Source organism: Zootoca vivipara, chromosome 3 (assembly GCF_965207765.1).
Source record: "Zootoca vivipara chromosome 3, rZooViv2.hap1.1, whole genome shotgun sequence".
NCBI classification, from domain to species: domain Eukaryota; kingdom Metazoa; phylum Chordata; class Lepidosauria; order Squamata; family Lacertidae; genus Zootoca; species Zootoca vivipara.
The window spans coordinates 59,112,380-59,375,963 of record NC_142586.1 but is presented as its reverse complement, the minus strand read 5'-3'; the positions used below and the strand labels follow the sequence as shown (position 1 = coordinate 59,375,963).

At 40.9% G+C, this 263,584-nt stretch overlaps 7 protein-coding genes and 1 long non-coding RNA gene across 30 annotated transcripts in view; 3 read left to right on the top strand and 5 right to left on the bottom strand.

Moving 5' to 3' along the window:
- Nucleotides 1–9,629: 9,629 nt before the first annotated feature.
- On the bottom strand, nucleotides 9,630–16,200 carry ABRACL (ABRA C-terminal like). The gene is made up of 3 exons (XM_088666225.1): nucleotides 16,115–16,200; nucleotides 12,247–12,313; nucleotides 9,630–10,031 (listed from the first exon to the last, which is right to left on the bottom strand). The coding sequence occupies exons 2-3, from the start codon at nucleotides 12,305–12,307 to the stop codon at nucleotides 9,847–9,849; spliced, it is 246 nt and encodes an 81-aa protein (XP_088522351.1). The 5' UTR covers nucleotides 12,308–12,313; nucleotides 16,115–16,200; the 3' UTR covers nucleotides 9,630–9,846.
- Nucleotides 16,201–21,613: 5,413 nt separating this feature from the next.
- On the top strand, nucleotides 21,614–62,606 carry REPS1 (RALBP1 associated Eps domain containing 1). 9 transcript variants are annotated; one of them, XM_060272723.2, is made up of 20 exons: nucleotides 21,614–22,253; nucleotides 29,970–30,093; nucleotides 32,144–32,340; nucleotides 33,649–33,790; nucleotides 38,984–39,048; nucleotides 39,594–39,756; nucleotides 40,297–40,360; nucleotides 41,301–41,455; nucleotides 42,438–42,574; nucleotides 47,566–47,646; nucleotides 49,395–49,482; nucleotides 50,689–50,790; nucleotides 51,439–51,511; nucleotides 52,798–52,916; nucleotides 53,638–53,702; nucleotides 55,047–55,229; nucleotides 55,626–55,721; nucleotides 58,961–59,109; nucleotides 60,717–60,822; nucleotides 61,338–62,606. In XM_060272723.2, the coding sequence occupies exons 1-20, from the start codon at nucleotides 22,101–22,103 to the stop codon at nucleotides 61,404–61,406; spliced, it is 2,331 nt and encodes a 776-aa protein (XP_060128706.2). In that variant the 5' UTR covers nucleotides 21,614–22,100; the 3' UTR covers nucleotides 61,407–62,606. The 9 variants fall into 9 exon arrangements, with proteins under 9 accessions (XP_060128706.2, XP_060128705.2, XP_088522350.1 ...); XM_060272722.2 differs by having other exon boundaries at nucleotides 21,735–22,253; nucleotides 38,984–39,111; nucleotides 51,442–51,511; XM_035108863.3 differs by having other exon boundaries at nucleotides 21,773–22,253; nucleotides 38,984–39,111.
- On the bottom strand, nucleotides 60,551–93,689 carry ECT2L (epithelial cell transforming 2 like). 7 transcript variants are annotated; one of them, XM_088666214.1, is made up of 22 exons: nucleotides 93,581–93,689; nucleotides 92,435–92,663; nucleotides 91,382–91,494; nucleotides 90,280–90,442; nucleotides 89,194–89,446; nucleotides 87,669–87,790; nucleotides 86,398–86,498; nucleotides 85,746–85,884; nucleotides 85,282–85,450; nucleotides 84,168–84,293; nucleotides 81,251–81,343; nucleotides 79,956–80,141; nucleotides 78,707–78,810; nucleotides 77,806–77,928; nucleotides 71,898–72,112; nucleotides 69,300–69,447; nucleotides 68,169–68,242; nucleotides 67,460–67,616; nucleotides 66,560–66,625; nucleotides 66,045–66,133; nucleotides 65,186–65,358; nucleotides 60,551–63,754 (listed from the first exon to the last, which is right to left on the bottom strand). In XM_088666214.1, exons 2-22 carry the CDS (start codon nucleotides 92,606–92,608, stop codon nucleotides 63,615–63,617), a joined length of 2,928 nt encoding a protein of 975 aa, XP_088522340.1. In that variant the 5' UTR covers nucleotides 92,609–92,663; nucleotides 93,581–93,689; the 3' UTR covers nucleotides 60,551–63,614. The 7 variants fall into 7 exon arrangements, with proteins under 7 accessions (XP_088522340.1, XP_088522341.1, XP_088522345.1 ...); XM_088666215.1 differs by having other exon boundaries at nucleotides 92,435–92,690; nucleotides 93,581–93,688; XM_088666219.1 differs by having other exon boundaries at nucleotides 90,280–90,333; nucleotides 93,581–93,620.
- LOC148686267 (uncharacterized) lies at nucleotides 65,118–70,145 on the top strand. Its single transcript, XR_015948980.1, has 3 exons — nucleotides 65,118–65,246; nucleotides 67,504–67,736; nucleotides 69,490–70,145. It is a non-coding gene; the product is annotated as an uncharacterized LOC148686267 (long non-coding RNA).
- Nucleotides 93,690–95,416: 1,727 nt separating the features above from the next.
- CCDC28A (coiled-coil domain containing 28A) lies at nucleotides 95,417–101,428 on the bottom strand. Of its 2 annotated transcripts, none has more exons than XM_035108866.3 (6): nucleotides 101,339–101,428; nucleotides 99,367–99,559; nucleotides 97,978–98,141; nucleotides 96,860–97,014; nucleotides 96,299–96,321; nucleotides 95,417–95,943 (listed from the first exon to the last, which is right to left on the bottom strand). In XM_035108866.3, exons 2-6 carry the CDS (start codon nucleotides 99,522–99,524, stop codon nucleotides 95,889–95,891), a joined length of 555 nt encoding a protein of 184 aa, XP_034964757.1. In that variant the 5' UTR covers nucleotides 99,525–99,559; nucleotides 101,339–101,428; the 3' UTR covers nucleotides 95,417–95,888. The 2 variants fall into 2 exon arrangements, with proteins under 2 accessions (XP_034964757.1, XP_034964758.1); XM_035108867.3 differs by lacking the exon at nucleotides 101,339–101,428 and adding an exon at nucleotides 100,537–100,690.
- A 9,016-nt stretch (nucleotides 101,429–110,444) lies between these two features.
- Nucleotides 110,445–246,644, top strand: NHSL1 (NHS like 1). 7 transcript variants are annotated; one of them, XM_035108870.3, is made up of 9 exons: nucleotides 110,445–110,562; nucleotides 111,257–111,618; nucleotides 205,096–205,248; nucleotides 219,869–219,996; nucleotides 226,106–226,298; nucleotides 231,625–231,756; nucleotides 237,165–240,545; nucleotides 241,013–241,142; nucleotides 244,879–246,644. In XM_035108870.3, the coding sequence occupies exons 2-9, from the start codon at nucleotides 111,291–111,293 to the stop codon at nucleotides 245,528–245,530; spliced, it is 5,097 nt and encodes a 1,698-aa protein (XP_034964761.3). In that variant the 5' UTR covers nucleotides 110,445–110,562; nucleotides 111,257–111,290; the 3' UTR covers nucleotides 245,531–246,644. The 7 variants fall into 7 exon arrangements, with proteins under 7 accessions (XP_034964761.3, XP_088522337.1, XP_034964764.3 ...); XM_035108871.3 differs by lacking the exons at nucleotides 110,445–110,562; nucleotides 111,257–111,618 and adding an exon at nucleotides 152,326–154,417; XM_088666212.1 differs by lacking the exons at nucleotides 110,445–110,562; nucleotides 111,257–111,618 and adding an exon at nucleotides 167,068–168,277.
- A 1,316-nt stretch (nucleotides 246,645–247,960) lies between these two features.
- Nucleotides 247,961–255,961, bottom strand: HEBP2 (heme binding protein 2). 2 transcript variants are annotated; one of them, XM_035108876.3, is made up of 5 exons: nucleotides 255,901–255,961; nucleotides 255,550–255,625; nucleotides 252,235–252,370; nucleotides 251,672–251,852; nucleotides 247,961–250,008 (listed from the first exon to the last, which is right to left on the bottom strand). In XM_035108876.3, exons 2-5 carry the CDS (start codon nucleotides 255,622–255,624, stop codon nucleotides 249,831–249,833), a joined length of 570 nt encoding a protein of 189 aa, XP_034964767.3. In that variant the 5' UTR covers nucleotide 255,625; nucleotides 255,901–255,961; the 3' UTR covers nucleotides 247,961–249,830. The 2 variants fall into 2 exon arrangements, with proteins under 2 accessions (XP_034964767.3, XP_034964768.3); XM_035108877.3 differs by having other exon boundaries at nucleotides 255,928–255,961.
- Nucleotides 255,962–261,240: 5,279 nt separating this feature from the next.
- SMIM28 (small integral membrane protein 28) overlaps nucleotides 261,241–263,584 on the bottom strand; it is a 9,340-nt gene continuing 6,996 nt past the window's right edge. Inside the window, exon 2 of the mRNA XM_035108879.3 lies at nucleotides 261,241–263,584. This exon is cut by the window's right edge and continues 524 nt beyond it. The gene's annotated coding sequence lies outside the window, so the exon portion shown is untranslated.

Genomic DNA, 263,584 nt, shown 5'->3' with positions numbered 1-263,584 from the left:
ATTTTGCACCTCTTGCATTTCCTTGCACATCTTTGCCTTCACTGTCTGTTATTTTTTCAATTTTTCTTGCAAATAAATGGGTCTCGTTGGTGGTGGTGGTTCATGCTGGCAAAGGCAGTGAACAAAACACAATTATCATGATGCCAATAAAATATGCAGCTCAAAATGGGTTATAGCCTGAAATGCAAGAAGAGTCTGTGTCTTCTCATTGATCTACATGCTTATAATCTGCTTTTTCAATAAAAGATTCTTTTTGCTGTTTCACCTGAGCCATACGTGGACTCAAAATCTTATAAAATTAGTAGAAGGGTTGGTTGCACAATACAGCTCAATATATTTTTCATTACACCTTAAAATTTATGCACTGTGTTTTTCAACTAGAATAATTAATTTTATGTGCAGGTATTAAACAACAACCTACTCTTGTTTACCCCTATGATTGTCTTTTTTCAATTATCTGTTTAAAACCGCTGCCCAGTTGTAATGCCAATAAAGAAGTTTTATTTCTTTAGCACTGCTACTCTGTGTTTTTTATATCCAAACAACAACACCTGTACCCTATAGATGGCAGGAAAAAAGCAGTTCTAGCTGCTGCTGAGAAATGATCTTTGAGAGCTAATCCAGGCTAATCTTTCTGAAAATGCACAACACATTTAGGGGCCTACATGTCTGTGCAGATACTCAGCTAAAGCCTTAAATCTGTTGCAGACTAGCTTGCAAAGCATTTTTGACATATTTCCATATTAGAAGGCCAGGGAAGAGATCTAGAAGATAGAGGCCCATTTTTTACTGTGTATATGCAGTGACTTGCATTATTGCGAGCATACAATAACTGAGTTTAAAATAAATCCTTGCGTCCCTGATCCTATGAATCTACTTCAGCTGTATACCCACTGTTAGGGCTTGTACAAATCTTATCTTCCTAGAGATGTGGAAGCAATAATCCTTTGAAGCAGGCTTTTCTTTCAATAAACTCCCCAGGGGCTTACATCTGAGTAGACACTCAGAGCAGGGAATGGCTAACGTGTGGTCCTCTAAATGTTAAAGAATGGGATGTGTGAAAGCAGATCCAGATCTTTTTTAAAAAAAATGTGCCATAGGGGGCAAAAGGTCTGCACTGCCAACACACACACACCACCTCTCTTCGTGAACACCAAGGGTCTAAAGTCTTTCTAGTTCTCTGAATATTTAGAATCTGTAAAATATATCAATAGCAGGTTGTTTTTTCCCAACTCCTCCCACTCACACCCCACCACCACCACCATCCAAGCAGCAGCAGCAGCAAGTTAGCCATGTCAGGGATAACGGGAAAGAACAGGGGCTTTGGGGATGAACACACACACGAACAAAATGATCCCCGACAAGTTGCAAAAATGTTTCAAAGGAGAAAGACGTGAAAGAACCCAACTGAACCTGGTCAATTCAAGGGCTGAGGAGTAAATACAGATGATTACCTTAAAAATACTTTGGTGTGTGCTCTGTAGTCTCTCCCTCATGGAAGGCAGGGGAAAGAAAGGTCATTTTTAAAGACAAGCCGCTCCAGTGCTTAATTTTTTTTATAAAAAAGATGAAAAGCAAAGTCAAGACTTACTGATTTGAAGGCTCATCTCTTTCCCGTCCACCAACCCACCTACCTCGGCAGCAAGAAAGAGGCATTCTGCACATGCTCAAAGACACTATTTTTATGTTGACATCACACATTTCAGGGCTGAATAATTAACACAGGTTTTGGAGGAGCTGGTCTTTGACAGGTGTCCCACAATCACCCACTCAGTCTATAAATTAGAAGAACGGGTCATAATTATGGTAAATTGAATGGTCATGGCTAGTTCGGTCTCTCTTATCAAAAGGCTTTTTTTTTTTCATTCCCTGGCACGGTGTCAGTAATTATTAAAGTGCAGTAAAGACACGTCCCCCCCAGCCTGCTGCCCAGGGCATATGCCCTTACAACAACAACAACAACAACAGCAACAACAACAACAACAACCCTATCCTATCATATCCAGGACTGCATGAAGGAACAATACTATTACAAAATGTAAAGTTTTCTTCTGGAAAAACATTAAATATTAAGTGTAAATAAAATAAGAAATAAAAATGTAATTATGTTTGTCCTTGCATACACCAATTTCAGATCTTAAAATGTCCTTTCTATTTATTAGACATACTCCCAATTAAAAGCTGCCTATTAAAAACACACCTTGTACAACATAGAATTATATTACATTAGTCACTACAGTTAATAATGATGAAAGGGATAAAACCTCCCCCCCCCCTGTTCAAGTTTTGGCTAATGTATTCTCAAGAAGAATTCCCATATTTATTGTAGGCGTCCCTGAAAATTCAATTTACTTCATTTCTGCTATGGAAGGAAATATAAGCCTCTGAATTCCAAGAGAGTGATTGTTTTTAACATTCCCCAATGTGGCTGTTTATTTCTGCTTTCTATAACACCAGACTGTGCACCCCTCTTGTTAACAAAACAGCAGTAGAGAAACCTACCACATTTTTTCAGATGACGATGCTGGATGAGATTTTGGAGATACATACCTCTCCCACAAATGCTTCTCACCAGTGGCCTACTAGGAGCTCGATATTTATTCTGCTCACCCAAAACTGGCACCATGGGGAAATTTAGAGCACATGTCAAGCCACAATACATAGATGGTGTGTCACATATTGTGCAGACTTGTGTAGCAAGGTGGCGGGGAAGGGTGGTGCTATAGATCTAGAATCCCGATGGTGTTATCACTGCTGCATATCAGGACAGTGTAGGAGCAGGGCAGGGCAGCAACAAGCCAATCCAGAATTTCCGCTGCTGTACCTGAACTGTCCCAACCTCACCAGCACCCTGCCACATCCCTGCACCATCTCGGTCTGGGGCAGCAATGCTGCTGCTCAGAGGACAGGTCCATGGTGTCGCCATTCCCTGCCAGCTGCTCCTGTTCAGATATCACTGAGGGAAGAACTAGATTCCATGAAGGTATCAGGGCTAGGATGTGAGTAGCAGTATGAGGCAAACTAGGAGCCATGGGTTGAGCCAGGAGTCGGGAACAACAAGTAAGTCAGAACCAACAGGCAAACCAACAGGCAGAATCAAAGAGCAAACCAGAAGTTGGGGAGACACCAAAGCTCAGGGAGACCACATGGTTCAAGCAAGGCTCAATTTGGAACAGGAAGAACTTTATACTACTTCCTGCCTGCCCCAGATGGTCCATTTGGCCAGCCTGGGTGGGCAGAATCAAACCATAACCTGCATTTCTCCAACAATCCGCCACTTGCTGTTTGGCAGTTCACCACACCAAGGAGCGCACACAACATAGCTGCCAAGTTATCCCTTTTTTACAGGGATTTTCCCTTATGCTGAATAGGCTTCCTCGCGAGAAAAGGGAAAACTTGGCAGCTATGGCACACAAATTCAGCAGCTCCTGACAGAAAGAAACAAGGAGTCCAGGTCCCTGTGTCTCTTCTCATGGTGTCATGCAAAGGCTGGGGAGCATTTACAGTGAAGAAACTGAGCCAAGCTCATTGGCTGTGGGGGCAGGGAGGTGGTTTGTGGCCAGTGCTATCTTTCTAGAAAAAGAGGTGCCTTCCTTATTCTTTTATAATGGCCATGGCGCCCACCTGAAAGATGCCGAAACTGAGTTCCGGTGAGTTCCGGCTGAAAAAAATTCCTGTTTGTGGCCCAATAATGGGCAGGCATGGAAGGGGTTTAGTGGCCATACTGCTTGCTTGCCAATGTTACCCTGGAAGAGCATCCTACTCCTGCATTAACAACAACAACAACAACAACAACAACAACAACAACAACAACAACAACAACAAACAACAAAATATACAGTAAAAAGAAATGTGGGTTGAGGTTGTATGTTTGTTTGTGTAATGGCTTGTGTGTCCCTGAAATATGACAGAAATAACTGAAGGGATTCTTGGTTTGGCAGAAGAACTGGCAATACAGTATGAGGTGAATACAATGGAAATCAACATTCCTGGAAGCTAACTGTGAAAAGGCCTGACAAAACACTTCCTAGGATTGTCAACTGTGAAACAGCACCATTCAGGAAATGTAAGCAGAGACTACAGAGCACAGGACATTAAAGCAGCAGCAGCAGCAGCATCTGGTTTATTTGTTTTATTATTTATTTATTTGTCTCAGCAAAGTATATACCATTTAACACCATAGTTTCTAAACCATGTACAATGTGGTTACAAAGGATAAAATCACTTAAAATTAAATTTCTTAAATGAGAAACGTTTATCTATAATCCCTGCTGAAATAAAGTAAAAGGCATATTTCATGAAGTCTTTGATTAAGGCAGGTAAATTTTGTTCCATTTGAGTCATCCCCAGCACTGACGGGGGGGGGGGCTTTTCTTAGCCAAAAATGAGGGAGACAGGCAGAAGAAATGCTCTTGGCTGGTTTCAAAGCAGCATTTAAGAATACATTATTCGTTAATCACTATTTTAAAACACAAAAAAACCTTTCCTGTGCTCAGAAATTTTCCAAATAGATTCTATTAACCACGTTTCCTGTGCTCGGAATTTTTCCAAACAGATCTCAGCAGACCTCCAAGAGCATTTTTCACATCTTAGCTGAGGCTTGAATCGATTGAAACAAGCACGGCTTTAGCCTCATGTGTGAAAACACCCCAAGTCTCCACTGAGCCTACTTCCTTCAGTAATTTCATTGCATTTGTGTTCTCCAGGGACTACCTGCCAACCCACAAGACTGCTAGCAGTGAAACAATAAGAGAACACAGGGATGGGGGGAACAAACACTGCGTATACCAGCTAAAACAAGATGTTTCAGACAACTAAAGGCCTCTCAAGGGACTGCAATTGATTTACCCTACATGCACACCGATAGCTCCTTGCTTTCTGGCAGTTCTTCTTATTTGCTCCCGCGGGTTTTCTGCTAGCAAGGTTCAGCTCAACAAGATTTGAAGTCAAGTTATTGTTTATTTATGGAGTAGGGAACTTGAATTTATGAAGGCTTCTTTAGAGGAGCTATGACAAACACATGACTAACACCATAGCCTTCCCCACCCCTGCAATTACACCTTCGCAATATCTATACTTTCTGCCTGCTTCTCAAGGCTGGAACATTGTCTATGTGTTCCACTTCCATTGCACATGTTTATTAAAGCCAGCAGGCAATAGCTGATTAAAAACTGCTAATCATAGGACATACATATCCTTGTTACCTTGTTCATGTCATCCTTTCCACCAAGCACCTTTCCCTTTCTCCTTCTCTTCCTATTTCTCTTTCTCAGCAAAGAGATGGAGCCTTTGAAAGTTAGTAGCAGCTCAGTTGAAACTCAGGGCACATCCACACCATACATTGAAAGCACATCCGACACATGTTTGACACCCATGACTTCCCCCAACGGCTCCTGGAAGCTGTAGTTTGTTATGGGTGCTGGGAATTGTAGCTCTGTGGGTGGAAAACTACAGTTCCCAGGATGCTTTGGGGAAAGTCATGGGCTTGAAGTGTGCACCGGATGTGCTTTAAATGTATTGTTATGAGTTTGGGGGGGGTTAGGCTGAATGCCTGGGCCCCCTTCTCATTATTGGACTAGCCAGGCTAACTTCCTGGTGAGTTGATAGCCTGAGTGAACAAAGGGGAACAAAATAAAGAGCAACAAAGGTCTGTGTGAGACAGCAAATGGCTGTGGCTCCCCTCCCTCAATTTGCAGGTACTGTAGTTGGAAGGACAACGGCAGAGTTGGGAGCAGAGAATTGGAGTGATGTGAGCTAGAAGCAAAGCAGAAAGCTGGGAAGCAAGAGAGAGATAGAGCAATGTTTGATTGATGTTTGAATCCAAGGCTGTGACTGTGGAGGAAGCAAGGCCCCCTTGGGGTGTTAATGCTGTGAACGCCTCCATTGTAGGCCCAGTTTGTATATAATATATTATATATACAGTGGCACCTCGGTTTAAGTACAAAATTGGTTCCAGAAGTCCGTACTTAAACTGAAGCGTACCTAACCTGAAGCGAACTATCCCATTGAAAGTAATGGAAAGTGGATTAATCCGTTCCAGACAGGTCCGCGGAGTAAACTGAAAGTACTCAAACCGAGGCATACTTAAACCGAGGTATGACTGTACTACGTATATATGTATAAACCATATATCCTGAAGACACCACAGTCTCTGCTGTGCCTCATTTCCAAAAGAAACACAAACCCTGAGTAAAGTATCTACCAGTAAATGCCTAGAATCCCTGGGCTCTTGTACTGCTGAGACTGAGGTGGTATTCAACAGTGTGGTGTAGATATGCTATTTGAAGTGCTTGCTAGCTCCCAGAGACCAGCCCAAGTTCCTGCCAGCCACAGGTCTAACCTTTCTTGTGTTCCAGACCTGAGATCTCACTCCCACCTGTGGGCATGTATGCACAGTACAGATCTGGGGCTGGAAGCACGACAACAAAACACTGACCCAAGGCACAGATCCTCATGGACCTTCATTATTCTTACACAGAATGGCAATAAAAGCACCAACAAACCATAGGAAACATATGTGGGCCATAGGGGTAGCCTATGATCAGATTATGGTTTTGAGGGAATTTCTTAGAACAACTAGGACAAGCCACACCAGGGATCCTCCCCCCCCCTTCCCGGCCATCCCAGTGTTGTAACCTACTAGATCTGTGGTTTTTACAGATCAGTTAATGAAAACGCATGTGACTGGTTATTTAATTGGAGGGTGACACTTTTAAAAATGTATTTTTATGTGAAGGTTTTACCAGATTCATCCTTCATTCTGGTGCTCCAGTCCCTCCCTATCTCTGACACTTCCATACGCTCTATCTCCCCTGACTCCTGAAGCAGCCCTCTTTCTTCCCTCTACCTGCCACCCTTGGTAGCTCCATTTCTCTCCCCCTCATTTTTCTAGCTGCTCCACTTTCTTTCAGCTGCTCAGGTGCCCATTGCAGCCCCCAAAAGCACATAGAGCTAAGAAGAGGAGGAGTTTGGATTTGATATCCCACTTTATCACTACCCTAAGGAGTCTCAAAGCAGCTAACAATCTCCTTTTCCCTTCCTCCCCCACAACAAACACTCTGTGAGGTGAGTGAGGCTGAGAGACTTCAGAGAAGTGTGACTAGCCCAAGGTCACCCAGCAGCTGCATGTGGAGGAGTGGGGATGCGAACCCGGTTCACCAGATTACGAGTCCACCACTCTTAACCACTACACCACACTGGCTCTAAAAGAGCAAGACACTCTTCCAACTCCCTCCTTCAGTTCTATCTGAAGGGGGGCACATAGGTTTGATGGGTGCTACTCGAAGTCCTCAACAAGTGCCACCGCATCCATGGATGCCACATTGGTGACCCCAGGCTTAAGATACAACCCAGAAAGTTTTCACGTCACCTAACATGAAGAGACAATATTCCTCAAAGGAAGGAAATTGCATTTTCAACTGCATGTGTGAATCAGCCCTGAGGCTGTTAATATGTGTGCAGAATAGGAAAGGAGGATCTATATAAAGCAAAACAAGGTTCCTGTGCTCAAGTGCCTTCCAGTACTGAAAGAAATACCTGAGTACTGCTGAGATTTGTAGACTTGAAAATATTTATTGTAGAGCAGGGGGAAAGTTGAAACTTTTATTGAATCAAATTCTGCTGATGCAAACATACAAAGTAAAGTCTCTCGAGTCAAAGCTAATTTGTTTACACAGAGAAAGGATGGCAAAAATAACTATCATGTTTGTTTGTCTGTTTTTTGTTTGTTTTTTACTATTTTAGCTGGAGCTTTCAGGACTGTTGGCAAGCTTTCACAGACAACCACTTTGCCACTGATTCAGTAGAGAAAGAAAGTGCAAAACCAACAGACTCATCAGTGCATTTCAAGTTCATAACTGAACTATGGAGAGAAGTTCACCACAGACTTAGAAGGTAAGTAGCAAAATATGGATGGTTATTGTACTGCCACTTCCTTAAAGCTATTGGATATTCCCCTTGAATGTTTATTGGTACAGAAATGTCACATTACTTCTCTGAACAAATGACACACATTTGAAGAACAGATCAGTTACCCTGAGCAGAGAAGTGGAAGATCATGGAACGTGCTTGTAGAACAGGTTTTTTGTTTGTTTGTTTGTTTTTGGCTGATTCTCCAGTACAACACTTTCTTTCTTCTTTCATGAGATGCTCCTCCCATCATTCAAAGCACATTTAAAGCACACACACTCTCCCCAAGAATCACATAGCATATCCCTCACAGATCAACAATTCCAAGCACCCTTAAGAAACTACAATCTCCACAGAGGCTTCAAGTTAAAAAGAGGGAGCCCTTTCCCCCTTATACACTCATCGGTGTTCTCCAGCAGCCTGCAGTCTATAGGGGTCCACTCAATTTCCCTGGGGGACAACAGGTGTCAGTTGCCCATTTTTCCAGAGGGGTAGCACCGTCAAGTTCTTTAGAGGAATCAGGCTCTCTAATAATCATCCTACACAGCGGTCATTCAAAATGAAAGTGTTGTGGCAGTTATCTTGTTTATCTGGCCTCTAAGACATTTTCTATCCCTTGCACAACTCCTCTGAAGTGCTACAGGGCAGAAAGAGATACATCACATAAGACTACAGTGGTACCTCGGTTTACAAACACAATTGGTTCCGAAAGTCTGTACTTAACCTGAAGCGTACTGAACCTGAAGCGAACTTTCCCATTGAAGGTAATGGAAAGTGGATTAATCCATTCCAGACGGTCCGTGAAGTACTTAAACTGAAGCGTACTTAACCTGAAGTGAACTTTCCCATTGAAAGTGATGGAAAGTGGATTAATCTGTTCTAGACGGGTCCGCGGAGTACTCAACCTGAAGCGTACTTAACCCGAGGTATGAGTGTAATTGGTTCCAGAAGTCCGTACATAACCTGAAGCATACTTAACCTGAAGCGAACTTTCCCATTGAAAGTAATGGAAAGTGGATTAATCCGTTCCAGACAGGTCCACAGAGTACTTAAACTGAAAATACTCAAACCGAGGCGTACTTAAACCGAGGTATGACTGTACTGTGTTGTGCCTCTCAAATGCCACATGGGAAGAGTCTATTAAATACAGACTTTTACAAGTTTCTTTGTGTGTGTGTGTGTCCTTCTGTTCTATTACTTTGTTTTGCCTAGAGTAATTGATGCTGGTTTGAAGGGCTGCCTTGTCCAAGCCTGGCTTCAAGATAAAGGACCATTAAAATCAAGAACAGGAAGTGCCCTGAAGTTGGCCTTCAGGGCTTAGCACCTAGATAACAGACTGAGGAGTCTTCCTTCCCCACTGTGGTGAGAGGTATTGTATTTCTACTTAAATTACAGTAATTATTTAATTATTTCTAAATCTGCAGCTTTATTTACTTGCTCATACACATCTGTGTCCTTTGGGGGGCGGCCAATATCTTAGTGGCTACCCTAGTTACAAAGATAAAAAAAATAAAAGCAGAAAGAAAGAAAGAAAGAAAGAAAGAAAGAAAGAAAGAAAGAAAGAAAGAAAGAAAGAAAGAAAGAAAAGCATGGCCACCGAGGCTTTGTGCCTTTGCATCAGACTTTTAGCTAGTAAATACAGCTAAATTATTTGTAAAATCTCCTGTTCAAACATTAATAACCATCTGGACAGTTTAAAAATGCAATACCTGAGACAAAAAAAAAGGGAGATCATTATATCATTTTATCCAACACTCATTTGCAGTAATGCATTCACAAAATGATAGAAAGGAAAGGAAAGGCTTAGGTCCCCAAAGGAGTACATTCATTTTCATTATAAAGATATATAACAAAATACACCTTCATGCAAATTTGGCCTTGGTCTGAGAATTCTGTATATTCATTTGTCTGAAAAAATAATGAACCTAGAAAGCTATGCTATTCCTGCAGTAACAAAATGTCAACATTATCATGAACACCTTGCAGAAGCAGCTCTCCAGGATAACTAACAATCTTCCTTCGTTTTGCAGCTTTAAGAGTCCCCACCAAAGCTTCAAAAAGGTTGGCACATTTGTCATCAGCAAAGAGCACGCCAAACTTCACACTCAGTGTCCCATCAGGATCTAGATAAAAAAAAAATTACATTGTAATGATAGACAACATTTTTATTTCATCGGGCATTAATTCATTGTCTTTTACATGATTTTCATACATGATTTTACACTTTCGGTCTTATTATTTCAGTTGTGCTGGTGGTTTTTGTGCTTTATATGAATTGGTTTTTCTTAAGTTTTTGGAATTGCTGTAAAGTGCCTTGTGAACAGTTTTCATTTAAAAGCAGATCTGAAAAATACTTTTATGACTTTGGGATGTTAGACTACACGCAGAGACCCTTCTAAGGATACAGCAAGTGTTAAAATCCAATCAAGGCTTCTAATTATTGGAATAGTCAGGCCAGCCTCCTGATGAGGTGATCACCTGGGTGATGGGCCATTAAGGGGAACAAAAAAAAAGGATCTGTGTGAGAGGGCAAATTGGTGCAGCCCCTCCTCCCTCAACTTGAAGGAAGTTAGAAGGACAAAAGCAGATTTGAACCCATGGTCCCTTCCAACACTTCAATTCTATGATTCTATATTGAGTACTATTAATACAACCCAAAATCATTTAGGCCTAGTTAAGCTAAAGTAACTCAGGGGTAACTGTAAAAACTCTTGTGACATCTTAAAAACTAAAAAATAAAGTTATTATGGCATAAAGCAGGCATGGCCAAACTTGGCCCTCCAGATGTTTTGGAACTACAACTCCCATCATCCCTAGCTAACAGGACCAGTGGTCAGGGATGGTGGGAATTGTAGTCCCAAAAGATATAGAGGTCAAAATTTGGGCATGCCTGGCATAAAGCTTTTGTGGACTAGAATTTACTTCATCTGGTGCATGAAGTGTTATCCTCAGTTGCAGGTATGCACATAAAGGCAAAGGGACCCCTGACCACTAGGTCCAGTCATGATCGACTCTGGGGTTGCGGCGCTCATCTCGCATTATTGGCTGAGGGAGCAGGTGTACAGCTTCCAGGTCATGTGGCCAGCATAACAAAGCAGCTTCTGGCGAACCAGAGCAGCACATGGAAACACCGTTTACCTTCCCGCTGTAGCAGTACCTATTTATCTACTTGCACTTTGACGTGCTTTCGAACTGCCAGGTTGGCAGGAGCTGGGACCGAGCAACGGGAGCTCACCCCATCGCGGGGATTCGAACCACTGACCTTCTGATCAGCAAGCCCTAGGGTCTGAAGTATGCACATAGATGGTTGTAAAAAGTGAGGGCAGGGGGAAATGATATGCACAAAAATACCAACAGTGATAATTACATGAGTCTAACCTGAGGTTATGACCACTGAATTCCCTTCCCTCAAAGGTACAACAATATTAGGAATTTATATCACTGCTGCACGAGTAGTAAACAAAATACTAATGTCAGCAGGAGTCTGCTAGTACAGGAAGGGGAAATTAGGCAGAGCCAAAGCATGATGGTAGGGGAGGAATGGGACTTAGTTCAAATCTATCCTTGCTCAGGGCTCATTCCTGTCCCTGAGCCACCTTGAATTGCATCTGTGGCGCAATTTGTGGTGTAAGAAAACACTTCCATTTGTGCCAGTGGAAAGCCTCAGACAGTTACCCCTTATGGTAAATAAAGGAGCTCTCACCTGAGAAGGCAAACCCATGCCCTTAACCAAGACTTTGGCACTTCACCCATCCCCTCTGCCCTTAGTAGAGACTCAAACCATCCACAGTTACAGACTTTACACATACACCTCTACTTTCAGTTATAGGCAAATTACCTGCTGGCTAAACAACCCACCATTACTCAACAGGTAGTTTCAGTTACATCCTGTCACTGCATGGGGGAACTCCTTGAGGTAAACTCCCCATTTAGGTAGCACAGAAGCCAATGCAGAGCAGAGCTGCCTTTGCCAGTGAAGGCCAAACACACACACTCTGCTCCTCTTGTTAGCATAGCTAGCTAAGAATTTGCTAGATCAGAACCCAGGAAAATGGCAGCTGGACAAACATGAACTGGAAATGGGAGTTCTGAAGACACTTCCTACAATAGTAAGTCACAGATGAAACGCAAAACAGAGGTGCTAAAGAGAATTCTCCAGATTGGAACAAATTTTGTAACTGTACCCTATCACATTTGAGTTGTTCTCAGAAAGTGAAGTGAAGATATCTTGACTGGTGATGTGCATCTAGTCTCCCACGGTTTGAGAGCGAGGCGGATGCCTAAACCGTTACCATCTTTCTTTCTTTCTTTCTTAACCACTAAGTTCCAGGTACTTACTTTTGGTTCCCAGTCTCCGAATCTCTTCAACTAAAAGGCCGATTTCATGTTCAATGTTCATTGTTGCCTACAAATGAATTATTCAATGAGTTACAACTTGTTCCGTTCAGTTTTCTTTCTTTTCTTTCCTTTTCCAGATTGCAGCACACTTCCACATGGTGGATTTTTGTGGACTCAGTGCCAGTGGCGGAGAGTGTCTCCAAGCCGCCAGGGTGCATGGGTATGTGTGTCCACACTGGGTGTGGGGCAGAGAAGAAACATAGCCCACCGTGCCCATCCAGCCCCTACTGCCACTGGAGCAACACCAGTGCTGAGTGGCATGGCTGTTGCGCCCTCTTCACGCCACCCTCCGTGGATCCAAGCCTTGCAAGGCTTCTTGTAGAGGGCTTTGTGGGGATGCGGCTGCCATGCTTCCCTCGATCCCAGTCTCACGCACAGCCTCAATTACAGCTGCATAATCCTGCATTGCAGGGGTTTGGACTAATTGACCCTCAGGGTCCCTTCCAGCGCTATGATTCTATGATTCACCATCTTTTTACATTCTTTTTTAAATTGGCTACCATTAACTAAGTGAAATCCATTAATATCAGTGGGTCTACTGAGCTGGATACAACCCGCAGGATTTAAATCACTACTTTCCTCAACAAAACACAAGGGAAAACCGGCACGGTCTTCTCTGATTACTGGTTCTTGATATTTTATGGTCCATGTGCATTTTGCGCTCAGGTTATTGGAATAAGCACTGTTAATTACTGACCATAATTTTGAGACCACAGGTGGTTTATTCCCTCAGCTCTGGTCTTAATTAGAGAGAAGTGTCATATTTAATTCCAGCATGGCTTATTAAAGGAGGTTTGTAGTCCATATGCTTTCAGAAAGGGCATGTGTGTGTGAACATGCATGTGTAGCACCCAAGTGTAACAAGTTGTAATACATATAACAGAGTATCTGTTATACTGTAACAGAATATCTGCCCATAGGCTGAGAAAAGGTTTAAGCGTTGCTGCTGTCACTTTAACGTGCTCCACACAGCACATTAAACAGCACTAGAGGTGTTTACCATGCGCATCAGGCAGCGCTTATCATGCCACTACATCAAACTTTGATGATAATTTGCTCTGCGTTAGAGAAATGACCCAATCTGTGTAGTAAGCCCTGAACACAAGTGTTTCATTATATAGTAACGGCAGTCACATGAAGCAATGCAAAGTGAACATGTGGAGGCCAGCCATTAATTTTATCTGTTTTGTTCCTCTGGTAGGAAAAGAGAAGTTGTTGTTTTTCCAAAAACAATGAAGTTACAGTTGATGGTGGAATTGTCTAAGCTGGTAGCGTGCCATGAGGATTATGCCACACATTACACAGCAGTAAACTAGGATTTGACACTGAGCGTACATTCAGCAAAGAACTGCAGTCGATGCTGTCTCTCTGATTCGTATACTTGTGGAATATACGTCTTTCCATACATACTTGTCTCATTAGGTGTACATTTTTAAAAGCAACATTGCACATGAAGTGGTTTCACATTTCCTCTGGAAAAATAAGTGGAAGAGTAAAACGGCCAAACACCAAAAACATAATTTTATCATAGATAGGCAGCATCCTGACAACATATGCTGTAACATTACCACCTCTTCAAAACGTGCTGCGTCACACTCCAATGATACTGACCCGCTGAAGCAAATTACTTCTTAGGGCCTTAGGCCAACCAATGGCATTTTTACTGGATAAAATTATTGTTTCTGTATACGAACCACATAGCTGGATACCACCCTAACATGTTCTGTCAGCACAAGGATTTCTGCTTACACAACATAACTTTCCCTGTCTTCTCTCCTGCCCGCATATCCCACAACCATCCTAAATCTGTACTGGACGGCCGGGGTAAATCCCAAAACAGATTTAGGGGCTGGGGGATTGAGTTTCATTGTGCCAGCAGAAATCCTTGTGCTGATGGAACAAATTAGTTGGATATCTCCCATAGAATTTCCAAAACTAAACCCTTGAACAGGAGTTGACAGACATGCAAGTTCTTCAAGAATCAGTCCACAAACTATTACTGCCCCCAGATGATGTTTCAATAGAGACATTCACCTTATAACTTTAACACTGAACACAGAACGTATTAGAAGCAGGACAGAGGCTTTAGCAGACTGTCTCTTAATTTCCTGTCTGTTCACCATAACCATGATGGCTAAGAAACTGCCATCTTTTCAGTTAAGTAAAATCCTAAACATGTCTACTCAGAAGTAAGAGCCATTGAGTTCAATGAGACTTACTGCCCAGCAAGTGAGTAAATGACTGTAGCCGCTACACACACATTTATCCCATGTCATGATCCTGCTTCCACAATTACATGAAATGTAACAACAACATGGAACAAGTATATTCCCAGCTGAAGACTGAAGGACTTGAAATAGCATAAATGTGGCGGGAAGTGGCCAATGTCTCCTTGAATATGTTTCTGTTCACACATTATCCCAAGGTGTTGAAAGGATACATTTATCTCCAAATTTTCACACAATGCTAAGGCATGAAGTTGGATCCCAATAGATCAGGAGGCTGGGGAATTGCAACTCCCATCACCCCTGACCAGGGGCCATGCTTTCTGGAAAAAGTGGAAACTGGAGCCTGGGGAACCAGAGGTTCCTCACCCCTGCAACAGCTAAATGTGAGGGCGGGAGGGGTTTTGACTTAGGATGCTGGTCCTGGGAGTGCAGGAGAGGCAGGAAATGGGTTGGTTGTGTTTAGTTCAGTGCTCTGCAAACGAGTCGCTGAGTAACTTCCTTCCTGATGTTTTGCACACCCTAATTTGGCAATGTTGCCTCTGGGTTCAGATCACGCCAAGGGAGCCTTCCTCGCTGCTGCTGCTGCTGCTGCTGCTGCTGCTGCTGCTGCTGCTTCCCTGGGCTCCCACAAACCTTCCTTTCCTAGGCTACCTCGGCAAAACAGCTCATTGCCGGTGTGCGTCCCCCACCACACAGGTCGCCCGCTGCTTTCTTCGTCATCTGCTTCTAAGAGCAGCAGCCGCAAGCCGCGCGTCAGCTCTACCGTGAGGAAACCTGTGCTGGAGACTCAATGAGGAGACGGAGGCGGGGCGGAGACGGGGAAGTGGGAACTGTTGGCGTGGAAACAACTCGCAGGCGCCGATTGGAGGAAAGCAGACGGCGGCGCACGTGCCGCCCCGGGAGCGAGCCTTGCAGCCTCGACCCCAGGCTTTTTTGCTTGGAAGCCAGCCCCACTCCGCCCACCCAAAATAAGCTTGCTTAGGAATGCCACCCTGGTGCTGCCATTATGCTGAACATGCTGGTTTTTATTTTATTTTACTAGGGAGAAGATCAGCCCCGATTCCATATGAAACCAGCGCGCCCTTCCTAGTGCTGCTGTTGCCTTATAGGGGTGAGAGCCCATCACAAACCCTTAGCACTAGCAAAGAGGGTTTCAAAATGCTGGTTTTTTAATTATTTAATTTAAGAAAAGGGGTCTTAAAATAAAAAAAAGAATACGTGACGCGCACCGGCGGCTTTTTCTTTTCAGTCCCCAATCGCGTGCAGCAGGTCACGTGGGGGACCCCGGTGCGGAAGTACTGCAGGCTGACACGCCGCCTCCTTCCTAAGCAGGGCCACGGCGGGAGATCCCCGGGCTCCCCAAAATCGCCACCGGCTTGGATCTCAGCGCCAGAAACGCAGGTTTTACTTAATGGCTGCATGCATTCGCCTGCCCCCCACAAGCCCCGTCCCCGCATCCATGAGCCCTAGCTCTGAGTCGGCTGGCCAACCACCGAGCCCCTCCATGCCTCCTCCGCCGCCGCCGCCGCCCGCCACCGGTTGCCCACCCTCGTGGTGCGCGCCCCAAGCTCCACGCTCACCTTGATCAGATTCCCCTGCGGCAGGATTCCTTCTCCTCCTCCGGTTTCTTTGAATGCTTAGAAAGGAGCCGCCTTCGGAAGTAAAGTACAGGAGGAAGTGTGGCTCTCGGAGGGAGTGTCAGAAGGAGGGAAGCTGCTGCCAAAAAAAAAAAGAGCACGAGAATAGTGTAGGTGCCGCCCACAGAAAGGAACAGAAGCTCTCTTGGGGGAGAGGGAGAGAAGGGCGCGGGGGGGGGAGGAGAGACAGGTACAGAAGCCCTGTCCTCTGTTAGTGTTGCGTGGGCAGACTCTACACCACCTGCGGGATCTGTTTTGGTCCCGCCAGAACCTGGAGATGCCCCAACCTGATTAAAAAGAATTAAAAGAATTGTATGCCCAGGAATAATGTAAAAGAGGGGATTTCAGCAGAAAAGCTTCTTCTACACAACTATTCAGCACGTAGAATACTGTCATGGTTTGCCTCTGGCCACTCTGCTTCTATAATGGGCTTTGGTACAGGATTCATTCACTTCTGCAGAGTTCTCCTGGGGAAAGGGTTTATGGAGTTTTCACAAGTGATGTGTAGACCTACTTTAGGTTAGGTGGGGAACCATTGATCCTGCAGATGTTACTGAACTACAACTGTGTTAGCCCCAGTAAGCATGGTCAGTGGCTAGGGATGATGGGAGTTGTAGTTCAGCAACATGGGGGGGGGTGTTAGCAAATGTTCTCCACACATGAGATAAGGGCTGGTTTGCACCTGTATGTTCATTATATGCTACGACAGCATCAATCAATGGTTTGCATGTACAAATGAGGACTTTCATAGATCCAAAAATCATCAACAGCCTGGTGGAGTAGCCCCCCTCCCACTTTCCCAGGGCAGGGATTCCAACTTGAATAAAATATTGGGGGGATAGGTTGGCCCCACCCTGCATAATAGATCACATGATGTGGCGCGCACACACTATTTGAATGGCAATGCCCATCAACTTTTTTGGGGGGGGACCTGGCCCCCTCAAATATTTTATGGAAGGTGAAGACCCCTCAGGCCCCAGGAGTTGGCTCCTATGCCCAGCGACTTCAGAAGTTACTGTGTGCTCTGAGAGAAGGTAGACGTGTGGAAGCCCAGACCAGGAAGCCTGTGCCACCAGCTCTTGAAGTTGACCTGATAATATTTTGTACCATTTGTTTATTCTAAAAGTTTAAATTGTAATTGTAATATTTTAAATTAGTGTTGCATGCCACCCCAATCTCTGAGCAGTGTGGGATTCCAAGGGTTTGGTTTCCTTGGAATGAGGGACAGCAGAGACTGTGGTATCTTTCTGATACATGATTTATTTACACATATATGCAACCTGAGCCTACAGTGGAAGGGCTCACAGCATTAACAACCTAGAAGGTCTTGCTTCTCCCATAGTCACAACCTAGGATTCAAGCAGAAGTCAAGCATGACTGTCACTCGCTGGATTCTGTCAGTAGCCTGCTTTTAACCCAGCTCTAGCTCACACACTTTGGTTTTTGTCTTTCTCACTATCAGTCAGGTAAGGAAGAGGTCCCTCCCATTTGCAAATTCCTTTCTTTTTAGTATAATGACCAATACTTAGGGCCTTTACCTCACCAAGAAATGTGTCTGGTTTCATCAACAATGGAATTCCCCAAACTCACAGCATCTTAGGTGCCTTAGCAGAAAGGCAACAAATAGATAAATTAACCTAGGCAGACTTTTGATATTGTCTCAGCTGCAATACTTTTCAAAAGGCTATTCCCAGGTTCAGCTATGACTTATCAGTTGCTGGACCTTCCTGTGGCAACCAGCAAGTTATTGTCATCTGGAGGAGGAAAAAAACTTAAACACATTGCAGAGTTCCCAAAAATAGACCAGAGGCAATTGTACTTCATCCAGCAGAGCTTTACTGCTATTGAAAGCAAATGAGCATAATGGTTACAAATCTAATACATTCAAGATTGGCACAGTCCATAAGAAATCCATTTGCAGCAGACTTAACCTTAACCTTAACAACTTACCCTATACAGTGGAACCTCAGTTTATGAACACCTCGGTTTATGAATTTTCGGTTTACGAACGCCGCGGACCCATCTGGAACGGATTAATTCACTTTCCATTACTTTTAATGGGAAAGTTTGCTTCAGTTTATGAACGCTTCAGTTTATGAACAGACTTCCGGAACCAATTACACCCATGCTTCGGGTTAAGTACGCTTCAGGTTGAGTACTCCGTGTACCCGTCTGGAACGGATGAATCCACTTTCCATTACTTTCAATGGGAAAGTTCGCTTCAGTTTATGAACGCTTCAGTTTAAGTACTCCGCGGACCGTCTGGAACAGATTAATCCACTTTCCATTACTTTCAATGGGAAAGTTCGCTTCAGTTTATGAACAGACTCCCGGAACCAATTGTGTTCATAAACCGAAGTACCACTGTAATAAGACTAAACCATAGCATACAGAACAGAACACCACACTAGAAAAGATAGATAGAAAAAGAAAGTGGAACCCAGGCTTCTTCTGGCCCTATTTTTATAGTCGGCATGACCTTGACAGAAACAGAGAAGAGAACCAGTTTAAACCAGCTATACTCAGCTTCGCTGAAGCTATAACCCAAACAATAACCTAAACATCATGAACTTTCTGTCACACAGAGAAGCTTCCAGAACCATCTTGAATTAAGCAGAACAGGAAAGATCTCTACACATCAGAGCAATACTTTCTGTACTAAGAAATGCAAACTGACAGTTATATCCCACTTAAATTATATATGCAGTTGAAGACTAACCATGAACTCCTATGTAAGTCAACTCAGAACTAAGCCCCATTGAGTTCAATTAGACTTACTCCCAAGTAAGAGGGTATGGCATTGCCACCTAAGCCCCACTGATCCCAGGACTACTGATCAGACATCCCTAGGACTGTATTGGAAGTGTGTTTTCTATAGCTCATTCTTCACCATATCACTTAGAAGTTCTTAGCCATTTCTCTTCTGTTTGGCCAAAACAGTACATTTAGGATCAGGGAGAAGTGGATGGAGGCCTTTGGGCTGACTCTTAACAGCTTTCAGTCTACAGAGAAACATACATGTCTGAATGAGGGATTTACACTAACATTCAAGCATGCAGGTTGGAGGAGTGATACGGTCCACAAAAGTCTCTGCCATGTGATTATTCTTGACACATAGATTGGCTCTAAAAATACCTTGTGCTTTTCTTCTGCTATTCGTGCACATGTGTTGTTGTATTTAATGCAGGCATGAATAGATATAAATCTCTTTTTCAAGTTATCTTAGGGCCACACAGGAATGTGGATTTACATTACCATTTCAACCTTTACATGCACTTTCCCCTGTTGTATTAACATGTGTGCTCTTCATGAAGTATTAGCTCTGTTTATGAGGAGTGATTGTAAAGGCTGATCTCAAGAGTAGCCCCGACTCATACAATGGGGCTTCCTTTAGCACATATGATGTCAGGAGTCCATGAGCTACTCCTAGCCTAACTAGCATTCAGCATCTTCCCCAGTCCAAAATCCACTCTCATTTTTCATCTCACCTGCTTTGCCTTGTTCTGAGCATGCCAGGTTTGTCTGCAAAGCAGCCTACTCAGTTTTGGAAAAAGCCATATGTTGTTGAAAGCCCACCCAAAAGGTGATCAAAGTGTCATCCTTCCTTCCTTTTTGATTTGACCAGTGAAGGATCTTTGGTGCCTTAAGTGTGAGTCATCATTTTTAGGTTTATATTATATATTTCCATTGCATTTGGGGAATGGAGCATAGGGATGGGGGTGACTCTATCTCAGTGTTTAGATAGCTTTCTCTGTTTACTTACTCAGACTTAGTATAAGGCAGCTTCCTATCTTCTTTTGCAGAGCTCCTTGTACTGCAGCATAGTAATAAATGGCCATGTCTAATTCTTTATTTCTACATTCTGCAGGATTAGATCAGGGCAGTAAAAGAGATGAAATGCTGTGATCCCTTTTAACAAGACTGGTAAACTGACAGCCCAAAAGGCAGATATGACCCCCAAAACACATTTTACACCTTTGCTCAGTTTCATTTGTAAGAAAAATAGGCAATGAATCTCCATATGCATTTTACTGCCAATCTGCTGCTTGAAGGTACAGTATATGTTTTAAGGAAGCATATACAGTACCCACTCCTTCTTTCCTTCCTTTCATGTCCTCATGCCAGCAAAGCGCAGGGGCTTTATAGTTATAAAGCCTTTATCATAGGTTGTGGTAAGTTGGTTTGTTCAAACTTCTGGAACAATACAATATCTGGACAATATAATGGCTGTCTGGAATATAGCAGCTGGACTCCCTTGGGAGGAAAGGCAGGATATAAATTTAATAAATAAATCTACCTTGACATGTAGCTTTTAGTAGTCTGAAGCTGCATTCCTGTACACGCTTACATAGGAGGAAGCCTCACTGAACACAACAGAACTTACTTCCAAGGAAACATGCCCAGTCCTGTATATGATTGTGCTGTCAGAAGTTTATGTTAAAAATAAATAAATAGGGAGAAACACTGTAACAGTGTCTAACTAAATGAAGCTACACAGTACATGGCTAACAGTTTTTAGTTTTCTCTCACACATCAAACATCACCGTGAAGGAAGTTTGCAGTGCATTTTTCAGAAAAACAATAGAAGTCAACAAGAAAGGTTCTCCCACAACCCAATGTAACATTTACACTTTGGCTGCAATAAATGGCTGGAGGAAAATATTTCACAAGACTCCAAGAGGGCTTCCACTTATGTACGTTATTGACAATGGGTTATATGGGCGGAGGTTTTGCTTAAAACAGGAGCATAAATCCTAAATGATAGGGTCTAGAGGATATGGGTGTAGCCAAGGGGGACTAGGGGGGCAGGTGCCCCCGTAAATCAATAAAAAATACTTAATTGACTGAGGGTCTGGCCCCCCCCAACATAAACCCTGGCTATGCCTATGGGTCTAGACCGGGAGTCAGCAAACTTTTTCAGCAGGGGGCTGGTACACTGTTCCTCAAACCTTGTGGGGGGCTGGACTATATTTTTTGGGGGGGGAAATGAACGAATTCCTATAGCCCACAAATAACCCAGAGATGCATTTTAAATAAAAGGACACATTCCTCCACATTTTAAATGTTCAAAGGATGCCCCAGTTCACAGGCTTGCAAATATGCTTGTCTCAGCGCTACACCTCCCGCGCTTCTGTGCCCATATCCCTTTGCTCCGCTCTCTTCGCGTCAAAAATCGGCTGGGCTCCAGCGCTGCTTCCGCTTATCAAACGGCGCGGCAGCCAAAAAACACCGGCCCTTATCGGTACTAGGGAAAGTGGAAAGAGGCTGCAGTTTTCCCTCCACGCCGCCAGGAGGGGAGAAACGCAGGAGCAGATTTACCAGCAAGCTGGGAGGGCACCATGCGTGACACATTGCGCGCGTCAGCCTAGTTTTGCATCCGGGTCCCGCGGGCAGCTTTTGGAGGCGTTCCCCCCCCCCCGCCGCCGCTTTTTTCCAGGACCAGAGTCAGGGCCGTAGTTGCGCGCGAGTTCTGCCAGGCCGAGAGGGCGTGGCTACGTCCAAGGAGAGACGTCCGTAAAACTTTTTTCTCGGGAGTCCCTCACGCACATACATGCGCGCGCACACACCCCTTCTCTTCTTCCTCCCTTTCGAACGCCACACCCCCTTCCTCCTGGTGTCGCGGCGCTTCCTCCGCCTTCCCCTCCCCAACTCCTTTAAGGAAGGCTCCGCGAGATCAACAAGCAACAGCTGAGGCGGTGGCGCGCGAGAGAGAAAGAGCGCACGCGCCCCCTCTCTTTCCTTCCGCCCCCCTCCCGACCTCTCCCCCTCACGGCCGTTTCCTCACGGAGTCGCCGCCGCCGCCGTCAGCGGTGGCTCCCGCGCGTGCGAGCGCGGCCCCGCGTCCGTCCGTTTGTTTCCCCTCCCGTCCGTCCCTCCGCCCCGCCCAGTCGCAGGATCGATTCCCGGGGCAGGGCCGGGCTGGCGTAAGATGGAGGGTCTGACGCTGAGCGAGACCGAGCAGCGCTACTACTGCGACCTCTTCTCGTACTGCGACACCGAGAGCACCAAGAAAGTGGCGTCCAACGGGAGGGTCCTCGAGCTCTTCCGCGCCGCGCAGCTGCCCAGCGAGGTGGTCCTGCAGGTAAACCCGCCGCCGTTGCCGCCTCCCTCCCGAGACCCCCTCGATCCCAGGGGCAGCAGCAGGTTCCGTACTCAAAGGGGTGGCGAAGGGGGTGAGTGGGTGTGGAGAACGAGGTACGTGCCCAACTCCCCACACACCACCGACACGCTCCTTCCCCCACCCTTCCCACGTTCACACGCCCACCCTGGGTCCCCTACTCGGGGGTGGCTGCGGAGGATTTCCTGCCCCGAGAGGGGTTGCGTTGAGGGTATTAGCTATGGCGGAATACGAGGGAATATATTTTTTTAAAAAAACAAGGTGCATACAGAAAAACGTGGTGTTGGTGGGGGCTTAGATAGGCTCTGGCACCCCCGGATGCAGGGGATGTTCCCCTTGGAGTATTCCTTTTTTCACTTATTACAACGTATAGCATAGTTATGTACATAACACAGTGTATCCAAGAGGACTTTGTCAATTGGATTTTTGTGTGTATATATATTTTAAAATAGCAACGGGGAAAATGAGTGGTAAAACTTGTAAAGTGCAAGGTATGTGATTGCTGCTTGGTTTGTTCTCAGGGAATTTAGATTCCTGCACTGCACCGGGTGGACTAGATGGCCCTTGTGGTGCCTTCCAGCTCTACAATTCTAGGTAGTTTGGGCACTGCACAGGAAACAACCTTGTTTGTACATCTTGGGAGGAAGTGTTGAAGTGACCCTGGCCTGAAGAATGTATGGAAATTTGCTTTTACATACATGTACTACCTGTACTAGGTCAGTTTGATATTATTACTGCCCAATTTGGACAACAATAATTTTGTTGTATCAGTTCTCTGAACTGCAGAGCCTTGATACTTTGCTGTTGTGAAATTAAGTTTAGTGCAGCAGTTCTGTTTCCTGTTTTCTAGGAGCTTCCCTGATGATCCAAAGAACTATGTGGTGCATGCTGAACTATAGTTGCTTCTTATTTTCACTTATGTGACTGATTCACTTTAATGACTTGGACCAGAGTGCTCAGTTGCAATAGCCGCTGTGGTGTCATGGTTAGAGGGTTGGACTATGACCTATGAGCCCAGGGTTCGAAATCCCACTCGACCCTGAAGCTCACAGGGTGACCTTGGGCCAGCCACTGTCTTTCAGCTACCAGACTTTTAGAAGACATCTGAAGGCAGCCCTGTTCAGGGAGGCTTTTAATGTTTAATAGATTATTGTGTTTTATTTTTTCTGTTGGAAGCCGCCCAGAGTGGCTGGGGAAACCCAGCCAGATGGGTGGGGTAGAAATAATAATAAATAATAATAATAATAATAATAATAATTTCAGCTTAACCTATCTCACACAGTTGTTAGGATAAACCAATTTGGGCTCCTTAAAAGAAAGAATGATGTAGGAAATAAATAATAAGAATCATAATATAAGTTATTGGGGTAGAACATGAGTTTGACCAAACTGTGGGAGGCAGTGCAAGACAGGAGTGCCTGGCGTGCTATGGTCCATGGGGTCACGAAGAGTCGGACACGACTAAACGACTAAACAACAACAACAACAAAAAAGTCCATGACTCACATAAGTGTCCAGACACAGAATGTGTGACTTGGTTACCATGCTAATATTAGACCCTAAATTGCAACAAGCAGGTTATTCTGAGACACTGGACCCTCTCAAATGTTTCAGTTTGTCATTACCTTGCCACACACATGTTAACATATATTTAGTAAAGTCCTTTAAAATGTATGGATTTAAAATGTGAGCATGTAGTGGCAGGGTTCTCATGAGGAATAATGAGTTCTAGCTGGGAAGTAATGGCTGTGTTACATTGTTTGCGTATTAAGTCTGCACTGTGTATTACAAAGCTGTTGGCAAAAAGCACATACAGACAAGCTATCATGTTTGTAGTGCTTCAGCTTGTAAAATATGGAGAAGGCCTTGAAGCTTGACGTAATTGGAGTTAATCTAATAGATAACTTATCTGGCAAACTATTGCCTGTTTGTCTCTGGACACAGATGCTATGTCCAAAGGGAGTCAGTCTTTAGTTACAGTTGAATGAGACCCACAACTACTATAGTCTGCAAAATCAGTACACTTGTGTATAATCTTCGTATAAAGCACTTCATGTTCATTAGGAGCATTAAGTGCTTTCCTGTCTGGCTAAAAACAATAAGCTGGAGGTTGAAATAAAAATCTTAATATTATTAAAACTAGCAGCCCCCACTTGGCATATTCATCACTGTTCATTATAAGCTTTCATTTGTCAGTGTCTTGAAATGACAATTGTCATCGGGGTCTATGGAGAGGTTTTCTAGAATAACTACTTTAGATCATGCTGCTAACATCATCTCCTGTGTTTCCTGATAATGATAAAACTGTTCACCCAGTGCTCCCAGCTGCCACACTGCTCTATGGAGCCTTAAAAGTTTATATTTCTGTGAAGCATTACTCGTAGATTAGGGAATCTTGGTCTGGAAATACATCAAAGAAACATGGATGCATGTTTTGGAGCAGCTACTTAATTGCAGTGTAGCACAGTGTTAAGGAGGGTTGAAATAAGAGTCAGAGGGCACAGTTTTCAATCTGGTCTCTTCCACCATCACTGGCCCCCATCACTAACTTCCCTATCTTATAAATGTATTCATGGGTCTGTAGAGGATGTAACTCCATGCTGTACATCTTACAACAATCCTGACCATATTTACTAGAAAGAAAATTCCACTGACATAAATAGGTCTTATTTCAAAGCATATGTACATGGGATTGCAGCCTTGGCAAAACTGGCGACTTTAATGTTTCTATGTCAGATTAAACTTTCCAGTATCTGGCCAAGTATCCCTGTATCTCTCCTTTCTCTGGTTTAAAAAAAATACAAGGAATAGCTAACATGAAATGCTAGAAACATCCTATCAGTTTAACCAGAAAGTAACTACTTTGCAATGTGTACACATTTATGAACATTCTTGTATTAGAGCTATGCATTTACAGCAAAACTGACACTGCCATCAATTTCACACAGTGTATATGCAGCTTAAAACCTGTTGTGAAAGGCCATATGTGCAGTGGCCCTTAAAAGTGTATGGAGGGTAATAACCTTGTCTCATAGGAAACAGAAGTGGAACATCATAGGATGATTTGTGTGCCCGGCAACTGGATTGCATCAGCAGTTGTACTAGTTTTAAGTCAAGACATTCTGGTTCAGCCTCTCTGCAGTCTGGTGCATGTTGTGAAGCTCATCTGAGTAGAATAGCAAATTAAACAGCTAATGTCCAACAACTGCCTTGCCAATTTTAGCAGGCCCAAGTGCTGCCTTAGTGACTCTAACTGTGAGGATCCATGTCCTAACTTAGCTGGCTGATAATTTTAGTCTCTCTGTATTTCTCTATATTTTTCTCTGAATAGCAAATGCTGTTTTACATTTTGCTGTTAAATGCATGATAATGTTCCACTGTTCCATTGTTTGTATTTTTGTTGTTGGTTAAGCCATTTTAAATGTTAAGTGATTTTAAAATGCTGTTACAGTAAATAAATAAGGAAAATGTTCAGTTATCTGTCAGGATCAAGCTCCAAAGGAGGAAGTCGGTTATCAGTAAAAATGTAAATCAAGTTACATTGTCGGATCCAGATTGAGAGACAATTGCTGCAGAGCAGCATAAGAGTAAGTAGAATAATCTAGGAAAACTTCAGCCATGATTCTGTTTCAACAGGAGTTGTAGGAAGATGGTAGGTAAGGAAGTTAAGAAAATAAGAGGAATCCTGCTGGATCAGGCCAAAGGAGAGGTGATTAAAAACCTACTTAGGTTGCTACTCTGGGCTTTGATCAGGCAGTTGAGCACATTCCGAGAGCTCAAGAGCTGGTTGTGTCTGCAATTCCTTGACATGTAACAGTGAATTGTAAATAACTAGAAAAGAAATACCAAATGCTACATGTTTTTAAATGAGTACAAATAAGTTATGAATTTCAGTAAGTTCAGTGAGCTCTTCCTTATTTTTAACTTTTGAACCAGCTTATATTTGACAGTATTTTTAGAAAACTATGTTACTTGTAGAAAGGTGGAATGCAGGTACATCTGGTGCAGCAAGTTTGTTTTGTTTTTAAAGGTGGGTCATGTTTAGCTGCTATTCATTGAACTGGAACGTTGATCCATATGTAAATGTATGTGGGTTATCTGCTATTGAAAGCAATAGTTCAAGCATTATACTACTTCACGTGACTCAATTAAGCATTTTTAAAAAGTCTAGAAAACATATTTGCATTATAGAGGATGGCTGTTAGCATGCATGCTTTACACACCTACAATAGAAAATCCAGAATGTGGAAAACCAAGTTGTCTCAAAGTTTATTCCCCTAAAGCAACTAGCATTACCATAACTAATGGACACTAGACCTGGGCGATTTTTTCAATATATCGTTCAAAATCGGTTATGAACTCCATATAATGATACTGTAATGGTTTCATAAAATGTTATCTGGCAAATATTGCGATTTTGAGAAAACCGCCTCCGGCAGCAACTCACAAGAGCAGCTGTAGCAGCCCACTATGTTTCTTTCCATTGCCTCTGCAAATGCAGGTGACTATTATGAAAGTAGCTGGGAAAGCAGCAGCCAGCCAGCAGCAGAAACTTAAAGACGGCCACTAGGTTCTGCTTGCTTAAAGCAGGCTAGTAGCCAGCTTGTCAGGCTGGTAGGTGTGATTTACAGAGATGTTGGTCTGAGATGGCCCGGGGCTTCTTACTGGGAGCTCCCTTTCTTTCCCCTTTGCCCCTTCTCTACCCCCATGAAAGAAGAAACGGGGGTTATTTTCTTCAGAACAAAAAACATTGTCCTGTTATTTAACTCTTTTTTCTTTACTCCAGTCTTCCCTTCTGCCTATGTATATGTATGCGTGTGAAGTGTCCCCCCCCTCTCCTGCCTGTCCTCCTTCCCTTGGATAAAAAGGGAGAGGTTGGTGGGATGGGGGATTTTCGGGGGCTGTTTTCTGTGTCATAATAGGGATAAATGAAGGGGAGAAGATTTAACAGTTGCTGCCTTATGCTGAAATGGGAGATTGGGTGGTTGTTGTGAGGTGAGAATGATGGGGAGGGTGGGTGCTTGTCGTTAAGCAGTGCAAGCAAATGTGTGTCTACTCAGAAGTAAGCCCTACTGAATTCAATGGGGCTTATTCCTAGGAAAGTAGAAGTAGGTTTAGTTGAACTGAGTGGGGCTTGCTTACTCATGCATAGAATTGCAGTTGGCCCTCTGAGTGGAGAAGGAGATGCAACTCGACATTAGCAAATTACATAAATTACTCTTAAATTAGTAGAAAACAGATTAAATTGTTAATCATATGCAAGTTTAATTAATATTTTTACTAAATCTACTACTTATTGCCCAGATATTGCCCAGCCCTAATTGACACCATAGAATAGATGGCACCTGTCATGCATTGCTAAGTCTGTCAAAATAATAGGGAAATGTACTGTACAGTAATACCTTTCGCAGAACAACATGCTCATTGTGTTTGTCGAAAACTATGGGAGGTATCTAGTTGGTAGTGTACTGATAGAATGTTTCCATCTGCAGAATAGAGAGGAAGGCACACACACACACACCCAAATACCCTTCCAAAATCTGCTCCAGATGATCACTCTCACAGTGCAGTTTTCACTCAGCAAATATTGGGGAAAGTTGTGACTGGTTGGTTGCTCATTCTCTGTTATTTCTCCTGTCAAATCCAATAAAACCAGATCCTAAATAGGTCCTTCCAGTGTTATTATACAAGTACACTTGCTCATAGCATCAATAAAGATTGCTATAGGTGCTAGTAGTAGAATAAAATTGTAGGTTTACAGTCATACATTGGAAATCAAACGGAATCCGTTCCGGAAGTCCGTTCAACTTCCAAAACGTTCGGAAACCAAAGTGTGTCTTCTCATTGGCTGCAGGAAGCTCCTGCAGCCAATTGGAAGCCACGCCAGACATTCGGCTTCTGAAAACCATTCAAACACCAGAACACCCATTTCCGGAATTTGATCATTTGGGAGCCAATTTGTTCGGGAGCCAAGGCATTCAGTATTTTAATTTACTGCTCTATGGTTGGTAGAAAAGGTAGTATTCAGAGGTACAGTTATGGTTGTGGAACTTCTAGGATTTTAATGCTATTGCAGTTCGAGAGAGTGTGGTTCACAGACCCATGACAGTCTCAAAAAATCCTTTATTTCGGGCCACAGCATACACTTAACTAATTTGCATGGTTCCTGTTGCACACAATAGCTTTGTGAAGTGTAAGTTTTGAAGTATAAGCTATAGTTTGTGTACATGACAGTGTAATAAAATACTGTTGTGCGTGTTGTCAAAAATACATCTTCCCATTCACACTGTGGTATGTTACGTAGGTACAACAAATAGTAATTGGGTAGCATTTTTAACGTACAGTATGTGGTTTTTTGTAAATCATTCTTCTAATATTGTGTCTGTTTTTCTGTCATATTGCATTAAATTTAACCTTTTTGTACTTTACATAGCAAGGGTTTTGTTAGTTATGTTTATATTAAACAGACAATGGGTACAGTCACATATAATGATGCCAGCAAAGTATGAGTTGCATGCTGGTGCAGACAGCTTAAGCAGTCCCTGATTTGCTCTTCCATCTCTAGGAGTGGAGGACTGCTTGAGTTGTGTGTACAGCCTAATTTAATTCACTATGATTTGTTGGCAGCATTTTGTATGGCTTATGAGCCTTTCGTTTCAATATTCCAGTGGGGCAGCTCAGCACTGAGAACACTCTGTACAGTAATACCTCGGGTTACGAACGCGATCCGTTCCGGATCGCAGTTCGTAACCCGAATAGTTCGTAACCCGAACACGCTGGGCGCCGCCATTTTGCGCATGCGCAAAGTGCGATTTTCACGCATGCGCAGATCGCGCGCGCGCTGCTTCTGCGCACGCACGCGTGACGAAAACACTTCCGGGTTTGCGCAGTTCGTAACCCGAACTGTTCGCAAACCGAGGTGGTCATAACCCGAGGTACGACTGTATAGCTAATTTGAGCTGATGCTGACTTTTTAAGAGCCTCATCAAGCTACATTTGTCCCTAGCAAACATCATCATGCTACATACAGACATACATTTAACATTGTAAATAAAAAATAACTCCTCCTCCCCCCATTAAAAAAAATAAAAGCAGAAATGATTCTTAGGAGTTGAACTTTGCACAAGTCATACTTTGATTATAATTCGGTAGAGCAGTAAGATAAATTTGTTCTGAGGAGCAGTTATGGGTTGCTCACTGAAACAAATATTCATATTGCTGCCGGGATAGTGGCAGGAAGGAAACAACAAGATTTAAGAGGAATATGTGAACAAGGACATGAAAAACTAGTGTTCAGTTTAAATTAAATATTGGCCATAGATTGCAGTTAAAGTGCAATAATACAGTACCAGGGAACTGGTATTTGTTATAGTGGGAAAGAGAGAGATCAACAAAAATTATTTGCCATTATAGCAAACATAGTGAAGGTACAGTATTGAGAATGAGACCAGTGAAATTGAAGTGAATCACTGTGCAGGAGAATGAGAACATTTTTTCCCCTACCATGTAGTTAGGGTAAAATATTGAATAATTTAATAGAAAACTACTGCATTTATGATATTATAGCATAGTACTTAGCATAGTATTTATTGGCAAGCATATATAGAGTACAGTGAACTAATATTTCTACTTCACGAAATTTATTATATTCATTTTGCTGGATGTTTCGGTTTTCTCTAGATCATGGAACTTTGTGGTGCAACAAGACTTGGATACTTCGGAAGAAGCCAGTTCTACATTGCTTTGAAACTAGTTGCAGTGGCTCAGTCTGGGTTTCCACTGCGAATGGAAAGCTTGAATTCTGGTAAGCCTTGAAATAAGTATTGAAATATAATTGACTAGGTTATTAAAATATGGCTTTTGTCTGATACCCCTCTACCAGCGTATACCACTGACATGATTCCTCTGATATTTTCTTAAACATTTCTTCCTTTAAAGGAATTTTCCTCTAATAAGAGCTTTTCATACATGACTGTTTTTAATGCTGTTGCAAGCAGCTCTACTCTGAAGCACAGAAAAATGATATTCCCAAAGTGGAAAAAACACCAATTTCCCAATTCATTGACAATTTTGGACTATATGCTTTCCTTCAAAAAATAGTTAGGTTTTAAACCTATGGTTATATTCTAGGAGGTTTAGCCTTCTGATTGAAAGTTAGAAATGAGAAGCTGAGTTGGATGTCATCAGAAATTTCAGTTACTTAGGTCTGCCTTTTATTTTCACTTGATCCAATCTGCAGACTGTGTTAACTTAGAGTCTTTCTGTCATGTATAAAGGTAAAAATGTGATAAAGAAATAAATAGAGGCAGAAATAGAGTAATGATGCCTGACAGCCTTTATACTCATTTTTTTGTATCTGTTGGGACAGAAAAAATGATCTGTGTAATACCCAGGTTAGCACTCATAACACTCTTTTATTGGTGTCGAAAATGTGGCTATTTACCAGAACAAAGAGCTTTGTGTTAGGTAGCATATACCAAGGGGCATTTGAACTTGTGTTTCCTCAACAACAGGACTTAAGTCTGAATAGCTAACTGCTTTTGAAACTTGAGAGTTTCAAAAGGCCTGCTATAAAAAAACAACACCCAGTAAGCGTAATCAAGCTCTTTTCTTTGCTTAGAATGATCTTTTTTAAAATCCTCATCATAAGGAATAGTATGCTTTTACAACTCTGTATCTGTTGTTTAGAGATGTAAGTCTCCTGCTTGTCAAACAGAGTTGGTGTTCCTCTCTTTGTTACCTCACAATTAAGTTATTATAGTATTTGATGTTGAGGTACCACATATTAGTAGAAGCAGGTGCTGAAAACTGCTGCCTTCTCTTACAGAGGTTGCCCACCTTGAACTTCTTAGTGCATTTGACCCATAGAGCTTCAAATGGTTTGGTGCTTGACATATATAAGATGAGCTGCAATTCAGATCAGTACATAACTTTTATTTACTTCCTATTTCAGTAATTTCTAACTGACAGTTGCTTTTCAGAACTTTCTCCACAACTGTTAAGATAATTTTTTAAAAGTGAAAACAAGTAGTCAGCATTGCCATGGTCCTATTGATCACATAAAACAAGTTTTTTTTGGGGGGGAGGCAGCTCTTGGCTTTCAGGTTGTATGTTCTCATTGCTTGGAGGGAGGTGAATTAGAGATATATAAAAGGTTTCTGTGGGTGTTGAAAAATATCTGTCTATGAAATATTTAACATGCTAATGTCCATCTGTAGTCACTAAGGTGGAAAATTCAAGTTGGCTTCAAAGTTTGAGCTGTTAAATTCCTGTTCTGGCGAGAATTCTTTCTTCAACTGAATTGTCACAATCTTAATTGCATTTTTGAATTATTTGAATACTCTATTGGTTTTATATGGTTAATACAGGGATGGGGAATCTTTTCGTTTTCAGGGACCAAACCTTTAGCTGGCCCCACCCCATAGGCCAACTTTGACAAATGGGTGTGACAAGCTACCTGTCAGTCGCACAACATTGTTATGTTGTCACATGATTGACAGGTGGGTTAGCCTGCCCCCCTGTCAGAACCCTTTGCCACTTACAAAACCTGCCATGCAATTAGAGCTTGAAAGGATCTGCAGGCAGGCTTGGAAAGCAATTTGCAGCAGCCTCGCTTCCAACCCTTTAAAGATCGCTCCAGCAGAATAAGCACCGGTTTCTTCATCACTGTGTAATGGAGCACCTCCTGTCACAGCCCAGTGCCTGCATAGAACAGACATTGGCTGTAGCAGGAACTGTTCCAACTTGCAACGATCTTTAGAGCAACTCTCAAGAAAATAATATTTTAATGGGGAATCAAAACATTTTGTAACTTAAGTGTCTTATAATAATCATGTGTGGTGTTGTTTTAACAGTCAAGGACCTCCCCCTGCCCAGATTTGTCATGTCAAAGAATGAGCAGGAACTGAGGCATTCATCGTTGTATTCTTCAGATCCCGATAACCCATCCTCCTATTCAGGTGCGATTCCTCCCCCACCAGGTAGAATACAAGTTAAAAAAGGCTCTGTGAGCCATGATGTCGTCCAGCAACGTCCAACGACAGATCAACAGGTAATGAAATATAAAGACTGTCTAATGTTTTTAAGTATCCTTAATGGTTTTTATATTGTGGTTCTGTAATATGTTAGAATACAAAGGGCAATGCGAATTTAGCAATGATTTATTTGTGTTCTAAATCTGTCTCTGAAAGCTTAGGGGAAGAACCTCCAAAACAGATTTAGGGTGTGTGCGGAAGGAGGCAGAAGCCCCATTGTACACATGAACCTCATTCCCCACGTGTGTACCCCTTTTAGTGATACTTTGAATTCCATCCCTTGTGCCAAACAGAATAGAATTGCTTATTCTACCATATAACTTTGCATGTAGGTCAAAAAGTAAATTTGCTGCTACAGATTGTGTTGGCAAACTAGTCTTACAATTTTGGATGCAAGCTGATTTCACAATCACACTAGTTTGAGTGTATTACTTTTTTTTCTTTATTTAAGAGAAATTACACTATATTGCTTCATATTATTGCAGTTAAGTTACAACTGAAGTTCCTTGAGAGGTCTTGGTTAGTGCTTTAAGTCTTTGTACATCTTTTTTTCTTTACATGATGTACCCATATTCTAGAAAAAGGCTAGGATAAGCCAGTCTGGCCAGTGCATTATGGACCAGTTGAAGTTTCCAATTCATCTTCAAAGGCATCCCCATGTAGGGGATAAGAAACATCATTGCAAGAAGCCTTCTTTGGATTCAGCCCTCTATCCTGTCATTTTTTCCAGACACTTGCATGCAATTCTGTCTAGGTACTCTTATTTGGAGAGCGAGATGTGATTTTGTTACAATCTTCATGATCATTTTTATAACCACTGCTATACTTTACCAATAGTGTTTAGCATTTTTGTTTGGTGGCAGTCATGGGTAGGTATTGACTAACAATTTACCATGACATCCAAAGTCTGCATGTAAGGCCTATCTTTCTAAATCTTTTATTTGTTTCCTAGTAATAGGAGCTTTAGAAATAATGAAATGGTTTAACTTTTGGTGATGAAATAACAAGCGGAAAATGAGACCAATGAATTATACAACTGGGTTCTGATAACATACCATAAGTAAAAATAAGTGGCAAAACGTAATATGGCTAAATTACAAGAACTGGGTACTCACGCTGTCCCTATTTATTTTCATTTGAATGCATGACAAGTTTTAATGTGTCCATTAAGTTTTATTATTTGCCTTGCCCTTGATCTTTTTGTTAGTATTTAAATTCCACCTGTTCTTAAGAAAAGGCTGAATTTGTTCTTAAAGAATGTGGTTTTTAGAAGATTGTTTTAGGTGCATAGTATAACATTTTTAAAACTTCCTTTGTTTTATTAGGAGTCCACATCTCCCGTTGTTTCACCGCAGCAATCTCCACCAACCTCTCCACACACATGGAGGAAGCACAGCCGCCATCCCAGCGGAGGAAATAATGAGCGACCAGGGCCTTTTTGGGCTCCCTTTAGTGAAGCACAAGCAGGTATAAATAAACGTCTTGTGTTTACGCTTCAAGTGTTGCCTGAGATTGTGGATTTATTAATATAGCCTAGTAGTGCCCCATGTATGAGGCAGGCCACTCTAGGGAGGTACAGACTTGAATCAGGGAGACAAAAGCAATCCTCTGGCTCACCTCAGTATGTCCTAATCAGTGACAAGAGCAGCTTCCTTTCCCCCTAGTAAAAAGTCAACTAGGAATGTGCACCTTTGACTTTTATTTACCTTTTTTTTGGTCTTAATTCTAAGGAATCATTGGTACAGTCCTGTTTTTTGAAAACTCTTAATTTCCATAAGATTTATCTTTGTGATAATGCATCTGGCCCTGCGATATTCTTTTGATCTGTTTTTGTTTGCTTTTGAGGGAGACACCTTAAGTGTTTCAGCTTCACACAAGACTGTTTTCTTTCTGGTCACTTGTGCACTAGAGGAGGCCCAAACATTTTATTGTGATAAGGAAATTCAGTTGCAAAGGCTTGTTAGAATATTTCAGGCTACAACAACAAGGACATAAAATAGAATGTGTATTCTGTTTTAATGATGCTTCACATTAAAGCTTTAAACTGTGAATTTCATTGAAGAAGGCAACCTATTTCAGGCTAACACTCTAAAGTTGGAATCTTAACCACATTTTTATAGCATCCAATGCTGTAGGTCACACATGGTCTGTTTGGAGGAGACAAGCCCTAAGCCCAACTTCCCATGACTTAGCAGCAGCAGGACCAGGGGAAAAGTGAAGCAGTCACAGTTTTTGCTCTGTGTATCCACCTGCTTGCTTACTCGTGCTTAACAATCATTTGACTTAATGTTACATGCTAGATGTGCTTATATGAACACTATTTGGTTTAGACAGTGACCAGAGGAGTAAGAGAGATGTTAAAATAGGGTGTAAATCAGGGTCCCCAGACTATGGCCCCCGGGCCGGATGTGGCCCAATTAGCCTCCCAATCTGGCCCGCCACGCCCCCTGCCGCCCCCTGCCGCCGCCCGCTCCTGCGGCGCGGCGGCGATCTTCAAAATCAGAAAAAAATCGCCGAAAATCCTTTGTGCGCATGTGTATGGGCCTCTCCTGACCCAGAAGAGGTCATTTCCGGTGCACTTCTGGGTCGGGGGGGGGCCCATACGCATGCGCACAAGCGATTTTCGGCGATTTTTTTCCGTGCGTGTGCTAATGCGCACGGGCGCGCATTCCCCCGCCCTCCGGCCCCCTGCGCGCGCACTCCCCTGCCCTCCAGCCTGCCGCGCGGTCGGCGCGGCGGGCACCGGCCCGAAGCCCAGTAAGTCTGGGGACCCCTGGTGTAAATGCTATATTAAAAATAGCACACTATGTAGTGTTTTCAAAAATAGCTGAACCTTGAAAAAGAAAAGTAGCTAAGTGTTCAAAGCATTAGAAAATAAAGGGTATTTCAATAGACTTTTTAATGGAACTGGAATCAATAAAAACTACTTCTTAGACTGTTTTGTGATGTTGGACAATGTCAGGGAATATAGCACCACAGCCAGGAAGCACAAACTGACTAGCATCTAATGTGGTGAGCATCTTTGAAGAGGCCCAGAAGAAAACCAAACCTCCAAATAGAACTGTTTTTGATAGGCAGATACCAAGCAAGGCCATGTACATCCTGCACTAAAAATAAATCTGCAACCTGCTTAAATTACGTATTGTTAGTAAGCAATTAGTCTTATTTTTTGCACATTTTCTCTTTGCAAAACTTTTATCCATATTTTCCTATCCTGGGTTATGGGCAAGTACTCGGAAAACTTGCATCTATCCTACAAAAAAATCTAATTCTGTCACATTGTGTGCTTCTGAGTTTTCAGCAGATGTTGCCCATACATTGTCAGGTCTAGCTTATAGGCATAAGAGCTGCATTTTTAAAAAAAAAATTAAGGAGGTTGAACTCTGTGCTTAATACTATGTTTCATTAAATTATGGCATACTCACATCCCTGATATTGCTTCTGTATTTGCCAACACTGGTATAAACATTGGAGGCTTGATTACGATTGTTTCCTGATTTCTGCTTGAGAGTCCAGCTCTCCTGTTCCAAAGTGTTTGTCTTTACTCAGTTTTCCAGTCTTTGCATGCCTCACTTTTTATTGCAATTAGACCTGAGTCTTGGGCAAGACCACCTTGAACTTTGATAACTTTATGGACAAATTTAATAATCCAGCTTTTTGTTGTTGACTGTTGTAGGATAATGAGGTGTTTTTTTCTGCTGGAAAGTGTATATAGTTTCAGTCATCGGTTGCTATCTGGTTGTACTGAGAAAACCATAAGTAGCAGACAGTTGAGAACTGCAGCTTGCTTGTGCTCCTGTTCAAATTTGCATTGAATAATTGTTGGGTTAGTTTCTTAGGGCAGGATTCAACTAATAAGTAAAAAGACTCCTTCCTCACTTATCCCCTGAAATTGGCTTGGCACGGGGGTCAGGAGAACCTCTGGAACAGCACACAGGGAGAGCAGAGGAGAGTGGGAGATTGTTCCACCTGGCAAGCCAATGCTTGCCCTGACAGAACAGTCACCTTATTGCAACATTGAATTCCCAATTGGTCACATAAAGTGATTTATCATTTGTGACATTCAAATTAGACAGTTTGGCAACATGTAATACGAATAATCTAGAAAGTTCAAAGAAAGGTATTTAAGGCAGCCAGAACAAGAATATAAAGCATTCTAATAAAGTGTTCCTTGTTGGAAATAGAACTTCTGGGGCATATTGGGGCATCAGTTGTTAACAGGGAACCAAAGGCCATTGCTTGTCTTGAGAGCTGGCAGTGAATCATGTCACCTCATCATTTGTCCATCGCTACTACTTCACCACTTGCTCCATCTGAACCGTCATTATTTCCATACTACTTAGATAGAAGCCAGAGCTTTTTCAGGTGTGTGTGTGTGTGTGTGTTGGGGAATATTGTTTATACATAAACTACCCAGGCCCTACAGATTGGCAGCCATGTCAAAGAGTTTCAGATCAGCTTTGGTGAAGAAAAGTTAGCAGCAGCAGGAAAGCTGGACAGTAGTGACCATAAGGAAGACTACTATTAGGCCATACTTGAAGTAGTAGGGGGAAAGGCTTTTAATGAGGAAGAAGTCTCCTTTGTCCAGTTAGCAGTTGTTGCTGCTTTGCTACGACTAGAGCATTGATAAACATATCCATTTTGAAAAGAATGGACAAGGTCTCATTGAAGTAATGAGATTGTTTAAAGTATTTAATAAAGCTGAAGCGCTACCTCGAAATTTTGAGGTAGCGCTTCAGCTTTATTAAATACTTCAAACAATCTCATTACTTCAATCTAGCAAGTTCATTTGCAAAAAGGTGTTATCATTAAGTAGTCCAGCCCACGTCTGTCCGTCCCGAAAAACTTCAATAGAACAGGATTTAGTTTTGTTAGATTTATTAATAGCGCTCTTGTGAGTTTAATAATAAAAACTGTTTTAATTCTTCCTGTGCTGGTTCTAAAGAGGAAAAGGAGCTCCACATCTTTCCTTCCTCTACCAAAATAGACTCGTATTTATTAAAGGGATTAATTTTCCTTTGCACTGAAAAGCGGGACCTTTCCTAGCAAAAGAATAGTAATCTGTAAGGTATTAATCTAGGAGAATTCTGCTTTTCAAAGCCTTTCCCCCATTAAAATAGTTTTAGTGCTCTGTGTAGAGTCCTGCTAAGTACAGTATATGCATGAGAATGCTAAATTTTCACTTGTGATACACAGAGATTTAAGCTCCTGATTTTTTGAAATGCTACAGTTAGTACGTATTTGTTATCCTTTTCTGGGAAGTGCACAAGAAGTGCAGTGCTCTTTTAGTGTGGTAGTAGCCTCCTGAATTAAGGAGCAGGCAACTGCAGCATAGAACAAGAGGTAGACCAGGGGTCCCCAGACTACAGCCCCCGGGCCGGATGCGGCCCAATTAGCCTCCCAATCCGGCCCGCAACAACCCCCGCCGCCCGCTGCCGCCGCCCGCTCTTACGGCGCGCGGCGTGGCGACGATCTTCAAAATCGGAAAAAATCGCCGAAAATCCTTTGTGCGCATGCGTATGGGCCTCTCCCAACCCAGAAGAGGTCATTTCCGGTGCACTTCCGGGTCGGGGGAGGCCCATACGCATGCACACAAGCGATTTTCGGCGATTTTTTTCTGTGCGTGTGCGCATGCGCACGGGTGCGCACTCCCCCGCCCTCCGGCCCGCTGTGCGCACACTCCCCTGCCCTCCGGCCCGCCGCGCGGTCGGCGCGGCAGGCACCGGCCCGAAGCCCGGTAAGTCTGGGGACCCCTGAGGTAGACCATAGTCAGGTTCCAGCTCCAATCTAGAATTGTGAAAATCCACTTTAGATGTCTTTTATTGCATAAGCAGTATATGATATTTGTTATATAAACATTTTCTTTGATACCCTGTAGATATTGGTCTGTTACAGGGTATCATAGCCACACCATGGTTTGGCCATTAGAACTATGCCTTTTGATCAGTTCAGTTGCTCATTCCTCAAATGCTTGTATCAAATTCCTTGCATCCTAGTGTGATGGCCAATTTGTTGCATTCAAATCAGGCAAACAAGTTTGTCACATGGAGTAGTTTGTTTACTGAGCGGAAAGAAAACCGTCATTTGAACTGGGTTTCCAATCCTCCTTTGGAGATAAACTTTGGTTTGTGATAGCCCTAATTTACCTAATTAAATTGCAACTTGAGTGGGTTATCATAAACCAGGGAGTGAGAAGGGTAATGGGAACATTTATGCCTGATTCATTTCTCAGTTTACCAAGCCCTCGTTTTACCTCAATGTCAGAATTAAATTATAGACCAGGGACCAAAGGGCTGCATAGGTTCCTGCAAGGACCTTGTTCTGGGCTGTGGAATTTTTTGTTTTCCAAGTAAAGGTAAAACCAACCACAGGATGGTTAAGTTCAGCCAAAAGCAACTATGGGGTATGGCGCTCATCTCACTTCAGGCTGAGGGAAGCTAGCGTTTGTCCACAGACAACTTTCTGGGTACCGCTTCTGTCCCCTGTTTCCCCAGGAACAGCACCCCACTCATATTAGTATCCCTCAGTTTTAGGAACAGTTTGCAATGTGGCACTACGTTGAATCTAGAATCTCACAGAATTTGTCCCATGGTTCCTGGTTATGACTTTTCTTGAATAGACTGTGTGGCAGTCTTGAAATTGAACTGTTTTGGTTTTCAGGCTCCTGTATTACTGGCGATCCAATGTGGTCTGGCCATTCACCACCACCGCATCAAGAAAACTGGGTCAGTTTTGCTGATAACACACCAACCAGTACTATTTTAGCCATGCATCCTGCTTCTGTCCAGGTGTGACATTTTATTGGTATTCTTTTGATTTGCTTCATTCCAATTAATGTCAGTCATTTTCATATTGTCACCAAGATTCATGCCGTGACTCTAAATGTGAGTGTGTTTAAGATCAGTCTCTGATCTATTTTTCTTTACATAAAATAACCTCTGTCACTGAAGATTCTTGATCGAGCAAACCTTTTAAGTTAACCTGCCAGCATAGGCAAAACTAACTTTCAGCTTTTCTTTGTCCTTATAATTATTTTAATCTATTCTTTGCATAGTTTTCATAACTTTGTGTTGCTTACATGAATGTTGCTACTTATATCTTAAGTATATTTTCAGAATACTTTCTTTACAATCCTACCTAACCAGCATGAACTGGAAGACTTCTAAAGCTACTTCAATAAATAACTGTCATTTCCTTTCTTAGGTCACTATGCAAAATGGTAGGCTGTTGATACATTTATATAATGCTGAAGAAAAATGTTTCCTTTCAGGACCAGACAACAGTCCGAACTGTAGCATCAGCTACTACAACAAATGAAATTCGTAGGCAATCAAGTAGTTACGATGATCCTTGGAAAATAACAGATGAACAAAGGCAATATTACATAAATCAGTTTAAAACCATTCAACCTGATCTAAACGGATATATTCCAGGTGAGTTCTTTTAAACACATAAGTTACAAGAGTACATATTTTAATTTCCTACTAGTAAAAACACTGGGTTGATTTCTAAGATTATATAAGCAGAGTTGCATTCACAAAAGTGTTCCTGGCTCTTGCTAATGGAAGGGAGAGGCAGGTTTTGTTGATTTCCCATGTGCCCTCCAAAATCTGTTCTAGTGGGTCAAAAGGTCATCTGGAACAGTGAGCCAAGCAGTGTAAGAGACTGGTGAAAATTGCAGGAAGGAATCCTCTATAGAATCCTCTTAATTTATAGAAAGGAATCTTAGGCACCAGCCTAGTGTTTTCTTGGACTTTATATACCATTTATATACCATTAAAGTTTTGTGATGAGTGCTACAATTATATTATTGCATACAGTATGATTCCAAATAATTTTTAAAACTAATGTTAGCTCTCAGACAGAAATATCTTTAGAACCTCACTATTTTCAGTGTTTCTGCAATACACTTATAATCCTTCCAAGTTATAATTTTAGAATCAAAGTTAAACGTATTTTTTTTAATATTTCAGGTTCTGCAGCTAAAGAATTTTTTACAAAATCAAAACTTCCTATTCTTGAACTTTCGCACATTTGGTAAGTGTGAAATATAGCTAGGTTGGGGAAGTTCCTTTGTTTCAAATCACAGTTCTTTGTTTGTGGAGCTGAAATGCCTAGCATTTAAATTACCGTACCTTTCATAATTTACTTTAAAACATACCCCCTGCACTGTCAATGTAACTTTTGCTGCAATCCTATACAGTACATGCATACTTGGCAGGAGGTATCACTGAACTTATTTGCTTATATCTGAGTAGATGTGTAGGCTTGAACAGTTCGAAGTTTAATCCTATTCCCATGCAAATCAAATAGTAAACCTTCATCTGACCTAATTTTGACATAAAGCTTCCCTTTTGTAATAGGGCTGTACTATAAATCGCCATAATGCTGAATACCATATTGAAATAACGTCATGATAAGTGTTTCAACAAGGCAATATACCAGTGAACAAAAGGTGAACACTTAACAGCTTCCCAGGAGGTAGCTCAGCTGAACCAATACTTTGCAGATAATTTGCATTCAAATATTTTGAATGAATCCTCATGTTTTACTTAAAAGGACATTTAAGAAGTCTAGGCTTAACCCGTCTCTCCATAAACTCACTTTTCTTGTATAGAATAGTAGCAAACATTTGATTCAGCAACATTGTATATAGTGTCTTTGATCCCATGTTGCTTGCTCTTTCCTTCTTGGAACAGAAGGCTCCCATTGGCTGAAATGGGAAGAAGTTATTTTTGTCAATTCCACCTTCCCCTCTAGTGCCTACCATCCATGCTATTACCTAAGGTACTCCAGTTTTCTGGAGCAGATATTCAGGAAGCATAGTGGACTGTAGTGGGAAGGTGAAATTGCTGGACATTGGCCTCATTTTAGAAGCAGAGTGCCAGACTGTGTGGTGTGAGCTTAAAGCTTTCTCAGTGAAAGTGAAGTTCAATAGAAACATAGTTTAGAAGTAATACTTTCCCTCGCCTTTCAGGGAGCTGTCGGATTTTGATAAAGATGGTGCATTAACACTGGATGAATTCTGTGCTGCTTTCCATCTAGTAGTTGCTAGGAAGAATGGCTATGACTTGCCTGAGAAACTGCCTGAAAGTTTAATGCCCAAACTGATTGATTTGGAGGACTCAGCAGGTATTTCCTTTCTTCTATAGAGTTTTGTTCCTTTGAAACTACTGTTAAAAGTAGGGTGTCATTAGACAACATAAATTTTACAGTGTAAATTGTACTAATTTAAGGTTGACTCAGAGTAGATTCATTGAAATTAATGGACTTAAACTAGTCATGATCATTAATTTCAGTGGGTCTGCATTGAATAAAAGTTAGCTGAGTACAACACAAAAGCCTGTTAATAAGGAAGCAATTTCTTATTCTTGGGGTGGTTCTGTGTATTGTGAGTCACGGTTTTAGAGTCACGATTGAAAATGTGGTGAGAGATGGTGAGAAAAGTTAGAATGGACTGAACTTGCACTATGATGCCTCAAGCTAGCAACTATATTTTTGTAGCAAAGGACAGACAGCTCTATTTCTTTGGAAACTATAAGTAAACAGATTTCAAGGGTGTTTGATCTTAGCAAACTCATGTACCCAAAAGCAATATATGAAATCCCTATGATTCCACAAATAAGTTAATAAAAACTATATTAATGTTCCTGTCTGAGACTTTAGTATGATTGCTGACATCCCAAGGGCTGTCCTTGAAGGTTGGGACCTTTTGGAATTGAATTTCCATGAGGGTCTATTACTAGAAGAGACTCTAGCACCTCTCCCAACCTCTGTAGGAGAAGAGAGATTGGAACGTCCTCCAGTCTTTGTAAATCCCGTTTTCAAACTTGTGATTTCTTATTTCAGTATCTCTGTCTCATTAATTTAAATTGCAAGAGTGTCCCTAGAAAAACCTTTTAAAATAGAATAGTGTTACATTCCTTGAGGCCTATAATTTTTAAATTCTCACTGCTGCAGTGTATATATTTTGTAAATGTGCATAGATAACCTTGTGTTACAAGCAAGCTTCTGTAATAAGTGAGGTTGATACACAGAACAAATTATGGTTAGTAAAGCTTTGAATTGAAACCTAATTAAGACATTAACACACGATTGTGCTTGACTTTCATAGTGGTTCCTGTTTCAGAAGCAGGGGATCAGTCTGGTGAGGTAGGTTATGCAAGTTCACCAGCAGAAGCACCTCCAAGCAAATCACCGTCAATGCCATCACTAAATCAAACATGGCCCGAGATGAATCAAAGCAGTGAGGTTAGCAAACAGTATCTTTGAAAGTTTCTTATTTTAAAATCTAATGTATGACATAATATGAACTAGATGCCACTGTGCCATAAAAACTGGCTTATCTATCTCATTTTGAGTGTTCACTGCATAAACTGAGCAGAAATATATGGCCTTGATACATAAGGGTATATTTTGAAATTGTCAACATGTGCTCAAACATTTAATTATTAATGTATACTTCCTCTTAATCGTTAAAGGTGGACTGTTTTGTCGGTGATATGTCCTCTATTCAGCATTAGGCCTATTGTTACTTCGGTGGTATGATTTCTTGATAGTAACATTGCCTGTGCAGAAGCCCAAGATTGGAACAGGTCTTTCAGGAGGATCTCAAGTTCTCCAAACTATCCTCCTGAACGTCCTGAAAACATAGGCAAGTTTTGCACTGTCAAGATCTGTTGTAAGCCAGGCCGCCTTTTAGGCTGTGAGAAGTAAAGCTACAGGGAGCCAGGCCTTCTCGGTAGTGGCACCCACCCTGTAGAATGCCCTCCCATCACATATTAAGGAGATGAGTAATTAGATTATATTAAGAAGACTTGAGTAAAATTCACTAGGTAAAAAATACATATTCTAACAGCAGAAATATCAGTTACCATTTACTATGCTATGCTGCCTCAATTAATAATCATAATTACAGGGAAATTTTGATTCAAAGAACGACCAAAAATTACTATTGATTTGCTTGGTATGGATAATTATTGCATTGTTTATTGCAAAGGGTAATAATTAACAATAACAGGCGAAATTTTTAAAGGCTTGCCATATTATTGGACGGGTAGATGTCTTAATGGCTATTAGGCATTAATAGTTGCTTTTGGAATGTATTTGAGGTAGCATGCCTCTAATTGCATGTTACTGGTGTCAAACCAGAGATGGCCATTATTTTCACACTGCAGTTGTGAGCTTTCAGAGGCTTCTGTTTTTCCATCAGACCCTAAACTACATTTTCTTGGTTGAAACATACAAGGCAATTCCTAAATTGTTGTATATGTAACTCTTCAGGCATCCAATAGTAATTGGCATGACAAGGTTCCTCTGAAGTTAGAAGCCTAGAGGTGAGGAATGAGCAAAAATACCCAGGAATATAATTTTTATTTAGCTATTTATTTCACACAATTGATATACTATTTTGTTATTTTAAAAAATCCTCTTAAGAAAATGAATTGAAAGGTGTTGCCTTGTAATCAAGAGATTAGAGGTACCGTATGTGAATGAGAAGAGAAACAAAAATGGGGTAGTGTATTTTTTTAACTGAAAGTAATATAGAATGCTTGAGAAATACTACTAAGACTAATGTGTATTGGGTTATATTTCCAAAAGTTCTAGGACAGCACTTAGCACTGTGATTCTTTTGAATTATTAATCCTCTATGCTGCCAAATCAAAGTGTAAACAATTCTGTAGGAAATTCAATATGTTTACATTTCATGGCAGACTTAAGGCCAGTTGAGTTTTTATGAACAATGTATAAATGTATCTGGTTCAAATACTTGCTAAATCTTGTTTAATCTTCTTGTTTAATCATGTTTAATCTTCTTTTGCATTGTTTTGCTTATTTGGGAAACATATCCAATTTTCAGAATACAATTTCACTTGCCTTTCTTTGAATAGTTTGGTTTGTTGGGGCTTATGTGGAGATTGTATTTAAAGATGCTGTCATCCCCACACTCACCTACCTACTTGGAAAGTTAATTTGTGCCAAATTCTTACACTGTTTTTAACAGTTAGGTCTTCTTGAGGAATCTTCACACTTCATATTGGAACTGTCTCTAGGGTTGTCGATTTGATTTATTTTATTTTATTTAAAATATATCTACTGTCCAACATGCTAATCTGTCTGGCATTTTAGGATAACAAAGATTGTCCTATTGTCTCACTTATAATTCATAATACTCAGTAACTTACGGTACTCTTCAATTAACTAGATTAAATTTTTGTGAAGTACAATGCTCTAAAACAGGCATCCCCAAACTGTGGCCCTCCAGATGTTTTGGCCTACAACTCCCATGATCCCTAGCTAACAGGACCAGTGGTCAGGGATGGTGGGAATTGTAGTCCAAAACATCGGGGGGGGGGAGTTTGGGGATGCCTGCTCTAAAATATGTAGCAAAGCAAGTTGAATCAGTGTGAGAATATTTTCAGTAACATTACAATTTAAGGTTCATTTTATAAACCATTTCATTGTCCACTTAAAAAGGTGTAGCAGTTAATGACAAGAACTTATTAATTGTCACTCTACAAGTATCTGCAGTATCAGGCAGGGTTAGGGCCTGAGAATATAATACTGTACATACTAGAAGTCAGTACAAGATCCAGAATCAGGGTCAACAAGGGATGACGATGAGTGACAGAAGTGGCCCCACAGGTAATTCAAGTAACAGAGCTCCTCCACTAGATTTCCCTTCTTAGGTAGGAAACATTCTGGTTGTTGTTTTTTAGGTTCCTGAATTGATTGCCAGGTACTGACATAAGTCACAAGCAGGATGATGATATGGCATTTAGCAGCCATCAACAGAAAGCATTAAGATTTAAATCCCTGATAACATCAGGCATTATCTTGGGTAGAATCTAAACAGCTGCTTAAGGTTCATTCCAAGGAATTCTGTTAGCCTGGTGGTAACTTCTAATCTCCATGCCATATCACAAACAGCCCACATGCAGTATGGGGAACCGCTTTTGAGGAAACATGTCTAGTTATAATGGATTACAGTCATTGTCCTATATAATAAAGTCCCTGTGTCTCTGCGTCCAGTCCCTGTGTCCGCGCAACTGTGCATGTCCCCCACGGACACAGGGATTGGACGCAGAGACTGGACGCAAACACATGCACGCTCTCTCCCCCCCCCTCAACCCTCTGCCTCCGCGCGCTCCCCGTCCCCGCGCACTCACTCGCACCCTCGAGCCGGGGGGGGGAGAGAATGTGTTTCTCTCTCCCTCAACGGCTTCCCCTCCAAACCGCCGTTCTGCGCCTGGCCTCCTGACTAACAGCGTGAGGGGAAGAGGGAAAGGGACCGCGAGGGATTGTGACGTGAGCGCGTGATGGAGCGTGTGCGTTTGCGTCCCCACCCCATCGCCGCATCCCAACCCCTCCCCTCACCCTGCGTGAGGTAAATCCTTGGCCCGGTCCGGCTCCCGCAGCCACGGCGGCCCCGGAGCTCAATGCAGCCATCTTGGTCCGCCTCCTCCTCCTCCTGACAATCCTCCCTGGCCCGTGAGAGGAGCGGCGGGGCCGCGGCCTTCCCTCACTGTGCTCAGCCGCGCGCGCTCTCCACACCCCCCACCCTTCTGAACAGTGTTGACATAATGGAAGGCACCATTGGGGATTTCCCCCTCAAGAAAAAGTAAAGAAAGGTGAAGTTATGAGAAGGGGGGGTAGTGTCCGAAGAGGAAAGGAGGCAAAATTGTGAGGGAAATTGGTGACGGTTTGGGGGGGGGGGGGAGTCCGACTCTGAGGGGAAGGGGAAGTTGCCCCATGTCGGACCTCCTGCCTGCCTCCTTCGCTCCCTCGCCCTCCCACCCTTCAAGCTCTGGCCGCCACTCCCCGCTTGACTGGAGGGAAGCGCAGCCGCAACTTTCCCCTCTCACGGCTGCTTCTTTTCCCCTTCGCTCGCGCAGGCAGCGCGTCCCAGAGAAGCCCCGCTCGCTTTTCTTTCTCGCACGCGCACACACACAAACCGCCCGCCCGCTGCCACAGCAAACCATCCAGGGGGAGCCTGGGGCCTTCGACGCACATCCCCGCCGGTGGAGGCGGAGACCTGCGCAGTCCCAGGGCTTCCCCTCCGTTCCCACCTGGCTAGCGCCCGTTTACTTAACGGGCTGAATGACACTAGTATCTAATATTCATATTCTTAGGGTATAAAAGTTTTCATAAAGTGTGTTTTTCTAAATGGAGCATAATATTTCTGTATCTGGAAATATTATTTCTTATGATGGGAAGTTTGAAGTGTTTTGGTTTGACTAATAAGTTACTCACCATTCCACTAATGTGAGATACATTAACACTGATCTTCTACGAGGTAATCTGCCTTTCAAATCCTACATCAAATCTTATTTTCTTTGATGCCTGGTTATTGCTATTGTGTCCATGTCTTTTTTTTCTTTTCTTAGCATGAAAAACCAACTTGGCAGTTGTGTATTATGCCAGAGCATGTCCTGTTTCTTGTTGAAATGATTGCCAAGGTGGACTTCCCTATTGATTTACCGAGTTTGAACGTCTAATCCTTAGCATTGTTTCAATTATAAATTAAATATTTCTACACTGGTATAAAATGTACCCAGATTAGAAACATTTTTGAGGATTGCTTCGGAGATTGCATTGGCATGTTGTTGGTAATTTTGTAAACGTGTTATCTATAGCATTTATTCCTGATTTATTTTGAGGTAAAAATTTAAAAAAAATTCCAGGAAAAGTGGAGTACATAGGGTTATATTCAAAGTAGCACTATGTGAATATTCCATCAGTGCAAGGAATTTTGTTTGTGCAATGAAACATCCCTCCACCAACTTGACCCCCCGCATTTCGCAACCTTCTGTAGAAATTTTTAGGATGGCATGGGATGGGGAAGGGGGAGGGAATTCCCACTGCACAAGTGGAAATCATTGCACTGACATGGATATGTTAGCTGAATGCTGCCCATTGTATTTACACATACAGCATAATCGAACATTATAAGAGGTTTCCATTGTCAGTAGCTTGATTTTGTTGTTAAAACGTATACACTTACTTTCACAGAAGGGAAATCTCTTGATTTGCTCTTACCCAATGCAATACTTGACAGTTAAATTCTTGGTAGCATTGAGAAGCCGGAAGGATGAAGCTCAAAATACATTTTAAAAATGTGTGTGTTGACAGTTTTTGCAAATAAAACAACTGCCATTGCAACCTCTGAACTACCTTAAATCTTCTCCAGGAAACCTTTACTCCATCTCTCATGCTGACTTGTCTCTCCTCTGTCTGTCCAGCAGTGGGAGACATTTAGTGAACGCTCCTCAAGCTCACAAACTCTGACCCAATTTGATTCTAACATTGCACCAGCTGATCCTGTAAGTCAATCACTTAGCTTGCTTGTTTGAAATTAATTTTATTAACTCTGAATTTTCATTAATTGTATCTTGCCTGTTAATGCATGATTCTACAAAGCTTGGTGGGAAATGGTGGCAGAAGTCATAAATTTTACCTGCTTTAAAATTTATTGGAGGAATCATATGTATGCAGTATGATTCAAGTTTAACTATAGAACATTTTATGAGTTCAAGAAATAAAATGCAGTCTTCATTTTTTTGAAGTATGTGTACAGAGTGTGTTGAAATTCTTATCCATTATGGCTGTGACACCTTTTAGCTGCCTTATGCTGAAAAACAGGATTGAAATTAGAAAATAAGTATGGTAACTTGCCAAAGACCAGTTTGAACAAGGACAGCCAAAGTCACATGCAGATCCAGTCCTTTTATCCCAAAGCCCACATACAAAGCCCTTTTTTATAGATACCATGTAATCGCATTTGCTAATCCTCATTTTTCTACTTCTCCTAAGTACATGTCACTGCTTTCATGAACACAACCACTGTCCACTCTGGACAACACCAAGGCAACAGGCGTTCCTTGTCTGTATAATGGCCCATATGTGAAAATTTGCCCAAGTCATTTATACATCCTTCATTCTCCCTAGTGTGGTGTTTCTCACAGTTTTTAATTTCATGTCCTCTAACAAACATACTCTGCCCTCATCTACCCCATCCCACTGAGAGCCATGTATTGGGCATGTGATGGTGCATAATCTTCATTCACTGCTTTGTGAATGACTCCCACACTGCCAGAGCAAAGCACTAGAAAGGAACATCTCTGGCTCTTCCTCAAACCAGCCAGGAGTGGGGAAGGGCTCCTGTATATTCTCTTGCTGTCTGCAGCTTCCGTAGTTGGTAAGTTAAATCTGATGAGAGGAAAATATCTGTGTGCTGTAGGGTCTCCTTCAATAGAACTGCATTCTCCCATGTGACTTGTCTCACTGTTTTAGAAACACGGTACTAAAGGCACAGACTTTTTTATTTGCGCATGCAAAAGCTGAACAGTAGGTAATATGGGGTGGGCTGTGAAGCATCTTGGCAGGTGGCATGCAGCAGGTGGATGGGATGACAGCTTTTCTAGATCCATGGTTTTTCTTGGAGGGCCAGAAGTGAAGTGCTGTTGCACTTGCATCCTGCTTGCCAGTTTTCTATGGACATCTGGCTGGCCATAGTGAGAGTAGAATGATGGACCTTTGCCTTGATCCAGCAGAATCTTAACCAGCCCTGTTACATGTACTGCTGTACAACAAAAGCAGTGTGCAGCACAGTGTGGTCTAGCTGCCATATATACTGTATATTCCTACTATTTAACCCAGGAAAATCTTCTCAAAAGTCGGGGGTCGTCTTATACACCAGGTCGTATTGGTACCTCACGGTGTAAATTGCTACAAATTAAGGCACATGATCTCCTGAACAAATTATTTAGAAACACATGTAACCTTGTGCAAGCAGAATGTTGTGTGCAAACTGCTAAAAGTGTTTGTTTAACAGGGGCAGCCACTAAGCTTTGATCCAGTGATGATCTGCCCAATGCAGATAAGCAAATGATATGCTTCCGTGTACTTTGCTAGTGAAAGAGCTGTCATGTACTGTTTTGAGTATCACAACAAAGTTGCAACAGAGTTTATTTTAGTATTCAAGGTTTTTAATGAAACTTTTGATTAAGCTATCAACTTTAGACCAATTAATTATACTAAGCTAAGTTAAATTTTTACCTCTTTGTCTTAGGATACTGCTATTGTTCATCCTGTTCCTATTAGAATGACTCCAAGCAAAATTCATTTGCAAGAAATGGAACTTAAAAGAACTGGAAATGGTAAGTTGTTAAGTGGTACCTCTACGTAGCTAAACATTAATTTTCACAAACGTAATTAGTTATTGAAAGGCTATCAAACAATGTATTCATTTTTTTAACCATTGATATTGTCACTATGGGGTTCTTGAAGCCATTAATAGTTTTATCCTATTCAGTTATTACACTGTCTCATTCACATGAAATGCTAAACCAAGAAACAAGCCATTCACTAGCCACATTTAATTGTGTGAATGAGGCTAGGGCTCATCAGCTCCCCCAGCTTCTTCTCTGGTATGGCCACGAGGAGATCAGAAGGTTCAGCTTCTGGTTTTGACTATCTGCAATTTGTTACATCTGAATTGGGAAAAACTAGTTTGTTGAAACAAACAACCTCCAATCCATGGTTTGTGAATCTGGCTTTCATAGTCAAGATTAAGCACAGTATAGGGACCCCACTGGAGGAGGAAAAGGGAGCAGGTTGTTGACAGGATCAAGTCTTGTTCATGTACATCTCAACCAGGCCACACTTTTCTAGCCTGATTTAGCTTGCACGTTTGTTGAGAAGCTAAAATTGCAAAGGGGGGTGGCATTGGGTAGAGCTCTATATAGAAGTGGCAGTACTGTATAAAAATACTGTAAGACAATGCAGACAACAACAAGTACATGGATTAATGAGGGTGCTTGAATTTTAAAAATGTATTTGTGGCTTCTTATGCCATTTTTCTATAATACAAACTTTTAAACCCCTACAAATAATAGACTTGAATGATATCATTTTATGTTGCATTTGAGCAGTTTTGATGTTCTTAAAATTATTGTCTTGTGTTTTAATATTGTGTATTACTTATGCTTTTATAAGCTACTCAAAAGCATGTTTTGATGAGTGCCCATTAAACTAGTAATTTAAAAAATGCTTTTTCTATCTCTAAAAGGAACAGAGATCCTGTTCATGTAATTTTGGCTTTTCAGTCTTCCCTTTCCTTTGCATTCCCCCAAAATCTGTTCCTGGGGATTGGTGTGTTATATGATGCACATGGAGTGGGGAGTTGATATCCACATATACGCATGCGTGGCCAGAAATGCAAGTTATGATCTTAGCTGTTTAGAATTTTAATTTTGACATATTACTATGGTGTCAGACTTTGAGCATTAGGTGAAATTTACCATTAGAAGAGAGCTGGACTAATTTATTGTTACTAATTAAATATCTATTTTATTCCTTTTTAGATCACACAAATCCCACGAGTCCTTTACTTGTAAAATCACCTGATCTTGTAGAAGAAAGTAAAATGAGTTCATCTGCAAAATTTGTAGGAGGAAATACAGTTGGCAAGTATCAATGTTTTCTTTCCTAGTAGGGTGTCAGCCTATTCCATTTCATTGCAAATAGTTATGGTAACTAACTGTAACCCAATACCAAGTTCAAGATTGGGGGAAGTAGTACATTCAGCAGCTACTCTGTCCATCTATGTGAAGTGGAAAACCCTTTAAAATGCACATTTCTTTTGTGTTTGAAAAAGGAAATATGTGAAGCACCCTTCAGAGTTGGGGATTCAGATGTCTTATTCTTTAACACACTCTGGCCACTCTGATGCCCTCTTAGACCTCTTTACACATACTTTAAGGAATTGTGTCTGGTAGCTGCTAGCTAGTTGGAATCCATGCAGACCTATATAATTTCTCAGATCTTCAGTCAAAGTGGTGGAAATAGTTAAGTACATTTTTGCAGTACAACCCCTGGGTTAGAAGGTATTGTTGATCATTCCAGAGTAAAGGGATATGATCTAATATATGTGAAGAGGCCAGATCCATTGTAGGAAGATTCTGGTGTGGAAACTTGTTTTGCTTATCAGTTTTGTGTCACTTATGACCAATATACCTTATTTATAGAAAAGCCACTTGAAAGTTTTACTCTGTAAGATTATTCTGTGGAATAATCAAAACAAGCAATGTATGATTTTCTTTTTCTTAAATCAGCAGATGGTTACAGCAGCTCAGATTCCTTTACTTCTGACCCAGAACCTATTGGAAGCACTGTAACAAGACAACGGTAATTAGATGCTTAAAAATGAAAGACATTAAAGTAGCAACTCCTATCCAAGGGTAAAGTACCCAGCTCCTATTCCACAATTTGTCCCCCCAAAAACACAGCCTGGTAATCTCTAAAAGAAATTCATAATTCTAGAAGGAGTCAGTTTCCTGATTGGTCTTTTTGTGTGTATTTGTGTTGACACAAAGAGCTGCTCCATCACTTCCTAAGTCAGGTGTGGCCAAGCTCGGCCCTCCAGATGTTTTGGGACTACAACTCCCATCATCCCTTGCTGACAGGACCAGTGATCAGGGATGATGGGAATTGTAGTCCCAAAACATCTGGAGGGCCAAGTTTGGCTATGCCTGTCCTAAGTGTTTATTTGGTGGTATAGCAGTCCGTAAATTTAACGAGCACTTAGTGTTAAAATGCTCACAGAAAAGTGCACTGAGTTCAAGAATAAAAAGGGTGCAGGGTGGTCCTTCAGTGATGGTCTCATTCAGTGGTGGTGTTCTGTTATACATAATTATCATCTACAATGCCGCTTGACACAACTGTTTTTGTCTTGTGTCTTTTCCTGGCTCCAAGAATATATTCTCAAAGTATTTAAGCACTACTGCAAGCTGTATTCCCTTACCACCATTGTTTAACTGTCTATTTGTCAGTCATAGAATGAGATTTCCTTTCCTCCATTCTGCAGCCTGAAGTGAGGATGGGCAACATAAAGCCCTCAGGTCAGATCCATAGGGTGCTATTAGAACATTGGAAATACGTGTGTGTGCTGTTTAGCAAACTTCTAGTCTCCAGCATTGTGATGCAAACCTGTAAATTGCAATGGCAGTGGAGCTGAATTTTCCAGAATGCAGAAATATCTAATGATATAAAACTATTTCCCGGTATTGCCACATGTACATATTCTTAAGCATTTATACAAGGATGACTGTGTTCTTTTTATTCTTTCGGTGAAAAAGGAGCTTGTCTCATTTTAGAGTAGAAACTTTTTCTCTGGAAACAATAGGCTATCCATTTTCAAGCTGGCTTGATAGATCCATGCAGAAAACAGGCCCTATAATTTGAACAAGGTGACTTCCCCAGTCTAGCTGATCTTAATCTACAAGTGCAGGTATCTTCATTGTATCATGGCTGACAGATCACAACTCAGTACTTTTCAGTTATCTTCAGTAGTTAAAGTTTAGATGTAAGAGCAAATTTTACTGGTAAGGAAACAGTTGCTGTGTTCTGATGACTATATGGGATTCATGAACTACAGTTTGCAATAGAATTTCTGTAGTTCCATTGTTTTTCAGATCACATTCAGGAACGTCTCCCGACAATACAGCTCCTCCACCACCACCACCAAGGCCTCACCCGTCGCACTCAAGATCATCATCTTTGGATATGAACAGAACCTTCACTATTACTCCAGGTGGGCATAGTTCAGATTCTTTTATAAGGTCAGTTTATTTTATTCATTCTTAAATCAAGTTCAGGGTCACTTGGGTAGTTCTCCTTTCTGTTTCGAACGGTACGAAATGTTCATGACATTGGGACAGTTGGGAAGTGTTTGTTTCGGTCATGTTTGCAATCTTGGGTGGAGGACCGTGTTAATATTTGTGTCGTAAAATATAATTATTAATGGGAACATGTTGCACAAGAGAGATTTACACAATACATTTCAGCAGAAAACCTACCTGAAGATTTAGATCTCTCTCCTATCAGCTCCTGTCTTGCTTTGTTTGCGGGAATCATCTGGAGCTTTGGCTAGTTCGTTAAAACGTGCCTTACTTTCTTCTTCTTTCTGCTTGAGGCACACCATCCTATACATGTTTGCTCAGAAGTGAGATCCCTTGAGTTCATTGGGGTTTACTGCTGAGTCAGCGTTCATAGGATTGCAGCCTGCATGATCAAGATTACATAGGCTAATCTGTAGGAATTTTATGAGTCAAGAAACTTGCCTGAAGGCCTAGGTTTTGGAACTTGCTGAGCCCCTTGAGCCATGTAACAATTAAAATACAACAAGAAGTTACTGCTGAAGCTTGACCCTGCTTATAGCCAAACAACTGCTTGTTTTAAAGCACTTAGTCAAAAGTTGTTAACACAGCTGAAAACATATTTAGTGTTCTCTTCTAAATATTACTGCCTTGTAGGTCAACAGCAAACTGGAGTGATTGCCTATCCCCCTGCAGTGCCTCCAAGACCTCCACCCACACAGGTTATTCTTTTATTTCTGTTGGAATTATTAATTAATTGCATCTTTTTAGTGGTGGTTCTGATTTCTGTTAATAATATTGTAATAATAACCTCTTCATTGAATAGTTCGATCTCAGAACAGGGAACAATGAAATAAATGTACAGGCAAAAGATAAGAAACAAAAACTACAGAATCCACAAAAATAAGTCCAATAAATATCCCGAACAATTCCATCATAAAACAGGGTAAGCTAAGCTGCAGTGAGGACAACTGTTAAAAATTTCAATTTAACCAAATATGTGGCTAAAGAAAATGGAACATCCAAGCATGTAAAATAACCTAATGACATTTTTGGACGAGGTGATTGACAAAATCATTCCCCAACACAATACAAAGATCCCAGAATTAGCCTTACTGAATTTGTTTATGAACAAGAACCTGGAGTTGATCACAAACCTTTCTTTAATAGGCTAGCTGCTGGAGACAGCATGTACGATCATCACTGCCTTTTGGAAATACCTTAAAGGAGCAAATTTAACATCTTGGTACAAGGCATGGCAAATACCTCTCACTGAAAAATTAACAGATAAGTTGAGAACAGTGAGAGGAATTAAAGAGATACTTTTGTGAGAGGATGGTGGAAATGTATTGCTTTCACAAACATGCCAGAAAATGAAAGATTTCTAGGGTATATGCTAATTTATGGATATCATCATAATTAGATTTTATCTGTAATACTGTTAACCCTTTATGGGAATTGTCATCTATAAAGCATAAGCAGGTGCCTCTCACTTGTTGAATTCTTAGTTTCTATTCATCTACATTCTGTCATGTTTTCGTATTTCACAGGACATTATGTTCCAGGTATTCTGGAAAAAGGATTTTAATAATTATTTTAATAAGAATTAAGCAATCAAATAACCTTCCCACCACAGCTTGCCTCTGGGGCACCCCTTCACTACCCCTTTGTGCGAGAGACAATGATGGCCTCACTCTGTGCCAACAGACTCACTCACTCTGTGGCTTCTGAGCAGCTTAACAACTTTTACCCCTATTCTCCACCCTACCCAAGCTGTCACACTGAGTGGCATGAACCCACATGCACCCACATATGTTTATGCGGAAGAAAGCAACTAGCAAAATAAACATATGTCTTTTACATGGTGACAAATTATCCAGAATGTCTCCCCTGTCATCTTATAAATATTTGCCTTAATTCAAATATCCCTTGAATGTTTAGGTCAGAAAAGAAGTCTGTTTACTTGGTTAGTATCCAAGCAAACTTTCTTATTTGAGCGAGTTTTTACATTAGTAAACTTTTTAAAAGTACCAACATAATCTGTGACATTGGTTCTCTTCCTGTAGGCTGGAGCTCATGGTCATCGTTCATCAGATGCTGAAGGTCTAATAGCACACACCAGTACCTCACCTCAGCAAATACCAGAACAGCCAAACTTTGCAGATTTTAGCCAGTTTGAGGTTTTTGCTGCATCAGGTGTAAATGAAGAAGAGGATGATGAAACTGAGAAACAACCAGAGGTTTTGCAGGTTAGCATAGACATTATATCTTCTGGGTATATTATCTGCAAGTATCTGTTAATTGCTGTCCAGTTATAGTCATGTGGTAGTGTTGAATGCTGGTGCCCAGTAGACCCTCGATAGTGTCCAGATCTTTGTCACTTGATCCTGTTTTATCTGGGAAAGGGCATAGGTGGCTCTTGAAGAAATATAGAAGCCACATACAATATGTTTCTGAGGATTCTGGCACTTCTCAGTGTGATCGGGCTGTTAAAGGCTTCACTTTTAGTAGTTATATGTGAGCTTCCAGAGTGTGCGTTTGGTCTCAGTTTAAGTGTCTGATCTCATACCCTTCCCCAAACCTGAAGATTATTTGAATCATTGCTTGCTTGTCATGATGCATTTTTGAGTTATTTCTGTCTCTAGGTAGAAAAAACACCTGATTCTGCTGGGCCTCTTAGAGTTGCCAAAGGTGATGGAAGACTTGAAGACAAAACAGTTTCCAGTACGCCTGCAAATACGGTATGTAAAATGTGCAACACAAGAACAGGTATTTTCTGTGGTGGCTTCCCGCTTGTGGCATGCTCGCCTAGCACCTTCGTTACATATTTTTAGGTACCAGGAAAAGACACCTCTTTTCCCAGATCTTTTACTAATAATATTCTTTAAATTGTTTTAAATTAAACAGTCTATGGCCTTTTAAACTGGGGGTGGGGTATTTGTTGTTGTGGCGGTGATGGTATGTATTTTTGTGGTTTTATTTTGTAAACTGCCCTGTGATCTTCAGATGAAGGGCAGTATAGAAATTTAATTAATAGTACTGTTTAATTAATGCTGTACTGTTTTTAATATTCGGTTGGAAGCCGCCCAGAGTGTCTGGGGAAACCCAGCCAGATGGGCGGGGTATAAATAATAAATTATTATTATTATTATTATTATTATTATTATTATTATTATTATTATTACTACTACTACTACTACTACTGATAATGGGTTGCACCCTCCATTTTACCTAAAAATCACAAGGTTCTTAAAGCAATTTTCATAACAGCATGTTGTAGTGGCAAATTTTAAAAACTAAAATGGACTATAATGTTCCAGTAGAGTCTTTACAGATTCTAGTTACCTGTAAGACTGGGATTGTTCCTTCTGTCATGGCTCAGTTCTTGAAAAGCAGTGGTTGCACAAAAGGCTGTTCTGTATAATATTGCAGATTGCTGCTTGCCGATGTCATTTTTATGATATATTACTGCTGCTTCTTTTGCTGTGGTGAATTTTTTTATGCCTTGGTTAGAAAGGTTGGAAATAAATGTAAAAATATAATAAGAGTTAATGCTGTAGATTAAATATACTTTCATTTGGCTGAATAAAGCAATATTCAGTTGATAACTGACTTTCATATTCATTCAGTGTTTTTGCTGCTTGATAAGATACATAACTGCCTGTAACCAAAGGTATCTCTCACAATAATGCATCACTTGCTGAATGTGTGAACTAGCTCCATTGAAACAAGTGTCTGAGGTGATGAGAAACAAATTCTTTCTGTAATGGCTCAGCCACCATTTGTTAATGGTCATCATGCGAGGAGCAGGCATGTGTGCACTTTTGATTCTCACTATTGTGCTGAGTTGCAACTCTGATTCATGCTGCAGATTCCCCATCCATGGATGAAGCACACCAAAATCAATTACAATGGACCTAAGCCTTCACAACACGATGGTTTTAGCCCTCATTCAATTTACTCTTCATTCTTCACAGCACCTTTGGGTGCAAGTCTGATTCCTGTACTTGTTTGGAAATAGAGGGGTTGAGCTAGCAGAAGAACTTTGACATTCTCATTGAAACGTAACATTGACCCATTTGTCACATGCTGGGTCAACTTAGCCACAAATGTGGGTTATTTCTTACAGAAACCACTACCCACTTTGTATTCATCCTTTTGTATTCTGGCAAAGATAAGTAAACAAAAGGGCAAAAGCAGTAAGTAGTCCTATCAGCGGAAGCCCTGCACAAGGACTTGTGTTGCCCATTGGGGTTTATCCTTTCTCCTCCCCCCCTGTGTCCCCCCAATTTTCTCTAGGAGGGTTGGAAGAACCTCAGAACAGCATGCGGAGAGAGAAGGGGGTTTCTTCTATCTGGAAAACCGATATGCTTGCATTGATGGAACAATCAGAAGAGTGAAATGTTAAATTCTTCCTAGCATATTCCTTTGAAAGTTTTTACACTTCTAATGACACACAAGCAGGACTGGTATACCTTAGATTCCCCCCCCCCAAGTTGTTGTTGTTGTTTAGCTGTTTAGTTGTGTCCAACTCTTTGTGACGCTATGGACCAGAGCACGCCAGGCACTCCTGTCTTCCACTGCCTCCCGCAGTATGGTCAAACTCATGTTGGTAGCTTCGAGAACACTGTCCAACCATCTCGTCCTCTGTCGTCCCCTTCTCCTAGTGCCCTCCATCTTTCCTGTCATCAGGGTCTTTTCCAGGGTGTCTTCTCTTCTCATGAGGTGGCCAAAGTACTAGAGCCTCAGCTTCAGGATCTGTCCTTCCAGTGAGCACTCAGGGCTGATTTCCTTAAGAATGGATAGGTTTGATCTTCTTGCAGTCCATGGGACTCTCAAGTCTCCTCCAGCACCATAATTCAATTCTTCGCCGACCAGCCTTCTTTATGGTCCAGCTCTCACTTCCATACATCACTACTGGGAAAACCATAGCTTTAACTATACGGACCTTTGTCGGCAAGGCAATGTCTCTGCTTTTTAAGATGCTGTCTAGGTTTGTCATTGCTTTTCTCCCAAGAGGCAGGCGTCGAAGAAAGCCTAACAAGCTGTGTCTGGTGTGCAGCTGATACTCATCTGTAACCCAGATTTAAATACACAGTTGATAAGTTGTGGTTGTTTCTTCAATTACCCCAGATGGACAGAGTTTTACATCTGAATGCTGATACCTTCAAGTGTAACAGCATGTTTCCAGGCTATGGATCCCTCGGCTTCATATGCACAGTATTCAATTTAAGCATGACACTGAACATACAGAATCCCAAATGGCCAGTGCTTGGAGGTTTTTTTAATATACATTTAAAACAGGCCTAACCTTTCTCTAAGGGACATGGGTGGTGTTGTGGGTTAAACCATAGAGCCTAGGGCTTGCCGATCAGAAGGTCAGCGGTTCGAATCCCTGTGACAGGGTGAGCTCCCGTTGTTTGGTCCCTGCTCCTGCCAACCTAGCAGTTCGAAAGCATGTCAAAGTGCAAGCAGATAAATAGGTACCACTCCGGCGGGAAGGTAAACAGCGTTTCCGTGCACTGCTCTGGTTCACCAGAAGCTGCTAAGTCATGCTGGCCACATGACCCGGAAGCTGTACACCGGTTCCCTCGGCCAGTAAAGTGAGATGAGCGCCGCAACCCCAGAGTCTTTTGCAACTGGACCTAATGGTCAGGGGTCCCTTTACCTTTACCTTTAACCATTCTCTAGTGATGCTTCCAGGAGGCTTAAAATCCCTACAAGTGGAATCACATATCTTAGTACACATATCCTCACATATCTTAGTACACCTTCTTACAACATGATCCTATGCTCAGAACTACATTCCACTGTCTTCACTCCACCAAAGTAGGTGTTTATTGGTTGGGAACCTTGATTATTCTGTTAGTAGGTGATGAAAATGGATTTTTTTTATTAACTAGTCATTAGTAATGATTAAAACTGAGTGCTGGTGAAGTTTATTGCTGTACGTATTAAGATACCCTCTGTAATCTTTCAGGGCAAAGCTACAACGCCTCTGGCACCGCCACCAAAGCCTATACGCAGAAGGCCAAAATCAGAAGATGAGCTGAGACCGGAAGCTGAGGAGCAAACACAGAAAACAGGTGTCATAGCTGCTGTTCTTGCTTCACAGCCATCTATTCCTAGGTAACCCAAGATGTGTATAAGTACCTCTGATACCAAGGCATTTTCATTTTAAATAGAAAATATAACAATTAGTAACAAAGTTATGATATTTGAATCATTGAAATGCTAAGTAAAGCCACTGTGAACACACTTGAATCCAAAACACAGTATAGAGTTTTAGAAAACTCTGATGCACAGCATTTTGCATTATGTTACAATCTGCAAGAAATGTCTTTCTCTGTATTTATTAAAACTGCATCAAGAATCTAATTTCCATATTAGGTGTACAGTTCAGTCTGTCACACTCTTGTTATAAACATGGCTGCATGCACTTGACAATTTCATGGGTTTTCACTAAACAAGGGAATTTAGCATTCTGCAGTGTTCATCAGAGACCCGAGGGGGGCTAGTCAGGCTACTTTGCTGACCAAGGGCTTCGGATTTAATTCGTTATAAAGCTCCCTCTCCCTTCCCAAAGGCTGCTATTTATTGTTCTAATCCCAGGCTAGTCACCATTTTCTTCTCTTTTCCCTTTTTGCTTCATAACCAGTCCATGCTAAAAATATTCAGAAGCCTTGCGTTTTAGAAATAGAAGAAACCAGCGGCTACAATGCAGCAAAAAGTTGCAATGTACCCCTGGTATGTGTATGATTCCTGAGCCTATGGCTGATGGGAATGAAAAACATGAAAGCATCGAGTGAAAAAATGTTTTAGTTCTTGAAAGCTTAAAAGTCCAACTAAATTGTATGCAATCAGTGAAGGCTGAGGTTTCTGTATGCAGTGAGTATTTGATTTGACCTGGGAGGTATTCTAAGGGTGTAATTTAAGTAATGGGAATTTGCTATATCATGAGAAGTGTGGTGCATTTTTGACTTGGAGTTTAAGCCAGCCTCAGCTACATCTTTGACCTGCAGTATTAACATTGGACTACATGTGAAGGGCTATTGTAAACCTAGCATCTCAGCACAGCTCTGCAAAATGTAGGAGGCGTATATTACTGACCTCCTCCAAAATATTCAAAGCTTCCTCTGAATCTGGTGACACCCCTTTTGTGTGCATGGCTGTTTTGGCTCAGAAATAAAGTAGAATATTATGCAAACTAAATAGATGATTATGCATTGCACACAGATTGAGTACTAGCACTTTTTGTGGGGCCTGGGTTGCTTGGCAGAAAGAAATGTACCATTCTGGATACAAGCTTGAATTTGCAAGACAGCTGAATTCAGTTCAACCTGCGGTGCAGGAAACATGCTAATTGATTCTAAGCTAGTAAAGAAAGCCATGGACCTGCATAAAAGCATAGTCTTTATATGCACTGTCTTAGTTTCAAATAGCTTTGAAACACAAGGAAACTTCAAAGGGAGTTCTGAGATGCAATGCAAGGGAAAACCTGGGAAGTGTCACTAGGTTCATGCAACGTTTGTTGTAGCTCTGTTGTAGACTGTAGCCACTGACAGGAAAGGATGCCAGAATTCACATTTTTATTAATTGACATCCAGCTAAACAATACATTAAAGAAACTAAGGCATTGAGTACAGTAATTAACTGATTTCAGAACAACTTTCTTGAGCCATTTTCTACAAATAATAAGCACTTTCTGAAAGTTGTTTCATGAACTATCTCTTCAGATCGGTGGGAAAGGACAAGAAGGCTATTCAGGCATCAATCAGACGCAATAAAGAGACCAACACCGTTTTGGCCAGACTGAATAGTGAATTACAGCAGCAATTAAAGGTAAATGACATTTTTAAAAAATTAAACACCTTTTTTCTGCACCAGATCTTTTGGTTGATTATCTTTTGAAGGCAGTAATCTTCACCTTTTCCAAAGTAAAAAACCTTTTATCTCAGCTTTCAACATAGGCCATGTTTCTGATCACACCCCAACCCAATCTTTTGGTGATTCTGCAGCTTCCTTCATGAAGCAAAGGCAGGGTTTTTGTATTGGTTGCTGATATGAGCCAAGTGTCTGCTGTTTTAGTCTTCTCCCCCACCCCCACCCCCGACACATGTGCACACTTCTTCCCTTAAAAACAGCAGAAAATAAGTTGATTTAGATTTAGAAGAATTCTCCAAGGCTAGCTATATAAAATTATTACATAGTATTGAGAATGTAATAGAGTTTTAACGTATTACAAACATTTGTGTTAGCCTATAGTAAAGATTAATGTAACCATTGCAACTAAATGTAAGTTTGTTCATCGTGGTATCTCATCTGTTGTATATAAATGGCAAATCTTTCCTTTGTAGGATGTTCTTGAAGAGAGAATTTCGCTGGAAGTTCAACTGGAGCAGCTTCGACCCTTCTCTCACTTATAAGCCAATTGCCATTAACTGTGAATTAATTAACTCTGAAAGGGGAAATTGGGTAAAAGGCCTAATTAAAGACCCATATGTTCAGCTCAGTGCACTCTTAACATTTTTTTGTGATTGTTTTGTCCTCTGTCCACAGTTGTATTTAAGTAACTTTTATAATTTTAATACAAAGAATGGAATAATTGTTTCCTTGAATGTTCTATATATTGGCACTGCCAACCTTCCCATTTTGTTGGGAGGACACATTTTTAATTTGGAGCGAAGTTTGTACAGCTTCAGTGGCCTAGATCCCAAACTGAACTTGATTACCTTATGAATTTTCTATATTTCATGTCAAAGATCATGACTAAAAAAACATCCCAGATATCTACTTTTTAAACACAGAAGCACATGCTTTTACACAACTTTCTTTTGATTGTGTAAGAGAAGGTTAACCAGCTGTGGTCATCCGTTTTTCCTTTCCCGAGTCACACTTTGCAATCCATCTTGACATTTCAGGCAGCCATTTTGATTCATTTTGCGCCTTCCAAGTGCCACAAATACCCTTTTTTGTTTTCATACTACCTTGCCATACCAAATGCATTTGGTTGTCTTTTCCTCTTTATGTACTTTGTACGTGGCCACAGCTTGACATTTGTTTCACTGTTTCCATTCATGACTGTAATTTTTCAGCATGCACGTAAGTGCATCCCTTCTGTGAAAGGATTGGGTGTTGATCTCTCCGCCATGCACATTTCCTGAACACCACCCGTAGTTGCATGCTTTGCACATTTACCCTTTTATTAACTGGCACATCCAACAGACTTTACTGTAACACACTATGGTCAATAAATGTGTCAGTACCTCAACTCTTCTTTCCCAGCCCCAGTCCCTGAAAACTATTTTTTGTTCCTCAAAAGGTTTGCTTCATCTCTCCAAGCCTTATTCTTCTGGCTTGCAGACAAGCTTCATTAACACAGTTTCCTGAGTGTATCCTGCTATTCAGGTTGATGTACTGTATTAGGATTTGTTGTATATTGTATAATACACACCTTTTGATCTCATATGTAAATTCGCATTAATGCTGACTAACAGCAGATATTCTATTTAATGGCTTATTCTGGCTGTGGGATCATAGATGTTAAACTGCATGGATGTATCTCAGCAGAATCAGAACTAGCAATTGTGTGATTTTTACACCAATAAAACAGCACAATATTTTAACTTGGGTGAATCCTTTTAGTTTGGTTTAACACACCGAATTACGTTGCTTTTCATGAGCCTGCAAATAGGATTTTGCACTGAGTATTTGGTTGTGAAGAAACCATAACGCTAAGACTACTTTGGCCACCATGTTGGCCAGTTGGCTTGTCCAGCCAGCAGAACAAACTTAACACTCACACAACAGGATTCCTCCCCTCCCCCCCCAAGAGTAGATTTTGGTGGCATATGGAGCTGCATAGAAAGGGAAGTCCACTCATGTGCTATGGGAGATTTATCACCCTAAATCAAACATTAGAGAAAAGTCAAACAAAATAAAAAAATTCATGGTATGTGTCAAAGCAGGAAAGAGACTCAAAGCAAAGAGTCAGAAAGAATAAAGGTTTGTAACTGCATGCATTAATAGATATCTAACAACACACTAACAATTTCTATCTACTGTACAGCAAGAAGAAATACTAAGTCACAGCAAATGTACACTGGGACAGGGAACTAGGTCTAGCCATCTGGATCTCTGGCTTCCCGTATGCTGCAGAGGAATATTCAAGCCTAAACAGGGTTTGAAGTTTCCACCAGTCATGGATCAGTGCTGACTTCAAGCTCCACTTTCTGCAAGGGGCAACTACACAGCTGATCCCAGCAACTTTGAAGTCATCACCTGTCAGCTCTGTTTTTTTACTGATGCACTACTATCTACAAAATTCACAATGGGGGAAACTCAGTAGCATAACCAATCCCAGCTGGCTTGCTCTCAGCAAGCTTCCCTTACCAAGGTGCAATCAGGAGTGCACTATTAAGGCTCCAGATTGTGTGTCCATTTGGCCCTCACCAGACATCACCCATGAGATGATGAAGTGTCAGGGAAACAGCCTCACTGGCCAAATGAGGCCCTTGGTCAGCCTGATTTCCCCATGTCTGTTGTAGACACTAAACAGTTACCTTTTTCTTTTGGGAGCTGCATGACAGTTACAAGCGGCAGGAAGGTGAGGTAGTAAGTAAAGCTGGGAAATTTTAAGAACAATTTACATTATCTTCAATATTGCAGATAATTGCCCTTTGCAGTGCAGAAAGCCATATAAACTTGTCATGGTCCTCCGTAGAACAAATCATTTGAAACCTGGGACTTTGCAGAAGAAAAGCATTCTTGATATCTGTAATAATAATAATAATAATAATAATAATAATAATAATAATCTGATTTCTTAAAGATTATAAATGAGGATCAGTTTTCAAGCCAAGACAGGAGATCATGTAGCAATATGTGCAGTGGTGAAAGCTTGACCCATTTACGGTGTTCCATGCATTGCATTCCCTACAGAAATGGTGACCTGTAAAGCAGGCCTTGTTGCCATTCAGTAACACCTTTCTTATCCCACTACTCAATTAGTATTGCACTTTTCCTCATCCCTGGTTTTAGTCTGCATGCAGATACTGAGAAAGGGAAGTCTGTGCATAGTTTTTGTCACAACATGGAAAGTGGTTTGTTTTTCATTTTTCAAAGTGAATCATTCTTTGACCAGCAAATGCATATTTTCACTGCAGTGAATAATATGGAGATTTACAGCATTCTCTGTTATTTCTGACAGGCATTGTTGTCTGTGTTAACACAGTTTGTACTCTTGCATTGCCCTGAGTTCTTCTGACGGAAGGGTAATTCCTCCTGGAGGGCACAGGGCACCTTTGGAATACTACAGTCCACAGGCAGAGCCATGCAAACTTCCTCCTGCAGGAGGAGCCAACACCAAATCCCAGACCAGCTGTACCAGTGAGCCAATAGCCAGGGTCTGTTCACTTATTAAGAAAAAATTAAGCCCCTAATCATTTTGCTAGCCCCTTCTGTCCTTTAAATACAGGGATTACTGGGGCAGCTCAGCATCCGTTAGAATGGCAATATCCTGTCCTTGCACAGAGTTTTGAGATGTTTCCCCTGGAGCAGCAGCTTCCACAGATAATTGCTGGTTTCAAGGCATTCAGAAAGGTTGTTGTCTATACTTGCTGGTATAATAGTTCTTTCCCCTTGGATCTAAGGATACCGAGCAGGTATCTTTCCTAAACATGCATTCGGATTGTGGACCTCACCATGCAACATTCTTAGGTATTTATTTTCTTTGTTTTAAAGTAAGCAAGCACTTGGAAAGCCTTAAGACCATAATGGAGACTTTCCAGCAAAGGAATTCTGGAGCTTCTGTGGATCTCCAGGAAGCATATGATATTCCCCCCCCCCCTTCTCCAGAAGCTCTGCAGAAAACTAGGATGGGTTTCTAAGGGCAACTGTCATTAACACAAGCTCCTATTGCAGAATTCATCTGCTGTTAGTCAATCAGCTTTGGCAGAAAAAGTATCATCTCATCTGCACTTGTACTTGATTCACATTAACCTCTATTTCCCTAACTATTGCAACTGGTTTTAATTTTAACAGAAGCACAAGAATATCCAGGTGACCCTGCAATGCTAGCTAAGTATTTGGTATGAGGAGTCATTTTGTTAAAATATTACAATTTTAATTGGAAATACATTTTTTTAAAATATCCTGACAGATTTTGTGCCATGTTTATATCATTTTAGGGTAGGGGAAAACTCACATTTGGAATCTGGAATATCTTCCACCAAGAGCTGATGAAGTGTTACCACTGCCAAGAACTGGTGAGTAACATGTGGGATACGTTCAAATGGCTTGTAAGAGATGCTGCGCTGTGAGATAACAAGTATATCGTTGAAAAGGAAGAGGCTAAGATCCCTGGTGTGCTCATACAGCCTGCCAAAATTGAAGACAAAGGATTAGTCTTCCATGTTAGACTTCAGAGAAACTAAAACAGATCTAAATCAGTAGTATATTACACTTTTGAGAACATTTAACGGAAAAAATAGAAAAAAATCAGTAACCCTGTACTTGTTGATGTGTAACTCTTAATTCAGTGTGCTTATTTTAGTCTCAAGCTAATTTTTCACTCTTAAGCATTAGGACTTGTACCACAACACATTCCTGAAAGTAATGTAGGTGTGATTTAGTCTAAGGTAGGTGCATGGCTCTTTCTTAGGGGATCAATCAATGAACCAGTGGCTAATAAAAAATATTTTTTTTCTGTTAGAAGGAAAGATCTCTGGGCTACTGATACAATTAAAGCAATACCCAGAGGTAATTAGGAGGCATTAACCACAGACTGTCCTGTCCCACCCAAAAACTTAGACTTGATTGCCGGTGAGTTCATTTCTGAGGAAAGAGTTCACCCAATTCTGTGCAAAGAAAGGAAAGAAATCAATGCATCTAAGTGGTAGGTTGTCCTTTACTAACTGAAGAATTCATGTGCAAGCAATTCATAAACATAACAGTCCTCAGCTACAAATAATAAACCCTGCAAAACAGATTTAGCAACCAGTCATTTAAACACATCCTTCATTTTGCTTCCTCTCCCCTCCTATTATTTTATCTGTCTTATTTACCTGAACGGCATATGGACTCTCTCGGAGCAGCAGTTTAGCTGGGCTACATCTTGCATCGCAATTAGATACCTATTGGCTTTCAGTAACTTCTGTGGATTAAACATGAAAAGTTTTTAAAATATTTGGATAAAGTTTGATTATTTTTGTTTAGTTTTCCTCGGTTGCTGATGTATGTTAAATCACACACTTCTAACTGTTAAACATCAGGAGGAAGGTTGGACATCTCCCTTTACCCCAATGGCATGCTTTGTATCCACGAAGACACAGTTTCACAGACAAGAATTGCCTATGCAGCATATTCTACCTCTTAGAATCAGCTCTTTCCAAATGCATTTGAGTTCACTGTGCTATAGCTGTGTGTTCTTTAATACTTATCTTGTGCTTCATTTTTAGGGAAACTACTAATTTAACTTTGTTATTCATGAGCACAACCATGGCAAATTATTCTGCCTGTATCACACAAACACATGCATTTCCTCTATATCACACTTCGTTTGTCTATACAAAGTACTTACAGGACATCCTTGGATGTGTCTTTGTGTAGTTAATATCTGATCATCTCTGCCAACGTTCAGTTTTAGCTAGAAATTTTGTATGGTAAACATAAGCTGAGTTAGCTTCTCAAGGATCAGGATGAAAGTAGAGATCTCATATGTAATGCTCTTATCCAAACACCCTTCAAGGGCGCTCCCATAGGTAGTTACCCATTTCCAAAATGCCCACTCTGGTGAGATTTGTCTTGTCTTACTCATCATTAACTTTCTGGAGGAACTTTTTTAAAAAAAATAAATGTTTACTCAGGCATTTGATGGCTGAAAGATGCTTTTCCTGGCAACCTTGAAGTAATTAGTTGTGAGGGTATATGGATGTTTTTAATTGTATTATTTGCAATTTTGGTGTTTGCTGCCCTGAGCCTCCCTGGGAGGGAGGGCAGGATGAAAAACCTCCGAAATATCCTATCTTCCTGTTTGCAACATTTAAGGTGGAGAGAGGAAACTTATGTCCTCAAGACTCCCAACACCCAGCAGCATCTGGAGGAGCCACAAGTTCCCCATCTATGCCTGCTGCCTTCATTACATACCTTTCGGTGCCAGATGAAAAAAATTTCTATAACCAGGCCTTTGGCTGAATTCTATGGCCTTTTAAATGTGTTTGTGAAAGGGGGTTATTGCTTTGTTTTGGTTCTTGTTTTATTATGTATTTTGTGTTCTCATTTTGTATTTTTATGTTGTGAACTGCTGATATTTGGATAAGGGGTGGAATAATAATAATAATAATAATAATAATAATCCATAATCGAAACTTGAATTGTGTTGGCTCTCCCCAATCACGGCTCTCCCATGAGAGCGCTTGCTACTGAGTGTCTTAGTGATCCCTGCAAGATCGTAATGCTAAAACAAATGGAGTAGACAAACCTGATCTAAGTAATCCTTGAACTGCTTCATTTGCTTAATTGCAGGAGTCAGCTCTTCACGGTCAGTGTGTTCTGGAGGAGTGTGGAGCCTCAGAGCATACAGGAGCAGGATGTACTCTCCAATCCGCTTCGATGGGCACAACAGAAATTCTTGGAGGCTACGTGTTACATAGATGCACTTAATCCATGCTTTAATTAGAAAAGTAGCAGAATTGCATTGCATGCCCCAAGACCAACAAAGGCATGTCAAGCCATATCTGAAGGGCCTAGTGTAGCAGGTAAGACATAGGTTCTGTGGTTAGGAGGTTCACAAGTCCAGGAAGTGGGCAGTTTGCCTGTTTTCGATGAGGTTACACTCTTTTTGAAGGGAGAGGTATGTTGAAGAAATGGGTGGCGTGGAACCCTCAGGCCCAAGGGGTAAAAGGCAGCCCTCCAGCCCTCCCTATCGGGCACTCTAAACTCTCCTCAGGCCACATCCCTCACACCCTGCTTCACACCCTCAATGGCTTTGCCTGGCTGGAATGTACCTTTGAACTCAGATAATGCTTCTTTGCTTGTCTAGATGGAGAATAGAGACAAGTTTGTACATAGTAACTAGCCTACTGCACAAAGGTAAAATATGGTGCTCTGCCCATTTTTGCCTCTAGCATATACAAAACACCCATGCTTTGGCAGTGTCCTCCTTCCTGTTTTAACCCACAAGACTTTACCTTCTCATAGTAGTAGCAACAGTCTTGTCATGTCTCTTCAGAAAGGCACGGAATACTGGAATAGTCTCCCTGCACTGTGAAAGCAAAAGGTTTTCGCCATCAGTGTGATGTGATCCCCAAACCATGGACCAAATAAGGAGCAAACATCAGCATTTCCATAACCCAGTTCTGTGGGCTGCCGTGGCACACCTTGTCCTTTGCCACCAGCACTGAGGCAGACTTGAACCTTAGACTCCGACTCTCAGTGATGTCAGCATCTGCTTTCAGCACTACTGGCAAGTAGCTGCTTAGTAAATATGGACAGCCCAAAGACATTTTTGTAAGGCTGTGAAGCCGCAGACACCACTTGTGCTTTGAGGTTTAGTCAATGTTAGTTTTACACAGCGTAGACCCACTGAGATGAATGGACAAGCCTAACTTAGGCAAGTTAGAATGTAGTTGGATACAACACTTAGTTTCCCTGTCAATACTGAAAGTTGAGACTGGCGAAGCCCTTTCCCATGATGCACCTTGAACTGTTGTGACACAAATCCTCAGGAAGATAGGGCTCTGAGATGCCAGATTGGCAAGGCTGAGTGGGAAGGGAACTTCCAAATTACATGCTTTGTGCACAGATTACTGGGCTATTGCACTCCAGTATTCCCAACCCCATTGTAACATACAGAGGAAGAACACGGCCTAGGATCATCAAGGAAATTGCATCATGTTAAGACTATCTAAAGGGCATGGTGGGCAGAAAGCAGTGAAACAAATACAAACATGTAATCCAGTTTGCATAAGGTAACTTTATTATTTTCCTTATTGTAGCTAATTTTTAATGATGGAAAATATACCAATTAATATAAAAGAAGAACTAAAATCACAATAAAACAAGAATTACTCAAAATTCAGTTCTCATTAATTTCTAATAATCAAACATTCTTATAACCGATTACTTGCTTACAGATCTCAGCTTTACTTTTTTCTTTTAACAGAATATAGCATAAATATACTTTCCCAAAGATATTTAGTTACTATTTGTTGGATGCTGCTTTGGAAAGGGAGATATGTGAGCATGGGAGTTTTAAAAAATAGATGTTACAGTAGGAGGAGTGTCTGACTTAGAGTCATGGGAGTTTGGTGTGTTCTTACCTTGTCTATAGTTTTCAGAATCACTGCATAATTGTTGAAGAAGTTTGTGTATGTTTGAAGTTGCTGGCAAAATTGAATGAACAGGTCTCCTAATTTTTGGGCTGGGTTCCATTCATTAAGTCTTTGTGTTAACTCATCTGAAAACCACCTGTGTGAAACAGACAGAAGGGTGTTTCTCTCTTCCTATCAGGTTCCAGGCAAGTTCCAACAGATAGTGATGATGACAACATGTTTTCCTGCAAGCCGAGCGACGTAAATATCAAGGCAGCAAAGTTACTGTGAAGTTATGCTGTTGTCTGGTCCACCCTAGGCATCCAGCATGAATAACTTACTATATAGGTATGTTCTGTTGTAAGCTGGCCATCCATAACATCTTCCACCCCCAAGCATTGAGAAGAATTTCAGCAGACAATCAGAAATATGGGGATCAAGGTGAATGAATAGGATTTACATCACCACTTCACAAGCTACGAAGCCCTTCTAAAAGTTCAATCCTATGCATGTATACTTAAGCATTCATTCCAATGTTTTAAATGGTGTGTTGCCCCAGGTATGTGTGTAGGATTGCTCCCTGACATCCCAAGTGCTTACAATCAGACCTTGTTGGCCTAAAGTCTCATCATACCCTGCCTGGGTTTAATGAAAATTAGAATCCAGCAAGAAAGACCTGGAAAGCATAAGGTTCCTTACTCCCTCGGTTACATCAATACTGTCACATGCAGTGGCACCATTTAGTCACTTCTGATCATATTTCTGTGTACAGTTCTGTGTTTGATTTTTGGGGAGCCTTCTGCATTAAATCAGCTGTAATAAACACACGTCCTCCTATAAACCTGCAACACATTTGATAACTTGCCTAACCAGCCCATTTGTTAAGTCATTAAATGTTCCAGGCAGGCGCCTCTAGGCAATAAGTTACATATGTATAAACTGAGTCCTGGCCAATAGAAACTTGTCTTTAAGGGTGCAATTTTCCACTGGGCCACGGCAAGCACAATCAAGGAGATGCCAGTACAACAGGGACACGTGAGGTTGTTCTCATACTATCTTAGCAATGTTCTCATAATGTCTTATGCCTACAGCCATGTCCAACCTACAGACCCAAAGGTGGCTTCCATCTCCAGATGTGGCTGGAGTACAGTTACCACCAGAGGCTCTGGAGGATTGAGGGGACCAGACACAATTTCCTGACATTACACGGGGGCCCCTCTGAACATTGAGGGGGGGCACAGTGCCTCAGCCCCCAGGAGCTGGCACCCTTGATTACCACCATCCCTGACCACTGGCAATGCTGATGGAAGTTGGAATCTATCAACATCATCAGTTGGTTAAGGAGTGGTGCTGATAATGCTAAGGTTGCTGTCAAAGGTTTTCAACCTTTTTGAGTCCACGGCTCCCTTGACCAACTACATTCTTTCTGCAGCACCCCTATGGGGCTCAGCAGCCCAATTATGTCACCCCTTGCCTGCAGAGCTGGCAGCCTCTCACCCTTTTTCAAACACCCTCTCTTGTGGAGTGTTCCCTCAGCCTCCTCTCCCCTCTCCTTGGGAGTCCTCTGGCAGCAGCTGTTGCTGCTGTCCCTGGTCTCTGACCCACTTCCCCTGTCTTCTCACACTGCCCCACAGGGGCCTGGGAAGCACCCCCTGGCCAGCCCTGGAGGCATCATTCGCCTGGGGAGCTTGTAGCCAGGGCTGCTGCAACAAACAGCTGTCCAAGGCTTTGGGAGGCAGAGACGCGAGAGGGCATTAGAGGAGGGAGGGAAGGGAAGGAAAGAAAGAGGGACAGAGGCCAGTGTTGCTCGCAGCACTCCTGACCATCCTTCAAGGCACCCCAGGGTGCTACAGCACACTGGTTGAAAACCACTGCCATGTGGGACAACTGCATATTCCTGCAATGCAGAAGGTTGGATTAGATGATCCTCAGGGTCCCTTCCAAATCTACAATTCTATAATCATCTGAAGAGGCCAGTCTTGGCTTTGGGGGGGAGGAATAAAGTTTTTAATTACTATTTCATTTTATAATGTATACAAAACAGACATAATAATAGTAATAACCACAGACAAAAATTCAAAGTTGAAAATAGGCATGTGGAATGAGTAGTTTGCACACCAGCTAAAATACCGAAGTCCAAGTAAAGACGGTCAACTTTATCAGAACATCAAGTATAGTTTCAGATTTGCAAGGCTTATGATGACCCCAGTCTTGTTTTTAGCTAAATAACATTAGTTCCTGTAGTACTAGTTACAGGTAGGTAGCCGTGTTGGTCTGATGTAGTCGAAACAAAAAAAAAATCCTTCCAGTAGCACCTTAGAGACCAACTAAGTTTGTCATAGGCATGAGCTTTCGTGTGCATGCACACTTCTTCAGATACCACCTCCCACGGCTGCTTTTCTCTTGTTGATAATGATGAAATTCTGCTAAATGTGTCTACAAGTATGTCTGGTCATAGGTATATTAAATGATCCATGTCTAATAATTTCAGAAATACTGCATCCCAAATCCCAAGCACATCTACTTTGTTTAAAATTCAGGCCTTAAGTGTTGGGATTATTTTTTTTAAGAATCTAAATGTGCTTCAGAACAATCAGTGAAACTTACCTATTCAGTTGTAGGATGTTCAAGATATCAGAGAAGATGGTCTGAACATTGGCATAGCTTAGGATGGCTCGATGCGAGGCCAGCGCTGCCTTTAGCGGTTTCACATAAACATCTCGTACAATTTCCAGCATGTTCACATAGTTCCTCTCACTTAAGAGAAGTTCTCTGGCAAAGCTTTTGCGCTTCTCTGCTGTCTCTTTATCAAGTTTGCTGGTCTGAAAGCCCAAGATACATTAGAAACAAACCAGTAACACTTTTTAAAGGGGTTTTGTTTTGTTTAAGTAGCTGGGATATGATCTGGGTATATTTAAAAGTTTTGATTACAATTTTCTAAGGGATCCCAGTTTGTTATTAAGGTAAGCTAAATATCTAAATAAGCAAGCAGAAAGGAAGACCATACAGGTTTGTGTTACCTGAAAACCACCTTAGTCTAGCGCTATACCTATTCACCTGGAAACAAGCCCCATGAACTCGATGCGGCTTACTTCTGAGTAATAAGATAATATATCTTTATTGTCATTGTCCCCTTGCGGGAACAACGGAATTATTCGGTTGCTACATCCACTCAGATAAAGCATTCCGCATAATCCAAAATTACAAAACCTAATTAAAAACAGTAAATACAATACAAATAAGTAAAATAAGATGACTTCAAAGTCCAGGCTTTCCATTTATGTATGTATATGACTCTGCTGTTACTTTGTTCTCACAGATAATATCATTAAATCATAGAATCATAGAATCATAGAATCATAGAATCATAGAATCATAGAGTTGGAAGAGACCACAAGGGCCATCCAGTCCAACCCCCTGCCAAGCAGGAAACACCATCAAAGCATTCCTGACAGATGGCTGTCAAGCCTCTGCTTAAAGACCTCCAAAGAAGGAGACTCCACCACACTCCTTGGCAGCAAATTCCACTGCCGAACAGCTCTTACTGTCAGGAAGTTCTTCCTAATGTTTAGGTGGAATTTTCTTTCTTGTAGTTTGAATCCGTTGCTCCGTGTCCGCTTCTCTGGAGCAGCAGAAAACAACCTTTCTCCCTCCTTTATATGACATCCTTTTATATATTTGAACATGGTTATCATATCACCCCTTAACCTTCTCTTCTCCAGGCTAAACATACCCAGCTCCCTAAGCCGTTCCTCATAAGGCATCGTTTCCAGGCCTTTGACCATTTTGGTTGCCCTCTTCTGGACACGTTCCAGCTTATCAGTATCCTTCTTGAACTGTGGTGCCCAGAACTGGACACAATACTCCAGGTGAGGTCTGACCAGAGCAGAATACAGTGGTACTATTACTTCCCTTGATCTAGATGCTATACTCCTATTGATGCAGCCCAGAATTGCATTGGCTTTTTTAGCTGCTGCATCACACTGCTGACTCATGTCAAGTTTGTGGTCAACCAAAACTCCTAGATCCTTTTCACATGTACTGCTCTCAAGCCAGGTGTCTCCCATCCTGTATTTGTGCCTTTCATTTTTTTTGCCCAAGTGTAGTACTTTACATTTCTCCTTGTTAAAATTCATCTTGTTTGCTTTGGCCCAGTTGTCTAATCTGTTAAGGTCATTCTGAAGTGTGATCCTGTCCTCTGGGGTGTTAGCCACCCCTCCCAACTTGGTGTCATCTGCAAACTTGCTCAGGATTCCCTCAAGCCCATCATCCAAGTCATTGATAAAGATGTTGAACAAGACTGGGCCCAAGACAGAACCCTGTGGCACCCCACTAGTCACTACTCTCCAGGATGAGGAGGAGCCATTGATGAGCACCCTTTGGGTTCGGTCAGTAATCCAGCTACAAATCCACTGAATGGTAGCATTGTCTAGCCCACATTTTACCAGCTTCTTTACAAGAATATCATGGGGCACCTTGTCAAAGGCCTTGCTGAAATCAAGATAGGCTACATCCACAGCGTTCCCTTCATCTACCAGGCTTGTAATTCTGTCAAAAAATGAGATCAGATTAGTCTGACATGACTTATTTTTCAGGAACCCATGCTGACTTTTAGTGATCACAGAGTTTCTTTCTAGGTGCTCACAGACTGTTTGCTTAATGATCTGCTCTAGAATCTTTCCTGGTATTGATGTCAGGCTGACTGGGCGGTAATTGTTTGGGTCCTCTCTTTTCCCCTTTTTGAAAATAGGGACAACATTTGCCCTCCTCCAGTCTGCTGGAACTTCGCCTGTTCTCCAGGAATTTTCAAAGATTATTGCCAGTGGTTCTGAAATCACCTCTGCCAGTTCTTTTAATACTCTTGGATGTAGTTCATCTGGCCCTGGAGACTTGAATACATCTAAACTAGCCAAGTATTCTTGTACTACCTCCTTACTTATTCTGGGCTGTGTTTCCCCTGCTGAATCATCTGCTCCATATTCTTCAGGTCGGGTGTTGTTTTCTTTCTTGGAGAAGACTGAGGCAAAGAAGGCATTGAGGAGTTCTGCCCTTTCTCTGTCCCCTGTTTGCATTTCACCATCTTCTCCTCTGAGTGACCCCACTGTTTCCTTGTTTTTCCTTTTGCTACGGACATACCCATAAAAGCCCTTTTTGTTGCTTTTAACCTCTCTGGCGAGCCTGAGTTCATTCTGTGCTTTAGCTTTTCTGACTTTGTCTCTACACGTGCTGGCTATATGTTTGAATTCCTCTCTGGAGATTTCCCCCCTTTTCCATTTTTTGTACATATCCCTTTTAAATCTTAACTCAGTCAAAAGTTCTTTAGATAGCCAGCCTGGCTTCTTTAGGCACCTTCCATGTTTCCGTCTCATTGGTATTGCCTGAAGTTGTGCTTTTAATATCTCCCTTTTAACAAACTCCCAACCATCATGAACTCCCTTCCCTTTTAGTATTACTGTCCATGGGATTTCACCCAGCGTTTCCCTAAGTTTTCTGAAGTCGGCTTTCTTAAAGTCTAGAATTTGGACCTTAGTATGCTTGGTTGCTCCTTTCCGCTGGATAATAAACTCCAGAAGAGCATGGTCACTCCCACCTAATGATCCTGCCACTTCTACCCCACTAACCAAGTCATCACTATTGGTTAGGACCAGATCTAAAATGGCTGATCCTCTTGTTGCTTCTCCCACTTTCTGGACAATGAAGTTGTCTGCAAGGCCAGTGAGGAATCTGTTCGACCTTATGCTCTTGGCTGAGTTTGACATCCAACAAATATCAGGATAGTTGAAATCCCCCATTACTACTATCTCACTTCCTTTGGAATGCTTGGCCATCTGTTCCAGGAAGGCATCATCTGTGTCCTCAGTTTGGCTTGGGGATCTATAGTAAACTCCCACAATGAGATCACTGTTGTTTTTCTCTCCCTTAATTTTGACCCAGATACTCTCAATTTGGCTTTGAAGTTTTAAATCCTGGATCTCTTCACAGGTATACATATCCCTAACATATAAAGCTACTCCTCCTCCTTTCCTGTTTGGTCTATTTCTCTTAAATAGATTGTATCCCTCTATTACTACATTCCAGTCATGAGACTCATCCCACCAGGTTTCAGTGATGCCTATTATGTCATATTTAGTTTGCTGTACCAAGAGCTCAAGTTCATCTTGTTTATTTCCCATGCTCTGTGCATTAGTATACAGACATTGAAGACCGTTGATCATTCCCCCATGTCTCTTATTTAAGGATATTTTCGTCCCACCACTAGGTCTGCATGCTGCTTGCTCCATTTGGTCCTTGACATTTGGATGATCATCTTCAGCATTTGATAGACTCCTACCTTCAGGACCACTGTCTCCCTCCCCCACATAAGTCAGTTTAAAGCCCTCCTGATGAGGTTTTTGAGTTTTGTGGCAAAAACATTCCTCCCAACTTTTGTGAGGTGCAGTCCATCACTTGCCAGAAGTCCATCTTCAAGAAACTGCAGACCGTGATCTAGGAATCCAAACCGTTCCTGTTTGCACCATTTGCGAAGCCAGTTGTTCACTTCCCCTATTTTTCCCTCTCTCCCTGGGCCATGTCGTTCAACTGGGAGGACAGAAGAGATGACAATTTGTGCATCTAATTGCTTCAACTTCCTGCCCAGAGCCTCATAATCATTTTTGATCTTCTGTAAGCTATGGCTTGCAGTGTCATTGGTTCCCACATGCACCAAAAGGAAGGGGTATTTGTCGGTGGGTTTTATGATTCCTTGCAGCCGTTCTGTTACATCTTTGATCTTGGCCCCAGGTAGACAGCACACCTCTCGAGACATCTTGTCAGGCCCACAGATCACTGCTTCTGTACCCCTCAGTAGGGAATCCCCAATCACCACTACACGCCTCTTCATAGGCTTGGTTGGGATTCTTCTATGTGCTGTCCCTTCCAAGGTTACCTGCATATTTCCAGAGGACTGACTTGGTTGCTCGTCTTCATATTCCTCATCAACTGTGATGAGGGAGAGATCCTCAGGTGGAGTCTGTTCCTCGTCTTCCATGAGCACTTCAAAACGGTTGTGTAATTCTAAGCACTCAGAGCGATCCCTGGGCCTTCTACTTCTATGAGTCACGTTCCTCCATACATCTGGCTGCTGTGTTGGGGAACTGACCTCCTCCTCAGGGAGATCCCCTGTCTCCTCCTTGGTGCAGACAGTGTGCTCTGCTGCATCCAAGAAAAGCTCCAGCTCTTTAATTCTCTGGAGCGTAGATACACGCCCCTGAAGCTGCTGCACCTTCTCTTCCAGAAGGGCAACCTTGTTTTCTAGTAGGGCAACCAACTTGCAATTGTTGCAGGTGTAGCTACCCACATCCTTTGGCAAGAAAACAAACATTGCACAGGAATTGCAGGTGACAATGGTTGTTCCCTCCACCTCCATCTTGAAAACCTTGAGGTCAAGGGGGAAAGAGGAAGAGGCCTAGGTCCCCCCTAACAAACGTATGAGACTTGCCGCCCTAGGTCAAAAAGATGGGTCAAACTGCACTCCAAGCTCTGACTAGCTCCGCCCACAGCTAATCACCTGAACTTCCTGACTCACACTTCTAGGTGAAAGGTCACAGCCAGAAACAAACAAGGTCACAGCCAGAAACAAACACCCACACAAGCCTGGACAGTCACCCAAATCCAAGAGGCAGCAGCCCTAGAAAACCAGCACAAGCACACAAACAAGTAAGAAAACAAATAAGCACACAAACTTACTCACACACAGCCCCAAAAGACAAAACCACAAAACCTACAGAGTGTCTCCCAAGCTCAGCTCACCTTCTGCTCCTTCCTCAGTCGCTGCTCTCCAAGCTCTGACTAGCTCCGCCCACAGCTAATCACCTGAACTTCCTGACTCACACTTCTAGGTGAAAGGTCACAGCCAGAAACAAACAAGGTCACAGCCAGAAACAAACACCCACACAAGCCTGGACAGTCACCCAAATCCAAGAGGCAGCAGCCCTTCTGCTCCTTCCTCAGTCGCTGCACTCCAAGCTCTGACTAGCTCCGCCCACAGCTAATCACCTGAACTTCCTGACTCACAAATCATCTTATGCTGCTACGAAGATTGATTCTGAGAATATAAGCTATTCTCAAACAGATTCAGAAATACACTTGCTTTATAGCTATAGAAACAGGCTTCATCATCAGCTAAACAGCAGCCATAGTGGCTGTAAGTTTCTGTATTCAAAAGTGTATATACATCACTCATCATCACGTTACCAATTAGAGCACAGAACCTAAGTGGGAACACTTTTTTAAAAATATAAAATTATACACATGTCTTTCTCCCAGTCGTGAGATAGGAGGGAGTTAATAAAATATATTAAAAGAAAACATAGAAAAAACACTATGAACACCACTGCAAACTACTTTATATGCATTGCTTCACTTATCTTAGAGCAAGCTGTTCAATCCTGTCCAAGAATAGTGTTCCAAAACAAAACAAGGAAATACTAGAAGAACTATGGAAGTTGCCCAAAGCTAACAAGTGGCTTTTTTGTACCTTAACGGACACACCAAGGCTTGCTTCTGGATTGCTTTCAGTTGTCAGAACCTGGCTTTTGAGTTCTTCCTTTTTATTATATTTCCTCATCAGGAAGCGTGATAGAAATTCAAAAGGGTTTTCCTAAGAAATCACAAAAGGTTTCTGTATGGCAGTATGCACACCACCCCTTTCCCGAGCATAGACAGTCAATGGCCGTATCAGCTAATAAGATATACTGTAGTCCGTATATCACTTTTAAATTAAATTAGATCTGCACAGTCCCATAGCAATAAATGGAGGCTGCACAACAACAATATTTCATGGCCTGGTCTGATAAAGCAGCCTCCTGCGCTTCAGTTAATAGTCAAGAGGCTTTTTCAGTTCAGGAAGCACAGGCTGAGTGCCCCAAAATGGGAAGGAAAAACAGACACCCACAGCCATCTCTCAACAATAAGTTCAACCCCACGCCCCACAAAATTTTAGAGAAAGTCTAAAGTGTCTCAAGAAAGAAGCAGAAAATTGAAACTCGCTTCTGCAGGTGAATAAAAGTTTTGAGAAACTGAAGGCCAGGTTTCGGCACAGCAAATAAAACTTTTTAAAACTTTTTTCCGTATCTGAAGAAGTGTGCATGCATTGCAAACAAAAGCTCATACCAATAACAAATTTAGTTGGTCTCTCAGGTGCTACTGGAAGGAATTTTTTTATTTTGTTTCTAAAAAGAGGAGAACTCTTATCCATGAGCCTGCCAGTTAGGGTCTTTACAATAAGAATATTCTCTGCTCTCACCAATGTTACAGTCCATTAAATTGGCTTAAATACAGCACAATAGCCTCTGGAATGGGAACAGATTTTAAGCACGCTTCAAAAATCAAAACTGAAGGCATAACCATTATACTTAAATAGAATAAGCTTAGCTTACATCGTTTCCTCTTGAGAGTTCAACTAATCCTTCAACCAAAACCTCGGCTATTCTTTGCTTTTCTTGAACATCTGACCAGCTCACAGCATCAAACATAATTTGACCTGCACATAAATAGTTACACATTAGTCATTTTTAAAATGCAACAGACTTGCCATTAAAGATGGAGTCAATTTTATTTCATCTACTGTATTTATTTTGGACAGCAAAGGGGGATCCACAGCAAACTAGATTATCTGATGAGGTGTAGCATGCAACTGACAGCAAGGCCGACACAATTGCTCTGGCTAATCATCAGTTCCAAGGCATCAGCTCGCTCCTCAAATGCATTATGGCATTGGTGTTGCAGCTGATCATATGCTAGCCAGAGCTTTCCACATGACCTAATTGCTGGTAGATCCCACCATGAAGTGGTACTAACCTTTCTTAGGCGAAATTGATTAACTTTCACCTTAGTACCCAAGGAATGAATATGACTACATAGAAGACTTAAATTCCACAAACTTGAGGAACATCCAGTGTATTCAGGCAAATTATGCTGCTATGCAGCTCTACATACAAGCAGGGGTCAATGACACGGTAAATATAAAAACTTACTTCAGCAAATAAGCCATGTGTCTTTATGCAGCAGAGGAAAAACACTGCATTGCTTTCGTCGTCAAACAGACTACACTAAATCCTGCTGCTAAGGAGGGACATCTCTCATAATTTCTCATTAATCCATTTGACCAATTTGAGCATATTTAGGAATGCAAGCAAGGTAACAAGAAACCTAAACATTTTGGCCGCCTTACTGACTCCACCTGATTATATGATCCTGTATTTTGGTAAAAACAAAACCCGAGTCAGCATATGTGGATTAGTATCTTTGAACAAAAGGGTTTTTTCTATTCTCTTGAGTGGAAATTGCAGCCAAACATATAAGATGCATTTTAGGCTTAAGCATCTCACTTATAAGCAGTGCACACAGAAACAAGTTTCCTCCGAACAGAGGAAAACAGATCATCCAGGCTAACCGTGATTTAGGCTAACTACAAATACAAGTTCATTGTTCATGATTGGGACTTGAACTCTGGACTTGAGAACAGAACATCAAATAAGAATTGAGCCATACATATATCATGGAACTGGAAGTGATCCTCAACAGTCTCATAAAAATGCTGAATTTCAGATCCATGGCATAACCCTTTGCAATAATTCTAACAGTTCTAATTTTAAAGTTATTTTGAAGGAAACAGAGAGAAGTTACCAAGTATCTTGCCAGTCACGTTCTTCTGCAAATCACAAAAATAGGGTCTCAGGTTTTTCCTGACGGCCTTCAGTGCATCTTCCAGCAATTCTGTGAATCTTAGCCACAATTGCAGTTTTGCTTCAGTGAAGTAGATGGATGGGGGAGGAGGAGTCTCTTTCTGGTTTCCCAACCACTCACTCAGAACTATAACAACACAGCAAGTTATTCCCCATTCTTTGGGTTACTCTGCCACAGATTTCATATTTTTTTCACTAGCAGGGAGTATAATGAGAACACAATTAGCCTCAGTATTGTAAGATAAAAACCAGCTGTGTTAATGATGCTCAACTGGACTTTTAAATCCCACAGATTTGTACAAACTAGAGCAGGGGCAGCTGGCATGGTGCCATCCAGATGTTGTCAAGACTCCAACCCACATTGGCTCCAGTCAGCATAGCCACTGGGATGGTGGAAGCTGGAGTCCAGAAAAATCTGGAGGGCACCACATTGGCTATCTCGACTTAGAGGAATAGATTAGCCAATATGTCTGCTTTTTGAGAGCACAGTGTATTTATCCAACATATTTAAGAAAATAAACAGCTGCTAAATGTGTTTCAAAATCACACCAATGCTGCATATACATTAAGATGGTGGCTCAATGTCTCTTCTCTCCAGTCCCCACTAAATCAGCTGTTGAGATACTCACCACTATAAATACAGTACTTGGCCAACTGTCTAAACAGAGTTTTATCAATAGATGGGAGAGATACGCAGCCATTGCTTTTATATGCAGCATTTTTATTATAATACAATGTATGCTTTACACACACAAGTTATTTTTGAAATGCCATTACTTGACAAGGAATTTTAATGTCCTCCTTTAAGTGTGTGTGTGTGTGTGTGTGTGTGTGTGTGTGTGTGTGTGTCCCTGATATCATGTAAGAGAGAGGTGGTGGTGAGTATTTACAACCATAGGCTAAATATATATGAATTTACCTTCTGCCAAGTCAGACCCTAGGTGCATTTACCGTAGCCCTGCTATGCCTTATTGTGATTTACCCACAATGTGCAAGCTCTCAGTGGCCCCACCCTCCTAAAACCCAGGCAACATTGCTCCTTGCAAGAATCTGTGGCGGTGGAGATTACAAATGCATTTAAAAGTTCATCCATCCTCGCTTGTGATGGAATGCCAGCATTTCTGCTACAGCCTCTGCTTGTGGCCAAGTGACCAGAGGGGGGATAGGATTGGCCCTAACATATCTAAAATATGCATTGAAATCAGCTACTGCGTATGTACAGTATTTTTCACTTACTGTGTTGATACGATCCGGTTGCTATTCCTGCAGGAGTTCGGAAAAACAGTCCAGTTAGATGAGACAGCTGGGAAAGGACCTCCATTCCTGCCTCTGGAAAAGTATATATTTCATATTGGTCACGTAATATTCAAACATTTTGAAACTGCCTTTTAGCTCCAACCAGCACTCCAGGGTGGTTTACAACAGTAAACTTCAATATATTTAACAATGAAGAGTTGGATCTAGACTTCACCTTCTGCAGACAGAAAACCTCCTGTCCACTTAAAGCTTCTTTTCTATTTCAGCCATCCCTATGTCAGAAAAGGGAGACTATTTTCACGAGCGCTTCTATCCCAGCCCCACAACTCACAGCACAATCTCCCATCCCTCAACAATGCAGGAGATGTCAATGATTGCTGCAGAGAGCATGGGGAAATCAACAAAAGTCACCTCCTTCATCTGCCAGTGGAAGCAAAGTCTGCTTCCAACCCACAGATTATATAAAACGGCATAAAACAATTTTTTTATAAAAAAAAAAGTCACAGCTTGCACTTTGAATGCACTAGTAGCTTGCCAGAATGAAACATGTTAGCCATCCAGACAGAGAATGACTTGATCTAACCTTCCTTGGCAATTATACACCACCCAATATATAAAACATTATAGGTTTTTACTAGTTCAGTGGCCACGAACATCTAAACTTTGTTAAAATCTCTACCTATTTATCAGTAGCCAAGAAGTTGGTTGCTAAAACGTACTCCAATATAGCTACATTGCCTAGTTGAAGAAGTGAGGCAAGATAGATTACTCTTTGACCATTTACAGTTTTCTTAACTACCAATCCTCTAACACTTCTGCTATTATATTCAGGACATTATTTCTTCAAGTAAAATGGAGAACTGGGTTGCTGCCCCACTCCCCACTGGGGGATACATTTAAGGGACCTTGGGATGCTATTTCAAAGTCGTGCCCAGCTTAGGAGTTGACACACCAGTAACACACCCAAGTATATCAGTTTGCGTCATAGTGGCCAGGAGCTTCCTGCCACTCCCGTCTAGGTTATTCCATTACACAAGCTGGGAAAGTATCAGCCTGCATTGAGGCCAGCCAATGACTAGATTCTCACCCATTGTCAAACTTTCTGAGTTGTAACCAACAAATACTTCAGGCATTTTAACTGCCAATTAATCCTACACACAGTTCTTGCTCCTGCTCCATGTCGTGGGAACAAATAATGCTGTGGCCGCTAAATGAGTATAATTATATGGATGTCAGAGAATGGGACGGGCCATTGTAAATGGTCAGTGGATCATAGAATCATAGAGTTGTAAGAGACCACAAGGGTCATCCAGTCCAATGCCCTGCCAAGCAGGAAACACCATCAAAGCATTCCTGGCATATGGTCGTCAAACCTCCGCTTAAAGACCTCCAAAGAAGGAGACTCCACCACACTCCTTGGCAGCAAGTTCCACTGTCGAACAGCTCTTACTGATCATCTCCTTCCCCTTGTTTCAGAACAAAACCACCACATCTGAGTGGACAATAAAGGCTCTTTCCCATCTTTCTCTGATGAAAACAGGGATGTCCTCTTCCATAATAATATTTTTAGTATTTATACCCCGCCCATCTGACTGGGTTACCCCAGCCACTCTGGGTGGCTTCCAACATATTTGAAAACATAATAAAACATTAAACATCAAGAAACCTGCCTATACAGGCAGATGGCTCAGGGGTCTGAAAACTCCATACCCTCCCACATTTATCCGATGAAAATAGTTGTGCTGCTCTGGTTCGCCAGAAGCGGCTTAGTCATGCTGGCCACATGACTTGGAAGCTGGAAGCCGGCTCCCTCGGCCAATAACGTGAGATGAGCACCACAACCCCAGAGTCGTCCGCGACTGGACCTAACGGTCAGGGGTACCTTTACCTTTAAGGAAAAGTGGGACATTCCAGGATGAAATCAGAAACTGGGATGGCTTCTATAAATCCAAGACTGCCCCTGGAAAATAGGGACACTTGGGGGGTTTGTCTTTCACCCCATAAGTTATAAGCAAATTCTCCATCAGGGAAAGTTGCTTTTAGAAATCCCAAGAGGGAGAAGAAAGACAATGCTTCAGATCACCACATAAATGCCGAGGGTTGAATTCAGTAGCCATTAACTGCAAATTCAGTGTTACACCTGAAGGAGCGTCTCCACCTCTATCATTCTGCCTGGAGAATGTCCAGCACCGAGGGCCTTCTGGCGGTTCCCTCGTTGCGAGAAGCCAAGTTACAGGGAACTAGGCAGAGGGCCTTCTCGGTGGTGGCGCCTGCCCTGTGGAACGCCCTCCCAACAGATGTCAAAGAGGAAAACAACTACCAGACTTTTAGAAGACATCTGAAGGCAGCCCTGTTCAGGGAGGCTTTTAATGTTTAATAGATTACTGTGTTTTATTTTTCTGCTGGAAGCCGCCGAGAGTGGCTGGGGAAACCCAGCCAGATGGGCGGGGTATAAATAATAAATTATTATTATTATTATTGTTATTGTTATTACACTGGTACACTGAGAATGTCCTGACAGCATGAGCAGGCTTAAGTGATTGCGAACATACTTGTTTTTCCCAAATCACCTAAAATTTGTAGACTGCATTTGAAGGAGGAGGAGATTCTATAATTATTTAATGCAAGTTAACATTCTCATCCCAGAAACTACTAGGCACGTAAGCCTGCTAAAACAGCTCTACCGGTATGCAACTCTAGATTCACCAATTGAGATCCTGGTATCTCAGATACAGACAGGAAACTGGGAGTAGATGAGTGTTTACATGAGGTGGCAGCTTCCTCAATAGTTTTGCAACAATCAATGGATGTTTTAAAGCCAGCTGGGTTTTCCTATTGGACTAGACTTTTCATAAGCAACATAGAAGGACCAGCCATTGCTGCCAACAGAACTGACCTGAAGCTGCTAGAGGGACGAAGATGTCTATATAACCACCTTCCTGATGCGTCACACAGCTTCTTAACTTTACCCAAAATTCTTTCACCTCAGGTTTAAGAAGGTTCTTGGTACTGATGCTACAGCCTTAAAGAAATTAAATAAGTCAGCCAAATGAACTATCCGTTAGGATTTTTTAAAAACACATCTATAATGTAATGTTATATATATCATACAAAACATATCTCACCATTTTTGTTCACTTTTATGCACCTGCAAAAAACTTTTTAAGCTTTAATCAAGTCTATGTGGTTATATAAATCAGTCATGTATGTTTTTAAATTCTGTTGAATTGCATTTTATTGATATTTTACTGTTTTATGTACACCGCATAGGGCTTGCTGTTTTTATTAAGTGGTTTGTTTTTTTAAAAAATAAATAAATAGTATACATAAATACATCATGGATCATGCCATAAACAGTAAATATTACCTAATAATGAGGCACCAACCTTTTTGCAAGTTGGATAAACTCTTGTAGGCACCACACACAAATGGCAATGTGTGTGTATTCTATTGGTTACAACACAATGATTCTTGCAAGCCTAATTTCAGTGTGGGGAGGGAACCCTGATGATACCCACCAATGAAGACCTCTTTGGGCAGATCTGTGCCAATGGGCAGAGTGTTGACAAGCCTTATATATAACCAATAAATAGAAAAGCAGCAAAGTGTATAGATAACAACCGTATTCCTTTAAGGACATCTTATTACAGTAAATGTATACATTGGTAAAATCTTGGACTGGAGGGCATTTGCAGGGGTGAAGTGCCAGTATTATAATCATGTGAACCTTCCAGACTTCTCCATTAACAGTTGTATTTCATATAGCACTAGCCACTTTATCTCTGAAGGAACTATATTCTGCGAAAATCATTCTGCATATTCAGAACAATGTGCAGGTCAGACTTCCTTCACTGACTACAACATGTCTCAAAGCAGGCTCCTGCTGCCAAAGGCTCATTAAAGGAAAGGAAACTTGCCAATTTCATTGATTTTCGCCATGCAACATTGCTCTGCAATACCAAATGTGATATGCTCAGTTCAAGCGTTTAACTACTTTAAGCGAATCCCACCTTGAAGCAGGTTAATCCCTCTGGAGTCTCCATCAGTAATAATCCCAATACTCTTTGCCATTTGGCCATCCAAGGCCTTTCCTACATAATAAAGGAGGCTTTCCAAGGTTGTGCCACTATGATCATATACTACAGGAATCACTCCAGGCTTAATACTGTCCACAAGCATCTTAAAAATAATAAAGAAACACAATACTGAATAGGAAAGTAGCAGAAAAAGTGACAAACATGCAAACATGGATGGAAATTGGTTTTTGAGAATTATACTAATGTTGAGGTACTGGGCTATTCTTGCATTATGCTAAGTTTAAAAAAACCCTTTTCTATTGTGTTATTATTTTTTAACTAAGCATTAAAGGAATTTAAATGCTATTCAAAATATTATTCAGATTTTATGACTCGTTCAAAACTACTGTTTTACAAAGTCCTAACTTCACTTGCTGTAAATAAGACAATGAGAATACCTCATAAGCAGGAACATGGGATGATATCAAGATAAGACGTAGCTGAGGGGAATGTGTTTCATTAGGGCTCTTTTGTAAAACAGTCCGCTGAAGTCTGTGAGGTAAGACAGGATCAGAGCAGCTGCCAGCAGCGTTCTTTCTATAAATACAAGTGAAACTTAAGGTTAAAGTGACATAAAGAATAACTGGTTTTTAATGACAAATGCACAGAATGAAAACATGAGATCACATATGCTAGACAGCCATGCAGACTGGTTGCAGAGGGAATAAGAAGGTCCAAAGACCCATTGCCATCCTACATTTTAACAGGCCCTCAGAAGGACCATAACACACACATTTTGGCGTCTGGCCTTCCTCAAAATTTTTACTTACAATTGTCTCAAGTGTAAACACAGTCAAAAATTCACCAATACGCCCCTATCCAGGCAAGACAAAAAATATAGGTCGCATTTTGGGTTGCACTAATAGGTAGTTGCTGAATTAATTTGTGGTACATGATTGGAACTTTTCTGTTCTTAACATGTGATATCCCCCTTTTAAATATTTTTCTTTATTCAGTTTCAATATGAACATAAATACAGATTATTATGTGATATTATTTTTAAAAACTGCGTCTTAAGACAGATATTCTGAAATCTCAAATCCTGCTTACCTTTTTGGAAGTATCTCAGCTTCCAGACAAACGCATGGCAGAGATTTAGCATCTGGAGAAATATGTTTGAAAAGCATTTCCTTCGGGGAAGGTGTTCCATTCTAAAATCATTGAGAGAAAATATTAAATGAGAAAGAGTAGGTGGTGGTGGTACCTAGTTTAAGCATCAGGCTTCCATCCTCCATCATGGGTGATAGACATTCTATTTATCAGGTACCTCCCCATTCTTTCTGCCAGTTCAGATCACATTAGTGTCTATGTGAAGCTGGGATGCCAATTGAATCAACAATTATTCTGCAGCAACATTGAACCTTGTTTGGGTGTTTTTATTGGAGACTCCCTTTTCCAACTCTGCAGTCAAGCTTGAAACTGACTGAGGAGATTCAGGAAAGTTAGTTTCCCTTGGTCTAACCAGCCAGGATTACTAAGAGGTTGAAATCAAAGAAGTATATATTATAATCTTCCCCTGACTGTGGTGTCTGTAGTCATATGAATCATTGAATCACAGAATTCTATGATTCTATGATTCCCTCATAGAATCAAATAAGAGGCTTTGTTAAAGGGGGGAAAACAAAACACCTGCATTCAAAACTGGGTTCCTCAAAGCTGCAATTTGAATAGGATATCAAGCAATGCTTTGTGATCATGGTAGTCACAAAGGGGGAAATAATGTGAAATATTTACAGTCTCCAATTTGTCAGGGAGGTGGTATTAGAATTTAATTGCAGAGACATTTTTTTTAATCATACATTCTAGATTTGCAGCCTTTAAATATACATATTAGAGATACTGCCATGCTTTCTCAATTGAAAATTAAAAGGAAGGAAATTCTGCTTTTCAGATTCCAGGTGCTAACTTTGTGAAAAAGAAAAGGTACTTTGTAGAAGCTCGGGGGGTTGGGGGGTGCTGGGCAAGATGCTATTACTGGTCTGCCCTCCTTTTGCCAACCCGCATCTTTCCTGTTGCCTGGACTCTTCTTCTGGGTTAGATCAGCACAGATTCCTCCCAAAATGGGGAAGGGCAAATCAAGCACAGGCACTCTTCCTTGTGCTGCTCACTCAATGAGGGCAGATAAGCAGGCAGTGCCAGCAAGGAGAAAGAGCAGGAGGTCTGGGGCTTGGCTGGTGCCTCCACCACTGGCCTTCCTGAAATGCATTCTTCACATATTCAAGCACTGGGCTTCATTCGTGAGAAGTGACAGAGACAAGACTCAAGTCATGTGTCACTGAAATAGAAACAACAATAGCAACACATGTTGGAACAATAAATACCTTCATTAGAAACATTGCTGCTGATGATCTAACTCGGTCACGGACAGTCTGGGGCAACTTTGGTTGAAATCCATATTTGTAAAATCCCGAGTTCCAAGGTGGACGAGCTTTGATTAATTCCTCTGAAAAGGACCATTGGGCAATGCTGTTTAATCCCAGGTGTTTCAAAAGGCACAGAATATTCTGAAAGCACCCTGTGTACATTTCCTCCAATTACTGGATGATTTCAATTGGTTTGAAAACAAGTTTTTATGTAGCTGGGTATAGATTGTAGCTAACCTAACCTGAGTTGCTGCACACATTACAGACCTGCACAGAAGGTATATACATATTTGAATCCATGTTCCAACCTTATGTCACAAGCACATGCTTCATATACCTGTAGCCCATATGCATGTCAGAAAACCACATCTAACAAAATCCCACATGTTCTCATATTTAATTTTCATATAAAAAGTATAACAAATGAAGCATGTTGTTGTTGTTTAGTCGTTTAGTCGTGTCCGACTCTTCGTGACCCCATGGACCAGAGCACGCCAGGCACTCCTGTCTTCCACTGCCTCCCGCAGTTTGGTCAGACTCATGTTTGTAGCTTCAAGAACACTGTCCAACTATCTCGTCCTCTGTCGTCCCCTTCTCCTTGTGCCCTCCATCTTTCCCAACATCAGGGTCTTTTCCAGGGAGTCTTCTCTTCTCATGAAGGGGCCAAAGTATTGGAGCCTCTGTTGCAGGATCTGTCCTTCCAGTGAGCACTCAGGGCTGATTTCCTTCAGAATGGATAGGTTTGATCTTCTTGCAGTGTATGGGACTCTCAAAAGACTCTCAAATGAAGCATATTATTTATTAAATTATTCCTTCAATTTTTTTTTTACTGTAATTCTTCTGACCATTTGCTTCTGTAGGGGTAAACCACTATTTTAAACTATTTAAACATTGCTTAGAAGGAACACAATTGTGGTACAGGTACACCATTAAAAACTAAGGGTTGTAGCCAACAGTTGCATGAGTGGAAGGCAGCTTTTGGAAGTCATCTTGTCCTTCTTGTCTTCCCAGGGGGTCAAGAAGACCTGCTAAACATTGTTGGTCTGCAGAACAATTGTCCAAAACCAGATGGAGAAATATCACAGCCGAAGCTTTTCAGAGGAATGGGGCTTGCCACTCATGCAACCGTTGGATGTTACTCTAAAGGACAATATAAGACCATCTACCCTGCGAGTCCCATTGAAGAAAATGAGAACTGGTTGAGAATACACCCATACTCTTGTGCACAAGTCTTATTCATCACTGTGGTGCTCAGGGTTGTGCTCTCACTTTCTTAGCACTTTGCTGGATGCGTCAAGAAAGAAGATCCATTACACAACCAAACATTCACTGCTTTCCTGTGTAATATATTATCTTGCTGGTTTGCTTTGTTTTTTAACAAACATTAACTCCCTGGGGGATAGATTTATTATGCAATCTTATTCATGTCTACTCAGAAGTAAGTCCCACAAACTGAATCAAGTCACAATGTCATCCAACTTACTTTTGCATACAGTTAATCTCTCTCTTATAATTTTCCGCAGACATCTTTCACGTAGTTTTTCTTTTTGGTCTTCATTTTCTGGTTTTGGTTCACTCAGTGTTTCGTACGACCCAGCAACTTCCCTCGGAGTTAAGTAATCCAGGTCAGTTGCACAAGAAATATAATGCTGTTTCCAAGCACTATACTCATTTTTTTCAGGAAAGTATGGTAGAAACCATCCAAACATCATGCATTTCGGCATCCACAGACAATCCTTTGAGTAGGGAAGTAGAAAACAGAGGGTTGTTTTCCAAAGGAAAATATTGTCTAAACATCCATGAATCTTAAGGTGTGGCTTATTTAAAAGGGCGCACAGCCCCCACAAGGTGGTTTTCAATATTAAAATACTCTCACATACAAAAAAGAGAGAAGCAGCTGAATATTTTCCCTCCAAGTAAGTACAATTCAGCCAAATGCTACCTTGAATAAGCACAGCTTCAGAGTTTACTCTGAAGTCCAGGATCATACAGGTATAGATGGTCCTTCAGAGAAGTCCTAATTTTCCAGGGGCTACAATATGTAGGGAGCCTACATGATAAAAAAGCAGGCTCCCCAACTTGCAGAGGGCAACAATGATATGGGTTGGAGGTCTAGCATGCTCATCCCCACAGCCCTCCCTCACACGTGCAATATCCCAGATATCCTAAATGCCAGAAGAGGACTATAGTGTTCTTGCACCAAATGCAAAATGTAGTTTTGGCTCTGGTGAATATCATATATACCAAGGATGAGGTCCACATTCCCTTCTGTGCAACTGTTTGTAGGCCACATGGAAGAGGGCAGAGCAATGGATGTAAATGTTATATTTGTACAGTAGGCTAGTTTCTCCAAACTCTTCTCTATCCTTGAAGCAAGTAAAGGGCATTTGCATAGGTTAAGGACACATCGTCGCCAGGCAAAAAACAGGCGAAGAAGATGCAAAAGGGGTGGCCAGGGAAGAGAGAGCATGGCCAGGCAGAGTACATGTATGGTGAGAGTCCCAGGCTTGGAGATTTGGCCACTAGGCCTGAGGTTCCCCCCAGTTGAGATAATAGACCCAAAGCTTACCTGTTCACTTAAAAACTTCCAATGCCAGCTGACTTGGGCTGCTGCACAAAGGTCCTTAGCATTGAGAAAGGAGAATATGTACAAAGATATGAAACGTGGCAGTACAGTGGTGAAGTCCACTTTGGCCACTGGGGTATTCTCTACAAACCATCTTTCAGCAAACCTGCGAAACAGGACAAGCCTAAGTGGGTGGTTATTGATACCCTCTGCTAAGGTTCTGATTACCACCTTTCAGGAGCTATGGAAAGATCCAGGAGAATTATTGCCAGGAGACTCAGAAGAATATAAAAGTGATATTGGCCGTGTTCGCATGGCACAAATTAAGCCAGACAACATCACAAGGCAAAGCATATTTGTGGGCCAATGCAAGAAAAGATCGAGGAGGAACAAAGCAGCTACAAGCTCCTTTTCAGGAAAATACATATTACAGTGGTCCTAGTAAGTCATATTTTGGCTTACCGTGTCATGCACACTGGGATTTGGACTGGATTCTGATGTTGGGTGAAACTGGTTTTCAGAAAAAGGCATAGCAGTGTCTGAACTTCCAGACATAACAAGCAAAGCTCTCTTGTCTGCTCAGCACTTAGTTTCATAAGTTGCTTTCCATCTTTACAATGCTGCAGCCTCTTGAGGCAGAGCAATCACCCTAACTGTGGTTTGTCAATGGTCTCTGAACTGACACAACACTAATCCACAGTTAGCACAAACTGTAATTTACAAACTAACTTCAACACAGTGGTTTCAGTTTCTGGTTTGTCGTCTACAAATAAACCATAGATTGTGGGCAAGTTTGGGTTCATACATAAAAGCAAACTACAGTTTGAAGTTATGTCTCAACCCAGGCATTGCGGGTCACTGCAAAAACTCTGTAGGTATTTACGACACATACACCCCACTGTTCCCTTGAGAAGCTCAAAGCAGCTTCACTACATGCTTGTGGATTTCTAAATTTAAGTGTTTTGCTTTCTGTGAACACCGGACAGTGATGGAATTGGAGTCAGCCTGGCTGGAGTTAAAGATCCATTTTTCCAGAGGTGTTCTGCGGAGCCTATTTTTTCTTTTCACAAAATGCAGCCTGGGAAACAACTTGTGGCTCACTTACTTCAGTTGTGACTTATTGCACTTGATCAATATGCCATGGAGAAACTGCTTGCGCTGCTTGTCCGTCCACAGGTCAAACCAGTGACTTATAAGCCTGACTCTTTCCTGAAAGAGCTGGGGGGGGGGGGAGGGAAATCACAGGTTTCTCTCAAAGAGCAGCTCCCACCATCACACTTAAATATACACAGTGTTTTCCCTGGCGCTCATCTTTCACACCCTGACATATAGTCATCTTTTGTAAACTTCCCTTTCACTGGGGATTTCTAGGAAGTGCTACTCTGTGGCAGGAAGGCACCATTATGAAATCCCGTCAGTGTTACTGTTCCATTGCTTTGAACTCAATGAGCATTCAGTCTCTTTTCTGAGGGGAGAAGAATGAGCCCCATCTAATTTGGACATTAAACATCTTTCCTTTGAGAGTGTGCCTACAACTGCCACATGCACATAAAAAAAGAGAAAATCAAATCGGCCTTTGTGTGGACGTGATTGGGGGACAGGTGAAGTTCCCAAAACAGGGCCCTCATTCCCCTCAAAAAGGAACGTTATGAGGCTGCTGTAGAGACTTAACTTGCACCCGTTGGGACCTTTTCTCACTGTAGGTGGGTGTCCATGGGAAAGGCCTTTCTTTCTTTTATTTGTTCTCAGTAACAATTATAGCAAGTAGATTATAAGTTACGATGTAGATACCATATTCAAAGATGCCTCAGATAGTCCTGACCTGCAGCGGGCATCATTGTTGGCATTTCATAACTTAGCAAGTGCTGTGATATTGCACTTAGTGTGCGGGGGTAGGTTTTGGCAAGGCCAAGCAATAGGGATTAGTGGTCAGAGCTCCTGTCACTCCAGAATTTGAAGGCATCAGCTGGCAGGCACACCTATGCAGCAGTGACATCAATATATATCTGTAAACATGCAAGTCCTTCCTACTCAAATTATGAAAGTATGAATCAATATGCAAGGGTGTGTGTGTGTGTGTGTGTGTGTGTAAGCTTTAGGAGTACAATGAAGGGCAAAAGCATGATGATTAAATGAATTATATGTGACTGCAACTCACCTGATTGTTAAGAGATTTGTTTTCAATAGGTGTCCAAGTACTGAACCGTGTCTTCAAAATTTCTGTAGTCTGATTTTGATCCAGGCTCTTTGTTCGTCCTGCAAGCAGCCCTAAGCTTTCCAAATGCCATTCTTTAACACTGTGTGATGTGTGTATTGTGTCAGCTGTGGCCATCTTCCGTGGCTAATAGCGCTGCAGCTACACGCTCCATACAGACATGCTTAAAGGCCTAGAAATAGAAGAGAGACACTTCTTCCTGGAAAATAAACTCTGGGTTTAGAATTCCATTGAACTATGTATCTGAGTCACATCAGCCTTGGGGGCCACAACTCTTTGTTTTTTTTCTCCTGAAAGACCAAAACTACTGTAATCCTAACCTCACTTGCCTGGGACTAAGTCCCACTGAATTCAACAAAACTTACTTCTCAGTAGACATGGTTGGGCTGGTGCTGTAACATGGCTACCCCTCTGGAAATCATTAAACCATGTTGCTCATTAAAATGAGGTGCCACACATTGATTTAAATGGGGCAAAAATATAACAAGATGGTGGTTTAAAACCCTCTTTTTTAAAGCTTGAAATTGCTTTCAGTTTGTTTTCATAGCAAACATGGATTTTACTTCTCTGATCAATTTAATATTCCATACTGTTCCTTATACTGTGTCGGGTTCAATCCCTGGCATCTGGATTGGGTTGGGAAAGATCCCTGCCTCAAATAGTAGAGAACCACTGCCAATCAGTGTAGACAATACTAAACTAGATGGACCAATGGTCTGACTCAGTGTAAGAACGCTTCACTTGATTCCAGAACATGGCAGAGATGTGCTAGATTTTTAACCTGCCAAAATTCATGCTTGAGCACCCACAATCAATCTCTCGGCTCCGTCATTATTCCCATCGAGCTTCTCACATTTTCCTCCTTAGCCATGCTACAAATTAATCCTTTGTGCACCACTCTATTAGTGGCACATACTTTATTTATTTTTCCTTTTTTTCCTTCTGGACCCTGCCATGTTTCATAGGTTTACTGGAGGATGAGAATATCAACTCCTGCAGTTTTTAAAACACAACCAAACAGAACAAAATCTTGTCTATTTTACCACCTCCACCCTATAAAGAAAAACAGGGAACAAGAACAGTATTTACCTCAGTAGAATATTGTTTCTGGCCCGTGAGGAAGCCACTAGAGACCTGCTGTATGAAATGCAAAACTGCTGCAGGATTGGCTGAAGGTCAGTACTTCCTTACATCTCCATAGGAACCAAAGTACACAACACAAGGCACTTTGGGCTTACGGCCAAGAGGAATGAAACAGGACCAAAGGAGAAAGCTTCTTTTATCATTCTGGTCTAATTCTGACTCCGCTTACACCGGCATAGTCAGTAGAGCTGTCAGCTTACATTTCTTAGGATGTCACCTTTACTTCTGGAAGGACTCCAATGCATTTCACAGAAAGCAGCCAGCAGAAAGCAGCAACTACACACGCGACAATCATAGACTCTCTAGCAGGGGTGTTGGAAGAATGACTAAGATAATTGATGTGAAGCACTTTGACTACAATGCATCTACATTTAAGTCACCTTTTCCTTGCTTCTGAAGAAAAAAATAGATGTATATAAAAAGAAACTCCTTTTGTATCTTATGCATCATTTCCATAGCTTAACTGAAATTTGTTGGCCTGTCAGAACCTTTGGTACAACTCTACATAAAAAAAACCCCCCAACACCACAGAGTTTTATTCAAAAGTGATTGTATAGGTTTTCTTCTGTTTTTGTATTTTTATTATTTGCAGTCTTGATGAAAAAGAATGAATGTCTCAAAATAAGTTTCAGATCTTCATGGCAGAACTTTATTTACATCTTACTCTCGGTCTTATTGAGTGCTTCTTACTGGAATTATTAGTTCCTCGTGTTAACTGTTGTTCTTGGACTAACTTAATTTTGTTTTTATGTTTTTATATTTTATTGCTGGAGTTCTTTTTTTTTAAAAAAAAGGTGGGATATAAGCTTTCTAAAACAAAGAACCCAAATGATCTTCAGATTCAGGGAGTGAAAACCAACTATGGGTTAAACAAACTCCTCTAGCTAGAGATTTGGAGAATAAAACAAGAATTTCAATGCAAACTGGATGTCATGGACTGGCTGGATGCAGAGAAGTGGTAGGAAGCACCAGCTGGGGAACCCCCAGGAGAAGAAGGCTCAGAGCCAGGGGATTGGTAGTGGGACAAGGGTGAGTTGTCCGAGGGGGAAGACGCAGGGGAGGGGGTGTTTGAAGCTGGAGGGGCAACAGGGTTTAGTAAGCAAGAAGAAACTGTGGCAGAGTGCAGTTCAGACTTTGAAGCTGAAGCAGAAGCTGGAGAGGAAGGGAGTCAAGAGGCTGCTGAAGAATCCAGGGAGTCTCCCCAGCCTGCTGCGACCAGCTCCCCTTCCCCCAGTCTCCAAGAATGTGCAGAGAAATGAAAAGTGCAGAACAGAGATTAGTTGTGTGCAGACGCAGTTTGAGACTGTGCGGGAAAAACTCAGGAGAAGAGGAGCCTTAGAGAAGGGTGGGGAGCAAGGGACCTTTAGTCCTTGCAAGTGTGTCATCGGGGCAAGACCTCCTAGGAAGAGACAGCTAGGCCTGAACTTGAATAAAGTTTTAACTTCACCGACCTTGGGTGATTTATTGTTTTTTGGTGACCTACGCCTGACTCAAGCCCTGATACTGCAGTATAATTCCTACCCTTGCCCCCTACCAAAATAAGCCACACTTAAAGAACCTCTCCGAGATGGTTGGACAGTGTTCTCGAGATGGTTGGACAGTGTTCTCGAAGCTACGAACATGAGTTTGACCAAACTGTGGGAGGCAGTGCAAGACAGGAGTGCCTGGCGTGCTATGGTCCATGGGGTCACGAAGAGTCGGACACGACTAAACGACTAAACAACAACAAAGAACCTCTCAGTAGTAGACATATAAATTGTTACTGTAGAGAAAAACACTAGCAATCTTTAGAATTATTTTATTGCTGAAATAAATTAAACACTCATTTAACAGCATCACCCGCAAAAAAAAAAGACACACAGGAACGTCTAAGCTGATTGTCTGCACTGTGGGAAAGCAGCAGGAACACCACGCTCCATTATTAATTTAATCAAAGTTGAACATGTTATATTAAAAATCATACTTCTATAGAACTCAAAATCATCCGAACACTCAGCATAAAAACGCATTTTCAAGTTTTCCAAACACTTCATGGTAGATAAGGCAGTAATACAAAGCATAGCAGCAAGACATGGTCATCCTGTACCCTAGTTTCCAACCCTGACAGATATGTAGAACTTGCATCTGCTAAGAGGAATGTGTGAATATGTTCACTTGCATATAGATACTTTGCTGCAGACCCAAGAGAGAGAGTCCACTGGAAATGAAATAAGACACCCTGGGTTTCCGAAACACAAAAAAGACAAGGTGCATTTTAGCTTGTGCTGGTATTCGGAACATCTTGAACATCTGCTAAATGAAGTTTTTGTCTGAAAGAAGCAAGTTAAGGAACTGCATCTTACAGGATTGAACTATAAAATCATCAATTTTTCTAGTATTATACGTACTTTGAAATACGTACCTTTGTTTAAGGTAATAGCAAGAAAAGCAGAGTATTATTAAGAAGCCACAGGAACATAGGAGAATATGTTTCATGGGTTTGTTAATCTAACACAACCTAAAATAAAAGGCTTAAAATAAAAGGTTGCTTGAGGAGTTGAACTGATGTCAAATTGTTTAACCTAGATTCATCATTACAATTTGCTTACGAACTACCTGTAAGGTGTACAATTTGGGCAATTAACACTTGCTTCGTCAGCACAGGCCATTTCACAAAAAGGATACATAGAGGAATTCAGTTCTTCCAGCTACAATGTAAAAAAACAGAGAATCAGCATGATAGTGATAAATTAGCCAAGCAATCAAGTTTCAGTTAGTTAGATCCAGTGTGTCCCTTCTGCAAGTGGGAGGGCACCTTCCATTCACAAAAAGGACTGAGATCCAATGGAGTCTTCCACTGGAGGAAGGTTGATTATACCAGTGATATGAAAGGAGGTGCCCTGGACCCAAGGGCTTTATAGATACCCATCAGCACTTTGCCCAAAAGCATTTTGATAACCAGTATAGATGCTTGTTCTGGTTCACTGCAAAACTAAATTCAGGCTTACTGTAATTATTGTACCATTTTCAGAATTCTTCTGGTTGCCCAAGCTTAGGCTTAGACAGCAGTGGAATAAGCAACTTCAGAGTTCTATTCAGTCAAGCATGAAAGTACAGTGCTTAAGAAAACTAATCTTAGCATCTATAGATGTGGTTCTTATTGTTACAAGAATTTCCATCCAGCTCTTCCCAACTTCTGAATACAGATGTGACTGTGTAGAGCAACTCCCCGTTGTTTATACTTACATCTGACAGCAGTCTATCAAGATTCGAGTCACTAGCTACTTTTCTCTTATCTTCAGGAAGTTCTTCCAACTCCCCATAAAGCTCTAGATTCAAGCGGGCCAGCTTCTCCTGCATTCCTCTTACATGTTCCATTTGCTCTATGGAACATTCATTTCCTGAAACAATCAGAATGCAGAAATATCAAAACAAAGTTCTGACCATACCTGCCAAATCTCTCGTAGACGCAACTTCCGGTGTCGCTTTGCTTATCTATGGGCACCGAAAATGGCCGGCGCTGGCGCCAGAAGTCACGTCTACACATGTCTGGAAGTGCATAGACGCAACTTCCGGTGTCGGCGCCAGCCATTTTCGGTGCACACAGATGGGCAAAACGACACCAGAAGTTGCATCTACGCACTTCCGGGCATGCGTAGACATGACTTCCGGCGCTGGCCATTTTCTGGTGCCCACAGATGGGCAAAGCGGCACCAGAAAAATGGCCGCCGACAGGAACCAAAATAAGGGAGATTAACGGGAGAGGAGCTGAAATGGGAGACCTCCGGGAAATGGTAAGGAAAAACAGGTGTTTCCCGGGAAATACGGGGTACTTGGCAGCTATGGTTCTGACAATGGTAAAGGATTCCGTTCGACTTCCAAGGTACGACTGTATAAAAGAATTAGAAGATTTACACTGGCAAAAGTATGCAGCATAAGACAATACATTATAGCTCTACAGTACAGTACGCACACCTCTGGTTGTTTGTCTTTCAGGATGTGAACGCAGCAAACCGTTAGTATTTTTCTGGGTTTCACCACACACACATGTGCAGAAGTGCTAAACCACGCCGTGCGCATGCGCAGAAGTGGCACCTCTGGTTGCGAATTCCTTCGGATGTGGCCAGACTTCTGGAACGGATCCCGTTCGCAACTGGAGGTACCACTGTATTTTGAAGTCTGGCAATAGTACCATGATCTTCCCCCTCTGCTACAGATACCCAGATTTAGAGGGAGAGATGTCTTAGTGAAACACCGCCTAATTTTTAAGAGATCTAGCCAAGACTAAAGACTTTCAACCATATCCTACACTTTTACATGTGAAAGAAGTGCATGTTTGTGTGGAGAAGTAGCAGCCAAGTTACCAAATGCTTGAAGTTTGCCAGAGTGGAAGTCATTCAGAAGACTCAGAAGTCCTTTCTCCATCTCTTGAACATCTGATACATCAGTGAGAAATGAGTGCTGGATTGGAGCAGACTGCGCTCCTTTGCTTTCTGCTCCTGGTGCTTTGGCTTTCTCTTTCATGCCCCTGACAAAAAGAAGTTATTTAAAGTATTACCATCTTCTTGGTGCTCTCATTCTTTTTGCTATCTTGAATGTACAATGTGACAAATGCCTTAAAGAAAAAATCATCCTGGGACAAAAGCACAAATATATTAACTAATTATGCTATATCCAAAACTAGTGTTCTAGTTTGCAATTTACAGTATCATTAAGAAAGAAAACGAGCTCTATCTGATATCATGCAAAGATTTCATGGAAAATTCCTAGCTTAGAAAGGCTGCATGCTAATTTCTGAATTAGAGATAACTACTTGAATGACAGGGATTTCTCTCCTTTAAAAATGTTTGACAAATTCTAAATGGAAACTTTTGGGTCTCATTGTTTTACTGAAGACTATCCAAACCAGGCATAGGCAAACTTGGCCCTCCAGATGTTTTGGGACTACAACTCCCATCATCCCTAGCTAACAGGACTAGTGGTCAGTGATGATGGGAACTGTAGTCTCAAAACACCTGGAGGGCCGAGTTTCCCTATGCTTGATCCAAACCATGTGTTGGATTTTTTTTTCTAAAAAGTATTCAACAACCCACTATTTCCAAAACTCTATATTATAAAATTAAAAGTAGCCTAACAACAGACCTCCGAATTCTGAAAATGTGTAATATCTGCAGATTAAACAAATTTTGAACAAGATCACATGGAATTAATCAACAATGCAGACTTCATGTCATTAGAAACAAAGTATTTGCTTGAGGAAAAAGTACTGTGTTTAATTATTACTCAATCTTATGAATTGATATTAGGTGTAGGATTATTATTTTTCTACCTTCTAAATTTTTTTTATTTTATTTTTTGCATTTCTGGGTTGTTTTGTTACTGTTTTAGTGAATTTATATGCTTGTATATAGTCTTGGGTGCCTTGCTGCAGAAAGATAACTAATAAAATTTATAAACAGTAAAATTCTCTCAAGTACTTTTAGTTTGATTACTTTTCCCTTTTTGTGATTCCACTAGAACTGTTGTAGAAAAAAGCAATCGCTGAAAATGTAAGCCTACACAAGACTTCTCAGAAATAAAGAGCCATTGTATCTAATGACGTTTACTGTAAGTTGCATCTAATGACGTTTACTGTAAGTTGGTGTAAGATTGCAGCCTAAATCACCTCTTTATTTTTTTGCCTCTGCCTGAAAAATATAAAGTCTCAATTTGGCTAGCAGCTTGACAACAACAGGCAACATATGCGCATTTACCTTTTAAACTTTGGTTTCTGTGAAGGTGGCTGTGGTGCAGGATTTGAAAACACTGCACTTTTGCTAGGAGGCACAGAATTTTTCTTATTGTTGACCACTTGAGTGACATGAGAAGTGGATGATTTGGGACTCCTCCTCTTAGTTTTTCTTTCTTCCATTTTCACAGATTGTTGGTACTATATGGTTAATGCTTCTGAAGAGGAAATATTAAATAATATATAGTGTTATCTGTGCCAATGAAGAACACGGTTAATATTAACAGATCAATTTTAGAGTATTTTTACATATATTTTCAGTTCTGTGAGGCACTTCAAGAGTGTAGTCAGGAAGCAAGATATAAACATCTCTTATGTGCATTTAATAAAAAGTAATCCCCATTGTTCAAGGTTCTTACTTCCAAATATGCATCGAATTGGAATGTTATGCTTGCAAGCTGGCTTTAGCTTTTGTGTGGCCAATGCCGTTTAATAATATCTCTGCTTGAAATATTTTTTATTAGCCTATCAATCATTATTTTATAGTTAAATAATTATACAGAGAAATATATGTTGCATGATATTTGAAGTGGCCCAAATATGACCATATTTTAAGTGTCTATGCAATCATAGCACAAAAAGTAAAAGAAAAATATAAGTAACTACTGGTAATAATTAGTTGTGCTCACGTTCCTACAACTGTATCCACCACAGCAATATACTTTTATTATATACTGCAGTTACAATATTTACCTGGGATAAAGTCCCATTGAACTCGGTGGAATTAACTGCTGAGTAAATATAAATTAGAATTAGGCTGCACATTTCTAAGCTAATACTAACAAAGAGATTCAGAAAAGGTTGCATGACCATCTATTAACACTCCAGCTATGGCTAACTGCAGGCCCCCTTATATATCTGACAAAGGAGGTTCAGACCATAATAAAAATATATTATCCAAGGTGCCACTAGGCTCTTCTTGCTTATGTTAGGACAAACCAACATGGCAACTTTTCTAGAATTTGCCACTTGGTTGACGTGATGCAAATCCTGTCAGTTGAATTACATCTGATTAATATTGGTAGATTATTATTTTAAGGCCTTACTAAAGTTCATAGAAAAGCCTAATACCAAAATAACAAATCTTAACAGTGTGCCATTAGTATTGCTCCGTTCTGCCTTTGTCAGACCACACCTGGAGTACTTTGTCCAATTCTGGCCACGACAATTTAAGGAGGATATTGACAAGCTGGAACATGTGCAGAGGAGGGTGAGACCAAGATGATCAAAGGTTTGAAAACCAAACCTTAGGAGGAACGGTTGAGGGAGCTGGGTATGTTTAGCCTGGAAAAGACAATGATGGTAAGACCTGTTCAACGGTGAAACAAACTCCCTTGTAAAGTGGTGGACTCTCCTTCCTTGGAGGTTTTTAATCAGAGGCTGGATGGCCATATGCCATGGATGCTTTAGCTGAGATTCCTGCACTGCAGGGGGTTGGAATAGATGACCCCCAGGATCCCTTCCAAGTCTACAATTCTATGACTGTCTGATGAAGGTGGATGGTCCAATTTGCTGCAGGGCAAGCAGTAGCGTCAGGTAAATCACTTTTAATAATGATATTTAAAAGACAATAAAAAAATACCAACTCTCTCCTGGCATGATATTCGTTTAAAAAAGCTGATGGGAAGGGAATGCAGAATTTAAAATAAAGTTGCTGTTCTAGGAGAGCGGGGCAAAAACACGGGAAACAAAAAAAAAACTCATCTAACTTAAAGCCAATACTTATTCCGAAAATTGCATATTTTTAAAATATGTTTAAGGAATAGATGAAAGAACCCTGGTAGAGCCTTTTATCACATCTAAAATATCTGAGTGCTAGAAATAATTTCCGGCTGTTAGAAGGCCAATTTTGCCACCATTTTCCAAGTAAAGCTCTTTTCTGACTGACGAAAGAGAACGGAAACCAAAATTCTTCCTCCTCGCTAGATCCCCCTTACCTGGAGTTCACATTTGTCCGAACTGAAGCATTTCAGCCTGGTATTTACGGAAGCGACATCCGTGATCGTCATGTGACCTGAAAGAGCCTCATGAGGGCGTTCCCGTGCCGCGTGATAGTTCCTTTGCATTTTGGGAGTTGTAGTACGATTTCATCCCAAACGGCATGTTTTCGTCGAGAGAAAAAATACATTTCCCACAATCCATTTCGATAAAAGGGGAAATAGGCGGGGCGCGGAAGGTGTTACAGGAAGGTCGGGGAGCGCGCGAAGAAAAAGGAGTGAGGAGAATGAATCGCCTTTTCATATACTAACGCCGTTCGATGCGCGTAGGGGGCGCGGCCTTCAACGCCAAGAGACTACAACTCCCGTGATCCCCCGCGGCGGAGAGAGAGAGAGAGAGAGAGAGAGAGAGAGAGAGAGAGAGAGAGAGAGAGAGAGAGAGAGAGAGAGAGAGAGAGAGACCCTATTAGGAAAATCAGCTTGATCCTGGAAGGGAGAGGGAAGTGGGCACTAGCCCTTCCTCTGAGAGCAGCACTGATTGGCTTTGCTAATTGCGGTTGTCCATAATTGGCAAGGGCGGAGCGCGTAGGTAGGCTCACAATAAGGCTTCATAGCTGCCAAGTTATCCCTTTTTAAAGGGATTTTCCTTTATGCTGAATAGGCTTCCTCGCGAGAAAAGGGAAAACTTGGCAGCTATGCAATAAGGGCGGGCCCTTGATTAGAGAAAAGGGAGCGCCCTCTCAGGCGGAAAACGATAGGAAAGGCAATGCACTGATTTCAGTTCTTGTTCTTGTTCTGGGGCTGCGTTGGCTCACCTGCTCTGCTCCTCAAGCATGGAGCGTTTAAAAAAGCTCCACAGCGTCAGCGCTGCTGCTCTTTGTCCCCAATACAGTGATACACCCTTGACCTCTCTCTCTCTCTTTCTTCTGTTGTACGAATTCATAGTACTGTACTCCTCCTCTCTTGCTTGCTTCCAGCGCTGCAATGAATATCCCGATCGTACGCATGTTCAATCGGATGCAAACCCTTCTGGATTCAATGCCAAGCAAGTGTTTAATGCCAGTTCTCCTACGCTCCCTTACACTAACAAGGAAGCACGGATGTTCAGTTACCGAGTTGCTGCAGGAAAACCCTGACGATGTCCATCTGTTCCAAGATTCAGTTGACGCATCTAATTTTTAGAATGAAAGGTGAATGTGAGCAAAGGGAAATGAAACTTTTCCTCTCCTCCTCCCATAGCTGCCAAGTTTTCCCTTTTCTCGCGAGGAAGCCTATTCAGCATAAGGGAAAATCCCTTAAAAAAAGGGATAACTTGGCAGCTATGCCTCCTCCCCGTCTTCCCCACACGCTCCATTGCTGCGTACACTTTTCGTCTCAGGCTGACCCTCTTTGGTATCAGAGCCAGCATGGGGAGAAAAGTGCCTGTAGGGATAGCGCACAGGGAGAAGATGGGGCAAAGTTCACTTCCCGTCCTCCACAGGCACCTTTCCTTATAAAAAAAATTGACTTATCCTCGTGTTTTATGTAGATAGGGCAGATAGATAAACAAATGTGGCTTTCAGTTTGGCTCATCCGTACTCTCAAGCAGGGCATTGTGGATTCCAAGTTAGCTGCTACTCAGAATTTGGAACAACAATGCCAAATTCATGTTTATCCTGAGTGGGAAAGGAGTAGTACTGTCCAGCATGTAATTTTGGGTGTAATTGTGGCTCTCTATGGAAATGATTACTTAGGATTGTCAACACAGTTCTGGAAATTGAACTTGTGGTAGGCCAGTGCTCAGGCAGCCACTTTACTGCAGTCACAAATTATTGCCCTTTACTTCACCCTGCACTGATCCTGTGCTGTGCTGCAGCATTGTGGTGGTTTTTTTGTTTTTTGTTTTGGTTTGGTTTTGCTATTGCTATTGCTTCCATGCAAGAGTTTGCTTAGCCAGTTTATGCCAATATTGGGAAGGGAAGACAGTCAGGAAACCTGTGGCAGAATTGCATTGGATTTTAAAATGGAATCTGTCCCAGTTAATTGTAAACCTTATTATGATAAGTTCTCTTCCGAGAACTGCAGGCTGCTCTTCGTGGAGTGATTTGTAAAGCCTTCTTTAGTGGCCCTGAGACTCATGCACATGGTGGCCAGGGCTACCCCACCCATGAGGCAAGGTGAGACTACCACCTCAGGCGGCAGGATCTACAGGGGCAGCAGACCCAGTTTCCAAGGAATGCATTGCCTGCTGCTGCTGCTGCCACCGCCACTGCCATGTACTCCTTGCCGCCTCCTCAGCAGTCCCCACCATGCCACCTCTATAGCAGCCTCTTGGCGTCTGGTCTCCTCCCACTGCATGAGATGAAATGGTGGGGGCTGCCCTCTGGGGATTTCTGGGCTCTGCACCTGGCCAGTGTGTTTTAGAGTGAGCCCCTTCCCTACCTATCCACAATGACCTTTGATTCCCATATGGTAAGGTTGAGTTGCGTACCATCCCCTTGTTCCCAGTGTTGATCCTTATTCCCCCTTTGTTCCTGATGTAGATCTTCACTCTTTCCCTGGCGGGAGGGGGGCAGAACGGACCATACCATTTTGTGGTTTGCCTCAGGTGCCAAAATGTCTTGGACCGGTCCTAATGGTGGCCATCCTAAAACCTTCCAATTAGTGTTCCTCTCCCTGCCTGTGGCAAGCATGTTGTATTCAACCATAATTACACATAGGGTGAATCTTCCAGTACCCAACACAGCCAGAAAGCCAAATCCACAACTGACCTGCTACACTTTGGGGGATACTGTTGGGAGAGCAGTGTAGTCGATGCCTCCATTTATGATTATTATGGGCCTGTGTTTCCCCGGCTACTATGGCATTACAAAGAAAACCTCATAAAACACCGAGATGGGAAAACATCAGAGAACGCTGTAGCTGAGGTTGCCTCATTGAGATTTGGAACATGTTCACAGAATTTCTGTATGACCCCTGAGGAACAGATTTACCTCAGCATGTGTTAGATGTAAGCTGCTGCTGCTTCTCCCTGTCTTTCTCTTTTGACAATTAAGTTTTCTTGTATCAGCTTTATTTCTTGTTTCTTTTTGGTGTGTTTCCACTGGACTTGCTGCTGGTGGTTTGACCACTTTTTTGTCCACTCAGCAGTAATAAAATATGCTTTCTCTCTTAAACAGGGCCTCCTAGCCTAATCTGGCTTGGTACTTAGTGTCCTCCACTTCAAAAAATAGAAAAAAAAATGGGGGGGGGGAGAATGGGAAACCTGTAGCACCTTCAGGGGAGTGAAACTGAAAGAGTAGAAAATAATATTAAGACCTCCAGAAAAAAAGGGGGGGGGAACCATGCTTGAATGCATGGGATGAGGCCATACTTAATTGCCTTTACTACACATTTGTCCCTTTTCAAAGCTTTTCTTCACAACTATAAACATTTAATCTCTTTTCTCTCACAAAACAACACAGACAAATCCACCATTTAAAAATCATTCTAATACACATTTAAGACCTTTATACCATTTTAAATATACTGTAACATTTACTTCATAATTCCTTCCTCATAATAACATATTGATTTCAGTGTTAGCCAAGGCAAAATAAAATGTCAGATCTAGTCAATATACAACATAGGCTTGGATCTCACATTGCATTTCTGGGGTCCCCCGCCCCACAATTCTTTCTTTCCCCCACAGCCTCCAGTGTCACTTCCTGCACTTTTCCAGAGGGTGCTAAACTCTCTAGGGCAGATTTCCATGGCTGCATAGGGAAGGGTGAAATTGCTTTCCCACCCTGACACTGTGTAAACAGAATTCTGCTCATAGGAATGTAGCATCCAAGCCATAGTGTTACTGACAAAAATCCACACAGTGTATCAGCAGTAACTATTGACCAGCTAAAACTTAAGAAGCCTCTTGAGTATTCGTAGGTCAGAACAGCTCATGTCATGTGAGGAGGGCTGATCCCTATGCAAGTTTCTGTTCTATATTAGTTGCTGATGACGCCCAGATCATTCCATCAAAATCAGGTGAGGCACAGAAGCAACTGGATCAGAGCCTGGAGAGCAATAATGGGTTGGATGAGGGCCAACGCACTGAAACTGAATCCTTACAAGATGGATGTTCTGTGGGTGGGTACATGACATACCTACAGAGCCCTGCTTTATATATTTGAAAACCCTCTTTCAAATCTAAATACAAGATATATAGTGCTGCTGTCTGTGTTGCTTCCGCAAACTTATGAAGCAGTGTCCAAAAAACAAAAAAGAAAGTGACATTTCAGTCATTCAGAGTAAAATGGAGGATAACATTTCTTTTCAACAGATTCACTCCCATCTGATTGAGGTGAGAGGTTAAAGATGGGGCAGAGAGAAAGGTGCAGGGGAGGGTGCCTAACTTGTTTTGCAGGATTGAAGCCACTCCCACTGATAATACCGTAGTAATAATAGTGCACAGCTGGTTTAAATGACATGAACAGTGGAAGTAAAATGCAGTAACTAAAAAAAGGGGGGTTTAAATCTAAGTAAGTCATTGTGTGAGTGGAACTTCTCCTCCCCATCCTCACCTTTCATGCCCACTCCCAAATCAACTCTAGAGGGTTTTGGGAAACACCAGATCAAATTTGGGAGGGGGCACACAGGAGACAAATATAGAAAGTATGCAATTACTTGGTTGCATACAACCAGGACTGGTCCACCCATGAGGCAAGGTGAGGCAATCGCCTCGGGTGACAGGATGCATCACTTGCCGCTGCCACCGCTGCCACAGTAGCAGCAACAGCTGCAACACACTCCTTGGAAGCCAGGATTGCCACCTCCTCAATGCTACCTTCCCAATGCTACCTTGACATCAGCCTCTTGGTCTCCTCCCAATTCCCAGGGAGGAAATGGCAGGGGCTACCTTCTGGGTCCCCTGGGCCCTGCACCCACCTGGTGTGATTCAGAGCTGGCCTCTTTCCCCCTGCAATGACATTTGCTTTCCTCTACAACCACCAGGTAAGGTTGAATTGACATCAAACACATTGTTCCTGGTTTAATCATCATCACCACACTTCTACCCTGGTGGGAGGGGGAGCCATTTTGTGGTTCGCCTCAGGTACCAAAATGTCTTGGGTTGGCTCTGGATACAACCCATAACAAATGTAGCTTGGATATCCTTACAATAAAGGGTCAGTAGTTGCAGTATTACTACAAGTCGGGGCATGGGCTATGTGCCTCACAAGCATGCAGGAAGTGGAGGGGAGAACTAATGTGGTTCTGACCATCATCCATACTGCAGTCCTATCAGATATTGGAGACATACTTCTTCGCATAGGTCTTTGTTCCTTCTTCAGGTTGCTGCTTAATGACATTCAGGGACCTCCTGATTTGCAGAACACCCTGTGGGACTGTTTTTTCCTTGCTGTGTTAGGGTTCTAAAATATTTTTAATTGTTTCCTTTTGTCGTTTGTATTTAAAATTTTAGTTCTGGACTGTTCTGAGCTTTCCCTAAATTGAGAATAGTACTGTATGTAAATGGATCTAATAGTAAATGAATAAATAGTGGTGCAGCAAGGGGCTCAGTTCACTGTGCTTTACCTTCACTGCTTCTTGCCTTTTCTGAACCTTGGCTTACTGTGTGAGCAGAAGGTTTGACAGCAGAGGCTCAACTGATTGAGAGAGTGGTTTCATAGGACTTCATGCTTTAAAATGTTAACCATCACAAGTCTTTTGAGCTTCATGTAAATGTTGGGTGAATGGCTGACTATTTTTCAGCTGAACATGTTCTGAAATTTGTCATGCAGAGTAATAATTAAAGAAGGCAGTTTCTACTGCCGTATCATTTACAATGTCATGTTGATCTGCAGTGTCTTCCGATTCCTGCATTGCAATGGGTTCACCAGCATCTGAATTTGCAAAAAACTTTTGCAGTCATAGACAGAAAATGGGTGGTTGCTAGGCATGCACCCCATGAGTCATATCAACTGACCCTAAATCTATTATGTACTGTTTGAGGTCTTCCATTCAATGTTTTGTTACCTAGAACTAGATACTACACCAGTATAAATTAATAATGAAGTACAATAGTCAACAGCAGGGCAAGCACTTGCCATTCATCTTTTGTTGATCCATGGGACTCTTTTCTTTGTGTCTTTAATTATTTATCCCCCAAAGTTCTTATGAAATAATAGCTCTTTGAAAAATAAAAGAGAGATTAAAACTTGAATTTGTATTCCTAGCCTCTCCTGAACACTGTGAGAGTGGGGGATAGGATCACACTTGATCCCTCTTTCACTTACGTAATGCAGCTGCTGTGGTAAGTGACACAAGGCATTTGCAGCATGGAACTACAGTCTTGAATCTAGATTAACATCTACTGTTGGCTTGTGTTTGTGGATGTGCAGAAGTGGGGAGGTAGTAAACTATTTTTTTTAAAGTTATTCAAATTCAAAAAGTTTTAGAAATACTCTTCTAAATTGAACGGTCAATGGTATTATATATTACTACAGTTGAACTGGACTGTCATCTGCAACAACTGGTCTTCAGAGGCCTACTGCCTCCAAAATGTTAACCATTCTGAATTTTGCTTTGACAAATTTATTTTCATTTATGTGATATCTGTACTAGAGTACACTTAATGTATTGAATTTTAATATTTATCTATAAATATTTTATACATATGTGTAAACCTATAATGGGCTAGTAAAAGCCATCAAGGACATAGGTAGTTGATGCTAAGGTTCTAAATTAAGCATCCTGTCCAGGAATGGTACATTTTGTAATAAATTTGCTCAGCGATCTCCCTGAATGGATAGATCAGTATCCCATTTCGTACAATCTTAATTTCTGGCCTGCGAAATCTTATAGTGGAGACCAGACAGGTGGGCGTTTCTCCCTCAGTCCTTGTAGAAGTGGTAGTTTGGCAGGAGTGGAATTCTTAACTGTTAATGAAGCAAAGAGAATAATTGTTACAATCTTGGAAAATTTTGGAGCAGACCTACAGAGGGACTGGTTGGCACCATTCTGGCTCCTGCCTGGTCTGTGTATGTTTTCTGTCTGCATCAGTTTGTTTGTCCAGCGAGATATTTGCCTGCAGGTGAGAGAGTGTGCTGATTGCAGTGTTGGGTACTGTTTGATTGCTGGCTGAGTGAATACAGCTGGGGTGTGGGTCAGAGCCTGCCTTGCAATATGAACAGGCTCTGCTGTGGGCAGCAGGGTCATCTAGAAAGGAGCATAGCTGCCAAGTTATCCCTTTTTTAAAGGGAAATTCCCTTATGCTGAATAGGCTTCCTCGTGAGAAAAGGGAAAACTTGGCAGCTATGGAAAGGAGGCACTACCCAAAGGGATTGCTGCTTTGGGTCATCACTTCAGGGGGTCACAGGGGTGCTCCCCATTGTCAAGGTAAATAATTATAGGCTCGACGCTGTTGGAGACAGGCCTGTGACCCTCACTTAGGGCATAGCTTCTCCCTTTTTAAAGGGAAATTCCCTTATGCTGAATAGGCTTCCTCGCGAGAAAAGGGAAAACTTGACAGCTATGACTTAGGGTGAGAGTCTTCTAGAGGGGCAGTGTGGTTTGGTGAGGTTCCCCCTGAGTGAGAGACAGAGGGAGAAGTGGCCTTACCATCTTTCTCCTGACAGTGTGGCATGTGCTGGGCCTTAGTTATTATAAGTGGCTCTAACCTCCCAGTTATATATGATGTTATTGAATGACAGTGTAAAATATGTCTGGGTGGGCAGGTAGCGGGGAGTTGCCAAGATATTGCCCCAACTTAGTGGCAGTGGGCAAGGGAAGGTACAGTTGGGGTGGAGGAGCTGAGCCTGACCACTATCTGAGGCAGAGGCTTAGGTAGAATCATAGTTGAAGGAACCCTGAGGGTCTCTAGTGTAGTCCAACCCCCTACAATGCAGGAAAAGGCAGCTGTCACTACGGAGATCAAACCTACAACCTTGGCGTTATCAGCCCCACGCTCTATCTGACTGAGCTATCCAGCTGATATAGGGTCATTATTCCTTGTTCTAGTCTTTTCACTCCTCTATTAGTTACTGGAAGCTTATCTGCTGAGCCCTATGGTTTGGTGGTACTGTTTCCAAATGCCAAATTGGTCCATAACAATATAAGGCCACACTGTACTCATCTATTACTTTATCTGACTTGCAGAGAACGAGAGAAGCGGAATGCAACCTGGCTCCTGCTTCTTGATCTCTCTTTGGCTTTTGAGGCCATTGTGACCATGGTATCCTCCTGGATCAGCTCTGGGGAATGGGATTTGGAGGCGCCCTTATCAGTTTAGACCAGATTACTTGAGAGATCACCTTACCCCATATATGCCCACTTAACCTCTTTGATCTGAAGAACTGGCACTGTTACAGGTGCCACATAATACTTGTCCCACATTTGTATGAAATTCATCTTTTAGTGTTTTGCAACTCTTCACCTATTGACACCAGGCAGTGCCTTCACTGTACAGTGCTCTTGGGAGCCTGCTAAAACCACTTTTGTTTAGGCAAGCCTCTCCAGACAGGGAGAATATGGGCGTGTGCTTTAACCTGGTGTTTAGTTTATAATTGGTTGGTTTTTTTTAAAAAAGTTTTAAATAGCAGTTGAACTGTTTTTACCAAGTAAGTTACTGATTTACTTTTTTTGTAAACCGCTTTGCAATCAAATGATATATAAATATTGGGAAATAAATACAGTAATACACAAATAACTAGATTGGTGCAACTGGGCTAGTACCTTTGTGTGCGCTCCCAGCTTGCAGCGGGACACAGTGACACAATCCAGCTCATAAGGCTCCAATCTTTTGTCATCCCCCCCCCCCCGGGAGCGAGCTCCGCTGGTAAAGAGTTACTAGAACCCTAAATAAATACTGCGAGAGAGAGAGAAGGGGGTGGGAGATGAGAAGCCAGAGAAAACGTTGAACTGCCACAGCAGTTGCCTCCGTAGCCGTTTTCCCAACGCTGGGTTCCCAACTTTATACTCTTCTCTCTCACCTGTTACACAAAGCATCCCAGTAGGTGATGTTGGAGGGGTGGGTTGGGCAACTGTGATTTAGAAAATGTGATTATTTGGGAGCCAGATACCTGCCGTGATTCTTCCTGCGTGCGTGCGTGTGTGAGCGAGAAAGTAACCCTCGGACACCAAGCGGCGGAAAGAGTGAATGCAGGCAGAGAGAGAGAGAGAGGGAAAAAGAGGGAGGGAAGAGTTCCACCTTCGGCTTGCTGGGAGCCAACGAGTAGCTGGGGCAGTAGCTCCAGTTTGGAGAGCTACAGGTAGGCGGCGGCCTTTATTATTATTTTTCCCCAAAAACATTTTCTTTCCCCAGCTTTCTGTGGATTCGAGTTCTTTTGCGCCACCTCCCCTTCGGCTGCTTTCGTTTTTCCGGGTTGGGAGCGTTTGGGAAAAGCGAGAGCAGGGGATCCCAGGTGACCGAGGGGGTGGGTCGCCTTTCTTCTCTCCCCCCCCCCCCGCGAGCTTTAACTCTCTCCCTCTTCCCTTCAGCCCGCGATCCCGCGCGCTCTCCGGCGCCGCTTCCAAGCCCCCTCCCACGCTTCCTCCGGGGGAAACGCGGCTCCTTTTCCTGTTCCTCCGTCTCCGGCGGCGAGCGAGAGGGGTCCCTGGCTGGATCTCTCGACCCTCGGAGCCAGTCAGGGCAGGGCTGCCGTGTTTCCCCACCCCCTTTCCCCGTGCTTTTTCTTCCTGAGGTAGCAGCACCAGCACCAGCGGCGGAGGAGCCCGCGGGGCGAACTCGCTCGCTCCCTTTTGCAGGGAGGCATTGCAATGTACCTGTGGCGCCTCCTCTTCGGCCCCCTGGCCGGCCGGGCTCACGGCTGCAGCTCCTGCGCGGCCTCAAACAACTATTGAGTATTCTAGAAAGAGACAGAGAGGAGAACAAAAAGCTTGCTGCCTCTTGGACTTGTGCGTGTGGTGGATGTAAGTTTTGCTCCCTCCCCCCCCCGAATCCAGCAGGAGCAGGCTTCGCCCAAGAAGAGCCCGCGCGATGCCTTTCCCCCTGAGGACGGTGTCGCCGCTCAAGCTGTGCCGCCTGGAAGAGGACGCGGTGGCGGCTCCGAGGGACAAAGGAGGCTCGCACGCCGGGCGAGGCGGCGCGGAAGGGCTCCTCTTCGGCTCCTTGGAGGAGGTCTGCTCGCACTCGCTCGTCTCGCTCCTCTGGCAGCTCTCCGACCTCTCCCGCTGCGCCGGCGACGTCTTCGGCGGCATCCAGACCCAAGCGGACAGCCTGGGGCGGCGCAGCGCGCGCCTCCAGCACCGCCTCGACTCCCTCAAGGCTCTCGCCGCCCGCCTGGACCACCGCAAAGTCAAAATCCGTAAGTCTCTCTCTCGGGGCTGAAGCAAGGAGCCGTTGGGCGGGAGGGCGCTGTGGGCGGCTGCCTGGCTGGCTTGGCGGGAGTTCAGACCAGGCTGGGGTGGTGGGTTTGCCCTGGGTCGAGAACCCGTCGTTGCCGTTTTGTGTTGAGAGATGAGAGGCTGGCTGCAGGGGATTGGGGGGTGGGGCAGCAAAGCGGATGGATGTCTCGCCTGCAACCATAGGAGCCAAGGGGCCGGGGTCCCTTCGTCTCCCCCTAAAATATTTGAGGAGACTGCTGCCCCCCCCAAGTTGATGAGCAGTGCCATTCAAATTCAAGGCACTGCGTCTTGTGATCGATTATGCAGGTTGAGGCATACCTGGGCCCCTCCGTATTTTATCCAAGTTGACACCCTTGCCTGCAACGGGGAATTGGAGGGAAGGAAGACCACCCCCTTCCCCACTTTGTAGTGAACAACTGAGCCCCCCCTCCCCCAAGGGTCGGGCTGGGCAACTGATATCCCCAACCGGACCTTTTTAGTGGGCTGTAGGGGTCAGGCTGGCGACTCTTGCAATCGGTGCAGGCTCCACGGGTTTGGTTGCATTGCTGAAATGCTCTGCCTCTCCCCGGCAGAGATCTTACAGCAAAATGTATTTGGAAAAAAACCATACACACACAGGGGTATTTCTGTTCTGGAGCTGGGCGTTGGCCAAAATGTTCTGAAATTGGAGTCTGTTCTGGGATTAGAGTCTCTTCACACGTTAGGGCAGTCAGTCAGCACAACATGGGTACTTGGTCTGTGTGCATTCAGTGAGCTACGTTTATATATGTTTGTCAAACATGATTATCTGCTTGCGGAGTGTATGCTTGAGGTGTGATCATAGTAGAAGGCTTTCTTTTTTAAATCAGGAAAATCTGGCCAGCACCCTTGCACATCTGCGTGCTGTGTGTGTGTATGTTTGTTTTAAAGAACAGTGGAAGGAAAAAAAGGAATGAATCACTGACAGTTCAGATTCAAAATCCATTTGTGTTGCTCATTGAGAAACTCTTTCCAGTTCTTTTAACAACTTCTCAGATGCTAGTGGAAATGTGGTTCTTGTTTGACCTGATTAGTTCAGAGGAAGCTTGCTTTGGTAATGTTATAATTTGAGGAGTGTCTTTCATGAATTCCCTTGATAAATCAAACCCTGAGCATAATAAAGCACATTGTTTTGGAAAACATGTAAGTAGGCTTGTAGAAGTGCATTCAGTCTCTTTGTAAGAACATTTTTCACTTTAAAGATGTGTTAAGTCCCAGTATTCCCTAAGAATGCTGCTCAGTAAATTAAGAACACATTAGATTTAACCCATATATGTTTACCTTAATTTAAGCTCCCTTGAAATCATTAGGCAAGGTTAAGTTGTGCCTAGTCATGGAAATCTTTGGGCAAGGCTAAGTTCTTCTTGATAGGTCTGTCACCAGAGACAGTTTCACAAGTAGGTCTTAATTTCAATGTCTTCTCCATGTTAGAACCATGCAGAGTTTACATTGAGGATGCTCAATGCTAGATTGAGCTTTGCCAATGGGCACACATGTATAGGTAGCAACAAGGCTTGATTACTGCATCATTTTATATGTGGGGCTGCCTTTGAAAAGTGCTTTGGAACTTCAACTGGTTCAGAATACTGTACTGCAGCCAGACTGTTAAGAGGGCCTTGCCTTGGCAACAGATTTCTCAGCACTATACATAAAAGATCTATCCTAGCTTAGAGACTTAAGTCCCAACACATTTAAAGTGCTAAACAGTTTATAAATCCCCGAATAATCTGGGATGTCCTGGACGAGTCTGCCTGTAAGCTGAGATGTGCAACTAAAGGTTTTCACTGGGAGCTCCCCTTTCAGAGGTTGATCACTGGACACACTCTTTTCTATAGTGGGACCCAGAGATAGGATTCACTTTCTACTCAGGCAGACACACCTGGCACAACTTGACCTTTATGTCTTAGACACCAGCCCACACTTGTCTAATATTATTTTGGTTGTCACTGTATTTCTTATTATTGGATATCATTGTTTGCTCTGCTGAACTCATTTTTAATCTATTGTTTATAGTGTTTTACTGTTTTGAGCCAGAGTTGTAAACTGCCTTGAAGACACTTACAGTGGAATGGTTGGATAAAAAGGTTTTAAATTTAAAAAATTGGCTTCAAAAGGTGGTGTGAAAAATCTGCCCAGCTGTCCTTGTTCCGATTTCCATTCATATATTTTAATGAATAAGCATACCACTCAGAATACTTCACTGTGCACTGTTCTAGATCTTACCCATTGAAAAAATAGTAATTCTAGTCAGGCGTCACTGGCCGCTACTTACCTTTGAGGCTCATTTGTTGTATGTACTGAATTAACAACATACAGAAGTGATTTATTTAAAAGGTACTCTTGACTGTAATCTTGTGCACACCTTCTTGGGAATAAGTCCCATTAAATATAGTGGTACCTTGGTTTAAGAACAGTCCAGTTTAAGAACAATTTGGTTTACAAACTCCACAAAACCGGAAACAGTGTCTTGGTTTGTGAACTTTACTTCGGTCTAAGAATGGAATCCGAACGGTGGAAGGGCACCGGCGGCGGGAGGCCTCATTACGGAAAGCGTGCCTCGATTTAAGAATGGTTTCGGTTTAAGAATGGACTTCCGGAACGGATTAAGTTAGTAAACTGAGGTACCACTGTACAAAAGAGACTTGCTTCCGAGTATGCTTACAAATGCATTACAGTAATAACACTTTCCAATACGTTACGTTTTTTCAGTACATGATCAAATGTATGTGTATTAGTGCTTTGCCTCATACTACATGCTTCTCACCATCAAATCCGCCCCCCCCCCCCACTCCTGAATTTTACCCTCTCAGACATTACCCACATTTAGCAAACCGTGCTGATGAAGTAGTTTGCTTTTTATGTGTACAGGCTATTCAGAGTTCCAAGGCAAGCAAGAAGAAAATTGCATGTTCCATGGAGTTCTGTTTGTTTTGAAAAGAGAAAGCTCCCATGGAAATAATATACAAATAATATTACTGCTTGGTGTTGGGATAGTGCGTTTTGACTGTTCAGGGTACAGTACATGCAAAAAAAGAATCCTACTTCCTTTGTGTTATCAGAGACCCTGCCATCCAAAGTTCAGAGGTAGAGCATGACAAGGTTTTCCCATTGTAAGCTCCAGCCTTATTCAAGAAACTGTTAGCTCCTGTGTGCAGTGTTTGGCATTTCCTGCTAGCTCCGTGAACAAATTTTCAGTCTGTGTGTGTCCTTTCTTCCCTTCCCCCTTCTGCAGTTTTGCTGTTTGTCCCACTCTGTGAAAGGAAGGCTACAATAGTGAGTTCAGGAGAGTAGAGGAGCTTGTTTGTCAGCTTTTCTGATGGGTATCAGTTTTCAGCTTTAATTTGCCACATTAGCTGTAGGATGATATTTGGCTGTTCCCCTTACATTACACTAAATTTTGTGTCTCCATTCAATTCTCTTTTTATTTCAATTTGTTGTCGATTGCACAACAATTAAAATGATTAAAGTATTACCATACAGTCCATTATATTTGATATAAATTTCTCCCAAACAAACAGTTGGGAAAGCCAAGAACAAACCTTGGCTTTATTTCATGGTTGTTTGAGCACTGGTTCAGAAGTAAGTGAAATAGGGGAGGGAGAGTTTGAAATATATCTGAATAATGATCTACACACTGTCGTAACTTGGATTGTTTGAAATGTCATATATTTGATTTTATTATGATTACATAGTGCTGGTTTATCCTAGCATACAGTATAAGCAACTTGGTTGTGCTTCTGCTTGTGCATCTATCTCTTGCCATGTGATCAAATTTATATGCCTTTTAAACTTTGAAGTTTTGTAAACATTCCCTGTGTTAGTTTTAATGTGTGCTGTTGGTCCTCGGGTTACCTATCCTTGAGTTACAGGCCTTATTGCTTGTGGTAAATGCTGAGAGGGGAAAAAATGTATTTGAGGTTGCTGAAAGCCAGTTGACATTTTGTGAGGTCCCGCAGTTGTGGTTAAAGTAGTTCTGTTTCAGCTATGGACATATTGGGAATAGCATATTCCATTGGCATTTTCAAATTGACACTTTTGTTGTTGTTGTAAAAGTTGTTTCTTGGAACACTCATCCATTTTCAATAAAGACTTTTTGTGTGTTTCACTGAGAATACTGAAGCTGGATTGAATTTACCTTTAGAGTCTTGAAAGGAAGTATATAATAGAGCAGGGGTCTCCAAACTATGGCCCGGGGGCCGGATGCGGCCCAATCACCTTCTAAATCCGTCCTGCGGACGGTCCGGGAATCAGCATGTTTTTACATGAGTAGAATGTGTCCTTTTATTTAAAATGCATCTCTGGGTTATTTGTGGGGCCTGCCTGGTGTTTTTACATGAGTAGAATGTGTCCTTTTACTTAAAATGCATCTCTGGGTTATTTGTGGGGCATAGGAATTCGTTCATATTTTTTTTTCAAAATATAGTCCGCCCGTCCGCCCCCAGGTCTGAGGGACAGTGGACTAGCCCCCTGCTGAAAAAGTTTGCTGACCCTTGTAATAGAGTCTATTAAACTTAGTTGTTTTTCTGACTAGGAACTTGGAGATCTGTTGGCTCCACCCCTATTTTCCCCCTTTCTCTTAAAATTATAATAAAAAAACCTTCAAAAACATGGGTTTTAAATGAGATGTTTCTTCTTGTATTTGAAACCTAGAAATCAGTCATTCTACAGGACACTGGGTAGGATGCATACTTTATTTGTGTACAAAATATATTATGGCTATATAAACATCTTTTTCTGTATGGAAAACCAAGTAAAGGTAAATGGTTCTGCCTGTTCACCCGTTCTTGCTAGATACTTTTTATATACAATAAAATTGTTGGAGGTTTACAGAAAAGCTGTTTTTCAAATGGATATTTCCTTTTCTGTTTATTCCAGTGTAATGACTAGAGCTCATATCTCCTCCATACCCACCCAGTGCTAGGAAGGAAATGCTGTGCAATGCAACCTGTGACTGTTTTTGTTTTATTTGGAGTCAGCTGTTTCCGCAGAGAAGATCCCATTTGGCTCACTGCATCTCTTGCTGCAACAAAGAAAAACACTGTGAGAGGACTTTCCTGTGTTGTTAAATTCAAAACAAAAAGAAGCACAGGAATGGAAGAAGAATCTTCTCTTCTATGCCCATCCACCACAGCACTTCCTTTCTTGTAGACATTTGCTTGTAAAAACACTCACCCAGCGCTGAAGAAGATTGTATGGCATCTGCCATGCAATGTAATTCAATAGAAAAACAACTACCGATATTTATATTCTTCTGTATCCTTGCTCTTTTGCTGGTTTTTCTTGTCCATTTTCCTTTGAAAACTCTTGTTGACATGGCCATTGAACATGAGTGAATTATAGAATAATAGAGTTGGAAGGGACCACGAGGGTCATCTAGTCCAACCCCCCTGCATGCAGGAATCTTTTGTCCAACGTGGGGCTTAAACTCACGACCCTGAGATTAAGAGTCTAATCCTCTACCGACTGAGCTATGAGACACAGTTAAAGTCAAACTAATAAGTGGTTGTTGGAGATGCACTATAGGAAGGGAGCAACAGTCTGATTTTAACTGTAGGAGTAATATTCAGCAGTCCTGATCTTAAATCCTTCCTTTAATGCTAAGATCTTAGAGCAGAGCTTTCCAAACTTGTGTGTCACAGAACATTAGTGTCTCAGCTGCAGTGTGTAGATGTGTCCAGTGAACGTTCCCATGCTCCTCTCGCGGCTGAAAAGATGTTAGTTTAACTTCCAGTGTGCTAGTAAAACTGAATTACCGTGTCACAAAACGATGCAGGTCTAAAAAGTGTGTCACCAACATGAAAAGTTTGGAAAGCTCTGTCCTAGACCCCTGGAGTCGCTAGAATTTGTGCTTTGAATGTGAGCTGCATCTCTATTCAACTTAACCACAAAATTACCTGGAGCGTGGTGCACGGTCCAAATTACATAAAATCCTTTATTGCAAAACCTCAGTAGAAACAAGAGTTCATTGGACACTTAACAAGCTTCTGTATGTCCTTAATCTGTAATTATATATTAAGAGCAAGACTCATTATTTGTTGAAATTCAGCCTTTCCTATTGATAAAACTTTGCTAAAGCAATAACAGGACAAAAGTTGTATTCAAACAAAAACCCTTTCCCAAAGGGAAACTGGGGCAAAGTCTTGCTGCACTGAGGCAAGCCTCCATTTGAAATTTAATAAATGAAGAATTTGTACATAAATGCTTTTATTGGCTGAAATGTGAATATGCGTTATGTAATATTCACCTTGAAAACAGTTTAATAAGCTGTAAAATGCTTCCTCAAGAGCTTCTATTAATGTACAAAATTGTAGTTTCAACCAAAGAGGCTGGATGTACTTGTTTTTGTAAAAGAAAAGCAACTGTCCATCCCTGTTAATTAACAACCCTTGATTTTAGTCCACCTGTGTGTGACATGATGTTAAATCCATCTTTTTAAAATGTGAATACTAGCAGTTGCAGATACTGATAATTCCTGGAATTGCAGCAGGCAAGGAGGGGAAACAAGTTTTGTTCCTTCCCTGCTATATCCACCTATTGAATCTGTCTATTGAAACTGCTATATGCTTTGTGAAGGATTCTGCTTTGGTTAAACGCTTCTTGCCACCTTCTGTGATCCTGAGATAAAATCAGTGGTGCTCATGTGTGTGTGGAATGGATATCTTTAGGAACAGCACACTGGGATGTCATATTCCTCTCTTACCCTCAAAATCTGCATTGGAGTGTTAGGAGACTCTCTGGAGCAGATTTAGGAGATGTGTAGGGAGGAGGAGAGCGAGGGAGAATTCTTTTGCACAAGTGGAAGTCCACTCATGTGATGTTGGGTCCTGGTTGTATCCTCAGGAATTATCAGTTTCCTTACCTGATGCTATTTGCATTTTTAAAACAGCCCTGCCCATTAAATGCAAACACGTGTTTAATGTTACGTGTACTACTTTGGCCTCAATAATAGACACATTGCATTTTATTAGTGTCCCTTCCCGCCATCTGATATTAAAGGATGATTGAGGACAGATAATTTTAAGCACAGTCTGCATTTTAATGCAGAAATTAATTGAACTGAATTGATTGCATCTACTTTTCAATGTCTTGAAAAATGTGAAACAGGAACTTCTATTTTCTGTTAAAATCCTTTTCATGTGGGGTTTTTTTTTTTGGTCAGCGAGTACTTATCAGGAATATGTAATCAAAGCCGTGTTTTTGGTTACTGTTGACAGATCATACCTAGCTGCTAATTATAGCAATAATTAATGGGTGTAGGTAGGGAACAGGTCTTACCTTTCGCTGTCAGGCACTTATTATATGAAATATTGGGGAATATTACCTGGGTACCTGCAAGTCAGGTATAACAGGTGTGGATTTACTTTTTGAATTTCTGCTGTCTCTTACTTGGGAATGGAATTACTGTATTTATGTTTGAAAATGCTGTGTTTCCCAAGGGTTATTTGACAAGGTATGAGATGATATGCATCACTTGCAGTTAGCCCAGTTGAATAAAAGAGTTTGGTACATGGATGTGTAGTATTGTGCCATTGTTTGTTTGTTCAGACACTTCATCTTTGCCCATGAAGAGATGCCTCTGTAACAGGTGTGGGAAACCTCTGTCCTTCCAAATGTTGCTGAACTACAACTCCCACCAGCTTTAGCAGGCATGGGATTATGAAAGCTGTAGTTCAGCAACATCTGTCAGGTCAAAGGTTGCCCAGACCAACCTTGGTAGTAACCAAATGCAGAGCTAGAGATATGAAAGTATTCTGCCTTTCCAGATCTCAGAGTGGTATGGCTTTCCTATCTCTGATAAAATAAAATAAAAAGAATTGTCAGATGGTCACTCGTGTCACCTATAGCATACAACATTGGAAACAGTGGTACAAGGGAAATGCATATACATTTCTCCTGTCTTCAGATACTTGTTCTTATTGACTTTTATTATGGTTTCAAATGTCTTGACAGCTAGGACCTCCATTAATAATAGAATCATAGAATTGCAGAGTTGGAAGAAACCCTGATGATCATCTAGTCCAACCCTCCAAAATGCAGGAGTATTCATTCAGCTGTACCATACAGGGACTGAACCTGCGACCATGGCATTTTCAGCACCATGCTATATTGCTCTAACCAACTGAACTATCCAGGCTCAGTCAGCGTTAGTGACTACTCTGAATGACCAATACAGTATATTGAAAACTAATGTATCCAGCTGAATAGGGAACAAAACAAGCAAATAATGTGTTTCTCTGTCAGCAGCAGAATTTGCAGATATTTGAATGTGTGTAGATTCTTATATGCAGAGAAATACACATCCTATACTATGAGTATAACAAATGTGGACTTATTTTACTGTCTTAACACCAATTCTTAAAACATTGCTACTGTCTTTTGAATGAGAAAATACCCTGTTTTCCTCATTAGTCATACAAGGTTTAATTTAACTGGAATTGCTGAGCAAAGTAATCTCAACCAGGCAGAATCATCAAGAGAGATATATGCTGGCACATCTTTGTGTAAATTAAGCTGCATCATAACTCCTGGCTAGGGAAGGCAGGGAAGCAGTGTAAACATTCACTTTCTACCCTTCCAGTGACTCTTGTGGGTGATGTAAATTACACCAGTCTCCATGGATGAAATGAGTTAGGAGGCATCATAACTTTATGTATCCCTCTCCTCACCCCCAATGAGCCCATTTCCCATCCCTGACACACTCCCTTTTGCCCTTTGCACTGCTGCAAGATGCCAACTTGATGTCAGCAGGGCTTTCTGTCAGCCAGTACACTAGGGTAGGTAGTTTATGCCAGTTTAAGGCCAGATCAACTGCTTTGGAGGGCAGATAATTCAAATACCAGCCTCTTCCACCCAGCACATATGGGGTTAGGATTGCACTGTTAATTTTATAGTTCTGCTCCTTGTTGCGTTCTGGCACCTGCTCCAGGTTTCCCGCTGGGATTAGTAATGGCTTTGTTAGCAGATGAAATCAGTTCAGAAGGGAGTTCAAGAGGGCTTAGAAGATGGCTTTGTGGGCTTATCAATTGTTTCAGTTGCATAGTAGAGAAAAAGCTCAAATTACTGCTGCATGCCTTCCCATCCTCATCCACAAACTGCATTCTGTCAAATCAACCTCAAAATATACAGATAACTTGCCTGACTATTTCATTGAAAACAAAACCACAGCATTTTAAAACAAGTTAAAAAAGCATATTGGTACTTTAAAACATCACCATTACAGTACATAAGCCAGTTAAAAACTGGCAGCTATGGTTGTGAATACTTATGCAAATCAGGTATGTGAGGTTATTAAGGCACACTACCATTGGTGCCTGCCATGTTGGTAGTGAGAAGGAGTTTGTTCCATGAAATAGGCACCACAGTAAAGGCTTCCTTCCTCTGTGTTACTGCAAGATGGAGTTTCCAGGTTGCAATATGGACAACAGAACATCATCTACTTAGCATCCTAGCTGCATCGCTCTGCACCTGCTATAGCTTCTGATCTTCAAGGTAGTCCCACCTACAGTAGTCATTACAGTTGTTCAGTTCTGGGGTTAATGTGCATGAGTCACACTGGTTAAACCAGGGGTAGCCAGGATAGTGCCCTCCAGATGTTATTGGGCTACAACTTTAATCGACCCACCCAGTATGGCCAAGGATAAAGAATGATGGGACTTGTACGCTAGCGACATTTGTAAGGAACCACATTGGCAACCCCTATAATGTTTTACATATAGAGAGAGGGATGCAAGTTTCTTGTGTTTCAGAGAATGAATAACTTGCTTGATGCACAGAAGGGTAGGGAATATGGGAGATATGTGCAAGCAGCCACCTCTCATTCCCTACAAAGCACCCTTGCTTGCACACATGTTGGGAAGGAGACATGTTTGCACATGGGCCCCTATGCTTATTTCAATGATAATAAGCCAGTTTTGTTGTTACACAGTGGTGCTCAATTATTTAGGGACTGTAGGAGCTGAAACTCAAAATAATGCCCTTGACTTGAAGAGATTCTAGATCCACAAGGGAAAATAAAAACAAATTGGATTGATATAATTAAATAGGGTGGCTGGTGTGCACCATATTTTTTAATGTGTTTTAACATTATGGTATTAATAGAATGCCTGCTAGGCTCCATTTGGTTTTTGTGTTGTTACATTCAACACAAAGAGCAATTGACAGGGTGGGGAAATATATTAATGAGGACCAGGAGGCTTCTATACAAATATGTACATGGGAAACAGATGAAAGATGTGATAGGAAAAACAGGCTTCAGCTGCAGCTCTTCAAATAACAGAACCACCACCCCACCCACTTTCTCTAGGTATTAGCATCATACTAATTAGCACCCACATAACAAAACCTGTCAGGCAGGATTTGTCAGAGTAATGCTCATAGGGGATAGTTAGGCTAAGTCCTCTGCCCCTTAAATTGTCAGGTGTCTTCTGATCCTTTGCTAATAATTGCCCATTGGCAAAACAGCATCAAGCATTTTCACTTTTCTGCTTTAAAAAACTAGGATCTAATGATCTTATTTGCTTACTTGCTGTGGCATCAGATCCCCTCTATTAATCATGCAGCAGGCGTCCATAATTTTGCAGGTTTATACCGTAATACGTCAACTTGAAATTTTTTGAAGTGAGCTTATTTGAAATGCAATAAATCAAAGGGTAGCTAGCTTACTGTGAGGAGGTTTTTGTTTTTTTTGTTTTTTTTGGGGAAACATTTTAAACATTTATACAGTATACCGTACTGACTAATGATTTTAAGGTAGCTTACAAAAAATAAACAATGAATGTAAGACAAACACATATGTTTGTCTTCATTAATCTAGGCATAATTATAATAGGCTGTTACCTGAAAACATATAGTGGTACTATATAAATAACAATGTTTGAGACTGTCCCATAGGAGTTTGAGTATTTTACTTGGCTTTCTGGTAATCTCTGACCTTAATTGGCTAGCTTAGATTGTTGAATATTCCAGAAACCCAAGAATATTCAAAGAACTGCTTGCAATCCAGTTCTATAAGGGAAAGCAGATGAAACAGTACAGTACAAGACATCCATTATTCTACTTCCTCATGCTACTGTCAGTTGCTTTGTTAATTTATCTGTTAATACTGCAGGTCATACATTATTATGGGCCAGAACACAAGTAGCTTAGTGCAGAGGTATTCAACCTTTTTGGGTCGATGGCTCCCTTGAACCAACTACATTCTTTCTGTGGCACCCCTGTGGGGCTCAGGAGCCCAGTTATGCCACCCCTTGCCTGCAGAGCCGGCAGCCCCTCACCCCTTTTCGAACACCCTTGTGGAGTGTTCCCTCAGCCTCCTCTCTTCTCCCCTCTCCTTGGGAGTCCTCTGGGCAGCCGCCACTGCCACCCCTGATCTCAGAGCTGTCCCCCCCTCCAAAGAGAGGTGCCTCCTTACATTGCCCCACAGGCCAGGCCCAGAGGCACCATTCACCTGGCGAGTTTGTAGCCAGAGCTGCTGCAACAAACAGCAGTGCAAGGCTTTGGGGGGCAGAGACGCAAGAGGGCATCAGGGGAGGGAGGGAAGGATCCCTGCCCACCATTCAAGGCACCCCAGGGTGCCATGATTCACTGGTTGAAAACCACTGGCTTGGTGGGTTGGCTGAGATTGGGAAGAGATCTTGGGGATCATAGAAGGCCTAGAAGCAATGTGGCTAAAATGGGTGTCTTGTAAGCAATATACTGAGAAGTGTGTACCAGAAGAAGCAGGAAGGGTAGGTGAAGGAAATGAAGGCTTCAGGAAATGGATAAAGGAGATTGGGGGTGGGTTGGGACTCAGTGTCTGGATGAGTATTTATGGAATATGCAACAAGGCATGCCACCTAAGGCTGTGAAACAGTGGCCAAAAAGTTTTGGGCAGGATTTTAACTTACTAGCCAAGTCTCTTTGATTGCAAACTGCTAGTTATTCTAATACATGACTATTACAGCCAAGTCAACTATAGTCTGCACACTAGAATAATTTACTGCATATATTTATGTCTTACACTTTTTTCTAAAACCATTTGGGAAACTTACAGGCACCATGTCCCTCAGTCCAGCCTGCCAGGCCTGTCCCAGCAAACCTCACCCACCTGCTAGTCATCCCATTCCCACATCAAAATTTATGGAGATCGCCCCATGTAATTTATGGAGATAGAGATTAACTCTCAGATTTCTGATCTTGTAAGTTTGGAGGCAATCCCTCTGCATGCTCTTTTTTGTTTCAGAAGGTTGAAAAACTAACAAGATAATTTTGTTTTTGTTTTTTTTAAAAAATGCTCTGGTATATGCTAAGACATGTTAAATTCACTACAGCTGGTCTTAATGTATGTTTGGTTAAATTAGCCAGCATATTTTGACTTTGCACCTTTAAAAATCACCTTTAAAAATCTAGTCTAGACAAGAAATATCTGTCATTGTTCATTGCATCTCTGAATGTCAACTAAAAGGGCAGCAGAGCGGCCCTGACCTGTTTTGGCCTGTCTGGCAAATCAAATGCAGATTTATTTATTTATTTAAAAATATTTATTTTCAAGAAAAACTATAAAACAGCAACACCTGGTAAGCATTTGACACTGAAGGCATGTAACTAAAAAATAGCTAGCTGCATACTTCAAGATCAAGTTTGAAGCCTAGAAGTAGCCCAGCAATACCACTTCAGGTAAAGTAGCAGATAAATTGAGAAGTCTGACCGTTCACAGTTCACTGTTAAGAGATTAGTGGCATTCTATTGTGTTTTTAATTGGATTTTATAAACAAGAATAATGTTATACAAACAAGTATAGCAAGTTTTCTCATGTCACGTGTATATCACAAAAATAGCATAATAAATGTGGGAAAATATCTACAACATATTTTCATTATTAGTGGTCAGTGTACAAGTTTATAACGAAAGTACCTCTAAGTTGCTTCTAGTAAAGCTCAATCATAGGCTGAAAACCTCATATTTATTCTACTAACCTCCTTAACCTTAGCATCAATCTAACCTATTTCTGCCCTGATACTGGAAATTAGAGACATTATTCACTTAGTTTTTTGTCACTTGACTCTGTATGTTTATTAGGATCTTTGCATGGCATTTTGTACTAGAATCTGATGAAATGATGAAAGAGGAGAACCTTTTGTGAAGACAGATAAAAGTTTATACATGTGACTCCTAGAAAGTAAGAACTGGACTTTTAATACAATCTCATTTGGCAATTATAAAACAAAAGGTCATCGAAAAACATCAAAAGTTCAAATGAAAAATAGCGGTAGCTTCTGACCTTTCAAAGATGAGCTTAATACAGTGTGTTTAACACAAGTGAGATTAAATGCTTATATGTCAAAAAAGTGGCAACTTAATCAGAGCAGCGAACTTAAGGCATTTGCTTGTGATCCTTCTGGAACAACATTAATAGAAAACAAATTTTGAGGACCGCATTGTGCAACACTAAAATTTAAAATAGTTGGCAGCTAACTAGCATGCAACATGACCTTTTAATTACTCACACAGATAGCACACTAAGTTGTTATTCATTCAAAGAGAAATTCATAACATCAAGTGAGAGCATCCAATACCACATGTGTAAAGCGAAACTGGTGGTTAAGGCAGCTGTATATGATGTTCTCTCAGGGGTTGTAGTGCCATGTGGAAGAACTTAGTATTTTCAGATTGGGGATAGGGGGAACTGAACAAAATGTAAAAGTTCCTGAGGTACATGCAGTATAAAACAAAACAATCTCTAGAAACTGACTGAATGTACCTATAATGTATTGTATAAAGGTAAAGGTAAAAGGGTAAAGGAACCCCTGACCGTTAGGTCCAGTCACGGATGACTCTGGGGTTGCGGTGCTCATCTTGCTTTACTGGCCGAGGGAACTGGCGTACAGCTTCCGGGTCATGTGGCCAGCATGACTAAGCTGCTTCTGGCGAACCGGAGCAGCGCATGGAAACACCGTTTACCTTCCCGCCGGAGCGGTACCTATTTATCTACTTGCACTTTGGTGTGCTTTCGAACTGTATTGTATAGTTGTAATCAAATGAGGTAGATGAAGTAGATGAAGTTATTTAAAACAAAACCAAAACCTGATTCACTTTTATATTAGTCTTTCATGGGCTTGTTACAACAGTTTTATAGCATTGCTCTTGTTATAATATTCTTATTCAAACACCATTTTTGCTGGTTCCTGTAAAGTTAATTAATGTGTTTCTTCTAACTCCTTGCACACCATAAGCCACAAACCACCTGGAGCATTGGAGAATTTATCTGCAACCATTTCCAGGATGAGATGAATGGTCCAAGTCATAAATCCTGGAGTCTGAATGAATGAGCTACTTTTTTTAAATTGTCAACCAGAATTGCCTTTGTAAAGATGCTAGTTTTTTAAGTGTCTTAAGAGGTAATTTCCCAATTGTACTATTAAATGGCTATTGAGAAATATTTTACCAGAAAGATTTTGGCACAATGGCAAGTTGCAGGAAGCAGGGAGTAGAAATAAACTGACAGTTTTCCAAATGGAGATATGAAGGCAGTGGGGGTCCCCCCAAGGATAAGTTTTGGGATCTGTGCTTGCTAACTTGTTCATAAACAATATAGAGTTAGGGATGAGCAGTGAGGTAGCTAAGTTTGCTGAAGGTGTGAAATTGTTCCTGGTCCTTAAAGCACAAAGAGAATGTGAAGAGCTCCAAAATTGTCTCTCCAAACTGAGTGAATAAGCAGTAACACTGCAAAGGCAATTCAGTGTAAACAAAAGTAAAGTGATGCATGTTGGGGCAACAAAAATTAATTTCACATATACAGTGGTACCTCGTAAGTACACAATTGATTCCGGAAGTCTGTACTTAACCTGAAGCGTACTTAACCTGAAGCGAACTTTCCCATTGAAAGTAATGGAAAGTGGATTAATCCGTTCCAGACGGGTCCGCAGAGTACTTAAACTGAAAGTACTCAAACCGAAGCGTACTTAAACCAAGGTATGACTGTACGCTCATGGGGTCTGACCAGGAATGAGATCTTGGGCTTCTTGTGGATAGTGATGTTTCACCTCCACTTTCAGAGGCAGTATGCCTCTGAATGCCAGTTACTAGGAATTGCAGGTGGGCAGAGTGCTGTTGTTCTCACGTCCTACTTGCGCTTACAAAAAAACACACACACTGTGGTACTTATTACAGGAAAGGAAAAGAGTTAACAGGATATGGGAATGGGACAGCATGTGGTGCGGGATTGCTGGGTTTTATTCTTAAATGAAGCTTTTTCATTTGTTTGAACGTGTTTAATCCTGACTCTTAGGATTGGAAGAGCAAACTGTCTAATTGCACAACTGCGAAAGCAAGAAAGCTGACAAATAAACAATAACAGTATTTTTGAAAGTACGAATAGATTTCTTCCTCCATGGGATCCCTTCTATCTCTCATTCAATTGCCATTTCAAGATTACTGCCTGAAAATCACTGCAGGATGACTGGTTCCGAATGTTTTCAGACAAGAACATTAGCCTTTAAATCGGTATGTAAGCTGCCTTTTAAAAAATAAGTGAATGGGCTTGTGAAATAGCGTATTGGAAGCTCAAAATAGGCTCTTGTCTTTTAGAGGCACATCTAATTCAGAAACGGCATCAACATAATTGTCACGATTTTCATTTTAAAAAGAGAGCAAGAAATCTTGGCAAAAGTATAAAAACTTTCTGTTGGTTGCCTGGCTTGCAGCCTAGTGCTAAGTATTTTCTTCTTGGATTCCCCACCAAAGACAGGAAACTGAATAACAAGTAAAATGCATTCAAATTGTCTCTCATGCACAGGAGATGCACCTTCACTTGCACATGACTTAGATAAGGAATGGAATAAAGTATGTCATTTGCGCAACAAATTCCAGGGGAGTGAGACATTAGATGTGGTGAAATCCAGATGGTACATTTGTTGGTAGCCAAGTGGTACTTTTATTTTATTTTATTGAGAACCAGTACAGTGGTACCTTGGGTTACAAACGCTTCAGGTTACAAACACTTCAGGTTACAAACACTTCAGGTCACAAACTCCACTAACCTAGAAATAGTACCTCAGGTTAAGAACTTTGCTTCAGGATGAGAACAGAAATTGTGCTGCGGCGGCAGCAGGAGGCTCCATTAGCTAAAGTAGTGCTTCAGGTTAAGAACAGTTTCAGGTTAAGAACAGACCTCTGGAACGAATTAAGTTCTTAACCCGAGGTACCACTGTATTCTGTTCTGCCCTTTCCCGTGCCCTGTCAGAAGTTGCTTGATGTAAGTACTTTTACAACTTGTCTCTAGTTGCATGCCCAGGTGCTCTGAGCCCTGTTACACACATTGAATAGGTACTACCCCAAACAGATTGCCTTAGGAAGAGTGCTGTGGCAGCCAGCCCCCATCTGGGAGGGTGGGTGGGAGATCTGACAACTGAGGTGCCGGGTGAGATGCTGGCTTTCATTTTATGCTCAGAGAGGATAATGTGTGGCCTTTGGGCATTAATTTGCTTCAGGTAACTTCTGTTCTGTATGTTACTCACTATAGAAGATAGTACTGACTTGGATTCCTTGGAGCAGGGGTCCCCAGACTACGGCCCCCGGGCCAGATGCGGCCCAATTGGCCTCCCAATCTGGCCTGCGACGACCCCCGCCGCCCGCTGCCGCCGCCTGCTCTTACGGCGCGCGGTGCGGCGGCGATCTTCAAAATCGGAAAAAAATCGCCGAAAATCCTTTGTGCGCATGCGTATGGGCCTCTCCCGACCCAGAAGAGGTCATTTCCAGTGCACTTCCGGGTCGGGGGAGGCCCATACGCATGCGCACAAGCGATTTTTTTCCGACCGTGTGCGCATGCGCACGGGCGCGCACTCCCCCGCCCTCCGGCCCGCTGTGCGCGCACTCCCCTGCCCTCCGGCCCGCCGCGCAGTCGGCGCGGCGGGCACCGGCCCGAAGCCCGGTAAGTCTGGGGACCCCTGCCTTGGAGAATATGATTGTCCTAAAAATATCCTAAACTGCATGATATCCGTTTAACTATCCTTATCCATTTCATATCCATTGAAATATGATATTTTTCATGCTGAGTTCAAAAATCAAGTTTTAAAAGTGTGTATTCTTGAAACTTTCGACATTTGTTATTTAAAAAAGTGAATCTGAGGAGGAACACATTGTTTTACTGTTTTAAAGCCAGAGAAGACATTGTGAAAATGACATGGGAAGTTCTGTGAAACTGTGTTGCAGAAAATTATGCTTTGATATTAGGACACTGGCAAGTTGTGCTAATCATTGCATTGGGAGAGGGGGAAACTAGATGTGCAACTCTCATTCTTTGGCAGCAGGCCTGTGCTTATCACAATGTCGAGTTTGGCCTTGAGGATGGGTATAAAGGCAGTCTGTTGTTCAACAGCTGTATTGTTAGAAAAGGGATTTGGACTAGCATAGTTAACAGGGATATATATAAAATAAGAGGTGTTCTTGTCTTTTTAAACCTCTGAAAGCCATATGTATAGAAAGAGCTTTCAGAGATTTAAAAAGGCAAGTACACCTCTGATGATACAGTTTTTTGTGTATGCTTTGATCAAGTAGCTTTAATTTTGGGATGCTTATCTCTGAAGGGCCCTTGTAGTGAACCAGCTGCCTAACTTGTAGCTTATTTAATAGATACGTTTCTTGAGAACAATGCTTTTAATTTATTACCACAGGAAGACTTGGGAGGATGTAGGTTCCTGCATTGGATCTGTATTGTGCACATGCCACAGAGAATGAGGAAGGAAAGGAAGGAAAGCTAAGGCCAAGAGACCTTGGTATCCTTTGCACCTAAGAGATGTAGCAAACGTGCAGTTTCAACCTTTCTTTGTGTTGTAAAGCTTTGATGAGCGCAAAGGAAGTTTGCATGTCCAAAAATTAAATGGATCATATATAGAAATACTGTAATTAAGAAATAGCTTTCTCTTCCTGGGCACAAACAGTGCTACCAGGCCCAGAACAGATGCCTCGTAACTTAGAAAATTCGTTTGGAAATGGTTTTCGTGATGATATTTTAAAATAAATAAATAAATAAAAATATTACGCTGTTTAATGTAATACTGTTAATCTTTAAGCTGTTTATATCAAAGACAATAAAAAGAAATGTCAGTATCAATTCGTATAAAAGTACCAACAAGAACATTCAATCAAATTTCATAATAATTAAGTAAAAAAAAAACACCTATGGGTTGAATCTAATAAAGTCATTGTGCAAGTGGAATAACTTCAACCAATGCTGTGGATCTCCAGAACATATCTGAGGGTGGGGGAGAAGGGGGAACTGAAGTTCTGTTGTGGGAGCAGACACCATTCTGCTCAAGCAATGTGTTTGTTGGGTACAACCCTATATATCACAGATAAAGCTGAGTGGTATACAAATAATTAAAAATTAAGAATCCAAATTTGGAAATGCTTGGGTAAACATATGTTTTCAAGAGGCGTTTAAAGGTCATGCCTGTCTTCTACTGTCTCACATACTTGCCAAGTGACAGTCCTCTCTCTGGTCATGGAACAACCAGACCTTGAACTTGGCTTGATAGTAATGGGCGTATGGGATGGCCTCAAAGACAGATTTGCCAGGAATGTGTGTTAATATGCTAGAACTTGAACACACTGCATATTTTTTAGGTTCTTTATATTATTTCCCCCACCTTGCTTTGCTTTAAAGGCTTAGGAACCACTTCTGGTTTTCTGCATGCATAGGTTCAGGTATCGTGAGTGTTTAATTGCTGCCTTCCCCCCTTCTTTGCCTTGTTTGGACAGGTAAGAAGTAAAATATTAGAACTGTGAATATAGTAAAAGAAAAAAGCAAAGCATAAAAATTATACCGGTGGAAAGGAGCTATATTAGTGTTGATTTTTTAATTCAGAAAGTTAATAAAGACTGCACGTCTTTCTCCAAACCTATCTTGTTGATTATTTGATATTCTTCTCCAGTACATCAGTTTAGTAATTTGGGTGATTTCCCATGTCTTTAGTAACTATTCTTGTAAGGTTAGGACTATTTTCCTTTCTTTTTTTTTATAAAATATTTTTATTAACGGTTTTCTCAGTTTACAAAGACGTGTACAATGTCTCTCATAACATTTTTACAGATCAGTTTCAATTGTTGAGACATTGGGGAGGAAAAAGGGGGGAGCGGTAGATAAGGGAAGGGGGTGTGGCAATGTTTCTGTTTTACTTAATGTGTGTGTGTGGGGGGGGGGTTGTCAGCGTCGGTTGTGCAGGTTCTTTGTTGTGCATTTGTTTTCCTTTGGTGGTGAGAGTTGTTGGGGTTGGCCTAGGATATAGTTTTCTTTTGTGGTTGGCTGTGGTGGTCTGTTTTATGTGAGTGGGGTGGGTGGGTGTTCTGGGTCAGGTTAGCCAGATTGATTTGTATGCTGTTGGTGGATTTCTGTCATTTTCTTGTTGGGCTGTGTATGTGATGAAGGGGAGCCATATTGGTGTGAAGCCGTCTTCTTCTATTTGTCCCCGTGTCAATTTCAACTTATTGGTTAATTTTTCTAGTAGGGCTGTTTCCCATACCGCCTGGTACCATTGGTCCATGCTTACTCCTGACAGGTCTTTCCAGTGTCTGGTTATGGTGCTTCTGGTTGCTGAGAGTAAGTGGGTTATGAGTTCTTTGTGATGTAGATAGGCGTTATTGTCCGACTATTTTCCTTTCTGAAGCTGAGCAATGCATTCCCTTGCTCTGGGGTTGGGGGGTGGGCTCTCTATTCTTGATCCACTGAACACTATTTTAAAGTTCCAAAAGTCTAATTCAGAATTTAAATACTGTAATGTTGCTTTGTGACTTAAGACCAGGGGTCCCCAAACTAAGGCTTGGGGGCTGGATGTGGCCCAATCGCCTTCTCAATCCGGCCCCCGGACGGTCCAGGAATCAGCATGTTTTTACATGAGTAGAATGTGTCCTTTTATTTAAAATGCATCTCTGGGTTATTTGTGGGGCCCGCCTGGTGTTTTTACATGAGTAGAATGTGTCCTTTTATTTAAAATGCATCTTTGGGTTATTTGTGGGGCATAGGAATTCGTTCATTTTTTTCTTCTTCAAAATATAGTCTGGCCCCCCACAAGGTCTGAGGGACAGTGGACCGGCCCCCTGCTGAAAAAGTTTGCTGACTCCTGCTTAAGACTCTTTGTATTAGGATGCTGAGATTCACCTGATCTAATGGGGAGGTCTGCCATCTAGTGGAATTGAAGTGATGCTTATAAACACATGGGACAAATAGGCCCAGAATGACGAATGAAAACCTAGTTGCATTTCTTGAGTTTGAACTTCTTTGTATTGGAAAAACACAAATGCTTTTTTGTTTTGTTTTTGTAATAGAACAAATGCAGTTGCACAAGGCAAAGTAATGTTATGTTACTTTGTACCTTGGTTTGGAGGAATTACTGTATGTTGAATCAGCATGGTTGCCCCCTAATTATAAAGTGGTATCTGAGCTAAAAATCCTGAGGCCATATGCATAGAGCACCCTTCACCAACCTTTGATATCTTCTAGATGTGGCAGGCATATGGTGGGCAAAAGCCAGCATAGAGAAATGGGATGGGGAAAACTGGTTTATAGTGGGAGGAGGTAATGGGGAAGTCAGGTTGCAATCATCCTGGCATGATGTTGGATCTTGTTCAAGTGAATAAAAAAAATGCTATAAAACATTATGAAATGACCCAGGGTGTGTGAGGGGTGGTGGTGGAAGTTTTACACATTTCTTTACCCCATTTTGGACAGTTATGATCCCAAGAGTTGAACAAGAACACAAGAGCTAGACCAGGCATCCCCAAACTGCAGCCCTCCAGATGTTTTGGCCTACAAATCCCATGATCCCTAGCTAACAGGACCAGTGGTCGGGGAAGATGGGGATTGTATTCCAAAACATCTGGAGGGACAAAGTTTGGGGGTGCCTGAGCTAGATTCTGGCTTGAAGCCTAAGAAATTTGTTTGTTTGTTTTGCCCTATTGATCTGTGAAGCCATTGCCACAATTGGCAGGCTTGGTCTAGCTTACTTTTTGGCCCTCTAAACTGATCACAACCTGGTATTTCAGAGTGGGGGTATGGTTTGGTATACAGTTCCCTTTCTCTGCAATCATGATTTGCCTACATTGCAGTGTTGCCCCCAATACTTCAGTTTTCACATATTATATATACACATATTCACATATTATATATACACATACAGAGTTAAGGGGATGCTCTCGGGGACGCCACTGGAGTTGCGGGGCAAAACTATTTCTAACCCCTGGTGGATCTAACCCGTTAAGAATCAAGACTGTGACGCTCCATCTTGGATTATTTTTCAGCATATCTGAAGGCAATGGAATGTTGGAACTCGGGGGAAATGGACAGAAACATAGATACTAGTAGCAAAAATCAAGAAAATATCAAGAAGCTTTCTTAAAAGTTTCTATATTATGCATACTGACGCATTTCAAAAACAGGACAATGTCTTAAACTGAACCAGTATTGATAAATCTAAATTTCATATTTGGACTATAAAATTCTTTCCATATTGTGTGTTCAGCTATCTGTTTTTTGGATTAATTGCTGCAGAAACCTACTGGTCATCCAGTCAGGAAACCAGCAATTCCAGACCATGTAAGAATTTCTGAATAAAGGAGAAAAAATATCAGGCCTTTTCACAATTGGCCCAGTTCCAGTTTGCTCTGCTCCATCAGCTAGGTGGCAAGTTTTGTAGAGGTGTTAATTTTGCACATTTTGAAAACGTGCTGTTTCAGAAATACTCAATATGTACAGTATATTTGTTTGCACATGTGTTTTATATGTTTATGTAAGTGGTTTGTGTAATATTTACTTTATATGGCTAAGAATATTTGATAGTTGGCCTGTTTCCAAAGGTGTGTGAAGTGGAAAATTCTGTTCTGTTAATTTTGGACAGGTAAATTGTAATTGCTTATAGATAATTTCAATGTTAGACACTCATGCTGTTGTCCCCATTTACCCTTTTTATATGAGTTGTACATCTTGAAGACTATGCATTGAAAAGAAAAACAATGGAGGTGATGGAGGAGTATGTATTATTACTGCAAATTATAACTAACAAAGATAAATTGGTTTGGTATGGTAAAGTAGTTCTTGGTGTGCAGTATTGCCCATTGAAGATGATGGTGGAAAAAAACTAATGATTTTTAATGTAGTTGAACTTTACACTTAGGCTGGAAATGCATATTATGGGGTAAACATGGGTTCCCAAGGTTAGTACATGGGAAGGGGGGCATTTGCAGAGGAGAATTGGCAGCTGTGAAGGCTATTCTTAGGCATTGCCATTCATTAATTCATTTCCCCAATCTTCTGCCCTTGTTCTTTTGTGAAACAAGAAATAATTAGACATATTAAAATTAGACCAGCCTGAAATTTGTAGAGTCCACTAATATATTGCTTACTAAAGACTGTAGGATCAGCCAGGTTTTATCACAAAGCAGCCAGACAGAAATTGACCACAGCATTATTTTTTGATAACTGAAGTTTAATGAAGTGTGAAGTATATCTAATCAATTGGGATTGTTTCTTTTAATGAGCACTTAGTTCTGCCTGCCACCACTGCCATGTTCTGGAAGTTCTCATATCTTCAAACTGCATGGAGCTTTTCCCACATTGATTTGTGTAACACAGAATTTGTGTTTAGGGTGCATGTTCAGTTCACACAATGTTGGCCAGTCTTTTGCAGCTCGTCATTCTTCTGCATGAATTTGAGAATGTGGACTTGGAACACCCCTTCCTGCACTTGCTTAGGCTGTGTGTTGCCACAGAAAATAGCTAGTGGGGAAAGGTGGCTTTCAGGAAAAACTACCAACTTAATTTAAACTGTCATTGAACCTGGAATTAATCCTTGGAAAATTTTCCTTTCTAATAATAATAATATTTTGTTAAGACTTTTCATCCTACATTACATAAAAAACTAATCTAAACAAAAATAAAAATAGAAACAGAAAAGGAAGACTTTGTATTCTTCTTTATCTAATACTTGGAAAAAAATTCTGATGGTTCACCAGAAGGGGCAGCTACTCAAGAGAGCCAAGGGTTCCTGAAATGTGGATGCTGGGCAGCCACAAACCATAATAGTTTTGGCAGTTCAGACAAAATGGCAAACTGCTGAGGTGGAGAACTGCTGTGCACAAGGGATAGTGAAAACAGAGTCTTGACCCTGGGTGGAAGAAATACAGTATAGCTATGTAAAACATATAATAGTAATCTAAAATGTCATTAAGCCTGTATTATGAGAAGATATTTTACCTCCTCTAAAAAAGAGCCTCACTAAGCTTTCTCTGTAAATTTGAATAGACTTGGAAAATAGGACACCATGTTTGCTATTATTTCTGAATGAGTAGATGCCTTAACCTAACCTACTTCACAGGCATAGCTGCCAAGTTATCCCTTTTTTAAAGGGATTTCCCCTTATGCTGAATAGGCTTCCTCGCGAGAAAAGGGAAAACTTGGCAGCTATGTTCACAGGGCTGCTGCTGAAAAAAAATGTGGAAAAAGAACCATTATGTTTCCCTTGGCTTACTGAAGGAAGGGTGAGGGGAAATGTATTAAATAGATATTCCATTGTTCTTTGTCTTGAAGATTCTACTTTCTGCCTTGCACTATGATTGTGATTTCTTGTAGGTTAACAATTATTGGTAAAAGCAGTGGGCCCTAGCACTTAACTGTCTACGGATGGTATGCTTCAAGTCTACTAAATTTGCTTTTTCAGATGTAAGGCAGAAGTACAGATTTTCTTTACAAAACTAGTTGTTGACCTTATCATTTGGTGAAGTCTACTTTGATCATTTTAGAAATAGATCAGCTGCAATGGATGTATGCCAAGAATCTAGAAAATTGCAAAAAAAGCCTATGGGATCACTGAGGGAAATGTTTATGAAGACAAGGAGCTCTCGTTTCCAGAAAGCAATAACATTCCATTGTACGTAAATGGAATTTTCCCGTTTTATGTAGGAAAAAAAGTCTGTAAAAATTGAAAACATTTTTTACACATGTTAAACGTGGTACATTAATAAGAATGTTTAGAATTTAGATTATTGCCGGGGGGGGGGGAATAAGTTCACTGCACTGGGCCCAGTTCAGGGTGTGTTAGTACTAGCATACAAACCCTAAATGGCCTGGAACCCAGCTCCCTAAAAGAGCACCTCCCCCAAAATCAACAGTATTGGATCGTACAATTGGCAGGTGAGGCCTTATCAATAGTGCCTTCACAGGGGGCTGGCACGGTTGGCAGTGACCCAAAATATGGCCTGTTCAGTGGCCGCTCCCTTTTTGTAGAATGTCCTCCCAGTGAGGTGTATCTGTCTCCTTCATTATTATCTTTCAGGAGAAATTTGAAAACATTTGTGCTTCCATGGCATGGTTGAAAGACCCTGTTTCAGGCAACCCAGAGATTGCAGGTTGAGAATATTGGAGCTGTTTTTAGCTGTTTTATCTTTGCCATTTCTGCCACCCTAGGCTCCTTCAAGAGGAAGGGCTGGATTTAAAATGTTCTTATAAATAAAATAAAACTGCTTTGAGGTTGTTGGGTTTTTTTTGTACAATCAAGCAGTATATAAATTTTATGAAAAAAATAAATAAAATTGTCGGGATTTAAAGAAGCATTAGAATAAGAAGGTCAAGACATATAGAATACTTCTGTTATAATTGCAAACACTTACTTGCCCTGCCCTTTTAAATGACAACTTTTGGTTTCAGACCATTTAGATCAGGGATGGGCACTTTGCAGCCCACCTGTCATATGTGCCTGTTAACTCAACTGAATGGCAAGAAGCGGGGTAATGGTGTAAGGGGAGAGGGAGTTGCAGTAAGGGGGAAAGGGGGAAAAGGAAGGTGGGGAAGGGGAGCCCTGCCTACTGTCAGCTGTGGCCCGCCCTCCCTGATAATTATCCCTGAGGGATGGCTGCCCTCAGCGGGGAGGATAAACTGCATTACCTTGTTTTAGGTGAAAAGAATACATTCACTGCATATAATAGATATCAAAAAGTTTGGCCATAGAGGCTATGAATATGGTGCATGTTAATTAGAGCACAGTTTTACAGTACTTGCCTTTTTAGAACGGAGAACAGTAGCCAAACTTAAGTAAAAAAAACAACAACCTTTCCACAAGGCTCACATATCTGATAATGTATTGAACAGTAGGATGAAATTCCTTTGGCACTGATGCATAGCCATTATTGGTGCAATGATATGTATGATTTTCACATTAAGCGTTTTTGGATGTGAATTACTATACTCCCCCCCTCTTTTAAAAAGTAACACATAGAACAAAAGAGGCAGAGGAAGGAGCCAGCAAGTACAGTATGAAGTGCGCTACATCCTTGATCAGTTGCTTTTATTTCCTGGTGGTGGCAGCTGTGACTGCTTTTGAACAGGATAATGAGCCAGAATTTATTCACTTCATTTCAAAGGCTTTATTGCTTGCCTTTCAATCAAATGATCCTCAAGGTGGCTTACAGTATTTTGTAATAATACATAAGATGCAAGATGACAAATGATTGTGAACGATCTATTGCCTGTTTCATTGTAATTCTTTTTAGGGAATTTGCATTAAGCTTAATATATGTGATTTGGGGTGGGGTGGGGACTAAGATATGGTAGTAAGTGGTATATAAATATGTTTTAGGCATTAATTTAAAATGTGGTTGTTTCAGCATGGTGGCCCATATTGTATTTCAGTGATCTTACATGAACATGCTGCATTTTATTTAAATTTTTAATGTATGGATTTGAGTGTCTTATTTTGTATTGGTTTTAAATTTTGTTCACCGCATGGATACATTCGTATTATTATTATTATTATTATTATTATTATTATTATTATTATTATGTATAAAAATAGAATGGATAAAATGAATATGTTTCCTATCTTCAAACTGTGGTGCACCCTGAATTGAGCAAAATTAGTGTACTGTTGCTTTAGAAGCAATAGAGCCTTTTTGTCAAAACTGTTGGACATTAATCTCCTAACTAAAACAAGAATAAAAAGAATAAAAAGTACTGAAATAGGCTCCGCATATTGATCTTCCTTTTCTTCCTTCAGGCAAGACATCTCAAAGTCCCTTGTAAAGCTTCATCTGACTGCAGTTTTTAAAGCTGCTAACTGTAGACATAAATAGCTGTCGCCCACATTTGATGAAACACTGTTGATGAACATGACAGGGCATCCCCTAAGGAAAGTTTTTATTGACTCATTTCAAGGGAACACGGAAGCTGAGATTGGCACCAACATGGTGGTACATTTATCCAGCTTTGTCAAGAGCTGCCATTGCCACAGCAGGTGACCTTTGCAGCTGTGCTCTGCTGCCCCTTGTGGTAAACTGCTCTGACTGCAGATTGAATCTCTTCCTCTGACTTCTTGTTACTGACCACTCAGTCAGTGCTGTTCTCATCTGCCTGTTGTTATTCCTGGCTCTTTTTCTTCCTACAAACCACACTTCATGGTGTTACACTGTCAAGAGTTTGACAGGGAAAATTTAAGAAGCACCCATTTGAAAGGCCAGGTTTACCTGGGCGAGAATTTCACCTCACCTGAGCAGTTAGCATGTCATAGAATCATAGATTCATAGATTGTAGATTTAGAAGGGACCCTGAGAACCATCTAGTCTAACCCCTTGCAATGGAGGAACATGCAGCTGTCCCATAGTGGGATCAAACCTGCACCCTTGACATTATCGGCACCACTCTCTAACCAACTGAGCTATCCACAACTTCAGTGTAAGATGCTGGAATGGGTGTGTTCAGCTAACGTAGAAAATACAAATAAATCATTTTTTGTGAATAAAAAGAAAATACCAAGAACTGCCTTGTCTAGGCTTGCATTAGATTGTCTATGTATAGGCAAGCATACTCAGCGAACTGTTTTGTCATTTTGTTGGGCTATTGTAATGGTTTTATTGTAGTGGTAGTGGGTGCGGGCTATTGTTTTGTTCTTGTTCTTGTTTTTTATCATGTTTTTTGTGTTTTTATCTTGTGAACTGCCTTGAGATCTACAGATGAAGGGCAGTATACAAATTTAATTAATTAATAATAATAATAATTACTAGAGTCACAGTTAGGCCCATTTCTAATGGATTCCTGGGGATTGGTGCTTCCTGCTGCCCGTCATAGTGGCCCTCCATTTTGCCCATCGCCTGGCAACACCAGGATCATGTTGTAAACCGATTTTAAAAAATGAGGATTTAGGTCAGTTGGAATATCACAGGAGAAGGTCATAATCTAGTACCTGTTTGCATGCAGAGATTTGTACTGGACTGTTATCTATTTGTTTTCCTTGCAGGTACTGTTGTAAGTATTCCCTTTCCCCCCTTCAACCAGTGAAAATTTGGTCTTTTGCAAATAATTAATTTACATTATTATTATTATCATCATCATTATCATCATCCTCTATTAATTAAATGTCTCTCACTGTTTTTTCACCTTTTCCTTTTCTCCTTTTTTCAGCAAAGTTATCTAAATGTTCATTAACTGCTATGTTCAGGAAGTCTTAGCAGATGTAATAAATCAACATTCATAAAAATAATATACAGAGCAATGTTCAGTTAACATAATTGACACAAAGTGTGTATCCTTCCAAAGCATCAAGGGGTTCCCTTGAGGATTGGCGAGAAAACTCTGTTTGTGTAGAGACAGCACTATTTCTGTATAGGCAGCTTGGTATGAAAGGAAAATTCAGTAGCTTTTGCTCATTCATTGTCTTCTAGGAAACAGCTCTGCCTGCCAGTTGTTGTTTTGTCAAACTTTGAAAGCATTAACTTGCATTAACTCTGATAGTGCTGACTATCTGTAGCTTGCTGTCAGTGAAGAATGTGTGTATTTGATGTGTGAGAATTAATGGTGCATGAAATTAAATACGCTAACAGGTCCCCCCCCCTTGATACTTAAATACGTATGACATTTAATTTTCTTATCTGTTTCTAGCTATAGAAGGCTGTCTTGTAAATAGTCACTCAGCTGCAGAGTGGATAAGACTTGTGCTCAGAAGGGTTACCACCTTTTCTACTCCCCATCCCCAACCCCAAATTGATTGATACAGGTATGTGAACAGAAAGGCTAGTGAAAATGTTCTGGATTCATCACTTCTGTGGATTTATTCGAAGGCCGGTATAAGCAGGAGATTAGATCTAATATGTTGACATTATAATTTATCCACTAAACTTGAGTCATAATCTTCACTGTTCCAGTCCAACAAAAACAAGCCATTTATTACAGAAGGCAAGCAGATTGTTTCCCTCTTCTTCTGCAACCTTATTCTCCTTTACTAGGGAGAAAAGCCCCACTTGAATTTACTTTCAATCCAAGCCATGCTTACATAGAAGAAAATTCCATTGCTGGATTCAGTGTAAATTTAGGAAATTTCAGGTACCAGTATTAAGATTGTAACCTCAGCAACAAAACAGAGGAGCGGGTGAAATTCATTGTCTTTACATTTTAATGAGAAAGCTGTCTGCATGATTATGCACAAGGCCTCTTAAAGAAGAGACATTGGTTGTATAAACACTGCGTAAGAAGACATCTGCTCACACAACTGGGATTTCCCCTCTCTCCCTCTGCAGCCCCCCCCCCAAAACTGGATCTATGAATTACTTGGTGCTGCCTCAGTTTAGCTGACTGCTGGTTGAGTAACCAAAGGTCTCCTTTGCGCTTAGAAGTTTCCTTTTCTACTAGTGGTGACTCTATAAATATGAGGATACACACTAATGTTTATTTTAAATAAAAACATTTAATTAAAAATGCAGTAAAATAGCTACATACATATTCAATAAAATGAGGATACAGCATAAAACAATACATATTGTAACAATAGCAGTTCCAAAACAGCTCAAAAAATATTTTATCAGGTTTTAGTTAACACATTGTGGCTGGCTTTTTGAGATACACACTAATGCTTGACTAGAAATCACATTAAAAAAAAATTGTTGTATGAGTAGACAACAAACTTGATGAATAGAAACAACTGCTTTGCTATTAACAAGTACAGTACATGATGTAATGAAGATCAACCAGAATAAAAGACACTTATCATTTGCTAGCAATATTAAGAGGGTTTAATGGCCTCCATAAGTCCCACATACTTTTGTAAGGTTTGTGTCAGTAGAGGGTTTAAGAATTGTACTGAGTTTCAAGATAATGAGCTTAGATTTACAGCCAAATTGGTTTCAGGATTCCTGTATTAATCCATTCCATATGGAGAAAATTATAACGTGAAGTATGAGTAGAAGCTGTTAAGAAATGAAAGTGTGACATATTTCCATAGAAGAACGTGCTGCATTTGATTTCTTGGTTCTTTTAGAGCGAAACAAAATGGTATTCTGGGTGCTTTATTTGCCTCGTTTCAATTAGAACTGGAGCTGGCAATGGGAAAGCATCATAAAAGTGATTTTGAATGAACATTATTTGAGTGTAGATTTCAAATTGCAAATTATTTTACATATTTGTAAATATTCATGCATTATTTAGGCATGATCAGGTATGCAGCAAGAAGATAGAAAAATGTACCTTCATTTTCATATAGTGGAGCTATTTACTTACATAACATAATTTCAATGATATCTTCAATTTTCTTGACTCTTTTGATAGCAGATAATGCAGAAATACTTTTTTTACATGAAATTTGGTTAGCCAAATGTATCTTTTGAGTCTGTTTAAGAAATAAAATTTAATTTATCACAGTTTTATCATTTCCTGACTCCAAGAGGTTCAGGGCAGCATTCTAGCCCTGTGTGACAGAATACAGTAGCTTTATTTGCATACAATACCAAACCATAGTTTTGTGCCTCATGGCCAAGCTGTAGTGAGCCTTGGACCCACAGCCTTCTCCTCTGCCTGTGCAGCCAAGAGAAGTTAGAAGCTTTAGCTCTTTATTAAGAACAGCTTGCTGTACCATCTGGACCTGAAACTGTGTTTAACTGTGGTTAGTTTAAATAAGTTTATTGCTTCAGAAACTATAGTTCAGGCATCCCCAAACATTGGCCCTCCAGATGTTTTGGACTGCAATTCCCATCTTCCCTGACCATTGGTCCTGTTAGCTAGGGATAATGGGAGTTGTAGGCCAAAACATCTGGAGGGCTGCAGTTTGGGGATGCCTGCTCTAGTTCCTATCAGTTTGTTTGAAACTAACCAGTTAGTGTTTACCATTGCTTGGCAATCTGGATGACACAACAAACTGTGGTGAACTACAGTTCCAAACTCGTTCCTGTTTGCTCAGGTTGCACTAAACTATGGTTTAGCCGCACGGCATGTAAAATGTGGCACTGAGAGAGAATCCCCCAATTTTTATAGTTTGGACTTGCTTCTTCCTAGTCTCAGTCCTTCAAGCCCTCTTCAGGCATTTGCCTGGACACATGAGGCAGGCATAGGTAAACTCGGCCCTCCAGATGTTTTGGGACTACAACTCCCATCATCCCTAGCTAACAGGACTAGTGGTCAGGGATGATGGGAGTTGTAGTCTCAAAACATCTGGAGGGCCGAGTTTCCCTATGCCTGACATGAGGGCTACAACTGTGTCAAGGGAGTGGGGTGCAGTTGTTTGCTCTGTCTCCTGCATCCCCATGTATGGGTATCTCACAGACCTTAGTGTAGTGAGATGGTCTAAGTGTGTTCAGCTTGGATGACATGGAGTCTTCTAAGTACAACCAGAAGAATGCACATATATTACCCCTTCAGACGTTCCTTCTAAACACATGAACGTCTGAAAATAAACTTCACGTGTGGGGATATTGGGGAGATGAGGCAGTGACTTTTGTTCTGTGTTAATTGTTAGCAGAATTTATAAGATTGGAAACCTACACATTTTGGAAAGTTATGGGAATTTTGCATCGTGACACAGGTATTATACTATATAGTCACTAGGCATTACATAATTAGCTGTGTGTAGGATGGTAGACATTCCATATTAATATTTGCCAGATGTAAGGAGCGGAGGAATTCTGTGTTGGGGTATGTATGGCAGGTGCATATTATCTGGTTAGTGTTGGGTTTTTTTAAAATATTTTTTCAGATATTGCATTTCTACTGCTACCAGCTTACATGATAATTGAAGCTGCCTGTCAAAAGCAGTCTAATACTACAGAAATATTTGGATATTCCTTAATGGCTTTTCTGAGCAAACCTTTCATATTTGGGGGCAGAAATTTCTGGCATGTGAAGGTACAATTCATATATCTTGTGTGATTCTCATGATTAGGAACAGGGCAGTTTTGCTATATTAACACAGCACACACATTCCAGAGTTTCTGTTTTCATTGTATCCATTACAATGCTTTCCTGACCATGGTATACCCTAGAAAATTTAATACTCTTCTAACCTTTTAAAAATGAGTTTTCAGCATGACTTTATAATCCTAACAAGCATATCTGTTTTCTTTAAAGCCCTTGCTTTCCAAGACATATTATTCTTTATATGCCTATAATGTTCCTAAATTTCCTGAGATATTCCTGCTGAAACAGCCACATTTTAAACTAAATTCTTAGCTGATGTGTTGATAACCCACAAATGTCATAAATCAACTGGGGAAGGGGGATTAAACACTGTGCAAGAGAATCGGAAGAGATGAAGAAGAGTTATCAGCACTACTTTGGGGTTTACTATCACAATATTGTTTGCTTTCTTAATTACATGGTGCACATCTGTCCTGTGTGTTTATTTGCATGATGCAAGTATCATTGTCTTCACTAGTTGTTAAGTAATTACAGTATAGCATCTGTAAATTCATATTGTGAAACACAATGGCTGTGGGGCTACTCAAAAGATTTCATCAATAGCCAGCAATCAAAGTTGCCAATAAGATTTGGAGTTAAAAGATTTGTAAATAGTTTCTGGAAGCTAGAAAGGAAATAGGTTTCTGCTAAATTTCAAGCGACTCTCACAGAAAATTGCAGTATCTAACTGGCTGCCAATATACAAACCGAACTTCGGCAGTATTTGTCTTGGCTTCATCATGCTCTAAACTGGGAAGCAGCCTAGCTGTGCTTCCTTCTTTGTGTTCATTTCTTGCATCATATTTGGATACAAAATAAATCTAGTTTGTACAGGAAAAAGGATGTTCTCTAGCATAATATAGCCAAACTTTTAAAGAATTTGTTAAAAAGCAAAATTGCTTTCTTTATTTTTATTATTTTTTAAGGAAGCTGTGGATTGCTTGAACAAACATGGCTGGGTTTTATCAGACACTTTATCCTTCTATTTGATGTTGATAGAGTAAGATTTTGGAAAGATTGATGTAGCTCCCTGTGTATATTTTCCTGTCCTTCATGTTGTCTAAATGGCTTTGTTTTTAAAGAGTGTGAAATCTGTAAAAAAGAATGTGTTATGTGTGAAGAACAAAAGTGTGCCATTCATGGCTGTAAAATGGGAAACCACTCCTGAAGTTAGGATTTGATATCCTGCTTTATCATTACCATAAGGAGTCTCAAAGCTGCTCACAATCTCCTTTCCCTTCCTCCCCCACAACAGTGGGTGGGTGGGGCTGAGAGGCTTCAGAGAAGTGTGACTGGCCCAAGGTCACCCAGCAGCTGCATGTGGAGGAGCGGGGACGCAAACCCTGTTCACCAGATTACGAGTCTACTGCTCTTAACCACTACACCACACTGGCTCTCAATTCTCTCAAGTTGTCTTTGTCCATGGAGTTTTCTTGGCAGGGATAATGGAGTGGCTTGCCGGTTCCTTCTCCAGGTGGATTACATTTGGTCAAAACATAACTTCTCTTAAATTATTTAAGCCCCTTCGCCACGACAAGGCAGTGATCCATGAAGGGATCACTGAAGGAAATCAGCCCCGAGTGCTCACTGGAAGGACAGATCTTGAAGCTGAGGTTACAATACTTTGGCCACCTCATGAGAAGAGAAGACTCCCTGGAAAAGACCCTGATGTTGGGAAAGATGGAGGGCACAAGGAGAAGGGGACGACAGAGGACGAGATGGCTGGACAGTGTTCTTGAAGCTACAAACATGAGTTTGACCAAACTGCGGGAGGCAGTGGAAGACAGGAGTGCCTGGCGTGCTATGGTCCATGGAGTCACAAAGAGTTGGACACGACTAAATGACTAAACAACAACTCCCAAACAAGGTAGTGTCTGCATTTACAAGCCTCCAGCTATCACAACCTCAATTAATTGTGGAACACAATAAATCTATGTGCTATAACTGGATTGTGGACCAGTGTTCATAGCACCACTGGATATTGTTCTATTGTATAAATATGCAATTTAAGAATATATATTTATGCTTTTGAAATACTGTAAGTTAAAGTGATGAAAAGTTATGAACTTGCACATGTGAACCAGCCTTTCCCCTTGATCAGATTTTGAGAAATCACAGTCATTAATACATGCAAAAGTATCATTCTCCTTTTTTAAAAAAAACGGTAGTTTTTAGTTGCTGTAGAAAAAAATTCAGTGGCTTTTAACGATAGAATTGTAATGTTTGCAATGTTACCAGCAGTGTTCCTGTAGGTGACATTTTTCTTCTTTAAAGTTTCTACCCTATTGGTCAACAACATTCAAACCACATGTTCCTTAATGCCTTCTTAATTATAGAAAGTAAAAAGGTTAATATTCTGCCTTCACAACTAGCATTTTTTTAAACATGTGGAGTTAAGCATTTTGATCTTAAGTATGCAAAAGAACATCCAAAACTCTCTTCCTTTAGCCAAGTGCTCCTTATAAAGAAAGGGAGACATTATTTGTGGTTAAAAGTTACTAGGACAGTTTGCCGTAGAAGATTTCTACATTATGAAGCCGCAACCACATCCACACCCAGTCTTGAAAAACATATGTGGAACATGATACACTAACTCAGCAGAGACTTAGATGTGGTACGTCCTCTTGAGATTGTTGTTTGGAGAGGAGCCATGCTTGAGTACAAAACCCCTCAAGAGAAATCCGATTAAATTTAATCACTAGGCTGGCTGAAGGAGTTGGGGCTCAACAGTCACTGAACTCGGGGTCACTGGCAGGGAAAGCTTAAAAATTCGACGAACTCTGCATTTATGCAGTGAATATATGTTTCCAAATGCACCGCTGATGAGATAACAGGAATGGGATAGGGTCATTCCTTTTCCTTTTGATTCTAACTGGCAAATGCTGCTTCTTCCTGGCTGCCCCTTATCCCCCACCCCAATTTTTAGTTTAGGAGCTTGGCAGGAGTGGAGAGTGTTTAAAAATGGAGCTTGGGGAAGATCAGCTGGCAGGACTGAATTTAGGGGGAGGTGATCCAAGCTATGAGGTTTTTAAAAACTAATTTTAGCCACTCTATGTAAGGATAGGGTAGAAGCCGGTAAGTTTTATTTTTTTAACAATGTATGTATGTTTGTTTGTTTACACTTCATAATGTAACAAAAAGTGATTACTATTAAAAGAATAAAAAGGCAATACTGTAATGATGTTGTAGTAACATTCCCTAAAAACTAGCTAAAAACAGAATGATATATATCACAGATAAAATTGAGTGATGTACAGACCAGAGAATTAAAAATGAAGCATCTCAGAATCCAGGAAAGCTCTGTTTTCTGTAGCACAAAGGCTATGGGCAAGTCAGTTGTTCATGCTGCCATCTTGTGGCCGTACCTTTCAATTTTATGCCAGATGCACACTCTACACTAAAAAAGTGCCAGCCTCTGACTTTTTTTAGCAGTTGAGCATGATTCAGAAGCAGATACAGGGTGATTCTATCATTGTTTTCTGTCGGTCTTTCTATTTTAAATGGAAGCCTTCCAGAGAGAGGGGGAGAGATGCATGTGAGGTGTTTATGTGAGATGGGAAAGTCTGTATGAAAGCGTCATCTGTGAGAGAGAAGAAAAGACGCACTTGGGCAGGGAGAAAAGGGGTGTGTGTCTCTGTGTGTGGTGTTTGAGGGAAGATATGTACAGTATGTGGTGTGTGTTTGTGTATGTGTGCAAGAGAGAGAGAGAGAGGTGTTGCCACTTCATATATTTTTCCTGGTGCTGAAGAATTTCCCCTGTTGTTTATAGACAGCACAGCCTGTCTGTGTGTGGAAATCAATATTTTGTGTTTTCCACAATCAGGACCAGCAGAGCAAAAGTGACTTCTCATGGCAAGCATGAGATTGTCTAGAGAAGTGGCAATGACCGTATGTTCTCTAGTTTTCTGTCATCCTGCACCACCATGGCAGCCATGTTGTGTTACGTTGCCTTCCCGTCCCCCACACCGCCCCCCTCCATGGCAGCTGTTCTGTGCCTGGTGCTCACAGGACTTACTCAAAGTTCAGAATGGTCCGAAAAGGTTGTCAACTCCTGGTTTGGATTATTTCTTTCCTGGTTCATATTTAGAAGCTGCTTTCAGATGTCTCCAGCGACATAAGTGAAAGTATCCATAGACACCCATGAAGAAGTAAAATATCTTCATGCAGCCAGGATGGGGCACAAATGTATCCACTGCAAAATGGAGAAATGAATATCTGACAGGAATATCCTTTCTGCTCCCCCTCTTCAGTGGTGACTCAACATTCTGAGTCAAGGTAGAATGGTACGGTAGTATATGTGGGGGTGGTTGGGAGGAATGGAACGGAATGGAGAGGCTAGGGCCCTGAACAGAAGCAACCCACACTGCAACATTTTGTTGCAGACCTGCCACTTATGACTTGTACTGTATTGCAAACCTGGTTTTTGAATTAGCAGTTCCACATTAGGATACGTTTAGCTAATTGAATTGAACACATTGAAAGACAAAATAGGGTGTGTGTCAGGTTGTATGAAGGAGAGCTGTGGACACCTCAACCACCCGCCCCAAGAGAAGGGCTAGAAGTTGTGCTGAAGCTACACTGGCATGTCGTAGCTGGAAAGGGGCATGTGCATGGGGGAGCAGCCCTGTGAGCTGCTGGACAGGGAGAAGGAAGACGCAGGAGGAGATGGTGGCAACTGCTGCTGCTGCTGCTGCTGCTGCTGTGAGGCAGCCCAGAAGGCAGCAGAATACAGCCCCAGCCTCAGCAGTCATCCCCACCCCACCCCACCCCACAAGTTCAAGAGACGGAGCTTGAAGGCCTCACCAGAACAGCGATTCCAGAGGCCAGACAGGCGTGCAAAGGTGGGGAGGAGACCTGGAGACCTTCAGGGGTGAAGGACTGAAGAGGCTCTCAAGGAGGGGAGGTGACCCCCTCGCCACCCACCCCAGGAGCCCAGAGAGAGAGAGAGAGAGGTGCCAGAGGAAGGCAGGCGCTTCATGCCCTCCCTGTCGAGTGCTTCACCTCACAGATGCCTGCAAAGGTGGTGGCCATATGGTGGGTGGGGCCAGAGCTGTGGGTCAAGCATACACGCCTAGAAGTGGAGGATGGGGCCAAAAAGGAATGCCAACGGTGGCTGAAGCAGGACAGAAAGCCTCGGTGGCATACACACACACAAAACAAGAAAACTGGGGTGGGGGGATGACTTGCTATAGGTGTGGGAAATTCTGGACATGTCTTAAAATTCTAACCCCCCCCCCCGGGTTACCATTTTAGATGTCCAGTTTCCGTACATGTCTGGAATTTTCTGGACGTATGGCAAGCCTAGGTTTACTCAACCATTTTCCCACTTGCTCACAGATGGTTTGGGGGTGGGGCGGGTTGTATTGCTACACCATCAGTTGTGCTGTTTGGATAGCTGCACTTCTAAGTAGTTTGAAGTCTGAATGTTTTTGTCATGAATCAGTGTCTGATCAGTCATGAGTTAGACCTGTTTTGGACAACCATTCTCAACTTACAGATACTGTGTAAAAATCTGTGCCTAGAAACTGGACAGCTTCTTTCAATATTATTTAATGTGGCTGGACTATGTCCCTTAATCAGCTAAGAATGAATTCTGATATCTGAAGAGAAAAGGCTGCGGAAGTGGATTATTTATGAGAACATATGATCACTGTTTTTAAAAAGCAGACTGCCTTAGGGAGCAACCGCTTTGAGTCTTTGAATTGTTCAGCAGTTGCTGTGCTGAGTCATCAAGGATGAAATTATAAGGACTGCAGGGATAAAATTAGCATGAGAGCAGTTCCAAAACACAGATAAATCAGTGTCTGTTTTGCTCACTGAACAGAAACTTAAAACCTTAATGTATGGGGAAATATACTTTGCTCATAAAGGAATATTAGAGCTGCCAGGTAAAATACTTTTTTTTACACAAATACAAGGGACAGCATGTATGACAGGAGTGGGGGAAATGTGGCTCTCCAGATGTTGTTGGTCCAGTATTCAGTGTGTCTCCATTCTTCCCAGCTCCGCTGAAAGAGGCTGTCATTAAACTGCTTCTTAAAAAAATATCTCTGGACTCGGCTGATATGGCCAACTATCGCCCAGTCTCAAATCTTCCATTCTTGGGCAAGGTGATTGAGCGGGTGGTTGCTGAACAACTCCAGGCACGCCTGGAGGATGCGGACCATTTTGATTCCTTCCGATCAGGATTCAGGCCTCATCGTGGGACTGAAACCGCCTTGGTCGTGCTGGTCGATGATCTCTGGCAGGCTAGAGACAAAGATGAGAGCTGTTTCCTAGTTCTGCTGGATCTCTCAGATACCATTGATCATGACATCCTTCTGGACCGTCTAGAGGAGCTGGGAGCTGGGGGCACTGGAGTGGTTCCGCTCCTTCCTCCTGGGCCGTGTCCAGTAAGTGGTGTTGAGGGATGAAGGACCAGGTGCACAGCCTGGGAGTCATTTTGGACTCACAGCTGTCCATGGAGGCACAGGTCAATTCTGTGTCCAGGACAGCTCCAACTGGTATGCAGTGTCTATCAGCTGGTGTCTACCAGCTCCAACTGGTATGCAGGCTGAGACCCTGCCTGCCCGCAGACTGTCTCGCCAGAGGGGTGCATGTTCTAGTTATCTCCCGCTTGGACTACTGCAATGCGCTCTATATGGTGCTACGTTTGAAGGTGACTCGGAAACTGCAATTAATCCAGAATGTGGCAGCTAGACTGGTGACTGGGAGTGGCCGCCGATACCATATAACACCGGTCCTGAGAGATCTGCATTGGCTCCCAGTACGTTTCTGAGCCCAATTCAAAGTGTTGGTGCTGACCTTTAAAGCCCTAAATGGCCCCGGTCCTGTATACCTGAAGGAGTGTCTCCACCCCATCGTTCAGCGCCGAGGGCCTTCTGGCGGTTCCCTCACTGTGAGAAGTGAGGTTACAGGGAACCAGGCAGAGGGCCTTCTTGGTAGTGGCGCCCTCCCATCAGATGTCAAGGAAATAAACAACTATCTGACTTTTAGGAGACATCTGAAGGCAGCCCTGTTTAGGGAAGTTTTTAATGTTTGAAGTTTTATTCGGTTTTTAATGTTCTGTTGAAAGCTGCCCACAGTGGCTGGACAGGGTAGAAATTATAAATTATTATTATTAATTATTACTTCAGTAGCAAAAAATGATAATAACTCCTTGGTCCATGCCATCTGGTGGAATGGATTTGTGGCTTGAATATGCAGAAGATGCTGTATCATCAGAGACCTGGATAGATTGCTTGGGAGTGGTACAATGGAGAATCTATCTCTTGGGGGTCCTGTTAATGAGTCTTGGATTGCAAGTCTCCTGTGGGAAGAGGTGTGTGTCCTGGGGAAGCTGTGATGGTGGCTATTTCTGGAGGGGTTGCAGCAGGGGCAGCTACTCTTCTTTTACATGTTTTTCATTGTCTCTACGTGTGTTAAATACATTTCTCTCTCACTTTTATTTATATTGCTTTACTACTTCACTCTTTGCCGTCCTGGGTTCCTTTTGGTAAGAAGGTTGGGGTAGAATGTTAGTAAAGAAATACCGTAGTTCCTTGGTTACAGGAGGAAGGGGCCCTTTTGTCCCTGGCTCTTATCTCAACCTGGCCTAGCTGATGGTCTAGTGTGGCCTTGCAAAGTCTGGAGGCATTTCCTCTCCTACTTCCATGGGTGGAGTGATTTGTGTTCACACCATTGGACCTCTCTCCCACCCTCCAAACTTATACTTGCAGTTGTCCCACAGCCATCTCAGAAACCACTGTGGCCAGCTATGGGGAGAAGCTTGAAGGGGTTGGTTAGAGTCTTGGTTGTCTCTCATTCATGTAGCTCTCTGGGTTGCTGCCTGAATGATGCAGACTAATACTGTATGGACACTGCTGCTGCACAGCTGCTCAGTGGGTGGAAAATGGCCAGTGTCCTTCAGTTCCTGGCTTCATATGCCTCTTGTGGCCTGGAAAAGTGCCTGTCCTCCTTCTAGTGCTCCAGAACACCACTTGTACAGCAAGGACTGGGTGTTTATTGCTGGTGTTTCCAAGTGTAGAGAACTTAGGATGAAGGGGTCCACTGTTTTCAGGCTCAGCTTTTATTCTCCTGGCCTGTTGGACTTCTGGGGAAAGAGTTGGAACTGGAGTGTGAGCATTTCATCATCTAATCTTCCCTTTGTTGTCTTCCCTTTTACTTTCTTTATTGTGACTCTCATGTTAGATACCGGTACTTCTCACCTTGAGTCAGGAAGTCAGCTGGCCTGGATGTCATGGTGGGATTTGCGCTCCAGAAAGATTCTGGGGACTGTTTTCTGGTCCCAGAACATAGTTCCTTCTCCATCTAGCTGATCTTGTTCACTTGTAAAGAACAGAAATTTACTGTTAAGTATGGAATTTTGTTTCTGCATATTATTCCCTTTTCTTATACACAGTTTTATAGTCCTGTGTTATATTGTGAAATGGTCAGTCAGAATTCCTAGGGCATAATCTAGTTAAAGTTAAATACTCTTTGGTCTCGCTGATTTCAACAGATTTAACATGTGCTTAGCTCTCTCACTGAAATAAATAGGATGTAAAATGCATGACTGGCTGGATTGCACCCTAAAGACTGTTGTGATTCCCTCCTCTTGGGACTATTTGTCAGTACAAATAATCCAATGTGGGATAAATCCAGTATTCTTCCATTTCAATTTGTGCAAATTATATTTGAGAAATAATGAGATGAAACGGACATCTTTCTGGCAAAATAAATTTCATTGAAATTTGAACAGTTTATCTCTTTTCTCTACATCTACCTTAAGTTTTTATTGTAAGAGAAAGTGTTATGAAATAAAATACGGACTGCCAGGTACATACTCTGAATTGTAATTTTTGCTTCATGAACCGGGACCACCATGTAACAACTGACCTTATCACAATAAATTGGGTTAACCTCCTCTTCATCAAATAAATATTATGGCAAAATGATATGGTGCTTTAAAATAAACTTCACATCATATCATTGCTTTTTGTGTTACAGAAATGGGAGAATTCTCAGTTGTTAATCCTAATTTTCATGTTCAGTTCTGTACATTTTATCAAGCTGTGGCAAATATTAGTATTTGGAATATTTGAAGTTTTGATTTCTGCCAGAAATTAGGAATTGTGCCTCTGAAATTTTTCACTTTTTCTAGATTCTTATCCCATAAATTGAAGTCATCTAGAGATTATTATGCTACAGTCCTGTTTACCTGTTAACTCTGTTATTTGAAGGAACATTTAGTGTTGTTGTTGTTTAGTCATTTAGGCATGTCCGACTCTTCGTGACCCCATAGACCAAAGCACGCCAGCACATTTAGTGCAGTTTTGTTAATTGCATTGCTATATTTATTTGCAGGTTTCAATCAAATAACTTTATATGCCATGTGCTTTACTTCTAGGGGTGTAGATTTTTTTTTAGTGGGATGTATGTGTTACCTTCATAGGGGACAATATAAATACAGCCTATTAAATTATTTACTGAAGACAGTTGGCCAATCCATTGTTCAAGGAGCCAAAGGTCATTTTGGTGTGCCTAGCTGATTCATAGGTAATCTGATACAGTACTTGGCTGTTGGTTTCCCAGGCAGACGATGAACTTTATCCTTCCATTATGAGTCACACAACTGTAACTTTACAGGGGAGAAGGAATTAATTGTGAAAGGTGCTGAAGAATACGTATGCATGCTGAAGTAACGATGCCTCTCATGAGACGACAACTGCACCATAACTGGTGGCACTTCTTTGCCAGAAATGCAATTGATTTTTATATTATTTTTGGTCTTTTGCTGATTTTTGTCAAGTTAGATTGCTTTGTTTTGAATTAAAAACGCAGTGCTTGTAGTCCTGGAACTAGTCTTGCACAAGAGGATTATGTGAATGGAGGGTGGGGTGAGGTTATTGGTTCTGTTCTTGTATTTATTATGTATTTTGTGTTTTTAAGCTTATTTTTATGTTGTGAAGCACCCTGAGATCTGTGGATGAAAGGTGGTATACAAATTTTAATAATAATAATAATAATGGAGTTATAATGAGCTATAATGCTTCTGTTGACAAAACCCCTAAATATAAATCTATTAGCTCCTTGGGATCACAATCTCAGAAAGTGGTCAAAATGTATTGGATCTTGCAATCCATGGCTCTTTCATGGGGTGGGGTGGGGGGTACATTGGAATTTTGTGTTGTTTTCTCACTCTTTTCATGCAGAGTTCCTCCAACAGTTTCAGGAAAACTGACTACAATGTGCTATATAGAATTCAGTAGTTACTTTGCTTTATTATCAAACATTTAATCTAATTTAATAATACAATGACAATCCTATCTATGTGCTTCTGTAATGAAACGTGAAGGTGTTTAAAACATAGCATAAGTGAAATTTGTAACAGGAAAATATAGGATAAAAGTCATGTATGTAACTGTATATTGAAAACTTCCTGTTAGTTTATAGCTCTCGTTCTCACCACCAGTAAAACTAGCAGTGCTTTACAGACTTACAACATCTCTCCTATGTGTAATGTATGGCCATTGTAAAATAAAACATGTGCCACTTATTTGAGCTCCTTGTATAAGTTGGCTGAGGTGCCCTTGAGTTATATTAGTTCTGTATTCCCTGCTCAGAAGTTTGCACTGCTGTTAGCTGTCTGCCACAGAAAGGAGGAGTTTGCTGCTTCTATAGCTGTGCCTTTGGGAGAGGGGGGGGGGGAACGCCTATCATATTTCACCCTAATCCTAAGCGATTGCTTTAGCCAGGCAGTCTCTTTTATTGTTAAAGAGAATCCTTCTGAAGATTGTTCCCCAGGCTTTTCATTTAAGGGCAAACAGGATGGACGGACTTAAGAATCAGAATGGCAGTGCCATTTCCTCACAGAAAAGAGAAAGCTGTTCCACATTGTATCCTGGTCTGGCAACTTGTTAGCAGCATGTACATCTTCCTGATCCAAGAAACTGGGTTTTTTGTTTAAAGAAAATGTGATAGAAGAGAAGGCTGGATTACAAGCATATCGGTGGAGAATGTTACTGAGCAGAGGAGATGGACTTTGGTTGAAACCTGGGGAAAACGGAAAGCTGTGTCCCTCGGTGTTGTGCTTCTACACAATCCTCATCTGAAGGTTGTTTTCAGGGTGCCGTGGTGTTTTTCTTTCTTCCGCTGTGTTTTGTTTGGCAGCTCACAAAGTACTGTAGGCAGAAGCAGCCTCCGGGAATTGTACAGGCACAATCGCTTGGTTCTGTGCTCCATGCAGATTTAAACAGTGCATGTGTTTTCTTTAAGTTGAAAGAAACATGGTTGTTTTATATTAGATAAAAAGAAAAAGAAGAAGGCTACGAGGGTGGTTTTGAAAGTTGCATACTCCAGTGGATTTATTTATTTTTTGGAGGGAGAAATGAAAAAAGAAAGCACCTCGAAGTCATTCCTGTTTAAACATAATCCAGGATCCCTCTCGCGTGCTGTGAGCTGGATAAACTTCTCTACCTTGTCTAAGCAGACAAAAAGGCTGTTTCGCAGCGATGGTGAACTCACTTCTATATGTGGGCAGCAGGTAGAAGAGGATGAGAGCTGGACCTACAGACCCCAGCACAGAAACGGTGATTTTTTTTGTTTTCAAATATGCAGTTAATCATTTAATTGTATTGCTAATAATCTTTTACTTAATTAAATCCCTTCCCCCTCCTTCCATTTTCCCCACATGCTGCCTTTCATTTGACCTTTTGGTCTCTGTGGCAAGTGTTTCCTCATAGTGTATCCTTCTGCTTTGTAGTTTGCTACTCAAAGCCCTCATTCCCACCAATCGGAAACAGCGGTCTCATATCAATGCTTCTTAACATGGCAGCTGTATTGTGATGACTGTCCAGCCCATAGCAAGGAGTTGCATAGAGATTTACAACTGTGTAAATGGATTAAAACAAAGCAGAAGTATGGTTTTACCAAAGTAATTTATTTTCCATACATTTTTTGAGTGCATGGGGTGGTGGTAGGGCTAGATGGATATGTGTAGAACAGAGATGAACAGAAAGCTTGTGCACGTAAGGGTGGATCGCATAAAGCAAAAGGTAAAAAGGATCTCCCTACTTCTCCACCTGTTGTAGGGGCATGAAATGTGCTGCAAGGCGGGAAGAAGGGAATGGGCATGTATATGTTGATAATGGTGATGACATAGTTGTAGCAGCTGTTGATCTGCCTGTATTTTGCTATGCAGATATATCATATATTCTGTGCACTTCTGCAGACAGTGAAATAGACTTTTCACACAGCACAACCTTGCACACTTATCACCAGAAGCACCCACTCATGTTGTATCACACTGTTGTGGTACACTCAGATACTTTGCTGGGACTTTATCACCTGATCCTCCTTCTAGTCCCTTCTCTCTTAAACCCTGGCTATTAACTTCTATCCTAATCATATGTATTTTGGAAGTATGCCTGATATTTAATCAGAACCTGGCAGTACAGATACATGAGGTTCACTGCATGTTGAAGTAATCATTATCCATTTTGGCAAATTTTGAAAGAACATTGCATTACCAACTACTGTAGTCCATCAGATGATGATGGATTGTCTTCCTGATAGCCTTCTGTGCTTAACAGGTGATAGTCCTGTTGGATGCAGCTTGTTGACACTTCCATGGGAAATAGTAGACTCCATAAAAAAAAAAAAACAACCAGTGAGCAAATAGCACACCAATGCTCAAAAGTAGGTTTTAAAAGAGCACATCGTGAGTAGTAGCATGGTACTTTTATAAAGTTTTCATAAAGAACAACCCTGCTGGATCAGACCAAAAGCCCTTTTTTTAAAAGCATCCTGCTCTTGGTGTAGAAAGTGAAAATGGGAGAACATGTTGTTTTGATGCTGCATGTGTTTGTGAAGGGGGCAGCAGGGCAGCAAGACCCTTACCTGGATACTGGATTTGGCTTTGGTGGTGGTTTGTGCCCTGAAGCTTGTTGTTGTACTTTTATGGATGGCTAATAGAAGTGCCAGCAAACTGCACTATTCAATTATCCCCTTCTGTGTCCCTATTAGGTCTGTTTTTGTTCTGTTTTGCTCCTCTCTTGTTCAATAGATCTGAGTAGGAGTGGGAGAGAGTAAGTTTCCAGTGACAGCTGATAAAGTCAGACCTGAAATTTCAGGCTCTGTGACCCTTGGATGTCACTCTTATGAGTAAAGGATACTGTGGATTTTTTTTTTTTTTAGTTGGGACGCACCCTTTAATTATGAGTGCTCTCTTCTTAAATACATCCAGCGTTAGTCCAGCCAAACCTCAATAATCATACACTGAAACTGAATTAGAACACAACAAGCTAATGATGCCTACATTCTTGTCCCTTTATGTGAAGCTAACTACTCAATTAGGTGTGATTATCTACTGAGCTGCCCTGTGCTATGTTTACATTTGGAAGTTGAAAAGCCTTTTAAAGTTTTGGCAGTATGGAGAGGTGTTTGGTTAAACCTCTCAAAACTATGGGGCTCCCAGGGGAAAACTTTCAAGGAGTAAAGTGGCCTGGCAATGTGTAGTCTGTGGATTAGTCTACTATAAGTGACTTGCACTGTACCAGGACCAATGTGAAATTCATTGCTGCTCCTTGTGAAACCTTTGATTATTTAGTCAAATCGGGTTAAAAACTGTTGATTATTTCCAACAAAAAACATTAGCAGCTGGCCAATGTAAATAAGGCTGCATTAAGAAAGGGGTTCTTGCTTAAGCATCTTGAGAGTATATTTCCATGGCCCACATTTGGACCAATCACAAGTACCTCTGTATGGGAACATTACATGGAGGAAACAATGTTTCATGGGCACGTTTGCAACAGGATCCTAGACTTGTGTCCTGTGCACTGATTCATCAGCAGAAAACTGCAATAGATGACTCATCTTTCTCATCTGCTTTCTCATATGATTCCTTTAAAAGGTCTGTTTGTGAGCTCAGAGTATTAGGTTACACAAGGGCCCTAAGGCAGGTCTACCACACTATGGGAAACTCCCAGTGTAGCTTTGTTGTATTACCGGCTGTAGGAAATTCCCAAATCAAGCGGAAAAACCTTAGGACTAGAGTTGGTTGGGTAAAGAACAGCAACTCCAGATGAGAATGGCAAGTCTGAGTAAAGCGTGCAAAGGTGATGGGAGGCTATTTCTCCCGTGAAAAATAGCAAAAAACAACAACACACCCAACCCATGTGATATAGTGGACTTGGTGCATAGAAACGTGAAAGTTCAAATCCCCACTTGGATATAAAACTTGCAGAACCATAAAACTAATAATTGGACTGCTTTTCAAGTCTAATTCACTTCAAAGTGTTGTTATGAAAAGTTATGAAAATAAAATGGAAATATAAGGAAATGCACACGTGCTCTTGAAAGAAAGGTACATTTACAAATGTAATTAATTAATCTCTTCCAGTGTTCCCCCCTTTGAAGAGTTCATATATTCTGAACAAGATCCCCATTCATGGGACTGACTGCTAAGTTGCAAGCTAGACTAAAAAAAAAATTAAAACTTTGGCATAAGTAAAGGATCAACAAACACTTGTCTCTCTTTTTAAAGCCCCCCAACACTGATTGTGCACTGATGCTTGGCATAATAATAATAATAATAATAATAATAATAATAATAATATACGTACATGCCACCACTTTAATTTGTAGTACATTTTTTCAGATTATATGAATAAATTATACATTTTAGTTTTAGTGCTGATTGAGAGTGAGCAAATTAGTGCAGCTGCCGTCTGGTTTAAGAGTTTCCCATAGAGAAAGCGTGGTAGGGTGCTGGCAAGCCAGTGTTCACTTTAATTTTCTCTTGACAATTTTACTGATTTTGGACAGAAAACTGTGGCTTGAATTTAAGTTCAAAAACACAAACATGGGAATGGGGGAGAGGAGGAGACAATTTATTCAAGATTTGCCAGAGTATTATGAGGGTAAACCCAGATAATAGCTTATTTGCTTGAACATTGCTGCTTCAATACTTCAAAAATTGTATATAGATCTTCTGTAGGCAGTTTACTTTTTGTTTTTAATTTTAAAGGGATGGTAAAACAAATGTTCTCATGTGTAATATGTTACACATCGGTATGTTATGTATTGTCCTAGTAAGATGTATGTTCTCTCTGTTCATTACAATTCCTCTAGCCTTTCTTGCAAGGCCTAGTTTTTCTTTTAATGAGCATTCACACAGTCAGACAGGGGGGGGGGAGATGGGGGGGTGAACATAGTGCATTGATTTTGATTGCAGCATTATTCTACACTTGACTTATATAAAATAAAGAAGTCCATTGTACAGAGCACAGTAAGGGACGGGAGGAGAGAATCATTTCCCCCCTGTAATTGGACAGCAACTATAAAAGCTTGAATCAGTTGTAATAATAGAGACTGCAGTGCATGGAGGATTTCTTAAAAAAATATTTAGGGTTGGTTTTTTTTAGTGTGAAGTATGGGAAGGATAATTAAAAAACTGGGTATGGGCAGGACCAAGTGAGTTTGTGCAGTTGATTTTGCTTGTAATATACTGTATCTGAATTATTAGATGAATAACTGAATATTGCTTTGGACATGTAAAAGTCTATGGCCTATAGATGTCATACAAGACAATCATTTACATTCATTTTGTCTCATGTGCAGATAATATAACTGTACCAAGAACGGTACAGAATTACGGTTTCCATAACATCCGAGATGTCTGCCTGTGACAATATACATACAGTACTCCTTCCTGAAGAGAGACGTTTCTTGAGAATTTAGTAAAATTTCAAATGGTTTCAAGTGCTGCAGAACTGTGAAAAGGGAGAAATAGGTTGCTGTTGATAGCCATTGAGATGAATCTTTGGGCTAGTGGCGGGGTAGGGAGAGGAAGCTATGTGTTGTTGTTTAGTCATTTAGTCGTGTCTGACTCTTCGTGACCCCATGGACCAGAGCACACCAGGCACTCCTGTCTTCCACTGCCTCCCGCAGTTTGGTCAAACTCATGTTGGTAGCTTCGAGAACACTGCCCAACCATCTTGTCCTCTGTCGTCCCCTTCTTCTTGTGCTCTCCATCTTTCCCAACATCAGGGTCTTTTCCAGGGAGTCTTCTCTTCTCATGAGGTGGCCAAAGTTTTGGAGCCTCAGCTTCAGGATCTGTCCTTCCAGTGAGCACTCAGGGCTGATTTTCTTAAGAATGGATAGGTTTGATCTTCTTGCAGTCCATGGGACTCTCAAGAGTCTCCTCTAGCGCCATAATTCAAAAGCATCAATTCTTCGGTGAAGGGGACAACAGAGGATGAGATGGTTGGACAGTGTTCTCGAAGCTACAAACATGAATCTGACCAAACTGCGGGAGGCAGTGGAAGACAGGAGTGCCTGGTGTGCTCTGGTCCATGGGGTCACGAAGAGTCGGACACGACTAAACGACTAAACAACAACAATTTCTATAATTTAATCAGGTCTATATATACCATGGCTTCCAGTAAAGGACAAGAAAGAGGAATATGTATAAAAGTATGACTCTTGTTTTTTAAACAGAGGGTGTGGTTTCTTTCTTGGATACCTATCTAAAAATTAGTGGAATCTTATAGAATGTTGGATGAGTGCACTGAGATAACCGGTGCATGTGCTGGTGCTGTGCCATTGTTAGAACTATGGAGGTGTGGACCTCATAAGTGGTTGAATGGGAAAGCACTGGAGACCTCTACCAGCTCTTCTTAAGCTTTCTGGCTTTATTCAGTCCTAAAAACCTTGGTCCAGTACGTGGTCTGTTGGACTTAGAATGAATGCCAGATCCCATGCACCTTCATGCTGCACTTCTGGGGTCTTTTATATTCCCAGTTGTATATCCCCTTTTATATTATATTATCTCCAGATGTAAAAGTTTCCTGATACATCTAAACTGGGAATATGTGAGTTAAGCTCTTACTACAGTCCTGGCATGGAAACTGAATCAACCCATGATTTGCAATCCTGACTTGAAGTAGGAGCTTAAGTTGGTTTTCAGCTTCAGATGAAATAGAAACTGGGTTAAAAGTGAGAAAAGGTAAAGGAAAGAGGAGAGGTGGTTTTAGTCACAGTAGACCCATTGAAACTAATGGACTTAGTCATGCTTATTAATTTCAGTGGGTCTGCTTTGACTAAAACATCATTGAATACCCCCTCCCCCCAGCGCTTGTTTGTGGTCTAGTAAAGTATGGTGTAGTGGACCAAGATCATTCCATCTGAACCACACCTCTAAGTAAAACCAGTAGTTAAAGATTCAGTAGTTCTGTTTGCTATTCTCAGTGTGCCATCGCCGTCTGGTGAGGGTGATGAGCAGCCGGACTGCTAACTTCGAAGTAAGTCAGTTGTATACACCCCGAAGTTGGGAGGAGAGCTTGGGAGTTTTTGACAGCAGCATGGTGGGGTTCAGGTTGTTTGGTGGAAAGCCTTGGAGATGCTTGGCCACATTGTCAACCTTCTACACTGACCTTTCATTATCTGAATAGGGAAGATGAGCAGAGAATGGGGACAAGGAAGGTTGGTCACTGCTGCCTGAAAGCACTTGGTGTGCCTTCAGTAAGCATCATCTTAAGCCAGCACACCTACCAGTGCACCTACTTCTCTGCCAATCTTCTCTTGGGTAAAAGCTGTGTGGGCAGGAGATGGTGGTCAAAGAAGAAGGTAGTCAGGCATTTGACAAGTGCTTGTTCAGCAAGGCCAGCTGAAACTTTTGGATCTCTGTACATATTGATAATAAGGTCTATAAGTGGATTGTAACAACTATTGGAACTCAATTCATATGTGGTTGCTGTCATTACGTTGTAAATTTGGGGAAGTACATAATGTTGATAACAGCAGGGATGGGGAACCACCAGCAGTTATTGGACTCCGGTCCAATCAGCCGCAGCCAACATTCCCAGTGGTCATGGATGATGGGAACTGTAGTCCAGCAACATTTGGAGGGCCACATGCTCCCTCCCCCTGTTTGCAAAACTGTGTAGGGAATAGTTTTGTCTGTCCCTCCTTTCCTTACATGCCCACACCCATCTGATGCAAATTTCAAAACTCAAATCATTTTTAATGCTAGCAATTGCTTAAAATTCCAGAGTAATGAGTACTTGTGGCTTGGTATGCAGTGCCATAATCACATGGCTAGTTTGGATAATTATGTTGTATTGACAATAAATTTTAACTTAGACATGCTAAAACTATGGGTTAGGCTTGCGGTGGTTTCAAAGAGTATATTTCAGTCTTGATTTGGACTGTTATCAGCATGTTAAATTTGGAATATGCTTGGAAAAAATAGCCTCTCAACTAAATTAGCAGTATTAGTGCTTCCCCCACCCAAAAAAATATTTTTAGAAACTGGCATGTCAATACTGTTCTCTCTGTGATTTATTCATACAACTGCTGGAATTGGGCACTGGCATTCCAAGAGTTTTCAGAATTCTAGGAATTGTTTTTTTTTTTAAAGCTACTTTTAGGTTGTATCTTAGCTGGACATAGTGATTTGTTTTTGTTTGTTTTCTTTGAACTTTAAGATTTCTTTCAAAAATGTCACTTAGCAGAATGTTTGAGTATAAAAATTCCTATATAAAAATATTCTGTGTATAGATCTGATTTAACTTTTTCTTAGCTTAAATTGCAGTCATGTTGATCTTAATAAATTTGGGTGTTAGGTAGAGCTGCTGTTCTGTGTGTCTATGTATATACGGTAGTATATATATACAGCTGTCTGCATTTTTGGACTCTCCTTGGGAGTGTAGATAGCTAGTTGGGCAGTCATAATGAGCTCCTTTTCTTCAAAAAAATATATGTACTGCTATACCACTGAGCATTGGTATGGTTGTTTAATGACTGGATGGCCGAGAGAGACCAATATGAATATTATTAAGCACTTGATATTTAAGAAAAGCATGATAGGCAAGTAATTTTTAAATGCCTCCATGTTGTATGATTAACTTTGTAATAGCAGTAGGTTCATAGCTGCCAAGTTTTCCCTTTTCTCGCGAGGAAGCCTATTCAGCATAAGGGAAAATCCCTTAAAAAAAGGGATAACTTGGCAGCTATGAGTAGGTTTCTTGGCTTTTCCAATGTGTGTTTGTGTGGTTCACCATTAGACATGTGATAGATGGAGCATGTCTATTTGCCATACGTTAAAGGATGATGCTTTTAAATTGGCAGGCCTGATTTAATGATTACCAACTTAAATCATGTTCCCCTGCTGGAAGACAACACGGTCAGGCACAGTAATATACTTTGCCTGATTAGCTGCACCTGCTGACCCATCCCCAGGGCAAAAGAAAGGCCTTTCCCTACTGGTATAAATCTCAAATGATAATCGCTGTCTCCTTTTCTTCCTTCCTTTGCATTTTTTGTCTGCTTGCCTTACTCTTTTGGTTTGGCACATGTCTAAATATAAATGAGGTATATGAATGGCTGTGTTTTTTTGTTGTAGTTATGCATTTAGCAGATTTGGTAGATTACTGTCCTACTTTTTCTTACACTGTAGTTAAGTGCAGTTAAGTCATAGGAACTACTCATCCATAGTGCCATCATCTTGCCAGAATTCCACCTCATCTCACCATCGCATCCAGGCTATTTCTGTTATGGAGAAATAGACCTCGGTGCCATCAGCATACTGATGGTGACTTGTCCCCAAACACCAAATAACCACTTCTGTGACTTCATATAGATATTAAATAGCATTGCAGATAAGGTAGTGCTCTGCAGTACCTGGTAACACAGCTGCCAGGGAGTAGTCTCCCAATATAACTCTGGATATGGCCCCGAAGGTAAAATTGGAACCTCTCAGGGCTAGCCTAGTATGATACCATAGTTAATGGTATGAAAATCTGACAAGCAAAATAAGAAACAAGAACAAGGTTGCACTCCCTCTTCCTTGCTCTCTACAGGGGTCATCTCTCATGGTGACCAATGAAACCCAATCCCATGGCCAGGCCTCAATTCAGATTGAAATGGATCTAAATAGTCTGCATCATCCAAGAATGCTTGCAGCTGCCCCACCACAACCCTCTCCACCACCTTCCCCCAAAATCGAGTGTTTGTGACTGCAATACATGTTCCAGTCTAAGGGTTCTATAGCCAGTTTCAAGGCAGCAGGGAAGGAAGGAAGCATTAACCGTGCTCTGGACCCAACCAGTCAACCCTCCGCTAGATGTAGTAAGCCAGGAGGGACTGAGGTCAGAGGGCATGTGATCATACGTATTGCCGCCAGCACCTTATCTACATCATTTCTCAATTTCACTTCAGCCACATAAATTAACCTAGCACATTGGTTGTCAGTTAGTGGATTGGAACCCATTACCGGGTCACAGCCTGACCTACTACAATGCAAATGTATGGTACAAAAAAAGTAGGAAATGAATCCTCTAATCAGTCTAATGCATATTTGGGTTAAAGGTTGGCCACAGGGCTGAAACATTAAAGGCTACTGCTAGCATGTTCAAAACAGGAAGTCATACAAATCAACATTTTAAAAATATTGACAACAGTAGTACTATGACAACTTTAGTTTCACTTCTATAATGTAGTATTTTCACCAACAACAAAATTACAAAGTCCAAAATATAACATTTCCCTACAAACAGAACATGGGGAAGAAGAAACTATAATTATTCTCTTGTGACTTCAAACTTAGTTCAAAATTTCAACATATCTACACAAATAGGGAATGCCTTGGGCTGAAACTTACAAACCTGTTTGGAACTTTGAGCTTGCACATTCCTTTCTTGACTTATCACAAACACTATGAGGCATTGCCCTTTGTATGCCTGATGGCTTTTGTTTGACCTGCTCTTATTTAAAAAGTGGTGGGTAGTGGCAGACCTAGAGGCTACTTGTGGAAAAATGGGGTAAGTTGGGTAGGAACAGAGAAGTCCTAATGATAGGTCAGTTGATGGAGCATGAGACTCTTAATCCCAGAGCTGTGGGACCTATGTTGGGTGAAAGATTCCTGCATTGCACGGGTTGGACTAGAGTATCCTCATGGTCCTTTTCAATTCTACAATCCTATGATATTTACTACCACATCCCAAAATAGAGATACATCTATGCATATTACTACTTTATTTATTACTGTCCCTTTACCCTAAGGTCCCAGGTCTCATCCTCACCATATAATTAAAACACATTTGAGACAGATGGCTTTCCTCAAAGAATCCTAGGTACCTATCACAGGAGTACAGGTCCCAACACTCTTAACAAACTACAGTTCCCAGGATTCTTTGGGGGGGGGAAGTCATGTGCTTTAAATGTAAGAGGTAGATGCAGGCATCCCCAAACTGCGGCCCTCCAGATGTTTTGGCCTACAACTCTCATGATCCCTAGCTAGCATGATGAGTGGTCGGGGAAGATGGGAATTGTAGTCCAAAACATCTGGAGGGCTGAAGTTTGGGAATGCCTGTGTAGATGTGACCACAGTCTTTTGGACTGAAATTTGCTGTATCTTTATACCATATCTTTTTGTTCAAAACTATATAATAATATGAAAACATTCATGTTTCCCTTTCAGAAAGCTGTAGACAAAGAGCATGTTGTTGTTGTTGTTGTTGTGATGTAGCCATAATTGTGGTATGGCCACCCAGAATACTAAACCATGTTATCTTGCCATTTGCACCTAGTGGAACTTCTCAGATGCAGTGCACATAACTCACATAGAACACCCAAGCAACTCAGGAAAGCCTGGGCTTATCAGCTGCCAACATGTTCTGTTCTATGGGACATCCAACCAGAAGCCGGGATGGCTTTTGTAATTCCAAGCTGTCCCGGTCAAATCAGGACTGTTGATGGGTATGCCATAATAGTAGGTAGTGGATTAATTTCTTCAGGGCATGGAGGTAAGACATCATGAACGCTTCAACTACTGCAAATCAAGCTGGTCACAAAAGCATACTGGAGCTAGCTGAAAAGCTGGCAACCCCACTGTTCACACTGGTGTAAAGGAGCTGGCCTCTTTTTTTGAAGATGGGCTTCTTCAGTCATTGCTAAAATGCTTTTAAATATACTAGCCCTATAGACTTCATGTGTGCATACATGTATTATAGAAAAAACAACAACACTAAAATCCAGTTAGATACCTTACTGTGACCAAAAAAATATATCTGTTGATGGTGATAGATGATTGCAGGTCATGTTGAGCATGTTCAAGCCAATTTTTATCCCAATTTTTCATCCTTGCAAAAAATCTTCCTGGATTTTAGGCCTCTGTTTTGTTCAGTTTTTATTATGTTACATTTTACTCTCAAAACATTCACTGTCATTTCACTTATGAATGGCTGCTTAAAGATTTGTACTGGTCCTCACAGCTGCAACCCAGCTTATTGTGTCCTAGGAACATCATTAATGTGTTGTTTATTTTTCTCTTCCAGGTAATTAATGAACACATTTTTAAAAGACTGGCCTTAGCCAACTCCAATGGCTCTGATCCAAATGCTTATTCCAACACTGTGTGTTGGTGCATGTGCAAACTGTAATATTTTGGACAACTTCCCAGAGAAGTAGCATAGCAAATAATCTGCATTTTTCCTTTCTGTTTTAACAGCATAAACTCACAAGAAATTATTATTATTTTAGTAGCCCTTCACATATCACAGCAAATAGTCCCCATTACAGCACTAACCCATGATCACATCTCTGAAACCTATATATTTTCCTGTGCCCTTTCTGCTGTCACAGTCCCAAGGCCCACATGACTGTAACTACTTCCACACACCATCTTCTGACACCACTGGTTTCAGCCAACCTCTGAGTGGCTGAGAGGGACAGGGGAACTGCATTCATGACCATAGAGTCTGCTCCAGAGTCTTCTGTGAGAAACTGATGCTTCTGCAGATGGAGCATAGAAAGAAGGGTTGTCGCGAGAGGATTTTCCTGCTATGTCCTCAGATGTGTACCTTTGAATGTTGTGTTGAAATCTTCCTCCTTTCTTTGGTTCACCAAGGTTCTGGAGTGGCCTTGTGAGATGATGTACTTGTTTTTCTCAGTAAATATCTCAATTTGGAAAAAACGCCTTTCGATTTTCACTAATAAAACAATTTGTGCTTTTACATGCATGTGCACTTTCTAGTTACATAGAGGGCTGTTTTGTGGGAGTTTTCAAAGGGCTGCCAACTCCTGAGGTTTTGTTTGTGCGGAAAGCATGATTCCCACAAGATGTAGTGATGGCCACAAATTTGGATAGCTTTATAATAGGATTACACTAACTCATGAAGGATAAGGCTATGTTTTTACCTTCGCTTTTGGAGGCAATATGCCTCTGTATACCAGTTGTTTGGACTCGCAAGTGGAGAAGAGTGTTGTTGCCAGCTTTGGAAAGGCGCGTGGGCTTGGAAAATTCCATGCTCAAAATACCTGATAATGTAATTGTTTTATTCCTTATGTTAAACACTTTGAAGGTGTTGGTTTTTTTCATCCTCAAGCAGTATGAAGTTTTCATTAACATTTTTTTTTCATCATTGTTCTAAACTTTAGTTATAACGACGTGGACATTCTGAGGTATGTGGTGATATAATAGAAACTGCTAATATATTCACTGTATCGCTCATTAGTATTATGTTGTATAGTGCTTCTTTTGGGGCAGAGATGGGAGACAATGAATGAGAATGGGAATGGGCTTTAGTAGGTAAAAAATGGCTATGGCTACAGTTTGAGGGGAGGCAGGCAGGCAGGCAGTAGACAGGAAAATTTCAGTACCCTTTCCTACCTGAAATCATACCCATTGCCTCATGTTGCACAACTAATCATAGAATTATAGAGTTGAAAGGGATCCCCTGCAATGCAGGAATCTCAACTAGAATTCAACAAGTGGTTGGCCATCCAACCTCTTCTTTAAAATCTCCAATGAAAGAGGGTCCGCCACATACTGTAGGCATCCATTTCACTATTGAACAGTTCTTACTGCCAGAAAGTTCTTCTTGATGTTTAGTCAGAATCTCCTTGTAACTTGAAGCCATTGGTTCAGGTCCAAGCCTCCAGAGCAGGAGAAAGCCAGTTTGCTCCATCTTCCATGTGGCCCTTGATCATCTTGGTTGCCCTCCTCTCTGCACACATTCCAGCCTGTCAATATCATTCTTAAATTGTGCTGCCCAGAACTGGACACAGGACTACAGGTGTGGTCTGACCAAGGCAGAATAGAGCGGGACTGTTATTTCCCTTGACAGGGACACTATACTTTTGCTGAATAGCATTCACTTTTTTGCTGCTGCATCACACTGTTGACTCTTGTTAAGCTTGTGGTCTAGTAAGACCCCTAGTTCCTTTTTGCATGTGCTGGCAATCCACTGGGAATCCCCCTTCTTATATTTGTGCAGCTGATTCTTCCTGAATCTTAATTTGTCCCTATTGAAATGCATTTTGTTAGTTTTGGCCCAATTTTCTAATCTGTTAAGGTCATCTTGAATCCCAGTTCTATCTTCATCATTGGCTACCCCTCCCAGTTTGGTGTCATTTGCATGCCCTTAATGCCTTCATCCAAGTCCTTTATAAAGATGTTGAACAACAACAGGCCCACTTGTTGCCACTTTTTTCCAGAATGACAAGGAACCGCTAGTGAGCATGAAAAGAAGGCTGTACTGCTATTTTGTAGTTTCAACTTTACTCAGAGAGCAAAATGGCTCTTCTGTCTTTAAAAAATTTTTTTTTTGTTATCACAGATATAGAATACTGTCAATAATAACAGTACAAGAAAGTCAATGAAACATGCCATATCCAGTTCAAGGTATAATCAACAATACGCAAAAACAGTAGGCTAACCTTGGACAAACTGTGATTTTTAAAGTGTGCTTAAGTTTCTGTTTTGGCTGTGCCTAGTTCTAGTATTTTCACAGGACACCTTAGGTTTGCAGGAAACCATTGCTGACATTGAAGTGTAATAACAATTGGCTCTTAATGTTTTGTTTTCCTTACTTGCACCATAAGTCTCTCTTTGTGTGCGCGCACATGCATACAACATGAAAACTAGCCAAATAAAGCACTTCAAAAGTAACACATTCCAGAGCAATTACAATTTTTTTTTTTTACAAAGAGCCAAAACTTGCAATTCATAGGGAACTGCTGAGGTAGATTAAGGGTGATTTATTTTTCCTGATGCTGACCAGTAGATGAATATGAGCTGTTTTCAGTGCGAAAGCGCTGACAAGGGAGATAAAACAAATGTATTTAGGTTTGTACTGTGCTAGGCGTGGTTGAAGAGGTGCAGTTGTCTTTCTCTCCCTTCTTAAATAGAGGAGCTGGGTTTTTTTCTTTTTTGGAATGAGAGGAGGTGGGAGATGGGGACGTTCCACAGTGTTGTTTAGAAATCGGTGGCTTGGGCATCAGCTTCCTATAGCAGCAGGAGTTGGCTCGCTGCCATGCTTCTCCGGCTGTGTGCTTGAATGGGGCGGACTGGGGAACAGCTGTACCTAGCACTGGTGCAGTTCACTCTCTGCAAACAGGACCCTTTCACTTCCCTCCATGGAACAGTCCCAGGATGTTTTGCCTGAAAGGTAAGGGGACTTTTTGAAAGTTATGTGACTCGCCTGTATAGCTGTGGCTGGTTTTTCTCCTCAATCACAGCCCTCTTTCACAACTCTCAGAAGTTTATGAGAAGTTTAATCTTTAGTTTTGTTCTGGAGTCAGAGGGCAGCACAGATCTACATAAACCTTTGTGCTTTATTAGCAGGGAGAAGACTCATTCCTGCTTGGAATCCTTCGAATGCTATGTGTAATCCTTGCCCATACAAAAGAGCAAGCTTGCTCTGTAGGTTTCAATTTGCTGAGCATACCAAGCATTTGAAAAAAGCATTGTCTGTGTTGTAGGAACTTTAGGAACAATTTATTGGATGAAGCATGTGCACTGACCATGCTAGTTAATAGGATCTGTCAGACAATACCTTCATTTAATTATTTTCAAAACAGTATGAGGTCTAATGAATGCCTGGAGAGAATGATGAAATTTATTGTCATTATATAAATGCAAAACCAAACTATGCCAGTTATTTCTTTTCAGGGTGAATGTTGATAAGTGCGTGAGTGTGATCAAGGGCAGAGGCAACATAACTACAAGTTAGTTTCTTTATAACATTTGGGTCCTATTTTAGATTAAGTAGCACACACACACAAAGTATGTTCACCTTTCTAAAAAAAAAATCCTGCCCAAAGTACATGTGAATTTCCTTAGGCTTGGTGTTTCTGCTATTGGAATAATTCAGAGATGTGTAATTGTTAATAGAAAACAGTGGCTCTTCACTTTAAGTGTTTTGTTTTTTTGTTGATGTGACTAGAAATAAAGATAATAATTTTTACAATGCACTGAATTCAAACTTATTTCAAAATATAACCAAATTTCTAGATAAGCTAATAATAGAAGCTCCCTTTTATGTTTCTTTCTGTGCTAACAGTTGTATATTATATATGATGTTTTCAATGGAGGAAAATATTATTATTAATGACCATGGATTTCAGAATTCCTGTGTTCACTGTAAGCTAGGGCATTTCCACATGTTCAATGGGATGTGATGCATATGTGCATACATGTGGTGTGTGTGTGTGTGTGTGTGTGTGTGTGTGTGTATTCACAGAACAAAATCAAAATATAAAACCACAAAATATATAATAAAAACAATCCCCTCAAAAGCCACATACTTGCCTCCATTTCTCCCTAATTTATACCAATTTGTATAAAGCATTATTATCGGTAACTGATGATTTTAGAATGCTAAGTCATCACAGTTTTTTGTTTTTTAAAAAAATACATTTTTATTGTTACTGGATTATTTTTGTTTATTTTAAATAAAAAGATAAAGTTTAAAACACCTCTCTTTTCTTTATTGGCCTGACTTGAACCCCTAGCTACACCTCCAACCGGTTTTCACAAGGCTCCATTTGCACCTAACCTTTTTAAAAACAACACTTTTGTTTGCTTTATTGGGCACTCTAAAAGTGTTCAAGTATGCTAATACTTGTTTCTTTGTCCCTTTATAATGTGGCGGGGGACCTCAGACTGCCTTCAAAGAGGACCTGCAAAGGCAGCAGGAAGCACCAGTGATTTGTGCTTCCCGTTGTATCATCTTCCCCACCCCCCACCCCTCATCAGTGTTTGCAAGGAATCCCTTAGCAGGCTCTTTCCCACAAAGATTCCTGTAGGGAAATTGGTGGATAGACTGCAGTTGGAAATGACAGCACCTTCATTATGGGATCTCCCCATGTTGCTCTTGCCAGGTAGACACTCTCATAAAGGTAGGTCCAGTCACGGACGACTCTGGGGTTGCGCGCTCATCTCGCTTTATAGGCCGAGGGAGCCGGCATTTGTCCGCAGACAGCTTCCAGGTCATGTGGCCAGCATGACTAAGCCACTTCTGGCGAACCAGAGCAGCACATGGAAACGCTGTTTACCTTCCCACCGGAGCGGTACCTATTCATCTACTTGCACTTTGACGTGCTTTCGAACTGCTAGGTGGGCAGGAGCTGGGACTGAACAACGGAAGCTCACCCTGTTGCGGGGATTCGAACCGCTGACCTTCTGATCAGCAAGCCCTAGGCCAGACATCCCCAAACTTCGGCCCTCCAGATGTTTTGGACTACAATTCCCATCATCCCTGACAACTGGTCCTCTTAGCTAGGGATCCTGGGAGTTGTAGGCCAAAACATCTGGAGGGCTGCAGTTTGGGGATGCCTGCCCTAGGCTCTGGTTTAGACCACAGCGCCACCTGTGTCCCTTAGACACTCTCATAGTTGTATTTAAAATCCCTGCTGACCCCCCCTCTCTTTGAAGAGAAGCCTAATTTCTTTGAAGCCTAATTTAACCGGGGGATGGGGGAGGACGTAGGTGCCAATGAAGGCCTCCATGGGCACCCACAGGTGCAAATACCATAACATATGTATTTAAATCAAGCTCATAAGCAGATTTAGTAATATTGTAAGCTTCAGCTTCTGTGAGGGGATATTTCACACTGGATGTTGTAATATACTAGTATTTCTACTGGAATGCTAGGGCTGTCAGGATGCTGGAATTTAAAATGTCTATACAAGAACCACAGCTGTGCTCCCTTTTAAATGTTTGTGTTTTTATTCTTTGTGAAAAAGATTGATAAATACTATATATTTTTTTAAATCAAGCAGCTGAATAGACTGGATTTGGGAGAATGCAGAAGGAGAGTTGAGGTGAAAATATTTTTATTTCCAAAGTTACTTTCAAGTAAGGTCAGATTAGACACAGTATGTTAGCCAGGGTCGAAGAGAGAACTTTTATTTGACTAGATCGCTTAATGACTTCATTGTAAAGAAAATGCAGAGGGTGCTGTCAAGAAGGTATGCAAGCTCTGTGACTGCACTTAAAGATACATATGCCACAGTCTTACATATTTTACAGCTGTGGATTTGGGGAAGGAGGACAGGAGGAATATTTTTCTGCTAATAATAGTAAGAAGTTATGTTGGAGACCATCCCTGAAAAATCCAGGGTATGTGGTTATTGCTCCCTAGAGGAGAGATCTGTGCTAGAAATGCTGATTTATCGTCTCTCTTTTTAAAAAGACATCAATGGCTTGCTCACCAGTTGTCTCGTGTGTAGTATACATGTAAGGACATTCCTTGGATTCTTTTCTTGGCAATGTTCTGAACAAATATGTAAAGTTTAGAATCAGAAACAGATCCCCCCCCCCCGATATCTCAAAGCACATGCATTTCCTTAGTCAAGCTAGGCAGCTTGTACTCAAAGGTGTGTTGTTTTGTTCCTCCTAGGAAGAAAGAGAATAAAACTGTGCCTGCTTTTATAGTATGAATCCCTCAATTTAAATTTGTGGTCATATTTTAATTAGGCTAGGTAGGATTAATGAATCCAGTTGTGCTTCTTGTTCTGAACTCAGTAGTAAAGCTATAATTGTTGTTAATATTAAGGGAAGGATTGCAGCCAGAGATTTACTAGCAAATAATTTATTTTGGACAACCTATATGAAAAATTATTTATTGACACTAAAGTTTTCAGATGGATGTGGCAAGCTCTTCAGTTTCCCCTTAGCTATCATTTATCACCATAGTTTTATCTCAGACATACTGTTCATAGAATCATAAGTTAGACAGGCTCTTCCCTTGTAGCTATTCAGTCCATTTGCTTACTTGATGGAGAAAATCTGGAGTGAGAGCATCTTGGACAGATGACTGCCCATCTTTTCCTTGAAGACCTTCAGTGAAGCCCGCCACTGCCGAAAAAAATTCTCCTAATGTTGAGCTGAAATCAATCCTCTTGTAAATTAAGCCCATTAGCCCTGCCCTCAAGGGCAGCAGAGGAAAAAAAGTATTTTTGTTCTTCCGTGGAAAGCTCATCAGGTATTTTTTTTTTTAAAAAACTATTTTTTCCAATTTTCAAAAACAAACAAACTGAACAAATACAAAAGTAAACACACCCAAATTTGTAAACATAATTCGTTACTCCAGATTTAGATATACGACAGACAGGCATGTCTTTCAATTATCAGAAGTTAGTGTGTTATCATGTTCTCTCTCAGTCTTCTGCTTTCTTGAGGGCAAGAATGTTTAATGTTTCCTTGTAGGACATGTTCACGAAACACACAATTTCCATATAAAGCAACAGTACTCTAGAGCAGTGCTCCCCAACCTTTTTATCACCGCGGACCAGTCAACGTTTGATAATTTTATTGTGGCCCGCTGGGGGGGGGGGCGTTTATTGTTTATATTTTATTTAGATTGTTTTGATTTAATAATTTTAATTTAATTGTATTTAATGATCCTTAGGCGGCCCGGTACCAATTGATCCACGGACCGCTACCGGTCCGTGGCCCGGGGGTTGAAGACCACTGCTCTAGAGGAATGATTGGGAATCTTTCCGAATGTGATGCAGGCAGTTAACAGCCCCAAACAGTTCGGCCAGTGGTCAAGACGTCTGCATTTCTGCTGTAGAGCATACAAATTTAACCTTACAAAAAGAAATAAAGCAGGGCTAGAGGAGCTTTAATTCCTACAATTCTTAAAAAGTCTTAATGTGATCTCACATATGAACGAAGCAAGTTCTTATGGTCATGTTAATTATGTACAGTAACAGGTCATGTCTCTCTTAACTAGCAGCAGTAGCTTCTATTTGCAGTGACTGTGTGGCACATTTCTTCACTCCTCTCAATCTGTTGCTGTTGTCATTTTGATTGAAATTTTTGGGGGACAGGGCTGTGATTTAGCAGGTGGGTCTTAATTGATTAAGATTTCCTAGATATCCAAACCAGCACCAAGAGCAGTGCTGTTTCTAGGTTTCAGGAGCCCTTGGGCAAGAAGCTCTCAGTCTTATTACAGTACTGTACTTCCTCACTTGGAGAAGGCCAATGCTAACACTAGGAGCACTAGGAGAAGGGGACGACAGAGGACAAGATGGTTGGACAGTGTTCTCGAAGCTACGAACATGAGTTTGACCAAACTGCGGGAGGCAGTGCAAGACAGGAGTGCCTGGCGTGCTATGGTCCATGGGGTCACGAAGAGTCGGACACGACTAAACGACTAAACAACAACAACAACACCACTTAGTAGACTCATTGAAGTTAATGGACCTCTATTAATTTCATTGGGTCTACTCTGAGTATAACTTAGTTGGATACAACCCAAGGTTTATTTGTGGTTTACTGAGAGTGAGGTGGCTGTTGTGGTTTCTGGAGAGCAACACATCACAAGTGCTGTTCAGACATAGCAATAAGCCAGTTACTCCACGGCTTGTTTGTCTGCTGTAGGAAGGGAGAACTGACGTGGAGGAGCTCATGCTGCATGCATTAGCACACAGTTCTTGCATGGCTTCAAATTAATGTTGATTTGCTTAACATGAATGGCTTAGCAAACAAGGGAATGGTATCACCATGCTGATGTTTAGATTTGGTAGCAGGCAGTTACTTACTGTCTTAGTGTTCTCAACAGAGCAAATACCATAGAAATATGTACAACTGTTCAATCTGTAGGTATGGGAAGAATTTTAGTACTGAAGTGAGTGTGAAATTTCAAGCACATAGTTTAAATAGTGCACACACAATCTTTCTTTTACAGGCTTAAAATTATTGGGCATTGATTTATTTGAAATGTTTCCTAACTGTTCTTCATCAGAATTTTTTATTGTTGGATTACTAGCAGTCTCAACAAAAAAAATCTTTTTCATAGTATTGCATGCCAAAGGCAATATTTTCTTCAGGTGACTTTTATGGCTTAAGTTTAAACATGACTTCGATAGTGCTACGAGTTCAGGAGTGCCAGACTTCTAATCCCTGGATCCAGCAAGTGTTAAAAGCTAATCAAGTCAGGCTAGCCTCCTAGTGAGGTGCAGAGCCAGAGTTTGGAGTTGAGAGTTGAGCATTAATGTGACCTAGATGTAAACTGCTGGCTTGAAAGCCAGAGAACAATGTTCAATTTCTGTTTGAATCCAAGGCTGTGGCTATGGAAGAAATAACACTCTTTTGGGGTGTGGATGCTGTGAATTGCTCCATTATAGGCTTAGGTTGACGTATAAATAAACCATATACCATAGAGACACCACGGTCTCCACTGTGCCTCAGTTCCAAAAGGAGACATGGAGCCTGGATAAGCACCTGGAGCTCCTGGAATCTCGCACCGCTTGGAGATTGGTGTGGCATACAACAATAGCAAGATTTTGATATTTTAACTGGTTTCTTTCTTTATTGCCACTTCCCTTACTGCACATTCACATTAAGCCACCATCACATTAAGCCACATTAACCGTTTAATGATGGTTTACTGAGAATGTGCAGTGTGTGTATGCCCATTGCTGAAAGTCTTCACTGCATTATTCCCCCATTCCAGGTGCTGCCATGCCAATGGGAAACAAGCTAGAGCCTGAACCCAGGCTCATAATTTTGTTTTTCCCCAAACAAAGCTTGAGCAGTAACCAAGGTTCTGCTTTTGTCTTACTGCTCACTATTTGTTTGGGAGTAACAAACATGAGCCCAGGTTTAGAAGTCACAACATACCAGACTTTGGCTTGTTTCCAGGTGGCATGGCAACAGAAGTAATGGTGGGGGGATGCAGTGAGAAGGTTTCAGCAGTGTGTGCCAGCAAGCACACATTCACATTAAACTGTGGTTTTCATGTGACATGCCAGCTAGGCCATTGAACAGGAGTGGATGAATTGGTCTGTCTCCAGTATTTTCAAACATGTTTCACCAGTAAGGTCTGCTGTATCCCGTTTGCATTTGTTGTTTCTTTAAAAAATCTGCATAAAATAATGCTTTTAAATACATATCTTTTAAATACATTTCTCTCAGAACACGTTTCTAAATTGTTATTGAGCTAAGAAGCAGGTCAGAACATTGAAGAAGTATAAGAGTAAGTGGATAACTAAGTTCTGATCTAAACATAAATCTGTGGTTCGTGGATCAAGTTCTGTTTAACCAGAACGTGCAAATATCTTGTTTGTGAAATATCTGTAATATTGAAAAGTTATAAGGGAGTAGAATAGCCATTCATGTTTTGTATTTATGTTATGCTTACTTCACCTAGGTTCCCTGGCCCAAGTACTATATTTGCGTGATTTGTTACACATGCATTCAACCCTTTTCAAGGAGCCCATGGTGGTGCCTTAGCCTCACTAAACCTTTAAGGTAGACAATTCAGAGTGATACTGATGTTCCCAAAACTACGGTACCTTGTGAAGCTTTGTGTCTTTGTGTGAGAAAGGGGGGTTTAAACCTGTATTTCCCATTCCCAACCTAGCATGACATAAAAAGGTAAGTTATAATACAGTACATTTAGATAAATAAAAAACCCTAGCTGCCTTTTCAGACTTTTCAGAATATTTTTTTCTATGATGCTGGATTAGAAATATCAATTTCTTTTTGTTTTGTTTTGTTTGCTATCAGGTACTTAGGAAATTCTGTTATTGTCATATAAATGCTGTTATTTAGTACAAACAGTAATGCCACAGCCAGAGATACCCTAACTATAACCTGCTGATATTATTTGGTCACAATTACATAGTTACTGCCCTAAAACCATTGCCTCTAAATGCTAGGGACCGCTGCTCAGAACTGCAATTTGTCATAAAGCCTCACAGTGTGCATCGACTTAAGAGAGGAATTGCAGAAATGACAGATAAATGCTATAATTCATAGCAAATCATGATATGCTACATTGCTGTGCTGCATTTGACCTCTTGAGTGCCTTGATCTTTTTGCAGGTTTTTGCTGGTTATCATTGTAGTTTAGTTTAAACTTCCTTATTTGAAATATATTACGCAGCATGCCTTTCAAGCAGAACCGTTTAGTTCCTTTTACAGTATATTGATTACTGGTACATTGCTATGTAGTTAAGACGAGATGGTATGGTGATTGTTATTTGTAGGAAGCCACTGGGTTTTAACTATCTGTACTTTAACTGGTGACCCCTGTACCATATAGGCAATGCGCCAGCAGGAAAACTAAAATATAGATTTCATTAAGCTGTAAATAGTTTTGTTCACCTTTGCTGTCCAAAGTAAGATGATAAATTGTTCCACTTGGCAAATTCAAAACAGAGCTGTAAATAGAAAAGAACTGGAAGTAGAAGGAAAAAGCTATGTGGTAGACAAAAGAGAGGCCTTTGTTAGTCCAATGCGTTTTGAACCCTACTGGTTCTTCTTCAGGGAAAGAAATACAGTTTCAACATTTAGATGTGCTACTGCCGCTTTTCTTTTGCTAACTCTGAATCTGTATTTCTTTGAAGAAGAACCTGTAGGGTCCAAAACATGTCACACTGATAATGTGGTGCCATCCAGATGTTATTGAACCAAAGCTGGCATTGGGCCTGGCCACTGGCCGTGCTGCCTGGGGCTTATGGGAATTGGAGTGCAACAATGTCCGAAGGGCACCATATTGGTTACTGCTGGTCTGCCACATTGCTTCCAGTTCCTTTTTTGGTGTTCCAGTGTTTGTTACAATTTAAAAAGAGCCCAAAGCAAACTTCAGAATTCATTGCCAACGATCTTCTGCTGTCATGGGGGCTGCAGAACTGGAAGCCCATCCAGAGATCTTGTATGGGTGTGTCCTTCATTGTACACTTGCACATACACCAACACTTCTTCTATTTTACATCTCCCAAGGTAAACCTTGCAAAGGAACAACATTGCAACCTGTTCCTCCATCACTTGTTCTTCTATTCAGTGTCATAAGACCTTAATATTTGAAGAACACTACATTTTTTAAGCAGAGTTTGGCTTTGGGGGCCGATATAGCTCCGAGGACCTTCTGGCAGTTCCCTTACTGTGAGAAGTGAAGTTTTAGTGTGGTGCTGATAACGTCAAGGTTGCAGGTTCAGTTCTCATATGGGAATAGCTATACATTCCTGCATTGCAGGGAGTTGGCTTATCCTCAGGGTCCCTTCCAACTCTACAGTTCTATGATTTTACAGGGGACCAGGCAGAGGGCCTTTTCGGTAGTGGCATCCACCTTGTGGAACACCCTCCAATCAGATATCAAGGAGATAAATATAACTATACAACTTTTAGAAGACATCTGAAGGCAACACTGTACCAGGAAGTTTTTTATGTTTGATGTTTTATTATGCTTTTATATTTGTTGGAAGCTGTCAGAATTGCTGGGGCAACCCAGTAAGATGGTCGTGGTACAAATAATAAAATCTAGCAACAAGAACAAAAACAAAATAAAAAATAAAGATTGTTGTTACAGTTCATGTCAAGTGGGGCATCTCCCTTTGGATCTTTTAAATTGTTAAAGGGATAGTGGAAGGCTGGTGAAAAAGGAGGTGATGCTTGCTTTTGGTTACCAATGGTAATCCAGGATTGTAATGCATCTGAATTGGCAGCCCAACATTGCTTAACTTGTCTGAACTGTATCTGAATTGCTAGTTAAAGCAAACTGTAAATTTTGCTGCTTTTCACTGATGTAAAGAATGCTTTGCTCTCATAGTGCTAGGATGTACCAGCCTTAGCAGCTTTGTCATGCCATTGTTGCTGTAGATTAGAGACATTTCTTTTTTATTTTTGGCAGTACATCTTTGGTCCCATGTTTTTCAGATGCCTCAGCAGCTGCATGGGATGGACTGAAATCCTCTAATATCACACACATAATGGCTTTTGTTTCGACATCAGCAACAACCTTTTTTTTTTTGAAGAATGTATTTGTTTCCTTTTAATTTATAGCCCACTATATCCCAAGGGCTCAGGACATGTGATCTCAGTTTTAAAAAGTGGGAAAAGCCATAGTTCTGAAAGACATGTAACATTACAGTCTAAATTTGATGAAAACACAAAAAGGAGCACACAGTAAAAAAGATGTGAATCAAAACTTAAATGACATGTAGTTTTAGTAGCATTAGGAAACTGCCTAATGTAAAGTGTACATCTAAATACGTTCAGGAGTCAGCCTGCTACTGTGAACTCTGCATTATCAAGGTTCTCAACTGTGAAGAAACTTTTAAGAACATAGAGATATTTTATTTCTATAGCATCCTTCATCCCAGGGTCTTTTTGGTTGAATTTATCTTCGTTTTCTTGGAGAGTTTTGATTAATCAGCACATTTTTTCCTGGATTAAAGAATTGAGGCACACTTAATTCTTAAAGTCAAAAAGACATATGTGTTCTCAGCTTCCAGAAAAACTGGTCTTATGACTGCAGGATAGCTCTGTTAATATTTATTCCCAATGCTCTATTCTTCCTTTATCCTTTCAGTCATGGATCATAGTTAAGGCCATCTTCAGGGGGTGGGTGGGTGGGAGGTTATGATTCTGGGGTTCCCTCTAGCCTCTAAGCTATAGCATTGCATACATCAGAAAGTCTGTCCCCCTCTCTTGGGATTGTTGTTGCAGAACATTATAATTAAAATAATAGAAGGGGATTGAGGTGGCACAGCCAGCTGCAATGTACCATAATGTGTGGTGTAGGATCAGATCCCAAGTTAAGTTATGTTGGTAATTTTAATTTTACAACATATTATAAAGTAAATGCTTATTGAATTGCTTATTTTATTATGTAACCTCCCCTGGAATCATTGTGGGATGAAGGATGGTATAGAAATAAAATATCTCTATGTTCTTAAAAGCTTCCTCACAGTTGAGAACCTTGATAATGCAGAGTTCACAGTAGCAGGCAGGCTCCTGAACGTATTTAGATGTACACTTTTATCACTAGACTTTCTACCCACGCAGCATGGGAAGCTTAGGAGTAGTTGGGAATGGAGAATTACGATTGGGACCATATAACACCAGTCCTAAAGGATCTTCATTGGCTCTCAGTGCGTTTCCGAGCTCAAATTAAACTGTTGGTGCTGACCTTTAAAGCCCTATACCCAGTATACCTGAAGGAGCATCTCCACTCTCATCATTCGGCCTGGACACTGAGGTCCAGCTCCATGGGTCTTCTTCTGGTTCCCTCACTGCGAGAAGCAAAGTTACAGGGAACCAGGCAGAGGGCCTTCTCGGTAGTAGCACCCTCCCTGCGGAACACCTTTCCTTCAGATGTCAAGAAAATAAACAACTATCTGACTTTTAGATGACATCTGAAGGCAGCCCTGTTTAGAGAAGTTTTTAATGTTTGATGTTTTACCATGTTTTTACTGTTCTGCAGGGAGCTGCCCAAAGTGGCTGAGAAATACCTTAATAAAGTTGTTGTTGTTGTTGTTGTTGTTGTTGTTACAATTGGTGCTGCAAGGGATAGCACTCTTTCTAAAAGACCAAGCCTATAGTTTGTGTGTGCTCCTGGATTCACCACTGACTGTGGAAGCCCTGGTAGACTTGGTAGCCCGGAGTGCATTTTGTCCACTTCGGCTGGTATGCCAGCTGCAACCCTTCATTTCGATAAATGATCATCATTGATTATTGAAGCTATAGTTTATTAAACTGTGGCTTTGTGTCTTGTGTGAACACTGCCCAGCATCTTAACTATGATTTTCTTGCTGCCAAAAAATCTCACAATCTCAAACCATGGTTTGTTGTTGACTTATGAACCCTGGTTTCTTCTAACTGTGGTCTGAGTCTGTTTACGTTCCCGCCGGAGCGGTACCTATTTATCTACTTGCACTTTGATGTGCTTTCTAACTACTAGGTTGGCAGGAGCTGGGACAGGGACCAAACAACAGGAGCTCACCCCATTGCGGGGATTCGAACCGCCGGCCTTCTGATCGGCAAGCCCTAGGCTCTGTGTCCCTGCTATAGCTCAGTGTTATTTGTCAAATGGGCCTGTGTGGCAGTTTAGTAATGGATTAGTGGGGGTAATCTAATCCAGTGGATATTTTTTGAAGGTGTGAGTAATGGTTACTGTTTTACCTGCTATGGAATTATAATTTAGAGATAATACAATTCTGAATATAGGAAATCTTCAACCTTTTATTAGGAAATGGAATACTGAATATCATTATGGGCATGCTCAGGAAACTTACAACTTTGCTATGGATTTTGCCTTGGAATCCCTGGGAGTATCTTCTAATCCTGGCTTTTACACTTAAACCGTAGACAACATGCTAAACCTCTTTTGAGTCTTTCTGTCTCATTTTTTAATAGGGATAATGCCTACCTCCAGAAGGTGCTAAAGGATCCATTTGCTCAGTATTCATAAAATGTTTTACAACTCTATTCGCCAGTAGATTTAAATAGAATCAACTTAGTGGGGTTTTTTTTAAACGAAACGCTAATAAGTATTTTTAAATACTTTCATGTCTCTCACCTCATTCCATTTTAAATAACTGTGTTCCAGTCCACACTCATTTTTTAATGTTAGTTTTCTCTCTTCCCCCACCTTTCTCTGTAGTAAGAAAATAAGTTGAAACACACTTCTGCAATGTTCTGATATTGTAGCTGTCTGTACTGCAGTGAACATTGTAACTTAGCTTTAAATAAGCTTTTAAGATATGGCCATCTGTGTGGTTGTACCTGTTGTCCAGAGAGTAACAAATAATCTGGGATAAAGCTTAAGAGAAGCATCAGAGTTCAGCTAGAGCATAAAGAGGCCAGTCTAAAATCCGCCTCGGATGGATGTTTTTACAGGTCTGGTGGATATCTTCAGGTCCCAGTTGAAGCCTGGATCTGGGGCTGAAATGGCACCTGCTTACGCGAATCAGTTCAGATGATTTTATGCTAAATAGCTCATTAATTGGATTGGTCCATTTAGACCAAACTAGCACAGTGAGAAGGGCAAGATCTGCCGTGCACCAGAAAGCACTGCCTCTTTTTACCTGAAACGTTTATAGATAGGTTATCATCACAAGTACCAGGGATATTGTTGGGAGCTGTATCTTAAAATGATTGCCTATGTACATTGCCTGCCTTCTGATCCAGTAGTTGGTTGTCTGCACAGAAGTAAATGGCAGGCCAGCTGTGATGATGATGAAGAACTTCTTCCACTGTATTCCAACAAAAGGGAGATCAGTCACACTAAGGTCCATGAGCACTTCAGGAAAAAATGGCTAAGCAAAGACAACGGTACCTTGTGGCCAAGTAAGATTGCATCGTGTCTTTTACTAAAACAGTTAAAGCAGGGTGTTTATAATCTTTGTTCTGGATATAGATAAGTGTTTTTTCTTTGGTAATGTACAATCAAATAAATTTCAAGAGATGTATTGTTTAAAGTCATAAATAGAATGCCTTCTAGAGTGAAGACAAAGTCTGTGAAAAAATGTTGTGACTTCACCATTGTAGAAAGTCTGCTTCATCTTAACATATCCATATTTTTAGTCCTTTACAGCACATTGTAGTTAAATGGAAATGTGTTTGTATTAAAATGTTGAATGGCTAAATCAGTGCTACTCCCACTCAGTGTTTATGTAATATAGTTTGGTGCCATAAGGATATCCTGTATTTCCAGTAGGGAAAATAATACTGGAGTCATAATGGCCCTTTTGAAAATAAAGTTTTCTAATCTTGCATTTGTTTGCAGCTAGGTTCTGTTAAGCATAATTGTTTCTCACTTTTCACTTTGTCAACCCAAGCAGGGATCCTCAACTGCTTAAAAAAGTGTGTGAGAGAGGGAAAACAACCACTATATAAAAGGGAACTTTCTTGTTGAGATTGTGCCATTAGCTTTGTATTTTATTTTTTACAATGAGTAAGTTAATTCACCAGCAGCTGAATTTCCCCCCTCCTTTCTATTCATTCTGATATTCTATAGTTGGTTGTCAGTTACTTAAATAATATAGTGCCTTATCTCAGGTGACCAAGGGAGCATTTCATAGGAAGGTTTGGCAGTGACAAAACTAAAAAAAGCACAGTGTTACTGATTTCTTTGACCTTTAAACTGTTCTCATTTAACATTCAGGTACCGTACTTTAAATGTAAACTCACTGTATAAAGCAATTACAGTTGTTGTATATACTATCCTTAAAGGTAAAGGGACCCCTGACCATTAGGTCCAGTTGTGACCGACTCTGGGGTTGCGGCGCTCATCTCGTGTTATTGGCCGAGGGAGCCGGTGTACAGCTTCCAGGTCACGTGGCTAGCATGTATATCCTTATTATGAGCCAAAATAACCTTCCACTAGAGTTATAACTGTCATATATTTAATTGTCCAGTGTTTCGATTAATTCCAATGCTTAAATAGGCATGTCCTGCTTCATTATAAATATTGTTGTTTTTGTTTTAATGATGTTACTGAACAAGTTGAATAGTTTTGCTTTAAAATGATCAAACCACTAGTTCATATATCAATGTTTCCCCATTAAATATTGTGTGGAAAAGTTATCCCCCATTCCTCAGCATGTTTTCAGAATTGCTGGAAACTTTCAGTAGGTCTAACTTCCCTCTTCCCTCATTTAAAATCTTAAAATAGTATATACCAATCCACATCTGAAGAACAGATTCAATTTGTTATTGCAGAAACAAATTATACAGTGATTTCCTTTGGGAAAATTAGTTGCTTTCTCAATGAAATTTGCTAACGTTGTTTTAATGAACAGAACTGCAAAGTACTATAAAGTAAGATCCATGAGCAGCCTATGCGATTTCTGGATGCAATATGTGAATATCCTGGCCGGATTCTCATTCTCTCTCTTTCATTTTGGCTTTGTTTCTCAGCCCTGAAGAACAGAAACTACTGAAAGCTTTCTTTAATTAAGAAAACAAACAAACCCCAAAACAAAACCCCAAACTCCCAAATGTCCCAAACATAAAACAAAAATAACTGTGCTTTTACTCATTCTAGGCCCAGTAGCAGGTGCAAATTAGATAGAAAAAAGGACAGAATAGGTCACTATGGACTTCGAGAATGCTTGAAGGCAATGTTAATTATAGGAATGGCCATGCCCCTTTGACCTCAGGGTTGCAAACAGTCCCTGTGCATCTGTTGTCGCCTGTGGCTAGTGGTTTTGCATTCCTTATGGCCATATTTTCTTTATGCATACTGTACAAGTATTTGTTAGGGTTGATGGTGGATGAGAAAGCTACGTACTGTGTGCATTCTTTTTACAAACCTGGTGGCTGGATCTTAGTGATAGAAAAGTTGGGAGAGGATCAGTAGTTTATATCAATTAGTGGGCAGTGGAGTTGGCCAGGAATCAGTCAGCTTGTTTGAGAAGCTTGGTGGGTCGATGTATTTTTAAGGCTGTCTGATAAGGAACAGGGTTGCAGAGTGGGTCTTGTATATAAAACAAAAAACCTATCAAAACAGGCTTCCAGTACTTTCAGTTAATACATGATTGCCTAAATACATGAAGCTATTGGTCACACATAGCATGGCTATGTTGCATTCTTCTCCTCCTGTTTGGGTTGAGTATTCATTCCTTATAGGTAGGCAGTGTACTGCCATAGTCCAGCAATGAGGGTGGAACAGAATGGAAGCGGTAGGCCGGCAAAGTGCCCTGCTAATATCGTTTTCATCATTACTTGCACGTCCACCGTGACACACAAACCTAGCAACCTAGATTGACTCCTGGCAGATGGCCAGCCGTAGTACATAGTCAAACAGTATTGCATTTCATAGAGAGGCATATGTTTGTCGCCGGTATTTGTTCAGTATAGATTTACGCAGCTCTTTTAGGCAAGGTCTTCCTAATAGAATGTATGCCATTTATTGTCAAATTAGGAGATTCCAGAGCTTGATCAGTCAGTTGTGGCAGCTAAACTAGATTAACTGCTTCAATAGTTTTGTAAGGAAGTGAATTAATAGAGGAGGGGAAACCTTTTTTAACTGAGAAAACATTTTACTTTTATTAGTACAGTTTTAAATGCAGTATTAGAAACCTCTTTATTTCTTATTTAGTGTTGCCCTGCAGTGTCCTTCCTTTTTTGTGTCTGTTAGCCATCTTTGTCATCTCATTTGATCAGAAACAATTTTTTATTAATCCCTTCAAATGAAGTATGTTGAGATAGTAGAATAAATGCAAGGATGCTCAAACAGTGGTACCTTGGGTTAAGAACTTAATTTGTTCTGGAGTTTCATTCTTAACCTGAAACTGTTCGTAACCTGAGGTACCACTTTAGCTAATGGGGCCTCCTGCTGCCGCCACGCCGCAATTTCTGTTCTCATCCTGAAGCAAAGTTCTTAACACGAGATACTATTTCTGGGTTAGCAGAGTCTGTAACCTGAAGCGTCTGTAACCCGAGGTACCACTGTATGCAGTTTGGGAATATTCTGGGCAGAAGTGGTACCTGGCACTTTTGTAACTAAATCATATTTATTTTATTTAAAAGGCTATGCAGTGAAAGGTTAAACCATTGCACTAGGATGCAATGAAAAGTTAGACTTTCCAGCTTTACATTGCTTGCTTGGTTTTGTATGCTTTCAATATGATGCATCCTCCCTCCTATGCTCTAGAACAGGCATAGGCAACCTTGGCTCTCCAGATGTTTTGGAACTATAACTCCCATGATCCCTAGCTAAACAGGGCCAGTGGTCAGGGATCATGGTAGTTGTACTTCCACAACATCTGGAGAGCCAAGGTTGCCTATGCCTGCTCTAGAACCATTACCAAGCCTGTGTCCCCCATATTTTGTTGGACTACAACTCTTCTAATTTCCAGCCAGCATAGCAAAAGGTCAGGGACAGCATCTGGGGACCCAAGGTTGGTAAAGGCTGTTCTAGAGGGTGCTCTCTTGCTGAAATGGCAAGGGTGAGGTAGAAACTCTTCTTGTTAGTTGTGAGTGTCTTCCTGTGGGAAGAGGTGAAAGGACAGCCATTCCCCTTTTTCCTAATGCAGTGGCTCAGACAGGGAGGTATACTTACTCTCTTAGTCCACGTTGTTCCATTCTTTGGAACACAGTTTACCATTAGGAACCCTCTAATGGCAGGGAAGTGAAGCATTGTCTCCTCCAGGCAATCCAATATCCTAGTTGTTAATTATGATGGACATTTTGCTACTTTTATTATAAAAGAATTATTATAAAATAATTTTTTCATAAAAGAAGAACAACTGACTAGAATCAATGGCAACAGAAACCACTGAAAGAGTGTATGTATATCCTACTTTGTTAACTAACTAGAGTAAACCATGGTTTCCTGAGTTTGCACAGAATACGGAACTGAAAGCCAACACTTTCAGTCTTTCGTCGTTCACACGAGAAGAGAAGAAAGGGCAGCCAGCCAAAGGTTTATAGCAGCTTGTTCCAGATCATCTAAGCCAGAGCATTGTAATCTGTTTAGTTTAATCACCATGGAACCAGTGCAGGTTGTAATGTCTGTTTGGAATTCTACTTCAAGGAACTGAATTCCAGTCCTCCTCATCCTGGATCTCACTGGTCAGATATAAATACATGATGGCCCCAATTCATTGAAGCTGTCAACTCAACTTGGCAGCAAATGTGTGCACTCTTCCGTTTACTCTGCAATTGCTGCGCATGAGGATTTGGTTAGTGCTATCAGCTCTGACAGTGATTATTACTATGTGTTGGTCAGGAAGTGCTGATGAGGGAGAAGGTGCTTTGATCCTGTCCCTGATACAGAAATCTGCCATTTATGATGAATGAAGCATAAAATGAGCACCAAAAGGCAATGCTATTAACAAAAACAAAACTCTTCAAGTCTGAATTTGAGTGAATCTCCAAGAGCGTATAATTCCACAATTTTGGAACTGTTACCAGGAACACCTCTCTGTTTATGCATGATAGACCTTAATGCATATATGACGTTGCCTTTGGACATGACATAGAAGGGAAGCCAAAGTAAACCTGATAGAAGCTGATTGATGTTTCTTTGTGACTTCAAAAAAAAAAGTATGGAGAAGCTTTTCACTAACTGACTGCACACGACCAGCAACAGAATTTCTGGAACTGTGAATGTTTCAGGTAGAATAGGTAAGAGCGCCCAACTTTCTTTCTTTACCAACCCGTTTGACAAAAACAAAGCAGTTTTGACAACTATCGCAGAAACCACTTTCCCTGATAGTAGTGCCACTTAGAGAAGTGATTTACCAGTAGTAGCAAAATGGTAATCTTAACACTACCTACTGTTTTTTGTGTTGTGTAGTAATCACTTCTTTGCTCTAAAAAAAGAATAATTAGCCAGGCACTTTTGAAGTCACCCCTCCCAAAACATTTCTCACAACAGAAAGGAAAAAGCAGCAAAAACTTAAGTATTATGCAGTCAGCAAATAGCCTCAGAACTTAAATGTTTCTTGAAGGAATAAAGCAATTTTCTTTTTCCACACTCAAATTCAAATATTGTTCTGTAGTTTATACTGTACATTTCCTGCTCGACCAGGTTCCTTCTGTATATTAAATAGTTCCCACCCCCCAGGAAATAAGTCTTCTGCTATCTCATATTTGCTTTCTTTATTGACACCCTTTTAGAAGACTTAAAAGGATTGGCTACAGTAAGCTATCAGTTCATCACAGAACAAAAGTGGTTAATCTTAATTTGTCTAATTAGCATCTGATATGTGGACCAGCTGCTTCCTTGAACAAAAGCAGATGATCAAACCATCTTATTAATTGAATATTAATTCTTGCATGCATCTTAACCATATGGGAGACCTCTGTGAATGTACTGAGGCAAATTCATTATGAGAGCTGGGGAAACGCAAGAGCAATTGTATCTTCAGAGAACAGAGTACAGGGACCATGGAAATTGTGTGTGTCATCCTAATATGACCCATCTGTGTTTCCTGTGCTCTTTGTTACTAACATTGAAAGCGATTGAAGAATAAAGCTAGACAACTGAAGCGACATGTGTGTTTGATAGCTGGAGTTCTGTTACTGGGGAACCTATATTATCTCGCTATTCTTGCCATACTCCAAAGAAACCTTCCTTATTTATATTACTTATATGGCTAAATTTGTAAGTCAGATATGACTGCAGATATATTTTTTTTGTTCTACGTTCATGAGTTTCTCTTGATTTTAATTTTAAAACAATTCTAGAGCAGCACAGACTGTGGACATCACAGAAACCTTTGGTTCAGCACAGGGGTAGCCAATGTGCTCCAGGTGTTGAACTCAGCCCCAGCCAGCATGATCAATGGTCAGGGATCATGGTGATTGTAGTGCAGCAACATCTGTAGTGCAGCAACATCTGGAGGGCACCTTGTTGGCTGCTCCTGATTTAGGAAGACATGAATGAACCTATCCCCTTCGCAGGCTTGGAGGCTTCCCCTCCTCGCTATCTCCTTGTATATCTGGGAAGAGGCAGTTCAGAAGCTGTTCTGCTTTTAATTAAACATAAGTTTGCCAGATAGACCAGGACTGTGGTTAATGTTAATTATATTGAGAGCAATTCAATGTCACAATAATGTGATTGTTCTGCCAGAGCAAGCATTTTGGCTTGCCAGATGCAATGGTTCTCCTTTCCTCGCCCCTCACACTATTCCAGGAGTTTCCCTGGATTCCTGTCCCCCGGAGTCATTTTTGGGGCTGGGAGGCGGGGGCAGGGGGTTGCACAAGTTCAAGTCCCTGTGTTGAGCTACACTGGTAGGATTTATTAGTCGAATCCTTCCTGGTTAGTTCAAGACTGTACAGCTTCAGAAACCATAGTTTGAAGATGGTTGGTTTTAAACTGACACTAGTTCACGTTAACCACAGTTTGTCGGTCCAGATGATATTACAAACCATGGTTGACCAGAGGGCTCAAAGTGGCACACATGGTTCTCGCTTTTCCCATTTCCCACAGCAACCCTGTGAGGTAGGGAAGGCTGAGAGTGAGTGACTAGCCCAAGGTCACCCAGCAAGCATCATGGCCGAATGGGGATTTGAACCCTTGTCTCCCAAGTCATTGTCCAAAACATTAACCATTATGCTGCAATGGCATACGCTTTCATGAGCAAGCCTGTGCATCTAAAGAATTGGTCTCTAGTCCCCCAAATCTTATGCTGTAATAAAATTGGTGTTTAAGGTGTCAGTGGATGGCTTTTACAAAACATATAGTGTTGTTGAGAAAAGAAGTAGGAATGGTGACTCTCTTTTCTGGTTTCATTTTGGCTAGTAAACTAAAGTTGATAATTTTGGTCAATTCAGTTAAGAACGTAAACATACAATGGAATTCAATCTTATAAAAGTTTGCCACCTAACCTAGGCAGCTTACAATTCAGACAAAGCAGAGCAACAGGTCTCTTCCATTAAAAATAGAAATAATTTATTTTGATGTGTTCATCCTTGTTTGGCAGGGGGTTGGACTGGATGGCCCTTGTGGTCTCTTCCAACTCTATGATTCCTCTGAATACGCGTTCTTTAAATGAAATGACTACTGAAATATTACACTATGTTTTCATTTAATGAATTCTGAGAAAGAATATGGTTATTAGGAGATAGTTGGCTTCAGCTCCTAAAGTATGGTATTCTTTTCTCGCCACCAAAAGTAGCTGTAACTAAAATTAGGCTGGTATGAAGGTATGAGTCTCATTTCAGTGCTATAACTCACATCAGAGTTACAGATTCTTCTAGTGAAGGGAACATAATATTGTTTATCTTTGTCAGTAGAGACAGAAAGATAAATTGGAGAGTACTGTTTCTGTTTCCTGCAGATGGCAGCATTTTGCCTTCTTGCAGGTATTCCAAGGCTCTACTGCTTTGGGACGCATCTAATTATGTTTTTCTCCCACCCCCAACCATCTGTTTTGATTTTTTTACTAAATAATACCTAATTATACCTAATTCATATGTTAGCTTCTTTTGACAGTTCTTAAAATCATTTTGTTTCAGCACAATGTCTTTGCAAAGCGCCGTGGGTGAATCAAGGCATCCATATAGTTTTCTGTTCTTCCCTGATCAATGGCAATATTTCTAGACCATTTTATTTCAATTTTTTGTTGCTAATAAAACAGATTTTAGTTATTCACAACAGACAAATTTATAGCATTGAAATGCTGCCAGTGAAATATTTGGGTTTCTGATTTGCTTGGGTGAAGCAGTATTAAGGCGATCCTCACAATTTTTTGAATTTAGCAGTGCCCTAGCATTTGAGGGTAAGGAGGTACATGTTGCAATCACGATTAAAATACTTCTTTAGCTGTTAGTCAATCAGTGCACAACACAGGATCCCAGGTCTTCACATTCAATGAAAAGATGGGTGATCTCATGCCTAATCATTGTTCTTTGTCTGTATAGAAGTAGCTGAAGAATGTCCACAATCTCAAAGCGGGTTTGCTTATGTAATCCTAAAACTGGCAATCTTAATATGTTCAACATCACAAATGCTGAGCGTAAATGGTTGCCACCAGTTGTAACCAACCAGCATCTTTTATTTGGTTCATTACTAAGAAAAACGAGGGCTGCACATAGGCAGCTGCTGAACTGCCTCTCCTCTCCTTCCTAACAACTGAGTGTCTGCTTCTTGTCATGTGTGATGCTACCCTGTGGAAAACTGGGCACCTCCTTCAGTCAGCACCATCTTTCCATGCTCAGAAAAAGGCATTACATTGCTTAACTCTACTGCTAGTAATGGCAAGCAGCATCAGTATAGAATTAAAGGGGGGGGGAAGTGAATTTATTTTTTCCACAACAGCAGAAGTATGATGCTTCTACCAGCTGAACTTCCAGGGGACCAAAGCTGAAGATAATGAAATTAAAAATTAAGTCAGAAAAAATTATGCTCAGGAAAAAGGAATAGTCTGGTGAGAGAAAAGGGAAAAGAGTAGAAGTGACGTGAAAAGAGAGGGGTCCAACAGCATCTTCTTTTTCTGGATATACCCTATCATGATCTGCCTGCCAGTGTGAACAGGAAATGGAGCCATCCAAGTCCAAATTAAAATGGAAAGTTTTATGATAGGGTGGAAGGTTCATTAAAGTTTTACAACCAATAAAAAAGCAGCCCTATCTGGAAAAAGGCCTTTATCTGGAAGCATCAAGAGATCAGTCAAGGGTGGAGTGTGTTCTAATACAAAATATTTTTCTCCCATGTTAAGCAGTATCACTGAGGATAAAATTGTGAGGTGCCTAAAATTATAGAAGTGACAGGGCAGTGGTCTTTGTATTCAGAAATTGCAATCCCAATGGTTTTAAAAAATGGGGGGGGGGCTTATTGATTGGGTGGGATTACCAAACACACAAATCTCTACTTAAAATTAATTGGGATGTGTCTGGAACTCAGTGCTATACTTGCTCAAAATGTTATTGATTTCAGGAACCCATCAGCTGAAGTGCCCCAGGCTTAGAGCTACTTTTAGTGTTTCTAAGTGGAATGTTTCCCCATGTAATCACTGTAGTGTCTGTAAAAATTGTGTACTGTACAATTCAAATAATTTGTTGATTGGACAGATAAGGAAAGTAGAGTCTCCCAAGATTTTTACAGTTGTAATGCAGTGAGCCTGTAACTTACATGCATTTAACTTGTGCTCATTCAGCTTTACGTGCTTGGCAATCTTTAAAAATAAAATAAAAATAAAAAGGGGCAGAAAGGGGATGGGTATCTAGGGGGAAAGTCTTTAGCAATCCCATCCGCCATTTATCCCAATGTTCTTTTGATTATACATGATTTTGACTTTAGGCACAATCCCTGGAACGTAGCCCTCACCTATGTTGCAGGCTTACTATACTACTAAAGGAATTGAACATATGGCTCTGTGCCCCTGCAGTACCATGTTTGTGGTAATGGCAATGAGATAAAATGAGGATATATGAGCATAAAAGCTGTGTTAGGAATTACAGAAGAACCAATTTGGGTGTAAGTTTTTAGTTGCTAAGCTCTTGTAATGATGACCTGCTGGAACAAAACGACTTCAAGGTGAAGAGGAGCTAGAAGTTGCTGGTCCAATGGAGAGGCCTTGAACTCCTGCCTTTCCTTCTATTATAGCCTGGTTGAATGAGAGTTGAAGGAAGCCTCTGATGGAGATGGTCTTTCAGCAGGGTTTTAATCTGTTTGGGAAACCTCCACAGATGCAGCAGGCTCCCTGATACCCTTCAGTACATGGGAAGGCAGCATATATGTCAGGCATAGGCAATCTTGGCCCTCCACATGTTTTGAGACTACAATTCCCATCATCCCTGAACACTGGTCCTATTAGCTAGGGATGGTGGGAGTTGTAGTCCCAAAACATCTGGAGGGCCGAGTTTGCCTATGCCTGATATATGTGATGGATAGTGGTGGAGCTATCTAGCAATCTCTGCTTTTTCCACCTGTGATTCTGATTATATGAGCAGGAGAATGCCTGGATAGTGTTAGGGAGACAGTGACTTGCAATAGGGCTCACCCAGTGAGTTCATTTTATAATTGGAAAACTTAAGGCATGTGCTTTAGAATGCTATTCACACTGATGCTGTGAATAAGGTAAAGGAGCACCAGCTTTTCACACATCAGTTACAGGAAGCCCACAATTCTGGGCTGTTACTGGTTAATTTTACCTAAGGGAGTTAGTAATCCATTTGTATTGATTGTTTTATTGACTTCTTTATACTGCAATCAAATTTTCTTCTTCTAAGGTCATTTCTCCCTTTGACCTTACAGTAGATTTCTTAGTAACATAGCTGGCTTTTCCATGTGCTGCTGACTCAGATGTTTTCTGTTCAAACTAGACATATTAATTAATTGGCTACTCTGAATAGCATTTAATTAAAATCTATTTTTGTTTGAGAAAAGTACATATAAACCTAAATTCTTTTCTAATAATTGCTGATTTGTGCAGTTTTTTGTCCTATTGACATGAAAGCGGAACCACTCTGAAACTATTTTGCATGCACAATGTGCTATCACTTGCTGTATTTTAGCTAACTTGTCCTTCAGATTATTTGTAAAAAGGCACTCATCATTACTTGGCAAGATTTTTGCTTGGCAAGATTTTTGCGTGAAGCATTTGCATAAAAGCTCAGAATTTCCAATAGTTTCACTTTGTAAATATGTTGGGTTTTCTTTTTTAAGTTAATACAGTACTCAAGATCATGGCAAACTTACAGTCATGAATATTAATTGAATGCATGGTTACGCCATGGAAACGGAATTGTTTCATTCAGTTGAAATGCAAATACCCTGTAACAGTTATTCATACTAAATCTGGCCACTATAAAATAGTAATTTATTATTTATATCCCCTTCTATCATGATCAGAATCCAATGAGATATAAATCCACATTCATTTGTGTAACCTTCCACATTTTGAAAATTTAATTACCATAATTTGATAACCCGATCTTTAGATTGAAGGCTTGTAGAACAGCCTACATATTCTAAAATAAAAAGTGGCTACTGAAACTGAAAGAGCAGCAAAGTCAGCATAAAATGGGGGGGGGGAATCTAAAAGTTCTAATAAAAGGCCTAAAATGGGTGGAGGATGTTTGGCTATACTGGAGGGCTGCAGTTTTTCCCTACTCTGCCCTAGGCTAAAGAACTTTTAGCACTACAGAAAACCCTTACTAAATCTGACTTGTTAGGTGACCACAATCCAGCCTAAAGATACTATTGACTTTTGGATCAGCTACTTTGACCAGTTTCAGTTGTTTTGCTCTATGAATCCTGACATTGCTATTGGGAGTAAGCACAAACATGTGTAATGAAGCCAATGGAGAAAGTGTGTCCAAATTTAGGAGGACACAAGTAATGGTATCATGAGTAGGAAAACATCCATCCTGCAGTTAACAAGGCAGTGATTGAACTCTTCATCTTTCCCAGTGGACAATCTCAACCTATGTTTCTTCTTAGGAAAACAAATTGGGAATATGGTTGCTGCACAATTCTAGGCATTATCACGAAATCGTGCATGCACACGAAAGCTCATACCAAAATAAAAACTTAGTTGGTCTTTAAGGTGCTACTGAAGGAATTTTTTTATTTTACTTCGACCCAGACCAACACGGCTACCTACCTGTAACTAGGCATTATCAGATAACCTCCTTTCTTGACCTGTTTTTAATCAGGATTTCAGCTGACTGTGGAACTATGACAACTTTGTTGCACAAAACTACAATAATAACTTAATTAAAAACTTTAATAAACTAGGTGGTGATAAAAAATAAAGTTCCAAAGCCCTGCCCAAACAGTAGGCTGACCTTGGATACTGTCGGCTATGCTTGAAGTAGCAGTTACAACCTGAAGACTACTATGAATACAAACCCTGCCACTCTGATAAGTATGTGAAAAGATGAAGGAATCTCAGAGAGGACGGTCATGGCAAGCAAAGGCTCTTGGCAGGTGGCACAGGTTCACAACAGAGAGAGCTCTGTGCTGATTCAGACTTGGCACAATTTAAAACTGGATTAATTTGAACATCCAGCAGATATTCTTCAGATTAATCTGATTCCAAATTAGATAGGGAGATTTGATTCGTTGGTGATGTTAACTGGTCCTGAAACTTACAAAGTTACTATGAAGGCTTGGAATTTATACAAGATACTCCTGTATGTTTGGTAAGCTAACATTTTCTGAATGTAGGGCAGATTTAAAGTTTATGACATTTAAATTATTTCCACATTTGAGCCAAAATACATTTGTTTTTTCTGCATGGCTCAGTGGTGGATGGGACAAGGGTCTGTTTGTTTGTTCCATTTCCTCCCCCCCCAATTTTTAAAAATTCATTTTATACATACAAATAAAACAAACAACAACACAAAAATACTTCTTATTAATCATAACTTTCCTTAACATCGTTAGGTGACTTCCCTCAGTCCCCTCCATCTGAATTTCATTTCTATTCATCTTTGGCAATTTCATACAATTTACAAATAAGCAATTTTTGCACTAAAACTTTCTATATTTAACCTACATCCTACATTTATACCGAAAGTCTATATTTACTTCCCTAAGGGATCTTAAATATCACAATATTTTTTCAAATATAATTTAAATTTCTTCCAATCTTCTTCCACCGTCTCTTCTTCCTAGTCATGAAGTCTCCCAGTCAATTTGGCAAGTTCTATAAAATGTATCATCTTCATCTGCCAATCATCTATAGTTGGTATATCTTGAGTCTTCCAATTCTTGGCGAGTAGTAGCCTCACAGCAGTTGTGGCATACAGAAAGAAAGTAATATCTTTTGGTGGGACCTCCTCCCCTACTATTCCAAGTAAAAAGGCTTCTGGTTTTTTAATAAAAGTGTTTTTCAACACCCTTTTCAACTCATTATAAATCTTTTCCCAGAAGTCTTTTACTTTGGGACATGTCCACCACATGTGATAAAAGGTTCCTTCTTCTTCTTTTTTTACATTTCCATCATTTATTATCAGATGTATGATACATTTTTGCAAGTTTTACAGGTGTTAAATACCATCTATACATCATTTTCACCATATTTTCTCTTAATGCAATACATGCAGTAAACTTAATTCTCTTTTTCCACAACCTCTCCCAGTCCTCCAACATAATATTGTGCCCCAGATCTTTAGCCCAATCAATAATTACTGATTTCACTTGTTCATCCTTCGTATGCCACTCCAACAAGTTTGTTTGTTCCATTTCCAAGAGCTTGGGTTGGTCAAACGCAAAACAGAGATCCTTATTAGCAACTGAACTTCACAAAATCCTGTTCCTTGTTTTGGTGGCGCTTGTGGGGGTAGCTCTTAATGACAGAGATATAATGAATTAGAAAATAGGGGAAATATTTAATCAATATTTATTATGTTGTGGTCTAAACAAGATTGTCATAATAAGCTGTTTTCCCTTTTTATTTATTTTTTACTGCTTCATTGTTTCTTCACCATATCCTTTCTGCTCCTCAGTTCCCAACCTCCTTCCTGGAGTCTTCTAGTCTCCTGTGTGCATGGATAATGAGGGAGCTGCCATGATGTTTTTTTTTTTAAGCCGTTACCTACTTAATAATATTTGTAAAGCCCCACTTTATGCATAATTCTTGCTTTGGATTAAGTGGTGCACAGGTCTTTCTCTCTCTTTTATAGCTGTTAAGAGTAAAATAGGACTTTCCCTCCCTATTCCTTTCTGGATCCTTAGTTTAATTATCACTTCTTAGTAACCAGAGAAGTATCAAGATTCAGGAAGGCTGCGATTGCAGAGTTGAAAGAGACCATTGTGAGTGAGCTGAGTTCAAGATGGGAGGGCAGCTGAATTCATTGCCTCTCGGGACTTGTCTTTGTGGTGGGAAGTCACTTTTGTTCTCGAGGAAAATGCCAGGGGATGGCTGAGCCTGGCTGGTTTGAAAGGAGAGAAGAATGCCTCATAATTTATAAATTATTTATCATTCCTCCTTGTAGAAGAACCATTTGATGGCAATATTCCAGTAAAGCAGGTTGATTGAGTTAATTGAATCTAAGCATAAGTGTGCAGGGCTCGATGACTTTTTTGTACCCCCTTTTTAAGGTTCTTGCCACAGAACTAATGGCAGGAAGTGTAATTTCTAAAGACCTTGAAAGAGAGCTCTTGAAAGTACTAAAAGTTGGCAACCTCCCGCATGTGAGAAGGGGTTCAGTGTTTCCTAGGATCATACCCTTAAATAGTTTTCTTTTGCTTTATCATTCCATGTGCTTAGGGAATCTATGGACATAAATGCACCTATGCCAAGTGAAATGTGCCTGTTTTTAGTCCCTCATATGGCTTCTTGCTCAACCTGGCAAATGTTTTTGCTTTGTAAAGGGCCTTTCAAAGACCTAATCATTTTTATGTACACGCAGCATAAAATATTTAAAATGTATAGCAAAATCGAAAGCTCCAGTAAGTTCAGTGAATCTGACTCTCAGATACTCTCAGATACATGTGATTTTTTTTATTTAGGAGGTCACGGTGCTGCAAATAGTTCTGATTGTATCTTCGTCAGAAACATGTGAGGTCAGTTAGTCTGCCAAATAGTGACTGGCCCAAGGTCACCTAGCAGACCTCATGGTTGAGTGCTGATTTCACTCGTGTGACCTTCCTACACTTCACTACACTGGCTCTCAGCCTTAATTTGTAGATCTGTTTTTTCCATTTGCCAGACACACTGAAAAAGCACAGATGTCTGTTATCAGTGTCTTCTTTTTTTGGCGTGGGGAGGACTTTTTCTTTTAGACTTCTAATATTTGAACACACCTCCTTATTAACCCCCGCCCCCTATGGATTTGGGAGCGGAAATTTTCTGAGATTTCCACCACTGATGTTTTGGGATTGGCCAGTTATGCAATTTTCTTGACTTCATAGTATGTATTATAGTACCGGGTATGTATATATTTTGATAAAGCATTGACTAAACCTTGGAACAGCCTTCCATGAAGTTTAGAACAGGATAAGGTTGAATCCAGCAATTACATTAATAGAATTTAATTTCAGAATCACTGGGGCCAGACTGGTTGATTAGTGATGAATAGATTACTCAGGAACATTCAGTCTTCACCCTTGAACTCTTCCTGCAAAATTGCATTCTAAAATGTCATTCATGTTACTTTTTAAAACTATAGGCTATTCAGAATCATGTTTTGAACAGCAGCAATAGATAGTATAAAAGTTTTCAAATTCTTTACATAGTGCAAAAATGATTCCTAAGGAGTCTTTGTAGCTTTATTTGAAGAGGGCGGAAGGATGTTTCCAGTTTTTTCATGGCTAAAATCCTTTTATGTGATTCTCATTGTCATGGACCAGGTCAACTGGAAACATATATGCAAAGAGGGCTATACAATGGGCTGGGGGGGATGGGTGGAATGCATCCTGCAGGCACACCACATAAAACTGACCACTTATGTCTCTCCTGAAAGGTCAAGCAGTTCTATGTAACGTGTACAAATCCTTAAAACTAGCAGTATTGCATTTTTAATTAACAGCTGAAATAAGTTTTGGTAATGACAATATCTGTACAGCTGAATAGAAACAGTCTGCTCTAACATCTCATCTCAAATGGTTAATTTTACTGATAGAAGAGTATAGGAGAGCCATTGTGGTGTAGTGGTTAAGAGCGGTAGACTCGTAATCTGGTGAACCGGGTTCGAGTCTCCGCTCCTCCACATGCAGCTGCTGGGTGACCTTGGGCTAGTCACACTTCTTTGACGTCTCTCAGCCCTACTCACCTCACAGAGTGTGTGTTGTGGGGGAGGAAGGGAAAGGAGAATGTTAGCCACTTTGAGACTCCTTTGGGTAGTGATAAAGCGGGATATCAAATCCAAACTCCTCCTCCTCCTCCTCCTCCTCCTCCTCCTCCTCCTCCTCCTCCTCCTCCTCCTCCCTCTTGTGATTATACCTTCAAAGATTCAGTGTGTTTCGTTCACATTCCCCAAACCCTTTGGCCCCTTTCAAGGGTTTCTCCCCCACAGCACCATCTTGGAATTATCTATGTTACTGGGTTGCTGTTTTCTTGATAGCAGGATAGAGAGTTGAGGACAAGAGGATCTTCTTCCTCCTGACCATTTGCTCAGCTATGCACATAATCCGATCTAGTGCTGGGTCACATACTTTTATCTCTAGCAATTTTTTTTTTAAAAACCCACTTTGTGGCCTTTCTGCATTCATTTTCATTCATTTGTAAGAAAGGTTGCTATTATGCCTGTTGATAATGAAAATTGCACACGGAGATGAATTGCCCCCCAACTCAACAAGTGTGTTCCTACAGCTAAGAAGTCAAGGATCTGAACTCTGGTCTAAGTCCATTCCTTCAGAGTACATTGTTAGAACAATGTGGCTTAAGTGTACCACTTCTGATTTTAGCTTCTTAATCTTCTACCTGTGATTTAGCAAACAAGGCGCATAGGCGAATCAACCTCATTTAATGCAAATATTAGTCTTCTTGCTTCATGATAGTGCTTCTGAAACCAGCGTACAGAAAACTATTCATGAAGTATTCCTTCAGTATAGAGGGAGTTGCATGCCAAATATTAGATGGTAATCTTCTGTATAAATGAGGAAAGACAAATACAGCTGTTTTTATATATATATGTATGTATATATGTATATATATATGTATGTATGTTTTTTATCATTATTTTGACTGATAAGGTGGTGGATTGTCAAAGTTTGAGACTAAAACCCATTATTTACTAAAATTCCTTCAGTAGCACCTTAAAGACCAACTAAGTTTTTATTTATGAGCACACAAAAGCTCATACCAAAATAAAAACTTAGTTGGTTTTTAAGGTGCTACTGAAGGAATTTTTTTATTTTGTTTTGACTCAGACCAACACGGCTACCTACCATTATTTACTGTTTAACAATATTATAATCCTGTTTGTTTTGTATGTTTTGAGTTTTGTATGTCTTTGAGTTAATTGAATGTTACATTTATTTAAGGTAAAAACATTCAGACCTGCATGAAGTTTCCATTTTTTGTGCTGCATAGACTAGTGACAGGGGCCAATGAATCTATGTGTTTTTGTATTGTTTGACTTCTGCAATGATGCTAAACCAGATGGCATCCTTTTTAGGCAATCAAATAAATGTGTGCAAATGATCTTGGGTTTGAAATTTTATGTCGCAATCCTATACATGTCTACTCAGACAGAAGTCCCCATTGAGTCTTCTCAGTTAGTAGGTATATAACTGCCTTAGCATTTTTATGCTCTTTGGTAGTCAGTGGATTTTGAGGAGTGCGCTTCCTGAAGCCAACTTCCCATTAATTTATGCTAAAAGTAGTTTGTGACATTAAATGCCAAAACTGTGTTCAATTTTCAGACCCTTCAGAACACACAACATTGTCAAACAGAACTATTTTTATTTCTCCTAGATGTCCTCTTATAGAAAAAGTTTATGCACTTATTTTTTTTTTGTCCTGTGTACCAATGATTTTTGAAAAATCCACTGAGGCTGGGAATGTTTCCCAAGAGCACCTCCTTCTGCATGTGCTACTCCATAGATCTGAAGCTATGTGGCCTCCTTTGAAAAAGACTGGGCAGGCAGGCCCCTGCTGTTGGGGTTTCTTTGGGGAAGTGAGAATTCCTTTCAATGTCAAGCCAAGACATTGCTTAGCCTTCCTTTGAAAGGGGGGACTGACTTCTTGAGCCTCAGCATTCTGTTGCAGGGATGCCCTGCTGAGCACATTGATGCTGTAGTTAGCATTTTTCTCTCCAAATATTGTAAATCATTTCTAATGGAAGTAGATAGATATTTTCATTACAAAGGCTCTTTGCCTATCCCGTGAGATTTTTTTTTTTTACTTTAATGTCTAGGTAACGTGTTAAGCCATATAGGCTTAGTAATTAAAGTATTTTTTGTAGCTTCCTTTAAATTAGCTGTAATAAAGCATGCTAGTGAAAGAAAGAAAGAAAGAAAGAAAGAAAGGAACAAAGGAAGGAAGATGGTGTGTGTAACCCTTCTTCTTTGCCACCAAATTTGTAGTTGATGGTGTTTTTTTTGGGGGGGGGGAGATGTATGACTTGAAAGCAAGGTGATGTGAAGGAAACCCTCTTCCCTGCATGTTGGGAACAATTAAAATGCAGTCGTTAAAGAGCTTGCTGAGCATAAATGTTGCGAAAGAGGGGGGCAGGTTTGGAAAGCAATAGTTTAAAGTCTCACTGTCCCAGGCAAGTTAAATTCTGTATACAAAGCATGGCCATGAAAGCACCCACTTCATATTTTGTCCTGTGGAGGATTTTGAAAATCCTTTGAGAGTAATGGCAAGGGAAATCACTTAAAATTACTCATCTTTTTTTGTGGAGTACAACCTGACGTGGTGGAAAAGGGAGGGGGAAACTGTTGACTATTTGCTGGGGGAGGGGACAGAGAGGGAGACATGCATGCATGAATGAATGAATGCTGAAGCAGAAATCTCCATCTTGCTTCCATGCAAACATGAACAAAGATTGGCTCCCCCCCCCCTCTATGTTGTAACTGGCTGTTGCAGACACCCGCTTTATGTTTCAGAAGGAAGCTTTCAGGTTCAAGGACTGTTAATGGTTTCTAATCGGTAGGACGTTCCCTGCAACTCTGAGCTTGCTCTTAAAGAAGAAACAAAAGGGGGGAGGGGTGGAAGCAGGAGGCAAAAAGTTAGTAAGGGTTGCAAGGACTGTTGGGGTCTGGAAATTAGTTTCTTGCATTGTACCCTTGCTTTCTATGGGATCCAAACTGCAGGAACACAGCAGGCTTTTGTGAAATGGTGGTGTTTATCAATACAAAGCTCAAATCGTTAATCAAATTTTTCAAGAAAAAGAGTAAGTAAATGTGGCTTTTAAAATCTGTTTAGATCTTTTGCAGAAAAGCTAAATCATGTTGCACAAATTTTAAGTAATGTGCTTTAATTTATTGAATTGCATAGCATTTTTACTTTGCCATACTTTGGAGGGTGTAGAAGCAGTTTCTTTAAAAGAAACTGCATACAAAAGAAACTGCTGAGCACCTGCCCTTTTTGTTTTTGTAAACTTTGGAATCCCAAGTCTGCTCATTTTCTTTGGTCTTCCTGAGAAAAGTAGGGGGCCCTTTCATGCAATAAAATCATTGCAGAGCTTAAAGCTTTTGTTTAGGTAACTTGATGCAGGTACCGTGTTTCCCCCTTTTTAAGGCGTAGTCATAAAATAAGCCATAGCAGCATTTCTAAGCATTTGAGAAATATAAACCGTACCCCGAAAATAAGCCATAGTGATAGGCGCTGTGCGGAAGAGATCACTGAGCTCCCCGAGTCAGCAGCAGCAACGCCGGCCGCAGCAGTGTTTGCTGAGTCCTTTCTTGCTTTTGGGACTTGGTTACTGTGCTGGCTTGGGATGGTGTGTGTGCAATTGCTGTTGCTGCTTCGTGTTTTTCAGCTGGATTCTCTGGGTTCTAAGCACTTTCCCCCGTTTGTTTGTGAAGCAGCACTCGGCTGCAGCCCCTGCCTCTCCCGACGGCTGCAGGAGGCTGCAGTTGATCGCTATCTCCTTTTCCATTTCTTTTGTCTTTGAGCACCCGGCCCCGCCCCCTCTCCCCTTCGTGGAATGAAGAACAGAGTTTTAGCAGCATTTCCTCATTATAAAAAAAAGGTCAGGAACTTTTACTTTAACCTCAAAAATGGGATATTTCCTCTCTCTAAAAACAACTCTGACCTGAACACCAATAAAACGGGGGTAGATCACCTCCAGTTTATAAATCCGCAAGTAGATCGCAGTCTCTTGGAAGTTGGGCTCTATACTTTGGCTGATTGCAAGCCTTTGCATCTTTAAAAAACAAAAACCATGCGCTTCTCAGTCTTAATTTTCCTTTAATTCATCCCCCTATACCCTCCTCCAACCATTGTCTCCTTCCATTCCTTACCCCCCTCCCTCTCTCCCCACTTCCCTCACTCCTGTGCGATCTCATTTAGTCATATACTTGCTTTTTCTGTTGTGTTGTCTATTTTATATTTAATATTATTACCCTTTATGATGTTATTTTTCCCCTTGCGATAATTATTTATTTTTTATCTTTAACTAACTTTCCTTTCCATATTTTTCCATATATAACTCAACACTTTCCCATTCCTTCTTAACTCTTTGGATAGAGTGCCCCCCCCCATTATTGTTGTTAATTTTACAATTCCTGGATTTTTTATGGAACCGAACAGCTCGGGTGCTTCAGAATGTGCCTTCTGTTGCTACAGGGCTATGGGGCTTCACTATTTGACCCCCCACCCCAGGTTGGGATTTTTAAAGTAGTTCTGTGGGTCCCAGGGCACAGAATCACCCCGATCCTTTCCTTTGTCTAAACAGACCTCTTCCCCCCTGACTTTGGAAGGCTGTGCTTCAAGGGTGATACCAGGGGTTTTTTAAGACCTGCGCCTCTTAAGGATTGTTACGGTCCATAACTTCCATTGCTTTCTACAGGGTTGGGGGTTTAAAGCACTGCCACCCCCACCCCACCCTGCAGGCGCTCGGAACTGGCAGCGCCAACAACGCGCCCAGCAATGTGCAGAAGAGAGCACCGAGCATCCTGAGCCAGTGGGTCCCAGTTGTACCAGCACTTTTTTTAAAAAAAAAAGACACCCCCTGAAAATAAGCCACTGTGTGTTTTTTTGAGGGAAAAAAGTTATAAGACGGTGTCTTAAAAAAGGGGAAACACGGTAGTAGATTTGTGTGCTGTAATGTTTATCCAGCTAAAATCTTGTTGAGCCCTCGGCTCCACCAACTATTTTGGACATTCAGAGCCAGCTGCAGGCAGAAATCTCTTTTTGGATCCTTTGCTTTATTGCACTGGTGCAAACTTGTAACAAAACATTTTTTCTACAAACCCCCAGAATGATTATTGCAACAGTTTTGAACAGTACACTGTTTTTTTTTAAGTTGCTACCAGTGTGCATGCATATTTTCTGTTAACAATACTCTTCCTCTTGCCCAAAACAAAATTTGGGGTTAAGAGCCTAGAGTCCTAGGTACAGTACTTATTGGGAGGGGGGGGGGCTCAAGATAATTTTGCATGTAGCATCTGTCATCTTCCCTGTAAGTTGTTTTATCCCTGGCAGTAGTTTAATAATACAGCTTTAATTTTTTCTGGAAGGCTGAATTTTCTGTTCATTATCTTTAGACTTTGACCTCTGATTAGCAAGGACAGCAAAGACAGTCCTGTATCATGTCAGCATTATCTACCTTGCCGCATGAAATGTTCCTGATCATTTTCAGTGTAATGAATGTAGGTGCCCATAAGAGTTCCTCAAGCGCATCCTGCTGAGGATGTGCTTGATGAGCTCCAAGGGCAACAATGTCATGTTCATGCTCTTCTGAAAGTGCTGGAACCTCAGTTATAAAGGAGGGACTTGTACTTAGATATAGCATGTATATAGCAGGCATAAATAATAGATAATAACTGGTACATGCATAACTGGCTCACTGTGGCAAAATGCAATGTTGTTGGTTTTTTGCATTATAAAATGATTTTGTATTTACCTGTATACTCCTTTAGCATACAGGAGCATGTTCTGTTACCATTGTGTGCAATAGCAGGAGACATTGACTCAGTCTCACAAGTGCCTCTCATCCTACATGTGGTTAAGTCCCCCTTACCTGATATCTAAATGTTGAGGGCATTGCTGTGTTTTTTTTAGCAGTTTGGATTTTGCAGAGGTAGTGCTGTTTTAACAAGGCAAATAAAGAAGTTGAAAAATCTCTTAATTCAGGGCAATAAAGAGATATGGTCTCAGTAATGAGCAACTAAGAGGCAATGAAAAATCAGGCAGGGCAGTGTGGTAGTAACTATGGTCTTGGGTAAGTTCACATAAATTTAACAAGTGCTTGAGGTAGGGGCGTGGAAGCACAGATGTAAGGTTTTTGCTTGGGAGAGCTAAGAGCAAAGAGAACATCATGTGGGCTGAAGGCCAAATACTGCCTGGGGGGATAATACAGATCTCCCCTCCTAGACACACTTATCACTTTTCTTTATGGGCACCACAGAAAAAGGAAAAATTCTACTAAAAATTGATCATGGTGATGTAAGCATATGTGTGCTTTAATTTGGCACAAGTATTTCCAGGTACGGTATTTCTGTAAGGTGGTATGGGACAATATGAGGGTAGAAAGGGAGAAGTTCCACAAGAAACCAAAATGTCATCTGAAGGAAGCAAAAATACCACTGTTCTGTTTTTGCAGTTTGCTATATAAATATAATCATGCCACATTAGGAATGCAACCCAGGTTACTTAACTGCATTTAGATTTAGAAATTGCGGGTGGTATTCCAACTAAGTGGGAGACCTATTTAAATTAATTAACTGGGACATTTTGAGTACCACACTGTACTCCTCTCCTTAAATTACAGTATTAGCAGCATCCTTTTCGTTTCTCTTCTAAGTCTTTCTTCATACCTTTATCATACAGTTACCCACTATACACCTTTTTTGTATAAGCAGGCCACAAGTAAGAACCCATTAGAAACAAAACTTATAGTAATTATCTGGGGTGATGTTTCTCATTTCGCTACCTGAGGTGAAACCCTGCCCTGCTTCCACCAAAGCATCCCTTCCTTGGGTCATGTGGCAATGCACAGCAAGATATTGTGAGGTTTGGGCAAGATTGCGCCAGAAGCTGCCACTGCTGCTTCTCCACTGGTGGGCAAGAGAGCCACGCACCTCCTTCCCGGAGCTTGGCACCTTTTAACTTGCTTTGGGAAGGCAGTGCGATGAGTGGAACTGGGCATCAAATTTTGGCCTCCCCCATCCCCCCATGATACAAGGCAGTGTATGGTCCATGGGTTCCCTGTTGAAGTATTATTGTGGCCTACTTGGCATGAAAAGTTGGGCTGCCCTGAACTGAGGTGTCATTGCTATGCTGTTGCCATCCAAATTGGACTACTGTTAACAAAGTCTAAATGGGCTTTGAAAATTATTCAGAAACTTCAGTTGGGTGCAAAAAGCAATGACAATACTGATTTATTACTTTACAGATCATTTCATTCCACTTTTCTTCCATCTGCACTGGTTTTTAGTTTGTTTCTGAGTACATTTCAGAGTTCTGGTTCTCATCTACACATCCCTAAATGGATTGGGACCAGGATATCTGAAGGACCACTGTCTCCCATATGATCCTCCCTCCCATGCATTCAGCATTGGAAGTCCTACTATGTGTCATGCTGAGATCTTTGTATTTTGCTGAGCTTTCAGTATGGTCCAATGTCTTTTATCCAGTGATACAAGCTTTCAGAGAAAATTAGAAATGGAAATGTTTCTGGAAAACGTTCATGTGCAAATTAGAGTAAGTTGCACCATATTTTTTTCCTGATGCTTCAGAGAGTGATCTTAATTTTCATGTTTATTTTTCTTGTATGTGGGAAGCAAAGCTAAAAACTTGGAAACTGCCTAACAATGAATCTGCAGTTGACACCCATTCATTGTTACTAATGAACTTACGTAATGTAAAATTTTCTGCAGAAAAATAAAGCACTAAATTTCTGCCCATAGCTGAACGAGGAATCAAAGCTTGTTGATGAGCAGTGTTCTTTGCAAGCCTTGTGTGGTGCTTTGAAATCACTTATCCCCCCCAACAACAACAGACAACCGTTGACAGGTTGCGTAGTAGAGCCCCTCTGTCAATCACCTCTCATCATTATGACATCAGATGATTGACAGGTGTGTTATCCTACCTATCTGCTAAACATAGACCATGGGGAGAGGACTGATATCTGATCCGACAGAGCAAAATTTGCCCCCACTCCTGTTGTAGAGCATGACTTCAGGTTAATAGCAGCATTCCTTTCTAACTTGACTCTCTCTTAATTACAGCTGTCTCCAATCTAGATGAAGAGAGCAGATGGACAGTCCATTACACTGCACCCTGGCATCAACAAGAGAATGTGTTTCTACCCACCTCAAGGCCACCCTGTGTAGAGGATCTGCACCGCCAAGCCAAGCTGAACCTGAAGTCGGTACTAAGAGGTAGGAAGTTAACAACAATAACACACCATATCATTACAGATTTTTTCCTTAGCAGTAAAACTATGTGTCTGCTGGTGTCTGCCTGCTTTTGCATCCCTGCGACCTCTTGTACTTTTATCAAGGAACTAAACAAGTCAAAGAGGGAAGAAAATATCACACCAGTGTTTCAGATTATTATACTCTTCCTGCTATAAAGAAAGTGGTCTCCATAAAACTTATTTATGCAACGTGCAGCTCTAGTTGGTTTCAGCCAGACACAATAATATCACAAGTTCCAACTGTAGCTGAAGAGGAGGCTGAAGAGCCATACTAGAAATGAGATTGAACCCATCCTGCTGATTACAAGTTTCAGGGCATATGGAACATGTGGTATCAAACAAAGCAGTTGAAACATTTGACATTGGAATATTTTGATTTTAGAGTTAGGGTCTAAAGTGCTGAACAAATATATTAAGTCAGTAAATATATATTTGTCAGAGTACATACTGCTTCTTCTGTCCTTTCTTCTCAGGAGTGAAATATATTAGTAAAAATAACTCAAGCTAGGTTAATCCAATAACTCATAAAATTGGCAAAGAAGATAGCCACACCATAATAAAGCAGCAGTGTAACAATATATATGTAACTATATTTAACTTTCCATCAGTAACAATTGCATTACGGTAGCTTAGGAACCAGGTCCTGTATTTGTTTTTAATTGTAATAACGCATTTGATACATATATAAAAGAACCAGTTCCTGTATTTTAAAGGTACAGAGTACATACTTGGCAACTTGATATGTGAAAATATTGTGTGAGGTAAAAGGAAACAAAAGATTGTTGAGCTCTTATGAAAGCTACTGTGATTCAAAATTCAGAATTCAGCAGGAAAAAGCCAGGCGTTTACAACTGTAATCCAGGGAATTTTACAATGCAATCCTATGCATGTTTACCTGGAAGCAAATCCCACTGTATTCAATGGGGCTGACTCTGGGTAAGTATACAATGGATTGTAGCCTCCATTTTGTTCAAACTTTATTTACTCTACAGAAAGTTTTCTTTTTACCACTCACAATTAGCTATTATTTTTCTAAGTTTGCAAATCAGTAACTAAGAAGTAACTAAGAACATTTTTGTTCTCATTTGTTCTCAGAAAACACTGTAGGAAGGTGTAGAGGCACAGGCTATAAAGGAAATGTTTAATAGCAAGAGATATGTTCAATCTGCTTCAAGAATTGAAGTAGAGCCACTCCCTGGCAGATTGTTTTGGCATAGATCTATATTATCTGTAATATAAATCTCTTTGTACTGACATGATTTAGAAAAATGTGCTGTCAGATTGGGGGATAAGAGTTTCAACACAGCCTGAAGAGTCCCACAGCTTCAGGAGATGTAAATTGGTTGGAAGTACCATTGAGAACATATCACTGAGGCCACAGAGCAGCAAGGATATGGAAAGAAACTAATGATGAAAAGAATTATGAACTCACAGTTCATTCTCCATAGAATTTTGCTCCAGTTATATCTAGCGCGGGTGGCTCTGTGGGTTAAACCGCAGAGCCTAGGGCTTGCCAATCAGAAGGTTGGCGGTTAGAATCCCTGCGACGGGGTGAGCTCCCGTTGTTCGGTCCCAGCTCCTGCCAACCTAGGAGTTCGAAAGCACGTCAAAGTGCAAGTAGATAAATACCGCTCCGGCGGGAAGGTAAATGGCGTTTCTGTGTGCTGCTCTGGCTTGCCAGAAGTGACTTTGTCATGCTGACCACATGACCTGGAAGCTGTACACCGGCTCCCTCAACCAATAAAGCGAGATGAGCGCCGCAACCCCAGAGTCTGTCATGACTGGACCTAATGGTCAGGGGTCCCTTTACCCTTTACCTATATCTAGCTACACCAAAGCAAGTCATTAGTGTTGGGCTGCACAGTCCCTGGACTTTAATCTAGAGTTAACTAATTCAGCTTGCATCCCACTTACTCAGGAACAAAAAATATGTTAAAAGTATGCTTGCATTCAATTTGATTTGGGTTTTTTCTTTTAAATCAAACATTTTTGGGTGATATGGAGGCATGTTAAATCGGGCCACATAGAGGGGCTTGTTGTTGTTTAGTCGTTTAGTCGTGTCCGACTCTTCGTGACCCCATGGACCATAGCACGGGGCAGAGGTTGCCAATAGAGGTTGCCCCACATAGAGGGGCAGAGGTTGCCAATGACAGCTTCCCTTTGAGGCAAGATGGCTAATCAATAACCACAGAAACAATGTAAAATACAAGATAATAGCTAACTTTTATGCTTGCTCCTGCTTGCATAAGGTTTTAATTTTAACCTTGTTGCAATTTCCCATTTAATAAAAATGTACCCAAGAGATCGGTTTCAGACCTATATATGTAACATTTGCAGGATCTTTTGATTCTCTATCATCGGTGCATTCATATATACCATTGATTTTGTTGCTGCAGGGCCCCAGTATCTGTGATGATTCATTAGTTATCCCAGCTTATTGGTGCATTGGTTTTGCAGACTAAGGTTGGAGATGTGTTTCTATACTGTCCTGGTTCCAGACATAGCTTAGGAAGCAATGCTTTAAGTGTTTGAATTAAATCCCAGAAGACATCTGGTTAGCATGTTAAATAAACAAATTAAAAGATAAATCAGCAGACCTTCCTACTTGTTCCCCTAATCTTATACAGAGAATAACATGTTATTGTTCAGGCTTTGTTTTTCCTATGATTCATTGGATCAATATGCTGATGAGAAATATGGGTCATCCCTCGCTGGTGGTTAATTTCTGCTGAGAAGATTACTTGTTTTATGTATTAATCAAATGTTCAATTAATGGCCTGTTAAGCAAAATGGAACCATTTAATATGAGTAACAGTTTTAACCCTGGATTTATATTGTTGCTGAGATGTGAAATTTATATCAGTTCAGAATAATAAAATAAAAGATAGGCAAGAGACAGCATGGTTAAGCTAGGCTGTCTTGTTTCCAAGGGAGAAAATAAAATCAAGACTGTTTGCTAGCACTGGTAGCTATATCCTTTTATTCTTTATGGTTTTTAACTATTTGAAGCCATTCACAGTTCATACACACTTTGCTTTGGAAAATGTCTGTCTTTCAAATGCTCTTCTGAAGAATTGTGAGGTGTCCTATGCAAAGAAAATCTTAAAGAATATATTTTATACATAATAGTTGCTGGTCCCATGCTGAGAAATGGAATCTGTTGAAATATAGTTGTGCATTTAGTCCAAAAGCATTCTGCTGGCTGTGAAACTATGTAAGAAAAAAAGTTACTGGTAACTAGATTCAATAGTTGTGACCTGCACAGTGTTAGAAACTGAGATTTGAAAGCTAGGATCTAAATGGCCCCTTAAACTGAGGTTATGGGCGCAATAACGGAATGTGTAGGCACACTTTTTTCTATAACAAGAATACAAAGCTGAAAATGAATGAACTGCAGCTAAAACATTATGCTCATTTTTCATATGGTCTAGTCTTGCCCCTGCCCCCCCCCAAAATATTCTTAATAGGGTCTCTTCTCCAGTCTTCAGAGAGTAGCTGGAAATGGGAAGGCAGAAAAAGTTCCTCCTTTCCTTCCACACAGCCGTTTTAATCTGAAATCTTAGGCGCAATACTGCGCCCAGAGCTCAGAAACTGCTCGCACTAATGAAATTCTCTGTCACAAAATGTACCTAGAACAATGGGAGTTTCAAACACTGGACCGGAATCCAAGACACAGAAGATTAGTGCACTTCTAAACCAGTATTTTAAAAAAGGTAGATTTTTGTAGATTCAGCATTGACAGGGAGTGAGCTACTCTGAGAAGTAAGAGGGTGTTACCCAAGAAAAAAGCATACTCAGTGGGAACTCAAGGTAGCAGTAAGATCCGCTTTTTTTGTTTTTTGTTTTGCAAATGTGTAGCTGATGTTTGACTCTTGCATCTCGGTTTGACTTTTGCATCTCATTGACCAGCACTGGTTATGGCTTCTGTGTGGGCTTTATATTGATATTATAATATTTATAAGCTGCCTGGGAACAATTAATTCAAGGTGACTAACATAACATAAATTCAATACAAGATCCACATTGCAACCTATGCAAGCACAATGCAAAGTTACTAAACTGGCAACAGACACCAGTATTTTTTAAAAAAACTTTGTCCAGCTAGAGATATGACATAATTTCGTAGCACAACAGTTAAAAGTATTCTTAACCTTCCTGGTATTATACATGGGTTGCTTGAGACAGGTGTGTCTTCAAGGCCTTTTGAAAGGAGTAGAGTGTGGTAACCTTTTGTTAATGAGTTCTAGAGCCATGGGGCCACCATAGAAAAGGCCTCCTGTGTCATTCCTGGCAAACTCACTGCCCTAAGTTGGCCTTTGTTGCTAAAATTAACTTGTGAACCAGATAATATGGATACAGGTGGCCCTTCAAAAATTGCTTAGTTTGTAAAATTAGCATTTTGAATTGGGATCAAGAGGGCACTGGCAATTGGTGCAACTGGTATAATAATGGTGTTACATGGTCCAAATAACATGCCACTGTCAGGACTCTGACAGGTGCATTTTGAACCAGATGAAGTTTCAAAGTCATCTTCAAAGGCAGCCCCACATAGAGCCACATGGAGGTTTCTTCAGAAAAGACTGCCGTTAATGTACTAGAGACAAAGCTGAGAAAATGTGTTCTGGCCCTCATGCAGCGTTCAAGAGAGCAGGACTGGTCTTTAGGATGGAGTGCCACTCCATCTAGGACTAGCTGTGAACTGTCGGGTACAGGAGATAACCTCCCAGTTCATGGTGTCTCCAAGTTTGTTTTGCTGTAACCCCTGCCTGTTCACAGTAATCTGCGTGTGCATAATTATAGTATGGAAAAATTTCCTAAGTGGAAACGTCTGTGCTCTGTATTCTCTCACCTCACATGATAATAGTTGCTCACAAAAGTACATGCTTGGAGAGAATGGCTAGGAGTCTCAAGTAAGCAGAGCAGTATTGCAGAAACACGTTATACATGAAAAGAGCATCTGCGGTCTGAAATGATCTTTGAGGAAAACCTCAGTAAGATGTTGGACCCTACTGGTAGAATGGGATAAGCTGCTAGTGTTAGCACCTGCTACCTCTTACTTCTGTCAGGAGAAATGGCACGGTTTTGTTTAGTCTTGTATGCAGTGTATTTCTAGCTCCTGTCTACTGTTCCTTTTTCTACAAAGAATATTTAGAATGTGTTGGTTTAAATGTGCATGCATTTGTTTTGTTTCAACAACACAGCTGCTGTGTGATTTTCATCCCTTGTTCAGTGTCATAGACAAGCTGCTTGAATGCTTAAAATAAAAAAATCCAAAGATTAGAGAAGAGAAGGAACACCTTAGAAATCCAAGTTGAAAGTATAATACATTACCATATTTAAGCACATCCTTTATCTTATTCTTTCACCATTCTCTCATGGAGAAAATTCAAGGAAAGTGATTGAAAAGATACTATCAGCATGACTCAGGGAATCCAACAGGCTTTCCAGTGGCATGAAGCTGAAACAGGCCATTACAAATGATATTTGTTAACAGGCTGTCACTGGGGAGTGCTCAATGTGATTATCTCCATTTGTCTTGGGCTAATTTGGATTTCTACGGGGATGTAATCTTAGTACACTAGTGGATGATAAATCGCGATTGCTTCAGTCATGCCTGCTTATCTCTACATTTTGCAAGCTAAAAGACAAAAAAGAAAGGCCTCTCCATCCTGGGCCTTACTGTTTTGCTGTTATCCGAAATAGATTTTAAAAAAGAAAATACCCACAAAACTATTTATGGCTTTCTGTCAGAGTCATTTCATAGAATCACAGAACTGTAGAGTTGGAAGGGATCCTGAGGGTCATCTATGTATGCTGCTATGCTTGCATCCTGCTATGCAAGAATCTCAACTAAAGCATCCATGACAGATGACCGTCCAACCTCTATTTAAAAATATCCAATGAAGGAGAGTCCACCACCTTCTGAGGGATTCTGTTCTGCTGCCAGCTCTTATTGTCAGAAAGCTCTTTCTGATATTTAGTCAGAATTTACTTTCTTGTAACTTGAATCTGTTCGTTCAGGCCCTACCTTCCGGAACAGGAGAAGACAAACTTGCTCCATCTTCCATGCGACAGCCCTTTAGATATTTGAAGATGGCCATCATATCTTCTCTCAGTTTCCTCTTTTCCAGGCTAAGCATATACAACTCTCTCAACCTTTCCTCATAAGGTTTGGTTTCTAGACCCTTGATCATCATGGCTTGTCGATATCCTTCTTAAATTGTTCTAAGCAGGACCAACCTAACAATTCTGTTGCAGATAATTCTAGAGGAGTGTCTTTCTTGTGATGTGATTTGAAAAGGGAATCTGTCATTGGCTGCCACTTTCTCTTCACATGAATACATTTGGGCCAAAAAAGTGGCCAGTGTGTAAGCAGTAGCTTTCATTGGAATCTATTGACTAATGCTTGACAGTTTTGGTCTCAAATGGACAGTACATAGAGGGGGGCCTCTATGTTTGAACAGAGATGAAGAGTTGTTACATCTGAAAGATTGTGATATTGGTACAAAGAGCTTTTTTGGAAACAGCAGGAACTCTGATAACCAAAAAGGTGAATTTCTTCTTAGCCATATGGCAGAGTCCTTGCTGCATGCTTGGTTCTCACATGTACATCAAAGTCAGTTAGTTTGCAGAACTGATGTATATAGTTGAGTTATGCCATTTGCATGTAAACTGTTCTGTGGACAACTAATTTCCTGTTTCCTTTGGGAATGTAATGATGAAAGAAGAATAAGCATCTCTTAAAAACCTACTTGCCTGCTCAAGCTTTCCTGAACTCTTGACTCTTAATTTTTTTGTTGTATGCTCCTCTGTTTTATGTGTAACACTTTGTTTCATTTTTATTTATTTATTTGGTAAATTTTATTAAATGTTGCATTTTATTGTTTTTATGTAAATCTCTTGGGTATACACACACACAGAGAGACAAAATGGGCAAAATCAGCTAAATTCTGTTAAACCAAACATATTTCAGTTAATCTGCCCTGGCAGTACATCTGTTGGAATTCCTGACTCAGTAAAAAAAGTAAAAGGGTTTCCATTTCCAAAACTACACTGAACTGTATTATTGGTAAAGTTCATGAACCTGCTTTATAGTCCATGCTGGCTGTTTTTCAGCAACAGTCCAAAAGCTGCCGTGGTGTTTCTCTCTAGCATCTTTTTAAAACTAAGCTTGACATGGAACAGTCCTTGTGATAACTCCTTTTTGCAGATGATATAAGGGGTTTTTATCTGCAGAAATGGGTCCTGTTCCAAGTCAAATGCCTTCTTGTGTGGCTCAATGGCTGATGCTTGCCTTATTTAGACCGTGAGACAAAAATAGAACCTACACCAGGATCTAAGTGAGAGTTGTGTTTTAAAGTCCTGTTATGATACAGATAGCTGCAGAAACTAGTTGTGTTGCCAGCTGGCCTAATCTTCCATAGTATGCATTGTTGATAGATTCTAAATGTCACTTTCAAATGTCATAATTAATTTCCAACCCATCATATGGATCAGTAGGATACAATGTGGTCGAGATGCTTGTAGCTAGGCAGATTCTATGCAACAATAGTCCCATTAGGAACATAACATAAGCTGCCCGCAGGTCATATCAATTCAAAGGATAAAACATAGAAGACTTTAAATATATTTTAGCAGAGTACTGATAGGTGTAGACTTTGACAGATGAGAGGTTATGAAGGTCCTGAAGACTACCGGCATGTGCATTTATGTTCTGCTACAATTTACCTGTTCTTTCTTTATCACCACCATACCCTCAGCTGCTGGCTCTAGCTAGGTTTAAAGTCAAGAGAGGCAGCTTGGATAATGCCATTCTAAGTCAGATGCCAAGGTAAGCGGTGTCACATCAGTTGTACAACTGCATATGTGCACTTTTTCTCTCCTTCAGGCAATATGTGAAACCAACATCTTTTGGTGAGCATTTTGGAACATGAGATAAGGTGTGAAGTGAGTTTTCTGAGCTATTCCATTATGTCCCCGTGAAATAGGCTAGGTGGTATTTCAAGATTGGGCAAGAGCCAGAATTCGCTTCTCCCTACCTGAAAGATGGTCTGAATTAGCATTTGCAAATTTATTTCATGTAGACTTGGGCCCCCGGGTCTTGTTAGCAATGTCCCTGGTGAGGAAAACAAGCTTTGAAATTCCACTGAGATCCTGCGCTAGAATGACTGCTGTATGGAAGATAGCCTCTGCTTCTAATTTCTTTCTCCTGAGTCTCATGAACAGTTAGGCCAAGAAGTCAACCTGAATTTAGCGACGCTGATCATTTCAGGCATACAAATGCTTGCCAGTAGGTTTTCATTATTTACCTACTTCAGGACATCTGCCAGAACAATGACAGCTCCTATATGCTGTTCTACCTTTTTCTTTTTCCCCATTCTGGATGCTGCCCCCCCCCAATCCGGCCGCTTGGAATCAGTTCCGTACAGATCCATCTGCTTTGCTTATCAGTGTGCCAGCAGAAATTACTAAGTGCCAGCTGGCTTCTTAGTTCTGGACTTAACACCAGTCTGGAATTCTAGTGAAATTGTTTCTTTATTGAGATAAAGGGGAAGAAATGTGATTTGTGGTTTTCAGAGAAATGAAATAGTAAACTGCTTGGTTTTATATGAAGATAATGTATAAATGAAATATTCAGACCATAGACATATATGCAGCCTTTATACATATAAAATTCTTGAAGGAACTGAATCTGCCCAAATGTCAGAATGGAATACAGGATCAGCTAAAACATTGGTCTGATTCCATTCTGTCAATTAATACTAAAGGCAGATACTGTAGGAACATCCCCATGGGGTGGTTCCAGAAGTATTGAACAATTCTATGTATTTTTAAAGCATTGTATAGGATCATAGAATTGTAGAAGGGACCCCAAGGGTCATCTAGTCCAGCTTCATGCAATGCAACATGCACCCCTTCCCCATCCACTTGAAATCATACCAGACCCTGTTTAGCTTTGCAAATGTGCTAGCGTTTTTTTTTGTTTGTTTTTTGCTGCACCACAAAGAGGACTGTAATCAAGGATGTTAATTCTCTGTTAAGTAAAAGCTGTATATAAGTTTCCCCCCTCAAGGTTAAGCCATACCCTGCAGTAACACAGTATTTATCTGACAGTATCCAAATAGTCTATCTCTGCTAATCATGGAAAAAAGCAAGGCAGGTCACAGCCTTTGGCAATTGCATGTCCTTCTTGACTCCTGAGACTTATCCAGCATGGCATTGACTTGAAGGTGTATCTTCTCACCTGCAAATACTAGAAAGTAACTGGATGCTAAGACTTTCGAGTAGGGTTGTGCACCTAGTTCATGCTAGATTTTATGTTATTGTAGGCGGTGTCAAACACCAATCCTGCTTGGAAATATTCATTTTTTAGTTCTTGCTTTCTGGTAAGCTTGCATATAATTAATGTAAACTCCGTTTTTGTTTTCCGAGTCTATTTGGCAACAACTTGAATGAAATCACATTGACCACGAATCACCATTTTCTATTAATAGATGAGGTGGAGCACATACTTAACAATATGTAGAAAATGTCATGCTTAATCCCTAGGAACTCTGGTTAAAAGTACTCAAGTTAGGAAGAGCTGAGAGAGATATTTGAGAATTGCTGCTGATAAGTCATAATAGACAATCTGAGCTAGGTAGAACTGACTCAATATAAGGCAGCATCATATTTTCAACCATGGCTTTAAAAATGCATGAAAAAAGCCATAAGTATTTATTTGATAAATTCATATACAGCTTTTCAGGAAGAATTCTTCTCAAGGCAAAACAAAGAGGACTAACATAATTTAGCATAATATAAAATCACTATTGATGGAGATAGACTGGCTTTGGTTATCTGTGCTATGGTAATCTCTATATTAGACTACTGCAACACATTGTACATGTGGCTGCTTTTGAAGCTAGATTGTTAGCTGGAACAAGAAGGTATGGACATAATATGTGTTTTGGTGCAACTGCACTGACTGTCAATTTGTTTCCACGCCCAATTGAGTGTGCTGGTTTTGAACATTGAAGTGTTATACAGCTTCAGATCCTCATGCCTAAAGGACCTTTCTCCATATCAATATGTCCAGGTTCATATGAAGCCCTTCTATGTGTGCCCAAAATCTGCAACTCATATAAAATCAGTTGCTAAAGGCAATGGTAAAGAAGAAAGTCTTTAAGGGCTGTATAAAACCTACAGTGGAAAGGAGCCTGTCCTGTTGAATTGCAGTCCTCAATAAGACTCTTAAGGACTTACCTAACTGAAGTCTTTCTGCATTGAAAAAAAATCAATTTTTTAAATTCTACTAAGGAAAGCAAATTAATAATTAACACACTCTCTCGCACACACATTGGCAGGATTGTGTGGTGGTTGCTCACGAGTAACGACGCCAGGCTCCAGACTGTCTTTTAACAGTTTTATTGTGCAAGCTATTTACAGTGCAGAGCTACAAAACACGTCCATCTCAGTCACTAGCAGAATCCGGGGGTGGTGGCCCTTTCCGATTACAACCCCAAGAGAAGAACTTGGGCACCCCCAATCTCCACTTACTCTCTTTGCGTTTTACCCCCCTACGCAATAAGGGTGCCGGAAGCAACGTCTCCCTTTCTGAGCCCTCTTGGCAAATGTGGTGTGAGGGCTCCAAGCTAGGGTCACTGAGCCCTCTCCCCTCCGAGCTGACCATTTCCCCTTCCTCCCCATTGGATGAGCCGCTGCTTTCCCTGCTGGAAGAGGAGGGGTTTGGGATCCCTGTAACTCGATCTGGCATCAGCCTCCTCCCATGGACCCTCTGGAAGCCCCCTGACACACATATATACAGACAACCCTATTTGTAAACATAGCTGCATGTGTTCAGGTTCCTAAATCATGCTGTGACATGATTTGCCTACAAAGTTAATGCTGAATGCCTAAAAGTGATGGAGCTTATAAATATTTCCCAGTAATCACAGAAGGCAGGAGAAGCAAATTAGCCATTTTCTCTGGACTAAATGTCCATGGGGAAAATAATGAAGCATCACTCTAGCTGTTCATGGCTCCATGTGGCTCATAGCTACAACCTGCTGTTAGAAGCTTTCCATGTTCGAGAACTGGAGTAGTTTAAAAATAGCCACATTGCTGTTATTTACATAAAATAAAGTTTTTACTGACGTGCATCTGTTATAAAAATGACAAGGGATGTGTGCATAATGGGCCACAGGAAAAATTCAACAGCACACTCTTTCCAATTGTTTTGTCAGTGCAAGTATTTCAGCTTGTTCAAGGGAAATATCTCCCGTGCTCTCCCCCCAGGCCCGGCTCTAGGGGTAGTCTCGGTGGCGCGGGGCGCCAGGCCGGCAGGAGGGTGCTGCGCGGCAAAGCCATGCGGAAGCCATGCTGCAGCCGCCCACCAGACCACATCCTGTCCCCACCCCCACAAAGCCTCTCTCATTCCTGCCCATGCATGTAATGCTAACCATGGTTTAGTGTTACATGTGAATTAGGCCACAGTGTAGCCCTGGATTTTTAATAGGAGAACCTAATAATAATAATAATAATAATAATAATAATAATATCTTTATGCTACAGAAACGTCCTGTCTCTGTTTTGTTTTTGTTTGTTTTGTTTTTGCCCTGCTTTGTCTTTGCTTTGTTTTTAATGATGCCAACATGCAGATTTTTAAAGGCAACAGCTTCTAAGCTCTGCAATAGAGAGGCTTGTTTGAAAGGGAATCCTGTGATCTGCTGCATAACACAAAAACTTCAGGAGTTTAAGTTTGTGTGTGTGTGTGCGTGTGTGTGTGCGTGTGTAGGAGCCCTTGAACCAGTGCAGCTAAAGTGCGCCAAACCCAGTGTAGTATAGGTGTAGCACCACATACCTGCTTCACAGACACCCACAACCAGCAGTAGTGTAACATGGTCTGATCTGTGCAGTGACATGCACAGGGCTGGATCCTGTGTCTAATTTTCCCACAAACACCTCACTACAACCCTCACTACAAAATGTGCTACAACCCACAAGGCACTACATGGCTACAGGTGTGCATAAAGAGGACCTAAAAGAATACCTTGGATTATGCGCTAACATACTTAACTAGTATACAGATAATAAATGTATCAAGTGTTTTGCGAGGCTAGTGGATTTTCTCAATTAGCCTGAATTTAGACAAGCAGAAATAATACCTTAAGAAAAGAAAGTCAGTATGACTTTCAATAGCTGCCTTTTTGCTTTTTGTTAGGTGCCCATACAAGCCTCTGGCATCCTTTGTTATAATAATCATAATCTTTTAAAATATTCGTTCTGCTAAGATATTCTGTATCACTTGCTATATGCTGTCTTTATTTAACAAAAGATTACTTTGAAGTCTAGAAACCTGCTGACTTTTTTTGCAAGAACGTCTCAAGTTTTCTGTATCGTTTTAAGAGATAAGTAACCATGTAACATGATTTCAGGAGATGAGAAAACAAAAACCTGGTTATCTGCCATAATCTTGCACTTCTGAATTTAATCATGAAGTTTGGCATTATACTCTATTCAGAGCACTGCAATTAAAAACTCTCTTTGTTAAATGGAATCCAATTCCTGATCCCAACAAAAAGAGCTTTCTGTTTGTAGAAATAGACATATAGCATGTTTTAATTTGTTTTTCTTCACCAGTGATTTCTTGCTTTTGGGGAAAGCTATGGAACTAGGTAATGGAGTTGCTGAATAAATTTAATTACAGAAATATTGGGTCTGAAGTTTGCTAGACTTCAGGTTCTTGTAAGAGCAAAACTTTCTGGAAAGCCAAAGGATATATCTGTTTCAAGGATATACTTCTATTTAGCCATTTTACAGAAAATTTATTTTGAAATATAATATTGATATTCTTATATGATAGTTGTGTGCTCTTGTAGAGGAAATATCACAATGTGCATTCCATTAATTACTTAATTCCAAAATAGGCTTCTAAGCATTTATGATGTATAAAAATCAATTACACATTAAAATATCAGCATCCATTACTAAAACGCACAAAGTAACAATTTTGTTAAAACAAGACAGCAATTAATGGAGGAGACTAAGATCAAGTGTATATTCTGAGTTATTTTCTCATAGGATTACTTTACATGCCCCTGATCATCTTTATTCTTCTTTGTACTTGTTCCAATTGGTTGATACCTTTCTGAAAGTGTGGATGGAAGAACTGGCTCATATTGCTGGATGCGTAATTCAGATTAAATATTATGAATTAAAATAAAAAAATATTTGATTCACAAGGTTTTTTTTAAATAAAAGAAGTGCACCTGTTGTGGAAGTGTTACACACACACACACACACACACACACACACACACCCCTTGCTTAAACAGAATATGTGTATGTATTGTGATATGATCTGTATTTTACAGATAAAATTTAATTTCTTGAAAAATTGATGCTTAATATATTTTCCACTCTGTGCTCATAACAGATATTCTGGAAAGGTAAAAGTAACAGTTGGACTAGGCAGCTTAGCATGTTCATCCACATCTTGAAGATTTCATTTTTGCCTTATGTTCCAGCGTCTGTTGCTCTTTAGCTGTGTTTCATTGAATATCAATTAAGGAAGAAGACAGGGATTGGGAAACAGCTACAGTAATGATAATGATTTTTATCCAATTTTAAATTCAGGGCACGTTGTTTGGAAGTTTCATGGAAATATTATTTCAGTTTAATCAGTTTCTCAGCAATTCCTATTTATTCTGAAGAAGGCTGAGGATTGCTATTTTGATAAGTGTTTTGTTCTCCATTGGGGGGAAATGTTAGTTTTCTTCACCCCATGGAAGGAGGTTAGCTTACTAGTCTTTGCCAAAGCTGCTTAGCAGATGGTGATTGTGTAGTGAGCAACATCCCTACTCAGATTTAAAGCATTTTATGGGGGTCTACCAGATTGGTGAAGAAGACCCCTATTGCTACGGTTGTGTTCTTCTCTCCCTATACCTCGTGTTTCTAGCAATCTTCCACCTGAATGGTTCAGCAGACAGCCATCTGTCAATCTAGACCACAGTTTGTCCATTTCTCTCCATCAATTTTGACAATGGTTCACCAAGGTTTCAGATTAGAGATATTACCAGCTCTACCAGGCATGAATTGAATTTAGGACCTATGAATTTGGGAACTTGAGCTATGACCCTTCTTGAAGATGGATGTACTAATGTTGAAAGTGAAAAGCAGGATATAGAATACCCTGCTTCAGTTTTCATCACGGCTACCTCAAATTAGAATTCCCACTCCTATGCAGATTTACTCAGAAGGAAACTCACTGGGTTTGAATGGGTTAATCTCAAATAAGCATACAGATGCAGGGAACAGATGAATACAACTACTGTTCTGGAAACAAGTAAAACTAATTCCTTTCTGACTTAGGCTTCTGCCATGAGCTTGCAGAAAGTTTTAAAATTTGAATATAAAATTTGAATACAATATTGTTCCTTTGAAAGGACGAGAAAATACTATAAAAGGCCAGCCATAGGAGGTTTTAGGGGTCGCATGAATTGAGGTTGGGTACGACATGTTTCCTGCAGGCTGCCTACCTTGGTATCTAGCAACCAAAACAGTAATGTTTATTTTTTATTTCTCTCTCTCCATGATGTACAGAATGTGACAAGCTGCGAAGGGATGGCTATCGAAGTTCTCAATACTATTCTCAGGGCCCAACTTTCTCATCTTCTTCCAGTGCAATCTGCGGAAGTCACCACGATGACTATGAAGAAATTGAACAAAAGGTGAGGTACCAAGCGCCCGAGGATATAATGTAGTATAATGCACATATAAGCCAAAATTAAATCAACATAAAACTATAGAAGTGCAAAATACAACTGTGCAAAATATTTAGAAATTATGGGCCTTTAAAGCTATGCTGTTTTTTAAAAAACACCACCCGTCCTATAGTGTGGTTCAACTCAAAGAAGAAAATTGCATTGCAAACATCTCTGGCAGGCAGAAGTATGTACAGATTTTGAAACCGGTTAGATTAGTGTTTGCTGCTTTCATGAGCAAATAGAAAATAAAGCCATTATCCTTTTGTGAACAGTCTAGCTAACACCCTCCCCCCCAAAAAAGTGTTCAGAGTTCACCTTGCATTTTATTTCAGGCATTTTATTTCAGGCAAGCTTAATGTGTTCAAAGTGGACTTAGTGCAACGTTTATTTCCTTCCAGTGATCCTAATTGCACTATGTCAGATGTTTTGTTGGTGCAAGCATTGCAGCTTGCCAGATGGAGCATTCCCCACTCTCTCTCCTTGCCCCATGCATTGTTCTGGGGTTCTTGTGCCCTTGCACCAATTTCAGGAACCTGAGAGGGAGGAAAACCAGAATATGCAGGGCGGAAGTCCTTGTGTGAGCTTCCCCTGACAGAACTCATTAGTTGAATCCTTCCCTCTATTCTAATTGTGCATTTGTTTCTTCATTGTGATTTCTGTATAGTATCCACCTGCACCTTGTGCAGATAGTAGAGTCAGGAATCTGTTATGTGCACTGTGTTTCATAGCTATCAACTCCTTATCCACCATTTTCTTTCCTATCTCAGGATCAGGCATGAACTCATAGCATATGTATGTGAGCTAGCATCTCTCAACCACTGACCCTGTTCTCACACATGCGTGTACAATATATAATACTTACCTACCTTAAAGGGTTATTGCAAAGATTGCTGAAATCCTTGAACAGTAAAGACAGCACTGTTTGGATGGGAAGTTGTTGTTTGCACCCTTCTAGCTCATTTAATCTTGAAGTTAAAGGCTGCATGATGATACTTAAACAAACACAGATATGATGCATTTTCCAATAGCCTCCTCACTCCACTCCTTCCCTGTTGGTCTTCAACCATGAGTGTGTGCACTTCAATATCCCACCTGGAGAGGGTGGGATTCATGCATGAAGATCTTGAGATGGTATTATTTACTTTCAAGTAAATATATTTAGAGCTGTGTTGGTTTAAATCCCAAAAAAATTGTCTCAGCTAGTTTTTGGACTATGATTTTTTAAAATATTTATAACAGAAAATAGAGTGTGATGTCCTGAGCAAGTAGTATTTTTTAATAGTCCTGCAATTTTGTTCCTGTGTAGGAAAAATTATGATATACTTGTTATTTGCACAATCAGTGAAAGGTTAAAAACTGACTCAATAAGTGGCATCATGAGGAGATTATAGAACTGCTGAGGGCTAATTTATAGTAGAATACTACCTAATTTATGAGCAAAATAGCATTTTCCTTGAAAACTACCTTCCTCTAAAAATTATCTTGGAGTGGTATTCCACTTTTCTTTATTCGGATATGGTATATACTGGTGGATATCGGTCCTCAGTGAAAAAGAAGCTGAGGGAGGTTTTTCAGAGAAGTAACTTGGTATCTGAGAATATTTGTTTAAAAAACAGCAAGACGATATTTAGCAGAAGTGATAGCCTTGAGGGTGGGAGAAGGGAGGTTCCTTCCTTCTCTGTGGCTCCTTCCTGAGATGGTCCCAGAAGAGGGTCTTTCAAGGTTCTTGTTGCCCCAGAACTTCAAAGGAAGAGAAAAATAAGCATTTGATGTAAAAGTCTAATGTGCAGTCCCTTTGCAAGTCCAGATCAGATGATATTCTTAGCATAATTATCACACGACAAACTAATATGGTCATTTTTTCTCCCTCTCTTCATCCCTTGTGCATGTTTTCCTTGCATGGAAAATTGATGTCTTCAGATAGCAACTCCTCTCTGCTATCTTTCTGAAATTATGTTTTACCTTGTTGCTATGTTTACTGTGTCCGTTGTGTCTTTTTATATGTGCGTGTTTTTCATTCTCTTTTCTTTGCCACTCATTCATTTTCTTTTCTCTCTCACTCAACAGTCTAGTCTGTTAGACTGCCTCCCTCAGTCTTGCCTTAGTGCCTGCTGTTGTTTGATTCCCTGGAAGATCAAGGTATCCAGCTCCGAAATGGGATCATCCAGCTGTTATGTACATATACAGCTTGATGTTATTGTGATTTTAGAATGTTCTCAAATCTTATTTTAAAATTTTCACCCATTGTTGGTTTCACTTTTTCAAAATAAATCTTGTACTAACATTGTGTGCTTCTATCGTTATCTCAGTAGTTGTCAATCTAGAACCCTCAGTTTGTATATTTAATGGACTAACTCATTTTTTACTGCTCATACTTTGTAAATGTTTTCTGTTCTCTGTCAATAGTTACTAACTTTACAAACTGTTATAAATGTTCTTGTAATTTGGATTGTTGTGCTGTTTATTCCAAATCAAACAAACTATATATTGATATAGATATATATATATATATGAAATGGAAAACAAAATATCTTAGCACTGAATTTGAGAGTGAATGTGAGTGTCTGTTAGGTTCCTCTTAACTCACATGTTTTACGACAGGGGTGGCTACCTTCCAGTTCAAGGAAGCCCCTTCTCCCCATTTTTGTCTGCCCCTCAAGACTCCAGCAACTTTTGCAATGGTTACAAATGGAAACTTTTTTAAAAAGTAAACACAGCATTTGGATGAATGGCGTCCAGGGTCCAGATGGGGGTGCAAGTTTTCCCCATTCTGATAATGAGATTTATCATTTGATGAGTGGGAAGAGGATGATAATCCCTGTTTACTGGCTTCAGCAACCAAAATGCCACTAATCTCATTTCTGAACATTCCTTTTCCAATCCTTCCTGTATGCTTTCCTCTACTGAAAATAAATAATGTTTTTGTTCCACTGTGTTCTATTCAGAGATCATGTAGAAATCCAGAAATCTCAGATGACAATCTTAAAAGATCAGTTTACTGAAATGAAACCTGAAACTTTTAATAACTGCTATTATATTTATTGAACAATCCAACCATCTCAGTATAACACTGGCAAAAATAATATTTAGTAATAATAATTACTAAATTATTAATACAATTAAGCATGAAAACCAAACTCTCTGCTACTCTTTGTAATACATAAGAATAATATTAATTTTGCTTCCTATTCATTCTCATTCCTTTTCTTCTAACACTAATCTTTGGACTGAGTTTTAAACCACCACAAATCTGCATACTATTTGGTTTCTTTATTATAGGCTTTGTTGGAGCAATGAATTCAGGTTGCTGCTTATTCTGAAGAGTTGTTATTTCCTTTGGGACTTGTGCCTGCCTTTGAAATAGCCATTTAAGAACATATTGTTACACACCACCCCAGTCTTCACAGCAGTGTGAGATTCCAGGGGTTACAGTAGAGACTGTGGTGTCTCTATTATATATGGTTCATTTACAACCTGAACCTACAATGGAGGGACTCCCAGGATTACACTCTCCATGCGGGTCTTGTTCCTCCCGTGGGTGCAACGTTGGATTCAAACTGCCCACCCCATTCTGCTCTGACCCACACTTTCCAGCTTTGAAGCTGCTTTCTAAATGCAACTATTTTCGCTTCAGCTTACATCATCGCCCACTGCAGTTCTGAAACTTCCTCCTCAACCACTCTGGCATTGTCTTTTGCTAACTACCCAGAGCCCAGAGTGGGGGGGGGGTTCACCCCTCTCCATGACTTTCTTGATGAATCATCACTCTGTTTTTGCTTGCTTAATGACTAGGGGCCATTCTCAGGCTCGCCTGGCTATTTTGATGGTGCTAAATTCAGCTGGGCATTGATTAAATCTTACTAAATCCAAGCACCCCAAAACTCTGATACATAAAGACCTATAACAATATTCAAAGAGTGGATACCTCATTCCCAGCTGTTTGTTGGGGAGTACAGCCAGAACACAGGAACTCTCTGGGGCAAAACTAGGCACTTTGGCAGGGTGGGGGGCCACAGTGTGGGGTGCATCCATTGCAAGAAGTTAGTACAGTTGTACCTTGGTTCTCAAGCACCTTGGTACTCGTACGTTTTGGCTCCCAAATGCCAAAAACCCGGAAGTGTTCCGGTTTTTGAACATTTTTTTGGAAGTTGAATGTCTCACGCGGATTCCACTTGAGTACAGGAAGGTCCTGCAGCCAAATGGAAGCCGCGCATTGGTTTTCAAACATTTTCGGAACGGACAATGTTTGAGAACCAAGGTATGACTGTATTGCACATGCACACCTTTCAGACATGCATAGGTCTTAGAAATTCCAGAGCTGATGTTTTCAGGATGTTGACTGGTAGATAGTATCAAAGCCCTACCTCAGCTGCCCCAACCATAAACAGCTACCATTTTATGATTCTGTAATTAATTTCACCCTTGGCTGAGATACTTTTGAAAGGTTGTTTTCCATCAGGGCTGAGAATAGGGCCAGGTGTGAATAGTTTCCCCCCACCAAGCAATCCTAGGACCTGGAGGATTTTTTAAAATGCATTAAAGCAGGCTTTGCCAACCTGGTGCCCTCCAGATGTTTTGGCCTACAACTCACATCAGCCCCAGTCAGCACAGCCATTTTGCTGGGGCTGATGGGAGTTCTAGACCAAAACATCTGGAGGGCACCCGGCTGTGCACAAGAAAAGGAAACAATTGCTGCTTTGGTTGTATCAAAATGTTTGCATTCACCAACATTTGGACAGTGTTTTGTCAGAGTAGCTGATTTGACCATTTAAATGGTCTATTATTTATTGACCATTGGATCAGCTGATTTATTTTCCGATGTGTGGAAATTGTGAATTTTGTTTGTTTTGTATAACCAGGATTCAGACATAAATTTCCCTGTCTGCCTGTGTGTGTGTGTGTCTTGCCTCCTGTTCGATAAGTATTACACACAATTGCTTTTAAAACATACTTTATTTGCAGTTGTGCAGTTTCCTAGAAAAATAAGGAAAGTTATATAGTATACATTATGTCTCTGTCTCTTGTCATGTTTGAAGAGCCCCTGGTGACTGGCTAATGGCAGCTGGGTTTCCCAATACAATACAGGGTCAACATAACATGACAGTTATTCATTTTGACAATGTCAACCAACCAGATAAAAAGTAGGTTACTGGGGCTTATCACACAGCACCATGCTTGAAGTATCACTCCCTTGGCACCTGAGCCCTAGGGTAAGCTTTCTTTCATGTGTAATAGTAAGATAAACAAAAGCCACACACTAACGAACCATTGCATATCATTTTGGTTTGCATTTCTATCTCTGTGACTCAGACCTTTTAAAAACTGATTTGGTGGAGTCACACTTGCAAATTTCCCCTTTGTGCAAAGGAAGAAGATGGCACAGAGGGTTTCTTATCCTACGGTAATACTAAGGCCAGGGATACCAAAAGAGGGGCAATTTTCCCTGAGGTTTGGTCATTGCATTATATGAGCTCTACTGACATTTCAGTTGTAAATGTTTTACAAGATTTGTAAATCCGTTCTTTCATATTTGGGATTTTAAAAAATCCCAACAAAGTAGCCCCAGAGCAGATTTTTAAGGAATTTGGACAACTAGAAGCACTGTATTTTATAGCACTGTTAAAATTCCTACTGAAAATAGTAGAGTTCTTGGTATACCATTAACAGACCAGTATTCATTCCTATGTTTTATATGTAAATTTAGTATATGGTTCCGCATAATGCCCCTTTTTTTAATGAGAAAAAGTTGTGTACAAGTTTAATAATTAAATTTTATGCATGTTTATTCAAAAGTATTCAGTAGTACTTACTCCCAGGTAAGTGTGCATAGGATTGCCTGTCACATTGAATTCAATTCTTTAACGGTTCAGTATTTGTAATTACTGCTAAAGAGGATGTACAAACCTTTCCTCATGTACAAATTGGAACAAGATCAGTCTAATTCATATTTTGCTAGAAGTAGCCAAGGCAAAAGCATCACAACTATTTTGAGTGCTGTAGTTCATATTTTAAAGATAAAGAAGTAAGATAAAAATATTTGCACTGAATTTACAGTGTACCTTTTTTTTAATAGTGTTCGACCCCTTCTCCTGAGGAGGAGAAGCTTATTAGCATCAAGAGACCCAAAACACCAGTTTCAAATGAATTCTCTGATATCAACACTCAAACAAATTGGACCAAATCACTTCCATTGCCAACACCGGAGGAGAAAATGCGACAGCAGGCTCAAGCAGTCCAAACTGATGTTATACCTATTAACGTAACTGGTAGGCTTTTAACTTTGTTTCTGTGTGGTGAGAAAGGGCAAGGGATCTCAAGTGGTTATTGTTTTTTATTTTGTCTGAAAATACGTTTTGCAGACCGTTGTTCCACATTTATTTGAAATACTGATGAAACTTAAAATGAGAGGCTGATTAGATTGAAAGTACTGGTTAAATTACCAGTACACTTTTCAAGAGCAGGGTTCTTTGCAGGAATTATGAAGAATATCGCTAAGAGCACACATTCAACCTTAGATCTTAAGCTTAGTGGGTCCTCAATGAAAGGATTCTTGTGGCATAGTCAAATATATACTGAGATTTAAAAATAGCACAAAACCCAATGTTTTCTACAGTAGCTTTCTCTTAAGATTGTAGGATCTGTCTGCTTTTCAAACGATGAATAACATTGAGATGCTGCCCCAAGCCAGCAGATGCTCAGTATGGTTGGTACATAAAGTATGGAATATTCTTCAGGACCTTTGAGATGAAACCTACATTGACCTCTCTCTCAGTCACTACAAAATGCTCTGTGTTAGCTTCAAAGATGAAATGTTCATATTAGAAATGGTATGCTGCTATATTAAGCTTAAAAGGTTTTGAAAAGCCTTAGATAAGATCCACTTACAGTATGTGACTATCCGCCTCTTTTTGTACAATGGCTGGACTTCAGTTATCCACTGGAGGAGGAAAGTGAAATGCAGAACTGTACTCCTGTTCCATTAACAAAGAAGATTTGTCTTTCTCCTGCAGTATGGTTGTTCTTCACTGGTGCAAAAAGGACCCCAAGGGCCATGGCACCATTACTAAATTACAACCGCATTGCCACATTCCAGCTGGTCTGAGGCACAGGAAGTTAACTTCAGTTAAGCCGCATAGACTTACATTGTGCTTTTGGCTTTCAATTAGATATTTTCGATTACATTGTTAAAGCAGCTGACTTTACTTCATTAATAATCACTTAACTTGGACACACCTTTCTCCTATGTGATTGCTAATAACCACTTAGCGCTGGTATCAATCTTATTTTAGCAAGTATAAAACCATTGTCTGAGATAACTAAGAAGTCTGTGAAAGTAATTAGAAATGCAAAATGAAAAAAAAAATTTTTGAATGCCACAACTTAAAAGAGAAATGGTTTTGTGCATTTAATTCATTATACAAATTAATAAACTGGGGTTTCTCCCAATCCAAGTTGCTGCCTTTCAATTGCATAGATGTTAAAAGACAGATAAATAATCAGTATGCTTAATCATAAGATCGCAATATATTTAGAAAAGTATGCAGTTTAATCTTGTTTAACTTTCAAAGTATGTAAAAACAAAAGGTTGGGCATGAGATGGGTGAAAGGGGGGCAATTCAATGGAAATACTGAAGCTGAGCCATATTGCTTTACACTTTAGAAACTGAGGTTGCATTATAAGCTTCATTGAACACAATGGAACTTCTTTTTGAATGAATATATGTAAGACAAAAATTGCAGTGAAATATCCTCTTTGATATTTACTTAGTTGGGAGAGGGAAAGGGGGAATATATATTTTAGTTCTAGCCGTATCTTTAAATTGATGTAAGTGCTAGAAATCATGTATCTATATACTTTCTTCTGCCCCCTCTTTTTTTTGAAATGGCAAGATAATATTCAGTAGTAGATCAGGCTATTCACCACAATAAAATATTGATGTACTGTATCTGAAATAAAATATTAACCCTAGATGTGCTTTTTAAGAAATTAAGTGCCTTTTAAAAAAGATTAATTAATAATGAACAGAGCCCACAACCTTTCACTTGGCTGCACAACAGATGAGACCCCCTTTGGTTTCATTTGGCAGCGCTCTTTCAGTAGGACAGATTGTAGTACTGTAAATCTGGCGAGTAACCTGAAGGTGCTGGGGCATTGCATTAATCTGAAAAGCTGCTGACTGGCTATCCATGTTTGGGAGTGGAATTAGTTTCTTGGGTCATCAGGAGCTGAGCTTGCTCTGGAAGGGATAGACTCACAAGTTTTAGTCTTTAAAAAGCATATGTTGCCAAAATATTGAACACCATGATCTAATTGTTAATCCAGGAGCAGGTGGCGTCGTCGGGTGTGGGTCTTACCCAGCTACAAAGTGAGATAATAGGAGCAGGTGCTCATCTAAGTCATAAATAAAAGATAAAGGGCTTCATTCTGCAAATTACTGAAGCACAGGCTTATGTATCATTGACTTCATTGGGCTGTTCTTTGATGAACAAGATAAATTTGAGCAAGTGCATGCATAAATATTCCATTGAATTGTGGCCAGAGAAGGCTACTGTGAAGGTTGTGTGCGTGTTTTCTTAAAAAAAAAAATACAGGCTTATTTTTAAAACCTCAAGCCTTCAACCAGTTTTTGCACACAAGTTTCCTAACAGGTTTTATTTGATTTTGGATGAATGCAGACAGTTGTTTACCAAGTGGTAACTTATCAAAGTGTGCACACAGAAAACTTGGTAAACCACTTCTCTGTAGCAACCTGCTAAATGGTGAGGATAGCTTTTTTTTAATCATATATGCAAACTGAGTCAGAACTCTGGTGAAGCAGAAGAGTGGTAAAAAGTATCCTTACTACGTGAAACAATATTACTTCCTTACCAAGTAATTACCGGTTGTTAAGGAATAATCCCTATAAATATGCTGACTTAAAAAAATTATTTCTGTACAAGTTGACTTTGTGCCTTTGCTGATACAGATTTTGGTACAAAATAGACAACTTTGCCACTATTTCTGTGTGCATGATGGAGCTTTTGATCGTTTTCCCTCCAAGGCTTAGTTCTTATCTCTTTTAAGTTCTAAGCTACATGGTGAGCTACTCAGAGGAGTTTCAGTAGCTTTTCTAGTGTGACATAGGAGGGCTGCAGTTCAGCGTGATAATTAAATAAGTAACCCCCTGGCATGCCTAATAGCAGGCCATTGGTCTGAAACTCTTAATTTTATAACTCCCAGTGCTCCTCACTAACCTTATCTACTATTAGAGTTTCAAAGGTTTCACTTAACAAGCACATTGTATCTTTAAACCCAAATATTATTATTCAGGGAAAACCAATTCTTTTCATTTGGCAACTAGGGATGGAACATTTCTCTTCCAGTCTTTGTTCCTGTAATTTAGAAATGTCCACATGCATTGTTGTATCATTTTTAAAGTCCTTTTCCTTACGCCATACAATTTAATGGGAGCGTTATGGTCCAAGACTCCTAGGACGTCACATATGATGTGCACAGTAATGTCTAGCAAATACCAAATGCACTGTTCAATGAGAAATAACTTGGCTATCTAGATGTTTAAAATAGTATTCAGAAGAATTCAAATACCTACCTTTTTCCAGAAAGAAGTATAGTGAAACAGAGCTTTTCCTAAAGACACTTTTTTATTTAACTGCCCAAAGGATTTATAGGGTTGAGAAGAATATTATAAATATTAAGTTTGTTAAGGGGGAGAAAATAAAATGAGATTTTAAAATCACTTGTATGTTTTAACTGATTTGTAAAGCATCTCAAATGACAAAAGAAGCAAGATATAAATTTTAAACAAATGGAAATGGCCAGGTTATTAATTCATTGAAAGAAGTGAATTTGTTTGAAGCTGTTCAACCTGTAGAAGTGCTGCTGGGTCCAGTTATGATACAGCAAATGGTCAACTATAAGGCTTTCTTGTTTTGCATGCACCACATAAACTTTTAATTTTGTTGACATCCAGATGGGTTCAGTCAATTGCGAAAATGCAGTATCACCCAATGATAGATTATTATGATGGTGGTTATTATCATAATTATGCCAAAATTACTTTCAAGACTAAATGTAGCCAGGGTGCAGTTCTTTGACCCTGAAGTCTATATAGAGAATTTATGTTCAATAAATGTTACTGGCATTTGGCATGGCTCTTTGGTACCAACCAAAAAGAGACAGTGAGACCTCTGTCAGGGTTTCCCAGTGTGATGGAGCTGTTTCCATCTGCATCAGTCTCTCTCCGTCTCTTTCTCTCTCTCCACACCCCCACACCCCAACATATAATGTTGTATTAAATATAGTAAATTTTCAGAAGTAATAGACATTAAATTTTGGCTAACCTGAAAGTCAGAACATTGTCTAGTCTTAGCCATGTTTGTTATTTAATTTTTCTCCCACTGTTCCAAATGTGCCCAAGGCTGTCAACGCAGAACAGCAACAGAAGAATAGGAATTCAATAGTAATGCTGCTAACATTATAACATAAGTTCACTCCAAAATACAGCAGCGCTTACTGAAACACTGTTTTAGTTCAAATTGTTTGTTGATTTTAAAAATACATAAGGCATCCAGATATTATAAAACTTCATCGTAGTCATATAATAAATAAACAGCAATCTGTTCCTCTGAAGTTTCAAATGTTCAACATATTTGGTGTTGAACAAAAAAGGCAGTCTAGGGATGCTCTTAGTGTATGCCCACCCTGCTGCTTAACAGCAGCAAGAAACCAAACTTTTTGTGTCATCATCCCAGTTCTGCCAATAGAGGTTCATCAGACATATTCTATTTTAACTTTTGAAACACCACCTGAAAACTTTCCTATGCTACCAAGCTTATACAGTCAATTAAGAAAATATATTTAAATATTAAATGATTTGTCATTTTCCAAATTAACAGCTTACAACACTGGAAAAAAGAGAACCACAGTCCCTCAGAAAATAACTTTGTAACAGTTCTGATGTTTTTATGAATAGTGATATGCAATTTTAAAGTAATTAAATAAGCAATGAGGTCTCAAACCTCTGACATCATTCCAGGAACCCACTTATCCAAACTGACCCCCACACCTTACATCCACTTCCATTAGCTTCATATCTGCCTCATGTCCTTTAATTTAAATTAAACCTCCAATTAAGCATATTTAGGATCGTAGTTGAAGTCATTAGCCATGCCATGCCATAAGAAAATGAAGAAATACTTACTCAGTACATTTCTCCAAAACAAGAGCATAAATTCTCTCTCCCCCCTCCCCACCCCCATTCCTCAAAGTTCATAAGAAGGTAAGCTGGGACATAATGTAACTATAAATGTCCAACGTTGACATTAATGGCTCACTGATATGTTTAGATTAGATGAAGATTCGGTCTGATGAGACAAATGTGTTTGATAGGAGCATGTAATCCCTTCCATTTTAAAGCCTTAAAGTGACAGTATGCTGTATCTTTTCCTTCTATGTATATCCACTCTGTATGACTGAGCTAACATCATATATTAATGCCTTTTCTTCATTTCTATAATAAGCAAGTGGAAGAAAGTGCATGATGTCAGCGTGCTTGAAAGTAATGGTGCTTTGCTTGTTCTACTGTACATCAGGGGAGAATTTTGACCGCCAAGCCAGCATACGGAGGTCCCTAATTTACACAGATACTGTGGTAAGGCGGCCGAAGAAAGTGAAAAGGAGAAAGACTATTACAGGAGTCCCTGACAACATCCAAAGAGAGCTAGGTATGGCTCATCAGAACTGTATTCCATTACTATTAATAATTATCTTGCTTACTGTGACTAAACTCATAACATTTACCCCACCACGCTCATGAAGTCAATACAGTCTGATAGCCTATTAAAAGTTAAAATGAATGTGTGCCTGACCACTAGGAAAGAATAAATAGTGTATGCTTAAACCAATCACTTTGCCCACCTGGAAATTAAAGTTCCGTCTTTTTTAAAACAAACAAACAAACAAACAAACAAACAAACAAACTGAATTTACTGAATGCCATGCAAAGCTGCAATTTTCTGAAATTATGTACTGGGACAGTAAAAATCTATAAGAATTTAAGAGTTGTTTTCAGTTGTTTTTATTCCCTTGGTCTTAAAGATATATCTTACAATTAAATTTGAGCATGTCAGCCTCACATTTCCTTCATTCTTCACTGAAGATTGGATTTTACTAGGAGGAGTACTGCTGTCTAAAATTGGGTCCAGAATCTCATTAAAAACTCCCCCACTTACCATCTGATCATAAGTCTTACCAGTCAAATGGCTCAAACATTTGTGAAATGCTATAGGAGAGTCCGTATTTGGAACATAAATATTCACGACAGCAATGATCATATTTGAGGTCTTCTGGGTTTGTCATTTGTTTGACCAAAGAACTTAACCATAAATAACATTCGTCCCCAGCCATTCCTTCTTGGCAAACATGAATGTAACGGGCATAAGCTAAGGCCCTTTTAAGGCTAGAGCCTTGTCTGTATTCCGTCACTTCAATTTTTTCTCTTCATAGCCAACTTGAGACAATGATCTTCCTGCTTGTTCACTTGAATGCTTAGTAGACATTCTAGGCTCCCTGTAATCCTGCTTGAGGCATTTAGTTTGCATATTCAAGTAGCTGTGGCATGGCTGTTTTGAAATCCATGTATTTGTGGCCATCTCCCAACATGGAAGCTTTGACTTTTCACCATGGCACCACAAACCCACATTTAGGAAGGCTTGTGCTGACATACTGAGTTGCTATGCAGAAATTACTTGACATATAGAAAAGCCTGTGCATAGTGCAAATGACAGTGTTCATTGTATGTCTTAGAAGTTTTATTGGTGTCTGCAATGGTGCCGGTGAAATTCTGCCCTCATTTGGCAAGGAGTCATGCCAGTTGCATGCAACTTGATGGCAGTTCCATTGGGCTGTGGGACTTAAAGGAACTTCCTATACATTTTTTCCAGCCATTATGTCCTGTGTTCCTTTTGTAGCTTTGGTGTAGGTGAGCTCCAATGACCTCCAAATTAGTGCAGGCAAACCTCTGGTTGCTCCTTCTCCTCTAAAACCTCTACCCACCTGACCTTTGGTATGTGAAGAACCCAGTAGTCTTCACAAACGCCATTGTGTTGGCAGCTACCACCCTTGGCTCCCTCTCTTGTGCTTGCATGCTTGCTTACTTACTCACACTCAGAAGACACAGTCTGCAATATAACCATCATGGCTCTGTGCTGAGCTTTTCTGGCTAGTGTAACTTATCTCCTTGTTTTAAAGGGTACTGGGAGGGTGGGTGTATCCCCACTGCTCCTGATAGCCGATTATGGACTGCACTGTTGGACTTTATCCTGTAATTTAAAGCAAGTAAATGATATCTACCATGGTGTTTTCCTATCCTTTGACATGGAAGGAGCACAACACTATTTGGGCTACTTGCCCTAACATTAAAGGACAGAGTAAGGCCCAGTATTGCAGCCAAGAACTGAAGGGAAACCAGCAGTTTGCAATTTGGCTACTTCTTGAGGAGCATTGTTCTTCAACACTAGCAAACAGCAATAGATACCTTATTATACTTTCCTAATTAATAACATCTTACATAATTTGGCATTTAATTTTTCTGTTAAAGAATTTGAGATGAATCTCTGGTTTTATAATCTGTCAATATGAAACTCACAATTCCCCTGGCAAGTTCTCATGACTTCTAGCTAACAGGACCAGTGGTCGGGGAAGATGGGAATTGTAGTCCAAAACATCTGGAGGGCCGGAGTTTGGGGATGCCTGCATTAGAACATCACCCAGAGAAGGTGTTCATTTTCAGTTACAGCTAACATTGACACATGCTGATCAATATAGAATAAATAAACCTTTCTTACAAGTCCTATCTTTCTTACTTGATTGGCCTTTGTGCCTATAGTCATTTTGATAAAAACTCTGCTTTTGAGAATTATCAGGCTGCTTGCCAGCATTGAAGGGACATAATGTAATTTCTCACTTGAGCCCATTGTGGTAGAAAAAAAGTCTAAAGGTCAAATTCTAGCTGCCTTGAAGTTCTAGCTAAAACCACACTGACTTTGCCGAAGCGGGGCTTCAGTTTATGCTTTTTGGAAAACTTTAAAAGCAGGCAAAATGCACAAAAACATGTGTAAAGGTTTGATTTTATTTGAAAGCAGGTTAATGTTTCATAAATGGCATTGTCCTTAACTTTCCCTCCATCCTCCATTCTCTCCAATGCCAGTGTTTTGTTGTATGCCAAGAAAAACAAGATGTGAATATGACTTAAACAGCTATTAAATTTTATGGGGAAGAATGACCTTACTCTTCACAGTCCACTTGCATTCAACAATTAAGAGAATTGAAAGGCTCTGGGAAGGGAGCTCCTTATCTGACATGCCATAAAAAAACCCGCAAGAGCTGCTCAGAAGCAAGCATTCCAAAATGGCTGCATTTTTCATTGGCAGACCTGCAGCATTTCAGATACCAAACTTTCCCCTACCTCTTTACATTATTGTAGCATAATTTGGAGAGAAGGAAATGCTATTTTAATAGAATTTCAGTGCAGATATATATATAATTATACAGTGCAGTAATCTCAAGTGCATTCAAATCAGTTACTTTCAAGCTTGTTGGGGTAATAGTAAAAATAAAAATAATGGTGGCAAGCAACATTCCTTGAAAGACAGCTCACTACTACTGATCTCCTTCACCAATGGACAACATCAAGAGAATGTTGGTTCATGGTTTGACTCTCAGTTCACCATTGGCAATGATTAAATCAGCATTCCATATGAACTGTTTGTATGTACCCTGTTTCTCATATTTTAAGACGTAGTCATAAAGTAAGCCGTAGCAGGATTTTTAAGCATTCAAGGAATATAAGCCATACCCCGAAAATAAGACATAGTGATAGGCACAGCACCAATGCCGGCCATGGCAGGAGGAGGAGGAAAGAAATAAGACATCCTCTTAAAATAAGCCATAGTGTTGTTGTTTTTGAGGAAAAATAAATATAAGACGGCGTCTTATTTTCGGAGAAACACGGCACTTGGGCATGATTCTATAATAACTTGTTTTCTTTGGCAGGAATAAAAGCATTTTTCAGCCGATATCACTGACCTGGTTCTTTCATCATTTTAAATCATAGTTAAGATTTAGTGTATAGCATGCTGGAGCAGAGGACAAAAATCTTGGTCAATTTGCACCTTCCCCATTCCTGCTGCTGCTTTGCTACTGGGAGCTAAGCCATGGTTTGGCTCATGGTTTGTTTGGGGAAAACAAACCACAAGTCCCCTTTTGGACATAACACTTAGATTTGCATGAAACCAGAAAACTGCAAGCAACCCACATTTTTTAAATGTGGAGATTTTTTTTTAAAAAAAACAACACACAGGAAGTGTGCCTGTCAGTAGTTAATTGGCATTATAAAATCAGCAAATCAGAAGTGAGGGACAGCCATAAAAGGGAACACCTACTGGTGTGAACAGGAAAGACTAATAATAATAATAATAATTTATTTATACCCCGCCCATCTGGCCAGGTTCCCCCAGCCACTCTGGGCGGCTTCCAACAAAATATTAAAATACAGAAATCCATCAAACATTAAAAGCTTCCCTAAATAGGGCTGCCTTGAGATGCCTTCTAAAGGTCTGGTAGTTGTTGTTCTCTTTGACCTCTGATGGGAGGGCATTCCACAGGGTGGGTGCCACTACCGAGAAGGCCCTCTGCCTGGTTCCCTGTAACTTAGCTTCTCGTAGCGAGGGAACCACCAGAAGGCCCTCAGCGCTGGACCTCAGTGCGATGGAGGTGGAGACGCTCCTTCAGGTATACTGGACTGAGGCCGTTTAGGGCTTTAAAGGTCAGCACCAACACTTTGAACTGTGCTCGGAAACGTACTGGGAGCCAATGTAGCTCTTTCAGGACCGGTGTTATGTGGTCTCAGCGGCCGCTCCCAGTCACCAGTCTAGTTGCTTCTCATGTACAAATTCAAATATGGGCAAGTGTGGACTGCTTTGAATGGGGGACTCATAGATAAATAATGCTCAAATGTGGACAAACCCTTTAACTATGGTCGATTGATGTGCAAGCACTTGCCACTGGGGAAGGGACAGCCTGAAGACAGGAAGTTTGAAAATAATTTTGTTAATTTAATATTAGATTAGCAAGTCCTCCTCCTGTCACTGGTCAACTTGAAAGAATGACAGTTGGATTTGCTGTGGGATGACTCTCTTGCACATCTGTCTGTACCTTGCCTTGTGCTTAGTCTCCCTCCAACTGCATTGCAGACAGAGGCCATTGTCTAATTAGGAAGTAGACTCTGCTTCAGTAGGTGAGCAACAGTATTCTCCCTGCCTTTTGTTCTTCCTCAAAGAACAATGTAGGTATTGCTATGCCAAGTATTAATAGATGAAGTAGTTCTTAGAAACTTGGGCAGGCCTTTAGAATTTCTTTGTTTAATGTGTTTAACTATATTTCAATTTATTCCTTTAAAGAGCTCAGTGGTTTTAAAAAGCAATTGTTAGCACTTTATTTTTCTTCTGTGGTATAGTGCAAGGTCCCAAAAATAAACATTTCACAATTCAAGAAGATAATAATAAAGAAAAATAGTTTGTGTGGAATTGCTTGAATTTCCTGGAATCCCATGGTGCTTTTGAATGGAAGGTGCAACAGTCAAGACATAGTTTGCAAAGAACAAGGACTGAGACACGCTTTGCTTGTTCTTTATTTTCTTCATTTTTCACACTGGGGATAGGGTAATATATTATATATATGTAACATAAATAAGCTCCTGTGTGTTGTGACTTAAATTATGGTCTGCTGAGTTCAACAATAGCTGCAGCTGCTATTATTTAAAGTGAAGTGTGCAGGCAGCCTAGTAGGATAGTATTGATTGTTCCCAGTTGGCCTTTAGCCTGTTGGTTGGGTAATAACAGCTATTCTTGTCTATCAGGGTTTTTGTTTGTTTTTTATCTGAGTGATGTGACTGGAGAGTAGTCCTAGTTTGAATGTATACAGACCCAGGTTCTTATTTATATCTGAAACAATGAAGCATATTTGAAACATCCAAGGAAACAACCTTTTTGATATATATTTTGTTAATGAACACAGGAGCTTAAATGCGAAATCTTGATGTGTATAATAATTGTTTTATTTTAACTTCCAACAGTTGGCACTGGTAAAAACGACTTCCGTGGCCATTCATTATGCGTCCCTGACCACTATTCCACGCTAGGAAGGCTTGATAGCTATCACTTTTCCATGCAGCAGTCTGACACCAAGGACTCTGGCTGTCAGACGGAGGAAGTCAAAGTGGTGCCACCTTCAGTGAGGCGAATACGTGCCCAGAAAGGTCAAGGAATTGCAGCCCAGATGTCACAGTTGTCCAGCTCTTCTGGAAACATGTCTGTGATGAGTGATTCCGCTGGGGTTGTGTTTGCCTCCCGCCTAAACAATGACCTGGGTTTTCATAGTCTACCTCGGTCTGGGGCAAGGGTGTCCCTACAGTTTCTGGAACGTAGACATAGCCTGTCTAAGTCAACAGAAGGTGGAGCACTGTCACACCAGATAAGCAAACTGCAAGTGGATGATAGCATAGACCACATGAGGAACAACAGTAGGACAGGTATGCTTCAAAGGCCAAAGTCCCAAGAGGTAAAGGGCTCTGAGAGCGACCAAACAGAAAGTCTAGCATGCATGGTCTCTCCACATAGTATGTATTCAACCAGCATTATACCAAATGCGACCCTATCATCCTCTTCAGAGGTTATTGTGATTCACACCACACAGAGTGCGGGCGCGATGGATAGTAAAATCACCAACCCTTCTTCATATACAAAACCTAGAGACAATCTTGTTGTCAACAGCATGGTAGGCACAAAAGATCAACAGCATTCCTCTAGTGGGACCTGGAGCGAGACCAGTTCAACACATCACTCGCGTTCCTCAGACACTGCTGTTTCATTGAATGCTGCGATGGTGCTGAGTCTTGGAGATTCAGGAGTCTCTCTCAGTGGTCCAGGAGCTGTGGAAAATGCCCCTCAAAGTATGACCTACAGCAGTAGGAATAATCTGAGTTTTCCAACCCACTCTCAGAACAGTGACAGTAGGAGTGAATCAAATTACTCTGTTGACAAAACACAGAGCCAGGTTCAGAACAGCACAGAGCACTGTGGTTTGAAGCGCTCTGGAAAGGAAGAGGTGTTGTTACACAAACTAAACTGTGCCACTCCAGGCTGCTCCACGCCTGTGAGCAACTTGAGTACCAGCAGCCTTGAAAGAGTCTCTGCCAAAGAAGACTCAAGCTCTTTATATTCTGTGGACCATGATGGCTATTACACTTCCATGCACATGGACTCAGGACTCAAGTCTGGCAAAACTTGCAATAGCAATAACGGCTTTGGAAACCCCAGGCACAGTGTCATTAATGTGTTTGATGGCACTGAGAAGAAATCTCTGGGAGACTTGTCGAATTACAGCGACAAATCCCTCTCACGAAGCATATCCTTTAAAAAGGCAAAGAAACCACCTCTGCCGCCATCCCGAACAGACTCCCTTAGAAGGATCCCCAAGAAGAAAACTCAGTCCAATGGGCAGGTATTGGATGACATGTTGATTGCTAGCCTCCAACACTCCCTACAGTTGAACCTCAAGTGCAAAAATGGCAGCTCACCATCTCAAAGCCCCTGCAGTGATTATGATGACCCTTGGGTGCTGCGCTCTCGTAGTCAGAGCTCGGTGAGTGCCAGTAGCAGCATGATGTCTGGGACAGGCCTGAACATGTACTCCATCTGTACTGTCACACCCTCCCAGAGTGAGACAAGCAGCATCAGGTCAGAGTATGCTGACCAGTGGGGCTACTACAGCGATTGTCCTGGGATGCCGGAGGATCAGCTGAAATCCCCAGTAGTTCATTCAGCTAATGCTGGACCCAGGCTAAATGATTATAACATCAGCCGCCTTAACGATGGGTCAAGGGCTTCTACGCCGCAGGTGTCCAGCGGGTTGGCCAAACCAAAGACCACTTCTCCAGAAAAGCCACATAGGGTTACATCACCATCTAGTGGGTATTCTAGCCAATCCAACACACCCACAGCAGTTACACCAGTGCCTGTCATTCTGAAATCTGTGTCAACAGGAAACGGGAAACACAAGATGAAACCTAAAGTGCCTGAAAGAAAGTCATCCCTTCTGTCTTCAGTTTCAGTGTCTTCCTCCTCCACATCCCTCTCTTCTAATACATCTGCTGAAGGGAGTGGGAGTGTGAAGAAATCTGACTCTGGCCCAAGCTTCCCTCTGGTTACATCTCCAGACTCTTCTGAGTACCTTCTTCCACCACCGCCACCTCCCTCAACAGATGTTATGGACCTGCCGCCTCCCCCTGGATCTCCCAACTTCCCACCGCCTCCACCGGAAGCGGTTATAAACATATCGTTTTCTCAAAGTATCCCATGGTTTAATTACCTACCGCAAGACCCTTCGTTGGATCATTTTTCTCCCTCGTCACCTCCTGTTCCGTCACCTCCCCTTCCACCTCCTGTCCCTTCTTCAGTCCCTCCACCAGCACCCCCCTTGGACCCCAAACTCACAAAAGGAGGTGCGTATAAAAATGCACCATGTTCTTTCATGAAATATAATCAGGAAGGTTCTTCTCACAGTACAATAAAGAGAGCATCCTTGAAAAAGGAGGATCCCGCCAGGCCTTCAATGCCTCTAGTAACCACCCAAGCACTGCAAATGGTACAGCTGAGGTCCGTGAAGAAAACTGTGGTGTCAGAGGTTGAACAGCCAGTTGAATCTACTTCTGACACGAATTCTCAGGAAAAATCAACTGATGTGCTTTCAGGACAGCTGCCTATAAAACCGGGTATATCAGTAGGACACAGCGACAGCCTGGAAGAAGGTGAAGTGAAACCCCATGGTGCTTTTGACAATACCTTTGTTTACAGTCCTAATCAGAGATCTTATCCAGGACTCTGTGGTAACTATGAACTTACGAGTGGTAGTGGTATAATGCCTGGAAATGCAGGCAGTCTAGCTAATTTCTTTGCCAGTGATTTACCACCAGCCAGTGTGGAAGAAGCAGCACAGGGTTTTTGCTCTGATCTTGCAAGCTCATCTCTTCAGGGACAGCCAGGATGTCTCAACAAGCCTCAGGGTGTATCGCCAAACAAGAAGCCGCCACCTGTTTCAAAGAAACCCAAACTGTTCCTGATTGTGCCACCCCCACAACCCGATGTTACAGCAGAAAAAATAGCTGGAGTGGGTGAAACAGTCGGAATCGCTCCAGGGGATGCTGCCATTGCACAGTACAGCCGGGCTGAGGATTATCCTACAGATGGACTCTGCTCCTATGAAATGGACTCTGGCAGCCTGGTTCCAGAAGGAGGAGCTGCAGGTTCCACCTCCTGTGAGACACTGGAAGTCAGTGTTTCTGCGCTGCAGCCCAAGCAGGAGGAGCAGTCTTGCTTGTGCGAAGGAAGCAGTTCCAACAGAATTGGAGACAGTGTCTCTAGAGGAGACAGGGATGCATCTCAAGGGGATGAAAGTGGTAAGTCTGTTTTCTATTTTCATCCAGTATATTTAGTGACTAGACCTATTTGGGAGTGGGATGGGGATGCATGCAGATCCTAAGGGAAATAATAGAACTTGGGCTAATGGTGTGTAAAGAATCTGCACTGCCTTCTTTATTTACGGGGAACAATTGTCAAGGGGGATTTCTCAACCAAATCTCTGTTGTGTTGATTTTTAAACTGAGACAATAATGATGGCCATGGGGTGGGGATTAGGGAATCCAGAAATGTCAGTGTTATGTTCCTTGTAAGCAAATAAATAGCTTTGCACAGAATGTAGTTACTCAAAATAATTTTGTTGTTGCCATCAGTAAAAAGGCAGCAGCATGGCTATGTTGTGTATTTTTAGGGAAATTTACATTCTTTATTGCTCTGTTGGCTACTTAACTCTTCAGATATTGCGAGTTTCTAATCTCACATAATTTTCTTACTTACTGCATTTTAGCTGAGGGATTTGAATCAGATGCAGCAAACAGCTTTTTACTGCAAAGCGCTAGTAATGGAGAAGACAGTGAGGTGGTGGCAGTGCCAACCAGACCAAGGACTACTGAGGATCTTTTTGCAGCCATTCACAGGTATTGTTTAATTGCCTTATTTGTGTTGCTTTATCCATTATCTCTTAAGAGTTTTAAATATATCTTACATAATATGTATTGGTAATGCTAATGATTATTATTTTATTTTTCAAAAAAAATCACTTTAGTTTCTGGTAATACATAGTTAAAATAGATTATTCATATATGCACCTTTCATTGCTTTGCAGTAAACTAATTCTGAAACTAAACTTTGCTGGCAGCAAAATCAAGTTTGGTAAATTTGTCAGCCTCTGGCCCTTCTGTGAATGTCAAGTGATCCCTTGTTTGTATTGTACTGTTTCTCTCAAATCTGCTTGATTTAACATATACTATTGCTTTCTTTGTGTATCTTTTTGTTTTCATTTCCTCTACCCTCCATTCTTTTCCCCCTTCTTCTCTGCTGATTATATGGTGCAGTTTGGGACAGAGGCTCAACTCTAATGCTTCATGGCAAGCTTGGCTTAAACTGGCAAGTAAACATGATCTATCCGTCATATGGCAAAACATATGACAGTAGCTGGATTATAGATTGCCATAATCCAGTTGAAGATGAGCTATTTCTGTGACACACTGATTTGTCATTTTAAATGTGCAATACAGACTAACCCCAATCATTCTCTCCTGATTAAAGAAAGGAAGAAAGTTCAACGGATGAGCAAATTTTACACATTTCACAGGGCTAAACAAATGCAAATGGTTTTCTGCAAATAATTTCTTCATCTGTATCTTTGATTACAGATCTTCAGAATGCAACCCATTTTAAAAAAATACTTTAAGATACCTTTAGCTAGAAGGGGCAGGCAGGAAATGCCCTAAAAAGAAAGTGACTTATCTTGACTTGGAATATCTAATGTGTGTTACTGGTTCCACCTTGTGGTGAATTTTTTTTTTTTTTGGCTACAACTTAGAACATCTTTGGGGAGTATAATTGAAAGTGGCACAAATATGTTCTCATTATGTTATGTGAGTAGAGGAATGCTCTGTGTCGGGAACTTTGGATCATGTTTATATATGGTACAGTTTATATTATTGTAGTGTTAAATATTGCAGGGTAGAAAATTTTTGCTTCTAGGATGATATCCTTTCATGGCAAACAATTGTGCATTTCATAGTAACGTGTTTCCCACTACCTTACATATTTCCCATTACTAAACATATATAAGCCAGGACTGAAGACACCACTCGACTAGTTCCAAAAGGCACTGAAAGGAAGTGAATTGCAATATGGCACAGGAGTCTGCTGTATTTAGAGAAAAGTAACAATTCCCACCACACATGGCCAGTCCATGGATTCACCTAAAGAACTCTTGGCTTCAGTTATACACAGAAACATTAGTCTTTGTGTGGGAAAAGAGCAGCGTGTATATGTGAGACACAGATTGCATTTGTGAGTAGGGGAAGAGTGTTTACATTCCTCTCTCACCTTCCTCCCCAATCTTCCTAGTAAGAGAGCAAATAAGCGCTGAGCATGTTGACTACAAAATTGGCAAACATCCTCTGGAAACACCTGAGATGTGATTGCACAGCCACTTTCAAATTAGATACTGAGTGAGGATACATCCCATGGATACCGGCATGCATTAACTGATAACACCACAAGCTGATGTTTACTTTTCATGCTGTTGTGTGTCACAGTGCAAACTTCAACTGTGAATGTCGTATGAAACTTCCAATTATGACTGGAGAGAATCATAGAATAAAATACCGTGGGCATAATTTTATAATGTAGTTATGTCCCATTGTTTTCAATTGTGTTTAAGGGCATCTACTGTAATTTTCTGTGGATGGTGTTCTATGTTTTTCGCAAGGGGCTTGGTCTGTATTGCACAATTATACAAAGTGTGTATTTTGTGTGAAATGTACATAAGAATAAGTCCTGAAAACATGTTTTCACTAGTTACATAGTACTATATATCTTTCATCTGCTGACCCCAAAATTATTCAAATTTATCTGCTAGTATAGCTCTCGTTTTTCTTCTGCATTTTAGGAACATAGGAAGCCGCTTCACACAGAGTCAGATATTTGTTCCATCTAGCTCAGTGTTGTCTACTCTCCAGGGTTCCAGTAAGGAGTTCCTTCTCAGGCCCAGCTGGAGATGCCAAGATTTCACCTGGGACCTTCTGCATGCAAAGCAAATGCTCTACCTGAGCTGTGGTCCTTTTGTGGTCTTAAACCAACAAGTTGATCTCATTTTCAGTGAACTGAAATAAACATGGAGAAGGTGGTCCTTCCCTTCCCTTAATTATTCTTGAAATGGCTTGGCCATTTTCAGTTTGAAAATGATTTTATCGGTACCCCAACCAGGGGTAATGAACATAGCATCCCCCATCCAACATGGCTAATGATAAGGGATAATGGGAATTGGATTCCAACATCTGGAGGGCATTTTGGCTAGTGCTATGCTAGACTTTACTGGAAACTCATTTTCAGTATAGGCACACATGCCATGTATATCATCAAATAGTTTAGGCCTGTTTATTTTAACCCAGGAAAGTGTTTACCCACTTTCCAGAATTTGTTTGTATGCAGTATCTCTGCAACCCCCTTAAAAAAAACCTTACTGCATAGACAGTTATATATATAGTATTTAAATAAATATAGAACAGTCCAATTCATTTATGGTCTCCCTCTGGATAGACAAAGGGGCACACAAGAGTCCAAGACTCTTGGGTTGAGGTTTCTTCCTGGAGACTGACAAGTGAACATACTGCTCAGTCTTTTCTTCTGAACTGTGAATCTACATAAGGCTTTCTTCAAAAGTGATATTATTTTGTTATCAGTACCATTTTTAAATGTGTTGGAGTGTTTGGGCGGCATTAATATATGATTGGTGTTAACTTGAAAGGAATACCACATGTACTTTACCATCTTTGTTAATCACTTACCAACTCCTTGTTTTATCCTATACACTTTCTGATTTCCCCTGTATACAAATTAATTTGTTGTTTTTAAGGGATGTCCTTTCCCTTCCTTGCAGGTCAATGCTTTTAGATGAAGCTTCATAGTATGTCCTATGTGCTAATTACTTTTGATACAGTAAAATGCTTGTTATGTTCCTAGCTCCCCACAGAGCATGTGGATTTCATTTAGGATTCATTAATTTCACTCCCTTTGGCAATTTCATTTGGAACACCTTGACAAGTATAGCTAGAATATGTTAATTTGAAGGACGCTACTATATTGGAAAGCTGTTTTAATTAAGAAAATACAATTTAGCAAGATTGAAATATTTGCTTTGCAAAATATTAATGGGAAAAGAAATATTGTAACTTGCAAGTAAATTGGATTAATTCCATTCTGTACTGGAGAATACAGTTCAGAACAAGACTCCTGTTATCAGAATGTCACCATTCCTGTTTCTAGTACCCTGTTTCTCATATTTTAAGACATACCCATAAAATAAGACATAGCAGGATTTTTAAGCATTCGAGGAATATAAGCCATACCCCGAAAATAAGACATAGTGATAGGTGCAGCAGCAATGCCGGCCGTGGCAGGAGGAGGAGGAAAAAAATAAGACATCCCTTGAAAATAAGCCATAGTGTGTTTTTTTGAGGAAAAAATAAATATAAGACATGTCTTATAATATGAGAAACACGGTATCTTCCTACTAATTTCTGTAATAGCTTATATTCATCTGCTTGCTTGTTACAATATCCATATGTGAAACAGGAAAAGCATTGAAGTGAGAGGCTAAAACTGATTTTATGTTTTTCTTCTACATTAAAATCATAGATCCAAAAGGAAAGTCCTTGGCCGCAAAGACTCTGATGATGATCCTACCCGAAATCATTCGCCATCACCCCCTGTTACACCCACTGGTGCTTCTCCAAATCTGGTTTCCCTTAAACAGGCAGGATCAATTCAAAGAAATATTCGCAAAAGTAGCACCAGCAATGACAACTTCAAGGCACTACTGCTTAAAAAAGGGAGCCGTTCAGATACCAGTTCTCGGATGTCAGCAGCAGAGATGCTAAAAAACACAGACCCAAGGTTTCAAAGAGCCAAGGCAGATTCTTCCTGGGACCCTACTGACAGTGGCACAAGTTGTTCTCCTACCAAGAGCAGACGGGCCCAGGAAGAATGGGCCAAGAGCGAAGGCCTGATGCCAAGAAGTCTGTCCTTTTCCAGCGCCAGGTACGGCAGGTCTCGAACCCCGCCATCTGCTGCAAGTAGCAAATACAATGTTCGAAACCGGATCCAGAGTAGCCCTATGACTGTTATCAGCGAGGGAGATGTGGAACCATTTGAACCTGCAGAAAGCAGAACTTGTAGGTCTTTAGATGAGGAACAATTTGATGTGTTTGACAGTGATGAAATGGACATTAATGAAGATGTGGGCTCCAGTGAGAACAGTACAACTCACCCAGACTTGATAACTGGTTGATACAAAATTAGTTTAATGAAATATGTATGCCATCAGCTGAAAAAAGGGTGAGGATTAAGAAGGCACTATGATGTCACAGCTTTCGTAAGGCATACAAAATGATCCAGGCTTAGCTACAATTTACTTCGCCAAGCATTTAGAATGTGGTAATTGATGCTACTGTATTGATACTGATGTGGCTCAATGGGATGTGACTTTTAGTTTAAATGGATGCGACTTTTAGTTTAAATGGAACTAAGTCAGATCAGTCCATTAAAGCATTAAAATCCTTTAGGTGAAAAAAAAACACTAATATTTTCAGATTCTGGGTTGTGTGTGATTTTTTTTTTTAAGAGTGTAGAAAATTAAAGTAAGCCTACAGAGAAAACGGGGAGCTTCTGTGGTACAGGGTGGCAGCAGCTTTCAAAGTGTTATATTTATGAAACCTAGTAATCTTTTTTGAGCAGGGAATGATAGAATGAAATATGTGGCCTAGTAGTTAACCGTGTTGGCTGTTGTCCCACTGTTTCTTCTAGTTTGTGTAGGGGGTCCTCTGCTGGTCTAACCATGTCATGATAGCATAACAAACAGGCCAACCAGATTCTGAATTACTGTTTTTTAAAAAAACACAACAGAAAAGAAGCACTATTGTAATACAGAAGTGACTGCTGTGTGGGCATATTACAGTTCATCTATTGGGTTCTTAAGGGGAAAAAACCTCATAGGTGAATTTGTTTCTTTGAATGGAAATTATGGTGTCCTATAGAAGACCTAAAATAAATGGTTGCCGATTTGTAAAGAAGATGTAGGTAAATCTGGGATGGGGTGAAGCATAATAATAATAATAATAATAATAATAATAATAATAATAAGCAAATGGCCATTAACTTCTCGATTTGAGAGCTTATAATGTATATAACTGCAAATGGTACCCTTTTCTTTTCGATTAAACTGGGAATTACCAGTTTTTCTTATATTTGTCAAAATGGGAAAGTTTTTAAGCAACATATCACTTGGAATGTTGAAACACTTGCAAACTTTTGGTTACCAAAGAATACACTACAATTAGTTTTACTTTTTTGGCTACAGTCAGCATCTCCTTGATATGGGGAAATAAACATAACAATTTAGGAGACTTTGCTTAATTTTACTGAGTCTTTACCAGTGTGTTTGTATGTATATATATATATATATATATATATATATATATATATATATATATAAACTTTCTTATTTGTAAAGAATATAACTGATAGCTAAAATATCAGCTGTGATTTTGATCACAGGATTGTTGGGTTTTTTTTGAATAAGTTGCTAGTCTTCTGTTTTTATAATGTTTGTACATAATACAAGTTCTTGAGGTAGCCTTTGCCCTACCAGTGTTGGACATTTTACATTCTTACATTTTAAAAAAAGAAAAAAAACCCTTCCTCTATGTAGATAATTTATTTTGATGAAAAATACTTGACTCTTTTTCTCTCCATCTCTGTTATTTGTTAGTTCTATAAATTTTAGGGGCCTTCACTCAACTCGAGAAGGGGATGGGGACAATCCTGTGACTGCATCAATAAACAAGGCTGCCATTTGTCATCTTGTGGCTAGAGTTAATAATGCAACACTTGAAAATCTGGGGGTGCCATTATATTGAACGCTAGCCTGGCACAGCAAGGGTTTGTAGCAGCCTTGAACGTGAGGAATAGGTAGGTCTGAACACATGCTTATGGTCTTACTAAAGGGGGTGAGAATTGATCAGCCACAAGGAGGCATAGATGGGACTGAGCCTGCTGGTCTCTAACACAGTTTTCCCTTCAAGAGAAGCTTTGTGCAAATATGGTCATTTCCCATTAGGTGTGCCAAATGTTAGACACTCTAGAAAAGGAATGGTATCTCCCCATGTGTAAACTGAGGCCACTGGATCACAGGTATTAGATTTAGTGGATCATGCCCTATATGGTTCCATGACTGAGCCTCCGCTTCCTAAGCTGCACAGGCAATACGTTTTTTTCTGCTCTCCTTGCTCAGGGAGGAATTCAGCGTCGTACTCTTCTCATCGCTCCATCAACACAAGCATTTCTGTTTGCCAAACAGGAGGATCCCGCCCCCATCTTTGCACCCCACATACTCTTCTGGGGGGCTCTCCTGATCCTCCAGAGTGGATTGGGGGAGGCATGGGGGAAAGAGGAAGGCCCCATTGAGCTAGCAGGGGCTTCTGCTAGTGTGCTGCATTTGTTGAATCCAGCCCTGTGTGTCTAATGGTTGCTTTCAGGGAACTACAGTCGCCCCTCTTCTCTCCTCCAACTCATGTTGTCCTATATGTGCTAAATAAAACATGTCAATTGTTACAAAGTAAGGGGGGAATTGATAAATGAACATTTTTTGCTTCCCAAAGCCTCATGTTTATGGATGCTGGAAAAATACACCATTATGATATTCTCAGAACAAAGAAAACTATTTTTTAAAAATTAGTTGTATTTATTAATGACAAATTTTATTGGTGACAATGGGACACATTATTTATATTATTACCACTGAAATAGGCAGCTTTGTAGCATTTCTCTCTGCAGCTGAACAAAGCTGCTGGTTTCTGTTGGAGCAGGTGCTAAGAAAACATCCATTGTGTTTTCCATTCATCTGTCACAGCTGCTAATGTAAATAGATTGCACAGACTATTAGCATCTCTCACATTGGCAGATACATTAACTGGCTTAAAAAAAAAAGCTAAGTGTATAGGAAAGTAACAACATTCAGCCTTTCCTGTTAATTCACACGTTCCCATATCTTTCTAAAGATTGACAGCCCGTCAAATGGTTTCAAGTCCACTTTCAAGCTCATCTATGTGTTCAGTACAAACACAAGGCTTTTCTGGCTAGCGACATTTCAGAGCTTAAAACTTAAATGTGCAAGTAAACACTACCCCTTCATATTATTTTTGATACGTCTTCACGTGTGTCATCTATTTGCTAGGAGTAGCACTACAGTTTAGCAACATCAGTGTCCGTAGTTTTCAGTGTCAATTATTTGATTAACGTTTTGGTTTAAAAAAGTCACACTTTATACAACTTAAAAATTATTAAATAGCACCTTACAAAATTTCATAGGCAAAAAGCCCTCAAAAGCGCAATAACTGAATATTTTAATGTGCTGAAAATTACACAGTTTGTCCATTTAATATAAAGTATTGGAGAATGGGCACCACATGTTGTCTTCCCCATGAAAATATGCCCATGTAAGTGGCTACTCCAGCACCACCCTCCAGCTAACCTATGCTACACCTTCACTGTTGCAACATGGCACATAGGTTTCTATTAAAGATCTTTTGGTGTATCTATAATGTGAGAAGGAACATTAAGGCAGGAACATCAAATTACAATTGGTTGGAGGGCCATTTCCCCCTCCTTTCAAGAGCCTAAAGGCAAAAACTTAAAACTAATGTCAGCGTGATCTAAATTAGTCTCAGTTTAGATATCAAAATGGTAAAGGGTTTAAATGATTCCTGTAACTTTGAGAAGTAATATGGATCAAAAAATATTACAAAATATTATTAAAAATATTACAAAGGTTACAGTAAGCCCCCTTTTCCCATTAAAGCATCAGTTTCCTACCCCAGAGTCCGATTCAGTAATTACTGAAGGGGCAACATTGGAGGTCCTAAATGCCCTAGTAATTAGACCATAGAGACCATAACTGTATTACAGGACACCTGAAGAGGCCTGGCTTCCTTTCTTTTGAAATGGGCCCTTTACCTACTGTTTTTAAAAGGCTGCAGTAAAAAGGAACATAGAATCACAGAATTGGAGAGACTGAAGGGACCATGAGGGTAATCTAGTTCAATTCTCTGCAATACAGGAATCTTGTGCCCAACATGTTAGTTAAAATCAGAGATCAGGGCCTGTGCATTCTTACCTTCCCCCACCCTAATCAACTGAGAACTGCTTATGTCTTGTTTCCTCCCCGTGCCTTAGGAGTATGGAATCTGCATAGCAGTGCAGAAGCTATAATGTTCCCATACTGACGTCAGTGGAGTTGAGCCAGCTATAAGGACAAAGAATTAGCCTGCAGAAATAGACAGTTTGGTCACATGTTCACTGTGATGCATGGCTGCACATGCAGCCACACTATAGCAACCTATACAGCCATCTTACATTTTTGTAAACCACTTAGAAGTTTTATTACAATCAAGTTATATATAAAGATTGTGAAACAAGTATTATATTGGCACTGATAGATATTAAGGCAATGGGCTAAGTAGGAAAATATTAGGAAATATATTTGGTTAAGGACACTTATGGTTATTAAGGCTATAATCTGAATTGTTGAGGTTTTAGCTTTTCCTGATAAGCCAAACTTCATTATGTCTGTTCAGCAATTTAAATGGACTATCATAGCCAGCAGTATAATAGACCTTTTCTTGAAAAGTTTTTCCATCCCGCTTTAGACTTTCAGCAAGTGCCAGTATTTCATCCTGGTTCTTTTTCGCATTGGCAAATCCTCCAAAAGATCTGTTGAGAACAAAAACAAAAACAACAACAAAGTATTCTGTATGTGTTGAGACTACTGTTTTATATTCTTAGAACACCTGTACATGTGTGATAGACAAATGTAGGCAAGCCACATGGAATCAACACTCGTAAACCAGTATTAGTAAAATATATGCCCCAGAAAAGCAATTTTTCTACCTACCATTTTCTACCTAAAAAGGTAAAGGTAAAGGGACCCCTGACCATCAGGTCCAGTCGTGACCGACTCTGGGGTTGCGCGCTCATCTCGCATTATTGGCCGAGGGAGCCGGCGTATAGCTTCCAGGTCATGTGGCCGGCATGACAAAGCCGCTTCTGGGGAAACCAGAGCAGCGCATGGAATCGCCGTTTACCTTCCCGCTATAGCGGTTCCTATTTATCTACTTGCATTTTGATGTGCTTTCGAACTGCTAGGTTGGCAGGAGCTGGGACCAAGCAACGGGAGCTCACCCCGTCACAGGGATTCGAACCGCCGACTTTCTGATCAGCAAGCCCTAGGCTCAGTGGTTTAGCCCACAGCGCCACCTGGGTCCCACCATTTTCTACCTACCATGGTCCAAATGAGTGATTTCATTTATATGTAACTACATTTATGCTGAGGAAACAGGAATCGTTTCCATTTCATTGCAGAGGGATTCAGAGATTCTTGCTCTGCAGCATTCTGAAAACTGCTCTGTAGCAACTGCTCAATCTCCTTCTACAGGCAGGGATAGCAGTAACTTATATGGCCTGCATTGTGGGAACATGGGGAACTCTACAAGCCACTTCACATGCATGGATAGATCCCATGATAATGCCACTGAGCTTGAATTAGGGCAGTAATTTCTTGGACACACTGTTCGTGTGAACACAGCAGGTTATGATTTTAATAACTAGTGTCTCAAAAAATCACTGCAGTTCTTTTGGAACCTGGGCCAGGATGGAGCACCTACATGAAGGCACCAGTTCATTCATATATATATATATATATGTGTGTGTGTGTGTGTGTGTGTGTGTGTCGCCCATCACAGTGCCGCCACCCATCACAGTGCCGCCTCATAATGCAGACATTGATTTCCAAGGCTTTTGTAGAACCTGTCAGTATATATTAAAAAACAGCTTTTAAGATCACAGCCACTGTATATGTGAGCAAGAACACGCAGGCCCCAGTTTTGAGATCACTTTTAAGGGAAAGAAGAATGATAAGGCACTGGAGAAAGCTCTTGTTTACACAAATGCATTTCACCAGGACTATTGTGTGGCTCGCCTGAAAACCAGTTTGGATTTTTAAAGCTCCACAAAGCCGTAAGAACTGTAGCAAAAATATTAATGGGGAAAATGGCTCATATTCACCATTAAAGCATCCAAGAATGTTTATTAAACTTCTAATTTCAGCAGTTTTGCTTTCCAGTTTCTTCTGCCCCACCACCACCTATATCTGCACCTTCATGAAACACATAAAACCTTGACAAAATACAGTTACCACAAGGTGGCAGTCAAACTTAGCAGACATTTTCCAAGATAAATTTAAAAAATGGTGTTGATCACACAGAGATAGTCTTGGGGTTGATGGGAGTTACGGTTCAGCCGGCATGGCCCAATGGCTAGGGAAAGTGGAAGCTGTAGTTCTCCACACCTGGTGCGGGTTATAGACACACATGCTTACCTGACAAACACAGTAATTGCTGGCCTCATTTCAATGAAGACATCTGCCTCTGATGGCTTAGGTGGATTTGCCTGGTGTTGAGGTGGCACGTAAAAAGAGACGGTTGTTGTGGACTCACAGAATGGGCCAGCGCCTGGCTGCACATAGCATGTCACTGGAGCTGTCATGTCTATCTTTACTCCTGCAAGAGGCAAGATATGACTAGCTACATCAAGGCAAACAAAAGGATGGATGGAATAAAACAGGAATAGATTGCAAAGATTCCAAGGGGGTATGAAGGAAGCAAGAGCATCTCTAATCCACACCAGAGTGACCAGGACTTCAACTAGAAATAAGGCTGAACTAGATGACATCACCTATGCTTTCCAACACTAAAATTAATGTTGGGTTTTAGTTACAAATTTGGATTCTCTCCTTTACTATTTCTCACATTCCCCCACCAAAAAGACACACCTGAGGTATATTTTCAAGAAGAAGATGAAGAATGTGTGCTTAGTGTTTTGTCTCCCGCCAAAGGGAAGTAGATTTCAAGGGAAACACAAGTAGAGCAAAAAACACCTTACCTTTTTCGTTCTTGCCCTTAATATAATTAAAGAGCTTAGTAAAACCAGTATTGATAGCTGAATCCCAGTCCACAGTTTTAACAGATGTGCAAACCCATTTGGCTGGTTCATACTGTCGAATTTCATAATCAGAAGCCTTAAGGAAAAAAACACATGGGAGACAAATCAAGACTTGTTACTTGGTAATTTTCATACAATAAACTGCATAATTATTAAACTCTTTAAAAGGAAAGTAGGAACAGCAAGAACAGCAACGAAAAATGAGTAAATGAAATTGTGCTCCCTATTGCCTCTAGACCAGGGGTTGTCAACCTGGTCCCTACCGCCCACTAGTGGGTGTTTCAGGATTCTAGGTGGGCAGTAGGGGGTTATATGGCACAAACTGAATCCTTCCATCGAGCACTGGTGGGCGGTAAGGAAATTTTACCATCAAGAAAGATGCATTGGTGGGTGTTAGGTATAAAAAGGTTGACTAAACCTAGACAGCATCTTAAAAAGCAGAGACGATCACCTTGTCGACAAAGGTCCGTATAGTTAAAGCTATGGGTCATGAAGAGTCGGACATGACTAAAAGACTAAACAACAACAACCCCTGCTCTAGACAGAGGAAATGCCTATCACAATGCATATTGTGATATAACAGGGCTGTGAATTGTTACAAAAACACACAACCAATCTCTTTCCTCAATTTTATCTCACTAGTGGCATTTACCATTGCTATTCTGCAAACTGATCCCATTTGCTACTGCTTCTATTTTCATGAATAGTAGTAATAGGAGGTTGCCACCCAGAGCAACTGAATTGGGGGGGGGGCTGATTAACTTTTTCATCTCTGGTCAGTTTCCCTTTCAAAATGGCCTTCCTGCTGTTTTTTCAACTAAATAGTGAAAGCTCACTGTTCTCCATGATGGAAAAGCAGCTCGTAGAAGACCATTTTTGAGTGGCGAAATTATCACTAGCCCCAGGCACTGTTAACTCCAGATAATCAAGTCATCTTTAAGTGTCCCAGGTTCTTTATTTTAAAAAACGTATTGTCTTGTCCCAGGGTGGTTGTGAGAATAAAATGGACAGTGGGAGAACTATGTTTGCCGCCTTGGAGGAAATATGGTATACTGTATATAGAGTAGTAAATAAATGAAATAACTTTGTTATTCTCAGTGAATCAGGGCCTCACTCCTGATATGTATATTTGGGGGCAGGAGAGGCCACAGAGCTTAGCAGCATTGAGAAATAAGGAAGATGGTGGCTGCAACAGTGACTGCAACCACTTCACCCCCAACACTATAAAGGAAAGCACTGGGCCCACCAGCACAGCTGCTGAAGAACTTTGTAAGTCTTTGAAGACTTTTCTGCTGCAGCATCATGGTAAGCAACATGGTAATGCCAGGTTCAGTCCTTAAGTGTATTTGGGCAGGAGGGGGAGGAATAAATGTGCCACAGAGTTTTTTCTTCATCCATCTTGCTGGAAGACCACAATCTGCTTGACTGTTTGGGTTGCCACTGGCAGTTTTGCATGGCAATCAATGGTTTGAAGAAAAAGGGAAGCAGTAATCAGGGAGCCTGGAGGAGACCCAGCTGCCCCTTAACAGGTGGGGCTCCCTTAATGCAACAGTTGCCCTCCTGGTATGTCTTAAGGGGACCAATGACAAATCCTGGAGAATATTTACTTATTTATATCCCACATTTTTTCTTAAGGTTTTCCCTGCTCCTTAATTACTTCCCACAACAGTCCTGTGAGGGAGGTTAGGCCGAGAGGCAGTGACTGACCCAAGGTCACACAGTGAGCTTCACGGGGTGAGTGGAGATTTGAACCCTGGTCTAAAATTTGTTTGAAGTATAGGCACTCTGCCTTTTTGTGACAGAGTCTTTGAGGTAGTTTATAAAACCACTAACAATTAATCAAAATCAAAATTCATCCAGCCCAGTAAAAGAAATAGCAGAAGCAACATGGTAATTTGGGAAATCCCCTGAAAGCATCTAAAAAAACAAGAGCATGTGCCAGCTGAACATTTCTTAACACTCAGCTCCCCCCCATACCCCCATTTCTCCTGAATAGGGAGGGTGGGGAGCTACTGCCTTGCACTCTCAGATCTTTTAAATACATAGCAAGGCCCCTGCAGAGGGAAGAGGGTTCCGTTGTTCTTCACCCCAGCAGTCTTCCCCCTCCCCAACCCCAGCTGATTTTCTTTTTTAAAAAAAGTTGGGAGAAATGTTACATGAGCTTGTTGTTTACTTTGGCAATAAGGAACTGCTCCTGCTAATGTTGCAATACTCAATCAGCTGATCAACTTGAGAATAGGATCCAAATATCTGGCCAGGTATCAGTATGTAAGTGCTAGCTTTCGTCTCACAGCACCTTATCATGCATTTCTCCCTCTTTGCTTTCCTAGCCCACTGTTTTCCAGCTTCAAAGGCTGAAGACCACACAGTTAGAAGGATTATAAACCAAAGTTCACAATCTTTTGTCCTAGAAGAGCTCAGCATTAAAATTTGTTTCTGAACAGATATATTTCCTGGAGCCACTGATGATTAAACATGTTAAGAACTTTTAAACCTGCAACATTTAACATTTTTAAAATGTATTTGTAAAGATTTATTTTTACCAAGAAAAAATACATGGTGGACTGAGATGAACAATTTCCTAACATTAAATCTTCAGAAATGATTGCAGTATGTAGCCATGTTAACAGAGTTCAAACTTCAGGTTCTCTCAGTAATGCAAGGTTTTCCTTAACCAATGATATAGATTTAAATAGCAATCTGAAGGTATTTTCAAAAATAGTAGGTTAATCAAACTCATTTACTCAACCACAGTACCTCTTAACTTTGCTTTCAAAGCACTCCTTGTGCATTTAAAAAAAACACCTTTACATCCACTTACTACATATGTCAATACATAGACAAAATGTGGAGTCAGCAGTGAGGGGCTTAGGATAATACCCAGAGGAGGGGGCAATGGTATATTAAATTATGCCTGTTGGATGTTTTCATGTTATTTTCCCTGGGATACTTGCATTAGTGCTTGCATCTTCCAGTGAAGTCTGGCTGAACACAAAATTTAGACTTTGGGGCAACAGTAATATTTCCAGCAGCAATAGGGAACTCTCATATGTAATGAACCCCTGCTTAGGTGTCTGCCACTCGATCACATATTTAGTCAAGCACTTTGTGTTTAGGACTCCGCTCAGGACCGCGTGTATGTATGCACAGGTGCAAATCTCTTCCCCTTCCACTTAATGAACGCGATCAAGGATTAAGCGGAAAGTCACCTTCCAGTCATTAAAAACAACAACAACAACCATAAACGCTGGTCACCTGGTTTGGCAGTGCTGTCCATTTGGGCATCTCCAGCCCAGTAGAGAAGAGGGCTTGTTTTATAGTCTTCAGCATCCTGGGTGGAGAAAAGGAACGACGTTAGAGCTTCCCTTCCCCATCCTGCATGTGCACCTGCACAGCTCTTCCCTCAGAGCCGGTCCTGTTGTATTCAACGGGGTATGCAGAAAGGCAACTGGTGCAAACATTTCCCCCGCTATGGAAATGTATTGCAAGAAGCTGCGCCTAGTATTTTTATTTTTTTAGGCGCAGCTTCCCTAAAGCAGATCGCAACCTCTCCCCCCAAAAAAACCCTCGTTGCCCTTTCAAATCCCCCCGCCGCATCCCCTCTACCCATATTCCCCTTCGCTCTCGGCTCGCCTCCTGCCTTGACTCTTCCTCGCTCTGCTTGCATAAAGCCCCGGCGCCTTGTGTAACAACATTTCAGGCGACGCTCTCCGTGGCGTCGGAAACACCCAGGGCGGGGAGGGGAGGCGGCCTGGGACATGATGCTTGCAAAGGAGAAGAGCAAACAACCCCCCACCCCTACGCAGCTCTTGCAAAGTTGTGAGGAAGAGCCGCTGACGGCATTGGGGGGGGGGGCACTTGGCCGCCTTTCCAGCCAGCCTACGGGAGGCGTCCGGATTGGCTGCCCTCAAAGGAGCAGCTCCGCACGTGTGAGAGGGTGCGCGCGCGGGCGGGTGGGAGGCGACTCGAGGAGCGGTGTTTTGCTCGCGACGGCGGTGGGCGGGAAACGGGCGCGCGCTCCCCCTCGCCCTGCAGTGCCGCTTGGTGTCAGATGCTGCTTGTTGTGCTGGCTGGCTGGCCCCCAAGCTCTGGGGAATGCGGGAGTGAGCTAATGGCAGATTGTCATATGCCTCAAGCTGGAGGAGGGGAAGGGGGGGCGCCCGAGATGACAAGGGCTCTTTGAAAGCCGAAGGCATTCGCGCGTCTTTGCTCTCTCTTCCTCCCACTCCCAACTTGGCGAGGAGTGCATCGCCCCCTTTAGGAGCGCAGATGTGCCCCCCCCGCGTACTATAGAATGCGCGGGGGCGCCTTGCTGGCTCGTGTTCCTCCGCATATTCTCATATTCTGAGGCTCCTCTGTGAGGAAAGTGGCCCCTAGAAGCAGAAACGCGGGCGAAACTTCTGGTGCTCAAGTTGCTCTCGGAGAGCGACCCGCATATTAAATGTTTTCAGTCTGAGAAGCAGCACCGACAAGTGTTTTGTGGATTGCAGACCAAATAGTTTAAGTTTTCAACACCCTCTCTTAAAATGCAAAGGGAACATGTGCCCCTCCTGCAGAATTGCATTTTGGGGGGTGGGGGTGGCGAGAAGCAAAATATACATTCAAAGTTCCCTGACTCATTTAGGGATGAACACCATCTCCACATGCTAGGAATGTTCTCCATAGCAAAAATGGACCGGAGCCAGTTATTTACATTGGTTGCTTTCTAGAAATGAAATGGTTGAATTGAAGCTGGTAGCTCCAGGTAAGTAAGAAAAGTATTAGCAACAATGGAGATGTGAAAAAAATAAACTAATTTGTGGCATTGCGAAATCACCAACTGTCCCTGTTGCGACCTTTCAGATAAAGATGTAAATAAATAAGATCTAGAAGTGGGCATAATGGTGACACACACTGCAGAAAGCAACCCTAGTAAAAATTTGCGGTCGCCCACTTGTGCAGTGAAGCCAATAGGCAAAGCCTTTATAACACAAAAAAAGGCTTTCCAAGCACAGGCACAGAGGCACAGGAGCTGGGGAGGGAAAAGATCATCCTTTGGTAAGGAAGACTGACAGGGAATTAGAACCAGCGGATACAAAGTCGCTGGTATATTAAGCAATTATGTTGCATCTGCTTTCCTAAATGAAGACCCAGACTCAAATGAAAATCAGATTTAGGGAGAATTCGTTGATGTAGAGGTAATATCTAGAATGTGGATTTCCCCACCCCCCTAAAAGGGTTTGATGCTCTTTAAACTGTAGTTGCTCCAGAGGCATATGACACACATTTCAGGCATTAAACTAGCTAAACCTCTGACAAAACATGTTTATGAAGGTCACATAGATGAGGCCTGGCTCTGTAATGTGATCAGCTCTGATAATGATACCATACGTGGTGGAAGAGGGAGAGGAGAACAAGGGAACATTGTTGCATAATCAACATTGCCTGCTTAAATGAAATATCACATACTGGTGCGGCATTAAGCAGGTCTCTTCTCCAATCTGCTGTTTGTGACAGTGCTAAACTTTCTTGCAGTTACACAGAAACAGCACAGTTGTACCAGCGTAGCACTTTACCCCAAAGAAGACAGCTGTACATCTGCACCAGCGATCCTCTTTTGCTCGTATATTGCTTTGTTTTGTTCCTCGCAGTCAGTATCACTGCATGCAAGACGTATAGTGTGGAATCCTGGCCCGAGATAGCTACTGCCATGATTTTCACACCAGATTGGTACATTAGGACTGAGCTACTTGAAGGAGCATCTATACCCATATGAACCTCTGGAGGTCTTGAGATTGGCCTCAGTGGCTCTGCTTATGGATCTTTCATTTAGTATGATAGACTGACTGACAGGCTCACATGATAGGGCTTTGTCATTTTTTGCTTCCTGGTTATGGAACTTGTTCCTCAGAGAGTTGTGTTTTGCTGCCGCCCAGAGCCTTTTCTTTTTGGTTTTTGGTTCAAGTAAGCTGCGTGTGGTAGTATTTTGTGCTGGGGATGAAGGTGCAGGCTGTGGTGCTTTTATATGGTTTTATTTATTTCCTACTGTTTTATATTTAATGAGATAAATTATGTAATGATTTTAATTGTGCACTTAATCATCATCCTCAAAGCAATAAAGCATCATCATCATTAATTCAATTTATACCCTACCCTTCATCCCGAAGGAACTTAAGGCAGAAAAATCCATCAATAGTAAACAAAGAATGAAAGAAAAATTATAAAAGCATTCTAAAAACATTTACGAGAATAATCTCAGCCAGTGATTTCAGGGATCTCAGCCGGGAGCAGTATCTTATTTGTCATCAAATACTTGGATAAACAGGAATGTTTTTTTAAATTCCTCCAGATAGTAATGAGGGCATTCCACAAACAAGGAACCACCACTAAGAAGGCCCTGTCACATGTCATCACTAATCGGGTAGTGCCCACCAACAAAGCCTCATGGAGTTTAGACCTCACAAACAGCTAATGAAGTGGTACACCTATGTCCACACGATACCACTTCAAATTGCAGACAGGAACCTCGCGTGAATGAATTCTTCTTAAAACAAACCCCACTCCATATAAAAGTAGATATCACAAAGAAGCTTCTACCTTAGCTTTGTGGCAAGTTTTCTATGTAGGTGGATTGATTTTTTTTAACATGGAGGGACATTCAATCATGTGAGCTCCCACTGGTTGTCTCAGGCTAGTTTATGTGAATGATAGACTAGTGGCAGCCAGGAGACCAAGCAACCTTTTGGAGAGATTTGTTGCCCTAAAGCTTGGACTATTACAAGAACTTAGAAATGAGTTGTGAACAGTTAAATTTATCACACAACTATTCAGTTATCCTGATTATGATAATGGCATTACTTCAAATTTCTGTTAAATGTTATGACAAAAATACAACAAACATTGTATTTTTTAAGTTGTATGGTCCAGCCAAGGTTTACTGCTTCAGCTGCTACTTGTGAGAACAAGGTCAGTACCTTTTAGCACCTTTGTTCTCTTGTAAAGTAATTTGTCCTGAACAAGCTGATTTTTATTTGAAATTCCTACTAGGAAATGACACATGCATGCTTTAATCTGAGGGACTGAAAAAGTCACCATACAGAATTAAGGCTGCAGCTTTTGTATTCCTTTTTGTGTATCTGATGAAAAAGTTAATTAAATAGACTGAGAGATAGTTGGAGATTGGGAAACAAGGGAGGGGAAAGCAGGTTCATAAGAGGCTTACTTTTGACCTGGTCTTGTTCTCTGTTATTACTTTTCATCCCTGATTTCACCCTTCTGTATTGCCTCCTCCCTGTTAAGATGCTCCACTGTGCTGGACAATGAGTAATGTTAGCTTTATGGAATGGGTTCTTCTCTCACATCTCATCTTGCACAAAAGCTGACTATTAGAATTGCCAGCAATAATTGCACCATGCCACAGCTGTGACTTCCTCTGGGAATAAACCAATCTAGTAATAAAACTCCACCCCTTCAGCAAATCCCTCCTCCTACATCACAAAAGCAATATGGACAGATTCTGAAGAAGGATCAATGGTTCTCCTTTGCAATAAGATTTGCCACTGCTGTGTCCACAGTTTGATAGAATAAAATGTGAGAGAACAGAATAGGAAGAAGAAGAAGTTTAATAGCCAGAAAGAAAACTGTATTTCATCATTTATATCCTGAGTAGTCTTGCATGAGCTTGTATCAGTGACTGTGGTATAGCAGCTATCATGTCAACTTTGAAAATGGGAGACCAAGACAGGAGGGAGATGGCAGGTGTTGAGAGGGGATCACCTGTGCTCTAATCTACCATATGTAGACTATCACATGTTGTTGATTCACAGGACCTGAGGCAGATGAGGAGGTCTGAGCTACCGTAGTTGTATGGCTCTCACAGGCCACTCTTAAGTTCCTATGCCAATAATTTAGGAACTTTCATGACTTTGGAACAAAACTAAATTTTACTGCCTGCGCGGCCTTTCATACTGATGTATGGGAAAGCATATGAGCCTGGCCTTTGGAGAGTTTGTAAGTACACCCTTTTAAACTTACTAAAAGTGTGTTCTTTTACTATGCTGGGGGGAAATAGGACTGCTTGGAAAGATGCATTTTAAAAGTCTTAACAGCCTATATTTCCACACTTTACTATGCTGCATACTGTGTAGTTTTAACTCTCTGCTGGAGTTCTCTCACCAAAGAGTACTTGCCCCAGACTTGGATCTTGGCATCCAGGAATTTTCTTTTATACCATTTCCCCCTTCCAACCAGCATGAATAAGGCTTACAGTATTACCATTACGGAATTTATTATCTGCTCTTCACTCTCAAGTCCTGGGGCCAGTTACAACAATTTTAATTTGGAAATTTAAGCAGGTTAAGCAGGAATAGGCTGGGTCTTGAAAAAACACATCTCAGGTGTCAAAAGACCAGGGTAAAGAGATGCATCTTCGGTACTTGCCAAAAGCTCTGGTATTAAAAAGCTATCTGTTCAGGGCTGCCACAGAGAATGCCTTCTCTCAGACCACCCCCAAAACTTCTGAGGCATGTAGAACTACCAAAAGGGCTGATCAAAACACCCAGGAGGGGTCTATAGGGAAGGAGACAAGTCTTTCAGATACTTGGGGCCAAAGTCATTTAGGGCTGTAAACACTAATGTGAGCACTTTGAATTGGGCCCAGAAATGAATTGGTGGCCAGCAAATAATAAGCCTCAATAATATTCTACACAGAGTTGGGCTGGATGTGGTTGCTTCAGTCTGCAAGGGTGGGGCACCAATGTGATGGTCCACCCACAGAGACTTATGGAAATCAGTGTATTCCTTAACACTCTGGAGGATGTCTGGTATTTGCTGAGACACTCATCACACTGAGCTGCGTAGAGCCACTGACACAATTGCTCCTGGGTGCCCTAGCTATTGCTATTGAGCATGTAGGTCACCTTAGTACACTAGTGATCTGCATGCAATGAAATGAGAGGGGTGGCGGCTAGGCAAATGACAATTTATTTAATGGTTGTAGAATGCTAGGCTTCCATAAAACATCTTAGTTCAGTAGAACGTCAAGAAGAAATGGAAAGTAAACCTTTGTCAAAATTGCAGATTAGTGGAAGTCCGACTGTATTAGTTTTCCTCAATATTTATTACTTCAGTGCACTACCAAATAATCCAATTTGTTAAGCCTCTGTCAGTTAGCTTGATTTTAAATAAGAATGGCCTATTGGCCTCCTATTGACCTCCCAGTGCTCTGTAACAATTACTAAAAATAAGTAAGGAACAAGGCTAAAAACTCTGTCATGTAGGTCATATGCTGATACAATGTTAGAATAATCTTATGGTTGTGGTTTGATATTGATGAAGGGAAGTCAAATAACTCATTACTTACTGGCCCATTATGAAATGATTTCTCTATCTGGATTAAAGTTTACCTGAAACGGGTGTGAATGTAGCACCCACATATGCTATCAGCACCAACATAGGTCATCTGAGGTAAAAATTAATTTACCAGGCAATTATTTGTCCCTGGTTCAATGCACATGGCCATGTGAGCTTGTCATTATCAAATAAAAACTTTCCATTAATCAATACTGCATTAACACTCTGGGATGATATCCAACTAAATCATACCCATTGAATTTCAGTGAATCTGGTCTGGCTATAACTAACCTTAGATACCACTGCTAGTTGTGCAAAGTGACCTATGAAAACTATCTTGTTAGCTATTGCATATTCACATTTATGAATATGGCTGTGTAGACTGTCTTCTCACTCACGCACACACATTAATTTGTCCCAAACATCTTGAGCTGGGGTATTTAAGGGATTGGTGTGGGGGGGGGGGGTTGTTGCTGTTAGTGATATATATATATAATCACTATGTATCTTTATTTTAGCTCTTATTGTGATTTTTCATGGAAGTTGTTCCAATTGGTTGTGCATTTTCTGATGTTTTGCTTATGAATACTTTTTCTGTTATAATTGTGTATTTTTTCACGTTGTGGGCTGCCTTGAGCATGGTTTGTACTGTGGAAAGGTGGCATAGGAATAGAATTATTGATTGATTCATTGAAGATTGGCACAAAGGGTAAAAATTTAAATGGCAAGAAAGCAAATACATAAGAGTGTAATGCAGGCACCCCCAAACTGCGGCCCTCCAGATGTTTTGGCCTACAACTCCCATGATCCCTAGCTAACAGGACCAGTGGTCGGGGAAGATGGGAATTGTAGTCCAAAACATCTGGAGGGCCGAAGTCCGGGGATGCCTGGTGTAATGTGACCAAGAGATGGGGAATACATGGTTGCTAAAACATACTGACTTTATTCTTCAAATTCTTATAAAGGGAAAAAGAGAATATATGTTATTCATTAATGATGGCAATGAAAGCTGAATTATCCTCATATCCAACTCCCTAATTAACTGCACACACACCCTCGACAGCACATTCAGATATATTCTTGACAGAGGTTTGTTTTCATTTCTTTGAGTTTTATCCTGCTCTTCAGCCAAAAAGGGAGCTATCTGGCATGGTAGCATCATCGGATGAGTTATACGGTTTATGTTTCTATGCTTACCATCTATCCCTATGCAGACAGAGATATATTATGTCCTGCCTTTCTCCCAGTGCAGGACTCATTGTTTGAAAGGGGGTGGGGAGCAGAAGCAAACTAAAAGGTGATTAACCCCCCCCCAAAAGAAAAACTTTATTTTATTATTTAGCTAGATTTAGTCCACCTTACACTCATAGCTGAATGGTTACATGACTTGTGTATTCTTTAATTGAAAGTATAAAACATTGTGAAATCGTTCTGTACACTCTGTAGATCCTATCACATTGCTGCATTGTTGTGTCATTACTTGCCACAAGTCTGTCTTCCATAGAAGGGCTGGACCTTTTTGGGTCACTTTTACTTGTATTCAGACTTCACAGCTGTCAGAAGAACAATGGAAGGCCTGTAGCATAATAGTAGCCCACTGCCAAACATAATGATGGTATTAACTGGTAAATAGGCACCTTCAGCCCTCACTTTTCGGATTCATGTTAATTGTCATTGCAGTCTGTATTTTGACTTTTGACTATTCGTTAAAATCTTCAACAAGTTAGTGCATTTAAAAACAACAACAACAACAACGTTAAAGCCCTTTCAGTTATTGGTGTGTATGTGTCTGTGTGTAAAAAAATCTCCAGCATAATTGTTTTTTACCACAGCTGCTACAGTCCACATTGCTCAGACTTAGCCTTCCCAAACACCTTTGCTTATGTCAAAAGTGAAAAATCTGAGGTACAGCATTAATTTTCTCCTACACAGCAATCTTGTAGAGTTTTTTGTTTTGTTT

What these genes read in the sequence shown, in the direction of transcription:
- ECT2L (XM_088666214.1), bottom strand. Translation starts at nt 92,608, where the DNA reads ATGGCCACAGCTGACACAATACACACATCACACAGTGTTAAAGAATGG. An exon ending in GTTGCTACTACTATGAGAAG is followed by an intron (nt 67,617 to 68,168) that starts GTAAAGTCTTGT and finishes TGTAACACGTAG; the next exon opens with CCTCCAAGAATTTCTGTTGT. An exon ending in AGATATTCCAGATTCCAAAT is followed by an intron (nt 63,755 to 65,185) that starts GTGAGTTTTCCC and finishes TTATTATTACAG; the next exon opens with ATATCAAGAATGCTTTTCTT.
- ABRACL (XM_088666225.1), bottom strand. Translation starts at nt 12,307, where the DNA reads ATGAACATTGAACATGAAATCGGCCTTTTAGTTGAAGAGATTCGGAGA. An exon ending in TCGGAGACTGGGAACCAAAA is followed by an intron (nt 10,032 to 12,246) that starts GTAAGTACCTGG and finishes TTTTTTATCTAG; the next exon opens with ATCCTGATGGGACACTGAGT.
- NHSL1 (XM_035108870.3), top strand. Translation starts at nt 111,291, where the DNA reads ATGCCTTTCCCCCTGAGGACGGTGTCGCCGCTCAAGCTGTGCCGCCTG. An exon ending in CCTGAAGTCGGTACTAAGAG is followed by an intron (nt 205,249 to 219,868) that starts GTAGGAAGTTAA and finishes CATGATGTACAG; the next exon opens with AATGTGACAAGCTGCGAAGG. An exon ending in CTTTTTGCAGCCATTCACAG is followed by an intron (nt 241,143 to 244,878) that starts GTATTGTTTAAT and finishes TTAAAATCATAG; the next exon opens with ATCCAAAAGGAAAGTCCTTG.
- REPS1 (XM_035108863.3), top strand. Translation starts at nt 22,101, where the DNA reads ATGGAGGGTCTGACGCTGAGCGAGACCGAGCAGCGCTACTACTGCGAC. An exon ending in CTTGAACTTTCGCACATTTG is followed by an intron (nt 40,361 to 41,300) that starts GTAAGTGTGAAA and finishes CTCGCCTTTCAG; the next exon opens with GGAGCTGTCGGATTTTGATA. An exon ending in AACAACCAGAGGTTTTGCAG is followed by an intron (nt 55,230 to 55,625) that starts GTTAGCATAGAC and finishes TTCTGTCTCTAG; the next exon opens with GTAGAAAAAACACCTGATTC.
- CCDC28A (XM_035108866.3), bottom strand. Translation starts at nt 99,524, where the DNA reads ATGGAAGAAAGAAAAACTAAGAGGAGGAGTCCCAAATCATCCACTTCT. An exon ending in TGGCAAACTTCAAGCATTTG is followed by an intron (nt 97,015 to 97,977) that starts GTAACTTGGCTG and finishes TGATTGTTTCAG; the next exon opens with GAAATGAATGTTCCATAGAG. An exon ending in TTGATAGACTGCTGTCAGAT is followed by an intron (nt 96,322 to 96,859) that starts GTAAGTATAAAC and finishes TTTACATTGTAG; the next exon opens with CTGGAAGAACTGAATTCCTC.
- HEBP2 (XM_035108876.3), bottom strand. Translation starts at nt 255,624, where the DNA reads ATGCTGAAGACTATAAAACAAGCCCTCTTCTCTACTGGGCTGGAGATG. An exon ending in GGACAGCACTGCCAAACCAG is followed by an intron (nt 252,371 to 255,549) that starts GTGACCAGCGTT and finishes TTTTTCCTTAAG; the next exon opens with GCTTCTGATTATGAAATTCG. An exon ending in TAAGGGCAAGAACGAAAAAG is followed by an intron (nt 251,853 to 252,234) that starts GTAAGGTGTTTT and finishes TGCCTCTTGCAG; the next exon opens with GAGTAAAGATAGACATGACA.